Consider the following 248629-nt stretch of genomic DNA (forward strand, 5'->3'; position numbering starts at 1 on the left):
GCCTTGACTGCTTTTCCTGCCCTTCTCATCAGGGTGTAGAGGCAGCAGGGATTCAGGGGTAGTGGGTCCACGCTCCAGGCTGTTGTTAAAGTGTTTGGAACTGTTCCTGTGGCACATTAGGTTTTGAAGGACCAATGTCTGCACTGTCTAGATCCTGGAACATACCTCATATGAGTGGATTATGTGCTTTTCCGACTCTGAAGCCAGGCACTAAGTGCTCTCTGACAGCAGGGCAATCTTTCTTTTGGGTTGTCAGAAACACTTTACTCTTGGTTAGCACAGAGGCAGAGTGAGAACTCACCACCAATTCTTGGGAGCTCACTGTGTGGTTGACAGCCTCATTGGCCCACTCAGCCTGCAAACCAAGTCCTAGTTTGCAAATAGCTATGGGATGGGAATGGCTCTATGGACAGCCAAATTTTCATTTTAGATGAGAATGGAAGAGAGCTGAGAGGGAAATGTCTCCCTCCATTTGCCCTTGCCCCAGAAGTGAGGTCAGCTGCCTCCCAAAACCTTGGGCCCTAGCTACACAAAAATATTCTATGCTGGGTACTTTCCACTGACCTACATCTAATGTTGTCAATATAGATCTGGAAGGCATGTTGCAGAGCTCCCATAGCCCAACCTACTCTGTCACAAGAACTCATCCAGATTCCACAATTAAAATCAGAGGTAATTGCTCTGAACCATGGGATCTGATTGGCCCATTGCAGATTCTAGTTTTAAAAAGATTAAAAAGGGGCTCCTGGATTACTCAGTCGCTTAAGCCTCTGACTCTTGGCTTCGGCTCAGGTCATGATCTCGCATTTTGTGAGTTCGAGTCCCATATCAGACTTTGTGCTGACAGCTCGGAGCTTGGATCATGCTTCTGCAGATTCTTTGTCTCCCTCTCTCTCAGCCCTTACCCTGCACGAACTTTCTGTCTCTGTCTCTGTCTCTCTCTCTCTCAAAATTAAATAAATATTTTCAAAATTTAAGAGAGAAAAAGAATGGGGCTGCCGGGTGGCTCAGTTGGTAAAGCATCTATCACTAAGGTCATGACCTCATGGCTTGCAAGCTCCACCTCCATATCAGGTTCTCTCCTGTCAGAACGGAGTCTGCTTGGGATCATCTGCCCCTTTCTCTCTACCCCTCCCCAGCTACACACACACACTCTCACTCTCGCTCTCTCTCAAAAATAAAAATGAACACAAAAAGGAGGAAAAGTATGGAAATAGATACACAGAGGGACAGTGTTCTTATGAGAGATGAGAATGGGATAAGTCTGAGGATGCAATGACTAGTACAATCTCCTGGCAAGCTGTCTTGGGAATAAGAAACATTCCTTTGTCTAGGGCAAAGGAAAACCTCCAGTGTTTACAGAAGGAGACCTCATGGCAAGATACCTATATTCTTACTTGAGAAAGAAAAGGAAAGCTTTGGGAGTTCATTGTTTTCCCTTTCCATCCTATCAGTGGACAGAGGCAACAGTGATTCAAGGGTAGGGTGTATGTGCTCAAGTATTTAGAAATGGGATGTGGTGCAGTAGTTCTTGAATTGTCTCTTTCAGTGCTAAGCAGATCCTCAAGAATACTTCCCATGGGTGAACCAACTGCTCTTCAGAGTAAAAGCATTTTTAACACCCAGGGAGGGAGACAAGTTGGCTAACCATTATTTCTTTTATCAGCCAGCCAAACACCAAGTATTCCCAGGAAGGCAGTCTTTCCTTTGGGATATCAGAAACTGACTGCTCTTGGTTAGCATATACTAGAGTCAGAACTCATTAGGAATGGCTGGGCACTTACTACGTGGGGGACAGCCTCATTAGCCTTCCCTGGGACCCACGACATATGATCAATACAGCCAAGGACTGAATGGCTACACACAGGGCCAATGGTTTTCATTTCAGCTGAGAATGGGATAAATTTGAGAATGAATTGTCTAGCTCCATGTTCCTCTTTTCCCTGAAGGGAGGATAGCTTCCTCTTGATATCTCTGATTCTGACTACACACAAACATTCATGCTAGGCACCTTGAAATGCCCCGGGCTTACCTTTGTCAACATAATACTGAAAGGCAATTTTTGAGGGACGCTGTGGCCCAGTGTATCCTAGAGCGACAAGAACTTGTCCAGATTTTCTAGTTAAAAGTAGAAGAAATGGCTCTGAGATAATGTGCCTGAATGGAAAACAGGGAGAACTGAGCTAGAAAAAGCAACAGGGAGGGGGGAGAATACACAGAAGATCAAAGTTCTTTATTAACAGAAGAGAATCATATATAGCAGAAAGTGAAGCGACTAGCACAATATCCTGGCAAGATGGTTGTCTCAGGAGTAAGACACTGTGTGGGTTAGGACAAAGGGAAACCTGCACTGTTCCTACAGAAGGAGACATAAAGTTTCTGGTATTGGATTTTTTTTTCTCCTGTCCTCTGAGGCAGTCATGCCACAGAAGTTTTTGACTTGAGGCTGACCCTCAAGTATTTGGAAAGTGGCTCTGTTGCACTGATCCTTGAATGGGCTGTTTCTGCACATTCTGCAGGTCTTGAAGAATACTGCAAATGGGTGAACTGTCTGCTCTTCAGAATGAAGGCATCTGTAGCAGCCAGTGGTTGTAGTTCTGCTATTACCATGCCAACTCCAGGCTTTCAAGCACAAAGTCATCAGTGAAAGGGAGTCAGTGTATCCTTTTGTGTATCAGAAACTGAATGCTTTCAGTTAGCATTCAAGCACCATGGGACCTTTCTAACAATCCCTGAGTTTTCACTGAATTATTTACAGGATCACTGTGCCTAGTGGAAACAAAGATATGAATATACAAAGCACAAAGGAAGGGGCACCTGGGTGGATCAGTCGGTGAAGTGGCTGACTCTTGATTTCAGTTCTGGTCATGATCTCATGGTTCTTCATGGATCTTCATCTGGAATTCAAATGATAATGGGACACAACTGAAAATGTACTGTTTGGCTCAGCGTTTTCTTGTTTGCAGAAGCAGGACTGGTTTTCTCCTAACTTTTCTGGGCCTGCCTACATGTAAACATTCCATGCTGGGTCCCTCAAATGTACTAGGTTTCCTGATGTATGCATGGTTCTAAAACACACGTGCTGAAAGACCCTATAGCCCAAAGTATCCCAGAGTCCAGGGAACATTACCCAAGTCCTCAGTTAAAATGAGACTGAATTTGTCTTAAATCTGGCCCCAAATTCAGACCAGAGGAAACCTAGTTTGAAAAAAGGACCAAACATGGACATGGATACACAGAGGCCCAAACTTATTTCATACAGAGGAGAATAGGACAAAGCAAAGAATAAAGTGACTACCATAATCTTAAGGGTAAGACACACCAATGGTTTGGGCCCAGGGATATGTCCATTGACTACACCTGATGCCCCTACTGCACGAAATGTTCAACCAGAAGGTTAGTAAGCCAGGAATTCTGGCCATTGCCTTTTCTTCTGTTCTTTCCATCAAGTAAAGATGCAATATTCCTTCAGTGATTTAAGGTCAGTCTCCCTGCAGACCTTCAAGTGTTGAGAACCAGTCTCTGGTGCACGAGTCTTTGCCTGGGATCTTTCTGCACTGACCCATGTCTGCAAGCAAAGTGCCCATCTGAGAGCCTTCAGCTTTTCAGAATGAAGGCAGCTCAATGAGCCCAGTGAGGGACACAATCAGGGTAAACATCCCCATGCCACCTACAGCCTGTCAAGCACCGCACTTTCAGTCGAAGGAGAGCGATTTTCTCTTTGGGATGTCAGAAACTGATTGCTTGTCGTTAGCGCAGGCAGTGTCGGGAAGATTACCATTATCCCTGAGTGCTTTTTGTGATTGACGACCCCATTTCTCCTGATTATGACCCTAAACTTAGGAAATCTGGAAGGGGATGGGCCCCATGGAGGGCCAGAGTTCTTTATTTGAGGAGAGATATAGGATATAATTTAGAATGTGGTGCCCCTCTCTTCAGAAGTGAGGCTGGTTCCATCCCACTCCTCTGCCCCTACCTACCTGCAAACATTCTGTACTGGGCTCCTTCAAATGCCCTATGTATTTTGTGGCCAATGGTAATGCTGAAAGGCAAGCCCTGTGTGTGGGCCCATGCTGCCCAACTTTTCTCCAATTTGGGAGGACGTGGCCTGCTTCCTCACTTGATGAGAGAGGACATGGCTCTTGCATTCTGGCCCTGATTACCCACAGTGAATGCCTAGGTAGAAAAAGTGCCAGGGGATGGGAATGGAGACATCAATGGCCCAAGTTCTTCACTACAGATGAGGACAGGATAATGCTGAGAGTGAAATGAGTAGCTAAGCTCCTTCTGGCCCCACAAGGGAGGCCAGCTCCCTCCCAGCTCCTCCTGACTTGGCCTGTGGGCAGAAATTCTATTTTGGGCACCTTGCAATGCCTTAGGCCTCCCTTTGTCAATAGAGTTAGGAAAGGCACGTCTCAAGGGGCCCTGTTGTGTAACCTATAGCTGAGGAAGTTGAGCTCAACACGACTGTCTAGTTAAAAGCAGAGGAGATCTCTTTTGGACACTGTGAATGTTTCACAGGGAAGACTTAGTTTGAAAAAGGGCAACATGATAGGAATGGATACATGGAGTGTCAAAGTTCTCCTTATCAAATGAGAATGGACTAAATCGGAGAATGAAGTGACCAGAACACTCTGTTGGCAAGCTGGCTGTCTTGGGAATGAGAAACACCTCTTGGCTGGGGCAAAGGATTCCTCCATTGGCTGTCCTGGCAACAGGTTTTGCAAGAATTCTTTTGGGGCTTCAGAAAGGGATGAGAAACTTCTGGAACTTAGTGGATTTCTTACCCTGACCTATAGTTGATAGTCACCAGTGGTTTTGGTGTAATGTGTTTTGACACTTGTGTGTTTGGAATCAGGCTCTGTGGAAGTATTCCTTGAACAGGCAATGCCCTGGCCAGTTCTGGAAACTAAATGCCCATCTGGGAACCATTTGCTTTCCATATGAAGGCATCTCAAGCAGTCAGGGTAAGGAGGCAACCTGGGCATTGTTATGCCCAGAATTCGTGATCCCCAAAGACCACCAGGGAGCCGAGTCTGATGCAAAAGCAAAGAGCCTTTATTCGAGCTTGCTCGAGCTCAGTCCCCTACCTGCACCAACGCAGCGGTGAGATACCGGAGAGAGAGAGAGAGCAAGTTTCAAAAGCACAAAGGTTTTTTAGGGGTCTAGGGGCAGTTGGTGAGGTAATGGCTGTGGCCTCAGCTGATTGGCTGGGGAAGGGTCATGGCCTTGGCCGATTGGCTGAGGAAGGGTTGGAGTCCTGATACGCAGGTCGCCAGGCGTGTTTTCATTGGGAAGTTTGAACGGGTGAGTGGGAGGTTACCCAAGGGGAGGAGGCGTGGTCTGAGGTTTCTGCAATTTTCCGGGAAAGGGGCCAAGTCAGGGACATAGTCACTCAAGGTGGAGGACTCAGAACAAGATGGAGTCGGCTGGCGTAGGTCCGCTCTTTCAGGTATGTGGGACCCAAGGAATTTAACAAAAATCCCCTACCCCTGGACAAGCAGAGCAAGACTAACTCCATTTTGTGCTACACCCACCATCTCATGTATAACCCCCACATGACCTACTTATTGCTTAAGACACTCCCCCACCCTAGTCAAGACGCTGAGCACACCCTTACTGGGAACCGGCTCATATAGGAATACAGAACCCCTAACCGCCAAAGAATGTAAACCCCGCCTTTTGCCCACCAAACTTGCACGCCAATTCTGACCAGAGTGATAGACTAGTTCAAACAGTTACTATAGGGTAAATTGTAATTCAATTGGCCACCTGCGTGTGGACTGACATGACTATGCAACCTTCTGTGTTGTTACAATCTCATTGGCCACTGGCCCCTATAAAACTGCTACGCCTTTTAACCTAGGGGTCCAAGTCCCTGCTCCGCTGTGTGGGGTATACTTGGGCCCAAGCTCGAGCTTGCAAATAAACCCTCGTGCGTTTGCATCGGTATCGGCTCCTTGGTGGTCTCTCAGATTCGAAATCAGGGGCATTACAGGTAACCATCAATGCCAAGCCCCACAAGGTCAGTCACAGGTAGTTCATCATTCTTTGGGCATCTCAGAAACTGTTTGCTCTAGGCTAGTATAGCAATGGAATGGGAGCTGGCCACCAAACCCTGGGCATTTGCTGTGTGAGTGAAACCCTACCACATTTCAATGTGACTCAAGACCTCTTTAGAAAAACAGCTAGGGGATCAGAATGGACATATGATGGGTCAAAGGTCTTCATTTAGCAGAGAATAAGATAAAACTAAGAAACTGACAGACTCTGTTGCTCTTCTCCCCGAAATTCACGATGCTTCCTCCTAATTCTCTGGCCTTGTCTAACGCCAACATTTTGTCTGGTACCTTCAAGTGCCTATTTCTTTTTCTTGTCAAAATATTTCAAAAAGGCAAGTCCCAAGGGGGTTTTGCCCAACCTATACCACAGTCAGGATGACTTGGCCAGGCTCCCCAAATAAAATGAGGGGACATTGCTCTTAGGTCTGGCTTTGAATTCCCCAAAGTGGGGACTTACAAAAAGAGCAAGAAAATGGGACTGGATACACAGAAAGCCAAAGATCTTCATTTCAGATGAGAATGGGATCATTTTGGGAATAAAGAGAATAGCACAATATCCTGCCAAGCATGCTGCTTTCTGAAGGAACAAACACACGTGGGCTGGGTAAATTGGAATCATCCATTTGCTTCTTCAGGAGGGAGGAGAAGGAAAGCTGAGGGACAAACACAAGCTAACATTACCTGACCACCCCCAGGTGGGATATGTGTGACATTCCTCAGGCACTCCTGGCTGCCCACGGGCAAAGGAAATGACAGAAAACAAATGGTTAAAGTGATAGAGCCTCCATCAACTGACAAGTGTCTTAGTAATTAACAAGAAAATGTCAGGAGACTAATCTTCGGAAACCTATAAACTCAGTTTCCTGGAGCCCCAACATCACACTGACCTTAATAGTGATGTGAGGAAAAATGACAAGAAGGAAATTGCATCTAAAACTGAATTACCTGGGGTTCTTGGGTGGCTGAGTCACCTAAGCCTCGGACTTTAACTCAGGTCATGATCTCAAGGTTTCTGGGTTCCAGGTCCATAGGGGCTCTGTGCTGACAGCTCAGAGTCTGGAGCCTACTTCAGATTCTGCGTCTCCCTCTTTCTCTGCCCCTGTCCAGGTGCAAGATATATCTCTCTCTCTCTGTCTCTCACTCTCTCTCCCTCCCCCTTTCTCAAAAAATAAACATTTAAAAACAATTACAACTTTATTTCCTTGTTCTCTGCAGCCCATTGACAAATACTTGAGCCTGGCAGAGTCGTTTCTCCAGGAACTCCCTTCTGCCTTAATGTAAATGTTTTGCTAGAGGGAAAAACCACTGTAGGTTGACAATAGCTAGGCCTTCAGTAATCTGTGAGTCCTTAGCATATGAAAGTCTCCTTGTGAAATTGACATTTGACTTTGCCTTCCCCAAGCCCATGGTATATCAATAGGCTTTCTTCACATTAATAATAATTAATAATAACAACCACAACAATAAGTCAGAAGACACACACTGAGGACCAAAGTTGTTCACCTCAGGTGAAAATGGAATGAAGTTGTGACTGCTGACATGAGCACCATTTTCTAGGCAAGGTTTTTGTCCCGAGAATTAAAAGTAAACACCTGGGGGGTTGGGATGGAAGGAAGCACCAGTCACAAGAAAATGCATCCTGACCTAGATAGGGCAGTTAGGTTTCTGGCTCTTGCCTTACTCTTCCATTAAGTGGGTAGAGGCGCTCATCTATCTAAATGTTGGCTTCTTTGTTCTGACCATCAGCCATATCTGTGGAATTGGGTTCTGGTCCCAGAGTCCTTGAATGGACTCTGTCCTGACCGTCTGGGGAAGAACAGTGGTCATGCTGAAACTTTGTCCTTTTCAGAATTCAGGAACAGCAGAGGGGCAAGTGGGATCAGGGTAACCAACCACTCTCAGACCAACAGAGGCCTGCCAAGCACAGAGGTCTCAGTAAAGGGGGCAATATGTCCTTAGTAATCACCATATGTCAGCTGGTTGTGAATGCTGGACACTCTCTGAGTCAAAGCTACATGGTTCCTGACTCTGACCTCTGATCCCCATCTCCCCTTGCGTACAAGTGAGGATGGCCCCCTCCCAATAACACTTGCCCCTTTCCAAGGCCATTTGCATTCTGTTGCCAAGATACGTCTCACAGGTGAGCCCATGGAGAACCTATTGCTCCAGTTACCCTGGATTTAGGGAAACTTAGCAGGACTTCACAATTAAAATTGGAGAGAAATACTTCCAGGCTCAGACTCTCAGTCCCTCACAGGAAACCCTGGTTAGAAAAAGATCAAGAGAAATGGAAGGTGTGAACTTTGGTCCAAATTATTTGTCTCAGATGATAATGGACCAAAACTGTGAATGAAGTGACTGGCAGAATTCCCGGTGAAGCTTGATGTCCTATGACTAGGGAAAGCCTGTGCATTATAGAGAAGTGGAACACATTTTACCTACCCGTGGGAGTCCTAATGTAGCGTCAAAGCCCTACATTTGAACTAAACTGTTATGGAACCAGGCTGGAATGCTGGTGGAAAAACCAAACATCACTCGGAGATCTTGGTGGATTGGAAATTTATTTAACACCGGTGGCTCAGAGGAGACTGTTTCTCCAAAGATCTGAGCACTGAATGCAAGTGGGAAGGGTAATTTATAGTTGTCATATTTGTGGGGGTTTTCGCAAGTGCAGCAAACAGGGCAAGAAGAACACGGAAGAGGGGCCTCCAAGCTAGAGATCAAAGCTTGTTTTAGTCCCATTGGCCATCTTATGGTGTTAAACTTTATTAATTTTCCCCAAATTCTCCCCTTTGAAGCCTTAAAAAAACACTATTATTAGGCATCACTTTTTAGTTATAAGGGTTGGTACCCTGGGAGGGTTAAGATATGTGCTACAGTTTGGCGAGCAACAGTGTTTTCAATAAAACGTACCAGGGCATTTTGTATACCGGGGCTGATGTTCACAAGTAAAATTATAGAAAGGAGGGGCCCTGCCAGGGCAGAGAGCCAGGATGCCCAGTGTGTGAGATCCTATTCTCTCCATTGACTGATATTTTCCTGTTGCCTATACTGAATTCTTTCCTTGAGTTCCTTATCCTTAGCTGTAACTATTTCTGACTGGTTTACGAAATAGCAACATTCCTCCCCCAGAAAGATACAAGTCCCCCCTTTTCCTGAAGTGAGGAGGCAGAGGGCTCACCTATGTTGGAGGGAAACTGCTGCAAGGGAGTTTGGCTTTGTAAGTTTACCAGGGTGTCTGCCATCCGTTCCATGTCCAGTTTGTTGCTGTAGTTTCTATTAGTGCAAAGCAAGAAGCAAGATAAGGGCTATGACACTAGTAAGGGGAAATGGCTGGCAGAGTTACTCCAAACCCCTAGGCTCAGTACACACGTTCATCCCTCAAGTTTCTGCCATGCGCAGGTGAGCCAGCTTCCAGGGTGTGGCTGGAACAGGGCTGGAGATCTCAGGGCTAGTATTGAGGGTCAGTTTAAGCGGGTTGACAGGATCTGGATCACTTCACCAGGTTGAGGGTTCCTCTAAGTTGGCCTTCGTAACTCTGGAGTGATGGACTCAGGGGCGATACCTGAAACTAAATCCTCTATTTGTTTGTATAGCTGTAAAGTCTACCTCCAAGTCTTTGAGAGGGGTGAGTTTCTGGTAACTATCAGATCAGATTTAGGGAAGATATTGTTTGCATATTTAGAGATCCATCCTGTTTTCCAGTTGTTTAAATAATCATATGCCCATGGGGTCTTATCCCCTCAGAATAACAAGCACAGAAGATTGTCTATATATGTAATACTGTGACATTTTTTTCTGAAGTTTACCTCCAGTTGTCTAGGCAAAGAACAAACATTTAAAGACAATCATAACTAGAATTTAACATCCGTAATGGTGCATTGTTGAAACGTAGTTGTTCTCTCTTACAAAACCCTTTCCAGAGGTAGCCAAATTGAGACCAAAGCATTTGTAGAACAAGTCCAGTCTTAACAAACCTGGCCTAATTATTTACATAAGCTCAGCAAGAATAGTGATTGATCATGAGGATCTTTTAAAGTTTGCTTTGCTGGAACCTTTTATTTAAGGAATTTAAGGAATTTAAGGAATCTCCAGGTTGAACATTTAGTAGCCTCTCCAGGCCAGAAGCCAAGCCAAATATTTGCCATCAGAAAGGCCTGAAATACCTGTAGAACTGGGCTAATTCCTCTTCATGAAGTCCCCAAGATATCCTGAGGTTCTTGCACCTGCCAGGAAGTGACCATTTTTACTCACCTTGTGAGGCTGCTGGGAACTCTATAAGCAAGGTATCAGGCCAATATTTCCATGGGGCTTTATGGCTCTATCTTTCATAAAGTCAACCTTAGTTCCTTAAAGCTGTCTGGTCATACCTGAGTCTATGAATGTCATTTTCAAATATGTCATTCCAGTCAAAGCCTTGTTAAAATAACCAGTATTTCCAATGGTGACCTGTTACAAGAGGAACATATTTTTATTTAATTTACACAAACAATTGTAATTGCCATGAAAGAACGAATACTTGTCGAAAGTTTTTGAATTTCAAGGGAGTTATGTAGAGAGAAAAGATAAATGCTTCTGTTTACAAATGAATACTTTATGACATTTCTGTATATCACAGATAAGAGAAATTTTCCTTAATCTGGAAGAGCAAACATTAGAGAACCAGCGATATTTTCAACAAGAATCGCAAAACTATAATCTTCCTCAGTTCATTTAATCCCATGTTAATATTTCTTGTTCAATTTGAATGCAGTTTCTTAGTTCTGTAAATTACCCATTTTAGTATTAATCTTAAAGATGTTGAATACCTGTATTTGTCCCCAAAGTCCTTTTTATAAATCTCCTTGAAGAAGAAACACTTTGTGTGAGAGAATAAGAACAATTATAAATGACAAAATCTCAGAAACAGACATCGTTAAAGATCTGATGAGAGTTAATTATGATGCAATTGACAAAGAAATTCGGTTATTTCTGTGACACATAACATTTCAAGTAATCAGAATATTAAGTGATGACCTTGTACGAAAACATTAAAACTTTAGGAATTTCATATACAGTTGGGAAGCTACAGCATTTACCTGTGCAATACAACCTAAAGTTTACCATTTTAGGACAGTGCCTTTCCAAGTAACTTAGCATCCCAAATAAAAGGGCCAAATTGGTCAAAAAGACTTCATTTACCATTCAAATCCTGGGAAGGCTGTTAAAACCTTAGGAAGTTATAGGTACATTCCAAATAGGATTACAGATCATTACAAATCTTAAAACTTTATTTGTTTACCAAGATGGCAATAAAAGATCCTAAAGGTGAATGTATAGCATTATATAATTGTTACCCTAACCTAGCTCCTTTAACATTGAGAAGATTTAACTAAGCAATCAAAGATATGATAAAGATAAAACCTAAAAGTTTGGTTTTCCTGGAAGACAAACCTTTGTTTGCATTGTCTTATCAACAGTCCAACAAAACTTTGTCATTTGAGCAGAGAGAAAAGCAGAGTTTCAACCTTATACCAGTGTAGTTTTAAAATTGCATTCATCTCAACCTTAGTCCATCCTGAGCACACATAAATTCCTTTCCAAAGATTTCCCTTCATTAACCTTCTACAACTTTTCTTTGCCTTCAAACTTTGTCCCAAAGCCATTTTTTCCCAAATAATCAGTCTCATTTAGGACAAAATTACCTTTTTTTTAGCCATCAATAAGAATTTATTTCCATTTTTTATATCTTTGTTAAAATGCCTCTTATTTTTATACATACAGATTTGTTTTCCTTATTTCCATCAATCTTAAGTACACCTAGCAGAGTTTTAACTCTTAGGAAACCTTAGTCTCCAATTGAGGACTTAGTAACCAACTGAGAGGTGTTTACACCAGAATTTTTTTAGATGGTAAATTCATGAACCAATTAAGTACAAAGCATGTTTTCCAATAGATCCAAATAGCCTTAATTTCTCTGCAATAACAAGTTACAAACACAAACCTATGTTCAGTAATCAACACTTTAGGACTCCATCCTATTTGGAAAAAACCTAGATGTCCAAGGGGGTGCACTTTACTCTTGACCTTGAGGATGGGAGGAGGAACCAATGGTGCCTGAGGCACTGAGGTGGGTATAGGAATCAGTTATGTATACCACACCCAAGTCGGTGCAGAAAGAGCAGGGGGAGGGACAGGCAGAAGAGGCAGGGTGCCAGTAGAAGACAGAGAAGGAAAACCTAATTCAAAACCTTAACTCAGAGGAGCAGGCGCCATGGTTTTTCCACCAAAGTGGAAATATGGAGTCTATCAGGCCAGAGAAGACTGGGAATTTCCCGGAAACAAATGGAGTTTCAGCAACTGCTTGGGAACATTCCTTAAAGTCCCCATCCCGAGGTAGACTAACCACAGTTGGCTCCAATTAAGTTGTTAACCTGGGAAATAAGGAAGAATCCCTCACATCTATTAGGCAGAGGAACAGGGAGAGTCAGTGTCCCCTTCAGTCTGATTCTATCTCGCCCCCCATCTCGAGGTTCCTCCTGATATTGGCTGGGTTTCTGGGACTTTCCATGGTTGGGACATTTATTCTTTTAATGTCCTTTTTCTTTGCAGTAGGCCCACTGACCCCTTGCTAAGGAGGTTCTGGGCCTCCCACCTTGGGGCAGCTAGACCTTTCCTGTCCTTTTGTCGTGGCTTTTTGTGCAGCTGGAGCAAACAGGGTGTAAGCCTCGCATAGACTCTCATAATAATCCATGGGCGAATCCTCTTGTTGCTGGGAATATTCATGGGCTTCTCAGCCCCTGCTCTGATCCTCTGGAGGAGAGCCTCTTGGTACCGGCGGATGTAGACTAGCATCTGGAGAGTGCCTGTGCCTGGCCGAGGGTGCAATCTGGCCACTGGTCCTTGTGGCAGAGGGTCCTCTGGGTCTGGGAGGGGAGGAGAGATGGGTGGTGGCGGTGGCAGTGGTGGCAGCACCGGTGGTGGAGGAGAGACCGGTGGTAGAGAGACAGACGCAGGAGGAGTTTCAAGCTCAGGGGAAGGGGGAGGGAGCCCATTGAGTCATAAGGTGGCAGTAAGATGGGATCTTCCTCCAGGGTTTCTTGCAAACACTAGGGGAGTGGTGGGTTGCTTCTTTGGCTCCTTGGGTGAGTTTCTGGATAAAGCAGCTAAAGCCTTTGCATAGCTCTGTTTGCTATACATGAATTGCACCCAAGGCGGAGGATTTTGGGCAATTTCAAGCCAGGAATCAATGTACAGAAACTGATAAGGGTGATCTGGGTTCCCAGTGACTATCAGCCAAACCTGCTGCACTATTTAAGCATCTAATGTCCCTTCCAGGGGCCATCCTACATCGAATATGGGCAATTCTAGTTCACTGAAGGTCCTTAACTTCCCGGGTGTTATTTTCACCCCATAATCGCCTGAAAATCCCTTTTTAAAATTTTTGATCATGACCTCTAAAATTGTAGGCTATCTCTGTTTTGATCCCATTATTAATTCCTTTCTCATGTTTGGTATTGCAGAGACAGAAAAAGGGAGGATATCCCCTCGGATGAGAGAACCAATCAGATACTCCACTGGTCATGTTCCTGAGGGAAACTTTAGGTTAGGCTTGGCCATAGTGGACTCAGCTTTGCCACTTGTGATCAGAGTCTGATCCGATGCTGCCCTCCACCAGATGCCTTTCACCACAAATACAGGAGAGCCCACTCAGACTCTGTAGACTTTTGGGGACCTTAAGGTTGTCTGTCCATGGAGCCAAAAACTCAAACTCAACTGGCAAGCTTGGCCAAGCTGAAAATTCACACACACACACACCAGAAGTTATTACATTCCCTCCCACAGAATTCCTACCTGCGAGACCTCTGAGATTTCGGGGAGTGATCATGTCCCCCTTCCACTCTTGCGAGTGGGTCTGACTAGATTGGGTCCCAACCTTACTGGTTCCAACATTGGGTCCAAGGCCTCACCTGCCAAGTCTCCTGGAGTCTTGGGAACAGCGAAGAGGGGCCGGCCCGAGGTGACCGAATAGGAGACTGCCAAAATTCAGACAGGACATGTCTTCTCCCTTGCAATTCTTCACACCCGTCACCGCCTCACTGTTCTCCCAAACCGGTGGCAACAATAGGCCAGCATGGTTGGGTTTTCCAGTCAGGGAACCAAATATGTTACTGAAGCATGCTGGAATGCTGGTGGAAAAACCAAGCAGCAATCGGAGATCTTTGTGGATTGGAGATTTATTTAACACTGGCGGCTCAGAGGAGACTGTTTCTCCAAAGATCTGAGTGCCGAATGAAAGTGGGAAGGGTAATTTATAGTTGTCAGCCTCTATATCTGTGGGGTTTTTTGCACATGCGGCAAACCTGGCAACAAGAACCCAGAAAAGGGATCTCCAAGCCAGAGACCAGGGCTTCTTTTAGTCCCATCGGCCATCTTATGGTGTAAAACTTTATTAATTTTCCTAACAAAACAGTGTAGGGTGGCCAAGGCACTTGCCAGCTTTGCAGCTTTTTCTGCCATCAGGTAAAAGCAGTATGATTTGGAGGCAGAGTCTCAATATGGTCTGATGCCCAAGTCTGTGGGACTGGGTTCTGAGTTTTAGGGTTTTTGAATTTCTTTCACATTCACCTGCTTTGGAAACAGAGTGGGTACATGGGAACCCTTAGCGGCTCAGAAAGCAGGATTTCAGGAAGCCCATGGCAGGTGCACAGAGAACAGTAATAGTCACTGAACAAACCTAATACTTCAACGCCCCGAGTTTTTAAGATGGAAATATTTTCCCCTTGATTTCAGAAATTAGTTGTTCTGGGGGTAGAAAACAATCTTCTTGTATGCTCGCTGGGAGTTAATCAGCTCAATCTGTGTGACTTTTTTATTTTCTTCTGTGGCCCTGAAGGCCACATCTCCATCAGCTTTTACCGCAGAAATGAGGCCAACTGTCTCCTAATATCACCTGCCCCTATCCACAAGCAATCTTCCTGTGCTTAACACATTCAAGTACAAAATACCCCCTGTTCCCAAGGTAAATCTGGCAGACACCCCAGGGGCACCTGTTCCTAAAGCTATTCCAAACTTATGGGAACTTGGCAGGACTCTAAAATCGGAGAAATCTGCTTCCAGACTCTGGCACCGAATGTCTTGCAGTGAACTCGTGGTGAGGATAAATGTAAGGGAATTGAAAAGGGTACACCGAGGGCTAAAGTTCTTAATCTCAGATGAGAACAGGATGAAGCCCTAGATAATGTTGAGCAAAATTCCCTGGGCAAGTTTAGTGTCCAAAGTGTAAGAAAGACCTGTGGCCTGAAGAGAAGGGGAACATCCACTAGCTACACCAGGGCAAAAGTCATGCACCCCAACTTCAATAAGGTCTGAAATATGCAAGCCATCTCCAGATTTAAAGCACTATCTGTGGAAAGATACAGTGTGATTCACAAGATAGGATCTTGCTTCTGACAAGTCTGCAGATTCTGGGTCTGGTATTTCAGTCTTTGAGTATTTTTGTGCCCTAACCTGCTTGGTGAATGGACTTGACATGCATGAACCCTGAGTGTCTCAGGAGGTAGCTCAGGCTTTTCTGTAAGGGGTGGACAGAGAGCAGAGCAATGGTCCCATGCTGACAGAATCCTGCCAAACACAGAGTTCTTACTGACAGGAGGTCAATCTTTCCTTTTTGATATATGAAATTACCTGCTATGTGATGACACACGGAGTGAGTGAAGTCTCCCTGGAAATTACAAGGTGCTGTCTCAGCGACAGCCCTGTAGCTCATGTATTTAACCCTAAACCCTTGCTCCAGAATGGAGATCGAATGATTCCCAACATGATCTGCCCTTCTGCTGAACAGTTTCAAAGGCCCTGTACTCCTTTTGCCAAGGTTCGTCTTGCAGACTTCCATGGACTCCTGTTGCCCAGACTCTTCCAGGGTACTGGTAACAAGTAAAAACTCCATGATTAAAATCAGAGAATGCTCCCAGATGATGTCTGTTAATGTCTCCTAATGAAATCCTAATTAATGAAAGAGCAAGGGAATCTGAAGGGATGCACCGAGGACCAAATATCTTCATCTCAGAGGAAAATGGCATCAAGCTTCACATGAGGGCACTAGCACTTTTCCCTGGGCAAGGTTGGTGTCATCACCAACATCAGTGGGCCAGATCTAAGGGGAACATTCCTAAGCTACACTTAGGAGACCTGTGTGCAAAAGTGCTATCACTCTTTTCCATTCCTTTCCTTCAGTGATAGAACAGTGGTGGTTTGGGTTTTTTTTCTGCCTCCTGGCTCACACCCAGGCCTGTGGAAATGGGCTCTGGTCTTTTACTTATTGGGTTTACTTTTTCTATCCTTACCTCTTCAAGGTATGGACTTTGAATGGACAAACCTTTAGTATCTCAGAATGAAGGAAGTTAGGCATTCCATGAGGTGGGTAGAGAGTAGGGAGTGACCATCTGGGCCAACACAATCCTGCCAAGCACTGAGTTCCAGTAACAGAACAAGATTTCTTCCCCAACATCAGAAACTGTGTGGCAGCACACCACCAGAGTGGGAACTTGCCTAGAGTTTCCTGTCACTGAGGACAGACCAGTCGCTCCTGACTCTGACCCCTGATCTCAGTCTCTTATTGCCCCTGAAGTGAGGTGGGCTCTTTCCAGCACCACTTGCATTGAAGTGCATTTGAGTTTTATACTCTCTACTCTCTTTCACATCTAACCTGATTGCTTTGCAGTGTGATACCTTTCTTTGGGTTGCATTAAACACACGGGGACACATCACTCTTTGTTTTATGTCTTTGGCTATATACACATAAATATAACATATTGGACTAACGTGGGAAGCCTTCCAGAGGTTGAGTTTGAGTAATTCTGTGTGGTATCCAAACAGGTAATTGATATCTGACATAAGTATAAAAATATCTAAATTCTCGTGACAGTCTGTCATTTGTGCCTGCTGAATTTTGTCAAATTCTACTATAACCTGGGAATGGTGAGTTTGAATATTTGGAAACACTTATTAGAAAATGTTATAAAGAAATATTGAAGCTTCATGATATCACATTCTGCTTTCTTTTTTTCTTCATTTATTCTAAATATTTGAGTGGCAAACAGTTCATTTTATATGACTGATGAACTCTCAGCATATGACAAAAAAAAAAAAAAACAACAAGCATACTTGGAATCATGAGTCAGTCACCAAAAATCATCAGGCTTTTGTTTTTCTTGTTCTTTTGTCTTTTTAGTGCTCTTTGGAATATGTTTCACAATGAAGTATTCAGCTTTGCTTTTTTTTTCTGGATTACTTTGGCTATTCGGGGTCTTTTGTGATTCCACACAAACTTTAGGATTGTTGGTTGTACCTGTGTGAAAGATGCTGCTGGTATGTTAATAAGGATTGCATTAACCGTGTAGATTGCTTTGGGTAGTATAGACATTGCAACAATGTTTGTACTTCCAAACCATGAGCATGGAATGTTTTTTCATTTCTTTGTATCATCTTTCCTTTCCTTCATAAATTTTCCAAGTGCATATCATACCTCTTTGGTCAGGTGGATTTCTAAGTATCTTAAAAAGTATCTTTGCAATTGTCAATGGGATAGATTCATTGATTTCTTTTTCTGGGTGGGTGGGGGATGGGATAGACGGGTGATGGGAATTGAGGTGGGCACTTGTTATGATGAGCACTGGGTGTTTTCTGTCAGTGACAAATCCCTGAATTCTAATCCTGAAAGCAATATTGCACTGTATGTTAATTAATAACAATTAAATAAAAAACTTGGCATAAACCTGGGGGAAAATGAGCAGATGATTTGATCTTGCTATTTTTACACCCCCACTTTGACCCTGCTATCCTGACTCAGTCGTTTTATCTAGGAAGATTTTAGCTTTCGAACACAAAAAATTTTGTTTTGGTGCTGTGCTTAATAAACATTGAAATCAGACATATACGAACATAGGATGTTTTGGGACAAAGTGTTTCCAGGGAAAAATAATAAAACACTTCAACTCTTTGATCAGTTTAAAAAAGTATAGGTCAACATACCTGTTCTAGTTTATCTGAATTTATTTTATAATGAAGGAATGTTTTTCAGGACCAATTAATTGTTGTGTAAATGACTGGCTGTTCTAGCCACACCAGAATGCATTAAAAGTATAGATTCTGATTTTTTTTAATTTTAAAAAAGGAAATACAATACTGATATGTTAGAGCAGGGAAATCAATGCTATGTGATCTCCCATGGTGGGCAAGCCATAATTAGTTTTAGAGTAGCCACATCCAGGGTTCATTTATATGAAGAAGAAACAAATCTATCTTCTTTTTGTGCCACTGTTACTTTGACATCTATTTCAGGTGCCCAAATCTCACACTTAACCAAAGCAAGGACTTTACCATTGGAGAACTGTCACTTTGGAAAGGATCTATGTCCTTCTGAAGGACAGATCTCTGTACGCTTGGCAGCAGAGGCCGGTGTGGAAGTAGACTCAATGATTCTGAGACATAGTGATTCTGCCTGGTTGATATCTATGCCTTCTCTTCTGGGAACAGTAGGTGCTAGTGGGTTGGGGTGGTTGCTCAATACCCACTTTTTGAGCAGAGCCTTTGCTGCATTACCATGCCTCTTAAGGCGGGGAGCCCACTCATGCACTGTTGGCTTATTGATGTCCTGCATACCTGGTGGTGGACGCAAACCTGATTTTTTCTCATTGGCTCCAAATATTTGCCTGTTTTATGCAGGTTTTTAGACCTCTCTAAAACAAAAAGGTCCACTCAGTGTACAGGTGTGGCTGAACACTCCCCACCTGACACCCTATCCAGTGTTAATGGAGCCTGGCATCACATCCTATGGAGAACTGGCTTTTGTAGTTCTGTATACAAGCTCTCATTGTTCCGTGGAGTGACTGATAAGGAGACTAGTACTGGCACAGATAACAGGAGGTGGGAAGAGTCTAGAGCCTTAACCCGAGCCTTAACCCGAGCCCTCATCCTTAGCAAAGTAAACAAATTAACAAATTAACACCTATACTGATATTCGGTATGCCTGTGCTACTGTGCATGTACACGGGGCCATCTATAAATAATGAGGCCTCCTTACTGCTGAAGGGAAAACTCTCAAAAACAAGGAAGAAATACTAAAGCTTCTTGAGGCCGTATGGCTGTCAGACAAGGTAGCTATGCTACACTGTAAGGGACATCATAAAGGAGATGACCCCATAACTCAAGGAAATCACCTGATTTGACCAAGGTGAAACTCCTACCTACACTATGACTCTTACACCCCAAAGGGAAGCCTCCCTGCCCCGGTACACAAATGAAGAAAGAAGTTGGGCCTCAACAGAAGGGGGCACACTAAGCAAAGAGGGATGGTGGGTCATGCCAAATGGACACATCTTTGTCCCATCTTCTATGGGAAAACACGTAGTGAAGGAATATCACCAACTCACGCACCTAGGGAAAACTGCACTAGAGGCCCTCCTCAAAAACAACTACTATATCAGCCAGCTGCCGGCATTATGCCAAGCTGTCAGTGAACAATGTGTAACGTGTGCCAAAAGCAATGCTTGGTGTACCCCAAAACCCCCGCCTGGCACACAAAGGATGGGAGCCGCCCCTTTCGAAGACTTAGAGGTGGACTTTACTGACATACAACCAAATATAAGGTTCAGGTACCTTCTTGTAATAATCTGCACATATTCGGGATGGGTTGAAGCATTCCCGACCAGATGGGAATGAAGTCACAAGGTGGCCCAAGCTCTTCTACGGGAGATTGTGCCTCGGTTTGGCCTACCCTTAACCATACACAGTGATAATGGACCTGCATTTGTGGAAGACATTATACAAACTCTGACAAAGTCCCTCAACATTACCTGGAAACTGCACACTGCTTACCGACCCCAGAGCTCAGGGAACGTAGAGCAGAATAATTGCATCCTCAAGGAAACCCTGGCTAAGTTCCACCAAGAGACTAATCTCCCATGGCCAGATTTACTACTGCTGCCCCTCCTGCATGCCCAAGGCATTCCTGGGGAACTAGGATTCTCCCCTTTTGAGTTATATGGGTGACCCCCCCCCATGTTTAGGAAAACTCCCAGGAGACCTACACAAGATTGGAGACAAGGGAATATGAAAAAAGCTCCAGACCTTGAGGGGCAGTCCTAAATAAGTTACAGAGATACACCATAGAGAGGGCCCCAATTTTCTTAAGGACCCCCATTCACCCTTTTCAGCCAGGAGACTCTGTGTGGGTTAAAGTTTGGAAGACCTTAGACCATGGTGGACTGGGCCTCCTGTTATTCTAACTCTTACAGCCCTTAAAGTTTCAGGTATCACCCCATGGGTCCATCACTCCAGAGTTAAGAAGGCCAAATCAGAAGAACCCACAACCTGGCGAAGTGATTCAGATCCAGTCAACCCACATAAACTGACCCTCAAAAAGGAAACTGGCCCCTGAGACCTCCATCCCTGCTCCAGCCACACTCTGGAAGCTGGATGGCCTGTGCATGGCAAAAGCTTAAGGAATCAATGCATGGACCTAGCCCAGGTGTTTGGATGCAACTCTTCCAGCCCTTGCCCCTTATTGGTGTCATAACCCTGATCTTCTTACTGTTGGGCTGATAGAGACTGCACCAACAAGCAGGACATGGGACAAAAGATGCAGGCCGGGTCTCACATACCTCCTCTGGATGGGAGGATTATTAACTATTGCCTGTATATTATGAAAACCTCTCTCATCCTCACAACTGCCGCTTGCCCACTTTGCCCCCATGATTGTTACATGACATTAAGGGGGTCAAAGGCGTTCAGCGCCTTCACCTCCCTCCACAAAGATTGCTACAAGGGAAAAACACCCACTCGGTCACCCAGTGCCCCAAGGACTAAGTATTGGACTGTGGAGATAACCCAAAATATCAGGAACCCATGTCACAACAAGGGCCTCCAGAGAGGGAGCTTGCTACACTTACCATCCTCAATGGGGGATCTCATACGGGGGAGGGGTGCAAGACAGGGCCCTTCAAAAATTTATAAAAGATACCCAGAATAGAGTAATAACACAAGCCGTAAAGGCGACCACTCCCCTGTCAGGCTACCAGGGTTTGAACCTTTCAGCCCTCCATCAGATTCTTACCAATTCCCCACTCCAGCATTGGGCCAACACTACTCTAAGAGTCCTCCATAAAATAATCACACCCAAACCTGATGGATGTGCTTGCCCCTCAGCCAGAGGGATTACTTAGCCACTCCCATCCCTTTGACCTGGGAAGTTCCTGAAAAATCTTGAAACCAACACCTCTGTCTTAATTGGACCCCTGGCCACTGGGGTCCGTCTCACAAATGGCGACAATCTAATCTGTACAGTCCCCAAAGATATGAATGGTACCTCTCAATGCAGAAGAAATATATACTTAAAGAGGATTACAACCCTATGTCCAACCCCTGGGGTGTTTTATCTGTGTTCTAATTCGCCCTACCGATGCTTAGAGGCCAAATGGACTAAGATATGTTATTCCATCTTCCTAACCCCAGAGTTATCCTTATACACTGAAGATCAGTGTTAACAGCCATTAACCCCAAGTCCCAGGCTAAACGGGCAGTCCTGCTACCTGTTCTGATAAAATCAGGAATTGCGACAGGAATAGAAGCCAGAATAGGAGGCATAGGTTCTTCCATAGCACTATACCATAGACTATCTCAAGAGCTAAATGAAGACATGGAATGGGTCACAGATTCTCTGGTAAACTTACAAAGCCAAATAAACTCTTTGGCTGCAGTGGCCCCCCCACAATAGGCGAGCCCTCGGCCTCCTCACTTCAGAGAAAGGACGGACTTGCATCTTTCTGGGGGAAGAATGTTGCTATTTCTGAAAGCAGTCAGGAATAGTTACAACTAAGGTTAAGGAACTCAAGGAAAGAATTCAACGTAGACAACAGGAAAGTATCAATCAATGGAAAGGATGGGATCTCACGGATTGGGCATCCTGGCTTCCTGCCCTGGTGGGGCTCCTCCTCTCCATAATTTTACTTGTATCCATGGGCTCCTGTATACTGAATGCTGTGGTACGTTTTATTGAAAACACTGTTGCTTGCCAAACTACAGCACATATCTTAGCCTTCTCAGAGTACCAACCTGTAAAACTGAAAGATGCCTACTAAAAGTTTTTTAAAAGGAATCAAAGGGGGGAATGTTGGAGAAATGGATGAAGTACTGCACCAAAGATGGATCATGGGACTAAAACAAGCTCTGGTCTCTATCTTAGAGACCCCTCTTCTGGGTTCTTCTTGCCCTGTTTGCCGTGCACGCGAAAACTCCCACAGATATGGAAGCTGACAACTATAAATTACCCTCCCCACTTGCATTTGGCGCTCAGATCTTTGGAGAAACTGTCTCCTCTGAGCCCGCTGGTGTTAAATAAATCTCTAATCCACCAAGATCTCCGAGTGCCATTTGTATTTTCTGCCAGCGTTCCAGACTGGTTCCGTAACACTTACAATTGGGGAATTCCTCATCAAACTTTTCTAGTGTTTTCCATGGGTTAAAAATGGCAGATTCTTCTCTGCCTTCTCAGCGAGGCAGACCCAGGCCCATACGCCAGGCACCCATCTGTAGTCTAGAATGCAATGGGAAGCCGGTGGGGGGGGCAGTGCTGGCATCCCTCCTTCAGGAGCCCTTAGTCAGCTGGTTGGTGGTTATAGCAATTATGTTTGAGGGATGCCTCGGGTGGCTTTGACACTTCAGGAACCTCTGACCAATACCCTGTGCATGGGATGCTACCAGGGAATCGGGATGGATTCTGGGGGTAATGGAACTTCTCTCTCCTTTTCTCTCTAGGTAGAACATGGCAGCTCCTGTTCGATACCCAAGGATTCTCCCTTGGGATGCCTTTTTAACCCACTGGAAACAATTTGGGTTGCAAAATGTAGAAAGGACTGATCCTGTAACACTGCATGGCCTTACTAAACAGGGGAAATGGATGGAAGTTACCCTAGGTCCAGGTCTTCATGGCTACCTGGACCCAGGGTCCTCTTGCAGAATGTGTTTGGTCAGTAACCAGGCCATTAAGCTCCCTCCTGATATATTGGATGAAAAATGCGTAGACAGGACTCCTCCTGATAGAATTCAGACTCTGAAGGAAAACACAGGCCATCCCTGAAAAGGCGATGCAGACTCTGTTCCTCTGCCTAATAGATGCGAGGGCCTCTCCCTCATTCCTTTCCTGGGTTAAGGACTATAACTGGAGTCAACTGTGCTTAGTCTACCTCAGGACAGGGACTTTAAGGAAAATAGCCAAGAAACTGCAGAAAGTCCACTTGTTTTGGGGAAATTCCCTGTCTTCTCTGGCCTGACATGAACTACCTAATTCCACTTTGGTGGAACAAAAGACATGGTGTCTGTTTCTCTGTCCCAGCTGACATGGTTAGAACAAGGAAATTTTCCTTCATGGCCTTCTGCTGGCACCTCACCTCTTCTGCCTTCCCCTCATCCTCCTCCTGTTTCTGCACCAACTTTGGTGCCGCATAGATAAATGGTTCCTATATTATCCTCAGTGCCTCAGGCACCATTGGCTTCTCTTCCCACCCTAAATGGGCTCCAAGCAGAGAGCACCCCCTTGGACCACCCACCTCAGAATCCTGGGACCAACTGGCATCTCAGGTAAAAACTGATAATGGGGAACAAATAGATTGTCATTTAAGTGGTCGTAGGAGAAACAGTTTGGTGCTTAAACTAAAGTTTGCTGGTTTAATTAAGACGGATCTGTCCTTAGAGTTAGCAGCATTAAATATGAAACTTTTATTCTACCAAGGTTTACTAAAGGTCAAAGAAGCTCATTGTATCTCGGTTGCAATTTGTTAGCAAAACAATGACTTGAAATAATGCTTAATTTCGACTGTCTCAAAGTGTTCATCAGTAATTGTTACGATAGCTTTCAAAGTCTTTGGTAACCTGAAACTTTAATGTTTTGCTTTAAAGTTTGCACGACAAATGAGATGAAACTTATGGGACATCTAGGTCTTTCCCAAATAGAATGCAGTGCAAAGCTTTGATTATTGAACATAGTTTTGTGCTTTTAACCTTTTATTGCAGAGAAACTAAGGCTATTTGGGTCTATTGGAAAACATGCTTTGTGCTTAACTGATTCATGAATTTGTCATCTAAAGAATTCTGGTGTAAACAGTTCTCAACTGGTTACCAAGTTTTCATTGGAGATGAAGGTTTCTAGCAGTTAAAATTCTGCTAAGTGTAAAGACTGATGGAAATTAAAAAAAGCAACTCTGTAGAAAAGTAAGAGACATGTAAGAAATATATAAGGAATGGGAATACATTTTTCTTTGAGGGTAAAAGAAAGTAATCTTGGGCTAAATCAGATGGGTTGTTTGGAGAGAAATGGCTTGGGACAAAATCTGAAGGAAAAGGAAAGTTGTAGAAGGTACGCGAAGGGAAATCTTTGGAAAGAAAATTTGTGTGTGGTAAGGATGGATGAAGTCTGCCATGGATGGGTTTTAAAACTACACTGGTGTAACATTAAAAATCTGCTTTTCATTCCTTTGGAAAGACAAAGTTTTATTGGATTGTTGATCTGCTCTTGATAAGAAAATGTAAACAAAGTTTTGTTTTGTTTTGTTTTCTCTTTTGTCTGCCAGGAAAACCAGAGCTTTAGGTTTCATCTTTATCAAGTCTGATTACTTAAAGTTAAAACTTCTCAATGGTAAACAAGCTATGTTTTGCTAACAACTATATAATGCTACATATTTGCCTTTGGAACCTCTTAATGCCATCGTAGATAAATAAAGTTTAAAATTTGTAATGATCTGTAAACTTATTTAGAATGTGCTCCATCACTTCCTGAGGTTTGAACAAACTTTCCCAAGACTTCAATAGTAAATGAAGTCATTTTGACCAATTAGGCCTTTTTATGTGGTGTGCTAAGTTACTTGGAAGAGCATTGTCAAATAATGGTAAACCTTGGGTTATATTGCTTGGGTAAATGCTGTAACTGCTCAGAGATATATGCAATTCCTAAAGTTTTATTTTGTTCTGCTATAAGATCCTCCATTGATATTCTGATTATCATAGTGTCATGCACCACAGAAATAACTGAATTCCCTTTTCAATTGCATCATAATGAACTCTTAACAGATCTTTAAAAATGTCCATTTCTGAGATTTTATAATTTATAATTGTTTTTGTTCTCTCACAAAAGATATTTCATTTTCCAGGAGACTCACAAAGAAAGGACACTTAGGACAAATAGAGGTATTTGAAGTCTTTCAAATTAATACTAAAATGGGTAAGAATTTCGAGAACTAAAAAGCTGCATTCAAACTGAACAAGAATTAGGAACATGGAACTAAATGAATTGAGGAAGACTATAGTTTTGTGACTCTTGTTGGAAATATTGCTGGTTCTCCCATGTTTGCTCTTCCAGATTAAAGAAACGTTCTCCTCAGATATCTATAAAATACAGAGATGTCATCAAATATTAACTTGTAAACTGAAGTATTGAATTTATTTTTATACCTAAAACCTCTGAAATTCAAACACTCTCAGTGAGTATTCTTTATTTTATGGCCATTGCAGTTATTTGCATAAGTGCAATAATATTTTCCTTGTAACAGGACACCATTGGAAATACTGGTTATTTTATGAAGGCTTTGACTGGAATATCCTATTTGAGAAAGAGACACCCATAGACTCAGAAATGACCCTACAGCTTTAAGGAACTGAGGTTGACTTTATGAAACATGGAGCCAATAAAGCTCCTTGGAAATGGCCACATACCTTGCTTACAGAGTTCCACACAGCCTCACCAGGTGAGTAAAGAATGTCACTTTCTGGCAGGTTCAGGAACCTCAGGATATATTGGGGACCTTGTGAAGAGGAACTCACCCAATTCCACAGGTATTGCAGGCCTGTATGATTGGAAGTATTTGGCTTGGCCTCTGGCATGGAGAGGCTCCAAATTTCAGTCTGGAGATTCCTTATAAAGGGTTCCAGCCAGGCAAACTTTAAAAGATCCTTCCTTATGATCAATGACTCTTCTCCCTGAGCTTGTGTGAAATAATTAGGCCAAGTTTCTTAAGACTGGACTTGTTTTACAAATGAATTAGCCTTAATTTGGTTATCTCTGGAAATGAGGGTTTTTAGAAAAATAAAACATAGTTAGTTGTCTTTAAATTTTTGCCTAAAATAGACAACTTGAGGTAAACTTGTGAGGTCCTGTCACAATAGCCCAGGTTATCCTGTGGGGATAATAATAGAACCCCATGGCTATATTATTTAAACAACTGGAAAATGGGATGGATTCCCCCAACAACTGTAGGCAAGGACTTTTCTCACTGCAGACCTATCAAGAGATAAAGACAATAGTGCTTTATTATTCATTTAAGGCTGGGTTAATTAATAAATCTCTAAGTATGCAAACGATGTCCTCCATAAACCTGATCTGAAAGTTACTAGAAACCTACCCCACATAAACCCCAAAGACCTGGTTTATTCAAAGGATGGAAAGTCTCATGCAACAGGGGATTATCTCCAAAATAAAAGGGCCCTTACTGGGTCATATTATGTACTCCCACTGCAGTGAGAGGGGCACTCTTCATGGGCTCCTGTAACTAAATGAAACCTGTATCCCCTTTACAGGAAGTCAATGAGCAAACTCATGTGCCTTCTTATTCCCAGGAACCTGTGCAAGACCTCAAACCTCCCTTATGATGGTTGTACCTTTCTTTTACACTTTCCTTTCCCAATGTATACTAACAGTTCCTTCTTACGATGGGTCATTCAGAAGATCACTACAGATATTTGAGTTACAAACTGGAAAGACCAATCTGATCCCTGCTGCCTGTTCCCACTCCCATAGGAGGATGCTTCAAGCCTGACATCTAAAAACATCACTGGCAGCACTGGTAGACACTGGGCTTGTAATTTGCTCTAACAAAATGCTGTGTATACATTCCATATTACCACAAAAATATTTCTGGATTTCTAACTGACATGAATACTTAAATTGGCACTTCAAACAGTCCCTCTCTTTCCTTTAGTGATTGGCTAAACTTCTGGACTGGAGGATTTTTGTCAACTACCAAAGGACTTTTCTTGGGGCTTCTCTCTTATTCTAACTATGGTTTGCTGTTTTTCTCTCATGTCTCTTTGCCTGATGCCATTACTCCATCACTAAAATAACTTCAAGCCAACATATGGGCCTTGCTACTTAAGAAGGCCCACCTTGGATTCAGCAGCTTCTGCCTTTTGTAACTTGTCTATATGTTCCCAGCAGACCAATATTGACCCGGACAACTCTACGCCCCTCCTCAGCAGAAAGAAGATACAGATGAGACCTTCCATCTTCATCAACCTTAAATATTTAAGGGTCGACATTGTTAGGGGGCATATGATGAGGGAGCATGAGGCAGGCTGAGGGGTAAAGCACAAGCTAGCCACGCCCCCCACCGCAGGTGGGATCTGAGTGTGATTCCTTGGACACTCTTGACTACCCAAGAACAAAGAAAGGGGCCTTAAGCCCTTGCCATGATAATGTGGGAAACTAAGGCAGAGGAAAAATTACATTTCCTTACTGCCTGTAGCCCATTGACAAGTCCCTGAAATGGGCAGAGTGACCTCCCTCGAGGACCTCAGCTGCCTCAATGATGACACTTTGCTAGGGGCAAAAGAGAACCTTAGCTTAATGTTACCCCAACTTTGAGGACCCTGTAGGTCAACTTCTTTTATTTCAATTGCCCCAAGATATATGCTGGCAACCATACTCCAAGCTTATGCCCCCCCCATATTCATCTAATGGGTCTCATGACTGAGGTTTTTATTAAATAGTAACAAATGGCATTTCCCTAGGAACAACTAGCCCCTCAAGGTCCTGAAAACCTTGCTTCCAAAGTTTCTTAAAGATGTACTCTATCCCTGTCCCCCTGCCAACCTGAGGGTATATAATAATGAGTTACCCATCAGGACCCCAGTGCAGTTCTTCCTGCACATGGGTCCTGTCCCCATGACTTAATAAAATCACATTTTTTTGCACCAAAGATGTTTTCAAGAACTCTTTCTTGGTCGTTGGCTCTGGACCACCACCACCATCAACCCCAAACATCATTAGACAGCAGAACTCCAACCACTGTCTGCTATAGATGCCTTCATTCTGAAGAGCACACAGTTAAGACATTTGCAGTCTTCTTCAGGATCAGCTATGTGCAGGAAACGGCCCATTCAAGGACTAGTGTCCCAGAGCCACTTTACAAATACCTGAGGGCAAGTCACAAGCCAGACCCTGGTAACTATGAGTCATTACTGGCCTCAAAGGACAGGGCAAAAAAAGCCAATGCCAGAAACTTTCCACCTCTTTCTGAAGGACACAGCGCAGGGGGTTTCCCTTGGTCTTAGTGTGCACTAGTAAGAACATTGTTCTTACTCCTGAGGCAACCGTCTTGCCAGGAGATTGTGCTGGTCTCTTCACTTTTTGCTATTTTGCATTCTCTTCTGTTAAGACAGAACTTTGGCCTTTTCTGTATCCTTCTCCATCCTGTTGCTCTTTTCCAAGAATTCTCCCTGTTGTCCATTCAGGGACAGTGTCTCAGAGCCATTTTTTTTTCTATTTTTAACTTGAGTGTCAGGCCATATTCTTGTCACTCTGGGATATGTTGGGCCACAGGGTCCCTCAAAAATTGCCTTCCAGTACTATGTTGACAAAGGTAAGCCAAGGGCATTTCAAGGGGCCCAGCAGGAATGCTTATTTGTGGTCAGTGTAATCGATATTGGGAGTGACCTATCCTTACTTCTGGGACAAGAGGTCCGTAGAGCTAGACATTTCATTCTCAGCTTGGTCCCATTCTCAGCTGAAATGAAAACATTTGGCCCTTTGTGTAGCCATTCCAATTCCCTGACTGTATTGATCATTATGTCTGGGGTCCCAGGCAAGGGCAATGAGGCTGTCACCCATATAATGAGTTACCAGCCATTCCTAATTAGCTCTGACTCTGGTCTGTGCCAACCAAGAGCAATAAGTTTCTGATATCCCAAAGGAAAGATTGACTTCCTGGGAGTACTTGGTGTTCAGCTGGCTGATCTAAGAAATGATGGCTAGCCAACTTGTTTCCCTCCCTGGCCATTAAAGATGTTTTCACTCTGAAGAGCAGTTGGTTCACCCAGGTGCAGTATTATTGAGGACCTTCTTAGCACAGAAAGAGACCATTCAAGAACTACTGCACAACAGCCCAGTTCCAAACACTTAAGCAGTAGCCTGGAGCACAAACCTGCCTTTGAATCACTGCTACTCTCTATCCACTGATAGGATGGGAAAGGAAAAGAGTGAACTCCAGAAGCTTTCCCTTTCTGAAGTATGAATGCAGCCATCTTGCCTTCGGGCTCCTACTGTAGATGATGGAGATTTTCCTTTGTTCTAGCCCATACGTGTTTCTTATCTATATATTTCTTATTCCTGACACCGTCAGCTTGCCAGGGGATTGTACTAGTTATTTCATCCTCAGATCTATCCCATTCTCATCTCTCATAAGTAACATTGTCCCTCGGTGTATCTATTTCTATCCTTTTACTCTTTTTTAATCTTTCTTTTATTTTTGAGGGAGGGAGAGAGAGAGAAGAGGGAGGGAGCACACAAGCAGGGGAGGGGCAGAGAGAGAGGGATGGAGGATCCAATGCAGGCTCTGCGTTGACAGCAGAGAACCCCATGTGGGGCTTGAACTTGTGAACCACAACATAATGACCTGAGCCAAAATCGGATGCTTAACCAACTGAGCCACACAGAGGTCTCATCCTTTTCCTCTTTTTAAAACTAGATCTTCCATGGGCCAATCAGGGCCCTGGAGCAATTCCTTCTGGTTTTAATTGGGGATTCTGGATGAGTTCTTGTGACAACAGAATAGGTTGGGCCATAGGAGCCCTGGGAACTTGCCTTCCAGATCTATATTGACAACATTAGATGTAGGTCAGTGGAAAGTACGCAGCACAGAATATTTGTGTGTAGCTAGGTCCAAAGGTGTTGGGAGGGAGCTGTCCTACTCCAAGGCAAGGGCAAATAGGAGACATTTCATTCTCAACTTTATTTCATTCTCATCTAAAATGAAAGCTGTCCATAGAGTCATTCCCATTCTGTCGCGATTTGCTCACTAGGACTTGGTTTGCAGGCTGGGTTGGGCATTGAGGCTGTCAATCACACAGTGAGCTCCCAGGCATTGGTGGTGAGTTCTCACTCTGCTTCTGTGCTAACCAAGAGTAATGCGTTTCTGACAACTCAAAGGAAAGATTACCCTGCTGTCAGAGAACATTTAGTGCTTGGCTTAAGGTGCTGAAGAGCACATAATCCACGCATACAAGATATGTTCCAGGACCTAGGCAGTGCAGAAAGTGGACATTCAAAAACTAATGGGTCACAGGAACCAAGCTTCCAAACACTTGAGCAACAGCCTGGAGCATGGACCCACTACCCCTGAATCCCTGCTACCTCTATCCCCTGATGGGAAGGGCAGGAAAAAGAGCAAAGGCCAAAAGCTTTCCCTCTCCAGAAGGAAATATGCAGACCTCTTGCAGACTGTGCTTTCAGCAGGCTTCCCTTTAGAGGTTTTGTCTCTGGCCACAGGTTTTTCTGACTTCTTAGAACCTTGCCAGGAAATTGTGCTGACACTTCATTTTAATCTTTGTCCCGTTCTCATCTATAATGAAGCACTTTGGCCTTCTGTGATCCCATTTCAATAGCTTTTTTTTGTTTTCACAAAGTAGTTTCTCCCTGCCATTCAGAGCCAGTGTCTTGGAGAACTAGCCTTTCCTTTAAGTTGGGGCATCTGGTCAAGTCCTTATGTTTCTGGCATAGGTTGGGCTACAGGACCCCTCATTATTTAGCTTTCAGAACTATGTTGACAATGGGAGATATAGGGTCGTTGAGGGTGCCCAGCAGAGTGTCCATGTGTAGGCAATGCCAGGGTTTGGGAGGGAGCTGGCCTTACTTCTGGTTGAAGGAGAAACTATGTTAGACATTTCATTCCCAGCTTTATCCTAATCTCCTCTGTTATATAGAGACTTTGTCTTCCATACAGCCGTTATCATCAATTTTCTGTTTTCATAATGAGGTCATGGGTGACAACCAGGAGGAATTGGTTTCTCAGCCACACAGCCAACATCCAGGATTTTTGCTGAACTACCACACTTGGTCTGTGCTATGTGAGAGCAATAAGTTACTTTATACCAGAGAACAATGACCCTCCTATTCATGAGCACTTGTTGCTTGGCTGGCCCTGGTAATCTCTGTGATGGGTAGCCAGCTTGTCTCCTTCCACTGGCTGAGAATGAAGATCGAAATATCTTCAATATCTAAGGCAGATGGATCAGGCTTGCGGAGTAGACTGCAGGACTATTCAGCCCCAAAAAATCCCTCACAGGGGGTACTGAACCATGACTTGATTACAAAACCTAGAGCACCAACGGGAACAGGGATCTGCTACCAATGAATCACTGCTCTTTCTGTGCCCTGAGGGGTAGGGCATACAAAGGAGCCCATGTCGGAAGGATTCTTTCTCTTTGAAAGAAAAGTGCAGGCCTCAGGACAACTGGGCACACAGGTGTAGGCAGTTGATGGTTCCCTTTTCCCCAGCCCACAGGTGTTTCTTACTACAGACAACAGCTTCTCAGGAGATTGTGCTAGGCACTTCCTTCTCAGCTCCATCCCACTCTCATTTGTAATCAAGCACTTTGTCCCTCTGTGTATTTATTTGCATCCTTTTGCTTTTTTTTCAAACTAGGATCTCGCTGGGATCCATTCAGAGTCCGTGTCTCAGAGCAATATCCTCCACTTTGAACTGCGGTTCTGGATGAGTCCTGGGGACTATGAGTAGACTGGCAACAGGACCTCTTGTAACTTGCCATTAGAACTCTGTGCAAAATGAGAGGCCTAGGGCATATGAAGATGCCAAGCTCTGTATGTACGGATGTGTGTGTAGGTGGTCCCAGAGGTTTAGGGAGGGACTGGCCATACACATGCATCTGGGATAAAAGAAGATAAATAGATGTGCCCAGCAGCATAATCCAATTCCCATGCGTAATGTAGAGCCTTGGCCTCCCTTGTAGCCATTCCCACCAATTTGCTAATTTCTAAGCCTTGGGTCACATTAAGGAATGATTGGGTTTTCACTCCCACAAGCAGAGCCCAAAGATTGGTGCTAAACTTCCACTATGGTCCTGTGCTCTTGAGAGCAAACAGCACCTTTATATCAGAGGAAGGATGGCCTTCTTGTACCTGAGTCATTGGTACTTGGCCAGCTCTGGTAAGTGCAGTGAAGTACAGAGATGCCTTAATTCTGTGTCACACATGGCTACCATATGCACACTAGGCTTTGGGACCTGGTCAACACAGAGAGGGCCCTTTCAAGAACAATTGCATCAAGTCCAGTTTGCAAACACTAGATCACCAGTTGGGAGCAGGAAGCCCTGGACTCTGAATCCTTGCTGCATCTATTCCCTGATGGGAAGGACAGGAAACACCTCCCAAACCTCTTTTCCCTCTGTTTCTAAAGAAAGAATACACAGCTCCTGCAGAATTTCACTCTCATGTGTAGCCAATGGAGGTTTCCTTTGACACCAGCCCTCAAGTGTTTTTTTATGCCCCAGCCAGCCTGCCAGGAGATAGGAGTAGGCACTTAATTCTAACTTTAGCCCATTCTGTTCTGTAAGGAAGAACTTTAGTCCTCCAGGTCCCTATTTTCATTTTGTTGCTCTTTGTTCAAACTAGGTGCTACCTGGGATCCATTTAGAGCAAGAGGCTCAAAATAATGTCCTTTGTTTAGAAGATTCCAGGATCCATGGGGCTGTGTCAGGTACAGAGCATGGGTGCAAACATTGGTGAAGGGTGCCCAGTCAGTTCCTGAGCCAATGGACAGCTGTCAATGTCTGGTATCCCAGAGGAAAGCAGGTCCCTCTGTTGCTGAGGGCTTGGTGCTTAGCTGGAGTAATTGCAGGGATGGGTAGCCAGCTGGCCTCCCTCCTCTGGCCGACAGAGGTGCCTTCATCCTGCAGAGTAGATGGTTCATGCATGCACACCATGCTCCAGGTCCTCATTAGGGTACAAAGGGACTTTGAAAGGAATACTGCACCAGGCTGGGTTCTAACCTCTTGACCATAAGCCACAGTCGAATCCCTGCAGCTCTTGTCTACTAGTGGGAAAGGGCAAGAAAGACACCCAAAGACAGGGATTTCCCTCTCTTTTTGAGGGAAGAATTCAGCCCCCTTGCTGACAGAGCCGCCAGGTGTAGCCTGTAGGGGGCTCCTTTCACCAAAGCCCACATGTATTGCTTCTTTCTGAGACAGCCAGCTTGCTAAGAACATGGCACTAGTCACTTCATTCCCCACATCATCCCATTCTCATCCCTAATGAAGAACTCTGGCCCTCCATGGATCCATGTTCACCCTTTTGCTCTAATTCCAAATTAGGTCCTCTCTGGGGTGCATTGCATGTAGTCTCTTAGCGGAATATCCTCAGCTTTCTGCTAGGGATCCTAGTCCAGTACTTGTGACTGTGTGATAGGTTTGGCCACAGGGCCCCTGGCAGGTTGGTGTCAAAACCATGGAGGTATTCAGAGGCCTAGGGTTCTGGGAGGTCCGAGAAGAGAACATTTTCACTTCTACTGGGTCAGAGATATGGGAAAGGAGCTGGTCCCCTTTCTTAGCTGAGGGTACATGAAGTTGCATAGCCCCTTTCCAGATCGATCCTGTAGCCATTGGAATTATTGACCTTTGGCCCTCCTTAGAGCCATGCCCTTTCCTTGGCTCTAGGTCTATGTCCCTGTTTAAACTTAGGAGCCCTGGAGCTGTCACTCAGCTGGTGCCCAGGGATAGATTTTCACAGAAGCCTGTGCATATGGCAGGTGGGCACCAAGCAAGGCAGCCCAGCCACTGCTAATGGCAGCACTTGCACTTGCTTGGACATGGATTTACCTTCCAGCTGGGGCAGAGGGGCCAGAGGGATCACAGGCATCGGTGCTGGGTGCAGGGCACAGCAACAAGGAGGTTTCTGGGTCAGGTGCCAAGGCACGAACAGCCTTGTGCATTAGGCAGTGCCATAGCAGCCCCAGCGGCCCAGCAAAGCCACCCTGTGGTCATGGTGTGGCAACCATGGCATTGGACAGTGCAGTGCTGCCCTCCTTCAGCATACTCAACAGTAGCAACGGTGACAGTTCTGGCTGGCAGGATGAGGTTTACAAGAGCCCCAAGGACAGTGGCAGAAGGCAGGGACTGGCAGATAGGGTGGAACCCATGAGGGCAGCACCTGGTCTTTGCCTCCTTACCAGTTCACTTTTCCCATCCCACATTTGGAAGATTAATGTGCTCTCACACATGTACCCTCACATGAAAGGGATATGCATGATGCGATGTGTTGAACAAAGCTAGGAATAACTAATGAGGATGAACTGAGTCAAGATTCTGGCCAGTGTGCAATATGCTTGGAAGAAATGCAGAGGGAGGTACTAAGGCAGGGTTGCCTCGCCTGTTAACATATCATTAAAGTTGTACTGGTTGAAAAGAAATAGATCTTTGCCCTGAGCATCATTCACATATTGTAACGACTTCCCATTTTACAATTATTCTTGTCTTTTCAAGATACTTGAAAGCCTTAGGGGATCTGAGGATCAGTCCCTGTGGCAAAACAAAAAAAAAAAAAACACAAAAATACAGGACTACTTGGCCAAAAATCTGAGTACTTAGAGACTCATGCAGAGATGAACCAGCATACAGCGAGGACTATCCTGCTGAAGAGCCAGGGGCCCTTTGGACAAACATATGCCACAGTCACAAGGAATGGACCTGAATCCCCAGTTGAGGGCCCAGGTTATAACTCTAAGACACATGAGATGGAGCCCAGGGAGGAATCAGAGTGAAAATAGAGCAAAGGGGTGACAGTGGATAGAGGGAGGGCCAGAGTTCTGCATCGGGGATAAGAATGATATCATGTGGAGAGTGATGTGACTAGCACCGTCTTCCCCAGATTGCTGGGTGATGACCCAGGAATGAGAAACACCTGTGGGCTTGGCAAACGGTCTGAAAATCCATCTGAAAGTCCTGTCAGCAAGAAGCCTGCCCAGATTCTTCCTTCAGCATCAGAAGGAAAGACCTGGCTTTGGGTGTGTGTTCTGCCCATGCCATCGGTCCATAGGTGTAGCAGTGATACAGCTGTAGTAGGGACGTGCTCCTGGCTGATGGGAAAGTATTTGGAAGTGGGACTTGGTGCAGTATTCCACCCAAAGGTACTTTCTGTGCTGACAAGATACTGGTGCATCCTGCCCACATGAAAACCTGCTGTTCTTCCCAAACGAAGGCGTCTCCATTAGTGAGGGGAAGAAGGCCAACTGGCTACCCATGCTCATGCATACTCTAGCCAGGTAAGCAACACCATGTGCTCTGGAACGGAAGGTCCAGGTTTCCTCTGGGATATTAGACCCAGAGAGCCATCAATTTCCTCAGGAACTGACTGGGAACTGGCACCATTCATACAGCCATGGCTGTGTAAATGGAACACACACTAATGCTCCTGGAAGGTGAATGGAGACCTAGCTAGAAAAGCAGCAATGGCATGGGGATGAGTATGAGCAGTGCCAAAGTTCTGCATCTCCAAAGGGAATGGCACCCATCTAGGAAAGAGATATCTGTATTAATTAAATCTTGATTCAGACAGGAGGCTGGTTCCCTTCCTCAAACATCCAGCTTGCCTACACACAAGCATTCTCCACAGGGCCCCTGCAGATATCTTAGGCCTGGTGATGTCCACAAATTCTGAAACCCAATTCCCACGCCCCCTGTGGCCAAATCTCTTGCACGCTCACCAGGATTGTCCCAGACTCCACAATAATAAAGGATATGACTCTGAGACACCGACTCTGACAAGATCCCAGGGAGAACCATGCTGCCAAGGAAGAGCAATTATTTACCCTTGTTATAATACCCTGCTAAGCAACAAGAGCTACAGGACAGAGGGTCAGCTGACCTCTGGGACATCAGACTCTGAGAACCCTCTGTTGACTCAGGAAATGACCAGAAACTTGCCTATGATCCTTGGAATTTGGTTCTGGACAGGGCAGCCCCATGGTCTTGGTGGGTGACTGTGACGAAGTGGGAAAAGCAGCAACGGGACAGGAAGTTGAGTCCAAGTTCTGCATTCCAATGGACATGGATCAAATCAAAGAAGGAGATATCTCTATCATCCTTTTATCTTCTCCCACACAGGAGGCAGTATCCCTCCCAAACCACTGGCTTCAACTACCCTCAAGCATTCTCCCTGGGTATCTTTACACACCCGAGGTGTGGGTTTGGCCACAAATTTTAAAACGATCTTGAGGAGGACCCAAAGTAAAACCTGTATCACCATCCAAAGGACAACGCCAAACCCCCAAGCTGAAATAAGAGGATATTCTTCTAAGACACTGATTCTGGATAAACTCCATGCAGAAACTCTTTAGACAAAAAAGGCTAAGTGTTGGAAACGGAAACATAGACTCTCAGAGTTCTTCATCACACTTGATACTTGGAGAATGTTGAGAATGAAGTACCCAGCACAGTCTCCTATCATGCTACTTGTATTTGGAATTGAAATGCCCGTGTGCTTAGGCAAAGGGGGCCCTGTGAAAGGGCACACCTGAAGTTTCTGTCAGCAAGAAACCTCCATTCATTCTTTTGGAACCAGAGATTTATGGCTATGTCTGTCCCTCCAACATTTTCTATCAGTTGATGGAGGCAGCAGTATTTGAGGTGTCGCTATTGGGTTCTCCTGGCTCTTGCTCAAGAGTCTTGAACAAGGACTTTGTTCCCTATTCCTGGAAAAGGCTCTTCCTGTAATGACCACGGCTTGGTCCATGTGCAAACTGTGTGCTTCCTGGAATGAAGGCAACTCAATCATCCAGCTCAGGGAGGAAAGATGGCTCCCTTCACCTCCCATACCACAGCAAGCCAAACAACAAGCACTCAGGGACTAAAAGACATCTTTCCTTTGTTCGATCAGAGCCTGAGAGCTCTCCCTGAGCACAGGGGCAGAGTGGGAGTTTGATGAATACCCAGGGGTGCCGGCTGCATGGCTCCTAAGCGGGAAAAAAGTCAGAAATAAATCAAGGGGAAGGAAATGGGCCCAAGGAGGGAGGGGGACAAAGTTCGACATTTTTAGTCGGAATTAAGGACTACTTGGAAAGAAGATGTCTTCCTTCATTGACCCTTGGTCAAAAGGAGGCCAGCTCTCTGGTGCAGCCTTCACACAAACATCATTTCTGGGGCAACTACAAATCCCTGAGCCTATCGAGGGCCACTTACTTCTGAAACCCAATGAATTAATGAAGAAGGAACCTTGTGGGAAAATCTCTCCCGCAGTCACAAGGACTAGGTTAGACTCCCAGGTGGAAGGCAGAGGATATGACTGTGAGACACTGACTCTGCACGGATTGTGGGAAGAACCCTGTTTCTAAATATGAGCAAAAATGTGTGATGGTGATAAGGAGTGCCAGACCTCTTCAGAGGTAGGAAAGGGATTTATATGGAGAAAACAGAGCCCAGCACCAGCTCCAAGCAACCTGGCTGTGGGAAGAAGAAACACCAGAAGCCTTAGACAACATCACCATCTAGCGTCCGCATCTGGGAGTCGTGTCAGCATCAGGCCTACCTTATTCTTTCAGAAGGACCTAGAGAGACTTGGACATTGCTTTTCTTACTTTTCCCACCATTGAATAGAGTGAGCAGTGACAGTGCTGTGGCCGTCAGGTGCCTCCAGCTCTTCCTCCATAGTGTGGAAAGGGGCATTGGGGCCCTCTTCCTGTAAAGCATTCTTTCTGGGCTGACCAGTTTCCGAAACCTCCTGCCCCTGTGTGAACTTTCTGCTTTCCAGAAGTAAGGCCCCTCCTTCAGGCAGAGAAATGAGGCCAGCTGAGTCCCCTCTCCCCACCCCTTGCTACAAACAGCCAATCACCAAGCTCAGGGATTGGAGGGCTATTCTCCTTTGGGATATCCCATGCTCATGGTTGTCCCTGAGTGAGGAACTGAGTGGGTCCCCCAAACCCATCCCTTGGTGCCCTTCGTGTGAGTGCCAGCTCCATGGCTCACAAGGGTGAACAAAGAATGAGTATGAATGACAGTAAAGGAAAGGGAATGGCTCCAACCTGGACCAAAGGGAGTTCAATATTTTCATCCAATGGGAATGTGATCAAAGTGGACAGGACATGTTAAACTTCATTTTCCCTAGGCATGGAGGCCAGCTCCTCCCTGATACATCTGGCCCAGCCTCCACACAAACAGTTCTCGGCTGGATCCCTTCGAATGGCCTAGGGTTCTTGATATCCATGGAGTCCTGAAACCAAAATGCCAGGGCTCCTTTGGCTCAGCCTGGGCCACAAGTCACAAGGGCTGGTCCACACTGGACATTTGCAGGCCAGTGCTATGACTGCGTGCCTGAATTTGTGGGGATCACAAGAGGAACCGTGGAGGAGAATAAAGCAATGTCATGAAACTTGATACACCGAAAGGCAGAGTTCTTCATTAAGGATGAGACTTGGGTAATGTTTAGAACAATATGACCAGCACAATATATTAGCATGCTGGCTTGCTCAGGCATCAGAAGAACCATTTGTTGACTTGGCTAAATAGTACCTCAAAGGATGTCCCTTGGAGCCCTGTGATCCACATTATCCCTTAAGAAATAGAGGGAAACGGGGAGCCTGGGTGGTTTAGTCGGTTGGGCGTCCGACTTCAGATCAGGTCATGGTCTTGCAGTCTGTGTGTTTGAGCCCTGTATCGGGCGCTGTGCTGATAGCTCAGAGCTTGGAGCCTGCTTCGGATTCTGTGTCTCCCTCTATCTCTGCCCCTCCCCCTGCTCATGCTTTCCTCTCTCTCTGTCTCTTAAAAATGAATTAAAAAACATTAAAAAAAGAAAAGGAAGCTTTGGCTTCTGTTGTCCTTCTGCACATCGTGTCAGTAGACAGGGGCAGCAGTTATTCTGAGTCATGAAGAATGTGCTTCCCTGTGACGATCATAGGTTTGAATGAGGCTATGGTGCACCATTTATTCAAAAGGCTTTTTGTGTGCTGGTCAGTTCATGAAACGTGCTGCACATTCACAGTCTGCCTTTTCTTCCAAATGAGGGTATCTCAGTCAATTAAGGTCGGAGGTTCATGTGGCTACCCATTCTCACGATACTGTGGCCTGGTATGCACCAAGGGCTCAGGGACAGGTGTGTTAGCTGTCCTCTCAGGTATCCGACTCTGAGAGCTCTGCAATGACTCAGGAAAGGCCTGGAACATCAACTCCAATACTTGGGCCTTGGTTGGTATGGGACAGCTCCTTGTTCTTCGTGTGTGAACTGAGAACAAGTTAGAAAAGCATCAATGGGATCGGAATCACTATGAGGTAAATCATCTTCCTGCATTTCAAATGGGCATTGGTCAAATCTAGGAAATAGATATCTGCCTTCCCTTTCTGTTGTCTCACATGGGAGGTGGAATCTGCCCCTAACCAATGGCTTAGCATAACCACAAGCATTCTCTCTGGGCACCTTCAAATACCCTAGGGTTTTGGTTGGCCACACATTTCTGATAGCAAATTGAGAGGGGCACAAGCAAAACCTATATCACCATAACATGTACACCGGAAGACTCCAACTTGAGGGAAGACAATGTGTCTCTCAGACACCGGGTTTAAACAGAACCTTATTTTTTATTTCAAAAACACAGCCATGTTTTGTAAATGGAGACAGAGTGCCAGTGTTGTTAATTAGAGCTGACATATGTAGAATGTTGAAATAGAAATAACCATCACAATCTCCTATCAACCTCGTTGTATCAGGAATAAGAAATGCCTGTAAGCTTGGGCAAAGGGAGCCCTCTGAAGGACTACACACAGGAGGCTTCTCATCAAGAAGCCTGCAGTCTTTATTAAGGAACCAGAGATTTCTGGCTTTGTCTGTCCTTTCCATTATTTTCATCATTTTTCAGAGGCAGCAGTGTTTGAGCTGTCGCTATTGGGTTCTTTTGGCTCTTGCTCAGGAGTCTGGGACAAGGACTTCATTCCCTATTCTTGAAACAGGCTCTTTCCGTGCTGACCCACTCCTAGTTCATACTGTCCATGTGCAAACTCTCTGTTTCTCAGAATGAAGGCAACTCAATCGAGCAGGTGAGTGAAGCAATGGCACTCCCCTTTACGACTTCTATATCAGAGCAGGCCAAGCACCACCCACTCAGAGGCCATCGTTCCTTTGGTATAGCAGAGCCTGAAAGCTCTCACTGAGCACAGGACCAGAGTGGGAGTCTGTGGCCTAACCCAGGGTGCCAGATGAATGAGTGACAGTTCTGTGGCCCTTATGGGTGAAAAAAATTTATTTCAAAACACAGCCATGGGAAGAAAATGACTAGGTGGTGGACCAAAGCTCAACATTCCAAATGGGAATTGGATCAATCTGGAAAGAAGATGTCTCATTTCATTTCTTCTCAGCCCATAAAGGAAGCCAGCTCTCTCCTGCCACCTCTGGCCCAGAATACATACAAACATTCTTCACTGAGCATCTTCCAATGACCCAGGCCCCTTGATGTCCATATACTTCTGAAACCAGATGAAGGGGTGATCCTGTTACAAAACCCACTGCACACTCAAAAGGACTTCACCACACTCTCCACTTGAAAGCAAATGCTGTTCCTCTGAAAGACTCACTTGGAATGAACCCCATGGAGAAACTCCTTTGAAAATAGAGCAAAGGGATTCAAAATGATAGCGTGCTAGAGTTCATTATAGATGGGAATGGCAGACTGTTGTGAATGAAGTGACTAGCACAATCTTTTAGCAAGTTGACTCTCTCAGGAATTAAAAGCAGTCATAGGCTTTGGTAAAGGGACCTCTCTCCAGGCCACACCTGAAGCACTGTCATCATGACATCTCCATTATTCCTTCAAATAGAGAGGAAAATCCCTGGCTTTGGATGTCTCTCCTGCTATCCCATCTGTAGATAGGGGCAGCAGAGATGTAGCACGGTATATGTGGAGCACTGGGGTGTTGTGTTTGTTAAGTGTGTGGTGTATGGAAAGGGCGTGTGTATGTGGTTTATAAGCAGTATGTCTCTGGGGTATGTGTGATGTGTCCATTTCTGTGCGTGGTATATGTGAAGTGTGTGTGTGGAATATATGTGCTATATAGGTAGTGTTGCGTGTGTGTGGTGTTTGAACTGTGTGATGGATATTTTGTGTATGTGATGTAGTAGTTTGGGTATGTTACATGTAAATTGTGCATGTCATTTATATATATAGAGTGTGTCCCATGCAATTTTTAAGCAGTATAAAAATGTACATAGGAGGTTTGAATTAGTGTGGTACTTGCGGTATGTTGTGGTATGTTCTCTCTCTGTGTGATATGTTTGGTGTTTATGTGTTCCCTAGGCACCGTGGGAGGTTGAAGTGTGGTGTTTGTGGTGTGTAAGATGTAGGTTTGTGGAGTGTGTTTGGTGTGTACACCTTGGTGAGTGTTGGCTAAATGTTTGTTGTAGTGCGGTGTATGTGAAACAAGATGCTACTTTGGTGTGTTAGTTGAAAGGCAGTTTATCAACATAGTTGTTTCACAGAGTTGAGGATATGGCACTTTCCTTGCATAGGTTTTCAGACATTCCTAATTTAGTGAAAGAAGATATTTGAAAGATGGTTTCTCCATGGTTTTATTTCGAGGAGTTGAGTGTATGGTATTGTCATTATACATTTAGGCCTAGATTTTCAAACACTTCTCTGGGGAAAGAAGTTAGTTGAAAGATGTGTTCTCCACAGTGTTTTTTCACAGAGTTTAGTACATGGAACTTTCCTAATTCTCCCCCGCATAGGTGTTCAAACACTTCTCACTCAATGAAACACTATGTTAATTTAAAAACGTTTTCTCCACACTGTTGTTTCACAGTGTCAAATATGGCACAACTCTAAGCTTTTGACTTAGAGTTCACCACTTACATTTTAAACACTTCTAAGTTAGTGAAACAAAATGTTAAAGTTTGTTGGCCCATGGCGTTTCTTCACAGAGTTAGGTATATGGCACTTTCCTCATAGTTGCTTGCATAGGTGTTCTGACACTTGTTACATAGTGAAACAAGAAATTAGTTGAAGAATGGTTCCTCCACAATGTTATTTCACAGTGGTGATTCTATGCCATTCCCCTATATTTTCTGCATACGATTTGAAAGACTTCTGACTCAGTGAAACAAAAAGTTATTTGAAACAAGGGTTCCTCCACAGTATCATTTTTCAGAACGGAGCATATGGCACTTTTCTTATAATTCTTCACACAGGTTTTCAAACATGTCTAAGTGAAACAAGAAGTTGGTTGAGAGTTTCCCCCATGGCGTCTTTTCAAAGAGTTGAGTGTATGGCCCTTTCCTTATAGTTCCCTGTAAAGGTTTTGAGAAACTTCAAATTCTGAAACAAGACCTTAGTTGAAAGACGGTTCTATTTCAAAGAGTTGAGCACATAGCACTCTCATTATACATTTAAGCCTGGTTTTCAAACACCTCTAACTTGTTGAAAGAAGATGTTCAGTGAAAAAGGCTTTCCCGACTGAGTTATTTCAGAGTTGAGACTATGACACGTTCGTTACCATTTCCCGCATAGTTTTTCAAACACTTCAAACCTAGTGAACAGGAAGTTAATTGACAAATGCATTTTTCAACGTGGTTTTTTTCCCCACAAAGTTGAGTATAGGGAACTTTCCTTAATGTTCCCTGTTTAAGTTTTTCAAACATTTCTCACTCAATGAAACACGATGTTACTTTAAAAATGGTTTCTCGGGGCGCCTGGGTGGCGCAGTCTGTTAAGTGTCCGACTTCAGCCAGGTCACGATCTCGCGGTCCTTGAGTTCGAGCCCCGCGTCAGGCTCTGGGCTGATGGCTCAGAGCCTGGAGCCTGTTTCCGATTCTGTGTCTCCCTCTCTCTCTGTCACTCACCGGTTCATGCTCTGTCTCTCTCTGTCCCAAAAATAAATAAACGTTGAAAAAAATTAAATAAAAATTGTTTCTCCACAGTGTTGTTTGTAAAACAAAGATAAGTATATGGCACTTGCCTTAGAGTTTGCCACTTACTTTTTCAAACACTTCTAACAGTGCAAAAAGAGGTTAGTTAAAAGGTGGTTTCCCTGCCATGTTTTTTCAGAGTTGAGGTTAAGCCACCATCCTCATAGGTCACCCGCCTTGGTTTTCAAACACTTCTTAGTGAAACAAGGAATTAGTTGAAGGATGGTTCCTCCACAATGCTATCTCATGGAGTTGAATAGATGGCACTTTCTTTATGGATGCCAGACTAGGTTTTCCAACACGTCTAAGTTAAACAAGAAGTTGGCTGAAAGATGGTTTTGCCATAGTGTGTTTTCCTAATTAAGGATGAAGTCCTTTCCTTATAGTTCCCTGTAAAGGGTTTCAAACACCACTGAATTTAAAACCAGACTTTAGTTGAAAGATGTTTTCTCCATGGCTTTACTTCAAAGAGTTCAGCATATGACACTGTCATTTTACATTTAGTCCTAGATTTTTAGTCACTTCCAACTTAGTGAAAGAAGACGTTAGTTGAAAGATGATTTATCCACATGTTTTTTTTAAAGATTTGAGTATATGGATCCTTCCTTAATGTCCTCCGAATGGATTTTTCAAACACTTGTAACTCAGTGAGGTACGATGTTAGTTTAAAAAATGTCTTCTCCACACTGTTGAATCTATGGCACTTGCCTTCAAGCTCGCCACTTACATTTCAATCACTTCTACAGTAGTGAAACAAAATGTTAGTGGAAACGTCATTTCTCCACGGTGTTTTCACAAAGTTGAGTGTATACCCTTTCCTCATAGTTTCTGACATAGGTTTTCAGATACTCATTATTAGTGAAACAAAAAATTAGTGGAGAGGTGTTTCCCCCACAATATTATTTCACAGCAGTGAGTCAGTGCCATTCCCCTATATTTTCTGCATAGGTTTTGAAAGACTTCTAAGTCCATGAAATAAGTTATTTGAAAGATGGTTTCTCCAGTGTATTATCTCACAGAACTGAGTATATGAATTTCCTATAATTCCACGCACAGGTTTTCAAACATGTCTAGCTAAGAAGTTGGTTCAACAAGAAGTTGGTTGAAGGCCTGTTCCCCAGTGTTATTTTCTTAGAGTTCAACTTACTGAAACGTGATGTTAGTTGAAAGATGGGTTCCCCCCAGTGTTGTTTCACAGAGTGCGGATATGGCACTATCCCTATATGATGTCACTTGATTTTTGAAATGCAGTTTCAGACACAAGGAATGATTTGAAAGATGGTTTCTGTACAGTGTTGTTTCACAAAGTACATGACACTTTCCGTATACTTCCATGCATATTTTCTCAAACACTTCCGACACTATGAAGGAAACACGTAGTTGAAAGAGGCTTTCTCCATGGTGTGGATTCACAGAGGAGTTCATGGCACTTTCCTTATACTTGCCTGCATAGGGAGTCAAAGACACCTAACTTACTGAAACAAGAAGTTGGTTGAAAGTTGGTTTCCCCACTGTGTTTTTTCAGAGTTGAGTATATGGCCCTTTATTTATAGTTCCCAGTGTAAGTTATCAAATACCTAACCTAGTGAAAAAAGATGTTAGCGGAAAGGTGGTTTTCCCACACTGTTATTTCACAAAGTTGAGTATAAGGCAGTTTCCTTATAGTTCTTTGCATAGATTCTCCAACAAGTCTGACCCAGTGAAACAAGAAGTTGGTTGAAAGACCATTTCTCCATTGTGTTTTCTCCACAGAGTTGACTGTGGCACTTTCCTTATATATAGTTCTCTGGAAATGTTTCCAAACACTTCTAACTTTCAAACAAGATGTTAGTTGAATGATGGTTGAAGGTTTTAATTTAACGAGTTGAGCATAGAGCACTCTCATTTTACATTTAGACCTAGATTTTCAAACACTTCTAACTTAGTGAACCAAGGCACTATTTGAAAGGTTGTTTCTCCGCTATGTTTTTATCACAAAGTTGAGTACATGTCACTGTCCACATAGGTGTTCAAATACTTTTTAGTAAAACAAGGGATTAGATAAAGATGGTTCCTCCAGAAAGTGATTTCACAGAGTTGACTATATGGCACATGTCTTAGAGTTTGCCACTTACTTTTTCAAACAGTTGAAACAAGATGTTAGTTGAAAGATGGTTTCTCCACACTATTCTCTCACAGTGTCCAGTATATGTCACTTTCCACATGGTTCCCTGAATAGGTTTTTGAACCCTTCTAACAGTGATACACGATGTTAGTTGAAAGATGGTCTTTGGCAAAGTGCACTTTGACAGAGTTGAGTATATGCTACTATCCACATAGGCCCTGCATGGGGTGTCAAACACTTCTTAGTGAAACCAGATGTTAGTTGAAAGGTGGTTTCCGCAAAGTGCAGTTTGACAGAATAGAATATAGGGCACTTTCCCCCTAGACCCCACATGGTTTTTTAATCACTTCTAACATAGTGAATCAACATATTAGTTGAAAGATGTTTTCACAAACCTGTTGCAGCACAGAGTTGAATCTGTGGAACTTTCTGCATTGGCCCTCATAGTTTTCAAACAGATTTACCATATTGGCACCACATGTTAGTTGAAGGATAGTTTCACCACAGTGTTTTTTCACAGAGTAGAGTGTAAGGCACTTTCCTCATAGTTCCTTACATAGGTTCTATACCCTTCTAAATTAGTGAAACAAGATGTTAGCTGAAAGATGGCCCACAGAGTTATTTGATAGAGTTGAATATACAGCACATTATGAATAGGCTCACATCATTTTCAAACACATTTAACATAGTGAAACCTCATGTTTTTTGAAACATGGTTTCAACACAGTGCTGTTTCAGAGTTCAGGTCATGGCACTTTCCGTGTAGGCCCCACATTGGTTTTCAAACCCTTCTAACTTTGTGAAACAAGATGTTAGTCGAAAGATGGTTTCCCCACTGTAATGTATCACAGCTTTGAATATGTGGCACTTGCTGCATAAGCCCCGCATAGTTTTCAAACAATTTTTTAATATAATTTATTTTCAAATTGGTTTCCATACAATACCCCATGCTCATCCTAAGTGCCCTCTCCCTGCCCATCACCCACTTTCCCCTCTTCCCCACCCCCATCTACCCTTTGTTTTCCATCAAGAGTCTCTTATGGTTTGCCTCCCTCCCTATCTAACCTCTTTTTTTCTTCCCCTCCCCCATGGTCTAAGTTTCTCATGATCCACATATGAGTGAAAACATACTGTGTTTGTCTTTCTCTGCCTGGCTTATTTCACTTTGCATAATACCCTCCAGTTCCATCCTTGTTGCTGCAAATGGCCAGATTTCATTCTTCCTCATTGACAAGTTGTATTCCATTTTATGCATAAACCACATCTTAATCCATTTATCAGTTGATGGACGTTTAGGCGCTTTCCATAATTTGACCACTATTGAAAGTGCTGCTACAAATATTGGGGTACATGTGCCCCTATGCATCAGCACTCCTGTACTCTTTGGGTAGATTCTTAGCAGTGCTATTGCTGAGTCATAGGGCAGTTCTATTTTTAATATTTGAGGAACTTCCACACTGTTTTCCAGAGTGGGTACAGCAGTTTGCATTCCCACAAGAAGTGCAAGAGGGTTCCCATTTCTCCACATCTTCAAAAACATCTATTGTCTCTTAATTTGATCATTTTAGCCAGTCTGACCAGCGTAATGTGATATCTCATTGTATTCTTGATCTGTATTTCCTTGATGAGAAGTGACGTTGAGCATCTTTTCATGTGTCTCTTGGCCATCTGGATGTTTTCTTTGCAAAAGTGTCTATTCATGTCTTCTGCCCATTTCTTTACTGGATTACGTGTTTTTTGGGGGTGGATTTTATTGAGTTCTTTATAGATTTTGAATTCTACCCTTTTTCCGATATGTCATTTGTAAATATATTTTCCCATTATGTCAGTGGCCTTTTAGTTTTGTTGATTGTTTCCTTTGCAGTGCAAAAGCTTTTTATCTTCATGAGGTCCCAATAACTAATTTTTGCTTTTAATTCCCTTGCCATTGGAGATATGTTGAGCAAGAAATTGCTGCAGCTGAGGTAAGGTTTTTTCCTGCTTTCTTCTCTAGGGTTCTGATGGTTTCTTGTCTCACATGTAGGTCCTTCATCCATTTTGAGTTTATTTTTGTGTATGGTGTAAGAAAATTGTCTAGTTTCATTCTTCTTCATGTTGCTGTGAGGTTCTCCCCACACCATTTGTTAAAGAGACTTTTTTCCATTGGATATTCTTTCCTGCTTTGTCAACGATTAGTTGGCCATAATTTTGTGGGTCCAATTCTCGAATCTCTATATTCCATTGGTCTATGTGTCTGCTATTGTGCCAGTAGCATACTATCTTGATGATTACCGCTTTGTAGTAGATGCTAAAAACTGGGATTGTGATGCCTCCCGCTCTGGTCTTCTTCTTCAAAATTACTTTGGCTATTCGGGGCCTTTTATGGTTCCATAAAAATCTTAGGATTGCTTGTTCTAGCTTTGAGAAGACTTCTGGTGCAATTTTGATTGGGATTGCATTGAATATGTAGATTGCTTTGGGTAGTATTGACATTTTAACAATATTTATTTTTGCAATCCATGAGCATAGACTGTTTTTCTATTTCATTGTTTCTTCTTCAATTTCCTTCATAAGATTTCAATAGTTTTCAGCATACAGATATTTTACATCATCGGTTAGGTTTATTCCTAGGCATTTTATGGTTCTTGGTGCAATTGTAAATGGGATCAGTTTCTTAATTTGTCTTTCTGTTCCTTCATTATTGGTGTATAAAATGCAACTGATTTCTGTGCATTAATTTGTACCCTTCCACTTTGGTGAACGCATGTATCAGTTCCAGGAGACTTTTGGAGGAGTCTGTCGGGTTTTCCATGCAGTGATCATGTCGTCTGCAAAAAGTGAAAGTTTGACTTCATCTTTGCCAATTTTGATGACATTTATTTCATTTTTTTGTCTTATTGCTGATGCTAGGACTTCCAATACTATGTTAAAAAACAGTGGTGAGAATGGCCATCCCTGTAGTGTTCCTGATCTCAGGGGGAAATCTCTCAGTTTTTCCCCATTGAGGATGATATTAGCTATGTGATTTCATAAATGGCTCTTATGATGTTTAAGTATGTTCTATCCCAACTCTTTATCCCGACTTTCTTTGGTATTTTCATCAAGAAAGGATGCTGTGTTTTGTCACATTCATTTTCTCCACCAAAAGTCTACTAGAACTGATACATGAATTCAGCAAAGTCGCAGGATACAAAACTAATGTACAGAAATCAGTTGTTTTCTTATACACTAATAATGAAGCAACAGGAAGACAAATGAAGAAACTGATTCCATTCACAATTGCACCAAGAGGCATAAAATACCTAAGAATAAACCTAACCAAAGACGTAAAATATCTGTATGATGAAAATTATAGAAAGCTTATGAAGGAAATTGAAGAAGATACAAGGAAATGGAAAAACATTCCATGCTCATTGATTGGAAAAATATTGTTAAAATATCAATACTTCCCAACACTATCTACACATACAATGCAATCCCAATCAAAATTGCACCAGCATTCTTCATGAAGCTAGAACAAGCAATCCTAATATCTTTATGGAACAACAAAAGACCCTGAAGAGCCAAAGTAATCTTGAAGAAGACCAGAGCGGGAGGCATCACAATCCCAGATTTTAGCCTCTACTACAAAGCTGTAATCATTAAGACAGCATGGTATTGGCACATAAGCAGACACATAGACCAAGGGAATAGAATAGACTCGAGAATTCTACCCAAAAAGTATGGCCAACTAATCGTTGACAAAGCAGGAAAGAATATCCTATGGAAAAAAGACAGTCTCTTTAACATATGGTGCTGGGAGAACTGGACAGCCACATGCAGAAGGATGAAACTAGACCACTTTCTCACATCATTCACAAAAAGAAACTAAAAATGGATAAAGGACCTGAATGTGAGATAGTAAACCATCAAAACCCTAGAGGAGAAAGCAGGGGAAAACCTCTTTGACCTCAGGTACAGCAATTCCTTACTCAACACATCTCCAAAGGTAAGGGAATTAAAAGCAAAAACGAACTATTGGGACCTCATGAAGATAAAAAGATTCTGCACTGCAAAGGAAACAATCAACAAAACTAAAAGGAAACCAACGGAATGGGAAAAGATATTTGCAAACGATCTATTGGACAAAGGGATAGTATCCAAAATCTATAAAGAGCTCACCAAATTCCATACCCAAAAAACAAATAATCCAGGGAAGAATTGGGCAGAAAACATGAATAGACACTTCTCTAAAGAAGACATCCAGATGGCCAACAGGCACATGAAAAGATGCTCAAAGTCACTCCTCATCAGGGAAATACAAATCAAAACCACATTCAGATACCAACCCACACCAGTCATAGTGGTTAAAATGAACAAATCAGGAGATTATAGACGCTGGAGAGTATGTGGAGAAATAGGAACCCTGTTGCCCTCTTGGTGGGAATGCAAACTGGTGCAGCTATTCTGGAAAACAGTATGGAGGTTTTGAAAAAAATAAAAATATATATACCCTATTACCCAGCAATAGCACTGCTAGGAATTTACACAAGGGATACAGGAGGGCTGATGCATAGGGACACTTGTACCCCAATTTTATAGCAGCACTCTCAATAGTCAAATTATGGAAAGAGCCTAAATGTCCATCAACTGATGAATGGATAAAGAAATTGTGGTATATATACACAATGGAATACTACATGGCAATGAGAAAGAATGAAATATGGCCTTTTGTAACAATGTGGATGGAACTGGAGAGTATTATAAGTGAAATAAGTCATACAGAGAAAGAAAGATACCATATATTTTCACTGCTATGTGGATCCTGAGAAACTTAACAGAAGACTATGGGGGAGGGGAAGGAAAAAATAAAGTGGGAGGGAGGCAAACCATAAGAGACTTAAAAACTAAGAATAAACTGAGGATTGATGGGGGTGGGAGGTAGGGGAAAGTGGGTGATGGGCATTGAGACAGCATCTTTTAGTATGAGCACAGGGTATGGTACAGAAACCAATTTGACAATAAATTTCATATTAAAAAAAGAAAATAGGAAAATAATCCTAAAAAAACCAAATGCAGTTTCTGCATCTATTGACAGAACCATATAGTTCTTAACTTTTATTAATGTGATGTATCTCTTTGATTGATTTGCAAATATTGATTTGCAAATATTGAATCAGCCATGCAGCCCAGGAATGAACCCACTTGATAATGGTGAATAATACTTTTTATATGTTGTTGAATTCGATTTCTTAGTATCTTGAGGATTTTTGCACCCCCATTCATCAGGGATTCTGGCATGAAGTTCTCTTTTTTTTCTGGGTCTCTGGTTTTGGATTCAAAGTAATGCTGACTTCATTGAATTAGTCTGGAAGTTCCTTCCCTTTCTATTTTTTTGTAACAGCTTGAGGAAAATAGGTATTAACTCTGATTTAAATGTCTGGTAGAAGTCCCCAGGGAAGCCATCTGGTCATGGACTATTATTTGTTGGGAGATTTTTGATTGATTCAATTTCTTCAGTGGTTATGGGACTGTTCAAATTTTCTATTTCTTCCTTTTTGAATTTTGGTAGTGTGTGGGTGTTTACGAATTTGTCCATGTCTTTCAGGTTGTCCACTCTGTTGGCATACCACTTTGCATAGTATTCCCTGATAATTGCTTGTATTTCTACGGGACTGGTGGTAACGATTCCATTTTAATTCATGATTTTATCTATTTGGGTCATCTCCCTTTTCTTTTTGAGAAGCCCGGCTAGAGGTTTCTCAATTTTTATTATTTTTTTGAAAAACCAACTCTTGGTTTCATTGATCTGTTCTACTTTTTTTTTTTTTAGATTCTATATTGTTTATTTCTGCTCTGATCTTTATTATTTCTCTTCTTCTGGGTTCTGGGTGTCTTTGCTGTTCTGCGTCTAGTTCCTTTAGGTGTGCTGTTAGATTTTGTATTTGGGATTTTTCTTGTTTCTTGAGATAAGCCTGGATTGCAGTGTATTTTCCTCCAAGGACAGCATTTATTTCATCCCCAAGGGTTTGAATTACTGTATTTTCATTTTATTTTGTTTCCATGTATCTTTTAATTTGTTTTGTAATTGCCTGATTGACCCATTCGTTCTTTAGTAAGGTGTTCTTTATCCATCATGTTTTTGGAGTTTTTTCAGACTTTGTCCTACGGTTGATTTCAAGTTTCACAGCATTGTGGTCTGAAAGTGTGCATATGATCTCAATTCTTTTATATTTATTTATATTATTTTATATTTTATAAATATTTTATATTTATTGAGAACTATATGATCAATCTTGGAGACTGTTGCATTTGCACTCAAGAAGAAAATATATTTTGCTTCCTTTGGATGTAGAGTTCTCAGTATATCTGTCAAGTCCATCTGGTCCAATGTATCACTCAGGGCCCTTGTTTCTTTACTGATTCTGTGTCTAGATGATCTGTCCATTGATGTAGGTGGAGTATTAAAGTTCCCTGCAATTACTACATTCTTATCAATAAGATTTCTGTTTGTGATTGTTTTATATATTTGGGGGCTCCCAAATTCGGTGCATAGACATTTATCTTTGTCAGCTCTTCCTGATGGATAGACCCTGTAATTATTATATAATGCCCTTCTTCATCTCTTGTTACAGTCCTTAATTTAAAGTCTAGTTTGTCTGATATAATTATGGCTACTCCAGCTTTCTTTTGACTTCCAGTAGCATGATAGATAGTTCTCCATCCTCTCACTCTCAATCTGAAGGTGTCCTCAGGTCTAAAATGAATCTCTTGTAGACAGCACATAGATGGGTCTTGTTTTTTTTTATCCATTGTGATACCCTATGTCTTTTGGTTGGCACATTTAGTCCATTTACATTCAGTGTTATTATAGAAAGATATGGGTTTAGAGTCATTGTGATGTCTGTAGGTTTCATGCTTGTAGTGATGTCTCTGGTACCTTGTCTCACAGGATCCCCCTTAGAATCTCTTGTAGGGCTGGTTTAGTGGTGATGAATTCCTTCAGTTTTTATTTGGGAAGACCTTTATCTCTCCTATTCTAAATGACAGACTTGCTGGATAAAGGATTCTCGGCTGCATATATTTTCTGTTCATCACATTGAAGATTTCCTGCCATTCCTTTCTGGCTTGCCAAGGTTCAGTAGATAAATCCGTCGCTAGTCTTATCTCCCTTTATATGTTAGAGCATGTTTATCCTTAGCTGCTTTCAGAATTTTCTCTTTATCCTTGTATTTTGCGGGTTTGATTATATGTCATGCCGAAGGTAGATTCAAGTTATGTCTGAAGGGAGTTCTCTGTGCCTCTTGGATTTCAATGCCTTTTTCCTTCCCCAGATCAGGGAAGTTGTCAGCTGTGATTTCTTCAAGTATACCTTCAGCACCTTTCCCTCTCTCTTCCTTCTCTGGAATCCCAATTATGCATATGTTATTACGTTTCATTGTGTCAGTTCTCTAATTTTCCCCTCATACTCCTGGATTTTTTTATCTTTCTTTTTCTCAGCTTCTTCTTTTTCCATAATTTTATCTTCTAATTCACCTATTCTCTCCTCTGCCTCTTCAATACCAGCTGTGGTCACCTCCATTTTCTTTTGCAGCTCATTTATAGCATTTTTTAGCTCCTCCTGACTGTTTCTTAGTCCCTTGATCTCTGTAGTAATAGATTCTCTACTGTCCTCTCTACTTTTTTCAGGACCAGCAATTAATTTTATGACTATTATTTTAAATTCATTTTCTGTTACATTGCTTAAATCATTTTTGATCAGTTAGCTGTCGCTACTTCCTGGAGTTTCTTTTGAGGAGAATTCTTCCATTTCGTCATTTTGGATAGTCCCTGTAGTGGCATGGAGCTGCAGGGTTCGTCCTCTGTGCTGTCTGGAGTAACTTGCATTGTTGGGTGGGGCCGCAGTCAGACTTGATGTCTGCCCCCAGCCCACCACTGGGGCCACAGTCAGACTTGTGTGTACCTTATCTTCCTTTTTCCCAGGGGCAGGACTCGTGGAGTGGTGTGGTCCCTCTATGGGATACTTGCATACTGCCAGGCTTGTGGTGCTGCTTCGATGGGATCTGGCCTACAAGCAGGGGTGGATCTGCAAGGTGCACAGGGGCAGGAGGGGCAGACTCAGCTCGTTTTGCCTTCAGTGGTCTGCTTTGGGAGGGGCTTGCAGCACCAGGAGGGAGGCAGACCCGTTGGAAGGATGGATCCACAGAAGCACAACGTTAGGTGTTTGAGCAGTGCAAGCAATTTCCATGACTGGAACTGGTTCCCTTTGGGATTTTGGCTGGGGGATGGGTGACGGAGATGGAGCTGGTGAGGGCCTTTGTTCCATGCCAAGCAGAGCTCTGTCCTCTGGGGCTCAACTCTCCCTCACAGTGTCCTCTAGCCCTCCTGCTCTCGGAGCAGAGCTGGTGACTTATAACATTCCAGATATTAAGTCCTGGCGGGCTATCAGTACACACTCCATCTGGCCCCTCCTTTTTTCCAAGCCAGACTCGGGGGCTCTGCCTTACCAGGCGGGCTGCCCCTCCACCGCCCTGGCTCCCTCCCGCCAGTCCGTGTAGCATCCACTGCCTCTCCACCCTTCCTACCCTCTTCCGTGGGCCTCTTGTCTATGCTTGGATCCAGAGAGTCCTTTCTGTTAGTCTTCTGGCAGTTTTCTGGGTTATTTAGGGAGATGTGGGTGGAATCTTAGTGGTCAGCAGAACGCGGTGAGCCCAGCGTCCTCCTACACCGCCATCTTCCTCTCCAGCACTTCTTTGATAGACATGGGAAGTATGGAACTCCCTACTTCTCCATCATGCTTTCCTGCCCCTCCCTCCATTTTTTTACTTAGTCAAACCAGATATTAGTTGGAAGATGGTTTCACCACACTGTTGTTTCATAGATTTGGAAATATGTCACTTTCCGTTTAGGCCTCACATAAGTTTTCAACCACTTGTTAGTGAAAACAGATGTTAACTGAAAGATGCTTTACCCACAGTATTGTTTCAGAGTTCTGTGTATGCAACTTTCCATGTAGGCTCCACATAGGTTTTCAAACACTTCTAACTTAGTGAAACGAGAGGTTAGTAGAATGATGGTTTCACCACAGTGATTCACAGAGGTGAGTGTATGGCACTTACCGCATAGGCCCTGGATAATTTTCCAACACTTCTATCTTAGTGAAATGAGAGGTTAGTTGAAAGATGGTTTCCCCACAGTGTTTCATAGAGTTGAGTATATGACACTTTCGGTGTAGGCCTCACATTTGTTTTCAAACAATTTTAACCTAAGGAAACGAGACGTTAGTTGAAAGATAGTTTCCCCAACACCCTACTTGACAGAGTTGTGGATATGGAACTTTCTGCATAGTCTCTGGAAAGGTTTACAAACACTTCTAACTGCTGGACTTGGGCCAACATGGCAGAGAAGTAAGGAGAATCCATACTTCCAACATCTCTCAAAGTAGTGTCAAAACCAAAGGACTTTGAACACCAGAGCCTGGGAGGAAAAGAGACTGAATCTACTAGGAAGAAAATGTGAAAGCTAGAAAAAAGGAAACTGCTGAGGGAAGTAAAAAAAAAGGTCGTGTGGGCATGGAGGGGAGGTACTCCCTTCTTCAGAGAGACAAAGGGAAGAGAAAGAGCAGCTAGGAAGTTCTGGACTGTATCTGGAAAGGAGAAAGACTTCGGACTGAGACTGAGAGGAATCCAATATCTAACTGTGGGGTTTTCTTCTGACTGGAGCCGGCTCCCTGTTCATCATGCTCCTGGGGAGGAGGGGAGCCAAGCCTGGGTGGAGTGGTAGGTCAGAGGCTTAGTTCGCAGCTGGAGAAAGTGGTTCCCTCCCTGAATGGCTGCACGATACCTGCTATCCCACAGGTCTGGTCTGCTACCCCAAGGTGCAGTGGTTGGGCTGAAGGCACAGTCTACAGGATGAAAAGGCCGCTATTTCCCTGGAGTGCTGTGGGAAAAGACAAAGGCTGCCTGCGTCTGCCACCCTGGGGGCTTGCGGCGGCGAGGGCAGTGGTTCAGTCCACAGTAGAAGGCTGTCCTCCCTGAAGTGTGGCAGCACAGACAAAGCCAGCTGGACCACATATCTGGTCACACTGAGAGGCGCTTCCCCAGTTCCAGAGCACACAGAGCAGGACTTTGAATCCTAGCCAAGTGCAGGGTCAGGGGAGTTGGTGGAGAGAGAGGGAATGCCCCATCTGTGCCCATGGCACAGTGAGAGCAACTAGAACGGAGTCCACCATGTCCAGCTCCATGGAGAAGAGACTGGGGAATAACAATTCCCCCCCACCACCACCACCACCATCACCAAGGCAGGGCCTCAGGGATCACTCCCAGGGCCCATAATAGAGGTGGGTCCAGAAAACGCCAAACCACGCCCTTTTGCACTGGGTAACTGCGTATCCACCTGAGCAGCATTGACCCTGTGGACAGCTCCTGCGGACAAGCAATGTAGAATTGCCTAGATTAACTCTAGGTCAATTCGGGATATATACATATATTCTACCCACCCATTTCTCCTCCTTATCTCTTCCTTCCCCTAAATTGGTTATTCTGGTTATTGGTCTGTCTAAGACATATTTAATCCATTGTCTTAACACATGTTCTACACCTCCTTCCTTACACTTAGTTCTCTCTCTCTAGAATAATCAAGCAATACAGTTTCTCTGTCTGGGTAACTTTATCTTCATTTTGTTTTCCCCACCTCCTTCTGTATTTTCCTTTCTCTCTCTGGATTAAGGTTTTTAGTCTGTCTGCCTAATAAATGTTTATTTTTTCTCCTCCCCCCCTCATTTCTCTCTTTGTATGTGCTCTTCCATCAGCACTGCCTCCAATCTCTTCTTTATTTGTAGTCGGTGTTTTTGGGTTTTTTGTTTTTAATCTTTAGGTTGTTTTGTTTATTTGTTTGTTTGTGTCATTTGTGCATGTGTTTGCATGTTTTTGTCTCCTGTTTGTCTATTTGTTTTCCATTGCAGTGCTACTCCAAGGAACAAATCAAAGAACACCTGGTGGAGGAGGGTCCAAAATATCACTACGAGTAGAGTAATAAAATAACCAAACACACCAAAGAACAAGTAACAATCTCTGAAAAAACACCTCCTGAAGGGCTAGGCTCTGGACAGTCTATGACCCTCCTTTAATATTACAGTGCTCACAGGTGCAGAGCACACAAGCTTTTAAAACGCATAAGGGACAGAAAACTAGCCAAAATGATGAAACGAAAGAATTGTCTTCAAAAGAAATTCCACAAAATAGCAACAGGAAATGAATTAATCAAAACCGATTTAAGCAATATAACAGAATGAGGATTTGGCATAATAATCATGAAATTAATCGCTGCGCTTAAAAAAGCATAGAGGACAGCAGGGAATCTATCACTACAGAGATCAAGGGATGAAAAAATGGTCATGAGGAATTAAAAAGTGGTATAAATGAGGTGCAAAATAAAATGGAGGCTGCCACAGTGCAGACTGAAGAGGTAAAGGAGAGAATAGGTGATAAAATTATGGAAAAAGAGGAAGCTAAGAAAAGAAAAACAAAAAAATCCAGGGGTATGGGGGGCGAATTAGAGGACTAAGTGATGCAATAAAACGGAACAATATCCGTATCATAGGAATTCCAGAAGAATAAGAAAGATAAAGGGGATGAAAGTGTACTTGAACAAATTATAGCTGAGGACTTCCCTGATATGGGGAAAGAAACAGGCATTGAAATCAAAGAGGCACAGAGAACTCCCTTCAGATGTAACTTGTATCGATCTTCTGCATGACATATCGTAGTGAAACTGACAAAATACAAGGACAAAGAGAATTCTGAAAGCAGTTAGGGATAAACAGTCCTTAACATACAAAGGTACAAATATAAAGGTAGATGCAGACCTATCTACTGAAACTTGGCAGGCAGAAAGGAATGGCCGGAATTCTTTAATGTGATGAACAGAAAAAAATATGTAGCCAAGAATCCTTTACCCAACAAGTCTCTCATTCAGAATAGGAGAGATAAAGTTTTTCCCACACAAACAAAAACTGAAGGAATTCATCACCACTAAACCAGCCCTACAAGAGATCCTAAGGGGGATTCTGTGAGTGAAATGTCGCAAGGACCACAAAGTACCAGAGACACCACTACAAGCATGAAACCTACAGACATCACAATGACTCTAAACCCATATATTTCTATAATAACACTGAATGTAAATGGACTAAATGCACCAACCAAAAGACATAGCGTATCACAATGGATAAAAAAACGAGACCCATCTATGTGCTGTCTACAAGAGACTCATTTTAGACCTGAGGACACCTTCAGATTGAGAGTGAGGGGATGGAGAACTATCATGCTACTGGAAGTCAAAAGAAAGCTGGAGTAGCCATACTTATATCAGGCAAACTAAACTTTAAGTTAAAGGTTGTAACAAGAGAGGAAAAGGGGTATTATGTAATAATTACAGGGTTTATCCATCAGGAAGAGCTAACAATGATAAATGTCTATGCATCGAGTCTAGGAGCCCCCAAATATATAAAACAATCACAAACATAAGAAACCTTATTGATAAAAATGTGGTAATTGCAGGAGACTTTAATACTCCACCTACAACAATCGATAGAACATCTATCAGAGAATAAATAAACAAACAAGGGCCCTGAATGATACATTGGATCAGATGGACTTGACAGATATATTTACAACTCTGCATCCCAAAGCAGTAGAATATATTTTCTTCTCGAGTGCACATGGAACCTTCTCCAAGATAGATTAAACACTGGGTCACAAAACATCCCTTAATAGGTAGAAAAGAATGGAGATCATACCATGCACACTTTCAGACCACAGTGTTAAGAAACTTGAAATGAAACACAGGAAAAAGTCTGGAAAACCTCCAAAAGCATGGAGGTTAGAGAACACCCTACTAAAGAATGAATGGGTCAACCAGGCAATTAGAGAAGAAATTAAAAAACATATGGAAACGAATGAAAACGAAAATACAATTCAACGCTTTTGGATGCAACAAAGACAGTTCTAAGAGGAAAATACATTGCAATTCAGGCTTATCTCAAGAAACAAGAAAAATCCCAAATATAAAATCTGACAGCATGCCTAAAGGAAATAGTAGCAGAACAGCAAAGACACCCCAAACCCAGCAGAAGAGAAATAATAAAGATAAGAGCAGAAATAAACAATATAGAATCTAAAAAAAACTGTAGAGCTGATCAATAAAACCAAGAGTTTGTTTTTTGAAACAAAATTGATAAACCTCTAGCCAGGCTTCTCATAAGAAAAGGCAGATGACCCAAATAGATATAATCATGAATGAAAATGGAATTATTACAACCAATCCCTCATAAATACAAGCAATTATCGAGGAATATTATGAAAAATGATATGCCAACAAATTGGACAACCTGCAAGAAATGGACAAATCCCGAGCACCCAAACAGTTCCAAAACTCAAACAGGAATAAATAGAAAATTTGAACAAACCCATAACCAGTGAATAAATTGAATCAGTTATCAAAAATCTCCCAACAAATAAGAGTCCAGGATAAGATGGCTTCCCTGGGGAATTCTACCAGCCATTTAAAGCTGAGATAATACTTATCCTTCTCAAGCTGTTACAAAAAATAGAAAGGGAAGGAAAACTTCCAGACTCATTCTTAGTCAGAGACCCAGCAAAAAGGAGAACTACAGGGCAATATCCGTGGTGAATATGGATGCAAAAATTCTCAACAAGATACTAGCAAATTGAATTCAACAGCAAATCAAAAGAATTATTCACCATGATCAGGTGGGATTCGTTCCTGGGCTGCAGGGCTGGTTCAACATTTACAAATCAATCAATGTGATACATCACATTAATAAAAGAAAAAAGAACCATAGGATCCTGTCAATTGATACAGAAAAAGAATTTGACAAAATTCTGCATCATTTCTTAATAAATACCATTGAGAAACCTGGGATAGAAGGAACTTACTTAAACATCATAATAGCCATTTATGAAAAGCTCACAACGAATATCATAAATGGGGAAAAACTGATAGCTTTCCCCCTGAGATCGACAAGACAGGGATGTCCCCTGTCATCACTGTTTAATATAGTGTTGGATTTCTAGCATCAGCAGACAACTAAAGAAAATCAAAAGCATCAATATTGGCAAAGATGAAGTCAAGCTTTCACTTTTTGCACATGACATGATACTCTACATGGAAAACCCGATAGACTCCACCAGAGGTCTGCTAGAAGTGATACATGAATTCAACAAAGTCACAGGACACAAAATTAATGCACAGTAATCAGTTGCAGTCTTATACACAAATAATGAAGCAACAGAAGACAAAGAAACTTATCCCATTCACAATTACACCAAGAATCATAAAATACCTAGGAATAAAGTTAACCAAAAATTTAAAAGACCTGTATGCTGAAAACTATAGAAATCTTGTGAAGGAAATTGAAAAAGATACAAAGAAATGGGAAAACATTCCATGCTCATGGATTGGAAGAATCCTTATTGTTAAAATGTCAATACTACCCAAAGCAATGAACCCATTCAATAGAATCCCAATCAAAATTTCACCAGCATTCTTCATAAAGCTATAACAAGCAATACTAAAATTTGTATGGAACCACAGAGACCCAGAATAGCCAAAGTAATATTGAAGAAGAAAACCAAAGTGGGAGGCATCACCATGCCATACTTGAGCCCTTACTACAAAGCTGTCATCACCAAGACAGTATGGTATTGGCTCAAAAACAGACACATAAGCCAGTGGAATAGAATAGAGACTCCAGAATTCGACCCACAAAAGTATGGCCAACTAATCTTTGACAAAGCAGGAAAGAATATCCAATGGAAAAAAGTTTAAGGAACGGTGCTGGGTGAATTTCACAACATGCAGAATTAAATTAGAGCACATTCTTTCACTATTCACAAATATAAACTCAAAATGGATAGAGGACCTGAATGGGAGAAAGGAAACCATCCAAAACCTACAGAAGAAGAAGGGAAAAAACATCTTTGACCTCAGGCACAGCAATTCCTTACTCCACACATCTCCAAAGGCAAGGGAATTAAAAGAAAAAAATGAACTATTGGGACCTCATGAAGATAAAAAACTTCTGCACTGCAATGGAAATAATCAACAAAACTAAAAGGCAACCAACAGAATGGGAAAAGATATTTGCAAATGATATATCAGACAAAGGGCTAGTATCCAAAATCTATAAAGAACTCACCAAACTCCACACCCGAAAAACAAATAACCCAGTGAAGAAATGGGAAGAAGACATGAATAGACATTTTTCTAAAGAAGACATCCAGATGGCAAACAGGCACATGAAAAGATGCTCAACGTCACTCCACATCTGGTAAATACAAATCAAAATCACGCTGAGATACACCTGATGCCAGTCAGAGTGGCTAAAATGAACAAATCAGGAGACTTTAGATGCTAGGGAGGATGTGGAGAAACGGGAAACTCTTGCACTGTTGGTGGGAATGCAAACTGGTGCAGCTTCTTGGAAAACTGGATGTTCCTCAAAAAATTAAAATAGATCTACCCTATGACCCAGCAATAGCACTGCTAGGAATTTACCCAAGGGATACAGGAGTGCTCACGCATAGGGGCACTTGTGCCCGAATATTTATAGCAGCACTTTCAACAATAGCCAAATTATGGAAAGAGCCTAGATGCCCATCAACTGACGAGTGGCTAAAGATGTGGTTTATATACACAATGGAATACTACTTGGCAATGAGAAAGAATGAAATATTGCCTTTTTTAGCAAGGTGGATGGAACTGGAGAGTGTTATGCTACGTGAAATACGTCAGGCAGAGAAGGAAAGATACCATACATTTTCACTCATATGTGGATCCTGAGAAACTCAGAAGACCAGGGGGGATGGGAAGGGGGAAGATAAAACGTTACAGAGAGGGAAGGAGGAAAACCATAAGAGACAAGTACTAAGTACAAACTGAGTGTTGACGGGGGGGTGGGGAGGAGGGGAAAGTGGGTGATGCGCATTGCGGAGGACACCTGTTGGGATGAGCACTGGGTGTTGTATGGAAACCATTTTGATAACAAATTTCATAAATAAAAAACTATAAAATAAATGAATAAACATTAAAAAATAAACAAAAAAACTTCTAAGTTAGTGAAATGAGATGTTAGTTGAATCATGGTTTCCTCAAAATGCTCTTTGACAGAATTGAGTATAGTGGTACTTTACACCTAAGCCCCACATCGGTTTTTAAACACTTCTAATTTTGTGAAAGGAGGTGGTAGTTGAAAGATGGACTCACCTCATTGTTGTGTCACAATGTCAAGTATATGGCACTTTCTGCCTAGGACACACATAGGTTTTCAAGCACTTCTAAGTTTGTGAAAGGAGATGTAGGCTGAAAGATGATTATCCCACAGTGTTTCACAAGGTAGACTATAAGGCACTTTTCATGTAAGTTCCACATAGGTTTTGAAACGCTTCTATCAAGTGAACCCAGATGTTATTTGAAACACGGTTTCACCACAGTGTTGTTTTAGAGAGTTGAATATATGGCACTTTCTGTGTAGAGCCCACATAGCTTTTCAGACACTTCTAAGTGGAATGAGAGGTTAGTTGAAAGACGGATTCCCCACAGTGTTGTTATACAGAGTTGACTGTGTGGCACTTTCAACATAAGCCCCACATGGGTTTTCAAACGCATCTAACTCTGTGAAATGAGATATTAGTTGAAGGATAGTTTCAACACAGAGTCGTTTCATAGAATTGAGTGTAAGGCACTTCCCTCATAGTTCCCTGCATAGGTTTTCATATACTTCTAAATTAGTGAAACAAGATGTTAGTTTAAAGATGGCTCACAGTGTTGTTTGACAGAGTTGAATATATGGCACTGTATTCATAGACTCACATAGTTTTCAGACACATTTAGCATAGTGAAACCCCATGGTAGTTGAAAGATCGTTTCACCACAGTGTTGTTTCAAAGAGTTCAGGTTATGGCACTTTCCGTGTAGGCCCCACATTGGTTTTCAAACCCTTCTAACATTGTGAAACTAGGCGGTAGATGCAAGACGGTTTTACCTCAGTGTTGTTTCTCAAAGTTGAGTATATTGCACTTTCCGCCTAGGCCTGGCATTAGTTTAACTTAATGAAACTTCTAGAAACTTCTAACTTAATGAAACAAGATAGTAGTCGAATGAGAAAGAATGAAATATGGCCTTTTGTAGCAACGTGGATGGAACTGGAGAGTGTGATGCTAAGTGAAATAAGTCATACAAAGACAGATACCTTATGTTTTCACTGTTATGTGGATCCTGAGAAACTTAACAGAAGACCATGGGGGAGGGGAAGAAAAAGGTTAGAGAGGGAGAGAGGCAAACCATGAGACTCATAAAAACTGAGAAAAAACTGAGGGTTGATGGGGGGTGGGAGGGAAGGGAGGGTGGGTGATGGGTATTGAGAAGGGTACCAGTTGGGATGAGAACTGGGTGTTGTATGGAAAACATTTTGACAATAAATTTAATATTTAAAAAAAAGAAAGATTGTTTCTTTACAGTGTTTCATAGTGTTGAGTATCTGGCTCTTGTCCTGTAGGCCCTGCATTCATTTTCAAACATTTTTAATTTAGTGAAAAAAGATGTAATTTGAAAGATGGTTTTCCCACTGTAATGTATCACAGAGTTTAATAATATACGGTGCTTTCCGCATAAGCCCCACATAGTTTTCAAACAATTTTAACAGTCAGTCCTGATGTTAGTTGGAAGATAGTTTCACCACACTGTTGTTTCACAGAGTTGGATATATGGCACCTTCCGTGTAGGCCTTGAATAGGTTTTCAAACACCTCTTAATGAAAACAGAGGTTAGTTGAAAGATGCTTTACCCACAGTGTTGTTTCACAGAGTTCAGTGTATGCAACTTTCTGCATAGGCTATGCATAGGTTTTCAAACACTTCTAACTTAGTGAAATGAGATGTTAGCTGAAAGATGGTTTCTCCACAGTATTCTCTCACAGTGTCCAGTATATGTCACTTTCCTTATGGTTCCCTGCATAGGTTTTTGAACACTTCTAACTTAGTGATACAAGATTTTAGTTGAAAGATGGTTTCTGCAAAGTGTACTTTGACAGAGTTGAGTATATGGCACTTTCATCATAGCCCCATGCGGGTTTTCAAATGCTTCTAACTTAGTGAAATGAGATGTTAGTTCAAATATGGCTTACGCAAAGTGAAGTTTGAAGGATTTGAGTATATGGCACTTTCAGCATAGTCCCACATACTGTTTCAAACACTTCTAACTTAGTGAAATGAGATATTTGTTGAAAGATTGTTTCTCCACCGTGTGGTTTCAAAGAGTTGAGCATATGGCACTTATGTTGGGGGCTACAAATAGGTTTTCAAACAGTTCTCACTTGTCACCAGATGTTAGGTGAAAGAATGTTCCCCCACAGTTTTTTTCCAAGTTGAGTATATGGCACTTTCTGCATAAGCCCCGCATTGGTTTTGAAAATCTAAATTAGTGAAAAATGATGTTAGTTGCAAGGTGGCTTCCCCCAGTGTTTCATACACTTCAGTATATGGCACTTTCGGTTTAGGCCTCACATGGGTTTTCAAACATTTTGAACATAGTGAAAGCAGTTGATAGATGGTTTCACCACACTGGCGTTTCACAGGTTTGAGTACCTGGCAAATCAGTGTAGGCACCACAAGGGTTTTCAGACACTTCCAACTGAGTTGAACCAGACGTTATTTGAAAGATGGTTTCTCTACGATGATATTTCACAAAGTTGAGTCAATGGCACTTTTGTTATACTTCTATGTGTAGTATTACAACATTTCTAACTTTGTGAAGCAAGGTGTTAGTTGAAAGATGTTTCTCCACAGTGTTCTTACACAGCATTGAATATATGGCACTTTCCGTAAAGCTATTTTTCAACTCATCTCTTTTTCCACTGAGAAGTGTTTCAAAAACCTATGAGGGAAACTATGAAGAAAGAGATATATACACAACTGAGAAAAATGACTGATGAGAAACCATCTGTCATCATTCGGTTTTACTAATTAAGAATTGATGGAAAACTTAGTTGGGTAACTATGAGAGAAGTGCTATATACTCAACTCTGTCAAACAACACTGTGGTGAAACTATCTTTCAACTAACATCTTGTTTCACTAGGTTAGAAATGTTTGAAAACCCTTCCGGAGGACTATGAGGGAAGTATATACTCAACTCCGTGAAACAACAGTGTGTTAAAATCATCTTTCAAGTAACATATGGTCCCACTATTAGAAGTTATTGAAAACATTTGCAGGGAACTATGAGGAAAGTGACATACTCAACTGTGAAAAAATATTGTGGAGAAACAATCTTTCAACTAATATCTGGTTTCACTAAGTTAGACATGTTTGAAAACCTATGTGGAACCTATGAAGAAAGTGCCATATACTCAACTCTGTCAAACAACATTGTGGGGAAACAATCTTTCAATTACATATTGTTTAAGTTAATAGTGTTTGAAATCCCATGCGGGAAACTGAGGGAAGTATCATCTCAAATCTCTGAAACACGGTGGTGAAACCATCTTTCAACAACCATCTGATTTCACTAATTTAGAAGTGTTTGAAAACCCTTATGAGGCCAAAGTGAAAAGTACCATACACTCAACTCTGTGAAACAACACTGCACTATAACCATCTTTCAATCAACGTCTTGTTTCACTAAGTTAGAAGTGTTTGAAAACCTATTCTGGGAACTATGTGGAAAGTGACATATACTCGACTCTGAAAAAATACTGTGGAAAAGCCGTCTTCCAACTAACATCAGTTTTCACTATGTGAGAGTTGTCTGAAAACTTATGTGGGGACTATGAATAAAGTGTCATATAGTCAACTCTGTGAAACAGTGTAGTGAAACAATCTTTCAACTAACCTCTAATTTCACAAAATTAGAAGAGTTTCGAAACTTATGCAGAACCTACAGGGAAAGTGTCATATACTCAACTCTAAAACACCACTGTGTGGAAACCGTATTTCAACTAACATCTTTTTTCACTACATTAGACGTTTTTGATAACATTTGCGGGGAACTATGATGTTAGTGACATATACTCAATTGTGTGAAAAAATATTTTGGAGAAACGGTCTTTCAACTAACATTTAATTTCACAAAGTTAGAAGTGTTTGCAAACCTACGCAGAGCCTATGCAGAGAGTTCCATATACTCAACTTTGTCAAGCAGCACTTAGGGGAAATTATCTTTTAACTAATATCTCATTTCACTAAGTTAGAATTGTTTGAAAACCAATTCAGGGCCTAAATTGAAAGTTCCATATCCTCAACTCTATGAAACACTGTGGGGAAACCATATTTTAACTAACACCCTGTTTCACAAAGTTGGAAGTTTTAGTGAATCTATGTGGGTCCTACACAGAAAGTGCCACATACTGAACTCTGTGAAATAACAGTGGCTAAACCATCCTTCAGTTAACATCTGGTTTTACTAAGTTAAAAGTGTTTTAAAACCCATGTGGGGGATATACAGATAGTGCCATATAGTCAATTCTGAAAAAACACGCTGGGGAAACCATATTGCAACTAACATCTCACTTCACTAGGTTAGAGTTGTTTGAAAATCAAGGCGGGAGCTATGCAGAACGTGCCATATACTCTGTTCTGTAAACAATGTGAAGAATCTGTCTTAAAATAATATCTTGTTACATTAAGTTATAAGTATTCAAAAACTCATGCAGGGAAATATGAGGAAAGTGCCATAAACTCAACTCTGTGAAACAACAGTGGGGGATAACCATATTTTAATCAATATCTTGTTTCACTAAGTTAGAAGTGTTTGAAAAGCTATGCTGGAAACTATGTAAAAAGTGACATATACTTGAATTTTAAAAAAAATACTGTGGAGAAACCATCTTTCAACTAACATCTGGTTTCACTATGTTACACGCGTTTGAAAACCTATGTGGGGCCCATGCATAAAGTGCCATACACTCAACTTTGGCTAAAAACACTTCGGGAAACCAACTTTCAACTAATATCTTCTGTCACTACGTTAGAAGTGTTGAAAAGTCATGTGGGCTTACATCAAAACTGCCATGTTCTGAACCCTGTGAAACTACGGTGTGGTGAAACCATCTTTCAACTAAATCTGGTTTCACTAAGATACAAGTGTTTGAAAACCCATGTTGGGCCTACATGGAAAGTGCCATATACTCAACTCTGTGTAGCAACAGTGTGGTGAAACCATCCTTCAATTAACTTCTCATTTCACTAAGTTACAAATGTTTGAAAAACCATGAGGGGCCTAGGCAAAAAGTTGCACATACTCAAATCTTTGAAATTGCACTTTGCAGAAACCATGTTTCAACTAACATCTGGTTTCACCAAGTTAGAAGTTTTTGAAAACCCATGTGGGGCCTATGCAGATAGTGCCATATACTCAACTCGGAAAAAACAGTATGAGGAAACTATCTTTGAACTAATATCTTGCTTCACTGAGAGTTGTTTGCAAACCAACATGGGGCTTATGCAGAATGTGCCTTATACTTTGTCAAACACTGCTGGAAAACGATACTTCCACTAACCTCTAATTTTATTAAGGTAGAAGTCTTTGAAAACCCTTGAAGTGCCATACACTCAACTCTGTGAAACAACAATGTGGGGAATCCATCTTTCAACTAACCTCTAGTTTCACTGAGTTAGAATTGTTTGAAAAGCTATGTGGGTTCTACAGAGAAAGGGCCATATACTCAACCCTCAAAAACAACACTTTCAAATAACATTAGGTTCACTTGTTAGAAGTGTTTGAATACCTATGTGGAACTTACAAGGAAAGTGACTTATAATGAACTCTGTAAAACACTGTGGGATAACCATCTTTCAACCTACATCTTATTTCACAAACTTAGAAGTGTTTGAAATCTTATGTGCAGTCTAGGCGGAAAGAGCCATATACTCACCTCTCTCAGCACTTTGGGGAAATCATCTTTCAATTAACATCTTGTTTCACTAAGTTAGAAACTTTTGGGAAAAAAAATGCAGTACCTACACGGCCATTGCCATATACTCAACACTATGAAACACTATGCGGAAACCATCTTTCAATCATAATCTTGTTTCATTAAGTTAGAAGTGCTTGTACACCTATGCTGGGACTAGGCAGAAAGTGCCATATACTCAAATTTGTGAAAAAAAAAACTGAGGTGAAACAATCTATCAACTACCAACACGTTTCACAAAGTTAGAAGTGTTGGAAAACCTATGCGGGGCCTACAAGGAAAGTGTCATAAACTGAACTCTGGGAAACTGCACTGTGGTGAAACCATCTTTCAACTAACATCTGGTTTCACTATGTTAAATGCGTTTGAAAACTATGTGGAGCCTATGCAGAAAGTGCTATATACTGAACTGTGATATAACACTGTGGGGAAACCACCTTTCAATTAATACCTTGATTCACTAAATTAGAAGTGTTTGAAAACACTTCCGGGGCCTACAGGCGAAGTGCCATATACTCAGGTTTGTGAAACTACAGTGTGGTGAAACCATCTTTCAACTAACATCAGATTTCACTATGTTAAAAGGGTTTGAAATCTATGTGGGACCTATGGGGAAAGAGTCATATGCTCAACTCTTTGATACAACAAACCTGTGTGGAAACCATCTATCAACTACTATTTCATTTCACTAAGTTAGAAGTGTTTGAAAACCCTTGTGGGGCCTATGTCAAAATTACCATATACTCAACTCTATGAAACAGTGGAAAAGACACTTTTCAACCAACATCTTCATTCACTAAGTTAGAAGTCTTTGAAAATCTATGCGGAGCCTACAAGGAAAGTGCTCTGTACTCAACTTTGTGAAATAACATTGTGGTGAAACCATCTTTCAACTAACATCTCGTTTCACTAAGTTAGAGTTGTTTGAAAACTAATGCATGGCCTATGTAGAATGTGCCATATACTCAACTCTGTCAAAAAACACTGTGGGAAATCCATCTTTGAACTAACATCTTGTTTCACTTAGTAGTGTTTGAAAGCCCTTATGAGAAACTAGGATGAAAATGACATACATTCCATTGTGTGATAAAATATTGTGGAGAAACAGTCTTTCAACTAATATGTTGCTTCACTAAGTTAGAAGTGTTTGAAAACCTATGTGGGGTCTATGCAAAAGGTGCCATATACTCAACTCTGTGAACCAACACTGTGGGGAATCTGTCTTTCAAATAATATCTTGTTTCAGGAAGTTAGTAGTCTTTGATATTCCATGTGGGAAACTATGATGGAAGTGCCATATACTCAACTCTGTTTAACAACAGTGTGGTAAAACCATTTTCAACAACCATCTGATTTCACAAATTAGGAGTGTTGAATACCCATGCAGGGCCTAGGATGAAGGGGCCATATACACAACTCTGTGAAACAACACTATGAGGTAACTGTCTTTCAAACAACACCTTATTTCACTAAGTTATAAAAGTTTGAAAACCTATTTGTGTCCTACATGGATAGTGCCATATACTCAACTCTATGAAACACAGTGGGGAAACAATCTTTCAACTATCACCTCGTTTTACAAAGTTAAAAGTTTTTGAAAACCCTTGTGGAGCCTATGCGGATAGTGCTATTTACTCTGTGAAACAATCCAGTGTGGAAACCATTTTTCAATTAATATCTTGTTTCACTAAGTTAGTTTTGTTTGAAAACCCATGTGGGGAAGTATGAGGGAAATGCCATCTACTCAACTCTGTGAAACAACAGTGTGGTGATACCATCTTTAAACTACCATTGAATTTCACTAATTTAGATGTGTTTGAAAACCCATGCAGGGCCTAGGAGGAAAGTTCAATATACTCAACACTGTGAAACAACACTGTTGGGTAACCATCTTTCAATTAACATTTTGTTTCATTAAGTTGGATGTGTTTGAAAACCATTGCTGGGAACTAGGTTGAAAAGTGATATATGCTCAACTCTGTGAAAAAATATTGTGGAAAAAACATCTTTCAACTAACATCCTGTGTCACTAAGTTAGAAGTGTTTGAAAAATCTATGCGGGCCTGTAAAGAAAGTGCCATATACTCGAATCTGTGAAATAACACTGTGGTGAAACCATCTTTCAACTAACTCCTGGTTTCACTAAGTTAGAAGTGTTTGAAAACCCAGGCGAAGACCACAGGAAAAGTGCCATACACTCAACTCTGTGAAACAACACTGTGGGGAAACAATCTTTCAACTAATGTCTCGTTTCACTACATTAGAAGTGTTTGAAAACGTATGTGGGGCTTATGAGTAAAGTGCCATTATACTCAACTCTGTCAAACAGCACTTTGGGGAAATCACTTTTTTTTTTGAATATTTTTATTTTTTTATTTTTTTTATTTTTTATATTTTTTTATATATATGAAATTTATGACAAATTGGTTTCCATACAACACCCAGTGCTCATCCCAAAAGGTGCCCTCAATACCCATCACCCACCCTCCCCTCCCTCCCACCCCCCATCAACCCTCAGTTTGTTCTCAGTTTTTAACAGTCTCTTATGCTTTGGCTCTCTCCCACTCTAACCTCTTTTTTTTTTTTCCTTCCCCTCCACCATGGGTTCCTGTTAACTTTCTCAGGATCCACATAAGAGTGAAACCATGTGGTATCTGTCTTTCTCTGTATGGCTTATTTCACTTAGCATCACACTCTCCAGTTCCATCCACGTTGCTACAAAAGGCCATATTTCAATTTTTCTCATTGCCACATAGAACTCCATTGTGTATATAAACCACAATTTCTTTATCCATTCATCAGTTGATGGACATTTAGGCTCTTTCCATAATTTGGCTATTGTTGAGAGTGATGCTATGAACATTGGGGTACAAGTGCCCCTATGCATCAGTACTCCTGTATCCCTTGGATAAATTCCTAGCAGTGCTATTGCTGGGTCATAGGGTAGGTCTATTTTTAATTTTCTGAGGAACCTCCACACTGCTTTCCAGAGTGGCTGCAGCAATTTGCATTCCCACCAACAGTGCAAGAGGGTTCCCGTTTCTCCACATCCTCTCCAGCATCTACAGTCTCCTGATTTGTTCATTTTGGCCACTCTGACTGGCGTGAGGTGATACCTGAGTGTGGTTTTGATTTGTATTTCCCTGATAAGGAGCGATGCTGAACATCTTTTCATGTGCCTGTTGACCATCTGGATGTCTTCTTTAGAGAAGTGTCTATTCATGTTTTCTGCCCATTTCTTCACTGGGTTATTTGTTTTTCGGGTGTGGAGTTTGGTGAGCTCTTTATAGATTTTAGATACTAGCCCTTTGTCCGATATGTCATTTGCAAATATCTTTTCCCATTCCGTTGGTTGCCTTTTAGTTTTGTTGGTTGTTTCCTTTGCTGTGCAGAAGCTTTTTATCTTCATAAGGTCCCAGTAATTCACTTTTGCTTTTAATTCCCTTGCCTTTGGGGATGTGTCGAGTAAGAGATTGCTACGGCTGAGGTCAGAGAGGTCTTTTCCTGCTTTCTCCTCTAAGGTTCTGATGGTTTCCTGTCTCACATTTAGGTCCTTTATCCATTTTGAGTTTATTTTTGTAAATGGTGTGAGAAAGTGGTCTAGTTTCAACCTTCTGCATGTTGCTGTCCAGTTCTCCCAGCACCATTTGTTAAAGAGGCTGTCTTTTTTTCCATTGGATGTTCTTTCCTGCTTTGTCAAAGATGAGTTGGCCATATGTTTGTGGGTCTAGTTCTGGGGTTTCTATTCTATTCCATTGGTCTGTGTGTCTGTTTTTGTGCCAATACCATGCTGTCTTGATGATGACAGCTTTGTAGTAGAGGCTAAAGTCTGGGATTGTGATGCCTCCTGCTTTGGTCTTCTTCAAAATTACTTTGGCTATTCGGGGCCTTTTGTGGTTCCATATGAATTTTAGGATTGCTTGATCTAATTTCGAGAAGAATACTGGTGCAATTTTGATTGGGATTGCATTGAATGTGTAGATAGCTTTGGGTAGTATTGACATTTTGACAATATTTATTTTTCCAATCCGTGAGCAAGGAATGTCTTTCCATTTCTTTAAATCTTCTTCAATTACCTTCATAAGCTTTCTATAGTTTTCAGCATACAGATCCTTTACATCTTTGGTTAGATTTATTCCTAGGTATTTTATGCTTCTTGGTGCAATTTTGAATGGGATTTTATTTGTCTTTCTGTTGCTTCATTGTTAGTGTATAAGAATGCAACTGATTTCTGTACATTGATTTTGTATCCTGCAACTTTGCTGAATTCATGTATCAGTTCTAGCAGACTTTTGGTGGAGTCTATCAGATTTTCCATGGATAATATCATGTCATCTGCAAAAAGCGAAAGCTTGACTTCATCCTTCCCAATTTGGATGCCTTTGATTTCCTTTTGTTGTCTGATTGCTGATGCTAGAACTTCCAGCACTATGTTAAACAACAGCGGTGAGAGTGGGCATCCCTGTCGTGTTCCTGATCTCAGGGAAAAAGCTCTCAGTTTTTCCCCGTTGAGGATGATGTTAGCTGTGGGCTTTTCATAAATGGCTTTTATGATCTTTAAGTATGTTCCTTCTATCCCGACTTTCTCAAGGGTTTTTATTAAGAAACGGTGCTGGATTTTGTCAAAGGCCTTTTCTGCATCGATTGACAGGATCATATGGTTCTTCTCTTTTTTTTTGTTAATGTGATGTATCACGTTGATTGATTTGTGAATGTTGAACCAGCCCTGCCTCCCAGGAATGAATCCCACTTGATCATGGTGAATCATTCTTTTTGTATGCTGTTGAATTCGATTTGCTAGTATCTCATTGAGAATTTTTGCATCCATATTCATCAGGGATATTGGCCTGTAGTTCTCTTTTTTTACTGGGTCTCTGGTTTAGGAATCAAATACTGGCTTCATAGAATGAGTCTGGAAGTTTTCCTTCCCTTTCTATTTCTTGGAATAGCTTGAGAAGGATAGGTATTATCTCTGCTTTAAACGTCTGGTAGAACTCCCCTGGGAAGCCATCTGGTCCTGGACTCTTATTTGTTGGGAGACTTTTGATAACCGATTCAATTTCTTCGCTGGTTATGGGTCTGTTCAAGCTTTCTACTTCCTCCTGATTGAGTTTTGGAAGAGTGTGGGTGTTCAGGAATTTGTCCATTTCTTCCAGGTTGTCCAATTTGTTGGCATATAATTTTTCATAGTATTCCCTGATAATTGTTTGTATCTCTGAGGGATTGGTTGTAATCATTCCATTTTCATTCATGATTTTATCTATTTGGGTCATCTCCCTTTTCTTTTTGAGAAGCCTGGCTAGAGGTTTGTCAATTTTGTTTATTTTTTCAAAAAACCAACTCTTGGTTTCGTTGATCTGCTCTACAGTTTTTTTAGATTCTATATTATTTCTGCTCTGATCTTTATTATTTCTCTTCTGCTGGGTTTAGGCTGCCTTTGCTGTTCTGCTTCTATTTCCTTTAGGTGTGCTGTTAGATTTTGTATTTGGGATTTTTCTTGTTTCTTGAGATAGGCCTGGATTGCAATGTATTTTCCTCTCAGGACTGCCTTCGCTGCATCCCAAAGCGTTTGGATTGTCTTTTCATTTTCGTTTGTTTCCATATATTTTTTGATTTCTTCTCTAATTGCCTGGTTGACCCACTCATTCGTTAGTAGGGTGTTCTTTAACCTCCATGCTTTTGGAGGTTTTCCAGACTTTTTCCTGTGGTTGATTTCAAGCTTCATAGCATTGTGGTCTGAAAGTATGCATGGTATAATTTCAATTCTTGTAAACTTATGAAGGGCTGTTTTGTGACCCAGTATATGATCTATCTTGGAGAATGTTCCATGTGCACTCGAGAAGAAAGTATATTCTGTTGCTTTGGGATGCAGAGTTCTAAATAGATCTGTCAAGTCCATCTGATCCAATGTCTCATTCAGGGCCCTTGTTTCTTTATTGACCGTGTGTTTAGATGATCTATCCATTTCTGTAAGTGGGGTGTTAAAGTCCCCAGCAATTACCACATTCTTATCAATAAGGTTGCTTCTGTTTATGAGTAATTGTTTTATATAATGGGGGCTCCGGTATTCGGTGCATAGACATTTATAATTGTTAGCTCTTCCTGATGGATAGACCCTGTAACTATTACATAATGTCCTTCTTCATCTTTTGTTACAGCCTTTAATTTAAAGTCTAGTTTGTCTGATATAAGTATGGCTACTCCAGCTTTCTTTTGGCTTCCAGTAGCATGATAAATAGTTCTCCATCCCCTCACTCTGAATCTAAAGGTGTCCTCAGGTCTAAAATGAGTCTCTTGTAGACAGCAAATAGATGGGTCTTGTTTTTTTATCCATTCTGATACCCTATGTCTTTTGGTTGGCGCATTTAGGCCATTTACATTCAGTGTTATTATAGAAAGATACGGGTTTAGAGTCATTGTGGTGTCTGTATGTTTTATGCTTGTAGTGATGTCTCTGGTACTTTGTCTCACAGGGTCCCCCTTAGGATCTCTTGTAGGGCTGGTTTAGTGGTGACAAATTCCTTCAGTTTTTGTTTGGGAAGACCTTTATCTCTCCTTCTATTCTAAATGACAGACTTGCTGGATAAAGGATTCTCGGCTGCATATTTTTTCTGTCTAGCACCCTGAAAATCTCGTGCCAATTCTTTCTGGCCTGCCAAGTTTCAAAAGAGAGATCCGTCACGAGTCTTATAGGTCTCCCTTTATATGTGAGGGCACGTTTACCCCTTGCTGTTTTCAGAATTTTCTCTTTATCCTTGTATTTTGCCAGTTTCACTATGATATGGCGTGCAGAAGATCGATTCAAGTTACGTCTGAAGGGAGTTCTCTGTGCCTCTTGGATTTCAATGCCTTTTTCCTTCCCCAGTTCAGGGAAGTTCTCAGCTATTATTTCTTCAAGTACCCCTTCAGCACCTTTCCCTCTCTCTTCCTCCTCTGGGATACCAATTATGCGTATATTATTTCTTTTTAGTGTATCACTTAGTTCTCTAATTTTCCCCTCATACTCCTGGATTTTTTTATCTCTCTTTTACTCAGCTTCCTCTTTTTCCATAACTTAATCTTCTAGTTCACCTATTCTCTCCTCTGCCTCTTCCATCCGAGCCGTGGTGGTTTGCATTTTGTTTTGCATTTCATTTAAAGCGTTTTTCAGCTCCTCGTGACTGTTCCTTAGTCCCTTGATCTCTGTAGCAAGAGATTCTCTGCTGTCCTGTATACTGTTTTCCAGCCCAGCGATTAATTTTATGACTATTATTCTAAATTCACTTTCTGTTATATTATTTAAATCCTTTTTGATCAGCTCATTAACTGTTGTTATTTCCTGGAGATTCTTCTGAGGGGAATTCTTCCGCTTGGTCATTTTGGATAGTCCCTGGTGTGGTGAGGACCTGCAGGGCACTTCCCCTGTGCTGTGGTGTATAACTGGAGTTGGTGGGCGGGGCCGCAGTCAGTCCTGATGTCTGCCCCCAGCCCACCGCTGGGGCCACAGTCAGACTGGTGTGTGCCTTCTCTTCCCCTCTCCTAGGGGCGGGATTCACTGTGGGGTGGCGTGGCCCGTCTGGGCTACTTGCACACTGCCAGGCTTGTGATGCTGGGGATCTGGCGTATTAGCTGGGGTGGGAAGGCAAGGTGCACGGCGCCAGGGGGGGCAGGCTTAGCTCGCTTCTCCTTAGGTGATCCACTTCAGGAGGGGCCCTGTGGCAGCCGGAGGGAGTCAGATCCGCTGCCAGAGGTTTGGCTCCGCAGAAGCACAGAGTTGGGTGTTTTCGCGGAGCGAGCAATTTCCCTGGCCGGAACCGGTTCCCTTTGGGATTTTGGCTGGGGGATGGGCGGGGGAGATGGCGCTGGCGAGCGCCTTTGTTCCCCGCCAAACTGAGCTCTGTCGTCCGGGGGTTCCGCAGCTCACTCTTCCTTTGTCCTCCAGCCTTCCCGCTTTCCGAGCAGAGCTGTTAACTTATGACCTCCCAGACGCTAAGTCGCGCTTGCTGTCGGAACACAGTCCGTCAGGACCCTCCGCTTTTGCAAGCCGGACTCGGGGGCTCTGCTTGGCTGGCGAGCCGCCCCTCCACCCCTGCTCCCTCCCGCCAGTCCGTGGAGCGCGCACCGCCTCGCCGCCCTTCCTACCCTCTTCCGTGGGCCTCTCGTCTGCACTTGGGTCTGGTGACTCCGTTCTGCTAATCCTCTGGCGGTTTTCTGGGTTATTTAGGCAGGTGTAGGTGGAATCTAAGTGATCAGCAGGACGCGCGGTGAGCCCAGCGTCCTCCTACGCCGCCATCTCGGGGAAATCACTTTCAACTAACATCTCATTTCACTAGGTTAGAAGTGTTTAGAAACCTTTGCGGAGCCTATGTGGAAAGTTCTATATACTCAACTCTGTAAAGCAGAATTTGGGGGAAACTACTTTTCAAATAACATCTCGTTTAACTAATTTAGAATTATTTGAAAACCATTGAGGGGCCTACACCAAAATGTCATACTCAACTGTATGAAAAACTGTGGGGATACTGTCTTTCAGCTAACACCTCGTTTCATAAACTTAAAAGTGGTCATTACCCCATGCAGGGCCCAAAATAAAAGTGCCATATACTGAACTCTGTGAAACAACACTTTCTTTCAAATAACATCTGCTTTCACTAAGTTAGGAGTGTTTGAAAACCAATGTGAGGCCTATGCAGAAATTGCCATATACTCAACTCTGTGAAACAAGAGTGTGGTGAAACAATCACTCAACTAACATATGGTTGTGTTAAGTTAAAAGTCTTTGGAAACATTTGTGGAGAGCTATGAGGAAAGTGGCATATACTCAATTGTGTGAATAAAGTATTGTGGAGAAATGTTCTTTCAACTAATGTCTGGTTTTACTAGTTTAGAAATGTTTGAAAACCTATGTGGCGTGTAGGCTGAAAGTGCCTATACTCACCTTTATGAAACAACACTCTGGGGAAACAGTCTTTCAAATAACATCTTGTTTCACAAAGTTAAAGTGTTTGAAAACCTATGAAGGACTACAGGGAAAGGGTTATTCACTCAACTCTGCTACAAAACACTGTGGGGAAATCATCTTTCAGCTATCATTTTCTTTCAGCACATTTGATATGTTTGGTAACAATTGCAGGTCTTACACTGACAGTGCCATATATTCATCACTATGAAACTGTGGGAAAACCAACTTTCAACTCTCACATTGTTTCATTAATTAGAAGTGTTTGAAAACCTATGCAATCCCCGTGAGGAAAGTGCCATGTACTCAACTTTGTGAAATAACACTGAGTTGATACCACTTTCAACTATGATCTCATTTCACAAAGCTAGAAGTGTTTGAACACCTATGTGGGACCTATATGGAAAATGCCATATACTGAACTATGTGAAACAACACTGTGGTGAAACCACCTTTCAACTAACATCTTGTTTCACTGAGAAGTATTTCAAAAACTATGGGTGGTCTATGAGAAAATTGCCATATACTCAACTTTGTGAAACAACACTGTGGTGAAACAATCTTTCAACTCATATCTCATTTCACAAAGTTAGAAGAATTTGAAAACCATGCATGTCTACAAATAATGTGTCATATATTCAATGTGTATGTGATACTTTGGGTCAACCATGTTTCAACTAACAGCTTGTTTCCTGACCTCATAAGTGTTTGACAACATATGCCAGGCCTATGTGGAAAGTCCCATATGCTCAACTCTGTGAAATAACACTGAGGTGAAACCACCTTTCAATTAATCTCTTGTTTCAGTAAGTTAGAAGTGTTAGAAAACTATCCAGGCCCATTTGGAAAGGTCCCTATACTCAAATCTGTGAAACACTGTGGGGAAACTGTCTTTTCACTGACATCTCCTTTCACTAAATTGGAAGTGTCTGAGAGAAGATACTGGGAAGATGGCGGTGTAGGAGGACGCTGGGCTCACCGCGCGTCTTTCTGATCGCTTAGATTCCACCTACACCTGCCTAAATAACCCAGAAAACCGCCATAAGACTAGCAGAATGGAGTCTCTGGAGCCAAGCGCAGACGAGATGCCAAGGGAAAAGGGTAGGAAGGGCAGCGAGGCGGTGCGCACTACACGGACTGGCAGGAGGGAGCTGGGGCGGAGTGGTGGCCCGCTGGCCAAGCAGACCCCCCCAAGTCTGGCTTGCAAAAGCAGAAGGGCTGGATGGAGTGTGTTCTCACAGCAAGCAGGACTTGGCATCTGGAGGGTTATGAGCTAACAGCTCTGCACAGAAAATGGAAGGACTGGAGGACAATGGGAGGGAGAGTTGTTGAGCCCCGGACGACAGAGCTCAGCTTGCCAGGGAACAAAGGTGTTCACCAGCGCCATCTCCCTCATCCATCCCCCAGCAAAAATCCCAAAGGGAACCAGTTCCTGCCAGGGAACTTGCTTGCATCGCGCAAACACCCAATGCTGTGCTTCTGCAGATCCATCCCACCCGGCAGGTCTGACTCCCTCCCGGTGCCACAGGGCCCCTCCTGAAGCTGGTCTCTGAAGGAAAAGCGAGCTGAGCCTGCCCCTCCCGCCCCTGTGCACCTTGCCGACTCACCCCAGCTTATACGCCAGATCCCCAGCACCACAAGCCTGGCTTTGTGCAAGTAGCCCAGATGGGCCACACCACCCCACAGTGAATCCCGTCCCTAGGAGAGTGGAAGAGAAGGCACACACCAGTTTGACTGTGGCCCCAGCGGTGGGCTGGGGGCAGACATCAGGTCTGACTGCGGCTCCGCCCACCAACACAAGTTATTCAAGAGAGAACAGAGGAAGTGCCCAGCAGTCCCGCACCACTCCAGAGACTATCCAAAATGATGAAACGGAAGAATTCCCCCCAGAAAAACGTCTAGGAAATAACGACAGCTAATGAACTGATCAAAAATGATTTAAACAATATAACAGTGAATTTAGAATAATAGTCATAAAATTAATCACTGGGCTTGAAAACAGTATAGAGGACAGCAGAGAATCTCTTGGTACAGAGATCAAGGGACTAAGGAACAGCAAGGCGGAGCTAAAAATTGCTATCAATAAGCTGCAAAATAAAATGGAGACAAGTATGGCTCGGATTGAAGAGGCAGAGGAGAGAATAGGTGAACTAGAAGATAAAATTATGGAAAAAGAAGAAGCTGAGAAAAACAGAGATAAAAAAATCCAGGAGTATGAGGGGAAAATTAGAGAACTAAGTGTTGCACTAAAGAGAAAAAATCTACACATAATTGGTATTCCAGGGGAGGAAGAGAGAAGGAAAGGGCCTGAAGGGGTACTTGAAGAAATAATAGCTGAGAACTTCCTGGATCTGGGGAAGGAAAAAGGCATTGAAATCCAAGAGGCACAGAGAACTCCCTTCAGACTTAACCTGAATTGATATTCTGCATGACATATCATAGTGAAAATGGCAAAATACAAAGATAAAGAGAAAATTCTGAAAGCAGCTAGAGATAAACGTGCTCTAACATATAAAGGGAGACCTATAAGACTCGTGACGGATCTCTCTATTGAAACTTGGCAGGCCAGAAAGGAATGGCAGGAGATCTTCAATGTGATGAACAGAAAAAACATGCAGCCGAGAATCCTTTATCCAGCAAGTCTGTCATTTAGAATAGAAGGAGAGATAAAGGTCTTCCCAAACAAACAAAAACTGAAGGAATTCGTCAACACTAAACCAGCCCTACAAGAGATCCTAAGGGGGATCCTGTGAGACAAAGTACCAGAGACATCGCTACAAGCATGAAACCTACGGACATCACAATGACTCTAAACCCATATCTTTCTATAATAACACTGAATGTAAATGGATTAAATGCGCCAACCAAAAGACATAGGGTATGAGAATGGATACAAAAACAAGACCCATCTATTTGCTGTCTACAAGAGACTCATTTTAGACCTGAGGACACCTTTAGATTCAGAGTGAGGGGATGGAGAACTATTTATCATGCCACTGTAAGTCAAAAGAAAGCTGGAGTAGCCATATTTATATCAAACTAGACTTTAAATTAAAAGCTGGAACAAGAGATGAAGAAGGGCATTATATAATAATCACAAGGTCTATCCATCAGGAAGAGCTAACAATTATAAATGTCTATGTGCCGAATACAGGAGCCCCCAAATTTATAAAACAACTACTCACAAACATAAGCTTTGGGATGCAGCGAAGGCAGTCCTGAGAGGAAAATACATTGCAATCCAGGCCTATCTCAAGAAACAAGAAAAATCCCAAATACAAAATCTAACAGCACACCTAAAGAAATAGAAGCAGAACAGCAAAGACACCCCAAACCCAGCAGAAGAAGAGAAATAATAAAGATCAGAGCAGAAATAAACAATATAGAATCTAAAAAAACTGTAGAGCAGATCAACGAAACCAAGAGTTGGTTTTTTGAAAAAATAAACAAAATTGATAAACCTCTAGCCAGGCTTCTCAAGAAGACAAGGGAGAGGAGCCAAATAGATAAAATCATGAATTAAAATGGAATTATCACAACCAATCCCTCAGAGATACAAGCAATTAACAGGGAATACTATGAAAAATTATATGCCAACAAACTGGGCAACCTGCAACAAATGGACAAATTCCTAAACACCCACACGCTTCCAAAACTCAATCAGGAGGAAATAGAAAGGTTGAACAGGCCCATAACCAGCGAAGAGATTGAATAAGTCATCAAAAATCTCCCAACAAATAAGAGTCCAGGACCAGATGGCTTCCCAGGGGAGTTCTACCAGACGTTTAAAGCAGAGATAATACCTGTCCTTCTCAAGCTATTCCAAAAAATAGAAAGGGAAGGAAAACTTCCAGACTCAGTCTATGAAGCCAGTATTACTTCGATTCCTAAACCAGACAGGGACCCAGTAAAAAAATAGAACTACAGGCCAATATCCTTGATGAATATGGATGCAAAAATTCTCAATAAGATACTAGCAAATCGAATTCAACAGCATACAAAAAGAATGATTCACCATGATCAAGTGGGATTCACTCCTGGGATGCAGGGCTGGTTCAACATTCGCAAATCAATGTGATACATCACGTTAATAAAAGAAAATACAAGAACCATATGAGCTTGTCAATCGATGCAGAAAAGGCCTTTGACAAAATTCAGCACCCTTTCTTAATAAAAACCCTCGAGAAAGTTGGGATAGAAGGAACATACTTAAACATCATCAAAGCCATTCATGAAAAGCTCACGGCTATCATCATCCTCAATGGGGAAAAACTGAGAGCTTTTTCCCTCAGATCAGGAACACCACAGGGATGTCCACTCTCACCGCTGTTGTTTAACATAGTGTTGGAAGTGCTAGCATCAGCAGACAACAAAAGGAAATCAAAGGCATCAAAATTGGCAAAGATGAAGTTAAGTTTTCACTTTTTGCAGATGACATGATATTATACATGGAAAATCCGATAGACTCCACCAGAAGTCTGCTAGAACTGATACATGAATTTAGCAAAGTGGCAGGATACAAAATCAATGTACAGAAATCAGTTGCATTCTTATACACTAATGAAGCAACAGAAAGACAAATAAAGAAACTGATCCCATTCACAATTGCACCAAGAAGCATAAAATACCTAGGAATCAATCTAACCAAAAATGTCAAAGATCTGTATGCTGAAAACTATAGAAAGCTTATGAAGGAAATTGAAGAAGCTACAAAGAAATGGAAAAACATTCCGTGCTTATGGATTGGAAGAATAAATATTGTCAAAATGTCAATACTACCCAAAGCTATCTACACATTCAATGCAATCCCAATCAAAATTGCACCAGCATTCTTCTCGAAACTAGAACAAGCAGTCCTAAAATTCATATGGAACCACAAAAGGCCCCGAATAGCCAAAGTAATTTTGAAGAAGACCAAAGTGGGAGGTATCACAATCCCAGACTTTAGCCTCTACTACAAAGGTGTCATCATCAAGACAGCATGGTATTGGCACAAAAACAGACACATAGACCAATGGAATAGAATAGAAACCCCAGAACTAGATATGTTTGTGGAAACGTATGTCCAACTAATCTTTAACAAAGCAGGAAAGAACATCCAATGGAAAAAAGACAGTCTCTTTAACGAATGGTGCTGGGAGAACTGGACACCAACATGCAGAAGGTTGAAACTAGACCACTTTCTCACACCATTCACAAAAATAAACTCAAAATGGAGAAAGGACCTGAATGTGAGACAGGAAACCACCAAAACCCTAGAGGAGAAAGCAGGAAAAGACCTCTCTGAACTCAGCCGTAGCAATCTCTTACTCGACACATCCCCAAAGGCAAGGGAATTAAAAGCAAAAATGAACTACTGGGACCTAATGAAGATAGAAAACTTCTGCACAGCAAAGGAAACAACCAACAAAACGAAAAGGCAACCAACGGAATGGGAAAAGATCTTTGCAAATGACATATCGGACAAAGGGCTAGTATCCAAAATCTATAAAGAGCTCACCAAACTCCACACCCGAAAAACAAATAACCCAGTGAAGAAATGGGCAGAAAACATGAATAGACACTTCTCTAAAGAAGACATCCGGATGGCCAACAGGCACATCAAAAGATGGTCAACGTCGCTCCTCATCAGGGAAATACAAATCAAAACCACACTCAGATATCACCTCACGCCAGTCAGAGTGGCCAAAATGAACAAATCAGGAGACTATAGAACCTGGAGAGGATGTGGAGAAACGGGAACCCTCTTGTACTGTTGGTGGGAATGCAAATTGGTGCAGCCACTCTGGAAAACAGTGTGGAGGTTCCTCAAAAAATTAAAAATAGACCTATCCTATGACCGAGCAATAGCACTGCTAGGAATTTACCCAAGGGATACAGGAGTACTGATGCATAGGGGCACTTTTACCCCAATGTTTATGGCAGCACTCTCAACAATAGCCAAATTATGGAAAGAGCCTAAATGCCCAACTGATGAATGGATAAAGAAATTGTGGTTAATATACACAATGGAGTACTACGTGGCAATGAGAAAGAATGACGTATGGCCCTTTGTAGCAACATGGATGGAACTGGAGAGTGTGATGCTAAGTGAAATAAGCCATACAGAGAAAGACAGATACCATATGGTTTCACTCTTATGTGGATCCTGAGAAACTTAACAGAAACCCATGGCGGAGGGGAAGGAAAAAAAAAAAAAGAGGTTAGAGTGGAAGCGAGCCAAAGCATAAGAGACTGTTAAAAACTGAGAAGAAACTGAGGGTTGATGGGGGGTGGGAGGGAGGGGAGGGTGGGTGATGGGTATTGAGGAGGGCACCTTTTGGAATGAGCACTGGGTGTTGTATGGAAACCAATTTGACAATAACTTCATATATTGAAAAAAAAGAAAAAAGAAAACAACAGAAGCAATAACAGAAGCAAAAACAAACATGCAAAAAGAATGAAACGGGAATGAAGTTACATCCAGTTTCTTCTAGAACTAAAACTTTGTGGCACACTATAGTCTGTAGACTAGCAGGTGGAAGGATTTGTGCTGGTTTTGTTGGGGATGTGCCTGGAGAGTGCAGGTGGGTGGGGCTTGGTGTAGTGGCTCTGTTCTCTATGTTGTGGCACTGCTTAGTTCACTGGAGTCAATGCATGTGTGTATGTGCGCGGGTGCATGTGCTGGAGTTGAAAATGGCTTCACCTAGCTCTCTCGTCTCTGGCATGGGAATTTCATGCATTCACAGACATGCAATCTATCACTTTTCCTTTGTCTTAGGCTTCTGTCCACTCCCCAGCTTTATCTTGTCTGTGTCCAAGCTGTCTGATGCCTGCCAGGTCGCATCTACCTCCAGAGTTTTATCTCTGATGGATCTGTGTTTCAAACCCCATACCTCAGAGACCACCGCGGTTTGGACCCATGCTGATTATCTCAGGGAGGGTCTCACAGAACAGTGGAGAGGTGCCAGCTTGTCCCAGAAAATGTTCACGCAATTGCACAGTGACAGAGGCTCAGAGTTATGGTAAACACACAGCCAGCATCATGTTCTGTTGCACTTTGTTGTCTTTGTTCCAATATCAGTAAATGTGGCAGCTCTCTAGTGTCAGCTGGGATTTTTTGCCTGTGCGGAGGCCATATGGCCTTTACCAAATGCACTCTAAGCAGGGAAACAACTTCTCTCTGTGTGGCACATGGATCCCTCAGATCCCTATACCTGCTCCTGGGGATTCACCCTACTTCCTCATCTGAGCACTGCCAGGCACTGAGCTCCAAAACTTCAGACTCTGCACTCCATTCTTTATAGAATCCTAGCAATATTGAAACCCTCTCCTTTCTCACTGTCAATGCTTTTGGAAAACAGATTTCTTGTCCAGTCCTCTGCGAGTGTTTTATCTCTTTCTTTCTCTCCAGCTACATTTTTGGGGGGAGTGTTTTGCCCAATCGCGATGTGCAAGAACTCCCCCTTTTTCTTTCACCCTCTGTCCTCTCTCTGTGAAAAGGACTCCTTACCCTCTGTGCTTCTATGGTTTTTCTCCCCCAATTCACCTCTCTCCACAGTGTACCTGCCAATTTCTCTAGCTCACATTATGCAGGTTGTTGTGTTAATCCTCAGGTAAATCTCCTAGGTATTAAAAATGGTTTGACCTTGATCTAGCTGTGTTACAGGGATGAGACAAGGTTAGGGTCCCTATACTACTCCACCATCTTAACTCTTCCTAGTCTGATGTCCTTCATGTTTGTTAATAATTGATTTATATACTTGGGTGCTTACAAGTTGGAAGCATAAATATACACAACTGTAAGACCCTTTTGTTGGATAATCCCCTTTATTATGATATAGTACCCTTCTTCATCTCTTGTTAGTCTTTGGTTTAAAATTCAGTTTTTCTGGGGTGCCTGGGTGGCTCAGTAGGTTAAGCATCCAACTCTTGATCTCAGCTCAGGTCATCAACTCACAGTTCATGAGTTCAAGCCCCACGTTGGGCTCTGCAGAGCTTACTTGGGATTCTCTCTCCCTCCCTCTCTATCTGCCTCCCCCACCCACTTGCACTCTTTCTCTGATTCTCTCCAAATAAATAAACTTAAAAAAATAAAATTCAGTTTGTCTGATGTAAGTATTGCTACTCAAGCTTTCTTTTGACATCCATTTGCATGATCAATACTTCTCCATTGTCTCAGTTTCAATATTCAGGTGTCTTTAGGTCTAAAATGAGTCTTTTGGAGACAACATACAGATGGGTATTTTTTTTATCCATTTGACATCCTATGTCTTTTGATTGGAACATTTAGTCCATTTACATTCAGACTATTTATAAATATGTATTTAGTGTCATTTTATTACTTGTTTTTTCATTGTTTCTGGAGATTTTCTATGTTCCTTTGTTTCTTTGTTACTTTTGTCTTTACTTTCCACTCAAAGAATCCCCTTTAATATTTCTTTGAGGGCTTGTTTAGTGGTCATGAACTCCTTTAGTTTTTGTCTGTGAACTCTTTATCTCTTATATTGCTTGTTTCTTAATATTTATTTATTTATTTATTTATTGAAAGAGAGAGAGTATCTGAGAATGAGTGGAGGAGGGGCAGAGAACGAGGGAGAGAGAGAGAATCCCAAGCAGCTTCTAAGCTGTCAGCATGGAGCTCCATTCAGTGCTTGATTTCACAACCTGTGAGACCATGACCTGAGCCAAAATCAAGAGTTATACTCTTAACCTAATGAGCTACTCAGGTACCCCTATCTCTCGTATCCTGAATGGTATCCTTGTTGGATAGAGTATTCTTGGCTGCAGACTTTTCCCATTTAGCATGTTGAATATATTATGCCAGTCTCTTCTGGTTTACCAAGTGTCTCTGGAGAGATCTGCAGCTAGCCTAATGGGTCTTCCCCTGTAAGCTAGTTACTTATTTTGTCTTGGTTTCTGGATTTTTTCTTTATTGCTATATTTTACAAATTTAATTAAAATATATCTTGGTGTTAGCTTGCTTTTGTTGATTTTGACAGGAGTTCTGTCTGCCTCCTGGATCTGGATGTCTGTTTCCTTCCCCAGATTAGGGAAGTTTATCAGTTACTATTTCCTCAAATAATTTTTCTGTCCCCTTTTCTCTCTCTTCTTTTGGGAATACTATAATATAAATGCTATTACAATGATTTCCCTAAGTCTATTCTCATGTCACATAATTCTTCTTTCTCTCTTTTGTTCAGCCTCATTATTTTCCATTATTTTGTCTTCTATATCACTTATTTGTTGCTCTACTTCTTGCATCCTTGTGCCCCCTGTATCCAATCTGTTTTGAGTCTCAGTTATTGCATTTTTTCTTTTTTTAAAATTAATTTTTATTTACTTTTGAGAGAGAGAGAGAGAGGGAGAGAGAGAGAAAGAGAGAGACAGAGCATGAGCCAGGAAGTGGCAGAGAGAGATGGAGACACAAAACACAAAGCAAGTTCCAGGCTCTGAGCTGTCAGCACAGATCCCAACGCAGGGCTTGAAGTAATGAACTGTGAGATCATGACCTGAGCCCAAGTGGGACCCTCAACTGACTAAGCCACCTAGGCACCCCTGTTTTTATTTCTAACTGTTTTTTTTTTAACTCTTTTGTCTCTGTGTCAAGAGCCTCTCTGAAGTCTTCCATTCTTTTCTTAATCCCAGTAAGTATCCTTATTACTGTTGCTTTAAAATCTCCATCAGGCATATTACTTATATCTGTTTCATTTGGACCGTTGGCTGTGACATTATCTTCTTCTTTCATTTGGGATGAATTTTTCCATCTTGGCATTTTTATATAAGTCTCTGTCTTATTCTCTGTGTTAGGAAAGTCTGTTGTGTTTCCTTCTCCTAAAAGTAATGGCTTTATAAAGAAGAATCATACAGTGTCCAAGGCCTGGTGCTTCATGGAGTGTCTCTGGTGTGTGCTGAGTGCACTCTGCTGCTAGGTTTTGGGTGCTGTATCTTTCAGGCCAATTTTCTCCAGAGGCTTTCCTTGCCTACTGTGAGCAATGTTTTGACCTTGGCCAGATGTAGAGAGCTTTAACTAGTTGTGATCTGGTCTTCTTGTTAAATGAGACCTGATGCCATTTCCACTAGGACTGAAGCCTTACAGAGCTCTCTGGTTGGGAGACATAGTGTGAGCACGGGTTTCTGCTGGTTTTCTAAGGAAGGCATACACTATGTTGGGACTGAGGCAAACTTGACCATGAAGGGCAGTACTGGGAGAGTGCAGGGGTGTGGGACCTGTTGTAAGTAGGTTCGGCAGGCAGTTTGGTTGCTGTTGTGCTGAAGGTGGTTCATGCTGAGGGGCAAGGGAGGGAAATGGTGCCACCAAGCTCCTTTGTCCCTGGAGGGGGTTCTCTGAGCTTATTGCTCTCAGGAAAGCACTTTGAGAGGAACAAATAGTCTCACTTCAGTATGTCCTCGTGTGTCCAGTGTGTCCTCAGTGTGATCACTGTTTTCACACTGTCTCTCTCTGGGTTGTTTGCCTGCCTTTTCTCCAGGAGCAGCACAGTGCCCTCCAGCCTCTATCCCAGCCATGCTTGTTGACTTTTAAAACTCTATTCTTTAGGGACCTAGTGTGAGTGGGCCTATGCTGGTTTTCTAGAGGAGGGTCTTGCTGCACTGGGACTGATGGTGGTTTGACTGAGAAGGGTAGTCATGCCAGAGCTCAGAGTCATGAGATTTGGAGCAAGCAGGCTATGTAGCCAATATTGGGGCCAAGCTGCCATGGGTAGGTACTTCTGCATGTATGCTGAGGGGTGTGGGGAGGGAAATGATGCCTGGTAGCCCCTGTATCCCCAGAGAAGCTTCTCCATGAAAGCTACTTCTCAGTGACATTCTCAAAGAAGGGCGAATAATCTCCCCGCAGTGTGCCCCAGAAGTTCTTCAGATTGTGCAGTCTCTCTCAGGATTGTTTGCCTTTTCTCCAGAAGTACGGCAGCACCCTCAGGGTTCTATCCCAGCCAAGCCCACTGACCTTTAAAACACCAGTCTTTAAACTCCACTGATTGCAAGAACTCAGAGAAATCAGCCCATCTTGTTTTCTCAGCCAATAGATTTGAGGAAGTGTTTTCCTTGTGTGTTCCTCTGTATGCTCCTCTTGTTTTTCTCCATGACCATCACTCCCTCCTTGCTGCAGCACCTGCAATCCATATCTCCCCCAAGCCACATCTCTTTACTTCATATCTTCCTCAATGTGGCCTCTCCTCTTCCTCTAGTTGTGGTGTTTGTTCTGTCAGTCCTCAGGTTGATTTTTTGAGTATTCAGAATGATTTGATGGTTATCTTGTTCTATTTGAGGGAGGAGAGGAGTATAGGGTCCTCCTACTATGCTGTCATCTTAGATCCTCCATCTCAGTAGGTGGGCCTTTAGGAGGTGATTGGGTCATGAGGGTGGAGCACTCATTAATAGAATTAGTGCTCTTATAAAAAATATCCCACAGAACTACCTATGACCACCATTTGAGAACACAAGAAGATTTAGGCTATGAACCAGGGAAAGGGTCCTCACTAAAACACAATCATGCTGCTGCCTTGATTTTGGATTTTCTAGAGTCCAGAACTATAATATATTTATGTTGTTTATAAGCTACCCAGTCTGTGGTATTTTTTATAGCAGCTCAAACAGGACTAAGACATCATTCCTTAACTACCTTACTTAAAATTATAAAGCTCCATACTTTGCTCCAGCATTTTCTGGCTTCCTGTCTGCTTTCTTTATTATTATTTTTTCTTCCTTGGCACTTATCATCTGATGCACTATGCATTTTACTTAATTTTGTGTATTGTCTGTCTCCCAGACTAGAATAAAAACTCCATGAAAGCATGGGTTTTTCTCTATTTTGTTAACTGTTGTGCTGTCCATGCCTAGAACAGTGCCTGAAACATAGTGGGCACTAAGTAAATATTTGAATGAATAAATGAATATACTCTCTAATTCCGCTTTGCATTGTATTATACTTTACTCGTTCACAGCAAGTACATAGTAAGCACCAAAGAAACATTTGATGAATGAAATACAAAAGCCTTTTATAAACGCTAAAGCACTCGGTGCTATATTATTATGAAATGGCCACCCTGTTCCCCTCTAGGCCACAAGAATGAGGCTGCTTGCTGCTGTTCTTAAGAACTGCCTCTACCCTTTCCACAAGAGGCAGCACTTTATTCTTACTCCACCCCCACACCTGGCCACTTTAAAATCAGTTAAAGTCTCTGCTGTAACTGGAACTTTAAACCCAAAGTTTTCAGACTATGCTGTTAACCACATAGGAGCTCAGCTCACACCCCATTTCCAAGTACAGGCTTCCCCTGCTGAGAGTACAGTATTCCTAGGAAACCTTTTATAAGCCAAAATAGCATAAAGCAAAGAAGAAATTACCATTAATTTATACAGAAAAAGTTCTGAGCATTCCCATGCCCCAAAAGTATTCTCTCCCAAAAGTATTTTCTGATACCTTAAGACACATCTTGCTAATGGATGCACAGAATAAATAGAGATGAAGCACAGACACAGTTCAAAGCTATGGCAGCTTGAGGCTGAGATGCTGAGTGTAGCTTCCAGGGAAAGAGCTTGGTGACGCTACTCTTGATACACAGGGTGCATGCTTTCTCTGTAATGGCTTGCTGCAAAACAAACGTTGAACACTACTTTAGTTTTTTCTTTTTTTGTAAAAGTGACAATCATCTTCAGATTTTCATTGGTTAGCAAAAATGGGTACTAATATAGGTCTTTCATAAAAATGAGTTACATAACAACAAAATTTGAAAAGTAGGGGGTACCTATACCTGCCTGGAGACAGAGGACTCTAAATCCCCACACCCATTCCTATGGCTGACCTGATAAAACATTTTATCCTTTTCAAATCACTTTGTTCTCAGTTTTTCATTTGATCTCCACACCAACCCTGTAATTATCAACATCTCCATTTTCTAGGTGAAGAACCAGAGGCCCATAGAAGTGATTAGGTCAGGCTCATATACCTAATAAATGATAGCTCAGGGCTGGAATTCAGGCTCTCAGATTTAAGGCTTGTCAACTCATTGTAAATGCCTTGATAAACAATCCAACAAGAAAATAAATGAATATCTGAATAAATGAATATAATGCATGTATAACTCTTAATTGGTAGAGAATATGCACATTCCATGCGGTAATGAGGAAGGATAGCACCCAAATGGACTTTTTCCACTCAATTCCTATACCATTAATTGTGTTTACTATTCATTTGGCAAGGAGTTCACCTTATGCAAGGAACATAATCACCTAAAGCCTCAAAGCCAGAGCTAAAGTTTTCCCAGAGTGAACTGCTTCACTGCCTAGAGGCAAGGGAATTAGTGACTGGTACTGGGGAATAGAGAAAAGGAGGGACAAGGAAGAATCATTAACAACCTCCCCTCATTCTCCACTCATTTAAACCATAGGCAACCAAGGAAGGGGCTTGGCTAGAAAATCATTTCTTTATCCATTCATTTGTTATGTTTGTTATTCATTTAATCATCCAAGAAGATGTATATTCACTGAGAACTTCTTAGTGCAAAAGCCCTCTAATGGGCTGAAGTTTCTTTTTCAATGAGGCATCTGGATACTTTAGCTTGTCTTCTTTTTTTTTTTTTTTTTTTTTTATGAAGTTTATTGACAAATTGGTTTCCATACAACACCCAGTGCTCACCCCAAAAGGTGCCCTCCTCAATACCCATCACCCACCCGCCCCTCCCTCCCACCCCCCATCAACCCTCAGTTTGTTCTCAGTTTTTAACAGTCTCTTATGCTTTGGCTCTCTCCCACTCTAACGTCTTTTTTTTTTTTTTTCTCCCTTCCCCTCCCCCATGGGTTCCTGTTGAGTTTCTCAGGATCCACATAAGAGTGAAACCATATGGTATCTGTCTTTCTCTGTATGGCTTATTTCACTTAGCATCACACTCTCCAGTTCCATCCACGTTGCTACAAAAGGCCATATTTCATTTTTTCTCATTGCCACGTAGTATTCCATTGTGTATATAAACCACAATTTCTTTATCCATTCATCAGTTGATGGACATTTAGGCTCTTTCCATAATTTGGCTATTGTTGAGAGTGCTGCTATGAACATTGGGGTACAAGTGCCCCTATGCATCAGTACTCCTGTATCCCTTGGGTAGATTCCTAGCAGTGCTATTGCTGGGTCATAGGGTAGGTCTATTTTTAATTTTCTGAGGAACCTCCACACTGTTTTCCAGAGCGGCTGCACCAATTTGCATTCCCACCAACAGTGCAAGAGGGTTCCCGTTTCTCCACATCCTCTCCAGCATCTATAGTCTCCTGATTTGTTCATTTTGGCCACTCTGACTGGCGTGAGGTGATACCTGAGTGTGGTTTTGATTTGTATTTCCCTGATAAGGAGCGACGCTGAACATCTTTTCATGTGCCTGTTGGCCATCTGGATGTCTTCTTTAGAGAAGTGTCTATTCATGTTTTCTGCCCATTTCTTCACTGGGTTATTTGTTTTTCGGGTGTGGAGTTTGGTGAGCTCTTTATAGATTTTAGATACTAGCCCTTTGTCCGATATGTCATTTGCAAATATCTTTTCCCATTCCGTTGGTTGTCTTTTAGTTTTGTTGGTTGTTTCCTTTGCTGTGCAGAAGCTTTTTATCTTCATAAGGTCCCAGTAATTCACTTTTGCTTTTAATTCCCTTGCCTTTGGGGATGTGTCGAGTAAGAGATTGCTACGGCTGAGGTCAGAGAGGTCTTTTCCTGCTTTCTCCTCTAAGGTTCTGATGGTTTCCTGTCTCACATTTAGGTCCTTTATCCATTTTGAGTTTATTTTTGTAAATGGTGTGAGAAAGTGGTCTAGTTTCAACCTTCTGCATGTTGCTGTCCAGTTCTCCCAGCACCATTTGTTAAAGAGGCTGTCTTTTTTCCATTGGATGTTCTTTCCTGCTTTGTCAAAGATGAGTTGGCCATATGTTTGTGGGTCTAGTTCTGGGGTTTCTATTCTATTCCATTGGTCTGTGTGTCTGTTTTTGTGCCAATACCATGCTGTCTTGATGATGACAGCTTTGTAGTAGAGGCTGAAGTCTGGGATTGTGATGCCTCCTGCTTTGGTCTTCTTCTTCAAAATTCCTTTGGCTATTCGGGGCCTTTTGTGGTTCCATATGAATTTTAGGATTGCTTGTTCTAGTTTCGAGAAGAATGCTGGTGCAATTTTGATTGGGATTGCATTGAATGTGTAGATAGCTTTGGGTAGTATTGACATTTTGACAATATTTATTTTTCCAATCCATGAGCAGGGAATGTCTTTCCATTTCTTTAAATCTTCTTCAATTACCTTCATAAGCTTTCTATAATTTTCAGCATACAGATCCTTTACATCTTTGGTTAGATTTATTCCTAGGTATTTTATGCTTTTTGGTGCAATTGTGAATGGGATCAGTTTCTTTATTTGTCTTTCTGTTGCTTCATTGTTAGTGTATAAGAATGCAACTGATTTCTGTACATTGATTTTGTATCCTGCAACTTTGCTGAATTCATGTATCAGTTCTAGCAGACTTTTGGTGGAGTCTATCGGATTTTCCATGTATAATATCATGTCATCTGCAAAAAGCGAAAGCTTGACTTCATCTTTGCCAATTTTGATGCCTTTGATTTCCTTTTGTTGTCTGATTGCTGATGCTAGAACTTCCAGCACTATGTTAAATAACAACGGTGAGAGTGGGCATCCCTGTCGTGTTCCTGATCTCAGGGAAAAAGCTCTCAGTTTTTCCCCGTTGAGGATGATGTTAGCTGTGGGCTTTTCATAAATGGCTTTTATGATCTTTAAGTATGTTCTTTCTATCCCGACTTTCTCAAGGGTTTTTATTAAGAAAGAGTGCTGGATTTTATCAAAGGCCTTTTCTGCATCGATTGACAGGATCATATGGTTCTTCTCTTTTTTTTTGTTAATGTGATGTATCACGTTGATTGATTTGCGAATGTTGAACCAGCCCTGCATCCCAGGAATGAATCCCACTTGATCATGGTGAATAATTCTTTTTATATGCTGTTGAATTCGATTTGCTAGTATCTTATGGAGAATTTTGGCATCCATATTCATCAGGGATATTGGCCTGTAGTTCTCTTTTTTTACTGGGTCTCTGTCTGGTTTAGGAATCAAAGTAATACTGGCTTCATAGAATGAGTCTGGAAGTTTTCCTTCCCTTTCTATTTCTTGGAATAGCTTGAGAAGGATAGGTATTATCTCTGCTTTAAACGTCTGGTAGAACTCCCCTGGGAAGCCATCTGGTCCTGGACTCTTATTTGTTGGGAGATTTTTGATAACCGATTCAATTTCTTCGCTGGTTATGGGTCTGTTCAAGCTTTCTATTTCCTCCTGATTGAGTTTTGGAAGAGTGTGGGTGTTCAGGAATTTGTCCATTTCTTCCAGGTTGTCCAATTTGTTGGCATATAATTTTTCATAGTATTCCCTGATAATTGTTTGTATCTCTGAGGGATTGGTTGTAATAATTCCATTTTCATTCATGATTTTATCTATTTGGGTCATCTCCCTTTTCTTTTTGAGAAGCCTGGCTAGAGGTTTGTCAATTTTGTTTATTTTTTCAAAAAACCAACTCTTGGTTTCGTTGATCTGCTCTACAGTTTTTTTAGATTCTATATTGTTTATTTCTGCTCTGATCTTTATTATTTCTCTTCTTCTGCTGGGTTTAGGCTGCCTTTGCTGTTCTGCTTCTATTTCCTTTAGGTGTGCTGTTAGATTTTGTATTTGGGATTTTTCTTGTTTCTTGAGATAGGCCTGGATTGCGATGTATTTTCCTCTCAGGACTGCCTTCGCTGCGTCCCAAAGCGTTTGGATTGTTGTATTTTCATTTTCGTTTGTTTCCATATATTTTTTGATTTCTTCTCTAATTGCCTGGTTGACCCACTCATTCGTGAGTAGGGTGTTCTTTAACCTCCATGCTTTTGGAGGTTTTCCAGACTTTTTCCTGTGGTTGACTTCAAGCTTCATAGCATTGTGGTCTGAAAGTATGCATGGTATAATTTCAATTCTTGTAAACTTATGAAGGGCTGTTTTGTGACCCAGTATATGATCTATCTTGGAGAATGTTCCATGTGCACTCGAGAAGAAAGTATATTCTGTTGCTTTGGGATGCAGAGTTCTAAATATATCTGTCAAGTCCATCTGATCCAGTGTCTCATTCTGGGCCCTTGTTTCTTTATTGACCGTGTGTCTAGATGATCTATCCATTTCTGTAAGTGGGGTGTTAAAGTCCCCAGCAATTACCACATTCTTATCAATAAGGTTGCTTATGTTTATGAGTAATTGTTTTATATATTTGGGGGCTCCGGTATTCGGCGCATAGACATTTATAATTGTTAGCTCTTCCTGATGGATAGACCCTGTAACTATTATATAATGTCCTTCTTCATCTCTTGTTACAGCCTTTAATTTAAAGTCTAGTTTGTCTGATATAAGTATGGCTACTCCAGCTTTCTTCTGGCTTCCAGTAGCATGATAAATAGTTCTCCATCCCCTCACTCTGAATCTAAAGGTGTCCTCAGGTCTAAAATGAGTCTCTTGTAGACAGCAAATAGATGGGTCTTGTTTTTTTATCCATTCTGATACCCTATGTCTTTTGGTTGGCGCATTTAATCCATTTACATTCAGTGTTATTATAGAAAGATACGGGTTTAGAGTCATTGTGATGTCTGTATGTTTTATGCTTGTAGTGATGTCTCTGGTACTTTGTCTCACAGGGTCCCCCTTAGGATCTCTTGTAGGGCTGGTTTAGTGGTGACAAATTCCTTCAGTTTTTGTTTGTTTGGGAAGACCTTTATCTCTCCTTCTATTCTAAATGACAGACTTGCTGGATAAAGGATTCTTGGCTGCATATTTTTGCTGTCTAGCACCCTGAAAATCTCGTGCCAATTCTTTCTGGCCTGCCAAGTTTCAAAAGAGAGATCAGTCACGAGTCTTATAGGTCTCCCTTTATATGTGAGGGCACGTTTACCCCTTGCTGCTTTCAGAATTTTCTCTTTATCCTTGTATTTTGCCAGTTTCACTATGATATGTCGTGCAGAAGATCGATTCAAGTTACGTCTGAAGGGAGTTCTCTGTGCCTCTTGGATTTCAATGCCTTTTTCCTTCCCCAGTTCAGGGAAGTTCTCAGCTATGATTTCTTCAAGTACCCCTTCAGCACCTTTCCCTCTCTCTTCCTCCTCTGGGATACCAATTATGCGTAAATTATTTCTTTTTAGTGTATCACTTAGTTCTCTAATTTTCCCCTCATACTCCTGGATTTTTTTATCTCTCTTTTTCTCAGCTTCCTCTTTTTCCATAACTTTATCTTCTAGTTCACCTATTCTCTCCTCTGCCTCTTCCATCCGAGCTGTGGTGGTTTGCATTTTGTTTTCCATTTCCTTTAAAGCGTTTTTCAGCTCCTCGTGACTGTTCATTAGTCCCCTGATGTCTGTAGCAAGAGATTCTCTGCTGTCCTGTATGCTGTTTTCCAGCCCAGCGATTAATTTTATGACTATTATTCTAAATTCACTTTCTGTTATATTATTTAAATCCTTTTTGATCAGCTCATTAGCTGTTGTTATTTCCTGGAGATTCTTCTGGGGGGAATTCTTCCGCTTGGTCATTTTGGATAGTCCCTGGTGTGGTGAGGGCCTGCAGGGCACTTCCCCTGTGCTGTGGTGTATAACTGGAGTTGGTGGGCGGGGCCGCAGTCCGACCTGATGTCTGCTCCCAGCCCACCGCTGGGGCCACAGTCAGACTGGTGTGTGCCTTCTCTTCCCCTCTCCTAGGGGCGGGATTCACTGTGGGGTGGCGTGGCCCGTCTGGGCTACTTGCACACTGCCAGGCTTGTGATGCTGGGGATCTGGCGTATTAGCTGGGGTGGGAAGGCAAGGTGCACGGCGGCAGGGGGGGCAGGCTTAGCTCGCTTCTCCTTAGGTGATCCACTTCAGGAGGGGCCCTGTGCAGCCGGAGGGAGTCAGATCGCTGCCGGAGGTTTGGCTCCGCAGAAGCACAGAGTTGGGTGTTCGCGCGGAGCGAGCAAGTTCCCTGGCCGGAGCCGGTTCCCTTTGGGATTTTGGCTGGGGGATGGGCGGGGGAGATGGCGCTGGAGAGCGCCTTTGTTCCCCGCCAAACTGAGCTCTGTCGTCCGGGGGCTCCGCAGCTCACCCTCCCTTTGTCCTCCAGCCTTCCCGCTTTCTGAGCAGAGCTGTTAACTTATGACCTCCCAGACGCTAAGTCGCGCTTGCTGTCGGAACACAGTCCGTCAGGCCCCTCCGCTTTTGCAAGCCGGACTCGGGGGCTCTGCTTGGCCGGCGAGCCGCCCCTCCGCCCCGGCTCCCTCCCGCCAGTCCGTGGAGCGCGCACCGCCTCGCCGCCCTTCCTACCCTCTTCCGTGGGCCTCTCGTCTGCACTTGGGTCCGGTGACTCTGTTCTGCTAATCCTCTGGCGGTTTTCTGGGTTATTTAGGCAGGTGTAGGTGGAATCTAAGTGATCAGCAGGACGCGCGGTGAGCCCAGCGTCCTCCTACGCCGCCATCTTCCTAGTATCTCCTAGCTTGTCTTCTAATGAAGGATTTGTCTGGGACCCTCTAACTGGCAATGACATTTTTCCTCAGTGGTCTTGTTTCCTGAACACACATCTCTTTGCTTCAGAAATCCAGGCTGCAAAGAATGATGTAGAAGGCTCAATTACCTTAAGAATTCACGTATAAATCATGCCACATTGAAGCTTTGTCCAAGATTAAGGCTCTAGTGAAACCATTTCCATATTTAATTTTTTCCTTGGTTTATTGTCTTGCCACTATTTGAAGCTCTTTTCTTAATAGCAGCCAGTTTGAATAAGTACTAGGGGGTTTAGTTAACTAGAAGTTCGATGTGACTCAGCAGTATTCTGTGGCTGCCAGTTAAGGCAATTTCATTAGAAAGGGGCCAGAAGGGTGATGAAGGCTTTTGCTCTGCTTTTCTGTTATACCCTGGGAGGCAGCATCTGCTGCCTCACTGCCATGCTTAAGGATGCCGTAGATGGAGAGGGAAAGGGCCATTGTCCTGAGAGGTTACAATCACATTGGCCTCCTGATAGCTCTTCAGCAAATCAGGCACACTCCTTCCTCAGGGCTTTTAAACAGCTCTTCTCTTCACCTGAAACACTGCCTTCAGTTCTCGACATGACTCGCTTCTTCACTTCATTAGGTCTCTGCACGGATATCTTCTCTCCATAGAAGCTGCCTCTGACATCCTTGCTTAAAATAGTTTCTCCCATCATTCTATAGCCCCCTTTATACTTCTTTGTCTTTGTAACATTTATCATCTCCTGATACATACATCCATTTCTCCCATTAGAATGTGAGCTCCATGGGCATAAATTTTTTTGTGCCTGACATATAGTGGCAACTCAATACATATTTGAATAAAATTTTTCATAGCATTTACTTCATGGTACTATAGTTTATCTTTTCACTTATCTTGTCCCCACTAACATCTTATCTAAGAAACCTGTTTTTCTTTTTTCTTTTCTTTTTTTCTTTTTTTTTTTTTTTTACCTTTAATTACCTAGCCAATGCCTGGTATGGAGTGTGTTGAATGAATGGATGGATGTACTGTGAAGGATGTTGCAGAGGCGTTTCAAACATTGGAGGGGGTTGACCTAAACCCACGCTGCCAAATTTGGTGGCCACTTGATACATGTGACTATGGGGCACTTGAAATGAAGCTTCTCTGAATTGAGATGTGTTGCAAATGTAAAATACACACCAGATTTTGAAGCCTTGGCATACAAACATATAAAATATCAGTGATATTTTCATTGATTACATGTTTAAATAATAATATTTTGGATATACTGGTTTTAATAAAATATATTCATAAAATTAAGTTCACCTGTCTTCTTCTTTAATGTGGCTACCCAAAAAAATTTAAATTACATATGTGACTAGCATTATATTTGTATTGAATAACACTGCTCTAGAGATTTTGACAACTTCCATGTTTAAACCCCGACCTTTACAAGCGTGTGAGGGTATGTGTTGGGGGTGTTTTAGAGGTGGGTTCTTTAACACAGAAGAGGATTATCCATAATCACTGCTCCTGGGCAACTGATGACAGTAGGATCAAGTAAGTACCAGCTTCAAATAAACACTATAGTTTATTACACAACCTCATCTTTCTCATTCATGCCTTGTCTCATCCCATATTCCCCAGAGCTGCTAGCAACATGCCATATTGAGTGGTTAGTATTTTCTTAGCTCTTTCTCACCCATAATTACCCTGACAGTGAGAACAATGAGCAGATAAATGGCCCAAAGGTGAGTTACAAATCAAAGAGGAAAATCTAGCCACAAACACCCTGGATCAACTATACCCAGTAGAATTTCCACTTTAGAAAGTCTCTCCCTTCCTGATAAGTAATTTTAGCCATGTAACCAACTTCTCTGTCGGAGCCCTGTGCTGGGTTATCTCAGGAAGCAAATAGAGAAGTAGAAGACACACCATCTTCCCTTTAAGATTATAATGAAGGTGGGAAACAAAACCAATGTGTGTGTGAAAAGTTAAACAAGAACACAAACAGTCATCTAAGAAATGCTAGGCAGTGTGATTAAGGGCCAAACAAATGACACAGTGAGTTACTGTTTTAGGAATTCAAATCACTGTCAACCCCAAGGGCCCAGGCAGGTAGAAAAAGCTTCTTCAAGGAAGTAGTACTTGAGCTGGACCTTGAAGGATTTTTGTGATGTTACAAAATCCCAGATTTTCAGAGATTAAATGATTCTCAGAGACATAGTGTGCTCTTCATTATATAGATAAGGAATCTGAGACCCAGAGAGAAAGAAAGATATCATAGTAAGTAAGGAAAAAGTTAGGATTAGAACCAAAATTTTCTAGTTCCCAGTCTACTACTCTTTTTTTTCCAGGTTCTGAGAAAGGAGTTATGGTGTTCTAGGTGTAAGAAAGTCCCAGAAGCCCTAATGCCTGAGCACTTACTCCCAATCTTCCCCCTCCCAACACCCCTCCCTGACACACACACACACACACACACAACTCCAAACCTGATATGGGATCTCCCTTTCTTTTTCTTCAAGACCAGGTTAACTTAGTAGGTAACACAGATAGATAACACTGAATTCAAATTCCAGGTCAAACATCAACTCCTTTTTATTTAGTTAGAAATGGGCCATGTGTTGATGAATGGCTTCTCTGATGTAACCTGCCACCTCAAAAGCCTTAAGGTTGAGAGGCCCTCCTTCTGTTCCTTTTTGTCCCATCATCACAAGGTATACAGACTCAATCTGAACTACAGTGACTTCCTGGCTGCCCTGACTCTGGCCTTTGGTGCGGAGGTCCATGGTGTTGTTTCCCTCAGTGTAAAGGTTGTCCCAAATCAATAAGCATTTGGTCCCTGCAAGAGTGATCCCTTGAAGAAATTTCTCTCTCCCCTCTCTTGCCAGCAAGATCTGAATTTCTTCCTGGGTCAACTGGAACAAGTTGCCTTCAGGGTAAGAAGCTAACAACCAGGGTGGGGAATTGGTGATAATGCTGCATCACAGCACATCCCAGTCTGTAGGAAGAGAGTGATGCAGTCTTGCCAGACCTCTTCGCTGATATCCTCTATGCACTGCATGATTCAAGTAAGCTGTCTCTAAAAGATGAATAAAGTGCTTTCTAATAATTTGGTCTGTAAAAGAAGTTTGTTAGAAGTTGGCTTAAGATGACTGATAAGCTGAGACAGAAATAATCTAAAAATACAGTCTGTTTCTGATAGCCTCTCCCCAGCAGCAAAGTGGAGGAGTTCTTGATGACACTTGAATGAAGTTATGGCCTACCTTCCCTCTGCTGTGATTTATCAAGCTATCTCTTGAGCAGGAGTGACTTTTTAATTTTTTTTTAACGTTTATTTATTTTTGGGACAGAGAGAGACAGAGCATGAACGGGGAGGGGCAGAGAGAGAGGGAGACACAGAATCGGAAACAGGCTCCAGGCTCTGAGCCATCAGCCCAGAGCCTGACGCGGGGCTCGAACTCACGGACCGCGAGATCGTGACCTGGCTGAAGTCAGACGCTTAACCGACTGCGCCACCCAGGCGCCCCATGGAGTGACTTTTTAAATAGTCATCATCCATCACATCATGGTGACCTTTGGCAGCAGCTTTCTGAGGCTGTAACTCTAGCTAGTGAGATAGATGGTGGGGCAAAGTACACCTACTTCCCTGGGATACCATGGGAATAACACCAAACCCCAAGAGTGGAAAATCACTCAAAGTAGAACATAAGTGGACAATAAAAATATGTGGGGGATAAGCTTAGGAATCCCCTGGGGCCTACACCAATGGGTTAACAAGGCACAAAGAAACACAAAGTCCTGAAATGCTCACACCCGAGTTTGGGTAACCAGATTGGAACTCCAAGAATAGGGAGGCACAAAGATGCCAAGAATATGGAGGTGCAAAGACACCCCAAAATATGGAGGGGGTGCTGAACCCCAAAAAATAGAGAGAAAGAGAGTCAAAGACCTGAAATAGAATCGGTGCAAAGGTGCGCAATACATAGGAATAACAAGATTAGATATTTAGGGTGAAAGCACCCCAAGTTTAGTACTACCGCAGAAAGCTGCTTTCATAGGAGAATAGGGCCAGGGCAGGTAAAAATTGGTGAACTGGACTTTGGACCCCTGCACTGCAGGCAAAGCAGCCCAGAGCGGAGATGGTTAAAAAAAGAAAAGGTGTCTTGTTAACCCTGATGTTGTTCCCACTGTCTGTCTCTAGGATGGCAAAGATAAACAGGCACGGTGCCTCCTGTCTGCTGTTAACATCCATATACCCATCTGCCCAGCGCCTGGAATTTGTTTTATATTGACCCAAACCCCAAACACTGTATATCTTCAAAATCCCCCTTTCCCCCTCACATCCACAAGTTAATGTTCCTAGTTTCTTTGTCTCTTTGTACATGCCCATCATGTTTGCAAGCCTTCTGACCTGAATAAATATGGGGCAAGGACCCTTATTCGGGGCTCTTGTCTTTTCCCCAGACATTAGCCATCTCTTTTTAATCCTGCATCTGCTCTTTTGTTATACAAAAGAGAACTTTGGACTTAGAGTCTATGACAAAAATATAGTTGGACGTTTGGTTATAAAGCAGGACAAGTAAGATTTGCTGCAGCAACTAGCATTTCAGATGTTGGTTGATCTCCCTGAGGCCTGAGCTTTAGGTACAAGGTCAAAAATCCCACAGACTCACCAGTTCACAGCTCCATTTGGGAAACCACAATAGCCTCCTCATGGTTTCCCTGCCTCCAGATTCTCTCCCTCTAGTTTATCTTCCAGCCCACACCAGCTGTGAGTCTAGAATTATTCATTCTTATCTTGCCATTCAGCAAGTATTTATCAAGAACTATGTACAAGTACTTTTCTAAGCACTGGGATACAGTAGTGAACATAGAAAAACCTCATGGAAAACATCATAATGGGGGAGACAAACAGAAAATAGATGATAATAGTATCCTTTCACTGAAAATATTTTGAGTCTAATACTTTCTTTTCTCATGTTTTCCTTCTTACCCCAGGCTGTCTCTACTCTAGTGGGTGTCCAATTTGACTTTTCTACAACCTTTGGGAAGTTACTGTCTGTGCCTTAATTTCCTCTGATATGACATCAATTAGCCATAAAGAGGAAATGTTAGGGGGAATGGCTGAAGTTAATGGTAGATAAAATATGGGATGGCTTTGAAAATTTATTTATGTAACAAATATTAAATACCTACTCTATGCCAGGTCTTTTATTGACTTTGGAGATCTAGCAGTGAGCAAAATTCCTGCCGCATAAAGCTGACATCCTAAATGGGGAGACAACTAATAAACGACATTTATAATATATCAGGTTTTCCAACTCCCAGATTGTTCTTTTTTCCATCACAAGTCTGATTCAGAGAATACCACTGAATGACTGCACCTGTCTGGTGGTCTGGTGGGCCTTTCGTCCTTTTCCCACATCTGTGCTGATGAAAGTTATGAGGCTACTGCAATAGTCCAGGACTTAACTAACCTAATGATAGTAGACTAGTAAAAGAGGGGAGTGGGAGGAGGATATACTTACACATCATTTTAGAAAGTGTTCTATGGTGACTTGTCCAAGGTCTCATAGCTAGGCAGCTTTTTAGAAACCCAGTTGCCAGCATGGGAATGTCCCTGCTATCTCTGCAGGGTGTCATCACTGTTAACATTAGAGAATAGTAGAATTATATCGGTGCCTGTGATCCTGATAGCATTAAGGGGTGTGAGAATGGTGGCAGTACTCGAATCTGGTACTTAACTCCTGGACCAAACTTGAAGCCCAAAGAAAAAGGTCAGCTCCCTAAACAAAGGGCATTTGCCAGGAAGCAAAATGGCGAGGGAGGCCACAGATGAAGTGTCGCGATAGGATAATCACGTGACTGGGATACCGCCAGCAGGACCCTGGGTTGGGCAAGGAAAGGTGGCGGCAACGGGAGCCTTGAGTGTTTCAGGTGGTGGGAATGTGGAACATATCACGGTGCCCAAGGTAAGGAGATTTAGGAGAGGTTGGGGGCCGCGAGCTCTGTTTAACTTTCCAGCCTAGAGCCTTCTCAAACCTTTTCTGGGTGTTCTTTGACGCCCTCTTCCCGCGCTGGGACCCGTGTTCTCCTACTCGGTTCACACCCCCCTTTCAACCAAATTGAACTCTTCTCAGGGCGGGCCTTTGGGCGGCGGCGCGGAGGAGAGGTGGTCTGCATCAACCGTCTCCTCACGCGACGTGGGGTGCGTGCCTGCCTGCCTCAGTTCCTCTCGGCAGTCACTTCATACACCCCCTTATGCCCGCCTCTTAACACACTCGCCATGCTTGTAACTGCCTTTCTTAAATACCCCACATGCCATCGCCTCCCGGATAGTTACTTCCTTTATCTGGCGTTTTCCTACCTTCCTCTTGACTTCTGTCCCTGACCTGTCCCGACAGTTGGGTTGATCACCACCGCTGCTCCTGATCCAGCTCCCCGGTATGCGTTTGTGGGTTTTGGGAGATAGAGTATCTGTCCAGCCCAAGCTGGGCTATAGGTAAAGGAAGGAGGTTTAGCAGAGTAGACCTGGCCCTGCTCAACCAGGAGGAAAAACCCAAGAGGTGGCATCACCAGACCTGTTGGCACCTGCTTGGCCTACAGCCAATCTCCAGTTAGAGCCGCTTCTACTTTTTTTCTAGATCCTACTTCTTCCCTCCCCAATGCTAGCCTCTTTCTATTCCAACTCCATCTCCTTCCTGTCAGTTTTCTTTTCTGCTATTTGAGACTGAGGGTCAGGGAAGAGTTCACAATTATTCTGTTTATTTTTTTCTATCAATCATAACAGACTTGGTCCAGGCTAACTGAAGTTCACATAAAAGTCTATTATGTTCGGGCTTTGTGCTGACAGCTCAGAGCCTGGAGCCTGCTTCAGATTCTGTGTCTCCCTCTCTCTCTGACCCTCCCCCATTCATGCTCTGTCTCTCTCTGTTTCAAAAATAAATAAAAGTTTAAAAAAATTAAAAAGTCCCCTATGTTTTAATTGAAAAGGCATGGTTTTTGAACCTAGAGCACTTGAATTAGAATGCTCGTCCCCCCAGTTACCAGCTGATGACTTTGGGCAAATCATTTAAGTTCTCTGAGCCTTTCTTTCCTCCTGTACCCATGGGGATAATGAAATTTTTCTCTGCACACTTCGCAAGGTGGTTGTGAGGATTAAATAAAAAGATGTGTGTGAAAGCTTTTTGTAACTAGAAAAGTGTTAATTTAAGATTATGATGTTGTCTGGTGGGCAAAATGGGAAATATAACTTTCAAACCTCTCCTTTCCTTCTTTAGGTCCTTTCTCTGTTGAACATAATCACATCCCTTATAGTGTCCAGCCCTACCTTTTTCTGGGTTCCTTCTTCTACAGGTCATGTCATCTGCACCAGATTCTCTGGCATGATAAAGGAAGGTAGCATCATCAAAGCAAAGGGGCTTCTGCTATCCAAACTCCCTCTTTTCCCAACCCACTTAACCCTGGGCCACCCTACTTGCCTAGTTGAAAATTATTCCCTTTTTCTGATTCGACCTGAGAGAGAGCAGGGAGGCAGAATTGCCTTTGTGCTTGAGGGTTAAAATATTAAAATATTAAATGAACTGCCCTTGTGCTTGAGTGTTAAAATATTAAAATCTTCATGTTGGGAGATTAAAAGTATATACTGGGCTAGCTGTATGGTAAGGGAGAAGATGCCATTATCCCACCTGTATCAAAATAATAATAGCAGATAATACATTGAATATTTAACTATGTAGCAGGTACTTTGTTAAATGCTTTATATGAAATAGGTCTTCAGTCCTTACATCAACCTATATGGGAGGTACTATTATTATTCCTGTGTTACAGATGAGGAAACTGAGACCCATAGAGGTGAAGTGAGTTGCCTGGTAAAGATAGGTGTGCTCAGTTTCAGACTGTTGTGGAGATGGGGTTAATGCTCAAGAAAACTTTAGTTGACATCATTGCCAGACTCCATTTGTCCTGCAGATGGTATTGTAATTCTTGGAATACAAATAAAAACTCCAAATGAAGACTTAGTTCTTTAAATAAAACTGACATTCCATTTGGTATCCAGCAGAGCTGAGTTCCCACAAGTGGTATGCTGCCACAAATCTGTGTTTTTTCTTTATTATTATGAGTCTGGGAAAGATTAGGGTTGCACTAATGGCTAGGGATTAAGAAGGCCTCTCTAGTTAACTCATTATATCCACAAAAGGGAGAGACATTTGTCCATTTTAGGACAAAGAGATAACCATGAGCATGTCAGTCATTAGTTCTATATGTCAAGTGCAAAAGCGACTTTTAGTTTTGGCTCTTGTCTTTTTCTTCTCTTTGAAAGACTTTTTCAAAAGCTATTGAAATGTAACATATACAGAAAAGTTTATAAATTTATACTCCATACATGTTCACAAATGGCACACACCCATGTAACCAGCCCCCAGATCAAGAAACAGAACATAACTAGAAATTCCCTCATTCCTCTTCTACTCCATACTCCTTCCAAGGGTAACCACTATCCTGGCTTCTAACAGAATAGATTAGTTTTGCCCTTTTAAATACTCAATATAAATGGATTCATATAGTACATACTCTTTTGCTCAACATTATGTTTGAAAGATTGATGCATATTATTCCTTACAGTTATAGATCATTCTCATCGCTATATAGTATTTCATTTTGTTCACATGCCACATGTGATTTATCCATTTTTCTGTTGGGGAATTTCTAGTTTTGGCTGTTACAAGTAATAACACTCTTTTGGTGGATACTTACATGCAATTTTATTGGAATATACACAGGAATAAAATTTCTGGATCATAGGATATGCAGATATTCACCTAGAGTAGATACTACCAATTTTGCATTCTCACCACCTATGCATGAGAGAGAAACTATTTAAGTTTATTTTTAAGTTTAGGATTTAACAGTGGCTTTTGTAGCACCTTGGGGCCTACCCAAAAGTTCAGTGACTCTCCCGTCTGAATCAGAATTTTCCTTTTTACTTCTATGTCAGTTAGCACTAAGAATTCTTAATTACTTTTCCTTCCCAGGATGGAACCTTATAAATTAGGATTTTTTCAGTTAACATTTATTGAGTATGTTTTAGAGCCAGAGTGTCTGAATGCAAATGTCAACTCTGCTACTTAATTTTGCAATCCTGGCAAGTGAGTACCTGCTCTGTGCCTCAATTTCTATATCTGTAAAATGGTGGTAATAATAATAGTACCTATCTCACAGGGTTTTTATAGGAATTAAATGAGTTAATATTTATAAAAATGCTTAGAACAGTGCCTGGCACATTGTAATTAGCTACTTAATTTAGCTATCAATTATTATCACCATCATTAATTGCTGTTATTTACAAAATGTAACATTGCAAGTTGTTAAGGATACATAGCTATCTTAGATACAACAATTCTAAGATCTCTTAATCAAATAAGATGATGAGATATTAAGTATAAGATCCACAAATGAAAGTGAGAGCTTTCATGAGACGGACAAATGAAATGGTATTGGAATTTAGAGGAAAATAAGGTCTACTTTCAGATGAGTGTGGAGTATGAAATGAAGAAAGTTTTATGCAAGAGTGGCATTTAGACTGAGTCTGAATAATAAATAGGATTTTACTCTTGAGAGACTGGGGAGGTGAGAGGGACTCCCTACCGAGGGAACTGCAGGACCATAAACTCAGAGGAAGGTAACTTAGGGCAAAGGAAGGGAGTGAGAGGAACAGAGAGATAGGTGTTGTAGACTGTAGAGGCTTGAATGTTATACTGAGGAGCTTGAACCAGCTTCTACAAGTGACCCTTGAACAACATAGGTTTGAATTGTGTGGGTCCACTTACATGCTGATTTTCTTCCTGATAAATACAGTACACTATTATAAATGTATTTTCTCTTCCTTATGATTTTTTTTTAATTTTTTTTTCAACGTTTATTTATTTTTGGGACAGAGAGAGACAGAGCATGAACGGGGGAGGGGCAGAGAGAGAGGGAGACACAGAATCGGAAACAGGCTCCAGGCTCTGAGCCATCAGCCCAGAGCCCGACGCGGGGCTCGAACTCACGGACCGCGAGATCGTGACCTGGCTGAAGTCGGATGCTTAACCGACTGCGCCACCCAGGCGCCCCTCCTTATGATTTTCTTAATAGCATTTTATTTTCTCTAGCTTACTTTATTGTAACAATGCAGTGTATAATGCATGTAGCATACAAAATATGTGTTAACTGTTTATATTATTGGTAGGGCTTCCAGTAGTAAAGTTTTGGGGGAGTCAAAAATTGTATGTGGATTTTCAGCTGTGCGGGGTTTGGTGCCCCTAACCCCCAATGTTGTTCAAGGGTCAAGTGTATAGGTAGCAAAGAGCTGCTAAAGCTTTGTAAGTCTAGAAACACAGAATATAAAAGTTAGAAGGAACTGTTAAATGATCTTAATGAGGAATGGGGATACAGTTTCTTTCTGGCATGATGTAAATGTTCTAAACTTATATATTGTGGTGATGGTTATACAACTCTTTAAATTTACTAAAAAATCAGTAAATTTTACACTTAAAACAAGTGAATTTTATGGTAAGTTCAATAAAACTACTAACAAATAAATAAATGAAGAGGGAAATAAATAAGATCATCTGGTGATACTCCAAACCTCTCATGTCTCAAATGTGGAAGCTGAGGCTCAGATTGTGAAGTTTCTCATTCAAGGTCAATCATCGAACTAGTGGCAGAGCCAGAATTGTCTTTTTGTTGTTTAGTATACATGCCAGGTTCAGACTATGAAAAATTGTGTGAAATTATCTTTGAAACAATAGCCAAAATAATTGGAAGTGCCAGATAATGCTATTCTGGATAATAACAATAATAATAATAATAATAAATCTTTATAGTACTTTATTGTTTACAAAGTGCTTTTCAAGCTACCCTACCTGCTCTCAAGATTATAATTCATATAAAACTTTCCTAAAAGCAGATAATTTTTGGCTTGATTGCCAAGAGACTGATAACCAGATTTAGTGTTCTGTCATATTAACTAAATTAGCACTTGCACTTGGTGTAATTGCTTCCTCCTCCTCTTCATTACTTTGATTTTCTGTTCTAATAACCTAATTGTAGATCTGTTTTTTACTATATACTACTTCAAATTCGTTTAGGAAAGAGGCAGGTCAAAAAAAATCAAGATAAAACTGGGCAAAGTCTTTTTCATTATCAAGTAAATGTGATTTCTAGAGGCAAGGATTGTACTCCCCTTTCATTTCTCAAAAGTCCAAATCTAGTTGTCTTCATTTTGATCCTTTCAATTTAGGAAATAGTGTAATGTAGTGGAAAAATGTGAACACAGAGCTGGGTTTGAATTCTAGGTGTATTATTTCTTAGCTCTGAGTTCTTGGGAAGATCACTCAAATGTTTTGAGTTGAGTCTCAGTTTCCTCATTTGTAAAATGGGGGAAATATCTACTTCTTGAGACTATGATGAAGATTAAGATAAAGTATGATAGGAGCCTGGCAAATATTAAGTGCTTCATAACTGTATAACTGTGTATTCCCTTCTCTTTTATCAGAGCCAAACAATAGTAGAGGCTTTAGTATATATTAGTCCTGGGAGGTCTCAGAGATCAGCCTGGCTCAAAGAGGGATATGTTCCTGAGCATCCAGAAAGGATCCTGGTACTACCGTGCAAAGAGAGAGGCTACCCAGGAATGGCAGTGGTCTGGCATTTTGGCCACTATTTTATAGGCATTGGAATAGTTTTCCTCAGCACCAAAGCCTTCTCCTTTGACCTCACTTTATACCTGGGAAACCCGAACTAAGCTATTACCTCTAGAAACCACTGGGATTTTTTTGGAGGGTTTTTATATTTTTAGATATCATTTTATGGTTTTGTGGTACAATACTTATATGCTTTAGAAAGATTTCTTTTAATAAACTTCAAAGACCTTTTTATTATTTGAGGAACCCAGGATGGATAGGGAGTCAAGAGACCTGGCTTCTGGTCCCAGTTCTTATATGCTCACATGCTATGTGATATGGTCACATGCTGTGTGAGCTTAGGCTTCATTATCCTAGTGGGTAAAATAATAACATTAAAACTTTTATTGAGCAATTACTATGTGCCTGACACTATTCTAAGTGTTTTACATAAATATTACATATTTGTGTGTTCATTTAACACCCACAACAATACTACTATCCTCATTTTAAAGAAAAAGAAATCAAGACCCAGGAAGCTTAAGTAACTTTCTGAAAGCCAGAAAATGAAGCAGATAGTCTGTGACCTAAAAGTCTGTGCTCTTAACCCCTGCACTGTAAAATGAGCAGATTGGATTATACCAGCATGTCCTAAACTTTGTTCCTGCTGACCAATGGTCCACAAGATAAGTTGTTTAAAAAAATAAAAAAGAGATCTAAGGTAGAATATGTGGCGATTCGTAGTTAATTTTCACCTGTTAAAGTCTCTAAGAAACCTTCCAATAAAGAAACTTGTTTATATTTGTTAAACCCAGTATTTCCCTAAACTGACCATGGAACTGTGTATGTGTGTGCATGCGTGTATGCCTATTAACATCCTGTGGACTAGAGTTTATAGAACATACTTTGAGAAGTGCTGGTGTCAATCTGAAAGGTTCATTCTAACTCTTAAGTGCTTCCAGCACTTAATAATGATAGATATGTAGACTGTGAAATGCAGCATTCCTTTCTGAGTCTCGAATTTGCTTTAATTGGAGAGGTGCTGAAAAATAGGGTGTGAGGAGGCATAATTCAAGGCTAGTCTGGGTTGCAATTTATTTTATTATTTTTTAATGTTTATTTTTGAGAGAGAGAGAGACAGAGTGTGAGTGGGGAGTGGGGCAGAGAGAGAGGGAGACACACAGAATTTGAAGCAAGCTCCAGGCTCCAAGCTGTTAGCACAGAGCCTGAGGTGGGGCTCAAATTCACAAACCATGAGATTGTGACCTGAGCTAAAGTCAGACACTTGATTGACTGAGCCACCCAGGTGCCCCCTACGTTGCATTTTAAACATTTTCTTCAAAGACCTTGTGAGTGTTGACACAAAAGACTTAATTTACCCTTCACTTTTTCCTTTTCTCCCTCTTGACCCGTTATATATTTTCTCACTTATTTACTTAAAGAAGAGATTTAAATCAGAGATGCTTGTTACGAAAGTAGGAGAAAGCTTTTTTAATATATGCAGGGTGCAACAGTTGTTTCAATGATGAATTCTGTCTTCTGTCAGAGGTGATGCCACACAGGGCAGAGCTTATGTGGGACATGTGTAAAACTGATGCATATCATCACATTGTTGGTCCTCCTGGAACCAGATGTCTCATCTTTTATTTATTTATTTTTGCAGCATATCCAATTATATGGATATATACCAATAGTTGTGGAAACTAAGAAAGTAAATGGATTCAGAGACCTCTGAAGTGTACCTGATTTCCTCCCTTCCTAGAAGAGAAGTGAAACAACAACAACAACAACAACAAAACAATAGGGTTTATGGTCCACAGCTTCTCCAAAAGCAAAGATCTTATAAATGTCAGGGTGCTCTGTCTATAGCCCAGGAGTACAAAACCAACAGAACAATTGGGTGGCCTGCCTGGGAAATAGAGTCTATTTAGTACCTAGTGATGGTTACTGTCTTTTCTAACCCTTTCTCTCTGTATCTCCTCATCTCTCACCTTCTCTTTGCTCTCCCTCTCCCCTTTTCCTTTTTTCTTTCTCTCTCTCCTTCTTCCTTTTTCTCCCCTTTCTCTTTTTTCCTCTCCCTTCCCCCCTTTTTTCCTCTTTCCCCCAACTCTCTTCTTCCCTCATTCCCCCACTCTACACATGCACATACATGCACACACACATACACATGCTATGGGACCTAGGTTTCTGTGGTATAAAACCATGTTAGGCAGAGGAGTCATCTTACCATGCTGTCTCAGAACCAGAGGGGGCACTGGTACCCATGAGTAGAGAAAGGGGGAAGGTCTGAATAATTGCAGGTCTTCTAGAAGTTTCTACATGCTAATAGACACAGATTCCCTGCAGCATGGAGCCATATAGGAAGTCCATAAAATGGTTTCCATATCAACAGTTTCCCTCTCCTCCAAGGATTCCTCAGGAACTATCCTCTAAGAGGCATATAGTACCCTTCATACATGGCATTGTAACCTTCTGTTAAGTAGTGACTTGGGCCTTAGCAGGAACTTCTTGAGTGGCTAACTTTTTCTCTTGTTGAGATCTTCTGCCATTTAAGCTAAAGATGCTTTATAGTTTCAATTTCTACTCCTCACCTCTTGACCACTCAGTGTGAAAGAATGAACTCCTATTATAATTGGCACTGATTTCTTCCATTAACCTAATCATAAGTATGTTCCTCTGGCAATAGAAAGCCTACTTTGCATTTAACAAGTTCAATTGGCTAAAGTCATCACATGCTTTTAACAAACTATTATCATCAAGTTTACATAGCCTCCTGTATACAGATTACCAAGTACCTACCTCAGACTTCCCCTCAGGAAAGGAAATAGTATGCACTCATGTTTCTCTTACACCATTACTTTGCAGTTTTTTCCATAAACATTTTCTACCCCTCTGTTCTACCCTTCTTGTTCTGTGTCTGAATATTACTGTGGATTCTTTGTTTTTCTTCTTAGTCCTTTTGGACTGCTATAATATAGTACCAGAGACTGGGTGGCTTATAAATATGAGTTTATTTCTTTTAGTGTTAGAGGCTGGAAGTCTAAGATTAGGTTGCTAGTATAGCTGGGTTCTGGTAAAGTTCCTCTTCTGGGTTGCAGACTGCCTACTTCCCCCTTCACATGGGAGAAGAGGGCAAGGAATCTCTCTGGAGCCTCTCTTACAAAGGCACTAATTCCACTAATCCTATTTATGAGGACTCTGCTCTCATGACCTAAATTACCTCCCAAAGGCCTCACCTGCAAATACCATCACATTAGGCATTATAATTTCAATGTATGAATTTTGAGGGAGGACACAAACATTCAGACCATAGCAGCTTCTCCACTTGGGTTTTTGGCCTTAAAATGTGTTCTGGGTTTTAATAATTCTTTTTCTTTTTTTTTAATTTTTTTTTAACGTTTATTTATTTTTGGGACAGAGAGAGACAGAGCATGAATGGAGGAGGGGCAGAGAGAGAGGAAGACACAGAATCGGAAGCAGGCTCCAGGCTCTGAGCCATCAGCCCAGAACCTGATGCGGGGCTTGAACTCACGGACCGCAAGATTGTGACCTGAGCTGAAGTCGGACGCTTAACTGACTGAGCCACCCAGGCGCCCTAATTCTTTTTCTTTTATATTACACGGGTCCTTCAGAGTCTGGCTTTTCAGTTATTCCTTCTCTAGCCTTGTCTTTCCTCCCTCTATCTCTTTTGTAGTTGGATATTTCTTGCTGTCTTTCCCTTCCTCCCTTTTCTCCAGCCACCCCTTAGCCAACTTCTATATCTGTACCTCTAGCAAGAGTAACTCTGTGCTGGAAATAAATGCCTTCCTAGCCTATACAGGAAAGTAATGACTAGATTTTTTTGGGATTGGAAAAGAGATTGTGTGTGTGTGTGTGTGTGTTAAAAAACATAACTTTAAAATTTATCATTTTAACAATATTTAAGTGTACAGTTTGGTAGTATTAAATATATTCACATTGTGCAACAGATCTCTAGAACTTTTTCATCTCGCAACACAAACTGTATATTTACTAAACACTAATTTCCTCTCCCAGCTCCTCCCAACTAATGTCATCAACTTTTCTACTTTCTGTTTCTTTAGAATTTGATTACTATAGGTCTTTCATGTGAGTAGAATGATAACAGTATTTGTCCTTTTATGACTGGCTTATTTCACTTAGCATAATGTCATCCATATTGTGGCATGTGGCAAGATGTCCTTTTTTAAGGCTACATAATACTGTGTGTAAATACCACATTTTCTTTGTTCATCTATCTGTGAACATTGATCTTGTTTGTACGTTTTGTCTATTGTGAATAATGCTGCAGTGAACATGGGTGTGCAATTATGTCTTCAAGATCCTGATTGAATTACTTTGGATATAAATCCAGAAGTGGGATTGCTAGATTAAGTGATAATTCTATTATTATTTTTTGAGAAACTTTTACACCATTTTTCATAATGGCTGCACTATTTTACATTTCCAATATTTTAGAAGGTTTGTATTCTTTGTATTCTTATCAGCACTTGTTATTTTATGTTCTCTTTATAGTGCCCATCCTAATGGGTGTGAGGTGCTATCTCATGGTTTTGATTTGAACTTCTCTTATGGTTAGTGATATTGAGCATATTTTATATGCTTTGTGGTCACTTGTGTATGTTTTTTTTTTTTTTTATATATGAAGTTTATTGACAAATTGGTTTCCATACAACACCCAGTGCTCATCCCAAAAGGAGTTGTGTATGTTCTATGGAGAATTGTCTATTCAGGTCCTTTGCTGATTTTTAAAATCAAGTTATTTTTGTGGTTGAGTTCTTTAATATGTTCTGCATAGTAACCATTTTTCAGATATATGGTTTGTAAATATTTTCTATTCTGTAGGTTACTTTTTCACCCTGTTTGGTGTTTCTTTTGATGCACAGAAGTTTTTAAGTTTGATGTAGTCGTATTTTTCTGTTTTTACTTTCATTGCCTGTGCTTTTGGATTCATATCAAAGAAATAATTGCCAAATCCAATGTCTTAAAGCTATTTCCTTATATTTTATTCTGGGAGTTTTATACTTTTTGGTCTTACATTTAAGTTTGTAATCCATTTTGAATTAATTTTTGTGTATGTATAGGCCCACCATTTTTCCTTTGCATGTGAATATCCAGTTTCCTCCCACACCATTTTTTTTCACATTTTTATTTAAATTTGTTAGTTAACATACAGTGTATTATCAGTTTGAAGTGTAGAATTCAGTGATTCATCAGCTATATACAATAGCCAGTGCTCATCACAACAGGTGCCCTACTTAATACCCATCATCTATTTAACTTATTCCCATGCCCACCTCCCCTCCAGTAACCCTAATTTTGTTCTCTATAGTTAAGAGTCTGTTTCCTACTTTGCCTCTCTTTTTCCCCCCATGTTCATCTGTTTTTTTTTTAATTCCACATATGAGTGAAATCATATGGTATTTGTCTTTCTCTGACTGACTTACCTCTCTTAGAATAATATTCTCTAGCTCCATACACATCTTTGCAAATGGCAAGATTTCATTCTTTTATATTAGCTGAGTAATACTCCGTTGTATACCACAACTTCTTATTTTTTTAAATTGTTAACACACAGTGCAGTATTGATTTCAGGAGTAGAATTCAGTGATTCATCATTTACATACAACAACCAGTGCTTCTCACAAGTGCCCTCCTTAATACCCATCATCTATCTAGCCCATCACTCACCCTCCTCCCACCGTCAACCCTCAGTTTGTTCTCTATCATTAAGAGTCTCTTGTGGTTTATTACCCTCTCTTAATCTTCCTCCTCCCTTCCCATATGTTCATCTGTTTTGTTGCCTAAATTCCACATATGTGTGAAATCATATGGTATTTGTGTTTCTCTGATTGACTTATTTCGCTTAGCACAATACATTCTAGCTCCATCTACATCATTGCAAATGACAACTTTTTAGCAATGCTTTTGCAATGCCAGATCATTCTTTTTGATGGCTGAGTAATGAGTAATTATATATATATATATACACACATATATATATATACATACACACACACACATATATATATATATATATACAATGAGTAATATTACATTGTATATCTAAACCACATCTTTATCCATTCATCATTTGGTAGACATTCTGTCTTTCTCCATAGTGTGGCTATTGTTGATAATGTTCTATAAACATTGGAGTGCATGTATCCCTTCAAATCTGTAGTTTTGTATCCTTTGGATAAATAACTGATAACGTAATTGCTAGATGATAGCATAGTTCTATTTTCAGTTTTTTGAGGAACCTCCATACTGTTCTTCAGAGTGGCTGCACTAGTTTGCATTTCCTACCAGCAGTGCAAAGGGGTTCCAGTTTCTCTGCATCCTCATCAACACCTGTTGTTTCTTGTGTTTTTAATTTTAGCCATTCTGACAGGTGTGAGGTGGTGTCTCATCCTGGTTTTGATTTGTATTTCCCTGATGATGAGTCGTGTTGAACATCTTTTCATGTGTCTGTTAGCCATCGGGATGTCTTCTTTGTAAAAATGTCTATTCATGTCTTCTGCCCATTTCTTAACTGGGTTATTTGTTTTTTGGATGTTGAGTTTGATAAGTTCTTTATAGATTCTGGATACTAACCCTTTATCAGATATGTCATTTGCATATCTTGTTACCTTCTCCCATTCCATAGGTGGCCTTTTATTTTTGTTGATTGTTTCCTTTGCTGTGCAGAAGCTTCTTATCTTGATGAAATCCCAATAGTTCATTTTTGCTTTTGTTTCCCTTGTTTCTGGGGACATGTCCGGTAAGAATTTGCTGTGGCTGATGTCAAAGAGGTTGCTGCCTCGGTTCTCCTCTAGGATATTGGTGGATTTTCTGTCTCATTTTTAGGTCTTTCATCCATTTTGAATTTATTTTTGTGTATGGTATAAAACAGTGATCCAGTTTCATTCTTTTGCATGTTGCTTTCCAGTTTTCCCAACACCACTTGTTCAAGAGACTGTCTTTTTTTCTCACTGGATATTCTCTCCTGCTTTGTCGAAAATACTTGACCATATAGTGATGGGTCAATTTCTGGGTTTTCTATTCTGTTTCATGGATATATTTGCCTGTTTTTGTGCCAGTACCTTACTGTCTTGATGACTATACCTTTGTAATATAGTATGAAGTTCAGAATTGTGATGCCTCCAGCTTTGTTTTTCTTTTTCAGAATTTCTTTGGCTATTCAGGATCTTTTGTGTTTCCATACAAATTTTAGGATTGCTTGTTCTAGCTCTGTGAAAAGTTCTGGTGATATTTTGATACTGATTGCATTAAATGTGTAGATTGCTTTGTGTAGTGTAGACATTTTAACAATATTCTCCCAGGCCATGAACATGGAATAATTTTCCATTTTTTTTGTGTCCACTTCAATTTCTGTCATAAGTGTTGTGTAATTTTCAGAATACAGATCTTTTACCTTTTTCACTAGGTTTATTCCTGAGTATCTTGGTTTTTGGTGCAACTGTAAAAGGGATAGATTCCTTGGTTTCTCTTTCTGCTGCTTCATTATTGGTGTATAGATATGCGACAGATTTCTGTATGTTGACTTTGTATCCTGCAACTTTACTAAATTCATGTATCAGTTCTAGCAACTTTTTGGTGGAGTCTTTTCAGTGTTCTACATAGAGTATCATGTTGTCTACGAATAGCAAAAATTTTACTTCTTGCCAGTTTGGTTGCTTTTACAGTAAAACCTTGGATTGCAAGTAACTTGTTTTGCAAGTATTCTGCAAGACCAGCAAACATTTCTAATAAATTTTAACTTGATAAATGAATGATGTCTTGCAATACGAGTGGTATGTGATGCCGAACATCACGTGATCACAACTGAGCCAATGGTTCTTCTCTTTCTCTCTCTTGCTGCAGGATTGTGGGTGATTGTCTCCCATGCTTGGATGCTCAGTCTCAGGCCATGGTGTTTGGCAAAAATCAGTGATTTTTCAGAATATTGGAAGGTGCCCACAACTGGCACTAGTGTATTTTTTTTTGTCACTTCAAAGCACCTGTGAACAGTCCTTTGCTTTTCCATATAAGAGTAAGCTTAGGAATGCATTGCTTCATTCTAGGTCAGGCTAAGTATAGTTATAGACCCTTTCTTCTGCTGCCTTATTGCCAGATGCACTAAATACAGTATATGACAAGTTATTAATACTGTACTGTAGTCAACATCTGTGTGAGTGTATTCAGTGGGCCCCATGCAGAAAAAGATTCCGATGAGCCAATAGATAGCAGTGGTTTTATTAGTGATAGTGAAAATAGTCCTACACAATAACCTGCCTCTCTCTTGTCTCTCCCACACCAGCCACAAAGATTTCCAAAGGTAAGTGCAGGTTAATTTGTTTATTTTTCTTTATATTTTGTATTTTCTTTATTATTTTGTATTTTCTTTATTATTTTGTATTATATCACAGTATTGTAATAATTTTTAAATGTTTATTTTTTATTTTTGAGAGAGAGAGAATGAGCAGGGGAGGGGCAGAGGAGACAGACAGGATCCGAAGCAGCTCCACACTGTCAGTGCAGAGCCTGATGTGGGGCTCAAACCCACAAACTGCAAGATCATGACCTGAGCTGAAATCAAGAGTCGTCCGCTTAACCAACTGAGCCACCCAGGCACCCAGTATTGTAATCATTTTTTTTTTTTAATTTTTTTTTCAACGTTTATTTATTTTTGGGACAGAGAGAGACACAGCATGAACGGGGGAGGAGCAGAGAGAGAGGGAGACACAGAATTGGAAACAGGCCCCAGGCTCTGAGCCATCAGCCCAGAGCCTGACGCGGGGCTCGAACTCACGGACCGTGAGATCGTGACCTGGCTGAAGTCGGACGCTTAACCGACTGCGCCACCCAGGCGCCCCTGTAATCATTTTTATATGAATATTTTTGGATTGTGGAACAAATCGTTTGAGTTTCCATTATTTCTTATGGAGAAATTCACTTTGATATACAAGTGCTTTGGATTACAAGCATGTTTCAGGAATGAATGAATGATGTTTGCAAACCAAGGTTTTACCATATTTCTTTTTGTTGTCTGATTGCTGATGCTATGAATCCAGTACTGTGTTCAATAGCAATGATGAGAGTCGACATGCTGTCTTGTTCCTGACTATAGAGAAAAAGCTCTCGGTTTTTCCCCACTGAGGATGATAACTGTGGTCTTTTGTATATGGCCTTTATGATGTTGAGGTATGTTCCTTGTATCCCTACTTTGTTGAAGGTTTTTAACAAGAATGGATGCTGTATTTTGTCAAATGCTTTTTCTGCATCAATTAAGAGATCTTATGATTCTTTTCTTTTATTAATGTGGTGTATCCTGTTAATTGATTTGGAAATATTGAATCACCCCTGCAGTTCAGGAATAAATCCCACTTGATCTTGGTGAATGATTCTTTTTTTTTTTAAATGTTTATTTATTTTTGAGGCAGAGAGAGACAGAGCATGAACGGGGGAGGGTCAGAGAGAGGGAGACACAGAATCTGAAGCAGGCTCCAGGCTCTGAGCTGTCAGCACAGAGCCTGACGGGGGCTTGAACTCACGGACCGTGAGATCATGACCTGAGCTGAAGTCAGACGCTTAACCGACTGAGCCACCCAGGCGCCCCAATGATTCTTTTAATGTACTGTTTGATTTGATTTGGTAGTATCTTGTTGAGAATTTTTGTATCCATGTTCATCAGGGATGAACTGTAATTTTCAGGATGGACTGTAATTTTCCTTTTCAGTGAGATCTTTGTCTGGTTTTACAATCAAGGCAATTCTGGCCTCATAAAATGAGCTTCTAAATTTTCCTTCCATTTCTATATTTTTGAAAGAGTTTGAGAAGAATAAGTATTAACTCTTCTTGAAATGTCTGGTAGAAGTCCCTTGGGAAACCATCTAACCTTGCACTTTTGTTAGTTGGGAGATTTTGAATACCAATTCAATTCATGGTTGGTTATTTGTTCAACTTTTCTGTTTCTTCTTGTTTCAATTTTGATAGTTTATATGTTTCTAGGATTTTATCCATTGTTTCCAGATTGCCCAATTTGTTGGCATATACTTTTTCATAATATTCTCTTATAATTGTTTATGTTTCTGTGGTGTTGGTTGTGATCGCTCCTCTTTCATTTGTGATTATATTTATTTGGGTCCTTTCTCTTCATTTTGATAAGTCTAGTTAGGGGATTATCAATTTTATTAACTCTTTCAAAGAATTATCTCTTAATTTCATTAACCTGTTCATTTGTTGTTGTTGTTGTTGCTTCTGTATCCTTTAATTCTGCTCTAATCTTTATTATTTCCCTTCTTCTGCTGGCTTTACACTTTACTATTTTCTTCTAGCTCCATTAAATGTAAGGTTAGGTTGTATATTTAAGACTTTTTTTGCTTCTTGAGGTAGGTCTATATTGCTTCTTGTGACTGCCTTTGCTATATCCCAAAGGTTTGGACTGTCACATTTTCATTTTCATATCCTTCCATGTATTTTAAAATTTTGTCTTTAAATTCCTGGTTAACCCATTAATTCTTTAGTAGAATGCTCTTTAGCCTCCATGTATTTGTGGTATTTCTGAGTTTTTCTTGTGGTTGACTTCAAGTTTCATAGCATTGTGATTGGAAATATGCATGGTATGATCCCAGTCTTTTTGTAGTTGTTGAGGGTGGATTTGTGACCCCAGTATGTGATCTATTCTGGAGAATGTTCCATGTGCACTTAAAAAGAATGTGTATCGTGCCACTTTAGGATGAAATGTTTTGTGTGTATCTGTGAAATCCATCTGGTCCAGTGTGTCAGTCAAAGCTATTTCCTTGTTGATATGTCCAATGTTGTAAGCGGGGTGTTAAAGTTCCCTGCTGTTTTTGTATTATTATCTATGAGTTCCTTTATGCTTGCAATTGATTTATACATTTGGGTTCTTCCATACTGGGGGCATAAATATTTGCAATTGTTAGATTTTTCTTGTTTAATATACCCCTTTATTATGATATAGTGCCCTTCATCTCTTGTCTTTGTTTTAAAATCTAGTTTGTCTGATATAGGTATGGCTACTCTGGCTTTCTTTTGATGTCCTTTAGTATGATAAGTGCTTCTCCATCCTCTCACTTTCAATTGGCAGGTGTCTTCTTAGTTCAAAAATGAGTGTCTCTCTTTAAATTGGTCTTTTTTTTTAAACCCATTCTGACACCCTATGTCTTTTGAGTGGAGCATTTAGTCCATTTACATTCAGTGTGATTATTCATAGATATGAATTTAGTGCCATTGTATTACCTGTAAAGTTGGTGTTTCTGGAGATTTTCTTTGTTCCTTTGAAGTCTTTGTTGCTTTTGGCCTTACTTTCCCACTCAAAGGGTCTCCTTTAACATTTCTTCCAGGACTGATTTAGTGGTCACAAACTCCTTTAAATTTTGTTTGTCTGGGAAACTCTTGATCTCTCCTTCTATCATGAATGACAACCTTGATGGATAAAGTATTCTTGGGTCCATATTTTTGCCATTTGGCATGTTGAATGTATTATGCCACTCACTTCTGGCCTGCCAAGTTTCTGTGGGGAGATCTGTGAAACATTTGTCTGCCCTTGTAGGTTAAGGCCTTTTTTTCCCTTGCTGCTCTCAGGATGATTTCCTTATCTCTGTATTTTACAAATTTAAATGTGTCTTGGTGTTGGCCTTCTTTTGTTCTTTTAATGTTTATTTATTTTTGAGAGAGAGAGAGAGACAGAGCATGAGTGGGGGAGGGGAAGAAAGAGAGGGAGACACAGAATCCGAACCAGCCTCCAGCCTCTGAGGTGTCAGCACAGAACCCAATGCGGGGCTTGAACCCACGAACTGTAAGTTCATGACCTGACCCAAAGTCGGACACTTAACTGATTGAGCCACCCAGGGGCCTCTGTTTACAATTTTCTTTTAAGCCACAGTTAATTCAATAATAGGCTGTCACATGGTAATTTTTGGCCTTTATTTTTTTGTTAATTTGTAATGTCATTGTATTATGTTTGGAGAACATAGAGTGTGTGTAACTGAGCCTTTTGATTTTATTGAGGCTTTCTTTAAAGCCATAATCATGTTGCCTTCTTGGAATTTTTTTGTTATCTTGAGTGATTCTTTGTTCTCTTTTGGATATAGAATTCTACTCTGTATATCCAATAGCTTGAGCTTTTTAGTTGTATTCTGCAAGTACTCTATGTGTCTTAATTTTTTTTTGTATTCTTGATCCACTATTTTCTAAGTAGAGTGTTAAAATATCCAAGTGTTCTTTTTTTCTCTTATGTTCTGCTTCAAGCAAAGTACATCAAGCAAGATGCATTTCAAAACTGTATTATACAATGCGTATGTTTATGATGTGTATATCTTCTTTTGTTCTTTGTCACTTAATTCTATTTTGTCAGATGTTGAAAATGCTACTCCAGCTTTGTTTTGGTTCCTATTTGTTTAATATATCTTTTTCATTCTTTTTTGTTTGTTTGTTTATGTCTCTTTAAGTGTGTCTTTTTTAGACTGAATATTGTTTGAATCTTTTGTTTTAATCCAGTATGTAAGTTTGTCTTTTAATTGGGAAGTTTAAAAAAATTTGTAAGTTTAATTCATGTACATTTGTTGTAATTAATTATACTTTTATTATTTTTTAAATTTTATTATTGTTGACACACAGTGTTACATTAGTTCAATGTATACGACTTAGTGATTCAACAACTCTGTGTTATGCTATGCTCACCACTAGTGTAGGTGGCATTTCATTTTTTACTTTTCATTTATGGTACTCTCTTTTTTGTATTTTTTTTCCTTTTTTGTTTTCCAGTGGATAGATTGTTTTCTCCTGTTTTATAGAAAGTTACATATTTTCTTACCCTTTAACTTAAGATCCAACATCATGTTATTCACCCCTGTTGATTTTTACTCATACAACAACTGCAACCTCTCTCAGTAAGTACCGTAGCAGGCTATTATGTTTTATTTATCTTCCTTCCACACCTTCCGAATCAGGTAACATCATCTAAAATTTTAACCCTTCCTAGAATCCATGTTTTCGTGTTAGTTTTATTGTTTCTCCACAGCTGATTTAGGAAACACAGACCATAGTAGTTTGCTACCTTGGTGGGAATTAGAAAGTCTGAAAGAAGTTTTGTAGCAAATTAAGAGCATTTATCCTGCTTTTAATTATCCAACTTTAATCATAGGTGGCAGTGAGTTGATAATTCAATCAGTATTTCCCCCCCAAATAACAGGTAGAAAATGTGAAATACCTGGATTGTTATGTGTGTAAGAAATCTGTTGATGGGATTCTATATCTTACTGCAATCCACCTGATATATATGGAGGTTTCTGGGGTAGCCCGGAAAGAAACATGGGTATGTTCACAAGAAGAAGTATCAGAGGGTCTAAAGAGTTGTGTTTATTTGCTTTCTAATATGGTAGTTTCTTGAAATTTCAAGTAACAGTTAAATTGCTATAAAAACTTTTCTTCAAAGAACCTATTTTATGTTTTTTTTCATAGATTGAATCACATGACTCTGTCCCTGATGTTATTGACTATGGTCATCTTAGTCATTTAAAGCTACATGGGATTTTTCCTAAATATTTTTAGGTAGTGTGCTCTCTGTTCATTTTCTGAGCCTAGTTGGTGAGCATCCTGAAACAATTTAAAACCTTGCTACTCATAAAGTGTGGTCCAAGAACCATCAGTATCTGTGTCACCTGGGTGCTTGTTAAAAATGCAGAATCTCAGTTCTGAGATTCTAAATTTCTAAAAAGCCCTTGGGTGGTGTAGATGCCCCATTGACTATACCTTCGGTATCAATTATTTGACCATCTTTCTGATCTAAGACAGGTTATGTTTTCATGTGTGTATATGTTTCTTTTTGCACCTTTAAACAAAGTTTTCTAATTAGTTAAATACCCCTAACATTACTTTATGTCTTCCCCATCCTGAAGTAGCATCATTGAATCTTAATCATTAGCCAGATTTATGCTTAGACCTCCTTGTTTATAACAAGTATAACATACTTGGTATATGGCATAGCATAGTGATTAAGATCACCAACCTGAGAGCCAGTCTGCTCAGGGTGAAATTCCAACTTCAACATTTATTACCTTTGTAACCGTAGGCAACTTGTTTAATCTCTTAGTGTCTCACTTCTCTCACATGTAAAATAGGGATAATGATAATAATACCTTGTTATGGGAATAAAAAACTTAATAAGTGTTTGAAACAGTGACTTGCACATGATACATACTACAGTAGACACCCCCCACACTTATCTACAGGGGATATATTCCAAGACCCCCAGTGGATGCCTGAAACTGCAGAAAGTACCAAGCCCCATGTATACTATGATTTTTCATATACATACATACCTAGGTAAAGTTTAATTTATAAATTAGGCACAGTAAGAAATTAATAGCAATAACTAAGAATAATTATAACAATATAGTTTTGTTTATGTGGTCTCTCTCTCAGAATATCTTCTTATACTGTACTCACCCTTCTTGTGATGATGTGAGATAATAACATGCTTATGTGATAAGATGAAGTGAGGTGAATGATGTAGACATTGTGACATAATGTTAGGCTACTATTGACCTTCTGATATATCATAAGGAGGATCATCTACTTCTGGGCTACAGTTGACCATGGGTAACGAAAACCATGGAAAACAAAACTGTAGTTAAGGTGGGGGTGTACTGCTGTATTATATAAGTATAAAATATGAATATACGTATGAAAGAAGTATTTTAACACTTGCTTTTTAAAATACCATGAACTTTCCCCATATGAGGTTGTAACTTGCTCCCTTTGGTTGTGCCAAAAGAAGAATCAGGAGAGCTAGTTTTAGCTAGAGTCAGCTGTCCATTAACTGGCTGTATGGCCTTAAGCAAGTGACTCTTGGTCTCTGGGCTTCAATTTTTCATTTGTAATATAAGGTGGCTAGCTAATATAATTATTAAGGAATCTTCCATTTCTAAAACTTTGGAAACCAGTTCTTTAATACTGTGCTGTGAACCTTTCTTCTTTCTACCTGCATTCATAGACAGCACACATATCCCCAGATTTGCTCCTACTGGGTGTTATTTCAAACCCGTGGACTAGATCTGGAAGTGAGGACTTATGGTAATTATTTATATATGTCAAAGAAGGCATAATTACTAAATTAGAACTATTAATGTAGTTCTTCCCAGACTTTGATTCACTTTCCAATTTAGCAGTTTTGTGCTTGGTGCCTGATCTTCATGATCAGTGTTTTACTAGCCAAACATAGATCTTCCTTTTTTATCTGATTTTATTGAAATTTGATCTATTAATTCTTACTACATTATAAGTAGTTTTTGTGACTCCTCCAAAACTGTCATGGCAGAAACTGAGTTTGACAAAACAATTGAGATAGAAATTAAGATGGAAAATACCTGTGAAGAATATATTAATAGCCCCCCCACCTGGTCCATTCTTAGATGGTGCATATGATTGAAAGATTTCCTGGAAGAGATGTCATTTCTAAATAAATTGGGGCTGAGGCATGGAGTGTGTGGGGTGGAGCAAAATAAAAGACAGTGAATGATGATCAGAAGGTCATTCTAGTCACAGGACAAGGAGTACAGAGAATGAATAGAGTGCATCTAGGCTTTTAGTTGCAGGAAACATCAAAGGCACAGATAGGAGGAGAATATCAAAGACTAAAACATAAAACCATGATTCCATGGCTTTTGGAATGTATAAAGAATTTTATTATTTAGATGCAGTTTCTTTTACCATGCATTTATTTCTTTTCTACTGGCATCAGCAGGGGTAGGAGTGACTAGAATGAAGATTTAATCATCCTCTTTTTTTAATCAGAGCAGTTAACCTGTACTCCCATAGGAAATAACTTTATTAACTATATAGTACAGTACTTATGTATAGTTCCTTTAGTTCTTAGTGTTATATTCTCTACTCATTTCCTAAGTTACCTAAATTTCCTAAGTTACTTAGGTAAATTTTTGCCCACTTCATTCTTTGTTTCCTGTTACTAGAATCTAAAATGTGGAAGAGAAAATTTTCTCCTGGTATTAGACTTTTTAGAATTCCTAGACTAGACTTTTTAGAATTCCTTGAGAAGGAATCCTGGACTTGGAGTTAGACTGCCGTGACTTAAATCCTATTTGTGCCACTTATTAACTGTGTGACCTGTGATAAGGAATTCACTTCTCAGAGCCCTGGTTTCTTTCATTCTTGAAATGGGGTGATTATACCTCAAAGAGTTATTACAGGACTTAAATAGCTAAGTCCTGTGGCCATGGACTATCTTGTGAGCGATAAAGCACAATACCAATTATTAATCATTTTAATTAGATTTGGTAGAATAAACAAAAATTATCTTTTCATCTGTGTCAATGATTCTACAATCATAAGCTTCATCATAGTATGCTAGAAGCCATCTGCTGTGAGCCAGTTCACCTCAATTGACCCACAAACCTGTTAGCCTTATAATCCTAAGAAGAAAAGTTTTATAACACTGCAACTTGATTCGTATTGATTTACCACTGTTTACTTCTGTTTGTGAGAAACCCAGTTGTGATTTACAAAGGATGGTTTTAGGCTGTAGATATGATCACATCTCTGGCTATGCTGTTACCATTGCTGAAAGTAAGCCATACTGATAGTCATAGACCTAGTGCATGTCTGTGAATTTATTTTGGTTCTTTTCTGTTTTGTAGATTGTACTGCATCACATTGCCAATGTAGAGAAATTGCCTATCACTAGCCTGGGCTGTCCCCTTATCCTCCACTGCAAGAACTTCTGGGTGGCCCACTTTGTTTTAGACTCTGACATTGTGTGCCATGATGTTTATAATTTGCTGCTCAATCTTTCTCAGCCAGGTAGGTATGACAGTATTTTTAGCCTAAATCATTTTAATTGTTTTTCCCTAGAATGGTATAATAGAAAGATCATGAGCTATGGAGTTAAACAGAACAGAGTTTGGATCTGGGCTCTGCTACTTACCAGCCTCATGGTATTTGGGCAAGTTATATAACCTCTGAACTCAGCTTCTTCATCTGTAAAAGTAGTAATGGAATGTTATTCAGTCATAAAAATGGATGAGATCTTTCCATTTGCAACAACATGGATGGACTGAAAGGGTATGAGGCTTAATGAAATAAGTCAGCCTTAGAAAGACAAATATCATATGATTTCATTCATGTGGAATATAAGAGACAAAACAAAGAAAGGGAAAAATAAGAGAGGGAGAGAGACAATCAAGAAACAGACTCTTAATTATAGAGAACAAACTGATGGTTAACAGAGGGGAGGGAGGTGGGGGGATGGGTTAAATAGGTGATGAGAATTAAGGAGTACACTTGTGATGAACACTGGGTGTTGTATAGAAGTGTTGAATTACTATTTTGTATACCTGAAACTAATAAAACACTGTATGTTAACTAAATGGAATTCAAATAAAAACTAAAAAAAAATAAAAGCACATATAATCTTGGGGTGCCTGGGTAGCTAAGTTGGTTGAGCATTCGATTCTTGATTTAGGCTTGAGTCGTGATCTCATGGTTTGTGAGTTTGAGCCCTGCGTGGGGCTCTGCAGACAGTGTGGTGCCTGCTTGGGATTCACTCTCCCTCTCTCTCTGCCCCTCTCCCACTTGCACATACATGCACTCTCTCTCAAACTTAAAAATCAAAAAACACATATAATCTTTTTTTTTTAATGTATGGAGGTTTTTTTCTTTATTGACCACACATAATCTTTAAAAAAAGTAGTGATAGTGTAAGCTCCCTATGGGGGATGTTTGGAGGTTTAGATGCATTTGTGCATTTTACTCTCTACTTGGTATATAGATGTGTAATAGATGTTATTTTTCTTCTCTCTCCCTCCCTCCTTTTAAGTATCAACTTATAAATTATTTGTCAATTCAGGAAGATTGCTTTGGATCAAAATTTGTTACCTATTGTCTTGCAAGCTTTATGTTTGTCCCACTGTTCCTATCCCTACATTCAGTTCCATTCAGAAGACTAGGGCAGTTTTTCAGAGTTCTTAATAATTCAGCTATCCCTGTTTCGTCCAGCCTCACAGTCTCATCCCCCAGCCCTATGCCTATGTGGCTAACTCAAAAGCTACCTCTGATTTTAGTCTGTGGAATTTCCATGCTTTTGTGTCTTCCCTCCCATTTTCTTCCACCCTTTCCCCAGAATTTGCTGGAATTTTATTGATAGAGGTTAACTGTCAGTCAACTCAACACCTTATAAGGCATTGGCAGACTCTATCCATCTCTGGAAAAGTTCTTGCCACATAAATTGGTCAGATGCATTACTGATTGAATGTTTAATCTTGTGAAGGGAGGAAGTGGAGTTGACAGGAAGAAGAGAAAAAATGGCCATTTATCAACCAGAAGCAGGTATTGGCCTAACAATTGGAATACAAGAACACTGTAAATGTTTTGCAACATGTTACAATAAGCAAAGCAATTAAGTCATTGAAGCTCAGTTAAAAATTTTTGGTAAGGACCACTTTCCCAGCATGTAAAACCCTAAAGTTTTGGTTCAGTCCATTATCCAGCAATTCACAGGAAACCAGGAAGTATGTTCCTGCTTTGTATTAGTATCACAAAAAATTAAAACATTTTTAAAATAAGACTTTGAAGCAATATTCCAGTTCTTATTCCTCACATAAAGCCAACCTTGTACACAAGTCATTGCCCTGTTTCACAAACATTCCCTTTAGGAAAAGGAAATCTAGACTTTTTTTTAGCATTATTTGTTGTTCTTTAAGTTTCACTCATTATTACTTTGTTTTCATGTTTATCTCCTCCAGCATTACCTGAAGATCTGTATGCTTTTTCTTATAATCCCAAATCCTCGAAAGAGATGAAGGAAAATGGGTGGAAACTGATTGACCCAATATCAGACTTTGGGCGTATGGGAATACCCAACAGGTACTGGATCATAACAGAAGCCAACAGAAACTATGAGGTATTTTTGTCATTGTTTTCCTTTTGATCCATTTAATTAAGCCAGAAGAATATCAGCAAACAACTTTTTTTTAATATGAAATTTATTGTCAAATTGGTTTCCATACAACACCCAGTGCTCATCCCAACAGGTGCCCTCCTCAATACCCATCACCCACCCTCCCCTCCCTCCCAACCCCCATCAATCCTCCGTTTGTTCTCAGTTTTTAAGAGTCTCTTATGTTTTGGCTCCCTCCCTCTCTAACCTTTTTTTTCCCCTTCCCCTCCCCTATGGTCTTCAGTTAAATTTCTCAGGATCCACATAAGAGTGAAAACATGTGGTATCTGTCTTTCTCTGTATGACTTATCTCACTTAGCATAACACTCTCCAGTTCCATCCACGTTGCTACAAAAATAAATTCAAAATGGATAAAGGACCTGAATGTGAGACAGGAAACCATCAAAACCCTAGAGGAGAAAGCAGGAAAAAACCCCTCTGACCTCAGCCGCAGCAATTTCTTACTTGACACATCCCCAAAGGCAAGGGAATTAAAAGCAAAAATGAACTATTGGGACCTCATGAAGATAAAAAATCTGCACTGCAAAGGAAACAATCAACAAAACTAAAAGGCAACCGACGGAATGGGAAAAGATATTTGCAAATGACATATCAGACAAAGGGCTAGTATCCAAATCTATAAACAACTTTTTGAAAAAAGAGAAAAATCATTTATAATCTCTCCTTTTCATTTAACATTAAGCCATTCAACCAGCATTTATTAAGTACCTACTTCACTGAAGACACTGAATCAGAGTTCTCATAGTCTAAAGCATAGGGTGCTATGGGAGCATAGATGAAGTATATGGAATTCAGACTGTGAAGCCAGAAACAGCTTGATGCTTTGGGAAATAGTCTGGAGAAGAAAATCTATCCTAATTTATATACGGAGAGAAAGAAGAAGGTCAGGAAGTGAATCCAGGTCATGAAGGGCTTCATGGCCTAATTAAGGAATTTGAACATTATCCTGAAGACAGGAGCCACTAGAATATTTTAAGCTAGAAGGGCATGTAAGTGTATTTGTGTTTTAGAAAGATAACTTTGGTATTGGTGTGGAGAATTTGTTTGCTTGAGCTAAGAATGCAGGAGAATGATATGAGAGGTGATGAAAACCTGAACTAAGGCAATAACTATAGATGGAGAAGATAACATGGTTTTAAGAGATAGGTGGTAGAATTGAAAGAACCTGGTGACAGATTAATGAGGGAGTTTAGTATGCATCCCAGGTTTCCTGGTTTCTGGCTTGAATGACCAAGTGGATAATGGATATGTTAGCCAAGATAAGGAACTTAAGAAGAGGGAAACACAGTGTCTTCAGTTTTAGACTTGAGTTCAGGGTGATTAACAGATATCAAGTATTTGATATCAAACATTTGATTCTGGATATTAAGAAAGATCTCTGGGCCTAAATAGAAGTCTAGGAATGTGTTGGGGATTTCCAAGACCATCCCTCAGGTTTAGTGATTCACTAGGCTCACAGGACTCAACGTGTAGTTACACTTGTGGCTGTGACTTATTATAGCAAAATAATATAAAACAAAATCATCAAAGAGAAAACAGGTGAAGTCCAGAAAAAAAATAGGCATGAGCTTCAGAGTCCTCTCCCAGTGCAGTCACATGCCTAATTTCTCTAGCAACAAATTGTGACAATATATGAAAACTGTCATTTACTAAGGAAGCTTATTGGAGAATCAGTGCCCAGGATTTTTATTGGAGCCTGGTCACATAGGCACTCTCTGTTTAGTGTGTACCAAAGTTCCTGATGCCCAGAAGGAAAGCAAGTGTTCAGCAAAGAATAAACCACATTATTTGTACAGTTTACGCACAGAGAATCACTATTATCAGTTAGGGAATGGTGGGAAAACTTCCAAAATCCAGGTTCCCAGGCACCAGGCAAAGGTCTAGCCTTGCAAGGACTATCTAAGGATGGCAATTAGACCTTTTGCGATAATTTTCTGCATAGGGAGTCATTGATGTTTAAGTGCTATCTATGAATTGTTGGATCTTTATTTCCAGCATTTTACTATCATAAAAAGACAGTAATTGTGCCTTTCTGGTAATACAGTTTTGAATATCTAGTAGAAAGGAGATTGGTAAGCTGTCACTTAGCAGGGCTATTGGTGAGGTGGCTTATTAGTGTCACACTTGACAAGACTAAGTAGAGATGAGGTGAATTCTTTCCAGTTCAAATATGTGTCTAAGTTACCCAAATTAGGTCTGAAATATCTATGTTGGCACCTTAGATACATGTAGGCTTCTGAGTTGAAATGGAAGCTCCATTTATTTCTGTTTGTATGACCCACTTCTCCAAAGTCTAAGTCCAGGTAAGAGGATGGGTAGAGGTCTTTATCAAATGTGGTGCATTCTGAGAATATTGACTTTATTAATTTATTTTTAAAACTTTTATTTATTTATTTATTTATTTATTTATTTATTTATTTATTTAAATATATGAAATTTATTGTCAAATTGGTTTCCATACAACACCCAGTGCTCATCCCAAAAGATGCCCTCTTCAATACCCATCACCTACCCTCCCCTCACTCCCACCCCCCATCAACCCTAAGTTTGTTCTCAGGTTTTAAGAGTCTCTTATGCTTTGGCTCTCTCCCACTCTAACCTCTTTTTGTTTTTCTTCCCCTGCCCCATGGGTTTCTGTTAAGTTTCTCAGGATCCACATAAGAGTGAAAGCATATGTTATCTGTCTTTCTCTGTATGGCTTATTTCACTTAGCATCACACTCTCCAGTTCCATCCATGTTGCTACAAAAGGACATATTTCATTCTTTCTCATTGCCAAGTAGTATTCCATTGTATAAATAAACCACAATTTCTTTATCCATTCATCAGTTGATGGACATTTTAGGCTCTTTCCATGATTTGGCTATTGTTGAAAGTGCTGCTATAAACATTGGGGTACAAGTGCCCCATGCATCAGCACTCCTGTATCCCTTGGGTAAATTCCTAGCAATGCTATTGCTGGGTCATAGGGTAGATCTATTTTTAATTTTGTGAGGAACCTCCACACTGTTTTCCAGAGTGGCTGCACCAGTTTGCATTCCCACCAACAGTCCCAGCACCATTATTTGAAGACACTGTTCTTCCCCATTGTATACTATTGCCTTCTTTGTCATAGATTAATTGACCATTTTAAGTGTGGGTTTTTTTTTCTGAGTTCTCTATTCTATTCAGGTATATGTCTGTTTTTGTGCCAATACCATACAGTTTTCTTTACTATACCCTTTGTGGTATATATTTTGGCCCAGAATTGTGATACTTCCAGCTTTGCTCTTGTTTCTCAAGATTACTTTTTCAATTTGGGTTGCATACAATTTTCAGGATTATTTGTTCTAGTTTTGTGAAAAATGCTTTTGATATTTTGGTAGGGATTGCATTAAATCTGTAGATTGCGTTGGGTGGTATTAAGATTTTAACAATATTCTTCCAATACATGAGCATGGAATATATTTCTATTGTTTATGTCAAATTCAATTTTTCATCAGTGTTTATGTTTTTCAGGATACAGTTCTTTTACCTTTTGATTTACTTTATTTCTAGAAAGTTATTTTATTATTTTGATACAATTGTAAATGGAATTGTTTTCTTTTTCTTTCTGCTACTTCATTATTCATATATAGAAATGATACTGATATCTGGGTATTAATTTTGTATCCTGAAATTTTATAGAATTAATTTACTACTTCTAGTAAGTATCTGATGTGTATTCTAGGATTTTCAATGTATACTACATGTCATCTGCAAATAATGACAATTTAACAACTTCTTTTTTAATATGGATGGCTCTAATTTCTTGTTTGATTGCTGCAGCTAAAACTTCCAGTACTATGTTTAATAAAAGTGGCGAGAGTAGACATCTTTGTCTTTTTTCTGATGTTAGAGGAAAAGCTGTCACTTTTCCACCAGTAAGATGTTAGCTGTGGGTTTTTCAATATGGCCTTTGTTATATTGAGGTACGTTCTTTCTAAACCCACTTTGTTGAGAATTTTATCATGAATGGATGTTATATTTTTTCAGGTTTTTTTCTGCATCTATTTAGATGATCATATGATTTTCATCCTTAATTTGTTGATGTGGTTTATCACATTGAGTGATTTGAGAATATTGAATCATCCTTGAATCCCTGGAATAAATCCCACTCGATAATGGTGAATGATCCTTTTAATATATTGTTGAATGCAGTTTTCTGATATTTTGTTGAGGATTTTTGCATCTAAAGTTTTCATCAGGAATATTGGCCTGCAGTTTTGTTTTTTTTTTATGGTGTCTTTGTCTGGTTTTGCTATCAGGGTAATGCTAGCCTTGTGGAATGTATTTGGAAGCTTTCCTTCTTACCCTATTTCTTGGAATAGTTTGGGGAGTACAGGTATTAACTCTTCTTTAAATGTTCAGTAGAATTCTCCTGTGACTTCGTCTGGTCCTGGACTTTTATTTTTTAGTATTTTTTTAAAAATTACCTATTCACTTTTTTTTTTTACTAGTAATCTGTTCTGATATTCTTTTTCTTCATAATTCAGTTATGGAAGCTTTTTATGTTTTTAGGAGTTTATCCACATGTTCTAGGTTGTCTAATTTGCAGCTATATAATTTTTCATAGTATTCTTATAATTCTTTGTATTACTGTGGTGTCAGTTGTTAATTTCTTTTTCTTCAGATTTTATTTACTTGGGTCATTTCTCCTCTTTTCTCTTATTGTCTTTTGTTTTATGACCCTAGCTGTGGGTTTTTCAATTTTGTTTATGTTTTTCTAGAACCTGTTCTTTGTTTCATTGATTTTTTTGATTTTTTAAATTGTTTATGTCATTTATTTCTCTTTTTTTGTCAATATATGAAATTTATTGTCAAATTGGTTTCCATACAACACCCAGTGCTCATCCCAAAAGGTGCCCTCCTCAATACCCATCACCCACCCTCCCCTCCCTCCCACCCCCCATCAACCCTCAGTTTGTTCTCAGTTTTTAACAGTCTCTTATGCTTTGGCTCTCTCCCACTCTAACCTCTTTTTTTTTTCCTTCCCCTCCCCCATGGGTTTCTGTTAAGTTTCTCAGGATCCACATAAGAGTGAAAGCATATGTTATCTGTCTTTCTCTGTATGGCTTATTTCACTTAGCATCACACTCTCCAGTTCCATCCACGTTGCTACAAAGGGCCATATTTTGTTCTTTCTCATTGCCATGTAGTACTCCATTGTGTATATAAACCACAATTTCTTTATCCATTTATCAGTTGATGGACATTTAGGCTCTTTCCATAATTCGGCTATTGTTGAGAGTGCTGCTGTAAACATTGGGGTACAAGTGCCCCTATGCATCAATACTCCTGTATCCCTTGGGTAAATTCCTAGCAGTGCTATTGCTGGGTCATAGGGTAGGTCTATTTTTAATTTTCTGAGGAATCTCCACACTGTTTTCCAGAGTGGCTGCACCAGTTTGTGTTCCCACCAACAGTGCAAGAGGGTTCCCGTTTCTCCACATCCTCTCCAGCATCTACAGTCTCCTAATTTGTTCATTTTCGCCACTCTTACTGGCGTGAGGTGATATCTGAGTGTGGTTTTGGTTTGTATTTCCCTGATGAGGAGCGACGTTGAGCATCTTTTCATGTGCCTGTTGGCCATTCGGATGTCTTCTTTAGAGAAGTGTCTATTCATGTTTTCTGCCCATTTCTTCACTGGGTTATTTGTTTTTCGGGTGTGGAGTTTGGTGAGCTCTTTATAGATTTTGGATCCTAGCCCTTTGTCCGATATGTCATTTGCAAATATCTTTTCCCATTCCGTTGGTTGCCTTTTAGTTTTGTTGGTTGTTTTCTTTGCTGTGCAGAAGCTTTTTATCTTCATAAGGTCCCAGTAGTTCATTTTTGCTTTTAATTCCCTTGCCTTTGGGGATGTGTCGAGTAAGAGATTGCTACGGCTGAGGTCAGAGAGGTCTTTTCCTGCTTTCTCCTCTAGGGTTTTGATGGTTTCCTGTCTCACATTCAGGTCCTTTCTCCATTTTGAGTTTATTTTTGTAAATGGTGTGAGAAAGTGGTCTAGTTTCAACCTTCTGCATGTTGCTGTCCAGTTCTCCCAGCACCATTTGTTAAAGAGGCTGTCTTTTTTCCATTGGATGTTCTTTCCTGCTTTGTCAAAGATGAGTTGGCCATACATTTGTGGGTCTAGTTCTGGGGTTTCTATTCTATTCCATTGGTCTATGTGTCTGTTTTTGTGCCAATACCATGCTGTCTTGATGATGGCAGCTTTGTAGTAGAGGCTAAAGTCTGGGATTGTGATGCCTCCTGCTTTGGTCTTCTTCTTCAAAATTACTTTGGCTATTCGGGGCCTTTTGTGGTTCCATATGAATTTTAGCATTGCTTGCTCTAGTTTCGAGAAGAATGCTGGTGCAATTTTGATTGGGATTGCATTGAAGGTGTAGATAGCTTTGGGTAGTATGGACATTTTGACAATATTTATTCTTCCAATCCATGAGCAGGGAATGTCTTTCCATTTCTTTATATCTTCTTCAATTACCTTCATAAGCTTTCTATACTTTTCAGCATACAGATCTTTTACATCTTTGGTTAGGTTTATTCCTAGGTATTTTATGCTTCTTGGTGCAATTGTGAATGGGATCAGTTTCTTTGTCTTTCTGTTGCTTCATTGTTAGTGTATAAGAATGCAACTAATTTCTGTACACTGATTTTGTATCCTGCCACTTTCCTGAATTCATGTGTCAGTTCTAGCAGACTTTTGGTGGAGTCTATCAAATTTCCATGTATAATATCATGTCATCTGCAAAAAGCGAAAGCTTGACTTCATCTTTGCCAATTTTGATGCCTTTGATTTCCTTTTGTTGTCTGATTGCTGATGCTAGCACTTCCAACACTATGTTAAACAACAGCGGTGAGAGTGGGCATCCCTGTCGTGTTCCTGATCTCAGGGAAAAAGCTCTCAGTTTTTCCCCATTGAGGATGATGTTAGCTGTGGGCTCTTCATAAATGGCTTTTATGATCTTTAAGTATGTTCCTTCTATCCCGACTTTCTCAAGGGTTTTTATTAAGAAAGGGTGCTGGATTTTGTCAAAGGCCTTTTCTGCATTGATTGACAGGATCATATGGTTCTTCTCTTTTTTTTTGTTAATGTGATGTATCACGTTGATTGATTTGCGAATGTTGAACCAGCGCTGCATCCCAGGAATGAATCCCACTTGATCATGGTGAATAATTCTTTTTATATGCTGTTGAATTCGATTTGCTAGTATCTTATTGAGAATTTTGGCATCCATATTCATCAGGGATATTGGCCTGTAGTTCTCTTTTTTTACTGGGTCTCTGTCTGGTTTAGGAATCAAAGTAATACTGGCTTCATAGAATGAGTCTGGAAGTTTTCCTTCCCTTTCTATTTTTTGGAATAGCTTGAGAAGGACAGGTATTATCTCTGCTTTAAACGTCTGGTAGAACTCCCCTGGGAAGCTATCTGGTCCTGGACTCTTAATTGTTGGGAGTTTTTTTGATAACCGATTCAATTTCTTCGCTGGTTATGGGTCTGTTCAAGCTTTCTATTTCCTCCTGATTGAGTTTTGGAAGAGTGTGGGTGTTTAGGAATTTGTCCATTTCTTCCAGGTTGTCCAATTTGTTGGCATATAATTTTTCATAGTATTCCCTGATAATTGTTGGTGTCTCTGAGGGATTGGTTGTAATAATTCCATTTTCATTCATGATTTTATCTATTTGGGTCATCTCCCTTTTCTTTTTGAGAAGTCTGGCTAGAGGTTTGTGAATTTTGTTTATTTTTTTCAAAAAACCAACTCTTGGTTTCGTTGATCTGCTCTACATTTTTTTTAGATTCTATATTGCTTATTTCTGCTCTGATCTTTGTTTCTCTTCTTCTGCTGGGTTTGGGCTGCCTTTGCTGTTCTGCTTCTATTTCCTTTAGGTGTGCTGTTAGATTTTGTATTTGGGATTTTTCTTGTTTCTTGAGATAGGCCTGGATTGCAATGTATTTTCCTCTCAGGACTGCCTTTGCTGCGTCCCAAAGCGTTTGGACTGTATTTCATTTTCGCTTGTTTCCATATATTTTTTAATTTCTTCTCTAATTGCCTGGTTGACCCACTCATTGTTTAGTAGGGTGTTCTTTAACCTCCATGCTTTTGGAGGTTTTCCAGACTTTTTCCTGTGGTTGATTTCAAGCTTCATAGCATTGTGGTCTGAAAGTATGCATGGTATAATTTCAATTCTTGTATACTTATGAAGGGCTGTTTTGTGACCCAGTATATGATCTATCTTGGAGAATGTTCCATGTGCACTCGAGAAGAAAGTATATTCTGTTGCTTTGGGATGCAGAGTTCTAAATAGATCTGTCAAGTCCATCTGATCCAATGTCTCATTCAGGGCCCTTGTTTCTTTATTGACCATGTGTCTAGATGATCTATCCATTTCTGTAAGTGGAGTGTTAAAGTCCCCTGCAATGACCACATTCTTATCAATAGGGTTGCTTATGTTTGTGAGTAATTGTTTTATATATTTGAGGGCTCTGGTATTCGGCGCATAGACATTTATAATTGTTAGCTCTTCCTGATGGATAGACCCTGTAATTATTATATAATGCCCTTCTTCATCTCTTGTTCCAGCCTTTAATTTAAAGTCTAGTTTGTCTGATATAAGTATGGCTACTCCAGCTTTCTTTTGGCGTCCAGTAGCATGATAAATAGTTCTCCATCCCCTCACTCTGAATCTAAAGGTGTCCTCAGGTCTAAAATGAGTCTCTTGTAGACAGCAAATAGATGGGTCTTGTTTTTTTTATCCATTCTGATACCCTATGTCTTTTGGTTGGCGCATTTAATCCATTTACATTCAGTGTTATTATAGAAAGATACGGGTTTAGAGTCATTGTGATGTCTGTATGTTTTATGCTTGTAGCGATGTCTCTGGTACTTTGTCTCACAGGATCCCCCTTAGGATCTCTTGTAGGGCTGGTTTAGTGGTGACAAATTCCTTCAGTTTTTGTTTGGGAAGACCTTTATCTCTCCTTCTATTCTAAATGACAGACTTGCTGGATAAAGGATTCTCGGCTGCATATTTTTTCTGTTCAATACATTGAAGATCTCGTGCCAATCCTTTCTGGCCTGCCAAGTTTCAAAAGAGAGATCAGTCAAGAGTCTTATAGGTCTCCCTTTATTTTTTTTTAAAAATTTTTTTTCAACGTTTATTTATTTTGGGACAGAGAGAGACAGAGCATGAACGGGGGAGGGGCAGAGAGAGAGGGAGACACAGAATCGGAAACAGGCTCCAGGCTCTGAGCCATCAGCCCAGAGCCCGACGCGGGGCTCGAACTCACGGACCGCGAGATCGTGACCTGGCTGAAGTCGGACGCTTAACTGACTGCACCACCCAGGCACCCCTATAGGTCTCCCTTTAAAAGTTAGGGCACGTTTATCCCTTGCTGCTTTCAGAATTTTCTCTTTATCCTTGTATTTTGCCAGTTTCACTATGATATGTCGTGCAGAAGATCGATTCAAGTTATGTCTGAAGGGAGTTCTCTGTGCCTCTTGGATTTCAATGCCTTTTTCCTTCCTCAGATCCGGGAAGTTCTCAGCTATTATTTCTTCAAGTACACCTTCAGCACCTTTCCCTCTCTGTTCCTCCTCTGGGATACCAATTATGCGTATATTATTTCTTTTTAGTGTATCACTTAGTTCTCTAATTTTCCCCTCATACTCCTGGATTTTTTTATCTCTCTTTTTCTCAGCTTCCTCTTTTTCAATAACTTTATCTTCTAGTTCACCTATTCTCTCCTCTGCCTCTTCATTCCAAACCGTCGTCGTTTCCATTTTGTTTTGCATTTCGTTTAAAGCGTTTTTCAGCTCCTCCTGACTGTTCCTTAGTCCCTTAATCTCTGTAGCAAGAGATTCTCTGCTGTCCTCTATACTGTTTTCAAGCCCCACAATTAATTTTATGACTGTTATTCTAAATTCACTTTCTGTTACATTATTTAAATCCTTTTCAATCAGTTCATTAGCTGTTGTTATTTCCTGAAGATTCTTCTGAGGGGAATTCTTCCGTTTGGTCATTTTGGATAGTCAATGGAGTGGTGAGGACCTGCAGGGCACTTCCCCTGTGCTGTGGCATATAACTGGAGTTGGTGGGCGGAGCTTTAGTCAGACCTGATGTCTGCCCCCAGCCCACCGCTGGGGCCATAGTCAGACTGGTGTGTGCCTTCCCTTCCCCTCTCCTAGGGGTGGGATTCACTGTGGGGTGGTGTGGCCTGTCTGGGCTACTTGCACACTGCCAGGCTTGTGGAGCTGGGGATCTGGTGTATTAGCTGGGGTAGGTAGGCAAGTTGCACGGGGGCAGGAGGGGCAGGCTTAGCTCGCTTCTCCTTAGGTGATCCACTTCAGGAGGGGCCCTGTGGCAGCGGGAGGGAGTCAGACCTGTTGCTGGAGGGGTGGCTCCGCAGAAACACCGCTTTGGGTGTTTGCGCGGAGCAAGCAAGTTCCCTGGCAGGGACTGGTTCCCTTTTGGATTTTGACTGGGGGATGGGCGAGGGAGATGGCACTGGCGAGCACCTTTGTTCCCTGCCAAAGTGAACTTTGTCGTCCTGGGGCTCAGCAAATCTCCCTCCCTTTGTCCTCCAGGCTTCCCGCTTCCTGAGCAGAGCTGTTAACTTATGACCTCCCAGATGCTAAGCAAGTCCCACTTGCACTTGTCGGAACACACTCCGTCCGGCCCCTCCGCTTTTGCGAGCCAGACTCGGGGTCTCTGCTTGGCCAGAGGGCCGCCCCTCCGCCCGGGCTCCCTCCCGCCAGTCCGTGGAGCACGCACCGCCTCTCCGCCCTTCTTACCCTCTTCCGTGGGCTTCTCGTCTGCGCTTGGCTCCAGAGGCTCCATTTTGCTAGTTTCTGGTGGTTTTCTGGGTTAGTTAGGCAGGTGTAGGTGGAATCTAAGTGAACAGCAGGATGCGCGGTGAGCCCAGCGTCCTCCTAAGCCGCCATCTTCCCACAAGTCCTATGTCATTTATTTCTGTTGTAATTTTTTTTTTTTTTTTATGAAGTTTATTGACAAATTGGTTTCCATACAACACCCAGTGCTCATCCCAAAAGGTGCCCTCCTCAATACCCATCACTCACCCGCCCCTCCCTCCCACCCCCCATCAACCCTCAGTTTGTTCTCAGTTTTTAACAGTCTCTTATGCTTTGGCTCTCTCCCACTCTAACGTCTTTTTTTTTTTTTTCTCCCTTCCCCTCCCCCATGGGTTCCTGTTGAGTTTCTCAGGATCCACATAAGAGTGAAACCATATGGTATCTGTCTTTCTCTGTATGGCTTATTTCACTTAGCATCACACTCTCCAGTTCCATCCACGTTGCTACAAAAGGCCATATTTCATTTTTTCTCATTGCCACGTAGTATTCCATTGTGTATATAAACCACAATTTCTTTATCCATTCATCAGTTGATGGACATTTAGGCTCTTTCCATAATTTGGCTATTGTTGAGAGTGCTGCTATGAACATTGGGGTACAAGTGCCGCTATGCATCAGTACTCCTGTGTCCCTTGGGTAGATTCCTAGCAGTGCTATTGCTGGGTCATAGGGTAGGTCTATTTTTAATTTTCTAAGGAACCTCCACACTGTTTTCCAGAGCGGCTGCACCAATTTGCATTCCCACCAACAGTGCAAGAGGGTTCCCGTTTCTCCACATCCTCTCCAGCATCTATAGTCTCCTGATTTGTTCATTTTGGCCACTCTGACTGGCGTGAGGTGATACCTGAGTGTGGTTTTGATTTGTATTTCCCTGATAAGGAGCGACGCTGAACATCTTTTCATGTGCCTGTTGGCCATCTGGATGTCTTCTTTAGAGAAGTGTCTATTCATGTTTTCTGCCCATTTCTTCACTGGGTTATTTGTTTTTCGGGTGTGGAGTTTGGTGAGCTCTTTATAGATTTTAGATACTAGCCCTTTGTCCGATATGTCATTTGCAAATATCTTTTCCCATTCCGTTGGTTGTCTTTTAGTTTTGTTGGTTGTTTCCTTTGCTGTGCAGAAGCTTTTTATCTTCATAAGGTCCCAGTAATTCACTTTTGCTTTTAATTCCCTTGCCTTTGGGGATGTGTCGAGTAAGAGATTGCTACGGCTGAGGTCAGAGAGGTCTTTTCCTGCTTTCTCCTCTAAGGTTCTGATGGTTTCCTGTCTCACATTTAGGTCCTTTATCCATTTTGAGTTTATTTTTGTAAATGGTGTGAGAAAGTGGTCTAGTTTCAACCTTCTGCATGTTGCTGTCCAGTTCTCCCAGCACCATTTGTTAAAGAGGCTGTCTTTTTTCCATTGGATGTTCTTTCCTGCTTTGTCAAAGATGAGTTGGCCATATGTTTGTGGGTCTAGTTCTGGGGTTTCTATTCTATTCCATTGGTCTGTGTGTCTGTTTTTGTGCCAATACCATGCTGTCTTGATGATGACAGCTTTGTAGTAGAGGCTGAAGTCTGGGATTGTGATGCCTCCTGCTTTGGTCTTCTTCTTCAAAATTCCTTTGGCTATTCGGGGCCTTTTGTGGTTCAATATGAATTTTAGGATTGCTTGTTCTAGTTTCGAGAAGAATGCTGGTGCAATTTTGATTGGGATTGCATTGAATGTGTAGATAGCTTTGGGTAGTATTGACATTTTGACAATATTTATTTTTCCAATCCATGAGCAGGGAATGTCTTTCCATTTCTTTAAATCTTCTTCAATTACCTTCATAAGCTTTCTATAGTTTTCAGCATACAGATCCTTTACATCTTTGGTTAGATTTATTCCTAGGTATTTTATGCTTTTTGGTGCAATTGTGAATGGGATCAGTTTCTTTATTTGTCTTTCTGTTGCTTCATTGTTAGTGTATAAGAATGCAACTGATTTCTGTACATTGATTTTGTATCCTGCAACTTTGCTGAATTCATGTATCAGTTCTAGCAGACTTTTGGTGGAGTCTATCGGATTTTCCATGTATAATATCATGTCATCTGCAAAAAGCGAAAGCTTGACTTCATCTTTGCCAATTTTGATGCCTTTGATTTCCTTTTGTTGTCTGATTGCTGATGCTAGAACTTCCAGCACTATGTTAAATAACAACGGTGAGAGTGGGCATCCCTGTCGTGTTCCTGATCTCAGGGAAAAAGCTCTCAGTTTTTCCCCGTTGAGGATGATGTTAGCTGTGGGCTTTTCATAAATGGCTTTTATGATCTTTAAGTATGTTCCTTCTATCCCGACTTTCTCAAGGGTTTTTATTAAGAAAGGGTGCTGGATTTTATCAAAGGCCTTTTCTGCATCGATTGACAGGATCATATGGTTCTTCTCTTTTTTTTTTGTTAATGTGATGTATCACGTTGATTGATTTGCGAATGTTGAACCAGCCCTGCATCCCAGGAATGAATCCCACTTGATCATGGTGAATAATTCTTTTTATATGCTGTTGAATTCGATTTGCTAGTATCTTATTGAGAATTTTGGCATCCATATTCATCAGGGATATTGGCCTGTAGTTCTCTTTTTTTACTGGGTCTCTGTCTGGTTTAGGAATCAAAGTAATACTGGCTTCATAGAATGAGTCTGGAAGTTTTCCTTCCCTTTCTATTTCTTGGAATAGCTTGAGAAGGATACGTATTATCTCTGCTTTAAACGTCTGGTAGAACTCCCCTGGGAAGCCATCTGGTCCTGGACTCTTATTTGTTGGGAGATTTTTGATAACCGATTCAATTTCTTCGCTGGTTATGGGTCTGTTCAAGCTTTCTATTTCCTCCTGATTGAGTTTTGGAAGAGTGTGGGTGTTCAGGAATTTGTCCATTTCTTCCAGGTTGTCCAATTTGTTGGCATATAATTTTTCATAGTATTCCCTGATAATTGTTTGTATCTCTGAGGGATTGGTTGTAATAATTCCATTTTCATTCATGATTTTATCTATTTGGGTCATCTCCCTTTTCTTTTTGAGAAGCCTGGCTAGAGGTTTGTCAATTTTGTTTATTTTTTCAAAAAACCAACTCTTGGTTTCGTTGATCTGCTCTACAGTTTTTTTAGATTCTATATTGTTTATTTCTGCTCTGATCTTTATTATTTCTCTTCTTCTGCTGGGTTTAGGCTGCCTTTGCTGTTCTGCTTCTATTTCCTTTAGGTGTGCTGTTAGATTTTGTATTTGGGATTTTTCTTGTTTCTTGAGATAGGCCTGGATTGCGATGTATTTTCCTCTCAGGACTGCCTTCGCTGCGTCCCAAAGCGTTTGGATTGTTGTATTTTCATTTTCGTTTGTTTCCATATATTTTTTGATTTCTTCTCTAATTGCCTGGTTGACCCACTCATTCGTGAGTAGGGTGTTCTTTAACCTCCATGCTTTTGGAGGTTTTCCAGACTTTTTCCTGTGGTTGATTTCAAGCTTCATAGCATTGTGGTCTGAAAGTATGCATGGTATAATTTCAATTCTTGTAAACTTATGAAGGGTTGTTTTGTGACCCAGTATATGATCTATCTTGGAGAATGTTCCATGTGCACTCGAGAAGAAAGTATATTCTGTTGCTTTGGGATGCAGAGTTCTAAATATATCTGTCAAGTCCATCTGATCCAGTGTCTCATTCAGGGCCCTTGTTTCTTTATTGACCGTGTGTCTAGATGATCTATCCATTTCTGTAAGTGGGGTGTTAAAGTCCCCAGCAATTACCACATTCTTATCAATAAGGTTGCTTATGTTTATGCGTAATTGTTTTATATATTTGGGGGCTCCGGTATTCGGCGCATAGACATTTATAATTGTTAGCTCTTCCTGATGGATAGACCCTGTAACTATTATATAATGTCCTTCTTCATCTCTTGTTACAGCCTTTAATTTAAAGTCTAGTTTGTCTGATATAAGTATGGCTACTCCAGCTTTCTTCTGGCTTCCAGTAGCATGATAAATAGTTCTCCATCCCCTCACTCTCAATCTAAAGGTGTCCTCAGGTCTAAAATGAGTCTCTTGTAGACAGCAAATAGATGGGTCTTGTTTTTTTATCCATTCTGATACCCTATGTCTTTTGGTTGGCGCATTTAATCCATTTGCATTCAGTGTTATTATAGAAAGATACGGGTTTAGAGTCATTGTGATGTCTGTATGTTTTATGCTTGTAGTGATGTCTCTGGTACTTTGTCTCACAGGGTCCCCCTTAGGATCTCTTGTAGGGCTGGTGTAGTGGTGACAAATTCCTTCAGTTTTTGTTTGTTTGGGAAGACCTTTATCTCTCCTTCTATTCTAAATGACAGACTTGCTGGATAAAGGATTCTTGGCTGCATATTTTTGCTGTCTAGCACCCTGAAAATCTCGTGCCAATTCTTTCTGGCCTGCCAAGTTTCAAAAGAGAGATCAGTCACGAGTCTTATAGGTCTCCCTTTATATGTGAGGGCACGTTTACCCCTTGCTGCTTTCAGAATTTTCTCTTTATCCTTGTATTTTGCCAGTTTCACTATGATATGTCGTGCAGAAGATCGATTCAAGTTACGTCTGAAGGGAGTTCTCTGTGCCTCTTGGATTTCAATGCCTTTTTCCTTCCCCAGTTCAGGGAAGTTCTCAGCTATGATTTCTTCAAGTACCCCTTCAGCACCTTTCCCTCTCTCTTCCTCCTCTGGGATACCAATTATGCGTAAATTATTTCTTTTTAGTGTATCACTTAGTTCTCTAATTTTCCCCTCATACTCCTGGATTTTTTTCTGTCTCTTTTTCTCAGCTTCCTCTTTTTCCATAACTTTATCTTCTAGTTCACCTATTCTCTCCTCTGCCTCTTCCTTCCGAGCTGTGGTGGTTTGCATTTTGTTTTCCATTTCCTTTAAAGCGTTTTTCAGCTCCTCGTGCCTGTTCATTAGTCCCCTGATGTCTGTAGCAAGAGATTCTCTGCTGTCCTGTATGCTGTTTTCCAGCCCAGCGATTAATTTTATGACTATTATTCTAAATTCACTTTCTGTTATATTATTTAAATCCTTTTTGATCAGCTCATTAGCTGTTGTTATTTCCTGGAGATTCTTCTGGGGGGAATTCTTCCGCTTGGTCATTTTGGATAGTCCCTGGTGTGGTGAGGGCCTGCAGGGCACTTCCCCTGTGCTGTGGTGTATAACTGGAGTTGGTGGGCGGGGCCGCAGTCCGACCTGATGTCTGCCCCCAGCCCACCGCTGGGGCCACAGTCAGACTGGTGTGTGCCTTCTCTTCCCCTCTCCTAGGGGCGGGATTCACTGTGGGGTGGCGTGGCCTGTCTGGGCTACTTGCACACTGCCAGGCTTGTGATGCTGGGGATCTGGCGTATTAGCTGGGGTGGGAAGGCAAGGTGCACGGCGGCAGGGGGGGCAGGCTTAGCTCGCTTCTCCTTAGGTGATCCACTTCAGGAGGGGCCCTGTGCAGCCGGAGGGAGTCAGATCGCTGCCGGAGGTTTGGCTCCGCAGAAGCACAGAGTTGGGTGTTCGCGCGGAGCGAGCAATTTCCCTGGCCGGAGCCGGTTCCCTTTGGGATTTTGGCTGGGGGATGGGCGGGGGAGATGGCGCTGGAGAGCGCCTTTGTTCCCCGCCAAACTGAGCTCTGTCGTCCGGGGGCTCCGCAGCTCACCCTCCCTTTGTCCTCCAGCCTTCCCGCTTTCTGAGCAGAGCTGTTAACTTATGACCTCCCAGACGCTAAGTCGCGCTTGCTGTCGGAGCACAGTCCGTCAGGCCCCTCCGCTTTTGCAAGCCGGACTCGGGGGCTCTGCTTGGCCGGCGAGCCGCCCCTCCGCCCCGGCTCCCTCCCGCCAGTCCGTGGAGCGCGCACCGCCTCGCCGCCCTTCCTACCCTCTTCCGTGGGCCTCTCGTCTGCACTTGGGTCCGGTGACTCTGTTCTGCTAATCCTCTGGCGGTTTTCTGGGTTATTTAGGCAGGTGTAGGTGGAATCTAAGTGATCAGCAGGACGCGCGGTGAGCCCAGCGTCCTCCTACGCCGCCATCTTCCTAGTATCCTGTTGTAATTTTTATTATTTCCTTCCTTGCACTCACTTTGGTCTTTGTTTACCCTTTTTAAACAATTTCCTTTAGGTGTAAAGGTAGCTGTTGATTTGACCTCTTTCTTGTTTCTTGAGGTAGACCTGTAATGCTGTATATTTTTCTCTTAGAACTGCTTTTCAGCATCCCAAAGATTTTGCACCATTATGTTTCCATTTTCATTTATCTCCATCTATTTTTTTTAATTTCATGATTGTTTCATTGACCCATTAGTTATTTATTGACTTTTTGCTTCTCTCTTGCTGCTTTAAGAATTCTCTTTTCCTTTAAACTTTGAAATTTTAATTATTATGTGCATAGTGTGAACCTCCTTGGGTTGATCTTGTTTGGAACCCTGTGCTTCTTGGACCTGGATAACTATTTACTTCCTTAGGTTAGGGAAATTTTCAGCTATTATTTCTTCAAATAAGTTCTCTGCCCCTTTAACTCTCTGCTTCTTCTGGAATCTGTGTAATGAAGATATTTGTTCATTTGTTGTTCAAGAGATCCTTCAACCTATCCTCATTCTTAAAAATTATTTTCTTGTCTTGCTGTTCAGCCTGGGTGTTTTCCATTACCCTGTCTTCCAGATCATTGATACATCTTTCTGTATGCATTAGTCTACTCTTGATTCCCTCCAGTGTGTTTCTTATTTCAGTTATTGTATTCTTCACTTCTGATTGGTTATTTTTTAAATTGTATTTCCTATGTTTTTATTGAAAGTCTTACTGAATTCATCTACTCTTCTCTCCAGCCAGGTGAGCACCTTTAAAGTCATTACTTTAAATTCCTTATTAGATATATTGCTTATCTCTCTTTCACTTATAATATTTCTGAGGTTTAGTTTTATTCTTTCTTTTGAAGCTTCTTCTGTCTCTCCATTTTGATTGAGTTTCTGTTTGTTTCTACAGATCATTTGGAACAGCTACTTCTCCTAAACTTGAAGTAATGGTCTTGTGTATGGTCATCCCCTATGTAGACTGTGTGTGCTTGGTGACTTTTGCTGGCTGGAACTGTGGCTGGTATGGGCTGGGTGTCCTGGGACTTTCTACACAGCCACCACCCTCTCAGGACAGCTAAAGTGAATGTATGCTGAGGTGTTCTGATGTTCTGTCTCTGGCAGGACAGTTGAAGCTGAAGTGGGTGCAAGCCAGGATGCCCCTGGGTGCTCCATGCAGGGATTATCCTGGCTGGGAACCTAGAGCTGAAGAAATATGTGGGCTGGGAGCTCAGCAGTGTGTGGGCAAGTCCCCAAGCTCTTTGCACAGAGGGTGCCATGGCCAGATATCTGAAACTATATGCAGAGGTCACCTTAACAGAATTAGCAGAAATGGATATAAACCAGTGTATTCCAGGGCTCTCTACACAGAGGTTGCCCTGAGAGGGAAGCTGTAGCTGAGGCAGTGTAAAAGCTGAGTGGTCCTGGGGTGTTCTGCATAGGGGTACCCTGGCAGGACAGCTAAAGCTAAAATGGGTGTGGGGTGGTGTGGTCCCTGGGCTCTTGCAAAAAATATGTCCTGGAAGGACAGCTGAAGCTGAAGTGGTTGCAAGCCAAGTACTCCCTGGGCTCTTCACAGTGAAGTTGAACTGGCAGGACAACTGAAGCTGACTTGGATGCAAACTGGTGTGTCACAACGTGCTCAACAAGGAGGTTGCCCTGGCCGGGCAACTGGAGCCAACTCTAGTGTGTTCTGGGGTGCTCCACATAGGGTTACCCTGGCAGCGTGGCTGAAACTGATGCAAGTATGCTCTGGGTTTTGCTCTGCACAGCGGCAACCTGGCAGGGCTGTTGGATCTAAATTAGATGTTAGCGGAGTGGTTTTGGAGCATTCTGCACCAAGGGTGCCTCAGCAAACCAACTGAAGCCAAAGTGGTGTGGCCTGGAATATTCTGGGGTGCTTTGCACCTGTGTCACTTTGGTGTGAAGGTTGGTGATGTAGTGAGCACCAACCAGAGGTGTCTCAGTATGCACTACCCTGTGGCCACCTTGGTGAGAAGGCTGAGACTTGTATGCGCTATAAGCCCCAGGCTCACTGAGGGGACAGGCCAGTTAGGGTGCTGGAACTGTACACTTGTGTGTGATTTCAAGATGAAAAAAGGAGTGTAGACCGTGTCTGTCATCTCCTACCCAGAGAGCATTCCAGCAGCTCCCCTGGCCATTTGGCAGAGTTCTAGGGCTGGTTCTTTTATACACTAGTTGCTCTTTGAAGCTATAGCTTTTAAAGAAAGAAGAGAAGAGAAAAATGTGGCTTTTTTTTTCTGTGCCCTAGAGTTACCGGAGCTGCTGATAACTCTGGGCTTGTGGACCAGGGCTTGCTGAGGCAACAAACTGGTCCCTCTGACTCAGAGAATATTCCTGCAGCTCTCCACATCTTTAAAGCATGGATTTTTTTTTCTGTGCCCCAGAATGACTGGGCATAGTGTGGGCTTGCAGACCCAGGGCTTCTGAGGCAGCGAGACAGTCCCTTTGGTCTGGAGAACGTTTTCACAGGTCCTCTGCCATTTGGTGGAGTTCTAGTGCTGTCCCTTTTATATTCTAGTTAATCTATTAAACTTCATACTTGTGTGTGTGTGTGTGTGCGTGTGCGTGTATGTGTGTGACCAAGGACAGAAGAATCTATTCCCAGTCCCTCAGTACTATCCCTCTTTACTGCAGTTTATACAGTATCAGGTGTATGGGTTCCCTTTGTTACCATGCCTCCATCTATCTTAGTGTTCTTTTTTGCTTGTTCTGTCTTTTATTGTGTAGAAGCTGTTCAGCTGGCCCTCAGTTCTTCAGGTGGAATTGTTATATGAATAGATATTATTTGGTGTTTTCAGTGGTGAATGTGTATAGAAATGCAACAGATTTATGCACATTGATTTTATATCCTGCAACTTTGCTGAATTCACATACTACTGTATTAGTTCTAGCAATTTTTTTGGTGGAGTCTGAGCTTTGCCAGTCTCACTATGTCTGCCATTTTCAATTTTCAGAGTCTTTTGACTGTAAGTAATCTTGCTGTTTATATGTACCTGTGCTTATATCCTATCCTTGGCATACAGCCCCCTGAACAGAAATAAAACTGGATTGTTGGGTATATTTTGCAAGTGTGCCAGAATTGGTGAATGGAAGAGTCTTTATGTTGCAGTATGCTGTATAGTGATGGCCTTCAGCATCTTCTTCATACAGTAGCTTGGAAAAATATTGGAATTTAATTGCAATCAGATTTCAGTATGAAAAAAAGAACTTATCTGCAGAAAACAATGGAATTAATGTTTAACCCTTTTATCTCTGAACATTGAATGAGATAAATTTCCAGCTGTTATTTTTGATTTTTGTTATTGAACCAATGTCTCTAACAATCAACCTCAGTACTGTCACTACAGTATTACATTCAGCAAATGTTATTCTGTTGTGTGAGATACCAGTTTTTAGTGAGGTATCTCTAACGTATATAATAGAAAACTTGGTAAATTACTCAAGTTCCTTTCACTGTGACTTATAAATGATAAATCTTTATAGAATGAGACCTTCTTTCTGGACTTTTTCATTGAAAAAAATGTTCAATTGTGTTATTAAGGATTACATTCATATTTAATAATGCTTGTTTTTTCTCTGGCCACACAAGTATATTAACAGAGTACCTCTAATCAAACTCTGTAGTATATTACAGATGTTTCAACTATTTAAGACAAGCCTATGCAGTTAATAAGGAGGAAGATAAATGAGATGTGACTTAAGAGTAGTATTGGCAAAGTGTTCATATTTAACATAAAAGAGTTTAGAATAGTAGACTAGTATAGTAGCCTCTGAAAAGTCTAGATAAGTATGGATAAATATCTTAAACATAAATCTGACCAGCTAACTGTAATTCTCTGAATAAGACAGAATAATTATCCTGTATGTGTTTCTAATTCTTTTTAGTGTCAGGTCTCCACTTATTTTAATTGCCCCACAAGGCAAACTGTATTTTTTTGTTTGTTTTTAAATACAACACTTTAAATCTAGTTTACTTTTTGTGTGTCAATTTGAACTAGAATCTGTTGTATAACTCAGTAGATGATGGTAAGGGTCTTTGAGTTTTGATATAAAGAAAGACCTTCAATAATTTTCAAAAAAAGAAAAGAAAAGAAAAGAAAGGTTTAAGTTACTATGACCAAGTAGGATTTAGTTCTAGAATGCAAGAATGGTTCAACATACACAAAATCAATCAATGTAATACACTACATTGACCAAGTCATTGGGGGGAAAACACACAGTCATCAGGAAAAGCATTTGATAAAATTAAACTCACTTTCATGATTGAACACTAAACTTACTAGCAATAAAAGGACAGTACCTCAACATAATCAAGGTCTTATATGAATGATAAAACTCTGGAAGCATTTTCTCTTAGGAGAAAGACAAGGATTCCCACTCTTGGCCCTTTAAGGAAAGATAAAACTGGAGGTCCTAGTCAAAGCAATTAGGTAGGAAACATAAATTAGAGGCTTTTCAATTGAAAGAAAGAAGTAAAATTACCTTTGGTGCAAACAACATGATCTTATATGTAGAAAACATTAAATATTCCACAAAAAAACTTTAGAACTAATTAATTCAGCAAAGCTTCAGCATTCAAAATGACACAAAAAAATCAGTTGCATTTCTATATACTAACACTAAACCATCCAGAAATGTAAATAAGAAAACAATTTTATTTACAATATTTCAAAAAGAATAAAATACTTAGGAATAAATGTAACCAAGATGGTAATAAATTTGTACACAGAAAACTATAAAATGTTGCTAAAACTAAGATACACATAAACAGAAAGATGTTTCCTATTCATAGATTGGAAGACAACACACTTGACCCTTTAACAACATGAATTTGAACTGCATGGGTCCATTTATATGCAATTTTTTCAATAAATACATCTACAGTATTGTAAATGTGTCTCCTCTTCCTTATGATTATCTTAATAGCATTTTTTTGTTTAGCTTTCTTTAAGAGTAGAATATATAATATTTATGACACAAAAATATGTTAATCAACTAAATACCTATTGATAAGGCTTCCAATCAACAGTAGGCTACTACTAGTTAAATTTTTGGGAAGTCAAGTTATATGCAGATATTTGACTGTTAATTGGAGGGAGGACATCCCTACCCCCTTGTTCAAGGGCCAATTGTGTTGTTAAGATGACAGTACTACCTAAGTGATCTATGGATATAAAACAATCTCTTTAATATCTCAATGGTGTTTCTACAGAAATAGAAAAATTCCATCCTAAAATTCACTTGGAAACTCAAGGGACTCTGAATAGCCAAAACAATCTTGAAAAATAAAACAAACTATAGGTTGCCACAAGGAAGAAGGATGGGGGATGGGCTAAATGGATGAAGGAGAGTCAAACAGAGACTTCCACTTATGGAATGCATGCCATGTGTATAAAAGGGGCAGCATAGGGAATATAATCAATGGTATTGTAATAGCATTATATCATGACAGATGATAGCACATTTGTGGTAGGCACAGCATAATGTATAGACTTGTGAAATCACTATGTTCTATTGATGAAACAAATATAATATTATGTGTCAATTATATTTCAATTAAAGAACAAATGGAGATCTATAAACTGACATGAAATACAGAAAAAAAAACAACCCTCTTAAAGAAGCTCAATGAACAAGAAAGAACATACAAACAACTGTATGGAAATAGGAAAACAATCCATGAAAATGAGAGAGATAATAAAGAAACAAATCATAAACAAAACAAAACAAAACAAAACAAAAAAAACAGAGGGGCACCTGGGTGGCTTAGTCAGTTAAACATCCAACTCTTGGCTTCGGCTCAGATTATGATCTCACAGTTTCATGAGTTTGACCCCCATGTCAGGCTCTGTGCTGGCAGCACAGAACCTGCTTGGGATTCTGTCTCTCTCCCACTCTTTATGCCCCTCCCCCACTTGTACTGTCTCTTTTTCTCTCAAAATAAATTAAAAAAAGGAAAACAGAAATCCTAAAGCTAAAGAATATAGTGACTGAACTGAGCTTCAACAGCAGACTAGACTAAAAATAAGAGTCAATTCAAACAAAGGTAAGTCAAAGACAATTATCTAGTCAGGGAAAAAAAAAGAATCAGAAAGTAAAAACGTATTTTGGATTTTCTACATAGAGTATCATGTCATCTGCAAATAGTGAAAATTTGACTTCTTCCATGCCAATTTGTATGCTATTTATTTATTTATTTTTGTTCTCTGAGTGCTGAGGTTCTGACTTCCAGTACTATGTTAAATAGTAATGGGGAGAGTGAACATCTTTGTCTTGTTCCTGACCATAGGGGAAAAGCTCTCAGTTTTTCCCCATTGAGGATGATACTGGCTGTGGGTCTTTCATATATGACCTTTATGATGTTGAGGTATGTTCATTTTATTCCTACTTTCTTGTGTTTTTTTTAAATCAAGAATTGATGCTATGTTTTGTCAAATGCTTTTTCTGAATCTATTGAGAGAATGATATGGTTCTTATCCTTTCATTTATTAATGTGGTGTATCACATTGACTGATTTGTGAATATTGAACCAGCCGTGCAGCTCAGAAGTAAATCCAACATGATCATGATAAATAATTCTTTTAATGTACTGTTGAATTTGATTTGCTAGTGTCTCATTGAGAAAGTTTGCATCAAAGTTCATCAGGGATATTGTTCTGTAACAATATCCCTTTCATTGTGGACTTCTTTTTTGGTTTTGGAATCAAGTTAATGCTGGCTTTGTAGAATGAGTTTGGACGTTTTCCTTCCATTTATATTTTTTGAAACAATTTTAGTAGAATAGGTATTAATTTTTCTTTAAATGTCTGGAAGGGGCACCTGGGTGTCTAAGTTGTTTATGCAGCAGACTCTGGCACAGGTCATGATCTCATGGTTCATGGGTTCGAGCCCTGTGTCAGGCTCTATGCTGACAGCTCAGAACATGGAGCCTGCTTCAGTTTCTGTGTCTTCCTCTCTTTCTGCCTCTCTCTCTCTCTCTCTTTGTCTGTCTCAAAAATAAAATAAAATAAAAACATTTAAAAATTTACATGTCTGGTAGAATTCAGAGTGGTTATTGAAAGACATGAATTTAGTGCCATTATGTTGCCTGTATAGTTGGTGTTTCTGGTGATGTTCTCTGGTCATGTATAGTCTTTGCTTTTGGTCTTTTGTTTGTTTTTCCTCCAAAGAGTCCCCCTTAAAATTTCTTGCAGGGCTACTTTAGTGGTTACAAACTCCTTTAGGGTTTTTGTCTGGAAAACTGTAACTCTCCTTCTATTCTGAATCATGTCCTTGCTGGATAAAGAATTCTTGGCTGCATGTTTTTCCCATTTAGTGTGTTGAATAAATCCTGCCTCTCCTTTCTGGCCCGCCAAGTTCCTGTGGACAGCTCTGCTGTGAATCTCATCTGTCTTTCCTTGTAGGTTAAGGATTGTTTCCCACGCTGCTTTCATAATTCTTTCCTTGTCTGTGTATTTTGTGAATTTGACTATGATACGCCTTGGAGATGGTCAGCATTTATTGAATTTAATGGGAGTTCTCTGTGCTTCTTGGATTTTGATGTCTGTACCCTTCCCCTGATTAGGGAAGTTTTCAGCTATAATTTGCTCACATAAAACTTCAGCCCCTTTTTCTCTCTCCTCATCTTCTTTTCTCTCTCATTCACTCCTATCATATGAATGTTATTCCTTTTTAATAAGTTACAGAGTTCTGTAAGTCTTCCTTCGTGATCTTGTGCCTTTTTTCCCCTCTTCTCACCCTCATTATTCTGTATAATTTTATCGTCTCTATCACTGATTTGCTGCTCTGCTTCGTCCATCCTCACCATCATGACATCTATTCAAGATTACATCTCAGTTATAGCACTTTCATCCTGACTATATTTTAGTTCTTTTACCTCTGCAGAAAGGGATTCTCTGATGTCTTCTATGCTTTTTTTTCAACCCCAGCTAGTATCCCTGTAAATGGTTTTAAATTCTAGCTCAGACATCTTATATCCACGTTGATTAAATCACTGACCATGAGTTCTACTTTCTGTTTTTCCTTTTGGGGTGAGTTTCTCCTTGTCCTTTTTTTCCAGAAAAGAAAAGAAGAAAGAAAAAAAAGAAACAAAAAAAACCACAAAGAAACAAACAAACTAGAACCTGGGTGTGTTTTGGCCTGCTTGTTAAAAGAATATTATTCCAAAAATTAAATAATAAAATAATACATGCACACATAAATAAAAATAATAACTGCAAAATTTAAAAAAGAGTTGAAAAAATAAGAAAATAAGTGAGACAAATAATAATATAAAATAAAGAATAAGAGTATAATGGAAGTTAGATCTTATTTCACCTTGAGCTGATCTATGATCATTAGAATTCGTGCAAGCAAGTTGTTTGTGCTAGTCTTCTGGGTGAGGGGCCTGCTGCACTAATTCTCAGGCTGACTTTTTTCCATGGAAACAAGGTGCAGGGGGGCAGGGCTTGGTTTAAGTGGCTCTGGCTACCACTAGTTGGAGCCAGTTTGCTCCCTGAATGCTTTCAAGTCTGAAGGGCATAATAAATGTGGCAGTGCCCTGCTCTATAGCCCCAGAGCTGAAAGTTCATGCCCCCCACTCTTCAGGGAAACCTCACATAAGGTCAATTAATCACCCCTCTTGTGTCATTGGTTTCTGTCAGAACCCTATGTTCACCCTGCCTGTGTCCAAGCTTCTTTATCTCAGGCACGCAACTGAGTTGCAAAATTCCAAATTTTAGGGATTCTTATGGCATGGACCTGCACTGTTCCTCTGGGGGAGGGTCTTGCTATGCCTGTTCTGGCCCCGAAAAAAAAGTGGCATATGTTTACAGCTGTTTAGAATTTATTTCAAAACAGAGGAGAAAACTGGCATCTCTGCTTACTGTCCTCAGCTAGAGCAAGTCCCCTCTCTTAAGCCTGTAAGCGGCACAGCATATTGGTGGGACACGTCTTTCTTGTCACCTAAGGGATCCTCAGACCATGCTGTCACTCCTGAGATTCTGCCCCACTTCACCACCTGAGCACCTTTAAGGCAGGCACATGCCCCACAGTGGACAGCTAAAAGTTCAGATTTTGCACTCTGCTGCTTATATTACTTTGTGGTAGCCTCTGCAAGTAGGCTCCCCCCCCCCATGGCCCTACCCTAAGCAACATTTCCCGCAGTAAATTCTCTGCACCTCGTACTTCCAAAAGGTGATTGCTTTTCTCGTGTAGTCTTGCACTTCTGTTCTCTCAAAATTCCAATTTTTTTCTTTGGTGTTCAGAATGATTTGATAACTATCTAGCTGTGTTCAAGGACAAGAGAAGCTTAGGTGTCATAGACTCTAGGTCTAAAGTTCTGTCTTGTCTAGCAAGAGGGCGGGACACAATAAAAAGTGAGAGATGGTGAATATCTGGGAAAAGACAAGAGCCCTGAATAAGGGTCCTTGCCCCATATTTATTAAGATCAGAAGGCTTACAAATGTGATAGGCATGCACAAAGAGACAAACTGTGAACATTAACTTGGGGATGTGAGGGAAAAGGGGGGTTTGAAGATATATGGTGTTTGGGGTTTGGTTCAGTATAAAATAAAATCCTGGCACTGGGCAGATGGGCAGATGGTTGGTAATGCAGACAGGAAGTGCTGTGTCTGTTTTTCTTAGCTAGCCTAGGGTATAAAGCAGGAGAGTAAATAACCTCAGAGTTAACAAGGCACCTTTTCTTTTGTTAACCATTTCCACTCTGGGCTGCTTCGCCTGCAGTGCAGTGGTCTATAATCCAGTTTACCTGTTTGCCTAACTTGGTCCTTCCCTCCTGTGAAAGCAGCTTTCTGCTATGGTACTAAATTGGGGAAGCTTCTGCACTGAACACCTAATCTTGCTTACCTCATATATCTTTGTATTGGGTACCCTTGTGCCCCTTTCTATTTTGGGGCCTTTGCCCCTCCCTCTCTATTGTGGGGGTTTTGCACCCCCTCTCTATTATGGGGTGCATTTGCATCCCCTCTCTATCCTGGGGTGCCTTTTCACCTCCTTATTCTTGGGGTGCTAATCTTGTTTACCCAAACTCGGGTGTGAGCATCCTATGGCTTTGTACTTTTTATGCCTTGTTAACCCATTGGTGTAAGCCCGGGGGATTCCTAAGCTTATTCCCCACACTTAGGATCTCCCTACTCCACTGCCATCTTAACTGCTGCCTCCAATATCTCTTATGACTACTGATGCAAATTTCCTCAATACGGTACTAGCAAAAAATATTCAACAGCATAATACAAGGATTATGCACCATGACCAAGTGGAATTTAGTTCTAGAATGACAGAATGGTTCAAATACACAAAATCAACCAATGCAAATTAGTGTAGCCACTTTGGAAAACATGGAGTTTCCTCAAAAAATTAAAATGAGAATTAACATCATCAAGTAATCTCACTATTGGGTATTTACCCAAGGAAAACAGTACACTAATTCAATAAGATATGTGTACTGCAGTGTCATTTACAATAGCCCAAATATCGATAAAACGAAGTGTGTATCTGTAGATGAATGGATAAATGAGATGTGGTACACACACACACACACGTATATACAGAATGGGATATTACTCGGGCATGAAAAGGAATGAAATCTTGTCATTTGTACCAATATGGATAGGCCCAGAGGGTGTCATACTAAGTGAAATATGTCAGTCAGAGAAAGAAAAATACCATATGATTTCACTTATATGTGCAATTTAAGAAACAACATACAAATAAAGGGAAAAAAGATACAACAACAACAACAAAACCTGTCTCTTAAATACAGAGAAAATACTGGTGGTTGTCAAAGGGGAAGAAGCAGGGGATGGGTGAAATAGATAAAGGAGATTAAAAATGCACTCATCTTGATGAGCACTGAGCAGTTTATAGAATTGTCAAATCATTATATTGCACTCCTAAAAGTAATATAACACTGTATGTTGATTATGCTTAAATAACAAATAAGATAAAAATAAAAACCTGAAAAATTCCATTATGAGACAAAAATTTTTAAAAAAAACTTCAGAGAAAAGAAGTTAGGGGCTAATAACTTTTACATTTCATGCCTCACTGAGAAAGCAAATCTACTGATCTACTTCTTTGTGTTTTGTTTTATTTTTATTCTCACTGTATGGTAATACATTAGAGAAGTGAGAGTCTAAAGACCAAGAGATGATATTGATATTCCTTCTCAAGATATCTTGAAATGAACAGTCTTCTAACCACTTTTATTAAGTTTAATGAACAAAAATGTTCACAGAAATTAGAAAATACATGGATATAAATGGAAACAAGAACACAAGATATCAAAACTTATGCAGCAAAAGCAGTGCTTAGCAGTAATATGTTAGGTGTAAATACTTACATTTAAAAAGAAGAAACACCTCAAATCAACAATTTAACTTTTCACCTTAAGAGTAAAATAAAAAAAGAACATATTAAAATCAAATCAAGCAGAAGGAATAATAAAGTTTAGAGCATTTTTGAACAAAATAGAGAATACAAAACAATAGAAAAAAATCAATTAGTAGAACAGATCCATGAAACTAGGAGCAGATTTTTTGAAAGAATTAAAAAAAATTGATAAAACCTTGGCCACACTTATCAAAAAGAAATAAGAAAGAACCCAATAAATAAAATCATGAATGAAAAAGTAGAGATAATAACCAACACCACCAACAAACATTTATAAGAGAATATTATGAGCAATTATATGCCAACAAATTGGGCAATGTGGAAGTAGTGGATCAATTCTTACAAATATATAAACCACAAAACTGAAACAGGAAGAAATATAAAATATGAATGGACCCATACCAACAAAGAAATTTAATCCATAATCAAAAATCTCACAACAAACAAGAGTCCAGGGCCTGATGGCTTCACAGGGGAATTCTAACATATATTTAAAAAGGAATTAATACCTACTCTTCTGAAACTTCCAAAAAATAGAAATGGAAGGAAATCTTCTAAACTCATTCTACAAAGCCACCATTACCTTGATTCAAAAACCAAAAACCCCCATTTTAGTGGGTCTAATTACAGGCCAATATCCCTTATCAATATGGATGCAAAAATTCTCAAGAAAATACTAGCAAATCAAATCCAGCACTACATTAAAACAATTATTCACCACAGTCAATGGTGATTTATTCCTGGGTTGCAAGGGTGGTTCAATATTCACAAATCTATCAACGTGATATATCATAGAAATAAAATAAATGATAAGAACCATACAGTCCTCTCAATAGATGCAAAAAAAAAGCATTTCACAATGTACAGCATCCACTCTTGAGAAAAAAAAAAACACTCAGCAAACTAGGGAGAGAGGGAAAGTACATCAACATCATAAAAGCCACATACCAAAGACCCGCAGCTAATATCATCCTCAATGCAGAAAAACTGAGACCTTTTACTCAAAGGTCAGGAACAGGACAGTGATGTCTGCTTCCACCACTGTTGTTCAACATAATACTGAAAGCCCTAGCCTCGGCAATCTGACAACAAAAAGAAATAAAATGCATCCAAATCAGCAAGAAAGAAGTGAAACTTTCACTCTTCATAGATGGCATGATACTCTGCATGGAGAACCCAAATGACTCCACCAAAAAACTGCTACAACTAATGCATGAATTCAGCAAAGTTACATGACACACCCGACATAGAGAAATCTGTTGCATTTCTATCCACTAATAATGAAGCAGCAGAAAAAGAAATCAATTGATTCCATTTACAATTGCACCAAAATCCATAAGATACCTAGGAATGAACCTAACCAAAGAGGCAAAAGATCTGTACACTGGAAACTAAAACACATATGAGAGAAATTGAAGAGGACACAAAGAAATGGGAAAACATTCCATGCTCATGGATTGGAAGTACAAATATTGTTAAAATGTCAATCAATACTACTCAAAGCAATCTATACATTCAATGCAATCCCTATCAAAATAACACCAGTATTTTTCGCAGAGCTAGAACAAACAATCTTAAAATTTGTATGAAACCACGAAAGACCCCAGAGAGCCAAAGCAATCCTGAAAAAGAGAAAGAAACATGAAGGCATCACAATTCTGGATTTCAAGCTATATTATAACAAAGCTATAGTCATCAAGACAGTATGGCACTGTCACAAAAACAGACACAGATCAATGGAATGGAATAGAAAACCCAGAAATAGACCCACAACTATATGGTCAACTAAAGTTCTACAAAGCAGGAAAGAATATCAAATGAAAAAAAAAAGACTGTCTCTTCAACAAATGGTGTTGGGAAAATTGGATGGCGACATGCAGAATGAAACAGGACCACTTTCTTATACCATACACAAATATAAATTCAAAATGATTGAAAGGCTTAAATGTGAGACAGGAAATCATCAAAATCATAGACAAGAACACAGCAACCTCTTTTACCTCGGCTGGAGGCACTAGACACATTTCTGGAGGCAAGGGAAACAAAAGCAAACATGAGCTTTTAGGTATTTATCAAGATAAAAAGCTTTTGCACAGTAAAGGAAACAATCAACAAAACTAAAAGGCAGCCTGCAAAATGGGAGAAGATATTTGCAAGTGACATATCTGATAAAGGATAGTATCCAAAATCTAGAAAGAACTTACCAAACTCAACACTCAAAAAACAAACAACCCAGTTAAGAAATGGGCAGAAGACATGAATAGACACTTTTCCATAGAAGACATCCAGGTGGCTAACAGACATAGAAAAAGATGCTCAATATCACTCATCATCAGGGAAATACAAATCCAAACTTGGATGAGAAAACACCTCACACCTGTCAGAATGGCTAAAATTAACAACACAAGAAACAACTGGTGTTGGAAAGAATGTGGAGAAAGGAAAACCCTCTTGCCCTTTTGAAGGAAATGCTAACTGGTTCAGCCACTCTGGAGAACAGTATGGAGGTCCCTCAAAAAACTAAAAATAGGACTACCCCATGACCCAGCAATTTAACTATTAGGTATTTATCCAAAGGATACAAAAATAGAGATTTGAAGTGGTACATGAACCCCAATGTTTATAACAACTTTATCAACAATAGCCAAACTATGGAGAGTGCCCACATGTCCATTGACTAATGAATGGATAAAGAAGATGTGGTATATATGTGTGTTTGTGTACACACACACACACACACACACACACTGGAATATTACTCAGCCATGAAAGAAATGAAATCTTTCCATTTGCAACGACATGGATGGAACTAGAATGTATTAGGCTAAGTGAGATAACTCAATCAGAGAAAGGCAAATACCATATGATTTTACTCATATGTGGAATTTAGGAACATATGGGAAGGTGGGGGAAAGAGAAGACAAGAGACTCTTAATAGAAAACAAACTAAGGATTGATGGAAGGAGGTGGGTGGGAGAGGGGCTAGATGGTGATGGGTATTAAGAAGGGCACATGTTGTGATGTGTACTAGGTGTTGTATGTACACCTAGTTCATACTATGTGTGAATCACTGAATTGTACTCCTGAAACCAATAGTGCATTTTATGATAGGTGACTAAAATTCAGATTAAAACAATATTTTAAAAATCCACTTGTAGTTTTATATATTTTTTGAGAGAGAGATTAGGGGAGGGGCAGGGGGAGAAAGAGAATCCATGCCGGGCATGGAGCCTGATGTGGGGTTTGACCTTAGGGCCATGAGACCATGACCTGAGCCAAAATCAAGTCAGACGCTTAACTGACAGAACCACCCAGGTGCCATGGCTGTAGTTTTATTGGAGTGTCTCTGATTGGCTTTGATATTAGGCTAGTGATGACCTCAATAATGAGATAGGAAATGTTTCCTCTTCAATTTTTTTGAAGAGTTTCAAAAGTACTGATGTTAATTCTTCTATTAGCAATAATCGCACCTCGGATAAACCTCATTGGCTATGATACTGCCACTGTACAAAGCTGATGTTAATTTTTCTATAAATGTGTGTTAGAATTACTACAGCTTTGTAGTATATCTTGAAAGCTGGAATTGTGATATCTTCAGCTATTTTCTAGTTTCTCAAGATTGTTTTGACTATTCGAGGTCTTTTGTGGTTCCATAAAAGTTTAGAATGATTTATTCTAGTTCTGTGGAAAATGTTGGCATTTTGATAGGGATTGGATTAAATCTATAGATGACTTTGGGTAGTATAGACATTTTAACAATATTGGTTCTTTAAATCCATGTTCATGGAATATCTTTCCATTTGTTTGTGTCATCTTCAGTTTATTTTGAGTACAGTTCTTTTATCTTCTTTGTTAAGTTTATTCCTAGGTATTTTATTATTTTATTGGTGCAGTTGTACATAGGATTGTTTTCTTAATTTCTCTTTCTGCTCTTTCATTAGTATGTAGAAACGCAACAGATTTCTGTATATTAATTTTGTATTCTGAGATGTTACTGAATTTATCAGTTCTAGGACTTTTTTGTTGAAGTGTTTCAGGTTTTCTATATATAATATCATGCCATCTTCAAATAGTGACAGTTTTACTCCTTCCTTAGCAATTTGGCTTCCTTTTATTTCTTTTTGTTGTCTGATTGCTGTGGCTAGGACTTCCAGTACTACAGTGAATAAAAATGGTTACAGTGGAGATCCTTATCTTATTCCTGACTTTAGAAGGAAAGTTCTCACTTATTTTTTACTATTGAGTATGATTTTACCTGTGGGTTTTTCACATATTGCCTGTAATATATTGAGGTGTGTTCCCTCTAGACCTACTTTGTTGACAACTTTAATCATGAATGGATGTTCTATTTTGTTAAGTGCTTTTTTATGCATCTATTTATATGATAACATGGTTTTTATCCTTTCTATTGTTACTTTGGTATATCATATTGATTGATTTGTGAATATTGAACCACATTTATCCCTGGAATAAATCCCTGTTGATCACGGTGAATAATTTTTAATGTATTATTTGACTTGGTTTGCTAATATTTTGTTGAGGATTTCATCACCTATGCTTACCAGAGATAATTGGCCTGTAGTTGTTTGTGTTTTTATCTTTGCTTTGTTGTTGTGCTTTTGTTTTGTGGTATTTTTTTCTTTTTGGTTTTGGTATTAGGGTAGTGCTAGTCTCATAGAATGAATTGGAAGCTTTACTTCCTCTTCTATTTTTTGGAATATTTTGAAAAGAATGGGTATTAACTCTTCTTTAAATGTCTTGTAGAATTCACCTTCAAAGCCATCAAGTCATAGACTTTCGTTTCTTGGCAGTTTTATGAATACTGATTTGATTTGATATCTAGTAAACTGTTCAAGTTTTCTAATTCTTCTTTATTCAGTTTTGGGAAGTTATATGTTCTCCCTTCAGTTTTGTCAATGTTTGCTTTATATAATTTGAAGTTTTGATGTTTGGGTTATATATATTCATAATTGTCATATCTCCTTGGTGACGTCACTGTTTCGTCCATGTATAACATTTGTCTCTTTGTGTCTTGCAACAGGTTTTTACTTAAAGAGTAATTTTTCTGATATAATACAGCCACCACTGTTCTCTCTTGGTTATTTCATGTGTTAATAATTTTTCAACTGTTTTACTTTCAAACTATTCATGCTCTTTAATTTAAAGTGAATCTTTTATTCATAGTATATAATTAAATCCAGGATTTTTAAAAATTGGTTTGTCAATATATGCCTTTTGATTAGAGAATTTAATTTTATATTTGGGGTAATTACTGATAGGAAAGTACTTATTGCCATTTTGTCATGTTTTATGTATTTGAGTTTTTTTGTCCTTCACTTTATTACTACCTTCCTTTGTGTTTAGTTGATTTTTTAGTGACATGCTTTGATTCCCTTCTCATTTCCTTTTTTGTTAAATATGAATTTTATTGTCAAATTGGTTTCCATACAACACCCAGTGCTCCTCCCAACAGGTGCCCTCAATACCCATCAACCACCCTACCCTCCCTCCCACCCCCATCTACCCTCAGTTTGTTCTCAGTTTTTTAAGAGTCTCTTAGGTTTGGCTCCCTCCCTCTCTAACTTTTCTCTTTCCTCTTTCCCCTCCCCCATGGTCTTCTGTTAAGTTTCTCAGGATCCACATATGAGTGAAAACATATGGTATCTGTCTTTCTCTGTATGATTTATTTCACTTAGCATAACACTCTCCAGTTCCATCCATGTTGCTACAAAAGGCCATATTTCATTCTTTCTCATTGCCATGTAGTATTCCATTGTGTATATAAACCACAATTTCTTTATCCATTCATCAGTTGATGGACATTTAGGCTCTTTCCATAATTTGGCTATTGTTGAAAGTGCTACTCTAGACATTGGGGTACAAGTGCCCCTATGCATCAGCACTCCTGTATCCCTTGGGTAAATTCCTAGCAGTGCTATTGCTGGGTCATAGGGTAGATCTATTTTTAATATTTTGAGGAACCTCCACACTGTTTTCCAGAGTGGCTGCACCAGTTTGCATTCCCACCAACAGTACAAGAGGGTTCCCATTTCTCCACATCCTCGCCAGCATCTATAGTCTCCTGATTTGTTCATTTTAGTCACTCTGACTGGCGTGAGGTGGTATCTCAGTGTGGTTTTGATTTGTATTTCCCTGATGAGGAGCGACGTTGAGCATCTTTTCATGTGCCTGTTGGCCACCTGGATGTGTTCTTTAGAGAAGTGTCTATTCATGTTTTCTGCCCATTTCTTCACTGGGTTATTTGTTTTTCGGGTGTGGAGTTTGGTGAGTTCTTTATAGATTTTGGATACTAGCCCTTTATCCGGTATGTCATTTGCAAATATCTTCTCCCAATCTGTTGGTTGCCTTTTAGTTTTGCTGATTGTTTCCTTCGCCTTAGAGAAGCTTTTTATCTTTCAGGGGTCCCAAAAGTTCAATTTTGCTTTTGTTTCCCTTGCCTCCAGAGACATGTCAAGTAAGAAGTTGCTGTGACCACAAAGAGGTTGTTGCCTGTTTTCTCCTCTCAGATTTTGATGGCCTCCTGTCTTACATTTAGGTCTTTCATCCATTTTGAGTTTATTTTTGTTTATGGTGTAAGAAAGTGGTCCAGTTTTATTCTTCTGCATATTGTTTTTCAGTTTTCCCAGCACCACTTGCTGAAGAGACTGTCTTGTTTCCATTGGATCTTCTTTCCTGCTTTGTCAAAGATTAATTGGCTATAGGTCTGTGGATCCATTTCTGGGTTCTCTATTCTGTTCTATTGATCTTCATGTCTGTTTTTTCTGCCAGTACCATACTGTCTTGATGATTACAGCTTTGTAATACGGCCTGACATTGGAACTCTGATGCCTCCAACTTTGGTTTTCTTTGTCAGGATTGCTTTGGCTATCCGGGTCTTTTCTGATTCCATACAAATGTTAGGATTGTCTATTCTAGCTCTGTGAATGTGCTGGTGTAATTTTGATTGGGATTGCATTGATTATATAGATTGCCTTGGGTAGTATCAACATTTTAACAGTATTCTAAGAATCCAAGAGCATGAAATGTTTTTCCCTTTCCTGTGTCTTCTTGAATTTCTTTCATAAGCTGTCTATACTTTTCGTTGTATACATTTTTAACCTCTTTGGTTAGGTTTATTCCTAGGTATTTTATGGTTTTTGGTGCAATTGTAAATGAGATTGATTCCTTGATTTCTCTTTTTGCTGCTTCCTTACTGTTGTATAGAAATGCAACTGATTTCTATACATTGATTTTATATCCTGTGACTTTGCTGAATTTATGTATCAGTTCTAGAAATTTTTTTAATGGAGTCTTTTGGGTTTCCCACATAGAATCATGTTTTCTGTGAAGAGTAAAAGTTTGACTTCTTCCTTGCTGATTTGGATACTTTTTATTTTTTTGTTGTCTGATTGCTGGGGCTAGGACTTCCAACACTATGTTGAATAATAGAGGTGATAGTGTACATCCTTGTGTTCCTGACCTCAGGGGGAAAGCTTTCAATTTTTCCCCATTGAGGATGATATTCGCCATGAGTCTTTCATATATGGCATTTATGTTCTTGAGATACGATCCTTCTTTCCCTATGTTCTTGAGGGCTTTTCTTTTTTTTATCAAGATAGGCTACTGTATTTTGTCAAATGTTTTCTCTGTATCTATTGAATCATGTGGTTCTTATTCTTTGTTTTATTAATTGCCTTTATCTCTTGATTGATTTACAAATATTGAATTGTCCCTGCATCCCAGAAATAAATCCCACTTGATCGTGATGAATAATTCCTTTATTTTATTTTATTTTATTTTTTTATTTTTTATTTATTTACTTATTTTTGGTTACCTTTCTAACTCATTTGGCTCTTTTTTTTAAAATATAATTTATTGTCAAGTTGGTTTCCATACAACACCCAGTGCTGATCCCAACAAGTGCCATCCTCAATGCCCATCACCCACTTTCCCCACTCCCCCACCCCCATCAAACCTCAGTTTGTTCTCACTATTTAAGAGTTCTTAAGGTTTGCCTCCCTCCCTCTGTAGCTTTTTCCCCCTTCCCCTCCCCCATGGTCTTCTGTTAAGTTTCTCAAGATCCACATATGAATGAAAACATATGGTATCTTTCTTTCTCTGACTGACTTATTTCACTTAACATAGTACCCTCCAGTTCCATCCATGTTGTGGTAAATGGTCAGATTTCATTCTTTCTTGTTGCCAAGAAGTATTCCATTGTATATATAAACCACATATTCTTTATCTATAATTTGGCTATTGTTGAAAGTGCTGCTATAAACATTGGGGTACATGTGCCTCTATGCATCAGCACTCCTGTATCCCTTGGATAAACTCCTAGCAGTGCTATTGCTGGGTCATAGGGTAGATCTATTTTTAATTTTTTGAGGAACCTTAACACTGTTTTCCAGAGCTACTGCACCAGTTTACATTCCCACCAACAGTGCAAGAGAGTTCCCATTTTTCCACATCCTTGCCAGCATCTATAGTGTCCTGATTTGTTCATTTTAGCCAATCTGACTGGTGTGAGATGGTATCTCAGTGTGGCTTTGATTTGTATTTCCCTACTGAGGAGTGACATTGAACACATTTTCATGTGTTTGTTGACCATCTAGATGTCTTCTTTGGAAAAGTGTCTATTCATGTTTTCTGCCCATTTATTCACTGGATTATTTGTTTTTTGATGTGGAGTTTGGTGAGTTCCCTATAGATTTTAGATACTACCATTTATCTGATATGTCATTTGCAAATATCATTTCCCATTCCATAGGTTGCCTTTTAGTTTTGTTGATTGTTTCCTTTGCAGTGCAGAAGCTTTTTATCTTGATGAGGTCCCAATAGTTCATTTTTGATGTTAATTCCCTTACCATTAGAGATGTATAAAGGGAGAAATTGCTGTGGCTGAGGTCAAAGAGGTTTTTTGCTGCTTTCTCCTCTAGGGTTTTGATGGTTTCCTGTGTCACATTCAGGTCCTTCATCCATTTTGAGTTCATTTTTTGTGTATGGTGTAAGAAAGTTCTAGTTTTGGGGCGCCTGGGTGGCGCAGTCGGTTAAGCGTCCGACTTCAGCCAGGTCACGATCTCGCGGTCCGTGAGTTCGAGCCCCGCGTCAGGCTCTGGGCGGATGGCTCGGAGCCTGGAGCCTGTTTCCGATTCTGTGTCTCCCTCTCTCTCTGCCCCTCCCCCATTCATGCTCTGTCTCTCTCTGTCCCAAAAATAAATAAATGTTGAAAAAAAAAAAAAAAAAGAAAGTTCTAGTTTCAATCTTCTGCATGTTTCTGTCCAGTTCTCCAAGGACCATTTTTTAAAGAGACTGTCATTTTTCCATTAGATACTCTTTCCTGCTTTGCCAAAGATTAGTTGACCATAGATTTGTGGGTCCAATTCTGGGGTGTCTATTTTATTCTATTGGTGTATATATATATATATTTTTTTTGCCAATACCATACTGTCTTGATACTTACAGTTTTGTAGTAGAGGTTAAAGTCTGGGATTGTGATGCCTCCTGTTTTGGTTTTCTTCTTCAATATTACTTTGGCTATTTAGGGTCGTTTGTTGTCCCATACAAATTTTAGGGTTGTTTGTTTTGCTTCCAGAAGAATGCTGGTGCAATTTTGATTGGTATTACATCAAATTACAATTTGATGTAATTGTACATATTACAATGTACAATATACAAATGTACAATGTACAATATACAAATGTACAATGTACAAACTGTACAAATGTACAAATGTACAATGTACAAATATTACAAATTACAATCAAATTACAATTTGATTGGTAGATTGCTTTCGTTAGTAATGACATTTTAACAATATTCTTCAAATCCATTTGCACGGAATGTTTTTCTGTTTCTTTGTGTCTTCTTCAATTTCCTTCATAAGCTTTCTACAGTTTTTAGCATACAGATCTTTTACATCTTCAGTTAGGTTTATTCCTAGGCATTTTATGATTCTTGGTGCAATTGTGAATGGAATCAGTTTCTTTATTTGTCTTTCCGTTGCTTCATTATTGGTGTATAAAAATGCAACTGATTTCTGTACATTAATTTTCTACTCTGCGACTTTGTTTAATTCATCCATCAGTTCTAGGAGACTTTTGGTGGAGTCTGTCAGGTTTTCCATGTAGAGTGTCATGTTGTCTGCAAAAAGTGAAAGTTTGTCTTCTTCTTTGACAATTTTTATGCCTTTTATTTCATTTTATTGTGTGGTACTTGATGCTAGGATTTCCAATACTATGTTAAACAACAGCCGTGAGAGTGGACATCCCTGTCATGTTCTTGATCTCAGGGGGAAAGCTCTCAGTTTTTCCCCGTTGAGGATGATATTAGCTGTGGGCTTTTCATAAGTGATTTTTACCATGTTTATGTTCCTTCTATTCCAACTTTCTCAAGTGTTTTTATTAAGAAAGGATGCTGAATTTTGTCAAATGCTTTTTCTGCATCAAGTGACAGGATCATACGTTCTTATCTTTTCTTGTATTAATGTGATGTATCACATTGATTGATTTGCAAATATTGAACCAGCCCTGCATCCCAGGTATGAATCCCACTTGATCATGGTGAATAATTCTTTTTATATGCTGTTGAGTTCGATTTGCTAGTATCTTGTTGAGAATTTTTGCATCCATATTCATCAGGGATATTGGCCTGTAGTTCTTTCTTTTATTCCCTGGGTCTCTGTCTGGTTTTAGAATCAAAGTAATACCGGCCTCATAGAATGAGTCCAGAAATTTTCCTTCCATTTCTATTTTTTTGGAACAGCTTGAGAAGGATAGGTATTAACTCTGCTTTAAATATCTGGTAGGAGTTCCCCAGGGAAGCCATCTGGTCCAGGTATCTTATTTGTTGGGAGATTTTTGATAACTGATACAATTTCTTCAGTATTTATGGGTCTGTTCAAATTTTTCTATTTCCTCCCACTTGAGTTTTGGTAGTGTGTGGGTGTTTAGGTATTTATCTATTTCTTCCAGGTTGTCCAGTTTGTTGGCATATTATTTTTCATATTATTCCCTGATAATTGCATGTATTTGTGAGGGATTGGTCGTAATAAATACATTTTCTTTTGTGATTTTATCTATTTGAGTCCTTTCTCTTTTCTTTTTGAGAAACCTGGGTAGAGGTTTATCAATTTTGTTTATATTTAAAAAAAAACAACCCTTGATTTCATTGATTTGTTCTACTGTTTTTTTCTGGGGCAGATTCTATATTGCTTATTTCTGCTCTGATCTTTAGTATTTCTCCTTTTCTTCTAGGTTAGGGGTGTCTTTGCTGTTCTGCTTCTAGTTTCTTTAGGTGTGTTGTTAGATTTTATATTTGGGATTCTTCTTGTTTCTTGAGATAGGCCTGGATTGCGATGTATTTTCTTAATAGGAATGCCTTTGATGCATTCCAAAGGGTTTGGATTATTGTATTTTCATTTTCAGTTTCCATATTTTTTTAAATGTCTTGTCTAATTGCCTGGTTGACCCATTTGTTCTTTACTAGGATGATCTTTGACCTACATGCTTTTGGAGGTTTTCCAGACTTTTTCTATGGTTGATTTCAAGTTTCATAACATTGTGGACTGAAAGTGTGCATGGTATGATCTTAATTCTTTTATATTTATTGAAGGCTGTTTTGTGAACCACTATGTTATATGTCTTTGAAAATGTTCCATGTGCACTCAATAAGAAAGTATATTCTGCTGCTGTGGGATGTAGAGTTCTAAATATATGTGTCAAATTCATCTGATCCAATGTATCATTCAGGGTCATTGTCTTTAATGATTCTCTATCTAGACAGAGATCTGTCTAGATGTAGATCTGTCCATTGTTGTAAGTGCAGTATTAAAGTCCACTGCAATTACCACATTCTAACAATAAGATTGCTTACGTTTGTGATTGTTTTATATCTTTGGGTACTCACGAATCCATTTCATAGACATTTATAATTGTTAGCTCTTCCTGATGGATAGACCTTGTAATTATTATATAATGCCCTTCTTCATCTCTTGTTGAATTTAATTTACAGTCTAGTTTGTCTGATATAAGTATGGCTACTCCAGCTTTCTTTTGACTTCCAGTAACATGCTGGATAGTTCTCAATCACCTCACTTTTAATCTGTAGGTGTCCTCAGGTCTAAAATGAGTCTCTTGTAGACAGCAAATAGATGGGTCTTTTTTTTTTAATCCATTCTGATACCCTATATCTTTTGATTGGAGCATTTCGTCCATTTACATTCAGTGTTGTTATTGAATGATATTGGTACAGAGTCATTGTGTTATCTGTAGGTTTCATGCTTGTAGTGATATTTTGGTACGTTGTGGTCCTTGCAACATTTCACTCACAGGATTCATTCACTTAGGATCTCTTGAAGGGCTGGTTTAGTGGTGGTGAAATCCTTCAATTTTTGTTTGTTTGAGAATACCTTTATCTGTCCTTCTAGTCTGAATGGCAAGCTTGTTGGATAAAGGATTCTTGGCTGCACAGTTTTCCTGTTCATCACATTAAAGATATCCTGCCATTCCTTTCTTGCCTGCCAAGTTTCAGTAGATAGGTCTGCTTCTACCCTTGTGTATCTACATTTGTATGTTAAGGCCTGTTTATCCATACCTACTTTCAGAATTTTCTCTTTAGCCTTGTATTGTGCCAGTGTCACTATGATGTGTTGTGGAGAAGATCAAGTTACGTCTGAAGGGAGTTCTCTGTGCCTCTTGGATTTCAATGTCTGTTTCCTTCCCCATGTTGGGGAAGTTCTCAGCTATGATTTATTCCAGTACACCTTCAGCCCCTTTCACCCTCTTCATCTTTTTCTAGAATTCCTATGATACAGATATTGTTCCATTTGAGTGCATTCACTTAGTTCTCTAATTCTCCCCTGTTGATCCTGTTTTTTTTTAATCTTTTTCTCAGATTCCTCTTTTTCCATAATTGTATCTTCTAATTCACCTCTTCTCCTCTCTGCCTCTTTGTTCTGCGCTGTGGTCCCCTCCATTTTATTTTGTACCTCATTTGTAACATTTTTATTTCCTCATGACTATTTTTTAGTTCCTTGATCTCTGCAACAATAGATTCTCTGCTATCTTCTATGCCTTTTTCAAGCCCAGCGATTAATTTTATGACTATTATTCTAAATTCTTGTTCAGTTATATTGCTTATATCTGTGTTGATCAATTATTTAGCTTTCACTTCTTCCTGGAATTTCTTTTTTTTTTTTTTTTAATTTTTTTTTTCAACGTTTATTTATTTTTGGGACAGAGAGAGACAGAGCATGAACGGGGGAGGGGCAGAGAGAGAGGGAGACACAGAATCAGAAACAGGCTCCAGGCTCTGAGCCATCAGCCCAGAGCCCGACGCGGGGCTCGAACTCCCGGACCGCGAGATCTTGACCTGGCTGAAGTTGGACGCTTAACCGACTGCACCACCCAGGCGCCCCTTCCTGGAATTTCTTTTGAGGGGAATTCTTCAGTTTCATAATTTTTGCTAGTTTTCTGTCCCTTATCAGTCTAAAATTCTTTTTATGTGCTCTGGACCTGCAAGCACTGCTATAGTGAAGGGGGTTCATACACTGTCCAGGACCTGGCCATTCAGGAGGTGTTTTTTGGAGTGTGTTACTGGCTCTCTATAGTTGTGACTTTGGTTATTTTTTTTCTCTACTCATAGTGATGTTTTAGACCCTCCACGATGTGTGCTTTTAATTTGTTCCTTGAAGTAGCCCTGGAAAAGAAAAAAAATGACAAACCGAAAACAAAAACACATAAACACACAGACAAATAAAACAAACAGAGAAACAAAGAAAAAATCCAAAAGCGAAAATCAAGAAACAGCAGCTGTAAGAACAGGGTATATGTGGTGCTGATGGAAGAGCACATACAAAGAGAGAAATGACAGGGACGGGGACAAGGAGAAAATAAACATTGGCCAAGCAGAGAGACTAAATGGCTTAATCCATTGAGAAAGGAAAATAAAGAAGGAAGCGGGGCAAAGAAACAAAGATAAAGTTACCCAGACAGAGAAACTACATGACTTCATTATTCCAGAGAGAGAGAAAGAAAAGTACAGAAGGAGGTGTAGAACACATATCAAGGGAATGTATTAAATATATCTGCTTAAACAAACCAACAACCCGAGTAACCAGCCTTGAGGAGGGAAGACATAAGTAAGGAGGAAAGGGAGGGAAATTTATCTAAACAATGAGAAATGTCCTGGAGTTAATCCAGGTTATGCAGCAGCACTGGTCTGGAGGATGGAGCCATTTGGTTCCATAGTGTCCATCCCGCTCCAGTAGATGCATAGTTACCTGGTGTGGAGGGATGTGGTTTGGTGTAGGCTGGTCTTGCCTCCACTGTGGGGCCCTCAGAATGATCCCTGAGGCCCCACCTTGATGGTGGGGAGGGGAATGGTGATCCCCCAGTCTCTTCTCCACGGACGGGTGGACTCCGTTTGAGTCATCCTCACTGTAGCATGCACACAGACAGGGCAGTCTTTCTTGCTCCACCGACTCCCCTGTCCTGGTGCTTGGCTAGGATTCAAAGTCCCGCTCTATGAGCTCTGACACTGGGGAAGAGCCTCTGTGTGTGGCTCAATATGTGGTCCCAGTTGGCTTTGTGCCACAGCACTTCAGGGAGGACCACCTTCTCTTGCTGTGGACTGTGCCCCTGACCTAGCCACTGAGCCCAGGGTTGGCAGATGTAGGCAGGCTTTGTCCTATCCCGCAGCACTCCAGGGAGGGGGGGGGTCGCATTCTCCTACTGCAGACTGTGCCCTTGACCTAGCCACTGAGCCCTGGGGTGGCAAACACAGGCAGGCTTTGTCCTATCTCACAGCATTCCAGTGAGGGGGCTGTTTTCTCTTACTGCAGACTGCTCCTGACCTACCAAACCCGACATTGGCTCTCCTCCTCCCCAGGTGAGCAAACAGGGTAGCCGGTCCCAGTGCAAGGAAAGCCCCACAGTTAGAGATGGGATCCCTCTCAGTCCCAGTCTGAGGTTTATCTCTTGTCCAGATACAGTTCTAAGCTTCCTCAGCCACTCTTTCTCTTCCTTTTGTCTCTCTGCAAAAGGGGATCCCTCCCCTCCCTGCATATGGGGCCTGTTTTATCTCTCCCAGTTCTTAATCACCCACTTATAGCCCATCTAGGTTGTCCCAGTGTCTCCTTTTTAGACGCAGTCTCATTTCCTCCCAGACTCTCAGGGTTCAAAGTCCTTTGGCTTCAGCCCTTCTTTGTTTGAGAGACATGGGAGGTATGGATCCCCCTACTTCTCCGCCATGTTTGTTCCGAAACCTGAATAATCCTTTTAATGTATTGTTGGATCTGTTTGGCCCGTATCTTGTTGAGAATTTTTCCATCCATGTTCATCAGGGAAATTGGCCTGTAGTTCTCCTTTTTAGTGTGGACTTTGTCTGGTTTTGGAATCAAGGTAATGCTGGCCTTGAAGAATGAGTGGATAAGTTTTCCTTCCATTTCTATTTTTTATAGTGGCTGCAAAAGAATAGGTGTTAACTCTTCTTTAAAACTTTTGGTAGAATTCCCATGGAAATCCATCCAGCCCTGGATTCTTGTTTGTTGGAAGACTTTTCATTACTGATTCAATTTTTACTGGTTATGGTTCCATTCAAATTTTCTATTGTTTCCTTTTCAGTTTTGGTAATTTATATCTTTCTATGAATTTGTTCATTTCTTCCAGATTGCCCAATTTTTTGGCATATAATTGCTCATAATATTCTTATTATTGTTTCTATTTCTGCAGTGTCAGTTGTGATCTTCTCTTTCATTCATGATTTTTATTTATTTGTGTTCTTTCTGGTTTGTTTTGTTTTGTTTTTTTAATCAATCTGTCTTGGGGATTATCAATTTTGTGAATTCTTTCAAAGAACCAGTTCCTGGTTTCATCTGTTCTACTCTTTTTTTTATTTCTTTACCAGTAATTTCTGCTCTAATATTTATTATTTTGCATCTTCTGCTCGTTTTGGTTTTTATTTGATGTTCTTTTCCAGCTCTTTAAGGTTTAAGGTTAGGTTGTGTATCTGAGACCTTCCTTCTTTAGGAAGGCCTGTATTGTTATATACTTCCCTCTTATGACTGCCTTTGCTGCATCCCAGAGGTTTTGCGCTGTTGTATTTTCATTTTCATTGGCTACCATGTACTTATTAATTTCCTCTTTAACTTCTTGGTTAGCACATTCATTTTTTAGGAGGATGTCCTTTAGTCTCCACGTGTTTGTCATCTTTCCAAATTTTCTCTTGTGGTTGATTCCAAGTTTCATAGAGTTGTGGTCTAAAAATATGCATGGTATGATCTCAAACTTTTTGTACTTGTTGAGGGCTGAATTGTGACCCAGTATGTTATATATTCTGGAGAATGTCCCATGTGCACTGGAGAAGAATGTGTATTCTGCTGCTTTAGGATGAAATCTTCTGAATATATCTGTTAAGTCCATCTGGTCCTGTGTGTCATTCAAACCAATTGTTTCCTTGTATATTTTCTGCTTAGGTTATATGTCCCTTGCTGTAAGTGGGTGTTGATGTCCCTACTATTATGGTATTATTATCAATGAGTTTCTTTATGTGTGTGATTAATTGATTATATATTTGGGGGTTCCACATTTGGCAAATAAATGTTTATAATTTTTAGATTTTCTAGGTGGATAGACCCCTTAATTATGATTATAATGCCTTTCTTCATTTCTTGGTACAGTCATTATTTTAAAATCTGATTTATCTCTTAAAGGTGTGGCTACTCTGGGTTTCCTTTGGTGACCATAATCATGACAGATTGTTCCACATCCCCTTTCTTTCTATCTGAAGGTGTCTTTAGGTCTAAAATGGGTCTCTTGTAAGAAGCATATACATGGGTCTTGCTTTCTTGTCCATTCTGATACCCTGTGTCTTTTCATCGAAGCATTTAGTCCATTGACATTTTTAGAGTGAGTACTGAAATATATGAATTTAGTGCCATTTTGTTTCCTGCAGTGTTGGAGTTTCTGTTGATGTTCTCTAGTCCTTTCTAGTCTTTGTTTCTTTTGGTCTTTTTTGGTTTGTTTTGTCTTGTCTCCCCTCAGAAAGTCAGCCTTAAAATTTCTTGTATGGCTGGTTTACTGGTCTCAAATCCTTTAGTTTTTGTTTGTCTAGGAAACTCTTTATCTTTCCTTCTATTTTGTATGATAACCTTGCTGGATAAAGAGTTTTTGGCTGCATATTTTCCCCATTTAGCACATTGAATATATCCTGCCACTCCTTTGTGACCTGCCAATTTTCTGTGGATAGTTCTGCTGTGAACCTGATCTGTCTTCCCCTATAGATTAAGGACTTTTTTCCCTTGTTACTTTCATAATTCTTTCCTTGTCTGTGTATGTTTTGAATTTGACCATGATATGCCTTGGTGATGGTTGGTTTTTGTTGATTATAATGGGAATTCTCTGTGCTTTTTGGATTGTGATGTCTGTGTCTTTCCCCAGATTGGGAAAGTTTTCCACTATAATTTGCTCACATAAACCTTCTTCCCATTTTTTCTCTTTCTTCATCTTCTTGTGCTACTGTGATTTGGATCATAGATTATTCCTTTTTATTTTTTTTTTATTTTTTTCAACGTTTTTTATTTATTTTTGGGACAGAGAGAGACAGAGCATGAACGGGGGAGGGGCAGAGAGAGAGGGAGACACAGAATCGGAAACAGGCTCCAGACTCCGAGCCATCAGCCCAGAGCCAAACGCGGGGCTCGAACTCACGGACCGAGAGATCGTGACCTGGCTGAAGTCGGACGCTCAACCGACTGCGCCACCCAGGCGCCCCGATTATTCCTTTTTAATAAGTCACTGAGTTATCTAATTCTTGTATTGTGCTCTTTTGCCTTAGTTTCCCTCTTTTTTCTGCTTCATTATTTGCCATAATTTTGTCTTGTATATCCCTGATTCGCTGGCCTGCTTCTTCCATCCTTGCTGCTATGGCAACCATTCAACATTGCTTCTTGATAATAGCAATTTTAATTTTGTCCTAACTAGATTTTACTTTTTTATTTCTGCCGAAAGGGATTCTGTGCTTTTTTCAACCCCAACTGTTATTCTTATTATTGTGGTAAAATTCTAGTTCAGACATCTTGCTTATATCTGTGTTCATTAAGCCCCTGGCTGTCATTTCTTCCTGTGCTTTCTTTTGTGGTTAATTCCTTTGTTTTGTCATTTTGGAGGAAGAAAATAATTAATAGAGTAAAATGTGAAAATTAAAAAATTAAAAACAATGCAAAAGAGAAAATAAAGGTATCTAGATCCTAGGTGTGTTTTGGTCTGGTTTCTGAAAAAAGCTTGATGCAATAGAGGAAAAAAGGAAAAATAAAAAGAAAAGGAAGAAAAATTTAAAAATTAAAATACTGGATATAATAAAATAGAATAAAATACAATGAAGAAAGTGAAATAGAAGAAAAAACTTACAAAGAAAAGAAAAACATACTTGAAATTTTATTTTTATTTTCTTAAAAAGTTTTTCTTTCTGTATCCAATAAAAGGAAAGAAAAGAAAAAAACAATAATTTAAACAAATACAAAAGCAAAAATTTAAGAAAAATATAAATGGATTAATCAGCAGACAGAATGAAACCTGAATGAAGTTACATCCAGTTTCCCATAGAACTGAAACTATGAAGCACTCTATAGTCTGTACATTAAGCAGGTGGAAAGACTTGTGCTGAACTTCTAGGGGATGTGTTTGGAGGGTGCAGTTGGGCAGGACTTGGTGTAACAGCTCTGTTCTCCACTAGATCACCTTTCTTAGCTTACTGCCTTGGATCAGTGTGGCGTGCATGCAAGTGTGTGTGTATGTTTATTCACGAGAGAGGTGAAATGGCTTCACCCAGCTCCTTAGTCTCTGGCACAAGAACTTAGCACTCTCACTGATATACAGCCATGCACCTCTCTTTTTTCTCAGACTTCTCTTCACTCCTTGCTTCTACCCTGTCTGTTCCCAAGATGTCAGCCTGCTAGACAGTACCTCCCTCCAGAGTTTTATCTCAGATAGGGCTGTGTTTCCAAACCCCTCACGTCAGAGGACCCTGAAGCTTGGACCTGTTCCCACCCTCTGGGAGAGTGTCTCTGAGCAGTGGCTGGGTGTGGGCTTGCCCCGGAAAATGTCCGTGCAATAACAGCAGCAGAGGTTCAGAGATTATGGCAAATAACAACACACAGCTGATACCAGGTTTCACCACACTCTGGCGTCTTTGTCCCAATAGCAGCAAATGCTGCTCTCCCAGGTCTGGGACCTTTTCCTGTGGGGAGGCCGCATGTCCTCTACAAAATGCACTCCATGCATGGGAAGTGCTTCTTCCCATGTGGTTCATGGACCCCTTGGACTCTGCTGCCTGTTCCTGGAGATTCCCCCTGATTCCTCACCGGAGCACTGCCTGGTATTGTGCTCCAGAATTTCCAACTCTGAGAATCCTAATGGTATTGAAACCCTCTCATTTCTCCTGATCAATGGTTCTGGGGAACAGTTTTCTTGCTCAGACCTTTGTAAGATTTTTCACTCTTTCTCTTTCTCCACAGCTACTTTTGGGGGCAGTGTTATTCTTGCATGATCCTAGTGTGCTACACCCTCCCCCTTTCTCTGTCCTCTCTTGGCAAAAACAGCTCCCTAGCCTCTGTGACTTTTCTCTCTCCAAATTCACCTCTCTGCACCATGTACCTACCATGTTCTGTGGTTCACATTATGCAGATTGTTATGTTAATCCTGAGATCAATTTCCTAGGTGTGCAAAATGGTTTGGTGCTGATCTAACTGCATTTCAGGGACAAGATAAGCTGAGAACTTCTGTACTGCTCCGCCATCTTTAAAAAAAATGGGTCCTCTCCCTTTTCTTTTTGAGAAGTCTGGCTATGGGTTTATAAATTTTGTTTATTCTTTCAAAAAGCCAACCCTTAGATTCATTGTTCTGTTTTTTTCAATTCTATATTATTTATTTCTGCTATAATCTTTATTATTTCATTTCTTCTGCTGGCTTTGGACCTTCTGTGCTGCTGTTTTTCTAGTCCTTTTAGATGTGAGGTTAGGTATTTGGAACCTTTCTTGCTTCTTGAGATAGGCCTGGATTGCAATATACCTTCCTCTTAGGACTGCTTTTGCTGCATCCCAAAGGGTTTACACTGTCATGTTTTCATTTTCATTTGCTTCCCAATTTTTTTAATTTCCTTGTTGACCCATTCATTCTTTAGTAGGATGTTCTTTAACCTCCATGAATTTGGGGACTTTCCGAATTTTTTTCTTGTGGTTGATTTCAAGTTTCATAGCATTGTAATCTGAAAATATGCATGGTATGATCTCAATTTTGGAGAATATTCCATATGCACTTGATAAGAATGTTTATTCTGCTGCTTTTGGATGAAAAGTTCTGAATATATCTGTTAAGTCCATGTGATCCAGTGTGTCATTCAGAGCAGTTGTTTCCTTATTGATTTTCTGCCTAGAGGATCTTCCTTTTGCTGGAAGTGGAGTATTAAAGTCACCCAAAATCATGGTATTATTATCTACACATCTATTTATGTATGTGATTAATTGGTTTATAAATTTGGGTGCTTTCACATTGTGGGCATGAACATTTACACCTGTTAGCCCTTCTTGATGGTTAGACTGCTTAATTATGATATAATGCCTTTCTTCATCTCTTGTTACAATCTTTATTTTAGAATTTAGTTTGTCTAGGGGCGGCTGTGTGGCTCAGTCAGTTAAGCGTCCGACTTCAGCTCAGGTCATGATCTCCCAGTCCGTGAGTTCGAGCCCCGCATCGGGCTCTAGGCTGATGGCTCAGAGCCTGGAGCCTGCTTCCGATTCTGTGTCTCCCTCTCTCTCTGCCCCTCCCCCATTCATGCTCTGTCTCTCTCTGTCTCAAAAATAAATAAACGTTAAAAAAATTTTTAAAAACATAAAAATAAATAAAATTTAGTTTGATATATGTATGGCTACTTGAGCCTTCTTTTAATATTCAGTTATATGATAGATCATTCTTCATCCACTCACATTCAATCTTCAGGTATTCTAAGGTCTAAAATGAGTCTCTTATTGCCAGCATATATATGGGTATTGTTTCTTTTTTTTTAAATCCATTTTGATACCCTATGTCTTTTGATTGGAGCATTTAGTCCATTTACATTCAGAGTGATTATTGAAAGATACGGATTTAGTGCCATTGTGTTATTTCTGGGTTTCATGCTTGTAGTGATGTCTCTGGTTCTTTGTAGTCTTTGTTGCTTTCTATTCACAGAGTCTCCCTTAGGATCTCCTGCAGGGCTGGTTTAGTGGTCATGAACTCCTTTAGTTTTTTTTTTTTTTTTTTTTTGTCTGGGAAAGCTTTTATCTCTCCTTATATTCTGAATGATAGCCTTGCTGTATAAATGATTGTTGGCTGCATATTTTTTCTATTCATCACATTGAATATTTCCTGTCACTACCTTCTGGCCTGCCACGTTTCAGAGGACAGGTCTGCTTTACTCTTATGTGTCTACCCTTGTAGGTTAAGGTCCATTTGTCCCTAGCTGTTTTCAGAATTCTCTTTTTTTTCTATGTATTTTGCCAGTTTCACTATGATACGTCATAGTGTTGACCTTGACCTGTGCCTCTTGAACTTGGATATTTATTTCCTTCCCTAGATTAGGGATGTTCACAACTATAATTTCTTCAAATAAACGTTCTGCCCCTTTCTTACTCTCATTTTCTTCTGGAACTCCTATGATACAGATATTAATTTGTTTCATTGATTCACTTAAGTTCCTAATTCTCCCCTCATGGTCTAGTAATTTCTTTTATCTTTTTTCTTCAGCTTCATCATTTTCCATAATTTTATCTTCTACTTCACCTATTCTCTCCTCTGCTTCTTCCATCCTCACTGTCACTGCATGTAGTTTATTTTGCATCTCATTTACAACATTTCTTGAATCATCGTGACTACTTCTTAGATCTTTCATCTCCACAGCAGTAGATTCTCTGCTGTCTTCTATGCTTTTACAAGCCCAGCTATTAGTCTTATGATTATTATTCTAAATTCTTGTTCATATATATTGTTTGTATCTGTTTTGAGCAATTCTCTGGCTGTCATTTCTTCCTGGAATTTATTTTGAGGAGAATTTTTTCACATCATCATTTTGGCTAGGTTTCTTTTACATGTTTAAATATCTTGTTATATGTCTTGCACCTGCAAGTACTACTATATTAAAAAAGGGTCATACACTGTACAGGGACTGGCACTTCAGGAAGTGTTTTTGGAGTGTGTTGCATGTACTCTGTTGTTGCATCTTTGGCTGTTCTATCCTTCTGCTCATAGTGCTGGATTTTTTTGACCTTCCACCAGGTGTGATTTGATTCGTTCATTGACGTTGTAATCCTGGAAAAGGTTGGGGGTAGGCGGGGTGAAGCCTTGTTCCATACAAAGAGAGAAATGAAAGAGACAAAAAACATCAGGCAAAGAATCAAAGAAACTATAAGGCTTAATCCAGATATATATATAGAGAGAGACACAGAGAGAGAGAGAGAGAGAGAGGAAAATAAAGAAGAAGGTACAGAAAAGGTGTAAAAATAATATAGTAAAAATTCCTGATTAAACAAATATCCAGAACAGAGAAAGAAAGGGGGGAAAAAGACAAATTTATATATAATAGGAATTGGCCATAAATCAAATCAGAATCTATGAGCCTGATTCCAAAGGAAAGAGAAGAAAAGAGGAATAAAAAACAAACAGACTAACATACAAAACCACAGGACAGATGTCAGTTGGTGCCTGGGAGTGGTGATTGTGCTGGTCAGGAAGAGAGGCTGTCTGGTTCAGTCAGTGTCAGTCCCAGTCTGGTAGATAATAGTTACCAAGCACAGATGGGTGGGGTTTGGTGTAAGCAGGTCCCATTTCCACTGGTGGCTGTTGTTCTGTTCCCTGAAGCTCCACCATATCGGTGATGGGGAGAAAATTGGAGACACCCCATTCTCTCCTCTCCGGATCAGTTGTTTCAAACCATGCCCTCAGGGAGGCAGGCGGCTGGCTTGTCCTGCTCCACAGTCTTCTGTGCCTCCTAGGCTCTCAGCTGGTATTCAAAACCTGATGTCTTAAAGGATCTTTCTCTATGTGGACCTGGTTCTGGAGTAGTGCCACTGCACCCAACCAACAAAGGTTCTCTGGTGCCTGCAGGGCCTTTTGTCCTTGGGCGGGGTGGGGGCAATATACTCTCTTCCCACAGTACTCAAGTGAGGGAACTATTCTCTCCCAGTGTACCCCTAACATCACTACCATGTCCTGGGCTAGCGCCCTACTCTCCAGGCATGCATATATGGCTCTGGTCCAGAGAAAGTCATGCACACATGCGAACTCCAATCTTTAGCTCCTAATGCTATTTGCAAAGTAGAAACTAGCTCTCTCCGTATTTTTCTTTCCCCAGTCTGTAGTCTAGAGAGGGTTTTCTCTTCTGCAAATACAATACCACACTTCCATAGCCTCTCTTTTTCTTCCTTTTGTCTTTCCACAGAAGGGGCTCCCCCCCCTCCTTGACTATGCTGCCCTTTTTATCATTCCCAATTCGCAAACACAGACCTCTTTCCTGCCAAGCTGTCTCTTTCCACCTGTGGAGAGTTTTCTGTTACTCTTCAGCCTGTATTTCTGGGTATTCAAGTATTCTGACCTCAATCCAGCTGTGTTTGAGGGATGAGGGAAATTCAGGTCCCCCTACTTCTCTGCCATCTTAACTCCTCTCCCTGGTATTTTTCTTTTAGAACTTTAAATATATCAGTCCACTGTCTTCTGCCCTACAAGGTACTAATGATAAATCCACTGATAATCTTTTAGTGGGTCTCATACATAACAAGTTGCTTTTCTCTAGCTACTGTCAAGATTGTCTTTCTGTCCTTAACAACCATTGTTTGATTTTAATTTGTCTAAGTATGGATTTCTTTTGATTTGTCTTGGTAATCATTGAGCTCTTTATATTGTATATTTATTTCGCTCCTCAAATTTGGGAGTGTTTGGTCATTATTTTGTCAGATAACCTATTTACCCTTTTTTGTTTCTCTTTTCCATCCAGGACTCCCATAATGCCTATATTGGTACATTTCAGGGTGTCCCATATATCATTTAGGGCCTGTTCATTTTTCCTTATTCCTTTTTTTTCCCTTAGATTCAGTAACTTCGAATGATCTGTCTTCAAGTTTGCTGATTTTTTTCTTGCTGATTAAATTCTTCTGAACTCTAGTAAATTTTTCAATTTTTGTGCTTGTTTAACTCTAGAATTCCTGTTTTTTTCCCCCACTTTTTGATGATATTCTCATTTTGTTCCTAAATCAAGTTCCTAATTTTGTTTATTTGTCTGTACATGTTCTCTTTGAGCTTGTTGACCATACTTAAAGCAATTGTTTTAAATTTTTTGTCAAGTGAGGCAGAGGCCTGTGTTTCTTTAAGGTTAGTCTCCTGATATTTGTTTTGTTACTTTGAATGGATTATCTTTCACTGTTGCTGTTTATGCCTCATAATCTTTTCTTAACATTAGGACATTTAAAAACAGATATATCTCCCAGTCTTTGAGGACTGGATCCATACAGACGCTTTAATCAGCCCAGTTTCAAAGCTCAGGGTCCACTCCAACCTTTTGTGGAGATGCATCTTCCCTGGGCTTGTGCATGTGCTTTTATTCCCAATCCTCATATACTCAGCTGTTTTTAAGGGTATTCATTTCCCTAAGAGTCTTACTCCTGCTTCTCAGAAGCCTTAGAAAAATGCTTATATTCCTCGGCCCATAATCTCTTGCCCCCAGGAACCTGTGGGGCTGCAGAACCCCTCTAGCTCTCACCTGCCACTCTCTCACATGCTTTGAGTAGCATTCAATCTGCAAAGTATGTCACCATTCTAGTCAGTGCTCCAAGTCAGGGGAGATAGAAATTAATCCCTCAGGCTACCAAAAACAAGACAGATCATTGGAAGCAACTTCCACTCTTCCTTATATTCCAGAGGGAAGAACTGGGAATTGGGTGCTTTCTTCCCAATTGCACCATGCTGCACTGGGAAGGGGGTGGGGCAAGATGAACAAAAGGACTATGAATTTTTCTACTGTTGTGGGCATAACTTTTTCTTAGGCATTCATTTGGTTGCTGCATATTCTTAACTGGTTACTAGAGTTCTCACAAAGCTACTTTGGTCCATATATTGTTTACTTAGTGTGTCCATGGAACAAGGCCCAGAGACTTCCTATCTGCCATCTTGCTGGTTTCACTCATTCCCTATTACTTGTTAAAATTGCATGTGAATCTATAATTATCAAAAATTATTTTTTTCTTGTTAATTGGTTTCTGGAGTGGAATTTAGTGATTCGCTACTTCACACCCATTGCTCATCACAACAAGTGCTGTCCTTAATGCCCCTCACCCATTTAGCCAATACCCCCAACACCACCCCTCCAGCAACTCTCAGCTTGTTCTCTATGGTTAAGAATTTCTTGTGGTGTGCCTCCCTCTCTGTTTTTATCTTATTTTATTTTTTTCCTTCCCTTCCGTTATGCTTATCTATTTTGTTTCTTAAGTTCCACATGAGTGAAATCATATGGTATTAGTATTTCTCGGACTGACTTATTCACTTACCATCATACTCTCTAGCTCCATCCATGTGTTGCAAATGGCAAAATTTCATTATATATATATATACACCACATCTTTATCCATTCTTCAGTCAATGGACACTTGGGCTGCTTCCATAATTTGGCCATTGTAGATAATGCTGCTGTAAACATCCGGGTGCATATACCCCTCTCAATTAGTATTTTGTATCTTTTGAGTAAATACCTAGTAATTCAATTACTGGATCATAGGGTAGTTCTATTTGTAACTTTTTAAAATGTTTTTTTTCTTTTTTTGAGAGAGAGAGAGATAGAGTATGAGAAGGAGAGGGGCAGAGAGAGAGAGGGAGACAGAATCTGAAGCAGACTTCAGGCTCTGAGCTGTCAGCACAGAGCCTGACACAGGGCTTGAAGTCCCAAGCAGTGAGATCATGACCTGAGCCGAAGTTGGACGCTTAACCAACTGACCCACCCAGGCATCTGTAACTTTTTGAGGAATCTCCATACTGTTTTCCAGAGTGGCTGCACCAGTTTGCATTCCCACCAAAAGTGCAAAAGGGTTCCCCTTTCTCCACATTCTTGCCTACACCTGTTGTTTCTTGTGTTATTGATTTTAGCCATTCTGACAAGTGTCAGATGACATCTCTTTGTAGTTTTTATTTACATTTCCCTGATAATCAGCAGTGTTGAACATCTTTTCATATGTTTATTGGCCTTTTGTATGTCTTCTTTAGAAAAATGTCTATTCATGTCTTCTACCTTTTTAAAATTAGATTATTCATTTTTGGGTTATTGAGTTTGATAAGTTCTTTACAGACTTTGGATACTAACCCTTTATCTGATATTTCATTTGAAAAAACCTTCCCCCATACTATAGGTTCCCTGCCCTTCACTATGCAGAATTTTTTGTTTTTGTTTTTGTTTTTGTTTTGATGAAGTCCCAATAGTTTATTTTTGCTTTTGTTTCCTTTGCCTCAGGAGACACATCTAGAAAGAAGTTGCTATGGCTGATGTCAAAGAAATTACTGCCTTTATTTTCTAGGATTGTTATGTTTTCAGGTCTCACATTTAGGTCTTTAATCCATTGTAAATTTATTTCTGTGTGGTATAATAAAGTGGTCCAGTTTCCTTCTTTTGCATGTTGCTGCCTAGTTTTCCCAACACCATTTATTGAAGAGACTGTCTTTTTCTCATTGGATATTCTTTCCTTATTGTCAAAGATTAATTGACCATATAGTTTTGGATTCATTTCTGGGCTTTCTATTCTATTCCATTGATTTATGTGTGTGTTTTTGTGCCAGCACCATATTGTTTTGATTCCTACAGCTGTGTAATATATCTTGAGGTCTGGAATTGTCATGCCTCCAGCTTTGCTCTTCTTTTTCAAGATTGATTTGGCTATTTGGAAACTTTTGTGGTTCCATACAAGTTTTAAGATTGTTCTAGCTCTGTGAAAACTGTTGTTGGTAGTTTGATGGGATTGAATCAAATGTATAGATTGCTTTGTGCAATATAGACATTTTAACAATATTTGTTCTTCAAATCCATGAGAATGGAATGTTTTTCCATTTGTTTATTTCCTCTTCAAATTCTTTCCTCAGTGTTTTAAAATTTTCAGAGTACAGATCTTTTACCTCTTTCATCAAGTTTATTCTGGGTATCATTGTGTTTGGTGCAGTTGTAAATGGGATTGACTCCTTCATTTCTCTTTCTGCTGCTTTATTACTGGTGTTCAGAAATACAACAGTTTTCCATACATTGATTTTGTATCCTGCAACTTCACTGAATTCATTGATCAGTTCTAGCAGTTTTTGGAGTCATTTGGGTCTTCTATATATAGTATCATGTCACCTGCAAATAGTGAAAGTTTTACTTCTTCCTTGCTGTTTGGATGCCTTTTATTAATTTTTTAAAAAAATTCCTACAGTATATTAGTTTCAGGTATACAATATAGTGATTCAACAATTCCATATATCATCCAGTTCTAATCACAAGTGCACTCCTTAGTCCCTATCACCTACTTTACCCATCCCCCCTCCCCACATGCCACCCCTTTGGTAACATTCTGTTTGTTCTCTATGGATAAGAATCTCTTTCTTGGTTTGTCTCTCTTTTTTTCCTTTGCTCATTTGTTTTGTTTATTAAATTCCCCATATGGTATTTGTCTTTCTCTGAGTGTCTTATTTGGCTTAGCTTTATGCTCTCTAGCTCCATCCATGTCTTCACAAATGGCAAGATGTCATTCTTTTTATGGTTGAATAATATTGCATTATGTACAACGTCTTTATCCATTTATGTAATGATGGATACTTAGGCTGCTTACCTAATTTGGCTATTGTAAATAATGTTACAATAAATGTAGGGGTGCATGTATCCCTTCTAATTAGTGTTTTGTATTTTTGGGGTAAATCAACACTAATGTGATTACTAGATGGTAGGGTAGTTCTATTTTTAACTTTTTGAGCATGACCACTCTTTTTAATGTCATCAAAATTATCTTAGATTTGAAATCTGCCTACCTACCAAACTAATATTTCCTTAACACAAGGAAAAAATCAATAATGTATTCCTCCAGCTAAACTAATCCATTTTTTTTCTTTTTGTTTATTCAAGATTCTGGTATGGTATGTATAACCACTGTGATAAAGGGCTGCAGTGCTTAACAGCCTCCTGGAAATTAAGAAGCAGAGATAAATGCTGGAGTCAGATATGCACAAACTAGAAAAGGTAAGGAATAATGTCTCAAAGAGAGATTCTCTTGCCTCTTCCAGGTAGATCCAGCCCACTTGGAGTTGAATTGGTACTTGTGAGAAGCTTCTTGGCTGCTTGTTACATATTCTGGCTTCTAGATATCCTTTATCTACAAAGAACTGAGGCACATCTCTGTTTCTTAATTCCTATAGAAAGTGGTAAATATCACACTCAGCTAATTAAACAAGTGGGTTAGTTCCCTTTTGGAATGGATGGAATTTATTAGTAGTAACAAGAGGGAATGACAGGGATGTCATACTGGAATTTATTACCATCAAGAGAATAAGTAAGTGTGACATCTTGAATGTACTGATAAAAATAATTAAATTGTTATATTTCCAATAAGAAAAACCTTATGAAAAATTCTCATTTCCTTCCCATGTAGATTGCAAACTGTTCACTGACTGGTCATTCTGTGTATATTGGTTTTGCTTTATGACACTGGCAAAATGAAAGTCAGACCCCTGTTTTTAATACAGGTTAATCCAGGCAACAGAGATTTCCTTTAAAACTGTGGAAAATGCTAAGCATCTTCTGGAATCTAGTGGTGCCTAAGGGTGTATTTGAAGGAGAATGGAAAGGGTGTGCTAGTTAGCAACTTGGCATGAACTCGCTTTAGGCCAGATAAGGCATAGATTTTCTTTTCCCTATAGGTAAACAAATATCCTTTCATTGTGAAAATAAATGCATTGTGATTACATCAGATCCCAAACTTTTGAATGACTTCTTGGGAGGTAACATTCAATTAATTCGGTTGAATTTTTCAAAAAGAAGAAAAAGAGGTAAAACTAAAGCATGACTTAAAATCACAGGGGGGAAAAAAACCCAAAAAAACAAGCAGCCATGCAAAGCCAAGCCCTAGGCAGAACTGTGAAGTAGGGAAAATTTTTCCTAGGATACTTTTTCCTGCCTCCTCTTTAAGCAATTAGCAGCCTTCTCTACAAGGCCCCCAGAACATGTACCCTACTCTAGACCCATTTGACTTATTCCTGCCTAATTCCTGAGAGAACAACAGCAGATTCATTCTAGACAGAACCAGATCACACTCTGATTCTAAAGTTAAACAGTAAGCAATGCTTCCTTTGAAAATATTTACATAACATTTATTAACATCCTTTTTTAATAAATAAAAACAAAAGTGGACCATAATATTATCACTGAGATAACCCTACTGACATTTCTATTTTTTAGTTTTTTATTTTCTATTTGTATTTATTTTGTTGACTGCTGCAGCAAAACTCTACCTGTGGCTGCCTTTTACAAAAGTGGCTACCTTTTTTTCTTTGTTTTGTTTCTTAAATCCCACATTTCAGTTTAGTCATATGGTATTTGTCTTTCTGCTACTTATTTCACTTACCTTTATAACCTCTACATTTTCTGACTTTACTTGCAAGAATATTTCCAAAGAAGATGCCAACCACATGCTGTTTCCAATAGTGCGTTTTCCTGCTGCTTGATTTTACTCTTTTTATTTTTTTATATTTTGCTTTTTTAATTTTTTATACAAGTATAAATAATACACTGGGTTATATTAGTTTCATGTGTATAGTGTCATGATTCAGCAATTCTACACATCACTCAGTGCTCATCAAGATAAGTGTACTGTAAATCCCCTTTATCTGTTTTACTCATACCCCACTGACCTCCCCTCTGGCAACCACCAGTTTCTTCTCTGTATTTCAGAGGCTGTTGTTTTGTCTCTTTTTTGTTTGTTTTATTTCATAAATTTCACATATCAGTGAAATCATGTGGAATTTGCCTATTCTCTTACTTATTTAAATTAGCATTATAACTTCAGGTTCATCCATGTTGCAAATGTTAAGATTTCATTTTTTTAGTCTGAGAAATATTCCAGCATGTGTGTGTATGTGTGTGTATATACATATACACATATATGTATATATACATACATACATATATACATACATACATGCCTCATCCATTGATCTGTGGATGGAGACTTGGGTAGTTTCCACATCATAGCTATTATAAATAATGCTGCAATAAACAGAGGGGCATGTCTATCTTTTTTAATTAGTGTTTTCATTTTCTTTGGGTAAATACCTAGTTATAGAATTACTGGATCATGCATAATTCTATTCTTAACTTTTTGAGGAACCTGTACACTGTCTTCTGCAGTGATTGCACCTATTTGCATTCCCACCAACAGTGCATAAGGTTTCTTTTTTCTCCACATCCTCACCAACGCTTGTTATTTCTTTTTTTATTTTAGCCATTCTGATGGGTAAAAAGTGATAACTCATTGTGGTTTTCATTTGCATTTCCCTGATGATTGGTAATGTTGAGAATCTTTTCATGTGTCTGTATGCCTCCCTTGGAAAAATGTCTATTCATTTCCTCTGCCCATTTTTTAATCAGATTGTTTTTTGGTGTTGAGTTGTATAAGTTCTTTATGTCTTTTGGATATTTACTCCTTAGTGGATATATCATTTACAAATATCTTATCCATTCTGTGGGTAGCCTTATTGTTTTGCTGATAGTTTCCTTCATTGTGCAAAAGCTTTTTATTTTAGTGTAGTCCCAATAGTTTATATTTGCTTTTGTTTCCCTTGCCAGAGGAGACATATCTAGAAAAATGTTTCTATGGCCAATGTCAAATAAATTACTGCGTATTTTTTCTTCTAGGAGGCTTCAGGTCTCACATTTAGGTATTTACTCCATCTTGATTTTACTTTTGTGTACAATGTAAAACAAAGTGGTCCAGTTTCATTATTTTGCATTTAGCTGTCCAGTTTTCCCAGTACGCCATTTATTGAAGAGACTGTCTTCCCCACTGTATGTTCTTGCCTCTTTTCTCATAGATTAATTGACCATATAAGTATGGGTTTATTTCTGCTTTCTGTCTTCATTCCATTGATCTATATGTCTGTTTTTGTGCTAGTGCCATACAGCTTTGTAGTATATCCCAAAATCTGGGACTGTGATACCTTGAGCTTTGTTTCTTTTCAATATTGTTTTTGCTATTTGAGGCCTTTTCTTATTCCATGCAAATTTTAGGATTATTGTTCTAGTTCTGTGAAAAATGTTGTTGGAATTTTTGACAAGGATTGCATTAAATCTATAGATTTCTCTGAGTAGTAAGGACATTTTAATAATATCAATTCTTCTAATCCATGAACATGGAATATCTTTCCATGTGTTTGTGTCATCTTCAATTTTTTTCATCAGTGTTTTATAGTTTTCTGAGTACACATCTTTTATCTTTTAGGTTAAAATTATTCCTAGGTTTTTTTATTAATTTTGGTGCAATTGTAAATGGAATTTTCTTAATTTCTCTTTCTTCTACTTCATTACTAGTATATAGAAATGCAACAGATATCTGTATATTAATTTTGTATGCTGTGACTTCACTGAATTCATTAATCAGTTCTAGTAGATTTTTGGTGGAATCTTATATGTATGTGTGTGTTTGTGTGTGTGTGTGTGTGTGTGTGTGTATTATCTGCAAATGACAGTTTTACACTTTAACAATTTGGATGATTTTATTTCTTTTTGTTGTCTGATTGCTATGGCTAGGACTTCCAGTACTATGTTCAATGGAAGTGGTGAGAGTGGACATCCTTGTCTTTTTGCTGATCTTAGATGAAAAACTCTTAGCTTTTCACAATTATGTAGTTAGCTGTGGGCTTTTCACATATGGCCTTTAATATATTGAGGTATGTTCCCTCTAAACCTACTTTGTTGAGAGTTTTTATCATAAATGGATGTGGTAGTTTGTCAAATGCTTTTCCTGCATCTATTGAAATTATCGTATGGTTTTTATCCTTTCTTTTGTTAATGTGAGTTATCATGCTGATTGATTTGTGAATATTAAACCCTACTTTTGGAATATTGAATCATTCCCAGAATAAACTTCACTTGAATGTGATAAATGATTTTTAAATATATTATTGAATTTCATTTGCTATTTTTTTTGAGGATTTTTGCATCTACATTCATCAAAATTACTAGCTATAGTTTTTTTTTCTTTTTGTTTTTTGGTTTTTTGTAGTGTCTTTGTCTGGTTTTGGTATCCAGGTAAATCTGGCATTGCATAATGAATTTGGAAGCTTTCCTTCCTCTTCTATATTTGGGAATAGTTTGGGAATAATGCATATTACCTCTAATTTTTTGGTAGAATTCACCTGTGAATATATCTGGTTCTGGACATCTATTTGTTGGGAGTTTGCTGATTACTGATTCAGTTTTGTTACTAGTAATCTGTTCAAATTTTCTAATTCTTCCTGCTCCAGGTTTAGAAGGGTATATATTTATACAAAAATAGACCTATTTCTTATAGGCTGTTTAATTAGTTGGCATGTAAGTTTTCATAATATTCTCTTATACTCCTGTGGTGATGTTATTTCTCCTCCTTCATGTCTGATTTTATTTATTTGAGTACTTATTAAAATGAGCGTCTTTAAAAGTTTCTCAATTTTGTTGATCTTGTCAAAGAACCACTTCCTGGTTTCATTTTTGTGTTCTAATATATATATATATACATACATATATATATATTTGTTTCTATTTCCTTTATTTCTGGTATAATCTTTATCATTTCCTTTCTTCTACTGGCTTTGACTTCATTTGTTCTTCTTTTTCTAAGTCTTTTAGGTCAGGTTGTTTATTGGAAAATTTTCTTGCTTCTTGAGGTATATTGCTATAATCTTCCCTCATAGAAGAGGTTTGGCTATATCCCAACGATTTTGAACCATTGTTTTTTCAGTTTCAATTATCTCTATTTGTTTTTCTTTTAAAAATTTTATTTATATTGTGGTAAGAACAGTTAATGTGAGAATTACCTTCTTAAGAGATTTTTTAAAATTTATTGTATTACATTAGTTATTTACTTATTTGTTTATTTATTTTTAATTTACATCCAAGTTAGCATGTAGTGCAATAATGATTTCAGGAGAAGATTCCAGTGATTCATCCCCCATGTTTAACACTCAGTGCTCATCCCAAGTGTCTTCATTAATGTCCCTTACCCATTTACCCATCCCCCCACCCACAACCCCTCCAGTAACCCTCAGTTCATTCTCTGTATTTGAGTCTCTTATGTTTTGTCCCCCTCCTTGTTTTTATATTGTTTTTGCTTCCCTTCCCTTATGTTCATCTGTTTTGTATCTTAAATTCCACATACGAGTAAAGTCATATGATATTTGTCTTTCTCTGGCTCAATATTTTTACTTAGTATAATATCCTCTAGTTGCATCCATGTTGTTGCAAATGGCAAGATTTCATTCTTTTTGATTTTTGAGTAATACTACATTGTATATATATATGCCACATCTTCTTCATTTATCTGTTGATAGATATTTGGGCTCTTTTCATACTTGGGCTATTGTGGATAGCAGTGCTATAAACATTGGGGTACATGTGCCCCTTTGAAACAGCACATCTGTATCCCTTGGATAAGTATACCTTATCCCTTGGATAAGTACCTAGCAGTGCAATTGCTGGGTTATAGGGTAGCTCTATTTTTAATTTTTTTCAGGAACCTCCATAATGTTTTCCAGAGTGGCTGCACCAGATTACATTCCCACCAGCAGTGCAAAAGAGATCTCCTTCTCTGCATCCTCTCCAAATTCTGTTGTTACCTGAGTTGTTAATGTTAGCCCTTCTGACTGGTGTGAGATGGTATCTCATTTTAGTTTTAATTTGTATTACCCTGATGATGAGTGATGTTCAGTATTTTTTCACGTGTCTGTTTGCCATTTGGATGTTTTCTTTGTAAAAGTGTCTTTTCATGTCTTCTGCCCTTTTCTTCACTGGATTGTTTTTTGGGTGTTGAGTGTGTTAAGTTCTTTATAGATTCTTGATAATAACCCTTTATCTGATATGTCATTTGCAAATATCTTCTCCCATTCGAATGGTTGCCTTTTAGTTTGCTGATTGTTTCCTTCCCTGTGCAGAAACTTTTTATCTTGATGAGGTCCCAATAGTTCAATTTTGCTTTTGTCTCCCTTGCCTCTGGAGATGTGTTCAGTAAGAAATTGCTGAGGCCAAGGTCAAAGAGGTTTTTGCCTATTTTCTCCTCTCGGATTTTGATGGCTTCCTGCCTTATATTTATGTCTTTTATCCATTGTGAGTTTATTTTTGTGTATGGTGTAGGAAAGTGGTCCAGGTTCATTTTTCTGATGCCACTGTCCAGCTTTTCCAGCACCATTTGCTGAAGACACTGTCTTGATTCCATTGGTTACTCTTTTCCTGCTTTGTCAAAGATTAGTTGGCCATACATTTGTGGATCCATTTCTGGGTTCTCTATTCTGTTCCATTGATCTCACTGTCTGTTTTTGTGCTAATATCATACTGTCTTGATGGTTACAGCTTCGTAATATGGCTTGAAGTCCAGGATTGTGATACTTCCAGCTTTGTTTTTCTTTTTCAGGGTTGCTTTGGCTATTCGGGATTTTTTCTGGTTCCATACAAATTTTAGGATTGTTTTTTCTACCTCCATGAAGAATGCTGTTGTTATTTTGATAGGAATTGCATTGAATGTGTAGATTGCTTTGTGTAATATTGACATTTTAATATTTGTTCTTCCAATTCATGAGCATGGAATATTTTTCCTTTTTTTGTGTCTTCAATTTCTTTCATAAGCTTTCTATAGTTTTCAGTGTATAGACTTTTCACCTCTTTGGTTAGGTTTATTCCTAGGTATTTTATGGTTCTTGATGCAATTGCAAATGGGATTGATTTCTTGATTTCTCTTTCTGCTCCTTCATTATTGGTGTATATAAATTCAACTGATTTCTGCGCATTGATTTTATATCTTGCAACTTTGCTGAATTCATGGATCAGTTATAGCAGTTTTTTGTTGGAATCTTTTAGGTTTTCCATATGGAGTATCTTGTCGTCTGCAAAGAGTGAAAATTTGAGTTCCTCCTTGCTGATTTGGATCCCATTTATTCTTTTGTGTTGTCCCATTGCTGAAGCTAGGACTTCTAATGCTATGTTGAATAACTGTGGTGAGAGTGGACATCCCTGTTGTGTTCATGACCTTAGGGGGAAACCTGTCAGTTTTTCCCCATTGATGATATTAGCAGTGGGTCTGTCATATATGGCTTTTAACATCTTCAGGTATGATCCTTTTATCCCTACTTTCTTGAGGATTTTTATCAAGAATGGATACTGTATTTTATTAAATGCTTTATCTGCATCTGTTGAGAAGATCATGTAGTTCTTGTCCTTTCTTTTATTGACATGATTAATCACTTTGATTGTTTTGTGGGTATTGAACCAGCCCTGCATCCCAGGTATAAATCCCACTTGGTCATGGTGAATAATTATTTTAATGTGTTGTTGAATGCAGCTGGCTAGTATCTTGGGAATTTTTGCATCCATGTTCATCAGGGAAATTGGTCTGTAGTTCTCCTTTTTAGTAGGGTCTGTGGTTTCGGAATCAAGGTAATGCTGGCTTCATAGAATGAGTTTGTGTGTTTTAGTTTTATTTCTATTTTTGGGACAGCTTCAAAAATATAAATATTAACTCTTCTTTAAATGATAGAATTGGTAGAATTCCCCTGGAAAGCCATTCCACAGGACTCCACTTTTTTGGGAGATTTTTTATTACAAATTCAATTTATTTACTGGTAATGGGATTGTTCAAATTTTCTATTTCTTCTTGTTTCAGTTTTGGTAGTTCATATGTTTCCAGGAATTTGTCCATTTCTTCCATATTGCCCAACTTATTGGCATACAATTGCTCGTAATATTCTCTTATTATTGTTTTCATTTCTGTATTGTTGGTTGTGGTGTCTCCTCTTTCATTCTTGATTTATTTACTTGGGTACTTTCATTTTTATTTCTGATCAAACTGGCTAAGAGTTTATCAATTTTGTGAATTATTTCAAAGAACCAGGCCTGTTTTCATGGATCTGGTCTTTTTTTTTTTTTTTTTTGGTTTATTTCTATAGCATTGATTTCCACTCTAAAGTTTATTATTTCCCATATTCTGCTGGCTTGGGGTTTTATTTTCTGTTATTTTCCCAGATCTTTAAGGTGTAAGGTTAGGTTACATATCTTAGACCTTTATTCCTTCTTTAGGAAGGCCTGGATTGCTATATACTTCCCTCTTATGACCGCCTTTGCTGTATCCCAGAGATTTGGCACTATGGTGTTATCATTTTCATTGGCTTTCATGTCCTTTTCAATTTCCTTTTAACTTCTTGGTTAGCCCACTCATTTTTAGTAGGATGTTCTTTCGTCTCCAAGTGTTTGTTGTCTTGCCAATTATTTTCTTGTGGTTGATTTTGAGGTTCATAGAGTTGTGGTCTGAAATTATGCACAGTATGATCTCAAACTTTTTGTACTTGTTGAGGGCTGATTTGTGTCCCAGTATGTGATATACTCTGGAGAATGTTCCATGAACACTCAAGAAGAATGTGTATTCTGCTACTTTAAGATGAAATGTTCTGAATATATCTGTTTAGTCCATCTGGTCCAGTGTGTCATTCAAAGGCCTTGTTTCTTTATTTTCTGTTTAGATGGTCTGTCCATTACTGTAAGTGGGGTGTTCAAGTCCCTTACTATTATGGTATTATTATCAAAGAGTTTCTGTATGTTTGCGATTAACTGAATTATATATTTGGGTCCCACCACATTTGGAACATATATGTTTACAATGCTTGGAACTTTTTGGTGCACAGACCCTCTAATTGTGATATAATGACTTTCTTCGTATCCTGTTATAGTCTTTATTTTAAAATCTAGATTTTCTGATATAAGTATGGCTACTCTGGCTTTATTTTGGTGACCATTAACATGCTACATGGTACTCCATCCCCTTGCTTTCAATCTGCAGGTGTCTTTAGGTCTAAAATGTATCTCTTGTAAACAGCATGTAGATGTATTTTGTTTTTTTTTTTAATCCATTCTATTACTCTTTGTCTTCTGATTGCAGCTTTTAGTCCATTGACATTTAGAGTGAGTACTGAAAGATATGAATTTATGGCCATTATATTGCCTATACAGTTGGAGTTTCCCTCCCAGGGAGTTGGTGCTCCCTGGGCCTTTCTAGTCTTTTGCTTTTGGTCTGTTTTGTTTCATCTTTTCTCCCCTCAGAGAGTCCCCCTTAAAATTCCTTGCGGGCCTGGTTTAGTGGTCATGATCTCGTTTAATTTTTGTCTGGGAAACTCTTTATCTCTATTTTGAACAACAGCCTGGCTAGGTAAAGAATTTGTGCCTGCATACTTTGCCGATTCAGTACACTGAATATGAATATATCCTGCTACTCCTTTCTGCCCTGCCAAGTTTCTGTGGATAGGTCTGCCGCAAACCTTATCTGTCTTCACTTGCAGGTTAAGGACTGTTTCTCCCTCTTACTGCTCTCATTATTCTTTCCTTCTCGGTGTATTTTGTGAATTTGACTATGATATGCCTTGTTGGTGGTCAGTTTTTGCTGAATCTAATGGGAGTTTTGTGTGCTTCCTGGATTGTGATGTCTGTGTCTTTCCCCGGGTTAGGAAAGTTTTCAGCTATGATTTGCTCACATCAACCTCTACCCCTTTCCTCTCTCTTCATCCTCTGGACCCCTATGATTTGGATGTTCTTCCTTTATAATGAGTCACCGAGTTCTCTCCTATATCGTGCTCTTTTGCCCTACTTTCTCTCTCTTTTTTTCTGCTTCATTATTCTCATAAGTTTATAGTCTACATCACTGATTCTCTGATCTGCTTCATCCATCCTTGCCGCCATGACATCCACTTGAGATTACAGCTCAGTTATACCATTTTTAATTTTGTCCTGACTAGATTTTACTTCTTTTACTTCCTATCTACACAGAAAGGCATTCTATGCTTTTTTTTTTTTTATATGAAGTTTATTGACAAATTGGTTTCCATACAACACCCAGTGCTCATCCCAAAAGGTGCCCTCCTCAATACCCATCACCCACCCGCCCCTCCCTCCCACCCCCCATCAACCCTCAGTTTGTTCTCAGTTTTTAACAGTCTCTTATGCTTTGGCTCTCTCCCACGCTAACGTCCTTTTTTTTTTTTTCCTTCCCCTCCCCCATGGGTTCCTGTTAAGTTTCTCAGGATCCACATAAGAGTGAAACCATATGGTATCTGTCTTTCTCTGTATGGCTTATTTCACTCAGCATCACACTCTCCAGTTGCATCCACGTTGCTACAAAAGGCCATATTTCATTTTTTCTCATTGCCACGTAGTATTCCATTGTGTATATAAACCACAATTTCTTTATCCATTCATCAGTTGATGGACATTTAGGCTCTTTCCATAATTTGGCTATTGTTGAGAGTGCTGCTATGAACATTGGGGTACAAGTGCCCCTATGCATCAGTACTCCTGTATCCCTTGGGTAGATTCCTAGCAGTGCTATTGCTGGGTCATAGGGTAGGTCTATTTTTAATTTTCTGAGGAACCTCCACACTGCTTTCCAGAGCGGCTGCACCAATTTGCATTCCCACCAACAGTGCAAGAGGGTTCCCGTTTCTCCACATCCTCTCCAGCATCTATAGTCTCCTGATTTGTTCATTTTGGCCACTCTGACTGGCGTGAGGTGATACCTGAGTGTGGTTTTGATTTGTATTTCCCTGATAAGGAGCGACGCTGAACATCTTTTCATGTGCCTGTTGGCCATCTGGATGTCTTCTTTAGAGAAGTGTCTATTCATGTTTTCTGCCCATTTCTTCACTGGGTTATTTGTTTTTCGTGTGTGGAGTTTGGTGAGCTCTTTATAGATTTTAGATACTAGCCCTTTGTCCGATATGTCATTTGCAAATATCTTTTCCCATTCCGTTGGTTGCCTTTTCGTTTTGTTGGTTGTTTCCTTTGCTGTGCAGAAGCTTTTTATCTTCATAAGGTCCCAGTAATTCACTTTTGCTTTTAATTCCCTTGCCTTTGGGGATGTGTCGAGTAAGAGATTGCTACGGCTGAGGTCAGAGAGGTCTTTTCCTGCTTTCTCCTCTAAGGTTCTGATGGTTTCCTGTCTCACATTTAGGTCCTTTATCCATTTTGAGTTTATTTTTGTAAATGGTGTGAGAAAGTGGTCTAGTTTCAACCTTCTGCATGTTGCTGTCCAGTTCTCCCAGCACCATTTGTTAAAGAGGCTGTCTTTTTTCCATTGGATGTTCTTTCCTGTTTTGTCAAAGATGAGTTGGCCATATGTTTGTGGGTCTAGTTCTGGGGTTTCTATTCTATTCCATTGGTCTGTGTGTCTGTTTTTGTGCCAATACCATGCTGTCTTGATGATGACAGCTTTGTAGTAGAGGCTGAAGTCTGGGATTGTGATGCCTCCTGCTTTGGTCTTCTTCTTCAAAATTCCTTTGGCTATTCGGGGCCTTTTGTGGTTCCATATGAATTTTAGGATTGCTTGTTCTAGTTTTGAGAAGAATGCTGGTGCAATTTTGATTGGGATTGCATTGAATGTGTAGATAGCTTTGGGTAGTATTGACATTTTGACAATATTTATTTTTCCAATCCATGAGCAGGGAATGTCTTTCCATTTCTTTAAATCTTCTTCAATTGCCTTCCTAAGCTTTCTATAGTTTTCAGCATACAGATCCTTTACATCTTTGGTTAGATTTATTCCTAGGTATTTTATGCTTCTTGGTGCAATTGTGAATGGGATCAGTTTCTTTATTTGTCTTTCTGTTGCTTCCTTGTTAGTGTATAAGAATGCAACTGATTTCTGTACATTGATTTTGTATCCTGCAACTTTGCTGAATTCATGTATCAGTTCTAGCAGACTTTTGGTGGAGTCTATCGGATTTTCCATGTATAATATCATGTCATCTGCAAAAAGCGAAAGCTTGACTTCATCTTTGCCAATTTTGATGCCTTTGATTTCCTTTTGTTGTCTGATTGCTGATGCTAGAACTTCCAGCACTATATTAAACAACAGCGGTGAGAGTGGGCATCCCTGTCGTGTTCCTGATCTCAGGGAAAAAGCTCTCAGTTTTTCCCCGTTGAGGATGATGTTAGCTGTGGGCTTTTCATAAATGGCTTTTATGATCTTTAAGTATGTTCCTTCTATCCCGACTTTCTCAAGGGTTTTTATTAAGAAAGGGTGCTGGATTTTGTCAAAGGCCTTTTCTGCATCGATTGACAGGATCATATGGTTCTTCTCTTTTTTTTTGTTAATGTGATGTATCACGTTGATTGATTTGCGAATGTTGAACCAGCCCTGCATCCCAGGAATGAATCCCACTTGATCATGGTGAATAATGCTTTTTATATGCTGTTGAATTCGATTTGCTAGTATCTTATTGAGAATTTTTGCATCCATATTCATCAGGGATATTGGCCTGTAGTTCTCTTTTTTTACTGGGTCTCTGTCTGGTTTAGGAATCAAAGTAATACTGGCTTCATAGAATGAGTCTGGAAGTTTTCCTTCCCTTTCTATTTCTTGGAATAGCTTGAGAAGGATAGGTATTATCTCTGCTTTAAACGTCTGGTAGAACTCCCCTGGGAAGCCATCTGGTCCTGGACTCTTATTTGTTGGGAGATTTTTGATAACCGATTCAATTTCTTCGCTGGTTATGGGTCTGTTCAAGCTTTCTATTTCCTCCTGATTGAGTTTTGGAAGAGTGTGGGTGTTCAGGAATTTGTCCATTTCTTCCAGGTTGTCCAATTTGTTGGCATATAATTTTTCATAGTATTCCCTGATAATTGTTTGTATCTCTGAGGGATTGGTTGTAATCATTCCATTTTCATTCATGATTTTATCTATTTGGGTCATCTCCCTTTTCTTTTTGAGAAGCCTGGCTAGAGGTTTGTCAATTTTGTTTATTTTTTCAAAAAACCAACTCTTGGTTTCGTTGATCTGCTCTACAGTTTTTTTAGATTCTATATTGTTTATTTCTGCTCTGATCTTTATTATTTCTCTTCTTCTGCTGGGTTTAGGCTGCCTTTGCTGTTCTGCTTCTATTTCCTTTAGGTGTGCTGTTAGATTTTGTATTTGGGATTTTTCTTGTTTCTTGAGATAGGCCTGGATTGCAATGTATTTTCCTCTCAGGACTGCCTTCGCTGCATCCCAAAGCGTTTGGATTGTTGTATTTTCATTTTCGTTTGTTTCCATATATTTTTTGATTTCTTCTCTAATTGCCTGGTTGACCCACTCATTCGTTAGTAGGGTGTTCTTTAACCTCCATGCTTTTGGAGGTTTTCCAGACTTTTTCCTGTGGTTGATTTCAAGCTTCATAGCATTGTGGTCTGAAAGTATGCATGGTATAATTTCAATTCTTGTAAACTTATGAAGGGCTGTTTTGTGACCCAGTATATGATCTATCTTGGAGAATGTTCCATGTGCACTCGAGAAGAAAGTATATTCTGTTGCTTTGGGATGCAGAGTTCTAAATATATCTGTCAAGTCCATCTGATCCAGTGTCTCATTCAGGGCCCTTGTTTCTTTATTGACCGTGTGTCTAGATGATCTATCCATTTCTGTAAGTGGGGTGTTAAAGTCCCCAGCAATTACCACATTCTTATCAATAAGGTTGCTTCTGTTTATGAGTAATTGTTTTATATATTTGGGGGCTCCGGTATTCGGCGCATAGACATTTATAATTGTTAGCTCTTCCTGATGGATAGACCCTGTAACTATTATATAATGTCCTTCTTCATCTCTTGTTACAGTCTTTAATTTAAAGTCTAGTTTGTCTGATATAAGTATGGCTACTCCAGCTTTCTTCTGGCTTCCAGTAGCATGATAAATAGTTCTCCATCCCCTCACTCTGAATCTAAAGGTGTCCTCAGGTCTAAAATGAGTCTCTTGTAGACAGCAAATAGATGGGTCTTGTTTTTTTATCCATTCTGATACCCTATGTCTTTTGGTTGGCGCATTTAATCCATTTACATTCAGTGTTATTATAGAAAGATACGGGTTTAGAGTCATTGTGATGTCTGTATGTTTTATGCTTGTAGTGATGTCTCTGGTACTTTGTCTCACAGGGTCCCCCTTAGGATCTCTTGTAGGGCTGGTTTAGTGGTGACAAATTCCTTCAGTTTTTGTTTGTTTGGGAAGACCTTTATCTCTCCTTCTATTCTAAATGACAGACTTGCTGGATAAAGGATTCTCGGCTGCATATTTTTGCTGTCTAGCACCCTGAAAATCTCGTGCCAATTCTTTCTGGCCTGCCAAGTTTCAAAAGAGAGATCAGTCACGAGTCTTATAGGTCTCCCTTTATATGTGAGGGCACGTTTACCCCTTGCTGCTTTCAGAATTTTCTCTTTATCCTTGTATTTTGCCAGTTTCACTATGATATGTCGTGCAGAAGATCGATTCAAGTTACGTCTGAAGGGAGTTCTCTGTGCCTCTTGGATTTCAATGCCTTTTTCCTTTCCCAGTTCAGGGAGGTTCTCAGCTATTATTTCTTCAAGTACCCCTTCAGCACCTTTCCCTCTCTCTTCCTCCTCTGGGATACCAATTATGCGTAGATTATTTCTTTTTAGTGTATCAGTTAGTTCTCTAATTTTCCCCTCATACTCCTGGATTTTTTTATCTCTCTTTTTCTCAGCTTCCTCTTTTTCCATAACTTTATCTTCTAGTTCACCTATTCTCTCCTCTGCCTCTTCCATCCGAGCCGTGGTGGTTTGCATTTTGTTTTCCATTTCCTTTAAAGCGTTTTTCAGCTCCTCGTGACTGTTCATTAGTCCCCTGATGTCTGTAGCAAGAGATTCTCTGCTGTCCTGTATGCTGTTTTCCAGCCCAGCGATTAATTTTATGACTATTATTCTAAATTCACTTTCTGTTATATTATTTAAATCCTTTTTGATCAGCTCATTAGCTGTTGTTATTTCCTGGAGATTCTTCTGAGGGGAATTCTTCTGCTTGGTCATTTTGGATAGTCCCTGGTGTGGTGAGGGCCTGCAGGGCACTTCCCCTGTGCTGTGGTGTATAACTGGAGTTGGTGGGCGGGGCCGCAGTCCGACCTGATGTCTGCCCCCAGCCCACCGCTGGGGCCACAGTCAGACTGGTGTGTGCCTTCTCTTCCCCTCTCCTAGGGGCGGGATTCACTGTGGGGTGGCTTGGCCCGTCTGGGCTACTTGCACACTGCCAGGCTTGTGATGCTGGGGATCTGGCGTATTAGCTGGGGTGGGAAGGCAAGGTGCACGGCGGCAGGGGGGGCAGGCTTAGCTCGCTTCTCCTTAGGTGATCCACTTCAGGAGGGGCCCTGTGGCAGCCGGAGGGAGTCAGATCGCTGCCGGAGGTTTGGCTCCGCAGAAGCACAGAGTTGGGTGTTCGCGCGGAGCGAGCAAGTTCCCTGGCCGGAGCCGGTTCCCTTTGGGATTTTGGCTGGGGGATGGGCGGGGGAGATGGCGCAGGCTAGCGCCTTTGTTCCCCGCCAAACTGAGCTCTGTCGTCCGGGGGCTCCGCAGCTCACCCTCCCTTTGTCCTCCAGCCTTCCCGTTTTCCGAGCAGAGCTCTTAACTTATGACCTCCCAGACGCTAAGTCGCGCTTGCTGTCGGAACACAGTCCGTCAGGCCCCTCCGCTTTTGCAAGCCGGACTCGGGGGCTCTGCTTGGCCGGCGAGCCGCCCCTCCGTCCCGGCTCCCTCCCGCCAGTCCGTGGAGCGCGCACCGCCTCGCCGCCCTTCCTACCCTCTTCCGTGGGCCTCTCGTCTGCACTTGGGTCCGGTGACTCTGTTCTGCTAATCCTCTGGCGGTTTTCTGGGTTATTTAGGCAGGTGTAGGTGGAATCTAAGTGATCAGCAGGACGCGCGGTGAGCCCAGCGTCCTCCTACGCCGCCATCTTCCCAGAATTCTCCGCATTCTATGCTTTTGATTCAACCCCACTTAGTATTTTATTTTCATGATTCTAAATTCTGGTTAAGACATCTTGCTTGTATCTATATGATTAAGTCCCTGGCTATCATAGCTTCCTGTTGTTTCTTTTGGGGTGAATTTCTTCATTTTGTCATTTTGGAGGATGAAAAACACTTAATAATACTAAAAAATTAAATTTAAAACTAAAAAGAACACAAAAAATCAAATAAAGAATGCTAGATCCTAGGTGTGTTTTGATCAGTTGTTGAAAGAAGCTTCATAGAATCAAGGAAAAAAGGGGGAAAGAAAGAAAAGAAAAAGGGGGAAAAAGGAAAATATTTGAACATTTTTTTAAAAAAATGACTACAATAAAATAGGATAAAATGAAATGATGAAAGTACGCTAGAATTTAAAAAATTAGAAAGAAGTAAAAAACATAGTAGAAAAAATTAAGAAAAATATTTTTTAGGGAATCAATGAGGCTGAGTTGGCAGAAGGCCAAGAAGAGGGCCTGGAATGAAAGAGGCTCCTGAAGTGACTGGAGCCAAGTAGACACTACCTCAAGGAACAAATCAAAGCACACCTTTGTTTTGAGGGTCCAAAATATCACTCACTACGAGTAGAGAAATAAAACAACCAAAATCACAACAAAAGAGAGCAAGTAACACTCTCCAAAAAACACCTCCTGAATGGCCAGTCCCTGGACAGTGTATGAACCGCCTTTACTATAGCAGTGCTTGCAGGTGCAGAGCACATAACAAGATTTTTACACTCATAAGGGACAGAAAACTAGCCAGAATGATAAAACGGAAGAATTCCCCTCAAAAGAAATTCCAGGAAGAAGTAACAGCTAAAGAATTGATGAAAACAAATATAAGCCATACAACTGAACAAGAATTTATAATAACATAACATTAATCGCTGGGCTTGAAAAAGGCATAGAAGACAGCAGAGAATCTACTACTGCAGAGATAAGGTAACTAACAAATAATAATAATAATTTTAAAAAATATATAAATGAAGTGGAAAATAAAATGGAGGTAGCCACAGCACAGACTGAAGAGGCAGAGGCGAGAATAGCTGAATTAGAAGATAAAATTATGGAAAAAGAAGAAGCTGAGAAAGAGAGATAAAAAAAATCACAGGATCAAGAGGGGAGAATTAGAGAACTAAGTGATGCATTCAAATGGAACAATATCTGTATCATAGGAATTCTAGAGGAAGATGAAGAGAGTGAAAGGGGCTGAAGGTATACTTGAACAAATCATAGCTGAGAATTTCACCAACCTGGGGAAGGAAACAGACATTGAAATCGAAGAGGCACAGAGAACTCCCTTCAGACTTAACCTGAATTGATCTTCTGCACAACATATCATAATGACACTGGCACAATATAAGGCTGAAGAGAGAATTCTGAAAGCAGCTAGGGATAAATAACCCTTAACATACAAGGGTAGACACACAAGGGTAGTAGCAGACCTATCGACTGAAAATCATCAGGCCAGAAAGTAATGACAGGAAATCTTCAATGTGATGAATGGAAAAAAAATGTACAGCCAAGAATCCTTTATCCAGAAACCCTGTCATTCAGAATAGAAGGAAAGATAAAGGTTTTTCCCAAACAAAAACTGAAGGAATTCATCACCATTAAAGCAGCCTTTCAAGAGATCCTATGGGGGATTCTGTGAGGGAAGTGTTGGAAGTACTACAAAATACCAGAGGCATCACTACAAGCATGAAACCTACAGATAACACAATGACTCTAAACCCATATCTTTCACTGATAACACTGAATGTAAATGGAATAAATGCTCCAATCTAAAGACATAGGGTATCCGAATGGGAAAAAAAAAACACCCATCTATTTGCTGTCTACAAGAGACTCATTTCAGACCTGAGGACACTTTCAGATTGAAAGTGAGGGGATGGAGAACTATCTATCATACTACTGGAAGTCAAAAGAAAGCTGGAGTAGTCATACTTATACCACACAAACTAGACTTTAAATTAAAGGCTGTAACAAGAGATAAAGAAAAGCATTATATAATAATTACAGGGTCTATCGATCAGGAAGAGCTAACAATTATAAATGTCTGTGCAAGGAATTTGGGAGCACCCAAATATTTAAAACAATCACAAACATAAGCAATATTATGGATAAGAATGTGGTAATTGCAGTGAACTTTAATACTCTACTGACAGCAATGGACAGATCATCTAGACACAATCATTAAAGAAACAATGGCCCTGAATGATGCATTGCACCAGATGGACTTGACAGATGTATTTAGAACTCTACATCCTAAAGCAGCAGAATATGCTTTCTTCTAAAGTGCACATGTAACATTCTCCAAGATAGATCACATACTGGGTCAGCAAACAGCGCTCAAGAATATGAAAGAATTGAGATGATACCATGCACACTTTTAGATCTTAATGCTGTGAAACTTGAAGTCAACCACAGGAAAAAGTCTGGAAAACCTCCAAAAGCATGGAAGTTAAGGATCATCTTAGTAAAGAATGAATGGGCCAACCAGGCAATTAGAGAAGAAATTAAAAGGTATATGGAAACAAATAAAAATGAAAATACAACAATCCAAACCCTTTGGGATGCAGCAAAGGCATTCCTAAGAGGAAAATACATTGCAATCCAGGCCTATCTCAAGAAACAAGAAAAATCCCAAATACAAAATCTAACAGCACTCCTAAATGAAATAGAAGCAGAATAGCAAAGACAACCCAAACCCAGCAGAAGAGAAATAATAAAGATCAGATAAAAAATAAACAATATAGAATCCAAAAAAAGTAGAAAAGATCAATGAAACCAAGAGTTGGTTTTTTTGAAAAATAACCAAAATTAATAAACCTCTAGCCAGACTTCTCAAAAAAAAAAAAAAAGAGAGAGAGAGAGAGGACTCAAATAGATAAAATAACTAAGGAAAATGGATTTATTACAACCAATCCCTCAGAAATACAAACAATTATCAGGGAATACTATGAAAAATCATATGTCAAGAAAATGGACAACCTGGAAGAAATGGACAAATTCCTAAACACCCACACAATACCAAAACTCAAACAGGAAGATATAGACAATTTGAACAGACCCGGAAGTAGTGAAGACATTGTAACAGTTATCAAAAATCTCCCAACAAATAAGAGTCCTGTACCAGAGGGCTTCCCTGGGGAAATCTACCAGACATTTAAAGCAGAGTTAATACCTATCCTCCTCAAGCTGTTCCAAACTGAAAATGGAACGAAAACTTCTGTACTCATTCTATGAAGCCAGCAATACTTTGATTTCCAAACCTGATTGAGACCCAGAAAAAGAAAAAAAAAAAACAGAATTGCAGGTCAATATCCCTAACGAATATGGATGCAAAAATTGTCAACAAGATACTAGTGAATCAAACTAGATTCATTATTCATTACGACCGAGTAGGATTCATTCTTGGGCTGTAGGGCTGATTCAATATTCGCAAATCAATCAATGTGATACATCACATTAATAAAATAAAAGTTCAGAACCATATGATCCTGTCAATAGATGCAGAAAAAGCATTTGACACAATACAGCATATTTTCTTGATGAAAAACCTCAAGAAAGTCGGGATAGAAGGAACATACTTAAACCTCACAGAAGCAACTTATGAAAAGCCCAGAGCTAATATCAACATAATGGGGAAAAACTGAGAGCTTTCCACCTGAGATCAGGAACACGACACGGATGTTCACTCTCACCCCTGTTTTTTAACATAGTTTGGAAATCTTAGCATGAGTAATCAGACAACAAAATGAAATAAAGGGCATCAAAATTGACAAAGATGGAGTGAAACTTTCACTTTTCATGGAAGACATGATACTCATGTATCTCCTAGAATGGATACATGAATTCTCACAGTCGCAGGGTACAAAATTAATGTACAGAAATCTGTTGAATTTTTATACACTAATAATGAAGCAACAGAAAGAGCAATGAATAAACTGATCCCGTTACCGATTGCACACAGAACCATAAAATACCTAGGAATAAACCTAACCAAAGATGTAAAATATCTGTATGCTGAAAACTATAGAAAGCTTATGAAGGAAATTGAAGAAGATACAAAGAAATGGAAAAGCATTCCATCACATGGATTGGAAGAATAAATATTGTTAAAATGTCAATACTATCCAAAGAAATCTACACATTCAATGCAATACCAATCAGGAGTGACATTGTGGAAGATGGCGGTGTAGGAGGATGCTGGGCTCACCGTGTCCTGCTGATCACTTAGATTCCACTCACATTGGCCAAAATAACCGCAAGACGACTAGCAGAACGAATTCCCCGGAGCCAAGCATAGACAAGAGGCCCACAGAAGAGGGTAGGAAGGGCGGAGAGGTGGTGTGCACTACAAGGACTGGCATTAGGGAGCTGGGGAGGTGGAGGGGCAGCCTGCCCTGCAAGGCAGAGCCCCAGAGTCTGGCTTCTAAAAGCAGAGGGGCCGGATGGAGTGTGTTCTGACAGCAAGTGGGACTTAACATCTGGAATATTCTAACTCAACAGATCTGTTCAGAGAGCGGTAGGGCGAGAGGACAATGGGAGGGAGAGATGTTGAGCCCCGGAGGACAGAGCTCAGCTTGGCGGGGAACAAAGGCACTGGGAAGCGCCATCTCCCTCGCCCATCCCCCAGTCAAAATCCCAAAGTGAATCAGTTCCCGTCACATAACTTGCTTGCACTGCGCAAACACCCAATGCTGTGCTTCTGTGGATCCATCCCTCTACGGCTCTGCCTCCCTCCTGGTGCCACAGGGCCCCTCCCAAAGCAGACCACCAAAGGCAAAGTGAGCTGAATCTGCCCCTCCTGCTACTGTGCACCTTGCACATCCACCCCAGCTAATACAACAGATCCCATCGAAGCAGCACCACAAGCCTGGCAGTATGCAAGTAGCTCAGACAGGAGCCACACCACTCCACAGTGAGTCCTGCCTCTGGGAAAGGGGAAGATAAGGTACACACCAGTCTGACTGTGGCCCCACCAACCAACGCACGTTACTCCAGACAGCACAGAGAAAGAGCATACAGTTCTGCGCCACTCTAAGGACTATCCAAAATGACGAAACGGAAAAGTTCTCCTCAAAAGAAACTCCAGGAAGTAGTGACAACTAATGAACTGATAAAAAACGCTTTAAACAATATAACAGAAAATTAATTTAAAATAATAGTCACAAAATTAATCGCTGGGCTTGAAAAAAGTATAGAGGACAGCAGAGAATCTATGGCTACAGAGATCAAGGGACTAAGAAACAGGAGGAGCTAAAAAATGCTATAAATGAGCTGCAAAATAAAATGGAGGTGACCACAGCTCGGATTGAAGAGGCAGAGGAGAAAACAGGTGAATTAGAAGATAAAATTATGGAAAAAGAGACAGCTGAGAAAGAGATAAAAAAAATCCAGGAGTATGAGGGGAGAATTAGAAAAATAAGTGATGTGATAGAACTCAATAATATATGCATAATTGAGATTCCAGGGGAGGAAGAGAGAGAGAAAGGGTCTGAAGGTGTACTTGAACAAATCATAGCTGAGAACTTACCTGATCTGGGGAAGGAAAAAGGCAATGAAATCCAAAAGTCACAGAGAACTCCCTTCAGACGTAACTTGAATCAATCTTCTGCATGACATATCATAGTGAAACTGGCAAAATACAAGGATAAAGAGAAAATTCTGAAAACAGTTAGGGATTAACATGCTCTAACATATAAAGGGAGACCTATAAGACTAGTGACGGATCTATCTACTGAAACTGGGCGGGCCAGAAAGGAATGGCAAAAAAACTTCAATGTGATGAACAGAAAAAATATGTAGCTGAGAATCCTTTATCCAGCAAGTCTGTCATTTAGAATAGAAGGAGAGATAAAAGTCTTCCCAAACAAAAACTGAAGGAATTTATCACCACTAAACCAGCACTACAAGAGATCCTAAAGGGGATTCTATGAGTGAAATGTTGCAAGGGCCACAAAGTACCAGAGACATCACTACAAACATGAAACCTATAGACATCACAATGACTCAAAACCCATATCTTTCTATAATAACACTGAATGTAAATGGACTAAAGGCTCCAACTAAAAGACATAGGGTATCAGAATGGAAAAAATAAAAACAAGACCCATTTATTTGCTGTCTACAAGAGACTCATTTTAAACCTGAGGACACCTTCAGATTAAGAGTGAGGGGATGGAGAACTATCTATCATGCTACTGGAAGTCAAAAGAAAGCTGGAGTAGCCATACTTATATCAGACAAAATAGACTTTAAATTAAAGGCTGTAACAAGAGTTGAAGAATGGCATTATATAATAATTACAGGGCCTATACATCAGGAAGAGCTAACAATTATAAATGTCTATGTGCTGAATACAGGAGCCCTCAAATATGTAAAATAATTACTCACAAACATAACCTTATTGATAAGAATGTGGTAATTGTAGGGGACTTTAATACTCCACTTACAACAATGGATACCATCTAGACATAGGATCAATAAAGAAACAAGGGCTCTGAATGCTACATTGGATCCGATGGACTTGACAGATCTATTTAGAACTCTGCATCCCAAAGCAACAGAATATACTTTCTTCTCGAGTGCACATGGAATATTCTCCAAGATAGATCACATACTGGGTCACAAAACAGCCCTTCATAAGTACTGAGATCATACCATGCATACTTTCAGACCACAATGCTATGAAGCTTGAAATCAACCACAGGAAAAAGTCTGGAAAACCTCCAAAAGCACGGAGGTTGAAGAACACCCTACTAAAGAATGCATGGGTCAATCAGGCAATTAGAGAAGAAATAAAAAAATATATGGAAACAAATGAAAATGAAAATACAACAATCCAAACGCTTTGGGATGCAGCGAAGGCAGTCCTGAGAGGAAAACACATTGCAATCCAGGCCTATCTCAAGAAACAAGAAAAATCCCAGATACAAAATCTAACAGCACACCTAAAGGAAATAGAAGCAGAACAGCAAAGACAGCCTAAATCCAGCAGCAGAAGAGAAATAATAAAGATCAGAGCAGAAATAAACAATATAGAATCTAAAAAAAAAGTAGAGCAGATCAATGAAACCAAGAGTTGGTTTTTTGGAAAAATAAAAAAATTGATAAACCACTAGCCAGGCTTCTCAAAAAGAAAAGGGAGATGACCCAAATAGATAAAATCATGAATGAAAATGGAATTATTACAAGCAACTCCTCAGAAATACAAGCAATTATCTGGGAATACTATGAAACATTATATGCCAACAAACTGGACAACCTGGAAGAAATGGACAAATTCCCAAGCACACACACACTTCCAAAACTCAATCAGGAGGAAATATAAAGCTTGAACAGACCCATAGCCAGGAAGAAATTGAATCAGTTATCAAAAATCTCCCATGGGGCGCCTGGGTGGCTCAGTCGGTTAAGCGTCCAACTTCAGCAGGGGTCACGATCTCGTGGTCCGTGAGTTCGAGCCCTGCGTCGGCCTCTGGGCTGATGGCTCAGAGCCTGGAGCCTGCTTCCAATTCTGTGTCTCCCTCTCTCTCTGCCCCTCCCCCGTTCATGCTCTGTCTCTCTCTGTCTCAACAATAAATAAACGTTAAAAAAAATAAAAAAAAAATCTCCCAACAAATAAGAGTCCAGGACCAGATGGCTTCAACGGGGAATTCTACCATAGATTTATTTTTTATTATTTTTTTATTTTTTTTTTAAATTTTTATTTATTTATTTATTTATTTATTTATTTATTTATTTTTTATATGAAGTTTGTTGACAAATTGGTTTCCATACAACACCCAGTGCTCATCCCAAAAGGTGCCCTCCTCAATACCCATCACCCACCCGCCCCTCCCTCCCACCCCCCATCAACCCTCAGTTTGTTCTCAGTTTTTAACAGTCTCTTATGCTTTGGCTCTCTCCCACTCTAACATCCTTTTTTTTTTTTTTTTCCTTCCCCTCCCCCATGGGTTCCTGTTAAGTTTCTCAGGATCCACATAAGAGTGAAACCATATGGTATCTGTCTTTCTCTGTATGGCTTATTTCACTTAGCATCACACTCTCCAGTTCCATCCACGTTGCTACAAAAGGCCATATTTCATTTTTTCTCATTGCCACGTAGTATTCCATTGTGTATATAAACCACAATTTCTTTATCCATTCATCAGTTGATGGACATTTAGGCTCTTTCCATAATTTGGCTATTGTTGAGAGTGCTGCTATAAACATTGGGGTACAAGTGCCCCTATGCATCAGTACTCCTGTATCCCTTGGGTAGATTCCTAGCAGTGCTATTGCTGGGTCATAGGGTAGGTCTATTTTTAATTTTCTGAGGAACCTCCACACTGCTTTCCAGAGCGGCTGCACCAATTTGCATTCCCACCAACAGTGCAAGAGGGTTCCCGTTTCTCCACATCCTCTCCAGCATCTACAGTCTCCTGATTTGTTCATTTTGGCCACTCTGACTGGCGTGAGGTGATACCTGAGTGTGGTTTTGATTTGTATTTCCCTGATAAGGAGCGACGCTGAACATCTTTTCATGTGCCTGTTGGCCATTCGGATGTCTTCTTTAGAGAAGTGTCTATTCATGTTTTCTGCCCATTTCTTCACTGGGTTATTTGTTTTTCGTGTGTGGAGTTTGGTGAGCTCTTTATAGATTTTAGATACTAGCCCTTTGTCCGATATGTCATTTGCAAATATCTTTTCCCATTCTGTTGGTTGCCTTTTAGTTTTGTTGGTTGTTTCCTTTGCTGTGCAGAAGCTTTTTATCTTCATAAGGTCCCAGTAATTCACTTTTGCTTTTAATTCCCTTGCCTTTGGGGATGTGTCGAGTAAGAGATTGCTGCGGCTGAGGTCAGAGAGGTCTTTTCCTGCTTTCTCCTCTAAGGTTCTGATGGTTTCCTGTCTCACATTTAGGTCCTTTATCCATTTTGAGTTTATTTTTGTAAATGGTGTGAGAAAGTGGTCTAGTTTCAACCTTCTGCATGTTGCTGTCCAGTTCTCCCAGCACCATTTGTTAAAGAGGCTGTCTTTTTTCCATTGGATGTTCTTTCCTGCTTTGTCAAAGATGAGTTGGCCATATGTTTGTGGGTCTAGTTCTGGGGTTTCTATTCTATTCCACTGGTCTGTGTGTCTGTTTTTGTGCCAATACCATGCTGTCTTGATGATGACAGCTTTGTAGTAGAGGCTGAAGTCTGGGATTGTGATGCCTCCTGCTTTGGTCTTCTTCTTCAAAATTCCTTTGGCTATTCGGGGCCTTTTGTGGTTCCATATGAATTTTAGGATTGCTTGTTCTAGTTTCGAGAAGAATGCTGGTGCAATTTTGATTGGGATTGCATTGAATGTGTAGATAGCTTTGGGTAGTATTGACATTTTGACAATATTTATTTTTCCAATCCATGAGCAGGGAATGTCTTTCCATTTCTTTAAATCTTCTTCAATTACCTTCATAAGCTTTCTATAGTTTTCAGCATACAGATCCTTTGCATCTTTGGTTAGATTTATTCCTAGGTATTTTATGCTTCTTGGTGCAATTGTGAATGGGATCATTTTCTTTATTTGTCTTTCTGTTGCTTCATTGTTAGTGTATAAGAATGCAACTGATTTCTGTACATTGATTTTGTATCCTGCAACTTTGCTGAATTCATGTATCAGTTCTAGCAGACTTTTGGTGGAGCGTATCGGATTTTCCATGTATAATATCATGTCATCTGCAAAAAGCGAAAGCTTGACTTCATCTTTGCCAATTTGGATGCCTTTGATTTCCTTTTGTTGTCTGATTGCTGATGCTAGAACTTCCAGCACTATGTTAAACAACAGCGGTGACAGTGGGCATCCCTGTCGTGTTCCTGATCTCAGGGAAAAAGCTCTCAGTTTTTCCCCGTTGAGGATGATGTTAGCTGTGGGCTTTTCATAAATGGCTTTTATGATCTTTAAGTATGTTCCTTCTATCCCGACTTTCTCAAGGGTTTTTATTAAGAAAGGGTGCTGGATTTTGTCAAAGGCCTTTTCTGCATCGATTGACAGGATCATATGGTTCTTCTCTTTTTTTTTGTTAATGTGATGTATCACGTTGATTGATTTGCGAATGTTGAACCAGCCCTGCATCCCAGGAATGAATCCCACTTGATCATGGTGAATAATTCTTTTTATATGCTGTTGAATTCGATTTGCTAGTATCTTATTGAGAATTTTGGCATCCATATTCATCAGGGATATTGGCCTGTAGTTCTCTTTTTTTACTGGGTCTCTGTCTGGTTTAGGAATCAAAGTAATACTGGCTTCATAGAATGAGTCCGGAAGTTTTCCTTCCCTTTCTATTTCCTGGAATAGCTTGAGAAGGATAGGTATTATCTCTGCTTTAAACGTCTGGTAGAACTCCCCTGGGAAGCCATCTGGTCCTGGACTCTTATTTGTTGGGAGATTTTTGATAACCGATTCAATTTCTTCGCTGGTTATGGGTCTGTTCAAGCTTTCTATTTCCTCCTGATTGAGTTTTGGAAGAGTGTGGGTGTTCAGGAATTTGTCCATTTCTTCCAAGTTGTCCAATTTGTTGGCATATAATTTTTCATAGTATTCCCTGATAATTGTTTGTATCTCTGAGGGATTGGTTGTGATAATTCCATTTTCATTCATGATTTTATCTATTTGGGTCATCTCCCTTTTCTTTTTGAGAAGCCTGGCTAGAGGTTTGTCAATTTTGTTTATTTTTTCAAAAAACCAACTCTTGGTTTCGTTGATCTGCTCTACAGTTTTTTTAGATTCTATATTGTTTATTTCTGCTCTGATCTTTATTATTTCTCTTCTTCTGCTGGGTTTGGGCTGCCTTTGCTGTTCTGCTTCTATTTCCTTTAGGTGTGCTGTTAGATTTTGTATTTGGGATTTTTCTTGTTTCTTGAGATAGGCCTGGATTGCGATGTATTTTCCTCTCAGGACTGCCTTCGCTGCGTCCCAAAGCGTTTGGATTGTTGTATTTTCATTTTCGTTTGTTTCCATATATTTTTTGATTTCTTCTCTAATTGCCTGGTTGACCCACTCATTCGTTAGTAGGGTGTTCTTTAACCTCCATGCTTTTGGAGGTTTTCCAGACTTTTTCCTGTGGTTGATTTCAAGCTTCATAGCATTGTGGTCTGAAAGTATGCATGGTATAATTTCAATTCTTGTAAACTTATGAAGGGTTGTTTTGTGACCCAGTATATGATCTATCTTGGAGAATGTTCCATGTGCACTCGAGAAGAAAGTATATTCTGTTGCTTTGGGATGCAGAGTTCTAAATAGATCTGTCAAGTCCATCTGATCCAGTGTCTCATTCAGGGCCCTTGTTTCTTTATTGACCGTGTGTCTAGATGATCTATCCATTTCTGTAAGTGGGGTGTTAAAGTCCCCAGCAATTACCACAGTCTTATCAATAAGGTTGCTTCTGTTTATGAGTAATTGTTTTATATATTTGGGGGCTCCGGTATTCGGCGCATAGACATTTATAATTGTTAGCTCTTCCTGATGGATAGACCCTGTAACTGTTATATAATGTCCTTCTTCATCTCTTGTTACAGCCTTTAATTTAAAGTCTAGTTTGTCTGATATAAGTATGGCTACTCCAGCTTTCTTCTGGCTTCCAGTAGCATGATAAATAGTTCTCCATCCCCTCACTCTCAATCTAAAGGTGTCCTCAGGTCTAAAATGAGTCTCTTGTAGACAGCAAATAGATGGGTCTTGTTTTTGTATCCATTCTCATACCCTATGTCTTTTGGTTGGCGCATTTAATCCATTTACATTCAGTGTTATTATAGAAAGATACGGGTTTAGAGTCATTGTGATGTCTGTATGTTTTATGCTTGTAGTGATGTCTCTGGTACTTTGTCTCACAGGGTCCCCCTTAGGATCTCTTGTAGGGCTGGTTTAGTGGTGACAAATTCCTTCAGTTTTTGTTTGTTTGGGAAGACCTTTATCTCTCCTTCTATTCTAAATGACAGACTTGCTGGATAAAGGATTCTCGGCTGCATATTTTTGCTGTCTAGCACACTGAAAATCTCGTGCCAATTCTTTCTGGCCTGCCAAGTTTCAAAAGAGAGATCAGTCACGAGTCTTATAGGTCTCCCTTTATATGTGAGGGCACGTTTACCCCTTGCTGCTTTCAGAATTTTCTCTTTATCCTTGTATTTTGCCAGTTTCCCTATGATATGGCGTGCAGAAGATCGATTCAAGTTACGTCTGAAGGGAGTTCTCTGTGCCTCTTGGATTTCGATGCCTTTTTCCTTCCTCAGTTCAGGGAAGTTCTCAGCTATAATTTCTTCAAGTACCCCTTCAGCACCTTTCCCTCTCTCTTCCTCCTCTGGGATACCAATTATGCGTATATTATTTCTTTTTAGTGTATCACTTAGTTCTCTAATTTTCCCCTCATACTCCTGGATTTTTTTCTGTCTCTTTTTCTCAGCTTCCTCTTTTTCCATAACTTTATCTTCTAGTTCACCTATTCTCTCCTCTGCCTCTTCCATCCAAGCCGTGGTGGTTTGCATTTTGTTTTCCATTTCCTTTAAAGCGTTTTTCAGCTCCTCGTGACTGTTCCTTAGTCCCCTGATGTCTGTAGCAAGAAATTCTCTGCTGTCCTGTATGCTGTTTTCCAGCCCAGTGATTAATTTTATGACTATTATTCTAAATTCACTTTCTGTTATATTATTTAAATCCTTTTTGATCAGCTCATTAGCTGTTGTTATTTCCTGGAGATTCTTCTGAGGGGAATTCTTCCGCTTGGTCATTTTGGATAGTCCCTGGTGTGGTGAGGGCCTGCAGGGCACTGCCCCTGTGCTGTGGTGTATAACTGGAGTTGGTGGGCGGGGCCGCAGTCCGACCTGATGTCTGCCCCCAGCCCACCGCTGGGGCCACAGTCAGACTGGTGTGTGCCTTCTCTTCCCCTCTCCTAGGGGCGGGATTCACTGTGGGGTGGCGTGGCCCGTCTGGGCTACTTGCACACTGCCAGGCTTGTGATGCTGGGGATCTGGCGTATTAGCTGGGGTGGGAAGGCAAGGTGCACGGCGGCGGGGGGGCAGGCTTAGCTCGCTTCTCCTTAGGTGATCCACTTCAGGAGGGGCCCTGTGGCAGCCGGAGGGAGTCAGATCGCTGCCGGAGGTTTGGCTCCGCAGAAGCACAGAGTTGGGTGTTCGCGCGGAGCGAGCAATTTCCCTGGCCGGAGCCGGTTCCCTTTGGGATTTTGGCTGGGGGATGGGCGGCGGAGATGGCTCTGGCTAGCGCCTTTGTTCCCCGCCAAACTGAGCTCTGTCGTCCGGGGGCTCCGCAGCTCACCCTCCCTTTGTCCTCCAGCCTTCCCGCTTTCCGAGCAGAGCTGTTAACTTATGACCTCCCAGACGCTAAGTCGCGCTTGCTGTCGGAACACAGTCCGTCAGGCCCCTCCGCTTTTGCAAGCCGGACTCGGGGGCTCTGCTTGGCCGGCGAGCCGCCCCTCCGCCCCGGCTCCCTCCCTCCAGTCCGTGGAGCGCGCACCGCCTCGCCGCCCTTCCTACCCTCTTCCGTGGGCCTCTCGTCTGCACTTGGGTCCGGTGACTCTGTTCTGCTAATCCTCTGGCGGTTTTCTGGGTTATTTAGGCAGGTGTAGGTGGAATCTAAGTGATCAGCAGGATGCGCGGTGAGCCCATCGTCCTCCTACGCCGCCATCTTCCCAGAATCCCCCTCTACCATAGATTTAAAGCAGATATAATACCTATCCTTCTCAAGCTATTCCAAAAAATAGAAAGGGAAAGAAAACTTCCAGACTCATTCTATGAAGCCAGCATTACTTTCATTCCTAAACCAGACAGAGACCCAGCAAAAAAAGATAACTACAGACCAATATCCCTGATTAATATGGATGCAAAAATTCTCAGTAAGATACTAGCAAATCAAATTCAACAGCATATAAAAAGAATTTTTCACCATGATCAAGTGGGATTCATTCCTGAGTTGCAGGGCTGGTTCAACATTCGCAAATCAATCAATGGGATACGTCACATTAATACAAAAAAGATAAGAACTATGTAATCCTGTCAATCGATGCAGAAAAAGCATGTGACAAAATTCAGCATGGTTTTTAAATAAAAACCCTTGAGTAAGTTGGGATAGAAGGAACATACTTAAACATCATCAAAGCCATTTATGAAAAGCCCACAGCTAATATCATCAATGGGGAAAAACTGAGAGCTTTCTCCCTGAGATCAGGAACATGACAGGGATGTCCACTCTCACTGCTGTTGTTTAACATATTGTTGGAAGTGCTAGCATCAGCAATCAGACTACAAATGGAGATCAAAGGCATCAAAATTGGCAAAGATGAAGTTAAGCTTTCACTTTTTGCAGATGACATGATATTATACATGGAAAATCCAATAGACTCCACCAAAAATCTGCTAGAAATGATACATGAATTTATCAAAGTGGCAGGATACAAACTGAATGTACAGAAATCAGTTGCATTCTCATACACTAATAATGAAGCAACAGAAAGACAAATAAAGAAACTGATCCCATTCCTGTTTGCTCCAAGAACCATAAAATACCTAGGAATAAACCTAAGCAAAGATATAAAAGATCTGTATGCTGAAAACTATAGAAAGCTTATGAAGGAAATTGAAGAAGATATAAAGAAATGGAAAACCATTCCATGCTCATGGATTGGAAGAATAAATATTGTCAAAATGTCAATACTACCCAAAGCTATCTACACATTCAATGCAATCCCTCAAAATTGCACCAGCATTCTTCTCGAAACTAGAACAAGCAATTCTAAAATTCATATGGAACCACAAAAGGCCCTGAATAGCCAACGTAATTTTGAAGACCAAAGCAGGAGGCATCACAATCCCAGACTTTAGCCTCTACTCCAAAGCTGTAATCCTCAAGACAACATGGTATTGGCACAAAAACAGACACACCGACCAATGGAATACAATAGAAACCCCAGAATTAGACCCACAAAAGTATGGCCAACTAATCTTTGACAAAGCAGGAAAGAATATCCAACGGAAAAAAGACAGTGTCTTTAACAAATGGTGCTGGGAGAACTGGACAGCAACATGCAGAAAGATGAAACTGGACCACTTTCTTACACCATTCAAAAAAAACAAACTCAAAATGGATAAAGGACCTGAATGTGAGACAGGAAACCATCAAAAGCCTAGAGGAGAAAGCAGGAAAAATCCTCTCTGACCTCAGCCGCAGCAATTTCTTACTTGACACATCCCCAAAGGCAAGGGAATTAAAAGCAAAAATGAACTATTGGGACCTCATGAAGATAAAGAGCTTCTGCACTGCAAAGTTAACAATCAACAAAATAAAAGGCAATGAATGGAATGGGAAAAGATATTTGCAAATGACATATCGGACAAGGGGCTAGTATCCAAAATCTATAAAGATAAAGCACCAAACTCCACACCTGAAAAACACATAATCCAGTGAAGAAATGGGCAGAAAACATGAATAGACACTTCTCTAAAGAAGACTTACAGATTACCAGCAGGCACATGAAAAGTAGCTCAACATCGCTCCTCATCAGGGAAATACAAATCAAAACCACACTCAGATATCACCTCACGCCAATCAGAGTGGGTAAAATGAACAGATCCGGAGACCATAGATGCTGGAGAGGATGTGGAGAAACAGGAACCCTCTTGCACTCTTGATGGAAATGCAAACTGGTGCAGCCACTCTGGAAAACAGTGTGGTGGTTCCTCAAAAAAATTAAAAATCAACCTACCCTGTGACCCAGCAATAGAACTGCTAGGAATTTACCCAAGGGATACAGGAGTACTGATGCATAGAGGCACTTGTACCCCAATGTTTACAGCAGCACTGTCTGTCAACAATAGCCAAATTATGGAAAGAGCCTAAATGTCCATCAACTGATGAATGGATAAAGAAATTGTGGTTTTGGAAGATGGCGGTGTAGGAGGACGCTGGGCTCACCGCGCGTCCTGCTGATCACTTAGATTCCACCTACACCTGCCTAAATAACCCAGAAAACCGCCAGAGGATTAGCAGAACGGAGTCACCAGACCCAAGTGCAGACGAGAGGCCCACGGAAGAGGGTAGGAAGGGCGGCGAGGCGGTGCGCGCTCCACGGACTGGCGGGAGGGAGCCGGGGTGGAGGGGCGGCTCGCCAGCCAAGCAGAGCCCCCGAGTCCGGCTTGCAAAAGCGGAGGGGCCTGACGGACTGTGTTCCGACAGCAAGCGCGACTTAGCGTCTGGGAGGTCATAAGTTAACAGCTCTGCTCGGAAAGCGGGAAGGCTGGAGGACAAAGGGAGGGTGAGCTGCGGAGCCCCCGGACGACAGAGCTCAGTTTGGCGGGGAACAAAGGCGCTAGCCAGAGCCATCTCCGCCGCCCATCCCCCAGCCAAAATCCCAAAGGGAACCGGCTCCGGCCAGGGAAATTGCTCGCTCCGCGCGAACACCCAACTCTGTGCTTCTGCGGAGCCAAACCTCCGGCAGCAATCTGACTCCCTCCGGCTGCCACAGGGCCCCTCCTGAAGTGGATCACCTAAGGAGAAGCGAGCTAAGCCTGCCCCCCCGCCGCTGTGCACCTTGCCTTCCCACCCCAGCTAATACGCCAGATCCCCAGCATCACAAGCCTGGCAGTGTGCAAGTAGCCCAGACGGGCCACGCCACCCCACAGTGAATCCCGCCCCTAGGAGAGGGGAAGAGAAGGCACACACCAGTCTGACTGTGGCCCCAGCGGTGGGCTGGGGGCAGACATCAGGTCGGACTGCGGCCCCGCCCACCAACTCCAGTTATACACCACAGCACAGGGGCAGTGCCCTGCAGGCCCTCACCACACCAGGGACTATCCAAAATGACCAAGCGGAAGAATTCCCCTCAGAAGAATCTCCAGGAAATAACAACAGCTAATGAGCTGATCAAAAAGGATTTAAATAATATAACAGAAAGTGAATTTAGAATAATAGTCATAAAATTAATCGTTGGGCTGGAATACAGCATACAGGACAGCAGAGAATCTCTTGCTACAGAGATCAAGGGACTAAGGAACAGTCACGAGGAGCTGAAAAACGCTTTAAAGGAAATGGAAAACAAAATGCAAACCACCACGGCTCGGATGGAAGAGGCACAGGAGAGAATAGGTGAACTAGAAGATAAAGTTATGGAAAAAGAGGAAGCTGAGAAAAAGAGACAGAAAAAAATCCAGGAGTATGAGGGGAAAATTAGAGAACTAAGTGATACACTAAAAAGAAATAATATACGCATAATTGGTATCCCAGAGGAGGAAGAGAGAGGGAAAGGTGCTGAAGGGGTACTTGAAGAAATTATAGCTGAGAACTTCCCTGAACTGGGGAAGGAAAAAGGCATTGAAATCCAAGAGGCACAGAGAACTCCCTTCAGACGTAACTTGAATCGATCTTCTGCACGCCATATCATAGTGAAACTGGCAAAATACAAGGATAAAGAGAAAATTCTGAAAGCAGCAAGGGGTAAACGTGCCCTCACATATAAAGGGAGACCTATAAGACTCGTGACTGATCTCTCTTTTGAAACATGGCAGGCCAGAAAGAATTGGCACGAGATTTTCAGTGTGCTAGACAGAAAAAATATGCAGCCGAGAATCCTTTATCCAGCAAGTCTGTCATTTAGAATAGAAGGAGAGATAAAGGTCTTCCCAAACAAACAAAAACTGAAGGAATTTGTCACCACTAAACCAGCCCTACAAGAGATCCTAAGGGGGACCCTGTGAGACAAAGTACCAGAGACATCACTACAAGCATAAAACATACAGACATCACAATGACTCTAAACCCGTATCTTTCTATAATAACACTGAATGTAAATGGATTAAATGCGCCAACCAAAAGACATAGGGTATGAGAATGGATACAAAAACAAGACCCATCTATTTGCTGTCTACAAGAGACTCATTTTAGACCTGAGGACACCTTTAGATTCAGAGTGAGGGGATGGAGAACTATTTATCATGCTACTGGAAGCCAGAGGAAAGCTGGAGTAGCCATACTTATATCAGACAAACTAGACTTTAAATTAAAGGGTGTAACAAGAGATGAAGAAGGACATTATATAATAGTTACAGGGTCTATCCATCAGGAAGAGCTAACAATTATAAATGTCTATGCGCCGAATACCGGAGCCCCCAAATATATAAAACAATTACTCATAAACAGAAGCAACCTTATTGATAAGAATGTGGTAATTGCTGGGGACTTTAACACCCCACTTACAGAAATGGATAGATCATCTAGACACACGGTCAATAAAGAAACAAGGGCCCTGAATGAGACACTGGATCAGATGGACTTGACAGATCTATTTAGAACTCTGCATCCCAAAGCAACAGAATATACTTTCTTCTCGAGTGCACATGGAACATTCTCCAAGATAGATCATATACTGGGTCACAAAACAGCCCATCATAAGTTTACAAGAATTGAAATTATACCATGCATACTTTCAGACCACAATGCTATGAAGCTTGAAATCAACCACAGGAAAAAGTCTGGAAAACCTCCAAAAGCATGGAGGCTAAAGAACTCCCTACTAAAGAATGAGTGGGTCAACCAGGCAATTAGAGAAGAAATTTAAAAATATATGGAAACAAATGAAAATGAAAATACAACAATCCAAACGCTTTGGGATGCAGCAAAGGCAGTCCTGAGAGGAAAATACATCGCAATCCATGCCTATCTCAAGAAACAAGAAAAATCCCAAATACAAAATCTAACAGCACACCTAAAGGAAATAGAAGCAGAACAGCAAAGGCAGCCTAAACCCAGCAGAAGAAGAGAAATAATAAAGATCAGAGCAGAAATAAACAATATAGAATCTAAAAAAACTGTAGAGCAGATCAACGAAACCAAGAGTTGGTTTTTTGAAAAAATAAACAAAATTGACAAACCTCTAGCCAGGCTTCTCAAAAAGAAAAGGGAGATGACCCAAATAGATAAAATCATGAATGAAAATGGAATTATCACAACCAATCCCTCAGAGATACAAACAATTATCAGGGAATACTATGAAAAATTATATGCCAACAAATTGGACAACTTGGAAGAAATGGACAAATTCCTGAACACCCACACTCTTCCAAAACTCAATCAGGAGGAAATAGAAAGCTTGAACAGACCCATAACCAGCGAAGAAATTGAATCGGTTATCAAAAATCTCCCAACAAATAAGAGTCCAGGACCAGATGGCTTCCCAGGGGAGTTCTACCAGACGTTTAAAGCAGAGATAATACGTATCCTTCTCAAGCTATTCCAAGAAATAGAAAGGGAAGGAAAACTTCCGGACTCATTCTATGAAGCCAGTATTACTTTGATTCCTAAACCAGACAGAGACCCAGTAAAAAAAGAGAACTACAGGCCAATATCCCTGATGAATATGGATGCCAAAATTCTCAATAAGATACTAGCAAATCGAATTCAACAGCATATAAAAAGAATTATTCACCATGATCAAGTGGGATTCATTCCTGGGATGCAGGGCTGGTTCAACATTCGCAAATCAATCAACGTGATACATCACATTAACAAAAAAAAAGAGAAGAACCATATGATCCTGTCAATCGATGCAGAAAAGGCCTTTGACAAAATCCAGCACCCTTTCTTAATAAAAACCCTTGAGAAAGTCGGGATAGAAGGAACATACTTAAAGATCATAAAAGCCATTTATGAAAAGCCCACAGCTAACATCATCCTCAACGGGGAAAAACTGAGAGCTTTTTCCCTGAGATCAGGAACACGACAGGGATGCCCACTGTCACCGCTGTTGTTTAACATAGTGCTGGAAGTTCTAGCATCAGCAATCAGACAACAAAAGGAAATCAAAGGCATCCAAATTGGCAAAGATGAAGTCAAGCTTTCGCTTTTTGCAGATGACATGATATTATACATGGAAAATCCGATAGACTCCACCAAAAGTCTGCTAGAACTGATACATGAATTCAGCAAAGTTGCAGGATACAAAATCAATGTACAGAAATCAGTTGCATTCTTATACACTAACAATGAAGCAACAGAAAGCAAATAAAGAAACTGATCCCATTCACAATTGCACCAAGAAGCATAAAATACCTAGGAATAAATCTAACCAAAGATGCAAAGGATCTGTATGCTGAAAACTATAGAAAGCTTATGAAGGTAATTGAAGAAGATTTAAAGAAATGGAAAGACATTCCCTGCTCATGGATTGGAAAAATAAATATTGTCAAAATGTCAATACTACCCAAAGCTATCTACACATTCAATGCAATCCCAATCAAAATTGCACCAGCATTCTTCTCGAAACTAGAACAAGCAATCCTAAAATTCATATGGAACCACAAAAGGCCCCGAATAGCCAAAGGAATTTTGAAGAAGAAGACCAAAGCAGGAGGCATCACAATCCCAGACTTCAGCCTCTACTACAAAGCTGTCATCATCAAGACAGCATGGTATTGGCACAAAAACAGACACACAGACCAGTGGAATAGAATAGAAACCCCAGAACTAGACCCACAAACATATGGCCAACTCATCTTTGACAAAGCAGGAAAGAACATCCAATGGAAAAAAGACAGCCTCTTTAACAAATGGTGCTGGGAGAACTGGACAGCAACATGCAGAAGGTTGAAACTAGACCACTTTCTCACACCATTTACAAAAATAAACTCAAAATGGATAAAGGACCTAAATGTGAGACAGGAAACCATCAGAACCTTAGAGGAGAAAGCAGGAAAAGACCTCTCTGACCTCAGCCGTAGCAATCTCTTACTCGACACATCCCCAAAGGCAAGGGAATTAAAAGCAAAAGTGAATTACTGGGACCTTATGAAGATAAAAAGCTTCTGCACAGCAAAGGAAACAACCAACAAAACTAAAAGGCAACCAACGGAATGGGAAAAGATATTTGCAAATGACATATCAGACAAAGGGCTAGTATCTAAAATCTATAAAGAGCTCACCAAACTCCACACCCGAAAAACAAATAACCCAGTGAAGAAATGGGCAGAAAACATGAGTAGACACTTCTCTAAAGAAGACATCCAGATGGCCAACAGGCACATGAAAAGATGTTCAGCGTCGCTCCTTATCAGGGAAATACAAATCAAAACCACACTCAGGTATCACCTCACGCCAGTCAGAGTGGCCAAAATGAACAAATCAGGAGACTATAGATGCTGGAGAGGATGTGGAGAAACGGGAACCCTCTTGCACTGTTGGTGGGAATGCAAATTGGTGCAGACGCTCTGGAAAGCAGTGTGGAGGTTCCTCAGAAAATTAAAAATAGACCTACCCTATGACCCAGCAATAGCACTGCTAGGAATTTACCCAAGGGATACAGGAGTACTGATGCATAGGGGCACTTGTACCCCAATGTTCATAGCAGCACTGTCAACAATAGCCAAATTATGGAAAGAGCCTAAATGTCCATCAACTGATGAATGGATAAAGAAATTGTGGTTTATATACACAATGGAATGCTACGTGGCAATGAGAAAAAATGAAATATGGCCTTTTGTAGCAACGTGGATGGAACTGGAGAGTGTGATGCTAAGTGAAATAAGCCATACAGAGAAAGACAGATACCATATGGTTTCACTCTTATGTGGATCCTGAGAAACTTAACAGGAACCCATGGGGGAGGGGAAGGAAAAAAAAAAAAAAAAAGGACGTTAGAGTGGGAGAGAGCCAAAGCATAAGAGACTGTTAAAAACTGAGAACAAACTTAGGGTTGATGGGGGGTGGGAGGGAGGGGAGGGTGGGTGATGGGTATTGAGGAGGGCACCTTTTGGGATGAGCACTGGGTGTTGTATGGAAACCAATTTGTCAATAAATTACATATATAAAAAAAATTGTGGTTTATATACACAATGGAATACTACGTGGCAATGAGAAAGAATGAAATATGGCCTTTTGTAACAACATGGATGGAACTGGAGAGTGTTATTTTAAGTGAAATAAGCCATACAGAGAAAGACATATATGTTTTCACTCTTATGTGGATCTTGAGAATCTTAACAGAAGTCCATGGGGGAGGGGAAGAAAAAAAGGTTAGAGAGGGAGAGTGCCAAAGCATAAGAGACTCTTAAAAACTGAGGACAAATTCTGGGTTGATGAGGGGTGGGAGGGAGGGGGGAGTGGGTGATGGGTACTGAGGAGGGCACCTTTTGGGATGAGCGCTGGGTGTTGTATGGACACCAATTTGACAATAAATTTCACATTTTAAAAGATGCAATACCAATCAAAATTGCACCAGCATTCTTCTCAAAGCTAGAACAAGCAATCCTAAATTTGTATGGAATCACAACAGAACCCAAATAGCCAAAGTAATATTGAAGAAGAAAACAAAAGCGGTCGGCATAACAATCCCAGACTTTAGCCTCTAGTATAAAACTCTAATCATCAAGACAGTATGGTAGTGGCACAAAAACAGACACTTAGACCAATGGAATAGAACAGGGAACACAGAATTGGACCCACAAATGTATGGCCAACTAATCTTGGACAAAGCAGGAAGGAGTATCCAATTGAAAAATGACAGTCTCTTTAGAAAATGGTACTGGAAAAACTGGACAGCAACATGCAGCAGAATGAAACTATAACACTTGCTTACCCCATACACAAAAAAGAACTCAAAATGGTTGAAGGACCTGAATGTGACACAGGAAACCATCAAAACACTAGAGGAGAAAGCAGGGAAAAACCTTTTTGACCTCAGGCACAGCAATTCCTTACTTGACACTCTCCAAAGGCAAGGGAATTAAAAGCCAACATGAACTATTGGAACCTCATCAACATAAAAAGCTTCTCTAGTGCAAAGGAAACAATCACCAAAACTAAAAGGCAACCGACAGAATGGGAAAGATATTTGCAAATGATGTATTCGATAAAGGACTAGTATCTAAAATCTATAAAGAACTCACCAAACTCCACAGCCGAAAAACAAATAATCCAGTGAAGAAATGGGCAGAAGACATAAATAGACACTTCTCTAAAGAAGACATCCAGGGGCGCCTGGGTGGCGCAGTCGGTTAAGCGTCCGACTTCAGCCAGGTCACGATCTCGCGGTCCGGGAGTTCGAGCCCCGCGTCAGGCTCTGGGCTGATGGCTCAGAGCCTGGAGCCTGTTTCCGATTCTGTGTCTCCCTCTCTCTCTGCCCCTCCCCCGTTCATGCTCTGTCTCTCTCTGTCCCAAAAATAAATAAACGTTGAAAAAAAAAAAAAAGACATCCAGATTGCCAACAGGCACATGAAAAGATGCTCAATGTGACTCCTCATCAGGGAAATACAAATCAACAGTACACTCAGATACCACCTCACAGCAGTCAGAGTGGTAAAATGAACAAATCAGGTAACTATAGATTCTGGCGAGGATGTAGAGAAAAGGGACCCTCCTTACTGCTCGTGGGAATGCAAACTGGTGCAGCTGCTCTGGAAAACAGTGTGGAGGTTCCTCGAAAAATTAAAAATAGAACTACGCTATGACCCAGCAATAGCACTGCTAGGAATCTACCCAGAGGATACAAGAGTGCTGATGCATAGGGGCACTTGTACAATAATGTTTATAGTAGCACTTTCAATAGCCAAATTATGGAAAGAGCCTAAAAGTCCATCAACTGATGAATGAAGATGTGGTTTATACATACAATGGAATACTACTTGGCAATGCGATAGAATGAAATCTGCCCATTTGCCACAATGGATGGAACTGGAGGTTACTCTGCAAAGTGAAATAAGCCAGGCAGGGAAAGACAGATACTATATATTTTCACTCATATGTGGATCTTAGGAAACTTAACATAAGACAATGGGGGAGGAGAAGGGGAAAAAAAACATTACAGAGGAGTGAGGGAAACCATAAGAGACTCTTAAGGAATGAGAACAAACTAAGGGTAGATGGGGGTGGGGAAGAGGGGAAAGTGGGTGATGGGCAGGGAGGAGGACACTTGTTGGGATGAGCACTGGGTATTGTATGGAAACCAATTTGACAATAATTTATATTTAAAAAAAAGAAAAATATTTTTTATAAAAATGCAAAATAAGTTTTTTCTCTTTATCTGAGAACAAAAAATGAAAAGAAAGGAAGAAAAATTGAATAGATGGATCAGCTAGAAAAAAGAAATACGATTGAAATTACATCCACTGTCCCATAACAAACTATGAAGCACTTTATAGTCTGTGAACTAAGTAGGCGCAGAGTCTTGTGGTGTTCCTTTAGAGCATGGTTGGTGCAGTTGGATGGGGTTTGGTGTAACAGCTCTGTTCTCCACTAGCTGGTGCTGCTTAGTTTACTGGGGTGGATCCTTGTTGATCATGTTCACTGTGTGTATGCCCATGCGTGGGAGGGGTGAAAATGGTGTCACTCAGCTACCCAATCTCTAGTATCAGAACTCTGTGCTCTCGTGGACCCACAATCAAGCACCCTTCATTTGTCTCCGGCTTCCGTCCACTCTGCACTTCTTCACTGTCTGAGACCAAGCTGTCAGCCTGCCAGTTGGCACCTCCCTCCTCAGTTTTATCTCAGATGGGGCTGTGTTTCTAAACCCCTCATTTCTGAGGGCCCTATGACTTTGACCCACTCAGACCCTCTGTGGGAGGGTCTCACCAATCAATGGCTGGGTTCCTGCCTGACCCCAGGGATGTTCCCACAACTGCGCTGCTGCAGATGCCCAGAGACTGTGGCCAGATGCCAGCCTGCCCCAGAAAAAGTTCTCACAATTGTGTAGCTGCAGCATTTCAGGGATTATGGTAAATCACAACACACATCCAGTGCCAGGCTTCACCCTTAACATCCTTGTTCTAACACCAGCAAATATGGCTGTTCTCTGCCTGTGGGGAGGCCACACAGCCTCTACCAAATGTCCTCTTAGCAGGGTAACTGCCTCTTCCAGGTGGCCTGAGGACGCCTTGGACCTACCTTGCTGTCTCCTCCTGGGGACTCACCCTTCCCACCAGAGGTCTGCCAGCTATCCAGCCACAGAGTTTCAGAATCTGTGCCCCCCTGTTTATAGAGTCTTAATGGTATTTAAACCCTCTCCTTTCTCCTTTCTCCTTTCTCCCTTTCTTGTTAACCCTTATGGGTGTGTACACTCTTTCTCTTTCTCTCCAGCTGCTTTTGGGGGGAGTGCTTTTCCTGTACTCTTCCCCCCCGTCTCTGTCCTTTGTCCACAAGCAAATGCAGCTCCCTACCCTCTGCAGCTTCTCTCTCCCCCAGTTCTCCTCTCCATGCCACATACCTGCTGAGTTCTGTGGTTTAAGTTGTACAGATTGTTGTGTTAATCCTCAGATCAGTTTTCTAGGTGTGCAAGATGGTTTGGTGTTGATCTAGCTGCATTTCAGGGACAAGAGAGAAAAAAAAAGTTCCATGTTGTTCTGCCATCTTCTTCTCTATGCATTTTTTTTAATTTCCTCCTTGATTTCTTGGTTGGCCCTTTCATTGTTTAGTAGCATATTATTTATCCTTTATGTATTTGTGTTCTTTCCAGACTTCTTTGTGATTTATTTCTTGTTTCATACCATTGTAGTTGGAAAAGATGCATCGTATGATTTTAATATTTTTGAATATGTTAAGACTTGTTTTGTAGCCTAACGTGATCTGTTTTGGAGACTGTTCCATGTTCACTTGAAAAGAATGTGTATCCCACTGTTTGGGGATGGAATGTTATGAATATATCTTTTGTGTCCATCTGGTGCATTGTCTTCTTCAAAGCTTGTTTCCTTATTAAGTTTCTGTCTGGATGATCTATTGATTTAAGTGTGGTGCTAAAGTAGTCTACTATTATTGTATAACTGCCAATTTCTTCTTTTATGTCTTTTAATTGTTGCTTTTTGTGTTTAGCTCTTCCTATGTAGAGCAAATAAATACTTTGAATTTTTATACCCTCTTGTTTGATTGTTCCCTTTATCATATGTAGTGCCCTTCTTTGTCTCTTATTATAGTCTTTATTTTAAAACCTATTTTGTCCGATAATAAGTATTGCTACCCCAACTTTCTTTTTTCTTCCATTTGCATGATAAAATATTTTTCTATCCATTCATTTTCAATCAGAATGTATCTTTAGGTCTGAACTGAGTCTCTTCTAGACAGCATTACAGGGTCTTTCTCTTTTTACTTATTCAGTTACCGTATTCTTTTGCTTGGAGCATTTAGTCTATTTAAATTCAAAGTAATTATTGATAAGTAAGTACTTACTGCAATTTTGTTACTCATTTTATGGTTGTTTTTGTAGTTCTTCTCTATTCCTTTTTTCACGTGCTCTCTTTCTTGTGGTTTTATGGCTTTCTTTAGTAATGTGCTTGGATTGCTTTCTATTTTTTTGTGTATCTATTATAGGTTTTTGATTTGTGTTTAACATTAGGTTTATATATAACATCCTATGCATATTGCAGTCTATTTTATGTTGATGGTCACTTAAATTTGAGCCCATTCCAAAAACACTCAAGTTTCACTCTCCCACACACCCATTTTATGTATATGATGTCATACTGTACATCCTTTTGTTTTGTGAATACCTTGACTGACTTTTATAGATATAATTGAGTTTACTGGTTTTTTTTTTTGTGCTTTAACTTCCACACTGTTTTTGTAGGTGATTAATCTATTAATTTTGTTCATTCACTCATGAAATTTTTTCCTTCCATAATTTTCTGACTCCTGATTATGGCCTTTTTTTTTCCATTCAAAGAATTTCCATTAACGTTTCTTGCAATGTTGGTTTGGTGATGAACTCAACTTTTGTTTGTCTGGGATACTGTATCTCCCCTTCTATTATGAATAATAACCTTGCAGTGCATTTTAGGTTGCATTTTTTTTCCCTTTTAGCACTTTGGTAATATCATGCCATTCCCTTCTGGTTTTCAGCATTTCTGCTGAAAAAGCTGATAGCCTTATGAGGTTTCCCTTGTGTATAATTGTTTTCTCTCACTGCTTTTAAAATTCTATTACTACTTTTTACCATCTTAATTATGTGTCTTGCTATGGACCTCCATGGGCTGATACTTTTGGGAGCTCTCTGTTCTTCCTAGATCTGGACATCTATTTCCTTCCCCAGATTAGGAAAATTTTCGGCAATTATTTCATCAAATAAATATTCTGCCTTCTCATCTCTTCTCCTTCTTGGATCCCTAAAATGCCAAAGTTATTACACTTGATGATGTCAGTGAATTCCCTTAATCTATTCTCATTTTTCAATTTTTATTTTTTAATAATTTCTTTTTAAGTTTATTTATTTTGACAGACAAATCGAATGCACATGCATGCAAGCAAGTCTGGAGAAGAGCAGAGATGGAGAGAGAAAATCCCAAGTAGGCTCCGCACTACATGCAGAGCCAGATGTGGGGCTCGATCTCAAGAACTGTGAGATCATGACCTGAACCAAAATCAAGAGTTGGACACTTAACTGACTGAGCCGCCCAGGTGCCCCACCTATTCTCATTTTTTATTAATTTTTCCTTTTGCTCTTCAGCTTGGTTACTTTCCATTACTCTGTCTTCCAGCTCACTGATCCATTCTTCTGCATCCTCTACTCTGATGTTGATTCTGTCTAGTGTATTTATTTCACTTATTGAGTTATTCATCTCTCACTAGTCTTTTTAAATATTTTCTATCTCTTTGTTGAAGTTCTTACTGAGATTTTTCAATTTTTCTGAAATCTAGTGGGTATATTTATGACCATTGCTTTGAATTCTTTATCAGGCATATTGTCAATCTCCATTTCAATTAGTTCTTTTGCTGTGGTTTTGTCTTGTTCTTTGATTTGGGACATGTTTTTCTGTCGACTCATTTTTTCTCTCTGTTTCCATGTATTAGGAAAGTCAGCTGCATCTCCTAATCTTGAAATTGTGGCCTTATGAAGAAGAGGTCCTGTGGTACTCTGTAGTGTAATGCCCCCTATTCATCAGAGCCAGTTCTTCAGGATATCTCTATGTGTATTTTGTGTACCCTACTGTTGTAGCTGATCTTCATTTGCCTTTAGTCCAGTTGGATGCAAAGGCCCACTTTGCCAGTTGTGGGCAAGATTTGGTACCTATGCTGTTAAGAGGCCAGTCTGGGGCCATTGCGAGCTTGTAGTTGGTTGGTGTCAGCAGTCAAAATAGATGACTACCCTCAGCCGCTCTTCTGGGACTTCAGTTGCACTGATCCTCAGGGGGCTCTCCCTCTGTTGTCCCCTGAGAGGTTTTTGCTGTTGGGTAGGGCCTAGAGTCCAACCAGAGGCCTGTCCACAGTCTGTCTGTTGGGGCTGCAATATCATGGACCTGCAGGATGCTCTCACTGCCTTGTTCCCTGAGAGGTTTTCGTTGGTCAGCAGACCAACAATCCAACCCACTGCCTACCTGTAGTCTGTCTGCTGGGCCTGCATTTGAACTATTGTGTCTAGTGGTTATGACCCCCTCTCCCCAGGGCTGGGAATTACTTTGGGGTGGCACCAGTCTTTGACAAGTCTGCTTGCAGGATTTGTTTTGGCAAGAGTAGCTTTAGAGGATGCCTGAAGTGTAGGTTGGGTAGATGGGGTGGATCCACAGGGGAACTTGGAGGCAGGGTGCATGGTGTTAGCAAGGTAGGTAGAGGGTTTTCCAGCTGGTTACTGCAAGTGTCTTGCTATCTGTTCTGGGTATGGGGAAGTAGGGAGAGAAAAATGGTGCCTGCCAGCTCTTCTGTTCTTGGAGGTGTCTCCGACTGATCCCTGCCCCTCTGGTGCATGTTGTGAGATTAGTAAATAAACCTCCATCATTTATACTCCAAGTGCTTTTCAAACTGCTTCTTCTATGCTACATTTATTATACTGGCTCTTTAAGGGCAAAGACTCTGGTGCCTTTCAGAGTGGAGCTTTCAGCTTTCCCAGAGCTAAGCCTGCTGATTTTTAAACTACCTGGAGTTAAGCCCCACTGATTGTAAATACTTGAGAAGTTAAGCACCACTGGTTTTCAAAGCCAAATGTTTTTGGGACCTCATTTCCCAGTTCAGGTTCCCTATGTCTGGAGTGCCTGGTGTGGTTTCTGCTCCTCTCTCTTCTCTATTCTTGTGATATCGCTCCTTTTTGTAGTTAGTCTCACCAGGAGCTTGGTTCTCCACAACATCTCTGCCCCTTCTACCCCTTCCAATGTGGCCTTTTCTCTATGAATAACAGTGTAAAATCTGTTCTGCCAGTCTTCAAGTCACTCTCTGGGTTAGTTGCACTGATGTGGCTGTTATCTAGTTGTGCCCATGGGACGAGGTAAGCTTAGGATCTTCCAACTTTGCCACCTTCCCAGAAGACTTTCCCTGTTGAGAGCTTTAGAAAGGTAGTACAAATGTAAAGTTGAAATATGCAGAATACAAAAAAAATACAAAATGGAAAGTTTAAAAGACTCCCCTAGCCATCTACCCATTCATTTCCTTTCTTCAAAGGTTATCACGATTGTGTGTGTGTGTGTGTGTGTGTGTGTGTGATTTTCTAATTTCCAAAAAAATGAAAATGGTATGCTTATACCCTACAACTGGAGCTCCTGACTCGAGTCCATGAAACTGTAAGTGTCCTCAGGTACCTTTGGGGGAATCTATGAAGCCCTTGATATTATACCTAAAACTGTATGTGTGTTGTCTCATGTACACACATGTGCATACATGCAGTTTTCTGAGAAGAAAGCTCATCATTTTCTTCAGATTTTCAAGGTGGTCTATGCCCCCCCCAAGGTTAAGAATCACCATTGTAAAGTATCATTGAGTCATTGTGTTATTCCTGAAAGTGAAAATATCCATTGGAGATAGCGTGAGGTATTAGGTGATAGAACTTGGTATTAAGAGGCAGGGTCAGATCTCAGCTCTAGCATTTCTACAATGTGTGAATTTTAGTCTTATTTAAATTCTCCTATTCTCAGGTTTCTCACTTGCAAAATACAGCTAATACCTAACCAACAGAATTATTATAAGTATAAAAGGAAATACTATATATAAAGTCTCCAGCACTTAGAGGTGCTTAATATATCTTAATGATCCTCTCCCTTGCCCTCCCTGTTCCCAGTAATAGAATTATATTTATTAGAAAAGAAGACTTTTATAGATACAAGATGCTTCTTTAGTGGTAAGGCTTTTAAAGCACTATGTCAAGTAATGAAGAAAAGATGTTTGGGGGTAAGGTGGGGGAAAAAGGTTACACTATGCCATATTAGTGACAGCATCAGGATCCCTGCAGGTCATTGTGATATTTACTTAGGTTTTTTTTTTCCTATTCCTAATTCTTTTCAACCATTCCTTGCTCCCGTGACAGAAACTGCAAGCCCATGATGAGCCACCAAAAGAAGTCTGTACATGCTCTCAATTAGGGAATTTATTATCTCAGCATCTGGGAAGTTCTTTGACCAATCCTCTTGACTTTATGGGTATTGATGGATACCTGAACACCTTGATGGAGAATGGCACCATATCCAGCGAAGGAGGCTTCCAGGCTCAGATGGATCAAGTGAAAAGACAGTGTGCAGACTTTCACCATGACTGTTGTGGGATCATAGGCAGCCTTAGGGCCATAAACATTTCTGGGGATATGGGATTCTCTGGAAACATGGGTATCTCTGAATCGAGGGGCATCTATGGGGTCACAGGCATCTCTGGCAACGTGGATATCTCTGAGACTATGGACTGCTCTGAAAACATCAGCCTCTCTGGGAGCATGGGCATCTTTGGGGACACAGGTATCTCCAAGGCCAGCACAAAAGAAGCAGGCTGCTATAAGCAACGGTGAGCTACTTATCTGTTTCCATGCTAGGTGTACCTATGGCACCCACAATGATCCTTGTCCCAAAAAGGCTATGCTTCTTTTCCTGTTGGTTTAAATGGGTGAGTCTGGTACACCCCCCTCCCACTTAAGAGTCTGGAAGGTGATTTATGGCCCTTACTGATTAAGCAACCAGTATATGCATATCAGGCAGCCCAGAATGTAGGCAAGAGAAAAAATATATTATTTTTCTAGAATGGGATTTAACTTGAGAAATGCCTTCCAGCTGAGATAGTAGGCTGATTCCACTGTTCCATTCTCCTTAATGATCAACCTCCCCTACTTTTCCACCCTCACTGCTATAGCATGAGAAAAAAGTGGTAATGTTGTCACAGTTGAGAATTAAGACACTGTTGAGAGGAAAGAGATGGTGTGTAGCAGGTAACTGACTTGCAGAATGGCTTAAAAGGAAATTTTACTTTTTGGTGTGTTCAGTTGTAAGATGTAAGCTAACATTATTCCCAATAGAGACACCAACATTTGCATGAGAAATAAGTCAAAATGATCCTTAACTGTTAGCATGGGTGCATGGATGCTTGGTGGTTTAGAACATATAAGGAAATAGTTTTCTTAAATTATAACATTTGCTCTCCCCAACCGACACCCCAGTTAGGTCTCATAATACTCAGCCAACTCCCTTTTTCATAGATATCCCATAGATAAACTTGCATCCACTAAATTCTAAGGCAATCAATTCCAAGTTAGTGGTATCTGAATTAATAACACTGATTAATGGCATTGTCAGCATCATTTTGGGAGACAACAGAAGGCTCAGTGCTTTAGACCTGGCTTAAACATGGCCTATGTGCGAATCTGAGTTTTCCTAAAACAGGCCTCTTCTTAGGTCTTTTTATGAAGACCAGTGGTTTTGCTTCTGTAAACATCACATCAGCTTTGTGGACTTTTAGACACAATTGACACTACTTTTAAAATATGGTAGGTTTATCACTTTTACTACTGTACACATTTGAAAAAGTTTATTCTTAGAGGAGACCCAAATACTCCTGGGGGAAGTGATGTATTTATTGTCAATTAAACACCAGATTTTCCCTTTGGGGTTGATAGGCTTGCTGTGCACTTTCCTTTTGAATATTCAGTCATGCTTTACTCAGTTCTACATGCTTGGGTAGGATAGGCCTCAGGAAGTTTGGGTCATGTACTATACATATTGTCAGCATTTTCAGAACTCCCATTGCCAACAGAATCCAGGTCTTCACCCAAGATGTCTATTCCAAATACTTTATATCTGGCTCAAGCTCAACTAGAGATGTCTTGGGGCACCTGGGTGGCTCAGTTGGTTAAGCATCCAACTTTGGCTCAGGTCATGATCTCACAGCTCGTGAGTGCAAGCCCCATGTCAGTCTCTGTGCTGACAGCTCAGAGCCTGGAACCTCCTTCAGATTCTGTGTCTCCCTCTCTCTCTCTGCCCCTCCCCTGCTCATGCTCTGTCTCTGTCTCTCAAAAATAAACATTTAAAAAATTTTAAAAATAGATATCTGCATGAAGGAGCCATCTCTGTTACTACCACATCCAGTTGTAAACATAAACATTTCTAAAGGATCACTGTATTAGTTACTTTTCTTTATAAGAAAGCCTATAAAAAGTTGTTTAAGAGTCTGAGATTTATTTCTACAGACCTATACAAGAGCAGTACATAGTACCAAACCTTATTTCCTAGATCTAAAACAAAGTTAATCAACAGTGAAAAGGTCTTTTTCCATGCAGTTTTAAACTGAGAAGTGATAAAGAGCAACACTGGTATTTCAAAAGTAAAAATAAAATTTAAAAAATACTATTTTGTTTTTTTAGGATCAAAGGCCATGGAATCAGTTTCAGCCTAAAGATCTATAAGCTCAATTTGGTCTTTTATTATTATCATTTTTTATTCCCCAACATGTCCTATTATCGCTTGTATATAACAGACATGGAACTAAGGAATACCTTGTGAAAATTCCCCATTTTCTCTGAATACTAAACACCTTGCTGATTTACAGTTAGATTTGACATATCTGAGAGATGAAAAAATTCAGTGGAATCTAAATACTTATGCACTGGTAAAATCCAGTAACCATCTATAGTTAGAAGCATAGCAATAGAGAGGAGACTCCTGAAGAAAAGTTGCTGGGTACTAAAAAAGATGGTCTATTACTTACTTCCATTTCATACCCTCATACAGTAACTATATTGTGAATGAAATGTGACTCCCTCTCATACTGCCCTACCCTTCTAGTTCCCTGAGCAGAAATTCCATTCTTATGTGACTGTCCCACTTAAATAAGAAGGCATTTAACCACCTGCCACTGTCTCATCCATTAATCTGACCTCTGCCTGTTCCCTACACAAATTGACAAACCTGGGTGTCACTGATTATCTTTTTTAAGATGCAGGTTCCGTACCTGTGCTTGTGGCCATACTCTGATTCTGTTTGGACACTTTTTTTTTAAGTTCATTAGTTATTTACTTAATTTATAGAATTTCAGATTTCTCCCAGTAATAAATAAAACAATCATAAATAATAAACCTCAGTAACAGCTAATAGTCTGACTTTTTAATGAAGAAATTCAGGGATAGGGTTTGCTGTATGAAATACAACTGAAACTCTATCTGGAACTAAAAGGGCAAGTAAAGCTTATGGTGCATATATTGGGCATAGGTACCTTTGGAAAGTGACCCTAGAAATCGTGTTCAATTACTACCAAGTTGTCATTGCCTGTCAACATGCATGGATACCTTTTGTCTGAGACACACCTTATACTTTACTGAAAGTAAAATCTTTCCCTGAACACTTAAAACCAGAATGAACCTGAGTCTTTTTAAGTGGTATTTTTCAAACCAAATTAGTAAATATTTAAGGTTAGCCTTAATTTGGCAGCAAGAGAAATTTGTAACTATGTCAGATCTTTGTTACATACTGGCTTTTGTTAAACACAATAACATCTTTTCATGATGCTGTTAAGCTTTGATACATCACTGGAAAATCTTTCTATGAGATTTTATAAAGTAGCCTTTTTTCCAAACATTGTATAGGAAATGTAAATTACCTTTAAGAAAAATACTTTTCTCAAAATGACATAGTATGCTTCATATTGGTTTAAACCTAGGAAGATTGTTCTCACGTTCTCTCTTTATTTCCAATGTGTATGATTTAGTGATATCTATTGTACCAAATCTTTTCCCCACCCTCAGACCTCTCCCTCCCAGAATTCTATGTATGATACAGGCAGATAGGATTCCGACCAAATCTGGTTGCTTTCTTCTAAGAGCAGACGTTTGATGTAGGTATTTAAAAACAAACAAAAAGTGGATGTGGATTAAGCCTTAAGTTTTTTCCTATGAGGTTATTTTTTTCATATAATGTGAAGAAATGGTTTAGCTGTTAGGTGACACCAAACAGACATACAGGACAAGGGGAAAGGTTTGGGGTTGTAAAGGACTCTTAGTTTGTTGTCATTTTAAAGGCAGTTATATTTTCAAGGCTTTGGATGGTCACATAGAAGCTTTTCCAAGGCAAAAAAGTTGTAATTTTCAAGCCATACAGACCATGTCTTCTCTACTTCGCTGCCTGTGAGACTGACAGTCTGTGTCTTCCTCCTTTTTTTATGTTCATTTATTTATTTTGAGAGAGACAAAAAAGCATAGGAGAGACAGAGAGAGAGATAAGGAGAGAAAGAATCCCAAGCAGGCTCTGCACTGTCAGTACAGAGCCTGACACGGGCTTGATAGCGGGACTGCAAGATCATGACCTGAGCTGAAATCAAGAGTCAGACACTGAACGGACTGAGCCACCCAGGCACCCCTGTGCCTTCCCCTTAAATAGGAAGTATTAGTTTTGTCACCATTCACAGCAGTCCATGTCTCCTTTAGATGTCAGTGCAAGTAAACATGTTGGTGTACATGCTCTGTGATTTGTAACTTATCTTCACAAACACAAGTGCACTTTGAAAGCAGCTAATTTAGCCTTGTGTGTCTTGCTGGGGCTAAACAAAATCATGTTCAGAATTTGGCCTGTGTGAAACCAACAGCTTCCATGTTAAATCCAGTGCCCTGTCCCTTGGTATTTTCTATTCTTTGGGGGCGACCTAAAAGCCTCTTTCTTTTCCAAAGCTCTGTTGCCTTTCAACCATTTTCTTGTCTTTGTACTCAGATTCTTTAGAGAGCCTATACCAGCCCTCACAGATTCCCAATTGTGGAAAAGGCAGGGGGAAGTCAGGAGGGAAGATTTACAGTAATACAGAAATCCACCTGACCAGTGAAGCAAAAGGAATATATATTGGTCCAGGATGACCAGCATTCCAGTTAATATTTCATTTGCTCAATAAGGCCCAAAAAAGGTCCTCTTTTCTAGGCAGTACTGTGGCTGGCATGTTTTCTTTTGCAGCTCTTTTACACTGGTAGAAACTCTTTAAGTATGCTTTGAGTTGTATGTTTTTTTTTTGTCAAAACTTTTCTCTGGGTATGTGGTCCTGAGTTTTCTTTTCTTTTAAATGGTCAAGAATGGTGGGTGGTATTCTCTCCCCTTAATATATCCCCAAGGCAGATAAGTCCTGAATCTCCTTCTTTGCTGTTTGTAGCTAAAACATCATTGCACTCCTCACCAGTCAGGAGGGAACATGTACACCAAAGTCATTAGGTGATCACTGTTCAAAGACATGTGTCTGATCCCACTTCACATGCAATTGGCCACACCATTCACATAAAGTATCTCCACATTTCTGCCTCACTCATATTTGCAGACAGGGTAGTTTCTATATTTCATGAATGCCAATAGGAATGCAGAGCATGTATCCTTGTTCTGAAACAGAGCATGTTCTGTATTTTAGTTAATAGTGCCTCGGGCTTAGGAACAGCTAACAGGTCCAGTCCTCCTGGAATGTAACTCATAGTAAGAGTATTTGTATATGTGTGTATTGTAACTTTAGTAATATCTAGTATCAAAGGTCATTTGGGGATTCAAATGAAGAGAATTTATCCAAGAATAAAAAAGCTCTTAGTGCTAGACCTCTAACTAATATACGCCAGCTAACTTTAGGAAATGAGAACTTTAGAACATGTTAAGCCAGAGATACAAACCAAAGTGATGTTGGGACAATTGGCTTTTTCCCTGGGATGTATTGATCAGGTAGCTTTAGAAGTAAGATTCAAATATATGACTAGTGTTATCTGTAGTGTGTTAATGTTAGCCACATACTTGCATGGACATCATGCAATTCATATAGGAATCAGAATCTAAATTGTGTAGGTTCTTTGAGAACCTGACTTTTCTTTAACTTCAGGTTTACAGAATGATACTGTCACAGTAGCTCAAGTCTGAACTTGAGTTCAAGTCCAAGGTATGAGAGTGTATATGAATGACTATTTTTTTCAAATTCAAGTGTAATTAACATACAGTATTATATTAGTTTCAGTATACAATATGATTCAACAATTCTATATGTTACTGCTCATCACAATAAGTGTATTCCTTTTTTTTAAATTCCAGTATAGTTAATATACAGTGTTATATTAGTTACAGGTGTACAATATAGTGATTCAACAATTCTATACATTATTCATTGCTCATCATGATAAGTGTACTCTTAATCCCCTTCACTTATTTCACCCACAACCCTTCACCATATCCCCTCTGGTAACCATCAATTTGTTCTCTATAGTTAAGAGTCTGGGTTTTGTTTTTTTGTTTGTTTGTCTCCTTTTTTCTTTGTTTTATTTCTTAAATTCCACATATAAAGGAAGTCATATGGTATTTGTCTTTCTCTGACTGACTTATTTCACTTAGCATTATACCCTTTAGATCCAGCCATGTTGCTGAAAATGACAAGGTTAAATTATTTTTTAAGGGCTAAGTCATATTCCATAGTATATGTATACCACATCTTCTTTATCCATTCATCTATCAGTAGACACTTGGGCTGCTTCCATAATTTGGCTATTGTAAATAATGCTGCAACAAACATAGGGGTGCATATATCCTTTCAAATTAGTGTTTTTGTACTCTTTGGGTAAATACCCTGTAGTGGAATTACTGGATCATATGGTAATTCTATTTTTAATTTTTTGAGGAAATTCCATACTGTTTTCCACAGTGGCAGCTCCAGTTTGCCTTCCCACCAACAGTTCATGAGGGTTCCTTTTTCTCCACATCCCCGTCAACACTAATTGTTTCTTGTTTTTGATTTTAGTCATTCTGACAGGTGTGAAGTGATATCTCATTGTGGTTTTGATTTGCATTTCCCTAATGATTGGTGATGTTGGACATCTTTTCATATGTGTGTTGTCCATCTGTATGTCTTCTTTGGAGAAATGTCTGCTCATGTTTTCTGCCCATTTTAATTGGATTTATAGTATCTAAAAAATATAAAGAACGTATACAACTCAACACCAACAAACCCCAAATAATCCGATAAAAAATGTAGGATAAGTGTGCTCTTAATCTCCTTCACCTATTTCACCCATCCCACCCTGTACCTCCCTTCTGGCAACCAACAATCATTTTTCTGTAATAGTCTGGTTTTTGTCTCTTTTTTTCCTTGTTTTGTTTCTTAAATTTCACATATTTAATGTAATTGTATGGTATTTGTCTTTCTCTGATTTATTTCACTTAGTATGGAAGTTTCTCAGAAAATTAAAAATATAAAAGCATATGATACAATAATTCTACTACTAGGTATTTACCCAAAGAAAATGAAAACATTAATTTTTAAAAGATATATGCACTGCTATGTTTATTGCAGCATAATTTATAATAGCCAAGATATGGAAGAAACCCAAGTGTCCATCAACAGATGAATGAATAAAGATGTGGTGTCTGTGTGTGTACATGTATATAATGGAACATTACTTGGACATAAAAAAGAATGAAACCTTGCCATTTGCAACAACATGGATGGATCTAAAGGGTATAATCCTAAGTGAAATAAGTCAGTCAGAGAAAGACAAATACCATACAATTGACTTTAAACTTCATCTTCTGTGTTATCTTGAGCCTGTCATACCACTGGGGAATGGGTTTATACCCTCATCAGGGTGTTCACTGCCATTTGTTCCATCTTGTGCCAAATTGCCCACTGGCCCCATTCTGCAGTTGTGTTCCAGTTTAAACATGTTTTGTTGGTATAATTTTTTATCTAAAATTAAAAACCTCTAATCTTTTAGGTGTATGTTTGCTGTGTAATAGCTAAAAATAAAAGGAAAGGTGGCATATTTTCAAAAAAAGGCACCCTGACCCAGTCATAACAGATGAACCATCTTATAAAGGCAGAAAATCTTCAGGTAGCTTAAAGCATACCCTGTGGATGTTAAAATAAAACAAGATAGGTAGCAGAGAGGATGCCTGCCTATTGACAGCAAGTACAAGGCTATACATGGTATAGCTGTCATTGATAAGCTGTGAGGACAAGACTGACACCAACTTTACTCCAAAACCATACTGTCTGAATGATTGCCAATTCATTTACACTTACTGATATACCTGTCCAGGGATCAGGCTCTTTATCCCTTTCCAAGGTCTTCTCCTACTGCCCAGTAAGAATCTTCACACATGAAGCCTCATAAACTCAGGGGTTATTTTCTCCAGACCAAAAAAGAGGCCAGCTATCTCCCCTTGCCCCACAGTAGAGACTCCCTCTCTGGGAGCCATATGTCCAGGGCCTCTAATGGATAGAATACAGAGAGACCTGAGTTCTAGTCCTGGATTTGCCATTGACTAACTGTATGGCCTTGGGTAAGTCATTTCCCCTCTCTGAGCCTCAAAGTTCTTATCTGAAAAATGGGGGTGATAAGTGTACCTTCCACACAGGGCAGGTGTACAGATTAACTGAGCTAAGATGTAAAGTACTATCTGGTAAAGTGTGGGGCACATAAATAAAGGCAATCAAAATGCATTAGTCAGCCTCTTCCTATTTTCAGCCCTATTGTTGCTGATTAATCAGTTCTTACTCTTAGGGCTTCCTTTTCCCTCTCAACTCTATTCAACCTCTTTCCTATTCATGACACATTGTCTTTAGACAATTAGTTTGCAATAAAATGTTATAATACAATTTCTGTCTTAGTCCATCCAGGCTACTATAAAAAAAATACCAGAGATTGGGTGGCTTATAAACAATAAACATTTCTTACAGTCTGGAGGCTAGGAAGTCCAAGATCATGCTGCTGGCAGATTTGCTATCTGGCAAGACCCTGCTTTCTAGATCACTATCATTTCACTTGTAACGTCACATGGTGGAGAGCAGAGAGAGAAGCATGCTCTCTCATAACTCTTAATATGGCACTAATCCCATTCATGAGGGTTCCACCTTTGTGATTTCATCTAATCCTAATCACCTCACAAAGGCCCCAACTCCTACTACCATCATATCAGAGGGTAGAATTTCAACATGAATTTGGGGGATACACAGGATTCAGTTTATAGCAAGTGGATTAGACTATGGTTCTCTTTTATAATTAACTAAGAAATCTTTGTTATGGAATGTTTTTAAAATATAGAGAACCAGGGTCGCCTGGGTGGCTCAGTCAGTTAAGTATCTGACTCAGTTGTGGCTCAGGTCGTGATCTCATGGTTTGTGAGTTCGAATCCTGCATCAAGCTCTGCGCTGATAGTGAGGAGCCTGCTTGGGATTGTCTCTCTTTCCCTCTGTACCCCTTCCACTCTCTGTCTCTCTGTCTCTCTCTCTGTCTCTCTCTGTCTCTCTCTCTCACTCTCAGAAAATAAACTTTAAAAAATAATAGAGAACCAAAAAAGGCAGCAAATTCCTCTATGCAGAGAAGAACCTACATTCACACATAGAAAACCTAGAGTCATACTATATACCCCTATGTAAGTTTCTTGCTTAATTTTAAACATCTTTTCATTTCAATAAATATAAATCAATCTCATTTTTAATGGTCACATAGTGTCTCATTATATGAGTTATAATTTATTTAACCAAATCCCTATTGTTTGGCCAAACTAAAGCTTTCTTCTACTTCAAATTCAATCTTGCCTTCCTGTACTACACCCTATTTCTCTTTATTGTAATTCAGTAACCTCCTTTCCAATTTAAGATACCCCCTTCCCTGAGGTGATCTATTCAGACAGAGAATTTCATTTATCTGGGAGGATTTTTCTTACCAACAAATTCTTTAAGAGTAATATGACTCTAAGTTCAAGTATTTTAGTGTGTAGGGAATATAAGCCTGAACTTAGAATCCATCTACCCTTATGACTACTACTTATGTAGTCATAAGGTAACCCACTGGTTTAGCTATAGCCAAGGGCATGGAAAGCTAAGTATTCTGAAATCAACTATTTCCACAGCCTCCTGTCACCCAGTAAGGGTCTGATTTCAAAGGAGAAAATGTGAGAAATCATTCTGAATGAGTCTCATCCTCCGAACTTACAGTTTGTCCTTATTTGCAAAATAGGAATAACTTTTGCCCTGCTAGTCCCACACTAAGATTGTGGCAACCAAGAGAAATTATAAATGCAAAAACATTTTGTAAATTTGAAGGTATTTTTCAAATATAAGTTGGTACTATCAGTTTAAATCTTCAAATCCTAACTGAACCAGAACTACCATATAGAAGCAAGGAACCAAATAATCAAGAATTGACACAGTATGTTTTTGGGCTTTGGAAAAAACAATGTCACTTGGGTATATGTGAGTCACAGCACATTTAAAAGGCTCCTTCCTTTCTCTAGGCCTCTGTAGACTTATGTCTAAAACATGTAGTTTGAATGATGTGATTTCTAGGGAAAGATTGAATGCCTACTTAATGAGTGGCTCATCTGTGCAGGGTTTTGAGCTGGGAGCTTTAAATATATTTCGTCTTGCTTAAATAGCTCAAGTCCTGTGTCTAAGTCACCAAGCTAGTGTATAGGCTATTGGAACCCAAGACTGACTCTAAAATGCTGTCTCTCTTCAAAATTTCATACTATAAAATCCTGTTGTTTGGACCTTTGTTCCAGACTGGGTGTTGTAAACTCATTGCTTACTGCTCATTTTAAGTACAACTGTAAACCTTGGATATAACATAAGAGGAAATCACAGGAGAACTGAAAGGTGGTAAAATAACTTACTTGGGACCACAGGTCTGGAGTAACAACCCAAAAGTAGAAGGCAGTGCAGGGCTGGAACATTTTATGACCCCCAACCTTACAACAGGAAGCAGCCCAGGTAAGCTCTTTTTTCCCCCAGATCAAACAGGAGTCCCTCTAACAAGTGGTGAGATTGGCAACATCAGCAACGGAGATTAATCAAGACTGTAACCCCCATTAATAATAATCAGCTAAGGGAAGGGCTCTCCATCTCTGCCCGTTCCCAACCAGAGACACTAAGCATCCAGGAGACATCAACAAGAGTGGCCCTGCCACAACAACCACTCCTCCCAGAAAGCCATTTCCATCTCCATGGGCAAGGATGACTCTGTCAAAACAAGGGATGAGCCAGGAAGCCTCTTTGTCTTTGCAGGCCTAAGACTCCCATTCCCCAGTTAGAGACACTGGGCAACAGGCCCAGGGAAAGCCTTTGTACCTTCTGAAGCTGCACAAACAAATGAATGGGATCCCCAGTGGTACCAAATAAAACAAGCAGACCAAAATAGCATCACAAAGGCTCTAAAATCTAAATTACCAGTGGAACCACAGTTGACAAAAGTAGGCCAAGATCTGCATACTAAAGTTAAGGTAACTGTCTACCAAAACAGAAGATTTAAATAGAACCCAAAGTCTCCTAACATACTCAGCAAAATGTCTGGGATGTAATAGAAAATCACCCATAATACCAAAAGCCAGGAAAGTCACAATCTGAATAAGAAAAGACAATCAATTTACATCAACACCAACATGAATCAAATATTAGAGTTATCTGACAAGAATTTTAAAACTTCCATAACAAAAACTATTGAAAAGGCAATTAGGGGCGCCTGGATGGCTCAGTTGGTTGAGTGTCTGACTTTGCCTCAGGCCATGATCTCATGGTTCATGGGTTTGAGCCCCGCATTGGGCTCTGTGCTGACAGCTCAGAGCCTGGAGACTGCTTCAGTTTCTGTGTCTCCCTCTCTATGCCCCTCCTCTGCTTGTGCTCCGTCTCTCTCAAAACTAAATAAATGTTTTTTTAAAGGCAATTAAAATTACTTTAAAGGAAAAAATGAAAAGGCTTGGCAAAGAAATAGATGTTATTTAAAAAGAGAACCAGGGGAAGATGGCGGCGTAGGAGGACGCTGGGCTCACCGCGCGTCCTGCTGATCACTTAGATTCCACCTACACCTGCCTAAATAACCCAGAAAACCGCCAGAGGATTAGCAGAACAGAGTCACCGGACCCAAGTGCAGACGAGAGGCCCACGGAAGAGGGTAGGAAGGGCGGCGAGGCGGTGCGCGCTCCACGGACTGGCGGGAGGGAGCCGGGGCGGAGGGGCGGCTCGCCGGACAAGCAGAGCCCCCGAGTCTGGCTTGCAAAAGCGGAGGGGCCTGACGGACTGTGTTCCGACAGCAAGCGCGACTTAGCATCTGGGAGGTCATAAGTTAACAGCTCTGCTCGGAAAGCGGGAAGGCTGGAGGACAAAGGGAGGGTGAGCTGCGGAGCCCCCGGACGACAGAGCTCAGTTTGGCGGGGAACAAAGGCGCTAGCCAGCGCCATCTCCCCCGCCCATCCCCCAGCCAAAATCCCAAAGGGAACCTGCTCCGGCCAGGGAAATTGCTCGCTCCGCGCGAACACCCAACTCTGTGCTTCTGCGGAGCCAAACCTCCGGCAGCGATCTGACTCCCTCCGGCTGCCACAGGGCCCCTCCTGAAGTGGATCACCTAAGGAGAAGCGAGCTAAGCCTGCCCCCCCTGCCGCCGTGCACCTTGCCTTCCCACCCCAGCTAATACGCCAGATCCCCAGCATCACAAGCCTGGCAGTGTGCAAGTAGCCCAGACGGGCCACGCCACCCCACAGTGAATCCCGCCCCTAGGAGAGGGGAAGAGAAGGCACACACCAGTCTGACTGTGGCCCCAGCGGTGGGCTGGGGGCAGACATCAGGTCGGACTGTGGCCCCGCCCACCAACTCCAGTTATACACCACAGCACAGGGGAAGTGCCCTGCAGGCCCTCACCACACCAGGGACTATCCAAAATGACCAAGCAGAAGAATTCCCCTCAGAAGAATCTCCAGGAAATAACAACAGCTAATGAGCTGATCAAAAAGGATTTAAATAATATAACAGAAAGTGAATTTAGAATAATACTCATAAAATTAATCGCTGGGCTGGAAAACAGCATACAGGACAGCAGAGAATCTCTTGCTACAGACATCAGGGGACTAAGGAACAGTCACGAGGAGCTGAAAAACGCTTTAAAGGAAATGGAAAACAAAATGCAAACCACCACGGCTCGGATGGAAGAGGCAGAGGAGAGAATAGGTGAACTAGAAGATAAAGTTATGGAAAAAGAGGAAGCTGAGAAAAAGAGAGATAAAAAAATCCAGGAGTATGAGGGGAAAATTAGAGAACTAAGTGATACACTAAAAAGAAATAATATACGCATAATTGGTATCCCAGAGGAGGAAGAGAGAGGGAAAGGTGCTGAAGGGGTACTTGAAGAAATAATAGCTGAGAACTTCCCTGAACTGGGGAAGGAAAAAGGCATTGAAATCCAAGAGGCACAGAGAACTCCCTTCAGACGTAACTTGAATCGATCTTCTGCACGCCATATCATAGTGAAACTGGCAAAATACAAGGATAAAGAGAAAATTCTGAAAGCAGCAAGGGGTAAACGTGCCCTCACATATAAAGGGAGACCTATAAGACTCGTGACTGATCTCTCTTTTGAAACTTGGCAGGCCAGAAAGAATTGGCACGAGATTTTCAGGGTGCTAGACAGCAAAAATATGCAGCCAAGAATCCTTTATCCAGCAAGTCTGTCATTTAGAATAGAAGGAGAGATAAAGGCCTTCCCAAACAAACAAAAACTGAAGGAATTTGTCACCACTACACCAGCCCTACAAGAGATCCTAAGGGGGACCCTGTGAGACAAAGTACCAGAGACATCACTACAAGCATAAAACATACAGACATCACAATGACTCTAAACCCGTATCTTTCTATAATAACACTGAATGTAAATGGATTAAATGCGCCAACCAAAAGACATAGGGTATCAGAATGGATAAAAAAACAAGACCCATCTATTTGCTGTCTACAAGAGACTCATTTTAGACCTGAGGACACCTTTAGATTCAGAGTGAGGGGATGGAGAACTATTTATCATGCTACTGGAAGCCAGAAGAAAGCTGGAGTAGCCATACTTATATCAGACAAACTAGACTTTAAATTAAAGGCTGTAACAAGAGATGAAGAAGGACATTATATAATAGTTACAGGGTCTATCCATCAGGAAGAGCTAACAATTATAAATGTCTATGCGCCGAATACCGGAGCCCCCAAATATATAAACCAATTACTCATAAACACAAGCAACCTTATTGATAAGACTGTGGTAATTGCTGGGGACTTTAACACCCCACTTACAGAAATGGATAGATCATCTAGACACACGGTCAATAAAGAAACAAGGGCCCTGAATGAGACACTGGATCAGATGGACTTGACAGATCTATTTAGAACTCTGCATCCCAAAGCAACAGAATATACTTTCTTCTCGAGTGCACATGGAACATTCTCCAAGATAGATCATATACTGGGTCACAAAACAGCCCTTCATAAGTTTACAAGAATTGAAATTATACCATGCATACTTTCAGACCACAATGCTATGAAGCTTGAAATCAACCACAGGAAAAAGTCTGGAAAACCTCCAAAAGCATGGAGGTTAAAGACCACCCTACTAACGAAGGAGTGGGTCAACCAGGCAATTAGAGAAGAAATCAAAAAATATATGGAAACAAACGAAAATGAAAATACAACAATCCAAACGCTTTGGGACGCAGCGAAGGCAGTCCTGAGAGGAAAATACATTGCAATCCAGGCCTATCTCAAGAAACAAGAAAAATCCCAAATACAAAACCTAAAGGAAATAGAAGCAGAACAGCAAAGGCAGCCTAAACCCAGCAGAAGAAGAGAAATAATAAAGATCAGAGCAGAAATAAACAATATAGAATCTAAAAACACTGTAGAGCAGATCAACGAAACCAAGAGTTGGTTTTTTGAAAAAATAAACAAAATTGACAAACCTCTAGCCAGGCTTCTCAAAAAGAAAAGGGAGATGACCCAAATAGATAAAATCATGAATGAAAATGGAATGATTACAACCAATCCCTCCCAGATACAAACAATTATCAGGGAATACTATGAAAAATTATATGCCAACAAATTGGACAACCTGGAAGAAATGGACAAATTCCTGAACACCCACACTCTTCCAAAACTCAATCAGGAGGAAATAGAAAGCTTGAACAGACCCATAACCAGCGAAGAAATTGAATCGGTTATCAAAAATCTCCCAACAAATAAGAGTCCAGGACCAGATGGCTTCCCAGGGGAGTTCTACCAGACGTTTAAAGCAGAGATAATACCTATCCTTCTCAAGCTATTCCAAGAAATAGAAAGGGAAGGAAAACTTCCAGACTCATTCTATGAAGCCAGTATTACTTTGATTCCTAAACCAGAGACCCAGTAAAAAAAGAGAACTACAGGCCAATATCCCTGATGAATATGGATGCCAAAATTCTCAATAAGATACTAGCAAATCGAATTCAACAGCATATAAAAAGAATTATTCACCATGATCAAGTGGGATTCATTCCTGGGATGCAGGGCTGGTTCAACATTCGCAAATCAATCAACGTGATACATCACATTAACAAAAAAAAAGAGAAGAACCATATGATCCTGTCAATCGATGCAGAAAAGGCCTTTGACAAAATCCAGCACCCTTTCTTAATAAAAACCCTTGAGAAAGTCGGGATAGAAGGAACATACTTAAAGATCATAAAAGCCATTTATGAAAAGCCCACAGCTAACATCATCCTCAACGGGGAAAAACTGAGAGCTTTTTCCCTGAGATCAGGAACACGACAGGGATGCCCACTCTCACCGTTGTTGTTTAACATAGTGCTGGAAGTTCTAGCATCAGCAATCAGACAACAAAAGGAAATCAAAGGCATCAAAATTGGCAAAGATGAAGTCAAGCTTTCGCTTTTTGCAGATGACATGATATTATACATGGAAAATCCGATAGACTCCACCAAAAGTCTGCTAGAACTGATACATGAATTCAGCAAAGTTGCAGGATACAAAATCAATGTACAGAAATCAGTTGCATTCTTATACACTAACAATGAAGCAACAGAAAGACAAATAAAGAAACTGATCCCATTCACAATTGCACCAAGAAGCATAAAATACCTAGGAATAAATCTAACCAAAGATGTAAAGGATCTGTATGCTGAAAACTATAGAAAGCTTATGAAGGTAATTGAAGAAGATTTAAAGAAATGGAAAGACATTCCCTGCTCATGGATTGGAAAAATAAATATTGTCAAAATGTCAATACTACCCAAAGCTATCTACACATTCAATGCAATCCCAATCAAAATTGCACCAGCATTCTTCTCGAAACTAGAACAAGCAATCCTAAAATTCATATGGAACCACAAAAGGCCCCGAATAGCCAAAGGAATTTTGAAGAAGAAGACCAAAGCAGGAGGCATCACAATCCCAGACTTCAGCCTCTACTACAAAGCTGTCATCATCAAGACAGCATGGTATTGGCACAAAAACAGACACACAGACCAATGGAATAGAATAGAAACCCCAGAACTAGACTCACAAACATATGGCCAACTCATCTTTGACAAAGCAGGAAAGAACATCCAATGGAAAAAAGACAGCCTCTTTAACAAATGGTGCTGGGAGAACTGGACAGCAACATGCAGAAGGTTGAAACTAGACCACTTTCTCACACCATTTACAAAAATAAACTCAAAATGGATAAAGGACCTAAATGTGAGACAGGAAACCATCAGAACCTTAGAGGAGAAAGCAGGAAAAGACCTCTCTGACCTCAGCCGTAGCAATCTCTTACTCGACACATCCCCAAAGGCAAGGGAATTAAAAGCAAAAGTGAATTACTGGGACCTTATGAAGATAAAAAGCTTCTGCACAGCAAAGGAAACAACCAACAAAACTAAAAGGCAACCAACAGAATGGGAAAAGATATTTGCAAATGACATATCGGACAAAGGGCTAGTATCTAAAATCTATAAAGAGCTCACCAAACTCCACACACGAAAAACAAATAACCCAGTGAAGAAATGGGCAGAAAACATGAATAGACACTTCTCTAAAGAAGACATCCAGATGGCCAACAGGCACATGAAAAGATGTTCAGCGTCGCTCCTTATCAGGGAAATACAAATCAAAACCACACTCAGGTATCACCTCACGCCAGTCAGAGTGGCCAAAATGAACAAATCAGGAGACTATAGATGCTGGAGAGGATGTGGAGAAACGGGAACCCTCTTGCACTGTTGGTGGGAATGCAAATTGGTGCAGCCGCTCTGGAAAGCAGTGTGGAGGTTCCTCAGAAAATTAAAAATAGACCTACCCTATGACCCAGCAATAGCACTGCTAGGAATCTACCCAAGGGATACAGGAGTACTGATGCATAGGGGCACTTGTACCCCAATGTTCATAGCAGCACTCTCAACAATAGCCAAATTATGGAAAGAGCCTAAATGTCCATCAACTGATGAATGGATAAAGAAATTGTGGTTTATATACACAATGGAATACTACGTGGCAATGAGAAAAAATGAAATATGGCCTTTTGTAGCAACGTGGATGGAACTGGAGAGTGTGATGCTAAGTGAAATAAGCCATACAGAGAAAGACAGATACCATATGGTTTCACTCTTATGTGGATCCTGAGAAACTTAACAGGAACCCATGGGGGAGGGGAAGGAAAAAAAAAAAAAAGGACGTTAGAGTGGGAGAGAGCCAAAGCATAAGAGACTGTTAAAAACTGAGAACAAACTGAGGGTTGATGGGGGGTGGGAGGGAGGGGCGGGTGGGTGATGGGTATTGAGGAGGGCACCTTTTGGGATGAGCACTGGGTGTTGTATGGAAACCAATTTGTCAATAAACTTCATATAAAAAAAAAATAAAAAGAGAACCAAATGGAAATTATACAACTGAAAAACACAATAACAGAAATTTAAAAAAAAAACAAAAATCTTCTGAATAGGATCCCAATAGAATGGCGATAACAGAAGATAGAATACATGAACTTAAGGACAGATCAACAAAATTTAACAAATCTGAAAAAGAGAAAATTGACTTAAAAAATTAACTGAGCCTCAGGAACCTGTGTAACAATAATAACTAAAAAAATTCACATTTCTGGAATTAGAGAAGGAAAAGAGAGAGCGGGGCATCCCAAATTTGGTAAAAGATGCAAACCTACAGATTTAAGAAGCTGAGTAAAACCCAAAGAAAATAAACCCGAAGAAATCTATACCAGGAGACATCATAATTAAACTTTTGAAAGCTAAAGACAAACAAAAGATACTGAAACAGTCAGAGAGAAATGGCACATTATCTATAGGATTTTATAGGGGAATACCAATTCAAATGAGAGTGAATTTTTCATATTAAACTGTGGAAGCCAGAAAAAAAGGACATTTTTCAACTGCTGACAGAAAATACTGTCAACTGCAAATTCTGAAGTCAGTGAAACTATCCTTCAGGAATGCATAGGAAAAGAAATCCTCAGATAAAGGAAAACTAAAAGAATGTGTTACTTGCAGACCTACTCTTAAAGACTTGCTAAATAGATCTCTTCAACATAAAGGAAATAATAGAGAAATATTGGAGCATAAGGAAGAAAGAACAATAGAAAGCAGAAATATGGGTACGTACATACTGTAGACTATTCTTCTTATGGGTTTTATAAATTATATTTGACAATTGAAACAAAAATTATAACACTAACTGATACATGACAATGCTATTTAAAAAGCAGGAGGGTAAAGGAACCTAAGTGGATGTAAAGTTTCCACACTTCACAGAAGTGGTAAAATGTTAATACTCATAAACTGTGAGAATTCACATAGGTATATTTTGATACCCAGAGCAACCACTATGAAACTATATAACAAGATACACTCTATAAATATATCAAGATGGAATCCTAAAAAGTGTCCAAGTAACTCACAGGAAGCCATGAATATGAACCAAAGGAAACAAATAATAAAATGGCCAACTTAAGGCCTAACATTTCAACAATTACCTTAAGTGTAAGTGGTCTAAATACAACAATTAAAAGACATAGATTAGAAGATTACATCTAGTAAAGTATACTTTATAACAAAGAAAATTATTATAAAAGATATAACATAATGAGTATAGGATTAATCCATCAGAAAGACATAATGATCCTAAATATGTACAAACCAAAGAAATTCAAAATACATAAAATAAAAACTGATAGATATGAATAAAGAAATAGATCCAAACCAATAGTTGGGGGCTGCAGTTCCACCTTTCAGCAACTGATAAAACTACTAGAAAGAAAATCAGCAAGGATATAGAAATGAAAGATACAATCAACCAACAGAATCTATTTGACACACTGAGAATGCCATCCCACAACAGCAGAATACATATTCTTTTGAAGCTCTGATAGAACATATACCAAAAGAGACTATATCTTGAGCCATAAAACAAACTCAACAAATTTAAAGGAATTGTAATCATACAGAGTGTGTGTTCTGACCACGGTGTAGTGAAACTAGAAATCAATAATAGAAAAATAATAGTAAAAATCTTTAACCACTCTGATATTAATAAGCACACTTCTTTTTCAATTTTTTAAAAAAATGTTTAATGTATTTTTATTTATTTTTGAGAGAGAGAGAGAGAGAGAGAGAGAGTGAGAGAGAGACAGAGCATGAGCGAGGGATGGGCAGAGAGAGAGGGAAACACAGAATCCAAAGCAGGCTCCAGGTTCTGAGCTATCAACACAGAGTCCGATGCGGGGCTCAAACTCATGAACTGCAAGATCATGACCTGAGCTAAAGCTGGACGTTTAACTGACTGAGCCACCCAGGCACCCCAATAAGCAAACTTCTAAATAACCCATGGAACAAACAGGAAATTTCAAAGGACATTTTTAAAAAACACTGAAGGAATTTCTGTTTCTCTTCCACCATGCAGGGAGCTTGAAACTCATCACTTCCATCCAAATAGCAAGAAAAAAGTTGAACAAACTGAAGATCCACAGCTTTTTTAAAGATCCATCAGAGAATTTAGATCACAGGACAAACTACTTTCTCCCAAATTGGAGAGACATGCAGATACAG

General features: G+C 40.2%; 2 protein-coding genes and 1 non-coding gene across 3 annotated transcripts; 2 read left to right on the forward strand and 1 right to left on the reverse strand.

Moving 5' to 3' along the window:
* Nucleotides 1–16079: 16079 nt before the first annotated feature.
* MTMR8 (myotubularin related protein 8) lies at nt 16080–230677 on the forward strand. The gene is given in 9 exon segments (XM_047092489.1): nt 16080–16164; nt 101421–101509; nt 123883–124045; nt 125986–126143; nt 173764–173937; nt 178678–178682; nt 182719–182759; nt 182762–182832; nt 228850–230677. Coding segments are annotated over 9 exon segments (1257 nt in total). The 3' UTR covers nt 229321–230677.
* LOC124521581 (protein kish-A-like) lies at nt 146103–146325 on the forward strand. Its single transcript, XM_047092534.1, is given in 2 exon segments — nt 146103–146138; nt 146140–146325. Coding segments are annotated over 2 exon segments (222 nt in total).
* On the reverse strand, nt 157942–158078 carry LOC124521624 (U4 spliceosomal RNA). The gene has a single exon (XR_006964575.1). It is a non-coding gene; the product is annotated as a U4 spliceosomal RNA (small nuclear RNA).
* Nucleotides 230678–248629: the final 17952 nt, after the last annotated feature.

This window comes from Lynx rufus, unplaced genomic scaffold (genome assembly GCF_022079265.1).
Source record: "Lynx rufus isolate CCGP_SWC_20201006 ecotype Redwood Valley unplaced genomic scaffold, mLynRuf1.p SCAF_30, whole genome shotgun sequence".
In the NCBI taxonomy this organism is placed as follows: Eukaryota; Metazoa; Chordata; class Mammalia; order Carnivora; family Felidae; genus Lynx; species Lynx rufus.